At 37.3% G+C, this 240,975-nt stretch overlaps 3 protein-coding genes, 1 long non-coding RNA gene and 2 pseudogenes across 19 annotated transcripts; 2 read left to right on the plus strand and 4 right to left on the minus strand.

The window, feature by feature from the left end:
• Positions 1–7,769: 7,769 nt before the first annotated feature.
• LOC148843992 (glycosyltransferase BC10-like) lies at positions 7,770–40,965 on the minus strand. Its single transcript, XM_088959875.1, has 3 exons — positions 40,571–40,965; positions 27,214–28,105; positions 7,770–8,759 (listed from the first exon to the last, which is right to left on the minus strand). Exons 2-3 carry the CDS (start codon positions 27,820–27,822, stop codon positions 8,118–8,120), a joined length of 1,251 nt encoding a protein of 416 aa, XP_088816001.1. The 5' UTR covers positions 27,823–28,105; positions 40,571–40,965; the 3' UTR covers positions 7,770–8,117.
• Positions 20,077–24,630, plus strand: LOC148843993 (uncharacterized; annotated as a pseudogene).
• Positions 40,966–55,876: 14,911 nt separating the features above from the next.
• Positions 55,877–159,749, minus strand: ATLIG4 (DNA ligase IV). The gene is made up of 27 exons (XM_088956404.1): positions 159,248–159,749; positions 142,171–142,262; positions 140,773–140,858; positions 140,550–140,686; positions 138,307–138,381; positions 113,497–113,588; positions 112,763–112,834; positions 108,640–108,719; positions 108,465–108,502; positions 108,362–108,368; positions 108,121–108,276; positions 83,936–84,011; positions 78,114–78,238; positions 71,123–71,157; positions 70,966–71,024; positions 64,302–64,385; positions 64,046–64,141; positions 63,901–63,949; positions 63,369–63,456; positions 62,903–63,109; positions 62,239–62,364; positions 62,062–62,161; positions 61,840–61,945; positions 57,888–58,015; positions 57,597–57,758; positions 57,067–57,222; positions 55,877–56,720 (listed from the first exon to the last, which is right to left on the minus strand). Exons 1-27 carry the CDS (start codon positions 159,581–159,583, stop codon positions 55,982–55,984), a joined length of 3,507 nt encoding a protein of 1,168 aa, XP_088812530.1. The 5' UTR covers positions 159,584–159,749; the 3' UTR covers positions 55,877–55,981.
• A 95-nt stretch (positions 159,750–159,844) lies between these two features.
• On the minus strand, positions 159,845–202,811 carry LOC148843995 (leucine-rich repeat receptor-like protein kinase PXC1; annotated as a pseudogene).
• Positions 202,812–208,896: 6,085 nt separating this feature from the next.
• LOC148843996 (uncharacterized) lies at positions 208,897–215,828 on the plus strand. Of its 16 annotated transcripts, none has more exons than XM_088960087.1 (7): positions 208,897–209,120; positions 210,617–210,694; positions 211,150–211,517; positions 212,330–213,001; positions 213,727–213,820; positions 213,938–213,989; positions 214,558–215,828. In XM_088960087.1, exons 4-7 carry the CDS (start codon positions 212,771–212,773, stop codon positions 214,559–214,561), a joined length of 381 nt encoding a protein of 126 aa, XP_088816213.1. In that variant the 5' UTR covers positions 208,897–209,120; positions 210,617–210,694; positions 211,150–211,517; positions 212,330–212,770; the 3' UTR covers positions 214,562–215,828. The 16 variants fall into 16 exon arrangements, with proteins under 16 accessions (XP_088816213.1, XP_088816214.1, XP_088816221.1 ...); XM_088960088.1 differs by lacking the exon at positions 211,150–211,517 and having other exon boundaries at positions 208,922–209,120; positions 212,330–212,622; positions 212,718–213,001; XM_088960095.1 differs by lacking the exon at positions 211,150–211,517 and having other exon boundaries at positions 208,922–209,120; positions 212,330–212,622; positions 212,718–213,001; positions 213,727–213,801.
• LOC148843997 (uncharacterized) lies at positions 210,538–211,578 on the minus strand. The gene is made up of 2 exons (XR_016103867.1): positions 211,321–211,578; positions 210,538–211,100 (listed from the first exon to the last, which is right to left on the minus strand). It is a non-coding gene; the product is annotated as an uncharacterized LOC148843997 (long non-coding RNA).
• Positions 215,829–240,975: the final 25,147 nt, after the last annotated feature.

Here is a 240,975-nt window from a genome sequence, read left to right on the forward strand (position 1 = left end):
AATGATAAAAATTATCTTTTTAATGCTTATAAAATAAAGACATCAGCATATCAACATATCAATACGTATTGATACCCAACTTTTAATATTAGACATATCGATATTTTAATCCTTGGATGTACCAATCGATAACAGTTAAGCTGAACTGAATGGCTGCTTTAGGGTGGCCCTTGTCACACGTAAGAAGAAAAGAAAAAAATATACAAATCAAATAAGTGATTTATTGTGTTCCTACTAGTTACCGTCATTTATTGGCTTGTTTACAGCCTCTACACATCCTCATTTGAAGGTGATTAGATAATTATTTTTTCTTTTCTTTGACTGGAATCAACTTAACGTCTTGACCACTGCTTTCTTCTCAGTCTTCTGGTGGTGTTGTGATACAAACAAGACTTACCCATCGGGCTACATAGTCCTAGCCAGTAAGTAGTCGTCTGGTTTGAAACATATATAGTGAAGCCCAACTGAGTTTTGAAGTTCTTTCATGCGAAGTTGTAGAGGTATGCATTTTTCTTTTTCTTTTTTTTTTATTTGGAAAAAAGGAGTAATTAGATAACATTCCATTTTTGATAAACTGGTTACTGGTCAATACCATAGATTAATTACCATTTTTCAGTTTAAAATTTGAATTTCTAACATGCATGAAATTTTGGGCCCAAAACTTAGGCTCGGCCCAGACCCATAATTTATATATTAAATATATGTATATTTTATTTTATATTTATATAAATCATAACATACATATTATATATGCATAATGTAATGCATATGGTACTAACATCTAAGAGTAAAGGGAAGACATATACATATATGCTGCCATTTTTCATGAACCGTGTATGTATTTACACTCTTCCCAAACAGAGCCTGAGCAGTTCAATGGAGAACCACAAATGCAATAATTATTGGCTTAAATCTGCTACAAACAAGGTTTAAAGATATGCATCTTTTAAACTGAAGAACCTATTCTACCACTACAACCCTAACTAGGGCCATTGCCCCCACAGGTGCCTTTATATCCAAATGAATGAAATTGGAAAACAAAAACATTAGAGATGTTGACTATTGGAATCATCTAAGTGCCAATCTATTTTCGTTGCTAGTTCTACTTGTGTAAAAAATAATGGATCATAAAGAATATAGGTGGACTCTATAGAGCATGGTTTTAAAAAATGATCTGAAAATGGAATCATTCTAGTCACCAGTTTTTAGGTTGACGGTTCGACCATCCAATTCGAACAGATGGTCTGTTCTAACAACAAAAAAAAAAAAAAAAATAACTAAAAATAAAAACAACCAAAAGTCATTGAATGGGTTGATGATTCAACCGCCTGAATCAATGAGTTGTTGACTGATTCAATGGCTTTTAGCCAGGGACCAAGCTTGGGGTAAAACAGAACTGATTGCCTGGACGGTTCCCATGCCAAACGGTCTGACCGACTAGGTCAATGGTGGTTCAAAAACCATGATATAGAGTACGAATGTCAATGGACCAGTTTTGGATTGGACCCCGTCCAGTCCAAAATTAATTTGGACGGATTGGATTGGACCTGGTCCATCTGTAATAAATTTATATTGGATTGGATTGGATTAAGCCGATATCTGGCCCATTGGTATAAGATAAGAATATAAGTGTCAATAGACCGAATTTGGGTTGAAACCAATCTAAACCAAAACGAATTTGAACAGTTTAGATGGTCTAGACATTGAACTGAATTGGATTGGACCTGGTCCATTTATAATGGACTCACGTTAAACTAGATCGGATTGGACCAAATTCAATCCAATTGACACCCCTAAATTATAGAACCCTGAATCAAGCCAATATAATTGATATATTTCTTGTTTCCATTATTGATGAGCTCTTGGATGATCTTTGCAAATCCCATTTCTTCACTATGCTTGACTTTAGGCCTCCCTTTATCATCAGATAAATGTTCAAAGTGATAACATTTTGAAAATGACATTATTTTTTGGTAGAAACCAGGACGATCGAGCTACACTATCTGGGGTGTAGCTCATCCATTTTGAAAATGATATTTAAAGCACATGAAAGTCCTTATGCATTTCTGATTATGCTTTTTGCGTTTTACCAATACATCTTCAATTCGTCTTAAAATGAATGATGTTTGAACATCCCCTTCCCTAGGGGTGTTAATTGCACATGATTTGGTCCAATCCGATCCAGTTCAATATGAGTACATTATAAATGGATCAGGTTCAATCCAATTCAATGAATATTTTGGACCATTTTGACTGGTTCAATTCAATGTTTGGACCGTCCAATCTGTTCAAATTCATTTTGATTTAGATTGGTTTCAACCTAAACCTGGTCCATTGACAGAGATCAAATCAGCTCCCCACAAGATTGCCCCCTATAACGTCCCACAGCACATCCCCGCCGTGTATTGGGAACATCTCCCGATGATGACATCATCATTTCTGGTATTATCATTGGGAGATGTTCCCAATACATGGTGGGAATGTGCTGTGGGACGTTGTGGGGGGCAATCTTGTGGGGGGCTGATTTGAACTCCCATTGACACCTATATTCTTATCTTATATCAATGGACTAGATTAACTTAGTCCAACCCAATCCAATATAAATTTATTACAGGCGATTCAGGTCCAATCCAGTCTATTAAATATTTTGGATTGGACTGGTCCAATCCAATATGTCTTATGGGTCTGTCCAATCCGTCCAAATTGATTTTGGACTGAACAGGGTTCGATGCAAAACCGGTCCATTGACACCCTTACCCTTCCCCAACGAGCTTGGTTTTGGATCCAATTATCATTAAATACAAGCTCAAAGTGTTGATGTTTTGAAAGATCGTGTTTAGAATATATTAATTGACTATAAATTTTTGGCCATCCTTTTTAGATTTACCAATACCACCTTCAACATTTTTCCTGTTTTCAGGCATTATTTGTGCAAACTTATCTCGGTTTTCTTTGATAATTTATTAGCATATAGTTGAGCTTTTGAAGAACATATGAAACATGTGAAGATTCAAAGTGTTAATTTGGGTGTGTTGAGGTGGATTACTTAGGAGTTGGGACATATATCATCACCAAAGATAGAGCCCCTATGGGCTATAAAAAAATTAATTTAGTGCATGCTTAATAAGCTTAAGATGACTTCCATTAGGATTTACATAGGTTTTTGAGCTTGGAGGGCTATTATAGGAAATTGATCATGAATATGGTAAAACTGTAAGCCTGCTTATTTCATTGCCAAAGAAAAATTAATATATGGGGTAGATTAGACCCATGAAATTGAGTACAAGTATAAATATATATAGTGTAAATACATACAAAATATAAGATTTTGTATTCATTCTAAATTGAGCCTAAAGAAAACCAAATAACACAGGCCCTAGCCTTATTATCTTTTTCACAGGTCACAGCTATTAATGATTGAATTTAGGGCCATTATTTGATGTGACACTAAATTCTAACAAGTATGAGAACGTGGATTCGAGTTCGAGAGCAGTCACTTTGTCTATCCAATCCATCACTCCCAAGACCCTATATAATTCGGATCAATTTTTCTATTTACAGTTGAATGTAATGCTAGTGGAGGTAGAATGGAACAATTTTAATGCAAAAGGGCAGGCTCATTGCATCAATGAGTCATTTCCCTATATGGACACAAACACAAACCAGGATTATCCACACACAAACAATAACGATGCAGCCTGTTATTATTCACTTAGAAATGACAATCATATTTGTTAGGAAGGGGGTTCATGATCTGAAGTCTGAACTGATGGTTGATTTCATATTGTCATTCTAGAGGGTAAAGAAATCAAACAAACTTGAATGACCCTAGATCAAGTTCTGATTTTATCCCTCCAGACATGCATAATGAGTCCAATCCAGACTTGAATGAGCAGCATAGTTGTTAGGTTTGCACCTAAGACTTGGTTTGAAAAGAGTACAAAATATAAGATTTTACACTACAAATTTGTATTTATGCTCCTTTTCCAAACTGAGCATAGGTACCATATGCGCAATAACCATTAAATTTGCAGCCTATATGACTAGAACTTGTAGATCAATTGATCATTTATAAGCAATGTCGTAATTGTTATTGCAAGAGCCAGGCCAGATTTATCCCAATTTTATTACAAAATCCAGGCCTGTCTTAATAGAATATAAGCCGGGTGCAGGCTTTATCAAGGTTGGGCAAAAAACTAGACCTTGTACACCCCTATCCACCCTTAATTTTGCTTTTTTATTGATTCGTCCATCTCATAAATTTTTTATTGATTTATATAATTGAGAACAATGAAGATATGAGAATCTACCAAAGTACAAGACAAATAATGCCTTAAAGAAAAATGGGTGTGCTGTCTTGATTGAATTTGAAAGGATTCCTTCAATCAAAATGACTAAAAGCAAGAGTTCTTTCATGCATGGACAGTAACCTTTTAGCTTCCATTCTATATATTTGGCAGTGTCCCATAAACCCTTCATTCCTTTTTTTGGATAAACATCCATTAACAATTTGAACACAATAAGATCTGAGTCAACATGCACTAAAAAAACAGCCTGATATAAGCCGGAGAAGGAGGAATCAATTTTCTATCCTGCTTGCTAGATTTCCACATTTGGGTGGCCTTTGAATGAATTTGGGCTTATTAGCTATTATTTTACTCATGCTTCTTTTGAGGCTTAAAAGCTTGTGGGTCCCAAGCTTACTCTTCAAATGGGTTCTGAATTAAAATATAAAAACCCTCAGAATCTTCTTTTTGTCTTTTTTTTTTTTTTTGTCAAAGAATAAAGAGAGATAGCTAGAGATGTGAAAATCATCATAACCCAAGTTCAGACAAGGCAGGGTTCTATTGTGGTTATACCCTATGAGACTGAACTTTATCATCAAATCATCCCTCCCCTCTTCCACTGGGGAGAGGGATAGGGAGGTGAAAAATTTAGTAGTTCAGTCCACTCTTAGGGTGGAGTAGAGATTTTTAGGGGTGGATTGAATCCTGTCCGTGGATTGATGCTAAATTTATGAATAAGATGTGATTTATAAGATAGACTACTAATAGATTAAGAAGGGGCTGCAATTCAGATTTCTGAGCTAGATTGCAGTCCACTTATCCCAAAAATTTAAGAGGATAATTAACAAAAGCCTTGTCATGATTGTAGACCAAAGGGAGAGTTGAGTGTTTCAGACGTAAAGCAAGGTATATATTGCTTTGTTTGTGCGGTCTATCTGGAATGTCTGCTAGCCTAACGTTAGCCCAAGAAGATATATAAAGATAAAGAGATAAAATAGTAATTTGAGAAATGCATGCGCTTTAATATACTGAATTGGACGGTCGAGAAGTCACTTTTTTTAGAACCCTTTAGAAGAAAAAAACTGAAAATCAGATGGTCAGAAACAATTTAATTTTGCTGACTTTTGCTGTACTAAAATCCTTAAATCTTGTTCAATGCAAGGTTCAAAATATCGATACGCTCGATACACCGATATGAGTGTATTGGGCAAATCGATACAGCTTTTGGTGTTCTTTTTTCTTTTTCACAACTGGTTCAGGGGAGTCAGTTTAGGCCTCCTCCACACTTTGAATCGGTCAGACCCCCGATACACCCACTGTAGAGCGTATCGGAGGGGTCCAGAAATGATACGTATCGGTCGATACGGGCCAATACATGTCAAAGGAGTAAAGTATTTATCATTAAAATATCATGTGTTGATATCTTATTGTGGTTATTGGCCTTAAATTTAGTGTTATTGATGTATTTATGGAATCTGCATGTATTTATCTTGTATATCCAAACGTTTCTAATGATAAATATGTGTCGATATGTGTCGAACAGTATTTTAATGATAAATATGAAGAAATGTTTAGCAGAATGTATAGATATCATAAAATTTTATTGATAATCCATTAATCAAGAGGCCAAGACTCAAATTATATAAACTTTTGGAAATTAATACATGGACAAAGCCATTATTATGTTATATTCTATTTTAAGTCCAAGACAAAAACATATTTTTAATTACTATATCAATTACTTTTATTTTATTTTTTTACTTTTTAACGTTAACAACAAGGTCAACTAAATATTAAATTTACAAGTGTTTGGTAAATAATACTTTTTGTTGTTTTAAACAATAAATATAACTGTAAATTAAAATATCAATTAATAATTTATAAAATTATATAAACTTAACTTAAAATATATCAAAGCTATTAAAATTTCTAAGATACATATCTTGTACAAATTCATATTTTTTAATTAATAAAATAATTATTCCATTATTAACATCTTTATTTCTAAAAATTTTATAAAATAAAACTTCATTTTTCATATAAAATGTAGATTAATGGATTTGATAGATTCTATTTAATATTACATCCTTGAATATTTTTGTAATCAAAATTTTATTTTTGTAAATAATAAATATGTTATTATTTAGTGTAAATTAAAATATTAATTAATAATTTATAAAAATATATAAAAATTTTCAGATACATATCATATGAAAATTTATAAATTTTAAGTCTATTGTTAATATTTTTATTTGTAAAAATTTATTGAGAGTAAAACTCAAATTTTGATAGAAATGTAAATTTGATGGATTATTTATTCCATTAACATTTATAAAATACTAATTTTTAATATTATTCCTTTTAATTTTATATTAGAGTAGTTGAACATAAATAAATGGTATTTGTTTGGATTATATGCTAACAATAAAATTAACAAAATTTATTTTATTTCATTTATTATTAGAAGTTGTGAGGTGACTTAATGGGTCGACGCTTTAGGTGTTAAGTGACTTCGGTTTGAATCACCCTAATTCTACAATTAATGGTTCTAAGATCTGCAGATAAATTCAGATCTACTGCCAGCAAAGAGATCATATCAGCGCCCCACCCCCCTCCCTAATCTATTTATTGGGCAGTGTCGGCTGCCTGCTACAGTGCAGACAGCACGACAAACCGGTGCCATACCAGCCTGGCCCGGCCCACATCACACTCCAAGAGTGATCATTAGCCCAATTTAAGGAGGTGTTTAGTATTATGATTGTTTCTAAGTAGAGACAGTGCCAGATACGGTTTAGAGTTCAATGGTGAATTTTCTGTTTGGTTGGAGTCTAGCTTGAGCCAAGATGATTATAAACCACTTTGTATAGAAATCAATATCAGGTGGTGTTTGAAGAAATGCCTAAGTGTTTTTCTCTGCTATGGGAATTGAGAGTAAAGTCTCAGTACCAAGGTCATTCAAACCCATTCCCTTTTGGGAGACCGGCTTCCGTCAGGGCAAGTCCATGCCCACACCGTTCCAACCGTCTTTTGCAATTTTGCATTGGGAATATCTCCCCATGAAATAAAGTACATAAACAGGGAGATATTTTCGATGCAAGGCTGTAAAGGCTGCTCGAACAGACTTTGCCCTGACCAAAGCCAAATACCCCTTTTTTTGATAGGCTGAATCATGGAAAACTTTCTCATTCTACCAATCTCTAAGCCTGTTCAAAGTTCTAGTTGAGCTTCACTAGACATTTTAAAGCCCGGTTTGGTTCAAACATATTAATGGGCTGACGATCCAGTGGCTGAGATGGTGAGTCGGCATCCCTCCAAATATGGAGGCACGGGATCAAGCCCTTGTTACTGCAGGCTCTCCCCCGTAAGAAGGTTAATGGATATCAGGTGTATCCTACTCTGTCTCCACGCCTTAACTGTTAATTAACCTGTAATGTGTAAAATGAAAGTAACACCAGAGAAGTGTAAATTTGAGGAAGAGGGAAGTAAAAAATTCTTGAATGTTTTTTTTTTATGTATTTCAAATGTGAACTGTTGAACATATATGTACATCAGTACAAGAACCAGAGATAAATATTGTCGGATTCAGGTTGCCAATAATCTTAACCTGAGCCCGAATGAAGGGGTAGAAACTATAAATCCTATTTCAATCCATCATACAATCGGATTGTTTCAGACAGATAGTTGACCCGACTTCAATCACACTCTTAGCTTCTATAAGATCAGTTGCAAACTCTACCAAAATTTTGAAAAGCATGATGAAACCCTGCCTAAAAGATGAAAAAAAAGAAAAGAAAAGAAAATAAAGAACAAGGAAATACACAAGTCAAAATTTCAAAATCTCAACACTGTTGAGGTCAGATTGAGCAGGGGTTCCAATGCACTAGGAGCAAACTTCCTTGCAAAGAGGTAACAAACAAGTGTCTGCTCTGAATTATATGAACACGTGGTCCCGTTATTTTTTATAGACTGTATAAATCCTTCTGTAATATCCTCCTTCCCAAAGGTCGCTGGATGTGGACCCCCTCTTGACCAATCAACCCAAGTCACACTCCGGTTTGCATTCATGGATCCATAGAACATGTTCAGGAAAGTAGGCAGGTAATGCTCATCAGGGTAGCAGGAAGGCTTACAATATTTCCTGAAGAGGGAGTAATACTTGTCATCTGCAACTATATTCACAGCCAAAGTACGGTTGAGTTCGAACCACTGTGACCCTTTCCGCCATTGGAAGAGCTTAATGTCTGGTAGCATTTTGCGGCTGTAACGACCACGCCCATAACGGCTTGGATCATCATAGGAGTCAACAAAGCTATAGGCTGAATTAATCAAGTATTTGTAAACAGTGAGGAAGTCGTAGACTGGTATGCAACTCTCAGAGAGTAGAACAAACCGCTCATTTGAGAAGTCAAGCAAGGCATTAGCTAGAAGTCGTCTCTCTCCATCTGAAAGTGTTACTGATCCCCATTGAACATCCTGGCACAGAACAGAAAGATAAGAACCAGAATGTCACAGTTGCAATTGATAAAGAATTTTAACAGAGGAAATTCGGGAAAGGAAACAAAATGAACCAAAAGAGAACATGGAAAAAAGATGATAAAAAATTAAAAATTGAAAAAATTACACAAAGTACAAGAAAAGGAGAAATAGAGAAACATATTTCAATTGATTCATCTGACTTGTGAGTAGATCTCCTCAGTTAGACCAATGATACACTCTTCTTTAAATTCTAAAAGCTGCATCCTTTCTATCCTCTAGATTTTCCTGGGGATTCGGGGGTTATGAGTACATATAAATTTTTTTGGGCATTCTTATGTTTAACAATTATTTGGCAGCAAGTGTCTGGGATGAATATTATTTTGGAAGAGGTAAGTAAAGATCATTCATTTTGTGGTTTGGAATACTCAAAAGGCAATGCTAGCATTTTCTACATTTACAAGAGGAAACAAGAAAAGAGCAAAAACGAGTCAAATGCCAGGGAGGTCAACCATCAAAGCAATCTTTCTATTTAGATGATTGATAGAGAAGTTTAGAGAGAATGATAGAGATCTTCGTATGGTGTTCATTGATCTAAAAAAGCATATTGATATAGTCCCTAAAAAGATAGTGATAGTGGGTTTTGGAAAAGAAATGAGTTCCGAATACACCAATGTTGTATAGAGGAAAATGTCAAGCAGTCAAGAAACAACGTGTCCAACAAATAAGTGTGACAGAAATATGAATGTTGAGGAAGAGTGGGAAAACCAGAAAAGAACGGAATAAAAAATGAATTTCCTTTGAGGATCCTAAGAGTGGATCCAATAAGTGAAGAAAATGAGGGCAAGTATACTAAGATGGTTTAGGCACATGAAGAGAAGACCATCTACAGCACCTGTAAAAAGAAGTGATCAGTTACAATTTGACAGGGCTAGATTAAAAGAGCTAGGGGCACACCAAAAAGGAGTGGATTGTAGTGAAAATTGAATTTAGGGCTCATAGTTTAGCAATGAATTTGGCATTGAATGGAATGGAATAGTGGCACAGCTTTCATGTAGCCAAGCCAATATAGTTGCAACAAGGCTTAGATGATGTAATGATGACAAGAGATATATGCGACCACTTTAGTGTGATCATTCATGTAAGAGTGCAAATATGGGTACCCAAAAGAAACATTCTTAGTTGATATTCAAAACTGTGAGGTTGAGCATGAGCTCTTCAAGAAAAGGAGTATGATGAAACAATCAAAAGGAAGGAGGGAGGAAAGGATTTCTGCTGTAAATCAATACACCCATGTAAGCCAGAAGAAAACAAGAAAGAGATCATAGTGAAGGGGTAGCCTGTGTCATGTTGATATCATAGTAGAATGTTGTCTTGAGCAATGGAAGGAGGCCTTATGGCAGGCTTTAGCAGTAAGGAAAATGGCCAATCCACAGCCTTATTACAGTTTATAGACAATTCTACCTTATCCTCAAGGGCAAGACAGGAAGATATGATACTTCTGAGATGCCCGCACATTTGTTTTGAAGCCATTTCAGGTCTAAAAATAAATCTGACAAAAAGCAAGCTAATTCCAGCAGGAGATCTTGCAAAATAATTAGCAGCTACACTGGGTTGTGGAAGTAGTTCCCTCCCAACTTTGTGGGGCTTCCCTTGGGAGCCAAATATCAATCCAAAGACATTTAAGATCCAGTTATTGCTAGACAGTGTATGCCCTTAGCTCCAATTAACATGATGTACATTATGAAATTTATTGTAAATGAATAAACTACATATTTGATTCATGTTATTATGGTGTGTTTCTGTGTAATACCCTTAAACTGGACATATATGAGACTCGTGTTAGTTTAGAATCTTCACAGCCGTTGGATAGATCTGGGGAGATTTATCCTGCCAAGGCTGACACTGATGTGCCATCAAGTTGGTTGGGGTAGCTTGTCTCAGCTGCCAGGGTGAGACCTAAGGTACATGGAGTGTGGGTTTTCTTGATACCCTGAACCGGACCAAAATTCCAGTATTGCCCTGGACCTTGGAGATAGATGGGCAAAACTGGAATATTACGCCTGACCCCTAGACTCAATTATGGTACTGCACTAGGTGTCGGATTGGGCCGCCTTTGATATGCCAATCAATGAGATCCTTAGAGGGGGTCAAAACCTGGGTATGTTGGGACATCCAAGAATTCATCTGAGTGGGTGATCATAGTAACAGGATTAGCCCCTTTGTCGGACAAAGTGAATGATCAGGGATTCACTCTCTCTTATGGAAACCTAAACTGCCGGCAGTTGATTTCAACCTTTGAAATTTGTTTTTGCAAAATATATTTATATAGAGATATACATATATATATTATGGTTTCAAAATGTTTGCAAAAAGCTTTTAATTCCCAAGATCTATGTGAGTAGAGAGTGCAGCACTGCACCTTGCAGCCGAGGGAGTACAACATCTGCCCACGGTCCTTGGGCCTTCATAAGATGGCTGGACCCAATGACCATTTAGTGTAAATGTTGGGCACATTAAGATCCCATAGTGATGGACTCAGGGGTTCACGGTATTCGGCAGTGAATTCGGCCAAGCCTTGTAACAGAGGCTAGGTTGAACCCATGTGGCTGATGTGTAAATCATTGATAGGGTCCCACGTCATACAAAGAGAGCCAAGCTAGCCAACATTAAAGAGGAAGTGAGCCTGAAAGCTTAATGGGCCTAAAAGGCCATTTCGAACTGGGTTAATTAGATTAATTAAATAGGGGTGGATCTGGGATTTAGATCAGTAGATAAGATAAGGGATTATCCTTATCCACTTAAAGAGTCCAGATTCAAATTAAAATTTGGATCAAAGGAACTCCTAATTTGATTAGGAAGGCTGATCTTTATCTGCAGATAAGATAAGGGATTATCCTTATTACTTAAAGAGTCTAGATCCAAATAAAAGATTTGGATTAAGAAACTCCTAATGGGATTAGGAAATTTTCTCTTTAAGGCTATAAATAAGAGAGTAGGGCGAACCTCCAAAGACACATTCACTGAATACAGAGAGAAGACAACACAGTTAGATTGCTCTTGCCTTCTGCTCTTTTTCTTCTTGCTCTTCCAAGAATCAGCTAGTTCATGACCATTGTCTTAAGATGATGAGGTACATCAATGAACTGGAGTCTCTTGGATCTAGGCTAGATCATGTCACTAAAGCTGATGCCATCCTGAACTCTTTGCCTCCTTCCTTCAATCAGTTCATAATGAATTACAATATGAACAAGCTAAATGTTAGCCTTCAGAAACTCAGCAATATGTTACAGAAGGTCGAAGAACTGATAAAAAAGGATGAGCCCATTGCCATGCTTGTTGAAGGTGGCAAATCGGGCAAGAAGAAGAGGATGGCAAAGAAGAAACCTTAGAAGAAAACTAACAAGCCTAAAAAGCAGAGGAAGGACAAGGCATCCGATGCTTGTCACTTCTGCAAACAGGCCAACCACTGGAAGAGAAACTGCCCTCAGTACCTGGAGACCAAGAAACAAGGTAATTTCGAATCCTTTGTCATAGAAACCAATATGTTGGTGACTTCTGTTTCCTGGTGTATTGACTCCGGGACTTCTACTCATGCATATAACACATTGCAGGGGTTCAAGATAAGCAGAAGACTGAGTGACGGTGAAGTGATTCTTTACTTGGGGACTTCTACAAGCATTGTAGCTACATCCATAGGAACTGTAGAATTGTATTTCAGAGAAGGAATAATTACATTAAAAGATTGTCTTTATGTACCCAATTTGAGAAATTTAATTTCTGTTTGAAAACTGTGTGTGGATGGTTATTGTGTTCTCTTTAGTAATGTGGTTAATATCGAAAGGAATAATAAATTCCTCGCATATGGAGATCTTGAGAATGGTTTTTATGTTCTCCATCCTTCTTTGGAAACAAATATAACCAAAACTACGTTGGATAATAACCCCAAGAAAAGAACCCGTGATACAGTTAATCCCACGTGCCTATGGCATTACCGACTTGGCCACATTAACATAGATCATATCACAAGGTTGGTAAAGGATGGTCCTTTGGATTTTCTAACTGTAGAAGATCTTCCAACCTGTGAACCTTGCCTTCAGGGCAAGATGACGAAACGGCCATTTAATGGTAAGCCTGAAAGATCTACAGGCAAACTTGACCTTATATTTACTGATGTATGTGGTCCCCTAAATGTTAGGACACGTAACTAGCACGTTTATTTTATAACATTTACCAATGGTCACTCTCGGTATGGAAACGTGTACATAATGAGACACAAGTCTGAATCCTTTGAAAAGTTCAAAGAGTTCAGGCAAGAGGTCGAGAAACAGTTGAGGAGACACATTAATGCCCTTTGATCAGATCGAGGAGGCGAATATCTCTGTGACGAATTCAGGGACTACTTAAAGGAAAATGGGATAGTATTACAACTAACTCCTCCTGCTACACCACAGTTAAACGGTGTGTCAGAAAGGAAGAACCGGACTTTATTGGATATGGTCTGATCACTTCTCGTACACTCGGAATTACCCACATCCTTTTGGGGTTACACATTAGAGACTACGATATACGTGCTGAACTGGGTTCCAACCAAATCCGTTCTGAAGACTCCCTATGAGCCTTGGACCAGTAAGAAACCAAGAATAAGACACTTGAAGATTTGGGATTGTCCGGCACATGTTAAAAGAACAAGTGCTGACAAATTGGAATCTAAAACCATTCGTTGCCTATTTGTAGGTTACCCAAAAGGCTCTGTAGGGTATTTATTCTATGACTCAGAAGAACAAAAAGTGTTTTGTAGTCAAAATGCCAATTTCTTGGAGGAAGATTACATCCTGAACAATCATCATTAGGAAGTTGTTCTTGATGAGGAGAGCTCAAGAGTAGTGGGAGATGTCCCACAAGCTCCAGTTAAAAACCAACTTAGGAGATCTACCTGGGAATCCAGGCCTCTAGTTCGTTACGGCTATGACCAATAAAGTTACTTGGTGGAAGCCACGACCAGTGAGGAGGATCCCGTGACTTATATGGAAGCTATGTTCGATATAGATTCCTTGAAGTGGGTAGATGCCATGAGAGTTGAGATGGACTCAATGGAGACCAATGGAGTCTGGACTCTAATAGATCCGCCCCCTAGGGTAAAAGCAATTGGTTGCAAATAGATCTATAAGAGGAAGAAGGGCCCCGATGGTAAGGTTGAGACCTACAAGGCTTGTCTTGTGGCGAAAGGGTACACTCAGAAAGAAGGAATCGATTATGAGGAAACCTTTTCACCCGTGGCCATGCTTAAATCCATTAGGATCCTGCTAGCTGTAGCAGCATATCAAAATCACGTTCCTAAATGAAGATCTTACTGAAGATATCTATATTCAGCAATCGCAAGGTTTTATAGCTACAGGTAAGGAACACATGGTATGTAAACTTAATCGATCCATATATGGACTTAAGCAAGCTTCTAGGAGTTGGAACATCTGGTTTGAGTCTACTGTCAAACAATTTGACTTTAAGCAGAATCTGGATGAGCCCTGTGCTTATAGGAAGACCAATGGGGATAAGGTTACGTTCTTAGTTCTGTATGTAGACGACATTCTAGTCATTGGGAATGATGTAGGAATGTTGACTACGGTGAAAGCATGACTTTCATAGCAATTCTCCATGAAAGATCTTGGAGAAGCCTCTTATATCTTGGGACTTCGATTTTATAGAGATAGATCGAAGAGGAATAACAGGATTATCCCAATTTACTTATATTGATAAAATAGTCAAGAGATAAAGTATGGAGAACTCCAAGAAAGGAAATGTTCCTTTCAGGCATGGAGTCACTCTCTCCAAGGGTATGACTCCCAAGACACCTGAAGAGATTGACGGCATGAAGGAAGTTCCCTATGCCTTTGTTGTAGGGAGCATCATGTATGCAATGTTGTGCACTCGGTCAGACATTGCTTAGGCCGTGAGTGTGGTAAGTAGAGATACCAGTCAAACCCAAGACAAGAGCATTGGACCGCTGTGAAAAACATACAGAAATGCCTACGAAGGACAAAAGAGTTTTGTCTAGTATTCGATGGTAGTTCACTACAGATCCTTGGGTATACTGATGTCGACTTCCAGTCAGACCCAGATGATAGAAAGTTTACATCTGGTTACATCTTTACGATAGGAGCTGTTAGACAGTGTATGCCCTTAGCTCCTATCAACATGATGTGCATTATGACATTTATTGTAAATGAATAAACTACATATTTGATTCATGTTATTATGGTGTGTTTCTATGTAATACCCTTAAACTGGACACATATGAGACTCGTGATAGTTTAGAATCTTCACAGTCGTTGGATAGATCTGGGGAGATTTATCCTGCCAAGGCTAACACTGATGTGCCACCAAGTTGGTTGGGGTAGCTTGTCTTAGCTACTAGGGTGAGACCTGAGGTACATGCAGTGTGGGTTTTCTTGATACCCTGAACCGGACCAAAATTCCAGTATTGCCCTGGACCTTAGAGATAGATGGGCAAAACTGGAATATTACACCTGACCCCTAGACTCGATTATGGTACAGGTGTTGGATTGGGTTGTCTTTGATATGCCAATCAGTGAGATCCTTAGAGGGGGTCAAAACCTGGGTATACTGGGACAGTCCGAGAATTCATCTGAGTGGGTGATCATAGTGATAGGATTAGTCCCTTTGTCAGACAAAGTGAATGATCGAGGATGCACTCTCTCTGATGTAAACCTAAACTGTCGGTAGTTGATTTCAACCGTTGGAATTTGTTTTTGCAAAATATATTTATATAGAGATATACATATATATATTATGGTTTCAAAATGTTTGCAAAAAGATTTTAATTCCTGGGATCCATGTGAGTAGAGAGTGCAGCACTGCACCTTGCAGCCGAGGGAGAGGTCCTCTCTTGTCGGGCAGTGTTTGATCATTATGGGCTGAGAGGTTAAGTGTAAGACCATTGAGGATTATACCTGATGGGCTAATCTAGCATCTGCCCACAGTCCTTGGGCCTTCATAAGATGGCTGGACCCAAGGACTATTTAGTGTAAATGTTGGGCCCATTAAGAGCCCATAGTAATGGACTCAGGGGTTTTCTGTATTCGGCAATGAATTCGGCCAGGCCTTGTAACAGAGGTTAGGTTGAACCCATGTGGCTGATGTGTAGATCAATGATAGGGTCCCACACCATACAAAGAGAGCCAAGCTAGCCAGCATTAAAGAGGAAGTGAGCGTGAAAGCTTAATGGGCCTAAAAGCCCATTTCGAACTGGGTTAATTAGATTAATTAAATAGGGGCGGATCTGGGATTTGGATTAGTAGATAAGATAAGAGATTATCCTTATCCACTTAACGAGTCCAAATCCAAATAAAGATTTGGATCAAAGGAATTCCTAATTTGATTAGGAAGGCTGATCTTTATCTACAGATAAGGGATTATCCTTATCACTTAAAGAGTCCAGATCCAAATAAAAGATTTGGATTAGGAAACTCCTAATGGGATTAGGAAACTTTCTCTTTTAAGGATATACATAAGAGAGCAGGGCGAACCTCCAAAGACACATTCACTGAATACAGAGAGAAGACAACACAGTTAGACTGCTCTTGCCTTCTGCCCTTTTTCTTCCTGCTCTTGCCGCCCCACCCTGTTCAATCTCTAGTTCTTGGATTGGATCAAGATTCGATCTTGATATTGTTTTTTGCCAGAAGAAACAATTTAGAAGTTGTGCTCACTGTCCCATTTGATTCTTGCTGAAGAATCACTAGTTCTTGGTGAAGAATTACCCGCTGATACTACCTCATCTTAAGCTGTGTCATCTTCAGTGGAGAGAGGATTTGGTATACTCTTTGGGCGTGAACACCTATGTTGGGAGGAGCATTCTTGCATGGATTCCGTATCAGGTATATCTCTCCCTTGATTTGGTTTCAGATTTGGTCTGGTTTGGTTACGAGAACGAACCTTGAAAATGCAGTTTTCTAAATTGGGAATAGGATTCCCGGATGGGAGTAAAGAAATTTTTGAAATTTTGCCCAACCTTCCTACAGGGTTCGGCCATCCATATGATGGATCTCCCATCCCTTCAATGCAAACATCCAACTTCTCCATATTTCCCCAAAACTTCCTCTAGAAAATCACATTCCACATGATCATACGGCTTCTCCAAATGAATTTTACAAATAACCCCTCCCTTCCCACTTCTAATTCTTGCATTCAAGCATTCAATTTCTATCAAAACCCCATATAAAGTTTGCCTCCCTTGAACAAATGCCATTTGCATAGGACCCATAACCAAATGCAACACCATTTTCAGCCTTGCTGATAAAACCTTAGCCAAAATTTTATATGGACTAGAAATCATATTTATAGGTCCAAAGTCAAAGTCCTTCACCCTAACAACTCCATTTGTATCAATCTTCGGAATTAGAGATATGAAAGTTTGCTATTTTATTTTATTTTCTTTTCCACCCACAACACCGTAATTATTTCCACCATGTCTTCTTTTAACCATATTCCAACACATCTTAAAGAACAAAATATAGAATCCATCCGGCTTGGGTGCCTTATCCCCTTTTATATTCTTGATTGTGCTCCAGACTTCATCCTCCACAAATTCTTTGTCCAATGTGGAGATTTTTTATGTATCCTATTATAATAGTCTTTGTTGTATTGTATCTTATTCTTTTATTTTTTTTCTCTCTTTTATCCCTATAAGGGCTTTCTTGTAATTGTACATATTCTAATATATAAAAGGATCTTTGGGGGTGGGGTTGAATCATTCGTTGACACCCCTGAATTCTTGTGCCCCCTTTCTTGTTTGAACTGGTAGAATAACATCCAACCACCCCTTGAAACCCTCCTCCCACCATACAAACTCCAAGCCCCCCAAATGACAACTTCTAGGTAGTGCCTTGTATAGATCCACATAAAATTTGCATACTTCCTCTACTACACCCTGTTGGCCATCTATAATTCTCTCCCCTTACTCCAACCTTAGAATAGTATTTCTTCTTCTTCTTCTTCTTCTTCTTCTTCTTCTTCTTCTTCTTCTTCTAACTATAGCCTGAAAAAATGTAGTACTTTTATCCCCATCATTCAACCACCACACCCTAGACTTTTGCCTCCAAGAATTCTCCTCAAAATGAACCAACTTTTTCAACTCCTCTCTTAAAACCTCCCTTTCTACCCTACCTTCTCTAGATTGATTTCCTCTTCCAACCTGTCCAACTTTTCCATCTTCCCTAAAAATTCCTTCTTTCTCGCACCAACATTCCCAAACACCAATTTACTCCATCCCTTCAGGTCTTCCTTCAACTTCTGCGACTTCCTTATCATGATAAGTCCAGCTGGTCCCTGAAACTGATAAGTGTTCCATCTCTGATTGGCAGAAGGGTGTCAGATTGCTATTTTGGAGAACTCCTATTTTGGAAGTGGATATGGAGAACTCCTATTTTGGACAGAATCCAAATGATTGGCAGAATTATTCATAAAGGAATGACAATTGACAACAGATGCTGCCTTTGCAATAAGGAGGAAGAATCCTCTGACCATATTATCTTGCACTGCCCTTTAGCTTTCAGAATATGGATGCATTTCTCATAGGTTTCAGTAGAGCTTGGGTGATGCCAAGAAATCTTGTAGATCAAATCTCAACCTGGCCTCTGTCAGATCAAATATCACTTCCATTTATCTGAAATAAATAGGTCAGTAATCCCTCATTTAAGTGCAGACCTGCCAAAACCATCTCTGGCCGATGAGTCAGCCAAAGCATTAGCAGATCTGTGAACCCACCTAAATGGACTGATCAGGTTAGATGATAGTGCTTTAGCCTCTAAAATATCTGAATTACCAGGGGCCTTTATCCCTTGAAGACATCCAGCTATTGACCACTAAACAGTCTCCTTCTAATGGCTACATTGCGGTAAGATGGAAAACCAAATTTGAGATGCACAAATCTCAACCCTAAGTGAATTTCCATCACCCACTAGGCCTGAAAACTGAGCAGCATAATTCCATGGTTTCTAATGGTACCTCCTAACATGAAGGGTGTCAGATTGCTTAAAGGACATCCATCAAAGCTAAGTTTTTCAAACTCTATGCTGCAAAACTGGCCATAGCCTGCCATTTTTGCACCATGGAATCCATTCAGATATCCCTAAATTCCTAGATCCAGTATGCCACTGCTATTGCAATTAGGTCAATTATGATCTCTACCTCTTGAGGTTTGTTTCTAAATGTGATTTTCTTTTCATTGTGCATGTCCACATGATCATCCCTCTTTTAGTGAGAAGAAGAAGGGAGCTAGACTTGAATAAGTATTTCATGTCCAAGGGAGGAAACCAAAAAGCATTAAGAAGAGAGATAAATTGGTTCCTTGTAGCTGATTTATATGAACAATTAAAAAAATAAGTGGTTGACATTCTCACCATCATTAATAGAAACACCAAGTTTTCCATCTTCTTTGGAGCATGCCACTTGTATTAGCTATTTACAAAACAACTTCCAAGCAAAAGGCTCTAATCTTTGGAGGGGTTGGGCCACCCAAAAAGATTTTATCCAGAAAAGATAGAAGCAACAGGAGGATACATCAAGACTTATGAGGAATGAAGAAGAAAAAAAATGTTCCAGGGGATCTTAGGTCCACACTCAAGAATCAAAACTAGCAGAGAAGGAAAACATCTCTAATACCGTCAACAAGTGAAATGACCTCATCAAATTCTTTGTATCCATTTCCTGTCCAAAAAGTCAACTGAAAGGGAGAAAAGTGGGCATGAACAGGAACATGCTTATTTTTATAAAGAGAGATGCCACAGTATTTGGGGAAAGCAAGGCAAAATGGTCTATCCCTACTAGAGGTCTTCCCAAAACTTTTTGCCCAACACCAGGGTAGATCAAATGAAGAAATGGATACCAAAGAGCTTCGGGGCTATTAAAGGAGAGAGAGAGAGCTAAGGTGGCCCTTGAAGGCACAATTGGAAGAAATCCTGTTTAAACTTTAAAGAATAGATTAGTTGGAGAAAAAAATCGAGGGAAAAATGGATTCAAGAAGATGATAGGATAGGAATACAAGATTTTTTCATGTTATGGCCAATGCCAGAAGGAAAAATAACTTCATTCCCAAGTTTGAGATAGGAGGTGAAGTCATCCCCATCTGGGAGAGATTGCACAGGCCTTTGTGGAGCATTATAAATCAAGCTTTAGAAGGCCTTTAGCCGAAATTCTATGGGTAGATGGTCTAGATTGGCCTAGTTTAACAGGAGATCAAACGGATTGGTTGGAAAGACCCTTTGATGAAGAGGAGGTGAGGAAAGTAGTATTCTCTATGGACAGAGCCAAAGCTCCAAGGCTAGATGGTTTCACCATGGCATTCTATCAAGACTATTGGGATGCGTTAAAAGATGACTTATTGGAGGATTTTAGTGAGCTTTTTGACAGGGGTGTAATCAATTTAGGATTCAACTCCACATTCATTGCTTTGATCCCTAAGAAAAGTGGAGCCAACCATCCCAAAGATTTCAGACCCATTAGCCTGGTGAACAGTTTGTATAAAATTTTAGCCAAAGTTCTATCCTTAAGAATTTTGGAAATACTCCCCTCTTTGGTGACTTTGAATCAAAGGACCTTTATAAAAAATAGGCTAATCATAAAGCAGATCTTGATTGCTAATAAGTGTGTTGAGGACTTTAGGAGACCTAGAAAGAAGGGTATAATTTGTAAATTGGACTTGGAAAAAGCCTACAATTTGGTTGATTGGTCTTTTCTAATTGAGATTTTGCGACATTGTGGGTTTGGGGAAAGATGGTGTAATTGGATTTGGGGGTGCCTAACTACTTGTCATTATTCAAATTTTGTTAATGGTACAGTAGTAGATTCCTTTCCAGCTAAAAGTTGAATTAGACAAGGAGATCCCCTTTCCCCTTTTCTTTTCACCCTTATACCAAATGTCATTAGTAGAATTGTGTTGAGGGCAGATTCAAGAGGGTTAGTATGAGAATGGAAAGTAGGAAGAGAAGGTGTTCCTATTACTCATTTACAATTTACAGATGATACTATCTTGTTTTTTGAGGGAGATGATTTAGATTGGATTAAGAATTTAAAGACCTCGGTGCAGCTTTTTGAAAGAATGTCAAATTTGAAAATAAATTTTTAAATAAGTTGTTTAGTTCAAATCAATATGGAGCAAGAGGTTCTGGCAAAGTGCACGAATATCTTAGGTTGTAGTGTTGTGTCTTGGCCACTAATATATCTTGGTTTACCATTAGGAGCAAACCCAAGGGACATAAGTTTTTGGAATCTAATATTAGAAAGATTCTCAGAAAGTTAGCAAGTTGGAGGAAAGGGTATTTGTCTCTAGGTGGTAGAATCACTTTGATTAGATCAACACTGTCTAATTTACTTGTCTATTACATGTCAATTTTCAAGATTCCAATAAGTGTTTGTAAGAAGATAGAGACATTTATGAGGGACTTTCTATGGAAGCCAAGGGAGGAAAAAAGAGATCATAGGATAAGTTGGGAGGTAGTGTGTAGAGATAGAAAAGCAGGGGGATTGGGTTTAGGGAATTTACAAAGAAGGAATATAGCATTGCTAGGGAAGTGGCTTTGGAGGTTGGCCCAAGATAGGGATAAGTTGTGGACTAAGGTGATTTTGAGCATTCATGGGCTCTTGGGCAATGATGGGATGCTGGTGTAATCTCTAGGGCAAACAGATCTTCCCCCTGGAAAGCTATTAGTGAAATTTTACCTATGTTTCTCCCCTTCATCAGGTATAATCTTTGCAATGGTCGTAACATAAAATTCTAGGAACATAATTGGTTGGGACCTCCCCTCTCTATTTACATTATCAAACCTGTGAAATAAGCCAATTTCTAAATTCATTGTTCAATCTCCTTCTTCAAATAATGGGATTAGTTGGGACTCGGGTCTTCGAAGGGGCATCAGAGATTCAGAAGTCCAGTGTGTGCTTAATCTTTTGCAATTGTTGGAGGGAGTTTTCCTTGGACCCTCTAGGGATATTAGCCGAATCTGGACTTGTACCTCATCTGGTTCCTTCTCTTGTGCATCCTTCTTCAAATCGTTGTTACAACCCTCAACAAGCTCTCTGCCTTCTTTTCTAGTGAAAGAGGTGTAGTGCAAACCTATCCCACCAAGGGTTGATGCTTTTTTTGGGAAGTTGCACAGGAAAGATTAATACCCTAGATTACTTCAAAGAAAGAGGCCAAGTTGGTGTTTATCCCCACATTAGTGTGTGCTCTGCAAGGCTGATGGTGAGAGTTACTTCCACCTCATTAATGTTTATCCCCTCATTAGTGTGTTTATCCCCCTGCTCTTTCATTACTTCTATTTGGGATTGGTATTTTTCTTTGTTTGGGTGTAGGTGGAATCCCCCTGTGGATGTACAAAGCATTTTGGCCACAAATACCTTTAATTGGCCAAAGAGGAGAGGGAGGCTGATGTCGGGATGTATAAGAACTGCCATTCTTTGGACAGTATGTGATGTGGACACGTTTATTGGGAAGAAGTATAGCCACCGGAAGCAGCAGTAATTGGGTGTTCTCAGTTCTCATCTTATCTAATTCCAGCTAGATACAGTTCTATCTTATCTATTCAGCATTCTTATCTTATCTGTTTTCAGTAGTAGGGAGTCTTATCTATTCAGTGTTCTTATCTTATCTATTCAGTAGTATAGATTAGTAGGGAATCTTCCTAGAAGTATGACTCTTATCTCTTGTAATCTCCTATTTAAGGAGCTGATAATATTCAATAAAGACATCGAAATTCTCAGTCAAGACAGAGTAGAGGAGAGTTGGTGATCTCTTGAACAAATCACCATTAAGGCGCCAAGATAGGTTCCTCAAGAAAAGGGAGGAACAAGGGAAAACAAGAGGTTTTCCCCATGGACCGACCCGTGACGAGATCCTATTCGCAGGCCCATAACAATTTAGTATCAGAGCAAGGCGTCATGGGTTACCTTGAGCAGTTGACGACTAGGGTTCATTAACTGGAGCTCAAGATCGTGAAAAACAGCACGGAGGTGCGCGAGATCAAGGACGACGTCCGAGAATTAAGGCGCTTGATGGAGTTGTACTTTTCCAGCAAGGAACTCGGAAGGGGCTGCAACCACAGCTGGCCACCGACCAGACATGGCAGAATCGTTCAGCGAGCAGTAGGTCATTGCCCTAGTGCAGGTTAGCAACACCCAGAATGTCCCGATTAAGTAAGAATCCGGTGCCGTCGAGGATTCCATCGACGAGAGTTCAAAGAAGAATAAGAGCAACTACTCCAAGGTTGTCATCGCTGACCTCAACGTCGACCCTCCCGAAAGCGACGGCGATGACTGTGCCTCCGTCGCTCCTCCTGATTCCACCAGGAGCATTAAGGAAGAAAATTGTGGGGAGAAAAGTACCTCAGTATGTAAAGACGTTGTAGTTGATGCCACAGAAGGAGAAGCTAAACGGTTAAATAAATTGGGGAAGTGTCGTTCAAGAATTAACAAGGGCAAATGTTCTCTTGAATGTGGGTCTGATACGGATGCCGATCAACACTGTCAAGGGGCTCCAGCATCCGGTGAGGAAAAAGTCAGCAGCCTTAAAACTGGTTTGGTTCATGTTGCAAGGAAGATGCCTAAAAATGCCCATGCACATTTTATACTTGGCCTAATGTATCAGAGGTTGGGTCAGCCACAGAAGGCAGTGCCAGCATATGAAAAGGCAGCAGAAATATTACTTCGGAGTGAGGAAGATGTTGACAGGCCTGAGTTACTTTCTGTGGTTCAAATTCATCATGCACAGTGCCTCCTGCTAGGAAGTACAATTGATCATTGTGCCGATAAAGAACTCACGCATGAAGAACTTGGAGAAATTATTTCCAAATTGAAGGAGTCAGTGTTGTCAGATATTAGACAAGCATCTGTCTAGAATACACTTGGTTTATTACTTATTAGAACCAGCTGTCTACAGAGTGCTATATCAGTTTTATCCTCTTTGTTGTCTATTGCTCCTGACCACTTGGACTCCCTTGAAAATCTTGGGATTGCTTATCTTCAAAGTGGTAGCTTGGAACTATCAATGAAATGTTTTCAAGATTTGATTCTAAAAGATCAAAACCATCCTGCCGCCCTAATCAATTACGCATCTCTTCTTTGGTGTAAATATGGTTCAGTTGTTGCAGGTGCTAGGGCAAGTGCTGGTGAAGGAGCTTGTATGCCTCATGTTGCGGCTGCAAATGTTGCAAAAGAGTGTTTGTTAGCTGTAGTCAGATCAGATCCTACGGCTACACATATCTGGGTGAATCTTGCTAATGCATACTATTTGGCTGGTGGTCATAGAAGTGCTGGAAAGTGCCTGGAGAAGGCAGCAAAACTGGAGCCTAATTGCATGTCAACTCGATATGCTGTTGCGCTTCATCGTATCAAGGATGCAGAAAGGTCTCAAGATCCCACTAAACAACTTTCATGGGTTGCGAATGAAATGGCTTCAATACTCAGAGAAGGGGACTCTGCAATAATTGAGCTTCGGATAGCATGGGCAGGACTTGCCATGGTTCACAAGGCTCAGCATGAAATTGCAGCAACGTTTGAAACTGGATATAATGATTTGACGGAAGTGAAAGAGCGAGCTTTGTACACACTAAAGCATGCAATAGAAGAGGATCCAGATGATGCAGTTCAGTGGCACCAGCTTGGCCTTCACAATCTTTGTACTCTACGGTTCAAGACATCTCAGAAGTACCTTAAGGCTGCAGTTGCCCATGGCAAAGAATGCAACTACGCATGGTCAAATCTTGGTATCTCACTGCAGCTGTTTGAGGATGAACCCTCTTCATTGGAACCCGATCCAGGGGGGCAAAATCATTCCACCTATCCTGGATTCCTTTGACTGAGTTTCAAGACACATATCCTGATTTTGAGCTTGAGGGCAAGCTCTTAGTCCAGGAGGGGAGTAATGATGTGGGCGCGTTTATTGGGAAGAAGTATAGCCGCCGACAGTAGTAGTAATTGGGTGTTCTCAGTTCTCATCTTATCTAATTCTAGCTAGATACAGTTCTATCTTATCTATTCAGCATTCTTATCTTATCTGTTTTCAGTAGTAGGATTAGTAGGGAGTTATCTATTCAATGTTCTTATCTTATATATTCAGTAGTATAGATTAGTAGGGAGTCTTCCTAAAAGTAGGACTTTTATCTCTTGTAATCTCCTATTTAAGGAGCTGATAATATTCAATAAAGGCATCAAAATTCTCAGTCAAGATAGAGTAGAGGAGAGTTGGTGATCTCTTGAACAAATCACCATTAAGGCGCCAAGATAGGTTCCTCAAGAAAAGGAAGGAATAAGGGAAAACAGGAGGTTTTCCCCGTGGACCAACCCGTGACAAGATCCTATTCGCGGGCCCATAACAGTATGGGAGGAGAGAAATGCAAGAACATTCTTAGAAAAAGAAAGAAATAAAGAAGATGTCATTGAAACAATTAAAATAAGATTGGTGCTTTGGCTGAAATGGTTGGAAAGTTTCTAAAGCATCTCATCAAATGACCTACTGAGGAATTGGAAGGAAGTGGTGGACTCTTCTGTTTATAAAACAGCTGTTAATCATCAATGGACTCCACCAGATAGAGGGTTTGTAAAATTAAAGTTTGACGGTAGCAGTTTGGGTAATCCAGGATGCTCAAGTATAGGAGGTGTATTTAGAGATGACGAGGGCAAATTCATTGCATTATACTCCAGGCCGATTGGGGAGGGAGACTGTTTGAGAGCAGAGGTGATGGCCTAAAACTAAGTCAAACCTAATACACCTCAAGAATAAGTGATAAATAACTCCAACTGCTAGAGCTTTCATGCTTATTTTTCTTCTAAGAGTAGAAAAGGGAAGGATAACATATCAAGACCTTTTATGTGCCCCTTGTAACTTTGCCCCTTGGAAGATTCATAGGTCATTTAGAGTTTTCTAAATGACTCAACCATTAGTACTAGTACAATTCATGTCATTTTGCACTTCGAACTTTAAAGATGAAAGGTAAACTTTCCCACCTTGGGGTGCAGCCAGATTGCATGCCCTTTTTTTCTTAAATTTATTCTCAGCAGACTCCATAATAATTTTGATATTCTTAAATACTCCCCACTCAAAAAAAAAAAAAAAAGATCCCTATGTTTTAGAAAATCTAAACATATTCTATTCTTAGGAATCCTTATTGCTTCTCACTTCTAAATCAAAACACTATGCCTAATGAAATACTAAATTTCTCTTTTCATTCTCTAACTCCAAGTTTTTCTCTTATCCCAAAGGATTAAAACATGGGAGCAGGCTCTAGTATCCATTATTTTCTTTAAAGCTCTATGCACCTTCCATTATTGAAGGATGAAGATGCTATGGGAACAGGCTTGAGTTCTACTAATTTGAATCCTTTCAATTGTTCAATAGAGAACTAGCATAGGGATAACCAGCCTACCATCCTTACCATCTTTATCTAGTTATTGTTGATGCATGTGTAAGTTCTTGTTAGATGTTTTATTTTATTTTATTTTTTTGATAGGCAACCTATTATATGTTTCGATCGTCATGTTATGAACATTACTAATTTTGATAATGTCCCTTTACATGTATTTCTTTACTCTCTTCTTGGGTTGGTGTATCTTATTAAGAAGGATTTCTAAATCTATGCCTGGATTTAATAAATTGTTAGACCCAGCCCTATTCTAAGTTACTTGATTTTCTGATAAATCAAATAAATGAAATACTAAAATTACGATTTTTTTATTGTTGGGAATAAAACAGTAGTGAATGAGTGGTGTAAATACATGAATTAACCTTTATGAAAAAGTACTTATTCAGTGGCTATAATACTCTTTAAGAAAATAAAGAAAATATGTCAAGAATTAATGCCACAATTTAAACATAAGAAAAAATTAATTACAATAACAATTATTGAAAATATAATTAATTACAATAAAATGATTAGGCTACCATTACATTGATTACAATAATAACCTATCAATAGTTTTAATGGGTTAAGAAGCCATTTTTAGAATTTTTAAGAGCTGATTAGGAAATAGAAAGTGAGTTGCTTTCAATGTTCGATGTCTTAGGTGTTTGGGGAAAAAGGATTCATGTATCCTACCCCACGTAATTGGGAGAACACTTTTCTGAGTTGAGATGACTTGAGCTCAGGTAACCTCTGCATTGTGTGTGTGTCACTTAGCTAGACAAGGTTTGAATTCATTAGTGGTGGTGAACAAGTCCTTGTTGTTCTAGACCCACTCAGTAGAAAAGAGTAAGAACATAAACAACCCCACCCCCCCACCCCAAAAAAAAAAAAAAAGAGTGAAAACCTATACAAGAACAATGCCAAGACACTCGTGTAACCAGGATTTTTTTTATCAGCAGTGTACTGTAACCAGGAGATTTTCACCTGTTAATATCGAGAGAATTATAAGTAAGCATGCTTAAGGAGAAAATAAAGCACACCTGACTTGGGATCTGGCGGCCATAGAAAGCAGATGACCTGGAGACATTAAGTTCATATCCAGGAAGTGCATGAACATAAACCGAAAACAAATTTTCATGGCCCTGGAAAAATCGATCCCATAATGGTGAAAGTGGCAAGGGTCCACGTGTCAAAAACATGAAGGCCACCTTGGGAACTCTCTTGTATGGATAGACCTCTTTCTTCGGCACCAATGAAGCCCTCCACAAAAGTTCATCATCTGTCATGCTATGTGTCAAATGCCCTGGGTTAATAAAACTCTTCAGGTTCAAGCAATCCTCTTTCTTTTTGCACTTTGTTATGCTTAAACAATCCTCCTCATGGGATACTTGTGCAGCACGAATTGGAGAAAAAAATAGTTCATGGTGTGAGGAAGTAAAATATCGAGTTACGTGTGCAGTTGCTGCCAATCCTAAAACCATACCAGAGACAAATATAACTAAAAAAGAAACAACCTTCACAAGTCTAAATGACAAGTCCTTGCTTGTGATTGGAGAACTCGTAAGCTTGTCTACCTCTTCTTCTTCTGCCCTATTCCTCAATATGGCCTTCATCATGCTCAAGAAATTCCTATGCAACTCTGATTTCATAAAACTTTTACTCCGATTTTCCAAACAAACGGCATGGCAATACTTATTTATCTACAAAGGTAGCCTTATCAAATATGACAATGAAATGGATACAGCAAAGCACTTTAGTGTTTGCAACATATGAAGTCAGATTCAGTTACTTCCTGATATAATCTATGAAATATGTATCTCCTCTCTCAGAAGATTCAAGAACAATGAAATTCATCAATTCTGAGTAAATAGAGCTTCAAAATTTGGATTTGTAATCAATGCATAGCCTTGCAGGTTGCAACTTGAAAATAACCTACAAGGAAACAAAGAGAACAACCATAATGAACTTCATATTCTACTTAAAAAATTGGAAAGCATGAAATCATCTTAATCACAACTAATAAGTTTTTATTCTAGATGGCTTTTCCTGCAAAAACTTGAAACCGAAGATGAATAATTTCCTTTACAGGTTCAGGCAAGAGGAATTAGGAACCTCGAAATTCTATCAAGAAATATTGAGCTAATTCCATCTATCGTTATAAATATTGCTCCTTGTTATTCAAATTTATTCAACCACCACCACCATTTTGTATCTGATACCATATCTAGCAGTGTTCTTGCCTTATCCAGGTAATATAGATTGTATTGGGTGTAATTAGCCACTTTTTTTACTTTTAATACAAATTTTCTTTTATTTATCGTATTGAATGTTACCCTGTGCAAATACAAGGTGGAGCTGGTGGTAAGAGTATTTTGATTGATGATATGACCATTATCATTTTTTTATACCAAACTTTGACATGAAGCATGTCCAATTTGAGGGACAAAAAGCAGTAAAAGTATCTCCTGTCAACAAGTGGGGGACTATTCCTAGCAGCAATTTCCATGTCAACATGGTGACAGACACTTCTCTCTAATTTGTCAAAGAACTGGTTCTTGGCAACTGTTGGTTTATAACATGGAAGCATTTTTGTCAAAATCTTACAATTTACAATACAATTCATGATTTGAATCATGAATGCCAAGGGTTTCATTCAAATCTTATGTTTGAATCCTTTTCTATAAAAATCCTACAATGTTTTCTTTGAACCCAAAGAATTGATTCATAAATCTTATGATTTATACCATTCCTGCCATTAAAATCAATTCAATTAAGAACTAGTTCTCCACTGTCATTTTGTTTTGTTTATGTTTAGTTTTCTCAAAAGTGACTTGCTTTAAAGACCTTACTAGGAATTGATTTATTTATGTTATTTAAAACCATATAATGAGTTTATTTTCCATCATATGTAGGATAAAGAGCCATTGAATGTGGATTATTTGACTTTCAAGTCAAACTTGATATATCATCATAGACTTCTATTGTAAAAGTGGTAAATTCTATTGTTTTAAGTACATATATCGTTGATTTGGATTAAAAGTAGGATATACTCACATATATATATATATAAACTTTTTGATAAGTTTGTAAAATTAAATGGAGGCAGAGAGCTAAAATTTGATGGCTAAAATCAGGGGACAGAAATACTCATTTCTTCCACAAAATGGCAGATGCTGGGAATAGGTCTTCTGCAATAAGTAAGCTGGAATGGGATGGAATTTTGGGAGAATTGATGATTGAAATTAAGCAGACTGCTACAGGTTTCTACATTCCATTCAAGCACCTGAGTGATGATCAAAAGCAGTGGCTTGAGAGACCCTTCACAGAGGAGGAAGTGAAGGCTGCAGTTAGTAGGTTGGAAAATGAGAAATCTCCGGGACCCGATGGGCTGACAAATCTCTTCTATACTAGTTGCCAGGAGTTTATTAAGCAAGATGTAATGAATGTTTTTCAGGCTTTTCATGAGAATGCTTCTATGCAAAGAAGCCTAAATGCCACCTTGTTACTCTAATCCCAAAGGTAGATGGAGCTACAAATTTAAAAGATTTCAGACCTATAAGCCTCTTGAATAGTTTCTACAAAATCTTGGAGAAAGTGTTGGCTGAAAGAATGAAAGGAGTCATGAGTAGTGTGATCTCAAGCAATCAGTGTGCTTTTGTTCCGGGAAGGCAGATGCTTGACTCAATCCTTATTGTCAATGAACTTGTTGACTCAAGAAGAAGAGAAGGCTCCCCTGACCTAATCTGCAAATTAGATATTGAAAAAGCTTATGATCATGTGAACTGGAGGTGTCTGGACTTGGTGCTGGAAAAGATGAATTTTGGCCAGAAGTGGAGAAATTGGACCAAAGTTTGCATTTCTTCATCTAAATTCTCTATTCTGGAAAAGACTGCCGGTTTTTTTTGAAAGCACTAGAGGCCTGAGACAGGGTGATCCCCTGTCCCCCCTCCTCTTCATTTGTTTAATGGAAATCCTTACCCAATTTGCCAGAAGGGCTTGCTGAGGCTGGACTTTGGGAGAGGTTTGCAATTGCTCCGGGGGGAAGAAAAAGTTAACATTCTCCAGTTTGCAGACAACACACTTTGTTTCCTTGATGCAGTTCCTGAGCAGTTAGAGGTGTTACTTGGAATTCTGTGTTGGTTTGAAATGATTTCAGGCCTTAAGGTCAATTTGAGTAAAAGCATGATAAGCCTGGTGGGTCAAGTGGCTAATTTGGAGAACTGTGCTGAAGTGTTGGCATGCAAAGTGGAGCCCCTTCCTGTTAAGTATCTGGGCCTCCCTTTGGGGGAAAAATGTAATTCGGCTGTAGTATGGGACCCTGTGATTGAGAGGTTAGAAACAAAGCTCTCTTCATGGAAAGCTAAGTATCTTTCAGTAGGGGGCAGAGTGGCCCTCATTAAAAGTACTTTATCTAATCTACCCACTTATTATCTATCCCTCTTCCCACTCCTAGATAAGACTGCCAAGAAAATTGAAAGTCTTCAAAGAAATTTTCTGTGGAGAATTTGGGAAGAAAAGAAAATCCACCTCATTAAGTGGGATCAAGTTTGTCTGCCCATTGAAGAAGGGGGGCAGGGAATCAGGAAACTAAAAGTACTTAACACAGCCCTCCTTAGCAAGTGGATCTGGAGATTTGGTACTGAAAGGAATGCATGGTGGAGAAGCCTTATAGCTGCCAAATTTGGTGTGAACTGGGGGGATTGGTACTCTCATGATCCCCTCCTAAGTTGGGGTTGTTCTGTATGGAAGGGAATTATGAAATGTCTTCCCTAATTCTTTGATGGGTTGATCCTTAAGATTGTGAGAGGGGACGGGATTAAATTCTGGAAGGACACTTGGTGCTTGTACTGCTCCTTGGCAGAGGTCTTTCCTCTTCTCTATCAATGTGCATCTAATCAAGAGGTATTGGTGGCTGATTCTTATACCTTATCTGAAAATTCTATAATCTGGGCTCCCCTTTTCAGAAGAGATCTGTTTGATTGGGAAATAGGTGAAGTAGTGGAGCTGCTGAATCTGTTATAGAGACAGGATGTTATCTACAGCAAGGAAGATGAGTGGATTTGAAAATGTAGTAGTGATGGTTGCTTCATGGTTAGATCTCTGGCCACAAAGTTAAGCAGACATGGTGTTTCTGATTTTCCTTGGAAGCAGATTTGGAATCCTGTTCCTCCATCAAAAGTGAACTTCCTAGTTTGGGCAATGGCCTTGGACAAGTGTCTCACAAGAACAAATCTGGAGAAAAGGGGGTTGCAAATCCTGGATCAGTCTTGTGGTCTTTGTGGTCTAGCACCTGAAACCACTGACCATCTTAGTCTCCACTGTGCTGTCACACCTAAGGTTTGGAATCATTTTCTCAAGGTTGCTGGGCTGAGCTGGATTATGCCAAATTCAGTCAAGAAGTTGCTGTGCAGCTGGAATGTTCAAGGTTTGAAGAAAAAAGGAAAGATTGTGTGGTAAGCTGTCCCTGCTGCCGTTTTGTGGTCCATCTGGATTATGGGCAGAAAGAAACAATAGGATTTTCAATAACAAAGTGAAGAGTTCAGAGGACCTTATTAACTTTACTGTTTGTAAGCTGTTTTCCTGGATTTCTGTGAATGCTGAGTTTAAGAATATAAATGTATCTGAGTTGCTAAGATTACATTCCATTTGGAAGTTGTAATCTGTAGTTTGTTCAGCTTCTCCAGCCAAATTTATTGTTGGCTTGGGAGCTGATGTAATACTTGTGTGATGTTTTAATAAAGTTTTACCTTACCTTTCAAAAAAATAAAAAGAAATGATCTTATGATTACTATGGTATAGTTGTCAAAGTGTCACCTAGGCAACAAAAATGACAAGGCAGGCACCTTATATAATATCATTTATATTGTTGTATCTTATTAATATGTGTGTTAATACATTTTATTATATGTTATATATATCATTTATACTTTGTTTTAATGTTTTACTACTGAAATTTAAAAGATCAAAGGGTTTTGAGAAGGGAAAAAGAAAGAAAGAAAAAAAGAAAGAGGAAAGAAAGAATAGAAGTATAAAGAGGCTGTTTTTTTTTCTGTTCTCACTCTCTAATTAAATTGTGCAGATATATCTTGATGTACATTATTAGAATAGTCCTTGTTGTACAGTATAGTATTCTTATTATTTTATTTGTTCTTTTTATCTTTCAGCCCTGTAAGGGCATTCTTGTAACTGTACATATCTTTTATCTCTTTAATATAAAAGAGGCTCTTTGGATGGAGGTCAACTATTCTTGACACCCTTAATTCTGTTCTCTTCTTGCTATTAGTTCGGCTTACATAGTATCAAATCAGGTTGCCCTTTGATCCTTTTTTTCCTGATCCATCTTGTTTTCTTGATCCGTTGAGAACTTGCATCTCTACCGATTGGTCTTGGACTGTCTTGATCTTTCCAGGAACCATTTTTCTACTTTCTGCGCATCTAGAAAGAGAGATTTCATTGGATCTCTCTTGTTTGACATCTGTTTGCAGTAAGATTTAAGAGGAGTTGTCGCCTAGCCCTTCTCAACATACTCTGAAAGTTTCATTGAGATCGGTGAAGTTTTGAGAGAGATCTGAACTTCTCTTCTAGGCGGCTGCATCCAGACTTTCCTTTTCTGGACTGTGTATCCAGTTTTCTTCTTCTACTGGATCTTGGACAATCTCTGATGAAAGTAAGGGGCTTCTTTTCTCAGTTTTTTGACTCTCTTGGATTCGATTACTGTTTACACCACTCATTTTGATCAGTTTTTACTTCAGTCTAGTTCCTTTAGACTTCTTCCAAACCCCATTTTCTGTTATTTTCTTGTTGTAATGGCTTCAGACAGAGGGGATATTATTCCTGCGAAGATGAATGAACAGAATTATGGGATGTGGATGTTCCATTTTGACTTTTATGTTGAAGGGAAAGGTTTAGAAGGATACCTGAATGGAACCATCACTAAACCAAGTGAGATCAAGGCCAAGGCTTTACAACAATGGAAGTTGGATATCAGTAAGCTTGTTTCTTGGATTCTGAGTTCTATTGATTATCATATATCTATACCTATGAGGAGAATGAAAACAGCCTATGAGATGTACTCGTATCTGGAAAAAGTTTATCAACAGTCCAACATATCCAAACAGTACCAGATAGAATAAAAAATATTTGCCTACAGCCAAGGAGATAAAAGGATACAGGAATATTATTCAAGTTTTCTTGATTTGTGGGCTGAATATGAGATTATCCATATTGAACCCTCGGACCCAGTAGAGTGTGTGAAATATCTCTAGAAACACTTTAAGAAGAGGAAGGTAACTCAGTTCTTGATGAGACTTAGACTTGAATATGAGATAATCAGGTCCAACATTCTGAGTAGGGGAACACTTCCAGATCTGGATTCTATTTTAGGGGAACTTTTGAGGGAAGAGACTAGGCTTCTCACTGCAGTTGGATTTGATGGGAAGATGACTGGAGTTGAGATGGAAACAGCCTTTGTTGCTCATGGAGGTAAGAAGTCAACCTCCAAGGACTTCTCCAAAACTCAGTGCTATGAGTGTAAGGGTTTTGGACATAGTGCATCTCACTGTAAGAAGAAGAATGTGTGCACCTATTGCAAGCAACATGGTCACATCATTCCAAACTGTCCAATCCAAGCAGATAAGGGCTCTCAAAAAAAGACTCAACCCGAGGCCTATCCAGTAACAGATGGACAGGCAATTAACATTATATCCACCAAGGGTGATTCAACTGGTGTTATGGATGAAGAAAATGCTCGGTAATTTGTATCTTCTGCTATTTCCTCTGCTTTCTCTGCCATTGGCTTGTCTAGTAAGTTCTTTGCATATTGTTCTTCCCCTTCACATGCTTGGATTATAGATTCAGATGCCACCAATCATATGACAGGAACCTACCTTAATCACGCAAATCCATCCACTGAAACTCACCATAAACATATTATTACTGCCAATGGTGAAAAGTTAGGCATCATTGGTAGTAATGATTTGTCCCTTAAACTGTCACCTACTAGATCCTTCCCTCTCCAAAACCCTCTTAGTACCCAACCTTACTACTAATCTGATTTCTGTTAGCCAACTTGTTGATGAAGGAAATGTTCTCACCTTTTCTCATGATGATTGCTTGATACAGGACCGATACACTGGGAAGGTGAAAAGGAAGGGGCGTAGGCTAGGCCGTCTATTTGCATTGGAATTTGAGAAGTCTTAATCATAAGCATCCTCAGCTTTTCTTAGTTCTTCTTTGTCAGATTCTTTATTGAGTTATAGAAATAATATTTGGGATTTATGGGATAAACGATTGGATCATCCATATTCTCAAAAAGTAAAGCTTTTGTTTGACTCTGGTTTGGTTAAGAATAAAATTCCTCCTGTTCATGCTTTTGATGTCACTTGCATTGCGTGTTGTTTGAGTAAAAGCCATGTTTTACCATTTCTTCACACTTCTGAACATGCCACTAAACCTTTTGAGATAATACATAGTGATGTTTGGTCTGCTTCTATCACTTCACGATTAGGATATAGTTACTTTGTATTGTTTATAGATGATTGTACCAGATATACTTGGATTTATTTTCTACTGCACAAATCAAAAGTCTTTGGCACATTTAAATTATTTCATACTATGGTGCAAAATCGCTTCAATTGCAATGTGACTATCCTCTGCTCAAATTCAGGGGGAGAATGTACAGATGGAAACTTTCAGAACTACTTGAGGAGTTATGGAATTCAGTCTCAACGCAGCTGTCCAAACACTCCACAACAGAATGGTGTAGCTGAACGGAAGAATGGACATATCCTCAGTGTTACGCAGACATTACTATAGGAATCCCATACTCCAACTTCGTTTTAGGTAGAAGCAGCCAATATAGTCGTGTATTTGATCAACTGTCTTCCTTCCTCTGTTCTCCGCAACAATTCTCCCTTCCAAAAACTTTTTGGTCATCATCTAGGTTTCTCTAGTCTTCATGTTTTTGGTTGTCTTTGTTTTGTACATCTTCCTATTCATGAATGATCTAAATTAACTGCTCAGTCTTACCACAAAGGATTTTTATGTTATGACCATGCTGTTCGTCGTATTCTGATTTCCCAGAATGTTGTGTTTCTTAAACATATTTCATTCTTTGTTGGGATTGCTAGATTGTTCGCTCCTTCCATCTCTATTTTGCAGGACTTTGATTTAGACAACACTACTACTTCCTCTACTGAGAGAGATTTTCTCGTCTTCACCCGCAAGCGGCTAGGGGTGTAAACGGATCAAATTTGAATAAGATAAAACAATATCCGAATTCGAATCCGATTAAATATTCGATTTGATTCGAATTTGACGAATTAATTATTTTAGGTCATTAATAAATATATAAATAAATATTTTATTTATATAAATTATTTATATAATTTAATTATTATATATATATAAATCATAGTTGTCAAGGCGTCACCTAGGCGACTAGGCGCTTTTCAAAGAGCGCCTCGCCTAAACACCAAGAAAATTTGTATTAGGTGCATGCTTAGGGGCTTGAAACACATATATAATATAAAATATTTATTAAATAAAACTAAATATATAATATATAATATATAATATTTTATTGGTTGGTTTTAGTTTTTATAATAGGACATGTTGCATGTTATCATGTTTTTGTTGGAAGTAAAAACAAAATAATCGCAAGGGTTTCACTTTGACAAAAGAATCAAACTAAGGAAGAGGAGAAAACAATAGGCCTCCATCGTTCTGACACAGTCCTCTAAGTCCAGGTGAGTTAATCAGTTTCCTCCTTCGTTTTGTTCTCTTCTTCCATTGGTTTAAAACAGTGGTTACGCCCCATTTTTCTCCTCTTTTTGTTGAACTAAAACCATTCTTCTTTCTTCGTTTGAATCATATTATTGGATTAAAACAAGGGCTCCGCCCCCTTCTTTTGTTCTTAAATTTCTTGCGTGTTTTCAGTTTTTTTCCCTCATTATTGGTGTCTGAAACAGGGGCTCCGTCCCTTCTTTTATTCACAATATTCTTCTTTTATTTTAGTTTTTTTTTTTTTTACCAACATTTCTAGATCTAGAATAGGGGCTCCGCCCCCTTCTTTTGTTCTTAACTTCTTGCATTCTTCAACTTTTTTTTGTTCTCATCATTGGTGTCTGAAACAGGGGCAGAGCCCCTTCTTTTCTTCTTCATATTTTTTCTTTTATTTTAATATTTTTTTCACCAGCTTTTTTGGGTCTATTTTATTTTCATTTTCTTATTTACTTTTCTTCTTCATTTTCTTATTTTATTTTAATAATTGTTCTCATCAAGAAACATAAGCACAAAAATAAGTGCAGAATACATAAAACCAAAAAAACTAGTTTAGAAGGGGTAGAAATCCATCGGTTTCTTATTTTTAAATTTCATCGCCTAGGTGAGGGCTAGGCGCCTAGGCGTCCCAAGGTCACCTAGCCTCGCCTTGGTGCCTTGAAAACTATGATATAAATTATATAAAACATTTAAAAATTTTATATATTATATATAAGAATTAAATAATCGATCGAATTCGGATATTTATCAAATCGAATCAGGTCATATCCGAATTTAAATCCGATTAGCTATTCGGTTTGAACAGGATATCCGAATTTGACCAAATAGATATTCGAATTATCCAAATTTGGTTCGATTATGTCAAATCTCGAATTCGAAATTGAATTTTCAAATACCGTTGACACCCCTACAAGTGGCTATGTGCCCTAGTTCCTGCACCTACAACCCCCCTTCCACCCGATCCAGAGCATCCCTCTTCTGTACCCAAGGTTCAAAAAATCGATACGATATGCCCTGTATCGGGCGTATCGTATTGTATCTTTTGGGTCCCGATACGCCTGTTTACAAGTGTTTCGGGACCCCACTATTTTCTAATGAAAAATATAGGTATTAAACTCCCCAAAAACCAAATTTTGAAAAAAAAAATCATATTTCTGCATGGTTCAAAGTACCAATACGCTTCTGTCGATACGCAGAGGCGCATCGATACTTTGAACCATGTCTGTACCCCTTGTAAGTGACACTTTGACCCAAGATCCTCTTATTTCAAATGGTAGTTCTGTTATTCCAATTCGTCATTCTACCCGTATTTCTCGACCCCTTGACCACTATGGTTTTCCTTCAAACCATAGTTCCTTTTTTATTGTACTTTCTTCCACAGATATCCCTAGATCTTATCAGCAAACCATAAGAAGTTCTAGGTGGAAAGAAGCCATGGAAATCGAAATTCAAGCCCTCCATGAGAATGAAACTTGGGATCTTGTGCCAGCTCCTCTAGATGCTTCTATTGTTGGATGTCGTTGGGTCTATACAATCAAACTGAAGTCAGATGGTTCCCTTGATCGATATAAGGCCCGGTTAGTTTCCCAAGGATACAGTCAGGAATATAAAATTGATTATAAAGAAACTTTTGCCCCAGTTGCTAAGATCACCACAATTCGGACTCTTCTAGCCATATTTGTTGTTCATTCCTAGACTATCTACCAACTAGACGTGAAGAATGCTTTTCTTCATGGTGAACTGAAGGAGACAGTCTACATGAAGCCTCCACCTGGATATTGCAGTGATTCTTCATGTGTCTGTCGCCTAAAGAAGTCCCTATATGGTCTGAAGCAAGCACCCATGGCTTGGTTTGAGCGCTTCCAGGATGTTGTTGTTGCAACTGGGTATAATCAAAGTTCCTCTGACTACTCTCTCTTTGTTAAGAGAAGACCCCAGGGTATCACTATCCTCCTATTGTTGATGACATGATTTTAACTGGGGATGATCATGATGGCACTTGTGAGCTGAAGTCCTTACTTCATAACTCCTTTCACATGGACCTGGGCCCCCTTCTTGGGTTTGGAGGTCTGTCGTAGCAGTCGAGGGTATTTCATTTGTCAGCAAAAATACACCTCTGATCTCGTCAAATTAGATGGAATTACTGATGAGAAACATGTTGATACCCCTCTAAAGTTGAATGTCAAGCTGTCTAAATCCGAAGGCCTAATTCTTCCTGATGCTACTTTGTACCGTCAACTTGTTGGCTCTCTGATCTATCTCACCATGACCCGACCTGATATTTCCACATGCCATTCAGGTCGTCAATCAATTTGTTTTTGCCCCGCGGCAACCTCATATGACTATTGTTCGCCACATCATCCGTTATGTTAGAAACAACCTCTCAGGGATTGTTTTTCTCTTCCTCATCATCCATACAATTGAGGGTTTATGCTGATGCCGATTGGGCTAGTTGTCCTGACACTCGTCGATCCACTATTGGGTGGTGCATCTTCATGGGTGACTCTCTCATCTCCTGGAAGTGTAAGAAACAGCAAACTGTCTCCAAATCTTCTACTGAAGCTGAGTATAGAGCTATGTCTTCTGCCTATAGCGAGATTGTTTGGTTGAAGTCTCTTTTCATGGATCTTGGTACTCAACTTCCTACTCTTATCCCTCTGTATGCAAACAACACCAATACTATCAAGATCGCATCTAATCCTGTCTTCCATGAGAGGATTAAATATATCGTGGTGGCCTATCACTTTATTAGAGATCTTCTTGTTGCAAGCTCTATATCTCTTCCTCATGTAGCCTCTCACATGCAAATTGCCGACATCTTCACCAAGGCCATGACTAAAAGTCGACACCTCATTCTAGTGGGCAAACTGATGTTGATGTCTACCCATCAATATGAGGGGGGTGTGAAGATATATCTTGATGTACATTATTAGAAAAGTCCTTGTTGTACAGTATAATATTCTTATTATTTTATTTGTTCTTTTTATCTTTCAGCCCTGTAAGGGCATTATTGTAATTGTACATATCTTTCATCTCTTAAATATAAAAGAGGCTCTTTGGGGTGGGGATCAACTATTTTTGACACCCTTAATTCTGTTCTCTTCTTGCTCTCAATTCGGTTTACAAATAAAACAGATATTCAATCCATGTTTTTTTCTATTTTACTTTCCATTTTGGATATTTATCATATAAAGTTAATAACCTTCCCTAAATGCTAATTGATATGAAATTGCTCTATTAAATACTTATTACAGTAGTATTATTTTTTAAAATAATGAAATTAATATATGTAAAAGATTTTTATCTTTTAGATGTGATGATTTGCCATATTTTAGAGGAAAATGTTCTTAATAAAGAGAATTGCTATTTTTTTCGATTAGTATACATGCTATATGGTATATAAAACTAAGGAACTAGCCAAAAGTTAGTTCTTTATATTATAAAATTCTTATCACCTAGGCGTCACCTAGGCACCCCAGTGTCACCCACAATCACCTAGACACCTTCAAAATTATGCGATATGGTTACAATTTTCAGAACATTTGGAACAACTAGAGGTTTTCAGTTTTCAGATTTCAGATTGCAGATCCTCCATGCATCTTATCTTCCGTCAATTCCAATCCAAATCTTCAAGAGGAACACTTTGAATTATCAGTCAGGTCAAAGAACAATCTCTTTAGGTGGGAGCAATATTCATTCTCAATATCTTCCAAATTTCTCCAAGAGCTTGATACAAATTTGACTTAAGATGATTAATTGATCCAGTCCCTTACAGAACCAAGACTAATGAACAAATCGAAACCTCAACAAGAAATCATTTCCACAATCAAAATGTTTGAAAATCTCTGGTACTACATAGGTTGATTTGAAAATAGTTCTTTTTTTTTTTTAAAGAAGAAGAAGAAGAAGAAGAAGGTAAAGTAATAGTTCAATTTTCATGATCTTTCCAGCATTGTAGGTTAGGTTTGCAACTCTACTTTTGAATTGCACTTCTAAAATTAAAAATACATTTTACTTTTGGTTGTCTAGAACTTGGACATCAGCTTAATATCTCTGGAGCATTCATGTTAAACTTTCCTAACTCTTAGCACATCCTACCGTGGAAGTAGAGAATCAATTTGTGGCAATTCTTGAGATTTTGCAGGCAAAGTTGCACGTTAAACATTTAATGTATTAGATGCAACTCAGGCGAGTTATCTACAAAGTAAAATCTCTAGTTCAGAGCCATCAATCCGATACCATAGATTTTGAATAATATGAGTTACAGGCCATCATCATCCCCACCATGAGAATCGAATCAACTTGGAAACAAAGAAACGCAGAAAGGACAGAACCGAGAAGCAATTCCACCATAATAACGGGCAAGAAAACTAGAAGCTTTCAATAAATTGAAAACAACAACCAACAGGGTCAAGAGATAATTAAGAAACCATCAAAAGAAAAATAATCCCACAAAACACCGGATTTTAACACCACCCGAATCAAACACAAATAGATTCAGAAGACAATAAAAGCAAGAGAATTTCGTTTCTGAAGCTAATACTTAGGCGACAAGCACATTAAACAGAGAACAGACGGATTTATTTGCTGAACATTAAAAAAAATTAATTGAATTACCCGTCTCAAGGAACGATCTCTAATGGGTCGATCTAATTCCTCTTCTTCTCTGTGATCTGCAGAAAAAATCGCAGCCAACCTCTCTCTCTCTCTCTCTCTCTCTCTAAACTTTGAAGAGACAGAGAAGATAACTTTTAAAATCACGACCACTTTTAGTGCTAAATTTCTTCCCCCCTCACACGGCGAGACCCTCTTCCTCTTAAAACCTTGACTTGACCCGAGTCATAAGCAACGCCAGGTGCGTGCATATCTCTCTCCGACCCTACACCGAATGAAACTCAACCCAGGAGGCCAGGACAAGACAACTTGGATCCAAACTCCGAAGTCTCCTCCCAACATGTCCTACTCCTACACACCTAGACACCTAGGCGGCGGGCGTCGCTGAATTGTGGCTCTCTGTCTCGTTGCTTGCTGGAATCCCGTATAACGGAACATCCAACTGCTCTAACTGTTATACGGTCTGACCAGACCAGATGGTCCAACCATCTCCGCATTAATCAAACGATCCAAAACTGTAGCATTGAAAACTGGGGAAACAAGGTCAATGAATGAATTGGCACATAATCCAATACACAATAAATTCATTTATTTATTGTAAATTTAAAACAAACAAATACCACTAAATGCCAAATTTGGGAGTGCTTATCTATATATACTATATTACTACTATTAAAAGTCCCAATTTTTTAATTTAGTCACTCTCTAATGATAAGGATAGAAATATAATTTGAATGAACATTTTTTTATTCATTCAAATCCCCCTCATTAACATTCATTAAATCTTATTTTTGAATTTGATCCATTTTAAACTGTGAGGGCAAAGAATATAATTTGAATTATTATATTTCTCTTCATTCAATTCCCTCTCATTAAGTCTTATGTTTGGGGTATTAACTCTCATTGTTTCATAGAATCTTATATTAAATAACCATATTAAAGAAAAATAAAAATGAAAAAGAAAATTTATTTTTAGTGACAATAGAAATTAAATACAAACTTAAAACTAACTTAGAAATAGAATCGTTTTTCTATTTGGTGGTGAGTCAACAATTGAACCTATTGGGGCAAATGTGTCATTCCATTTGTTGTCACAATTAAATGATAATAAAAAATTTAAAAAAGATGAGAACACACATGTATAAAAAAATACAAAAGAAAATTATAGAAAACATTTGGACACATCACTTCAGATCTGATTTTGGACCCCAAAACCATCTAATTGGGCTGTGGACTGAATGCTTGGACCATTTGACCCCAGACCGGTGGTCAAAGCGGTTTCATTTTCGTCCCAATTTTCAAAACCATGTTTCTGTGCATTAAAAAAAAAACAAAAAAAAAGGTGTTTTTTGCATAACGCTTAAAGCTTAATCGTTTCAGCTTAAATTATGAATATGAAATTTCTCTTGAACTGAAACCTAAAAACGAAATGAAAATAATCTTGATCTTCGAATTTGGAGATAGAGAGATTAGCTAGGTTGTTATGGCACATCATTTTATCATAGTTTAAAAGGCATGGTATCACATAGGACAATTGAAATGGGAACTCCCCTAGATGCATGAAACCTTATTTTTCTTTTTCTAGAAAACACCCTAATGCACAAAACCCAATGCAAAATGTCATATCTTATTATTAAAAGTTGATGTATCCAACCAAACAAGTTATTTATACTCTGTGGCACTTACAAGTCAAAAGAAAGGTGTAATCAATGTTCAAAGTATGAGAAACCCTAAGTATATCGGAAAAATAATTTTAAGAGACATATCAGGATACGCTTTGATTTTGAATACATATGTGTATCGGAGAAAAACTAAAATACACATAGATACGCTTAGAAACACTATAAATACTTTAATAAATCATAAAAATACATCAACAACACTAAATATAAGACCTCAATATGGTGTATATACATTAAATTAATATATTTTAATGGTTTTATGAAGAAATATATTATAGCTAATTATAAATTCAATAAAAATCCTATGCTTAACTATAATTTATAAATTACAATTCTTAAGCTTTAATGTTTTATGAGGTGATAAAAAACCAACTCCCCTATGCTACCACAAAACATGCATTGGCACAACTTCTATGTGAAAATATAATTAATAATTATTATTATTGTTCATTTCCAAAAATTATAAAAAAAAATAGGAATTATATAATATATTCAAAAAATAGTTAAAGAAGAAATTTCAATTGCTTTGTGGATATGATAGATCATTCATAGAATTATAATATATTCAATCATTGTGATCAAGTGATAAAATATAATTAATTAATTATTTATTTTTTAATTCTAAAAATATACAAATAAAAATAATAATTAATAAAGGAGAAATTTCAATTGGTCTGTGGATATGATAGATCATCCATAGAATTATAATATGTTCAATTGTTGTGATCAAATGATAAAATATAATTAATTATTATTTATTTTTTAATTCTAGAAATATAAAAAATAAAAAAATATATAAAGAAGAAATTTCAAGTGCTCTATGGATATGATAGATAAATCCATAGATCTAAAACATATTTAGTTTTTATAGGCAGAGAAAAAAATTACATTTTCAATTTTTTTGTTAATTTATATTTTCCTCGGATATCTTCATGAAATTTCCATTATTCTACTAATAACACAAAAATAAAAATTGTGATCTTGAATGTAAGAAATGCAGATCAACATAAGATTAAATATTCAAGAAAAAAAAAGAAATCACAAGGTATTATAAAAGATTGAAAAAAATTACCTATTTTTGCCATATTTTTTCAAAATTTGAAAATTCTTTAAAAATAAATGATTCACATTTGTTTCTTGCGAACTTTTGCAAATCTAGCACTCTAGGAATGAAGTTCAGAGTTTTAGAATCATTTGGGGGGTGAAAGAAGGCTTATTTCGGGGGAAAAGAAGCTTGTTTTTCCCTTTAATTTTTTTTAAATTTTTGGTCATATTTTTTCTATCAATATGCCACCGATACACCCCGATATCTTTAACTGCAAGATGACTAGGTTAAGATTTTTGAGATTTTCACCAAACATTATTGCTTTCAGGCTGCCTGATTGGACCACCTCAAAAAGCCAGAATCTGCAAACCACCACATGAAAGCCGTCCCAAATGGAAACTAGAACCAATCAAAATAATTGTCTAAACGGATCACGGGTCTGCTCTAACCTGAGATATAGTCTACCTCTAAATTGTATGGTCAATACAAAATAATGCTTTAGACACCCAAAGACCATTAGGTTGCTAAGTTTCTTTAATATTTAATATACATGCATGCACATATGTCAAACATTATTTTATCCGGATGACGACTTGGCTCATATTATATACAAATCAAAATCAAATTATTTCAGAATTTTTTTTTTTTTGAAAGGCAAATTCCATTCAATCAACTAACTCGGTCCAAAACAAGCTATCAATCATTCAAAGCATTCAAGTTTTTGTTTGGTAGGCGATCTTCAATTTTTAAATGGGGCTTCCATTCAGATTAAGGCCGATAGATTTCAAGTACTTGATTAGGTTATGTTCTAAACAGTAGTAAAAACAAGGATAGCGATGTTGGAAAAAGATGTGCATTTCTTTTGACTGTTAGAAACATCTAAACAAGTCATTTTCTTGACTCGGAGATCAGTTCCACTAAAACCCATCCACTGAAAGAGCACTTTGAAATTAATGGACTGGTGATGGATGAGACTTGTGACAAAAAGCAATGTGAAAGAAGGAGAATTCAACCTAAATTACTAGTTTATGGGGTGTTTTGTAGTGTAGATGAGAAATTGATGGGTGTGGTCCACACCACACCTTGGGGTAGGGACCAATCCACACCATACTATAGTCCACAATTGTTCTGAAATTATGGACAAACAATGTGGGTTGGATCAGTCTAAACCCACAGTAGCGATCTGTAGGTGTATCCACACCACACTTTTTGATTCCATATATTTCATATACATTTTATGAACGATCTACACAATCGATTACAAGTGTCTAATTTTTGTATTTTATATGATATATATATTGAAAAAAGGCATTGATAAATTAATATTAATTTTAATTAAAATGATAGTAAAATAATTAAAAAATAAAAAATAATAATTTAAATATTTAAAAATATTATTTTATTGATAAAAACTTTAAAATAATATTATTTAAATAAATTAAAAAAGTAAAAAAGGAGCACTATCGGGCTTGTGATAGAATTAACATTAAAAATATTATTTTTTTTGATAAAATATTAAAAAATTAAAATTAAATTTTTATTATTTTAAAATTTAAAAATTAAAAAGAAATAAAAGTATATAGAAGAGATGTATTGTATCAAAATACAATGTGGAAATGTTGTGGACTAACCACATCATGAGATATAAGTGTGGCCGAGATTTAGGACTGGGGGTGGGGACGGTCCACAATATATTGTGGACCAGTCCCGTCCACGACCAACAAAATGGTGAGTTCACCATGTGGTGTGGACCAAAACGGTCCATCCACGAGATGAACACACTACCAAACACCACCTTAGTAAATTTAATCATATTAGATAGTGGAAATAAATATATTAGAATTCTAAATGAAATTTGGGAATCTCATCATGATCATCCAAGCCTTATCTGATCAGTCCCTTCTGATTAATGCCATACCTATTGTTAAATGATTGGCGCTTAAAATCATTTATTACTATTTCTAACCATCTCCTTTTTGTTTTTCGTTAGTCCTTCTAATCCCTTCAATTTGTAATAAATCACTTTTTCTTATAGGTACACGTGTTGTTAATGGTCTTCTTTGCACATAACTAAACCATCTATGTTTACTTTCTCCGATTTTATTACTATTAAAGTTACTCTGAGATTCATTCAAAAATTTGATTTTATCCTTCTTGATTTTTCCATTCATCCATATCAGTATGTGCATTTCTGTCATATATATACTTGATGTAATGGTAAAATTTTAGATTAATAAGCCAGAAATGCAGATTCAAAATTGAAGATTTATGCAAAAAAATCCAAAACTTAGATTATATCTAGTCTAACCCTCTTAAGATGGGAATGGACTTTTTTTTATAATGATTTAAGCTGTCCAAAAACAATCTTTATCTGGCAGATGAGGTAACTTTGAAAAACTTGGGTCGCTTAATTCATTGAGGAATTGACATTCCCTTAATAAACTATAAAATAACTGATTAACCGTTAGGAGAAGCATTAAAATGAAGCTTCCCTCAATTGTTGGCGTTGACATAAATCAAGACCAATGTTTATCAATACTTATGCAAACAAATTCACATGATGAGATAAATGCTGATTTGGTGATGATATGACACCATTTATCAAATAAACAGAAACTATACAAAACACCATCTTGATTTACACTTTCATACATTAATTTGTACTGTTGCAAATGAAATTGGACTGCAAAGAAATGGAACCTTAATAACAGCTCTATTAACACAAGAAATTCACAATAGAGGTGCAATTCAAAAACCCAATTTTCAAGTTTTTCCACTGAATTAGGGCTACAGATCCTTTCATAACTCAACAAATTCTCAGTCCAAGTCGATCCAAAGATGTACTTGTTTTCATTTAAAAAGGGAAGAAAATAAAACTTTGATAGAAAAATGGACAAAAGTATAACTGAAATTTTACAGAATAAAATATTTTCCACTAGAGAGACAGATTGGAATGAAACATCATATACATTCAGAGAAGCTGATGTATGACCAAATGGATCACCTCTATTGAACTAGAAAGCAAGTGGCATTGATGTGAAGCCATTTGCCAAGGCCATAAAGAATTAAGATACAGTTGGAGTGCCCAAGGGAAATCTAGGACCACATGCTGTTGGAGGTCTTACAGCAATCATCTAAGTATATTGCTTGAATCGAGTTTATCATGGGCTGAAGATGGCTTCTCAGGGCAGTTTGGGAGGGTTGATGTGAAGATTCAGCTATGGTGCATTTTGAGAGGGCTGAACTGAAGATTCAGCTAAGTTAGTTCAGCCACTTTCAAACTCTCTAGATAAGTTTTTTAAATAGACTGATGCAGGCAACCCTTAAAATGATTGATGGACAGTTGATTTGGACTCTCCGAATTCATAACTTATAAAATGTTCATTTGGGGTCTACCCTGAAAAGCCAGAAGCTGTTATACTTCAACCCTCCCAAACAGACATACTATTTAAAGAGGTTACAGCAAACAACCCTTCAAAATGGCCTGAGAAGCCGTCTTTGACTTTTTACCAAGGCTCAGTTTGGGAGGAATACAAATATAAATATGTATGGTGCAAAATCTTACATTTTGTATTATTTTGTATGTATTTGCATTGTACATATTTGTATTTGTACTTCTTCCAAACTGAGCCCAAAAGTTGTCCATATGGAATTTACCTTAGAAAGTCAGAAGCCGCTGCACTTCAGCCCTCCCAAAACGGTATAGAGGTTTAGGGCTTTGGAGTAGAGTTTTTTTTTTCTATTTTTTTTTTTGGTGGGGGGTGGGGAGAATTTCTATTGTAGGTATGTTTAATAATAATAATAATAATAATAATAATAATAATAATAGAGTGATTAGGAATGATGGAATAATTAATACCCATGCCAACATAGATAAACTTGATAAGAATTATTAATACTAGCTAGCTAGTGTCAACATCTCATTATATCATTCTCAACCTTAACTATGCACTGCTGTAGGGCATGTGCCATCACATTACTAATAAGTCCACATAGAATGATAGAAAATACAAAATTGAAACTCCGCATTCATATATGGACCCAATGCAAAGAGTCCTTGTCTTCTTTCATGTTACAAGATAGGGCCAACGAGTTCAAGTCAATCCATTTGAGTTCTTGATGACGAGTTATATATAGGTATTACGTTACATTAATGACAATTTATATGCAATCCACAATTTTATTTGCACTAGAACAAATGTATTGGAGTGCAAATGAAAAAAAAAATGCAAACTTTAGTTTAGTTTTGTTTGGGATTTTACTTTATTCTACTTTGCATCTTATTTTACTTCATTTTTATTGCAAGTAAATAAAGTATGATAAAATTTGAAACAAAAATAAATCAAAACTTGCACCCAAATCATTTGCACTATTATAGTTTTGCATCAGTGTAAATGAATTTGCACTGAAACCAAACACAGTACAAATGCAAATATGTAGAGTGCAAAACCTTGTATTTTGTATGTATTTGTATTGTATATATTTGTATTTATACTCTTTCAAAACTGAGCCTAATGCTTAATTAGTTTGGAAGGAAAACAAATACAAATATATAAAGTGCAAAGCCTTGTATTTTGTATTGTTTTACATGTATTTGCACCGTACATATTTGTATTTGTATTCCTTCCAAACCAAGCCTAAGAAACATTCCAAAAGGTATATAGTCCAGAAGCCAAAGGATTAGAACTCAGCCATAATAAATTCAGTAGTTTAGATGGTCATTCAGCATCATGGTTCATGATATCCTGCCAACAAAATACATTCAACACCCTACCAACATGATCTGAGAGAATTGGGATCTGCTCCTCATTGAGCACTCCTCACAGCCACATCCCGCCGTGTATTGGGAATATCTCCCATCAATAATAACATAGGAATATGGGAGATGTTTCTAATGTGCAGTTGGTACATGCTCTAAGGTTGGTGTGAGGAGTTTTCTGTGATGAGGAGCAGATCCAAACTCGATTTAACACCATAGATCTCATCATGGAATTGGGACCCACTATATAAGTGGGACCCTCCATGTATGAAATGTGTGGTGTTAGGACATGTTGGTAGGGTGTTGGAACATATTTTGTTGGCAGCAAGAGATCTGGCCTCGAAAGTATAGACTCTCCATATAGTGAATGCCAATTAGGTCATATGTGTACCCTACTACAACTAAACCGTATAGCACCCGGCACATGAGGGTGCCATAGCAGCATCACATATTTCAATCAAAAGAAAATATCAGAAATATAGTGGAATTATCAAGTAAGTGAATATACTAAGTAAACACACAAAGATCCCATTAACGATATTAATTTTAATATCCAAGTTACTTTAAGGGGGTGTTCTTTTTTTGGATTTTGAGAGGGGGGAAAGTTGGTCAATGGGATTTTGATTTCCATTTACCAAGAAACCTATGTACATTTTTCAGATTTATGTGGGGACCAGTGAAAGTTTATTTTCTTGGGTATCACTTTCTCTTTGGATCTTATTTTACTTTATTTTTTTTATTGCGACCAGGTAAGTGATACCCATCTCCTAGGTGGGTAAATTAACTTTCCCATCTAGGGGAAAATTGTTAATACTTGGATGGAACAAAAATGCCCCTTTTAATAATGGAATTTTTATGGCTAAGATTGTTATTGCCTTATTCACATGGGAAATAAAAGAAAATGGGTAAATGCACTTACTCGGGTAAGTCTTTCCTGGGAAACACTTATCCAGGTAAGTGCATTTACCCGGGTGACTTATCGAAAAGCGAACAGGGCATAAGTATGTACTCATGAGAAACACAATTTAATATATAAATTTATATGAGGTTTGAAGTTTGAATTACCCTTGGGAAATAGTAGAAGAATATACATTCGACGAACCTCAAAACTAAAAGCCCATTTCATTTTAACATACTGCGTGTGGTTGTATAATGCAATGACGAGGAGTTTAGCTGTGATATAGGCAACCTGGTTTTGACTCATAATAATATACAATTTTATACATAGCCAGTCTTAAATAAGGTAAGAGAATTTTAGCAGTAGGTATCATGTGTAGATTAATTGATGCTTTAAATAGGTCGTTAGATATAAGAATTTGAATTCAGAAAAGTCTTGATAAGAGTAGTGGGCATGTTTAGCTTAATTAATGCAATAAATATGGACCTGAATCATGGGAATTCGGATTAGCTGAACGTTTTAGCTATTCAACAGGCTGTGGAATCAATGATGAGGTTTCACGCCAATAATAAATTCATGGCTCCCACTGTAAACGATACGGGCCCCATGTATTTAAATACTGGTGTAGAACCTTATCATTGGTTGCACATCCTACTGAACAACTAAAGTGTTAAGCTAAACCTTGCTCGAATCATGGATATGTCTCATGTGGATATCAATACTTTGAACTGGGATAAACTTGGCATAACTGTGCAAATGGGTTATGATTTTTTACTGTGTTAATCCTATTGTCACCCAAGAAACAACACAAAAATAAGAGAAGGAGAAGAGAGGAGGAAGAGAGAAGAAAAGAAAAGTGTTTGGGGAGCCAAAAGAATAGGCAACGGGCAGCTCCCTTTCCTTTATTTATAATAGCGTAACAAAAATAAAAGGGGGAATTACAATAATGCCCCTAATAGCACATTCTAATAAAAATAAAAGATCCCTAGTTACTTGTGATGATCGATGTCATCTACATATATTATCAACACTACAACCTATCCCTCACATCTCTTGACAATAAAAGTGTGACCAAACAAGCATTGTTTGAACTTTACTTGTTGAACTGCCATATAAAATCTATTAAACCATGCTCTAGAGAGTATTTTAAACCACATAAGGACTTGTTCAATGTACACACCTTATTTTTGTTACCTTTGGCATAGAAACCTGGTGGTTAAACCATATATAGTTTCTCTTCTAGATCACTATTCAAGAAAGCATATTTTACATCAAATTGGTGCAATTCCCAATCTAGACCGGCGACAAATGATAAAAGGACCCAAATATAATTCATCTTTATTATCAAGGAAATGTCTTGTCATAGTCAACACCATATATATACTTGAATACACCCCATAATGGGCAATGGAATGTTTAGGAGTGTGTGACTTAACACCCTTTCTTTGGGAAATGGGAATGTTTAGGTCATCCACACGGTCATCAACTAAAATGAGAACAGAGGAATCAATGGGGGACTCTTGGGTTACTAACAATGTTAGTTGCTTAGTATCTAGTAACTCCAAATATTTATAACAATATTGATTTCTAAAACAAGAAGGCATGAAAAGGAACAAGATTTGGAATGGAAGGAAGATGGACCTAATGAGCTTACTTCTCCTCCTCCTCCTCCTCCATACAACTCCTCCCAGGAGAAGCAAGGTAGAAAGGTTCAAACCCAAAGAAAAACAAAATGTCCAAGAAATGAAGTACTTATGACCGACATGATCAAAACACTAGTAACCCTTTTGAGAAGAGGGGTGCCCAAAAAATATACATGGAATAGACCAAGGTCCAACTTACAATAGAAAGAAGATAAGTCATGAACAAAAGGTTGACAACCAAAAGATTTCATAGGAATGGAGAATAAAAGGGATATAGGGAACAATAGATGCCAGGGGCCTACAACAATCCCAACATCCATCAAAAAATGTTTAGGTACATTCATGTGCAACATCATCCCACATTCTACTTCAAGGAGATGATTATTTTCTCTTTTTGCAACATTGTTTTGTTGTGATGTTTTTGCACATGAATTATAATGGATGATCCATAAAAACTCATTTAGGTCACTGTGGAAGTATTCTTTTACATTATCTTACTAGAATAATTGAATCTCAACATGAAATTGATTAAATAACATCCACTAAAAATTCTTTATAACTTTTGGAACTTTGTCTTTAGTGCATGGAAAATATCCACATATAGTGGGAATAATTATCAATCAGTATAATAAAGTACCTATAACTACCCTCTAATATTCTACTAGTAAGTTCCCAAACATATACATGCATAATACAAAAAGAGAAATTCAATCTTTTATTACTTAAATGAAAAGATGTTCTACATTGTTTGCTTAACCAATACATTTGGCATTGAAAATTTAACACCAGACATGACTTGAATAAAAGAAGAAAAAAATACTTCAATAATTTAAAAGACACATAGAATAGACGATTATGACATAAAAACATATGACTTTTATTTTATTAACTCAATTGACTATGCAACTATAAGGTTGATGCTGAGAAATCAGCCTTGTTTTCAAGAATATAGAGGCTATTTATCATGCTCCCTCTACCAATCATCCTCTTAGAGGTTAAATCTTCAAAAATACAAGATCCGTGAAAAAATGTTACACTACAATTCAAGGAATTTGTGGTACTACTAATACAAAGAAAATTAGGAGGAACATTAGGTACATGTAACACATTAGCAAGGGTAAGGCCATGGGGAAGATATATTGATTATTGACCTACAATGGAAGAGAAAGATCAATTTGCAAGCCTCACTTTATCTCTCTTAGACAAAAGGCTATATTTGGAAAAGATTAGGCTTACCGGTCATGTAGTTGGAAGCCTATGGATCAATAATCTAGGGGGAACCAATGGTAGCAAATACATTGGAGGCAAAGGCAACAATACTTGATGTGGACGCAGATGGAGTAGAGGGGGTACCACTAGCTTTATTGCCCATTTAATGTAAGGCCCTACCATATGATTGTACATGATCATTGAAGGAGTAAATGCTATCCTCCTTGGGGTCAAAACCAATATAAAGGCACACCATTGATCTAATTGTCTTGAGCTGCTATATTAGTTGCATTAAACTTCTTCTGGACATACCTCTTATTATGTTGTTCTTGGCTTTTTATTGCCCATTTCAACTTCCTAATGAGATCCCAACAAGTATCACGTGCATTTAAAACGCCGACAATGAGTACACCGTAACCTATCCTTATTATCATACTTCTTAGGGCAATCAACGAGTTGGGTCTAGGTTGGCTCCAAGTAGATCCCATCCTAAATCGATTATTAATTAAGACAAAATCATAGATCTAGAATTGTCCCAATTAATAGACCTGATAGGCCCAAGTATACTGAAAACTATATTTATTTATTTAAATAGTAACTTAAAATTTAAACTTTGGTAACATAACTTTAATAAAAATGATAGAAAAAAATACTAAATTATTTATATGTTAATAAATTAAAATTTTTAACTAATATAATCGTATTTATTATCTATCAACTTTAGCAATTAAACTTAAAATATGATAACAATTTTATGAGAATTAAGTCATATATGTATTTAAGATATTAACTTCCATTAGCATTCATTGAATCCTATTCTTGACTAGAATACACCTATGTTTGACTAAAATACTCCTATGTTTTGAATTCGATCACTTTAATTGTGAGGGCACAAAACGTAATTTGATCTACTACATTTCTACTAATTCCATTTCCTCTCATTAAATCTTATGTTTAGGGCATTAACTTCATTCTTTCATTAAATCCTATATTAATTAACCATATTAAAAAAGTTAGTGTGACAAAAAAGTCATTTTTATTGACGATAGAAACAAAATACAAATTTAAAACCAACCCAAAATGGGTTTGTTTTATTGTTTAATGGCAATCAACAATTTAACCTTTTGGATTAAATGTGTTAAAGCAATGTCATAATTAAATAAATAATAATAATAATAATAATAATAATAAACGATGAAAGCAAACAAAAGTACAAAAAATACAAAAAAGGGAAAATTCCCGATTAGTATTCTGTACTTTGGTCCTAGTGCCACTTTGGTCCCCGAACTATAAAATACAATAATTTAGTATCCGAACTTTCAAAACATGCCAATTTAGTACCTATCGTTAACTAGTCGGACATCTGAAAAGACACAAATGTTCTTCAAGTGCCATCTAATTTTCTTTATCAATCATCCAAACATTGATAAAAAATGAACAGTCCCAAATCCTTGCCTCTTCTATTCAAGGAAGTTGGGGTCACCATAATGTCCACTGAGACGTGACCCCAACTTTCTTGAATAAAGGAGGCAAGGATTTGGGACTGTTCATTTTTTGTCAAAGTTTGGATGATTGATAAAGAGAATTAGATGACACTCAAAGGGCATTATATATTTTCAAATGCTACTTAACGGTTGGTTAACAGTAGGAACTAGATTGGCACGTTTTGAAAGTTTGGTACTGATTGTCATGTTTTAAAGTTTGGGAGCCAAAGTGGCACTAGGGCCAAAGTACAAGGTACTAATCGGGAATTTCCCCAAAAAATGTAAAAACATTTTGGGCACATCTCTAATAATGTATATTTATCATATTAAACAAAAATAATGTGACAAATAGGAATAGTTTTTATAAACATATAGTATAAAAAAATTATATAAGAATTTAGAAGCATTTTATTTACCACCATCATCATAAAAAATTGCCACATGCAAAACACATGCACACTTACTAGTAATAAACAAAAAGGATGCTAATAGCATAATAATAATAATAAGTAGCTAACAGAATGCTAACAGTAAACCAACAACTATTCAAATACAAGATTACACAAAAAAGAAACAAATAAATAAAATAACATAACCATTCAAACAAGAAAATAAACAGCCAAACATCGAGATTTATGAAACAGAAGTTTCTCATTTTATATTTTCTATTGTCTTTGCAGAGTAACGCTGAGGGTATTGACTTATTAGACACAATCCAACAATTGGTTGAAGATAATGATAATAGGTTTCTAATGGTTATACCCTTAGTAGAGGCATTGCTCCAGGGCCTTGATGATCAATGATGTGGAAGCATAACAGAAAATGGTTAAGAATTAATCAGGCTACAGAACCAACCGATCCAAGGCAGTGATTGATTGAATACAACTTCAAAATTGAAAATAAATCTAATTTAAGAATGAGGAACGAGTAATACTTCTTTGTTTTTTTTTTTTTTTTCAGTAAACAGCCCCATTTTTAGAAGGAATTCTATCCTAAAGCTGTAATAAGTAATAACTCAGGTGGCTGAACTGAAATGTTTGTCTTATCGTTTGGTGGATAAAACAGACAAATAAAATTATAAAAAAAAATACTTAAGAATGTAGCAATCAACCCAAGATGCCAATGGGTGGCATTGTTTCATGACCAAAGTATTTCTGGAATCTTTCAGTGTTTTATTTTATCACGTAGGATCATCAAAACCAGAATAAGAAAGAAGAATCTCATAAAATACCATGGATTTCTTTTGGTAGGATAAATATCATGGATTAAGGTTTGATACCATTCATGGGGATTCATAAACATCCCACTTTAAAAATAGAAAGTTTGGAACTAATTCAAGTATTGTACTATTTGATTAGATTAGAACTGCCAGCACATTGAATTGAATTGGACTGGTAGAACCAAATTTGATTTGGTTATATTCAGATCATTAAACTCAAAATGATCAAAATATTATAATTATTAATCAAATGAATTAAAAATAGTTGTGGCATTGTATACATGAATAAAATGAATTGAGAACTTGATTGAAACTTGAACCTACGACTCTTTGGCTCATTTTGAAAGAGTACAAAATAAAGGCTTTGCACTGCATATATTCCAAACTGATCCTTTAGTAAAAAGACAGATTCAAGCCAACTTTATCAAGTTTAAATAAAATTAAATCTGATAATATCCAAGGTTCAGGATACGTATTGTGTGAAAGTCACCAAAAACTCACGATCGTGTATTGTGAGTACAGATACTTTGAACCTTACAATGGATCAAAATCAGATCACCTACAACCGGTTGAATTATAGATTGGGCCTTGCCAGTGTAGTCCCAAGACAGTACATGTTTTATTTGTTGAATATAACCAGAAGATATTACGAGCAACTTTGACAGAAGGCCCATTTCCCTAAACAATTTTGTTTGCTTTCTATGTACGCAAGTTTGCAATGCAAATAGCATCAAGGATGAGTTCTCAAAGCTTATATGCCCATTTCGGTCGCTTAACGTGATTTGCTTTTTATTGCAAGTTTGCAATGTAAATAGCATCAGATACGAGATACCTCGGGCCATTATAGATGGGCCACACCAGTATATTATATATATATTCATGTATTTCCATTTCCCAGTTCGTCAAGCTTAGATTTAGATTGAATTTAGGACTTCAAACTCCATGAAAGTGGTGTTTGGCTTGATAGAAAATACGGTTTGAGGGAAAATTCTTAAGGCCGTGTTTGGTTGCAGTGCAATTTTATTTGCACTAGTACAAATGTATGGGAGTGCAAATGAAAAAAAATGCAAATTGTGGTTTAAATTTGTTTTGGATTTTACTTTATTCTACTTTGGGTCTTATTTTACTTTATTTTTGTTGCAAAAGTAAGTGAAATTTGAAACAAAAATAAGTCAAAACTTGCACCCAAATCATTTGCATTAGCATAGTTTTCATCAGTGCAAATGAATTTGCACTGCAACCAAACACAGCCTAAGGAATTTCATGAAATTTGTTACGAAATTTCTCTCTACATTCTGTTTTCTATCAAACCAAAACATAGCCTAGGTCTAGAAATGGATAAGCATGTAATGGAGCACAGAAGGCCAATATTAACTAAATCTTTAACCACTGATTAAAAAAGAAAAACAAACGATGTACAAGCTAATCCCAGCCTAGTTATAATACAATTTTTAATTTAAGTGAATTATAACATTTTACCAATCCTTGAGCAACTCACCAGCAACATCCTTGTAGCTGACTTTCTTTTTCTTCTTTACTGGCTCTGCATCAGGATCTTCCAATGGTTTCTTATTTTCAATAACAGAATCTGCAGTTTCAATTTTCTTCACCCTCAAGCTTGGTATCATATCTAGTAACATGGCTTGAACCGGATCTACCATCATTTCCAGCTTTTCCAAGTTATCTTTCTTTTCTTTGTAAGCATTCCCAGATCCTTGAGCATTTTCAGAGTCTCTGGTGTAAATTCCACCATCCAATTCAGTTCTTTGGTCCTTAGGAAACCACTCTGGGTTTTCATCTTCAGTGGCCTCCCATTTGGTAGGGTTGATTCCTAGTGATCTATCCAAGACTTCTGGGCTTTCATTCTCCTGGGATATCTCATTTTTCTTTGCGTCCATTCCATCAGTTCCCTTGGACCCTTCACTTGTTACAAAGTGTTCATGTTTTGTGGTTTCATCACAGGAATCATTGCTGTCGGATTCATTCTCATCTATTTTTGCAGGTCTGTTTCGAAGCCTTGCTCGTGATCTTCGAGTTTGACTGAAACCTTTTCTTGCTCCTTTTGCTTTGGTCAAAGCAGGTCTGCCTCTCTTCCTTTTGGCACCCTTCTGAGGGGATTCTGAGACTCTCAGGTGTTCTACAGCAGGTCCATTAGTACTTCCTTTGTCATCCTTCTCGGGATGTCCATTCTGGTTTTCCTCTATGTAACTTATCCTGTAGAAGGTATCAGTGTTTAGAAAGAAAGATATTAAGATCATCTATCCAAGTACTGTGAATAGTGATTTTACCTATATTAGGATAGGGTAGAATACATGTATGAGAAAGGATCCATTATCCAATAGTATGAGATCTATTACAAAAAAGATAGCCTGACTAAACAATTACAAGCATCCAATACCCAGATGTTTTCATCTCACATTGTTCATTACCATCTATTTTGTTCACGATTGGAAATTAATCATGATAAAAACCAGATTGCAATTTCCAAAAGACCATACATAAAATAGACAACCGATGGCATGAATCATACTTCAATAATATAAATATCAAGTTTGGATACCTTTGTTCAATAGGTAAATCCTCCAAGCTATCAGGCCTCAGACCATATTTCCCCTCTTCCAACTTTTGGCCCATTTCCAAGGAATCCTCTAACCACTGATACCCTACAATATGCAGCTTTTTGTTGTATAGAAAATGTTTGTCTGCTGCTGAGAAACTGTATCGGAAAGTATATATGATTAGCTGCATGAGAAATACATGTTAATGATATGCTTGTTTACTTAGATGTGAGAAAGGAACATAATGACAACTAAAAGACCACAAAAAAATACACAATACCCCATATGCGACATTTACATTGGCATTCCAAAACCATTTGATTAGTGAATTCTATGAACCATTGGGAATATCTAATTTCCATTTGCAAGAAAATCATCAGAAGTGTGGCATAGGGTTGTGGAGCAACCAAGAAGTGTTCCTTCAAATCAATGACCCGATCAACATTTGCAGCCATTGATCTCAGAAACAGGCAAATAGTGCCACTTCCTGATTGGACATAACATTATACCTTGAACCAGCATAACAATTTACCTTTCAAGTAAAGTGCCAAAGTCCACATTAGATCCTGGTGCTGACAAGACCACCAAGTGAGTAGCATGAAAAATGTCACAACTGACTTTACCCCCATGCATAGAAACTTCAAGACTCATCCTCCTCAGCGAAATCTCAAATAGAACTTTCCAATTCATATTTCTTCAAGGACCAAGTAATTCATATTAAGTGCAAGTAAGGAAATAAAATTTTACGGAATAGATTACATCCTACAACGAAACTGGACCTAGAAATGGAGAACCAGGAAGTAGTACATTCTCAGAAACTTACATGGACCCTATCAAAGGAAGGAAATAAATGCAGCATCCCTGAAACCATGACCATTTTTCATTTGGACAGTACTTCTTATAATGGTCAATACTTTTGGAGTCTTCTGTTCCCACCAAGTTGCTAAAAAGCTGAGAGCATAAGAAGAAAATAAAGATTAGCAAGGGATCTTCAAGATTTTCTACACATGCTTCGAAATTTAGAAAATGGTGAGAAAAGGTTGGGATGCAACATAATGCAACAAATATCCATGTAGCATCTAGAACAGGCATAGACATGAATACGGAGACCAAGAAAATGGATACACTATTGCCAAAATTATGGTTCTCCCTTTTTTTGTATATTCCAGATTGTAATCGTCCTTATTCACATCTTTCAACTCATGTAAATCATCATGTTACCCATCAAGAAAAAAGATGAGCATGTACACTTTTCATGTCTTAGTGCTCAAAACATCATTGTTCAATTTTGCATCTTATGAATTATAAACTACATCTTGAATTTTACAGGCACTTTTCCTGAGTTACACATTTACAATCTTCCATATCTTTCTTTGGTGAAAATCTGGAATTGAACAGCGGAACATTATGGTTGTGGTATAGTAAAGTTGAAAAGAAATTCCTAAAGAGATAAAAGTACCTACTGTCACTAAGTGTTAATTCAAGCATGTAGGCTCCAATTTGTTTGTTTTATAATTCATGCAATCTCATGGAAGAAACTAATCATCATAGTACAAATAGTACTATGTACAAAATAGTACAAAATGTGTGCTTGGTCCTGGCGATACATACATGACATAATATATTATATACTTAATTAATAAAACTAAAGAATGATTGAATGAAAAATTAGATTAATGGATAAAAACCTAAGAAACAAGAGGTTTAAAAATAAGTAGGATTAAAATAGAATATATGCAATGTAAATTTAATAACAATATATCGAAAAATCTAAGTACACAGGGTTAGAGACCAAGAGAAAATGTGATGTCTTCCATTACCTTGGTTTTCTTGCTCAGAAAACCGCCTGATCAGCTCCGCCTTTGCCGACAGGAAGGATACGTTCCAAGTGCCCTGAGATCTTGTACTGAACCTATGAAGGACCCGACCTCCTCGAAAGTGAGATCGGTCGGGCCGAACTCGAATTTTTTGGGTGGACGTCGAGAGGTGGAGGCCCTCTTATGGGAACCTCGTCTCTCTTGGGCCGAGGACCCCTCCTCGGCATGGGAGGCACGGCATCCTCCCCCCTCGAACTCACTTCCAAACATGAAGAAAAGACAAGAAGAGGAAGAACTTACCGAAAGTTTACAAGGATGACTGACACCACAAGGTGACACCGACCAAACCGATGCGACCGAGCTCTCTGTCACTCAGCTCTGGCTTAAAGACAAAGGATGGACCCCCCAAAGGCCAACTATTTATAAGGGCCCCAGTCCCTAACGACTGTGATCAACTTCATCCAACGGTTCAAATCGACGAGGCATTTCAGTTTTCGAGAAGCCAAAACAGATATAATAAATTACCGGCATTCGTAGTAGCCTAATGAGGCATCACGTCCGCGCGTATACGTACCCGACCCTTTGCAAGCTTCCACTCAAGAGACACCGTTTGAACCACGACTCGCTTGACCTTGGCTCCGACCTGAAGAAAGCAAGTAACCAGAAGCCCTCGTCATCAACCTACTCCCTTCGCCCAAACTTTTCCACCTCGAGCTTGGGAGTGGGGGCAATTGATGATGAGTGAAATTGACACATCGGCCACCTGGCGCCACATCACCTCGGAGACCACGGGACTTCAATGAGCAGCCTTAGAAAGCATCTGCCATCAAGACGGGTCCGTGTACATTGGTTTATCATCCACAACGATCAAATCAAAGCCACCCAAGACATCAGTTCCATCTCGAGCTCCTCAAGATATCAGGCGACCTAGGCATAGATTGACGTTTCGATAGAATGACTGACCTGCCATGTCAGCATGGGGGACGCGTCTCCTATGCAGTTAACGTCTCCGAGATAATCGGGAACATGTCGAGCAACCGACGGAAATGACAAGCGACTCATTTGGAAAACGCTCCCATGAGCCCCTAAGAATCCACACACCAAGATCCATTACTTTCGAAAATCTCGGGAGCGCCTTGATCATCCCCCAACTCAATAAAAGGGGGGTGCCTTCACCTTCATGGGGTATGCTCTCCGATAAGGTATTCTAGCAGTTCTAGCTCTCTTTGCTCTCTCTGCTTGGAACTATCCTTCAGCCTATCCAGCTAGACACTAACTTGATCGTCGAAGCCTCCTCGCCTAGGCTCACAACCTAGGCTTTCTGACATCCTCTCATTGCAGGGTTCAGGCCGCTCACTACTCCCACTCGAAGCTCTCCAAGCAAATCGAGCACCATCAAATATCATTAATCTTTCCATATAAATTCTAATTTCCTTCTATTATCAACCTATTTCTAAATTGAGCTAGCATTTTTTCCTTTTAGGTTTCCCGCCTAATTCTTAGACACCTAATTTCTTTCCTATTTTTTATCCATTTCCTAATGCACACATCCACCACTACTAGTCTATGTTGTGTTGTAAAGCTTTCTCCCGAAATAACTTTGCAATCTTTATACATCTTTTGTTGTGTTCTTTTAGTAAGGAAAAAAATCCATCTGACTTATTTTTGACCCACTATTAAATGTTATGAAGTGTTCATCCTTCTTTTAGAAAAAAGGTGTTTAAAATTGCCATATCATAAGCTATTGCAAAGCCTAATATTGTACCTCCTAATTCATTCCTCTCCCCAAACCAAATCCTCTATACACCATATCATATCCTACACTTCTTTACCCAACATGCCCATGTAAGTCTCTTATAAAAATCTTCTCTTCATTTGGAATTTCTTGGACTAATCCTTCTAAGTTTTCCAAAATTTTCTCTTAATGTTTCCTTCTAAACCCACTTGAGGTTCATAAGCACTAATTTCTTTAAACAAGTCTAAAACAAGTCTAATAAACATTTCCTAATCTAAAACAAGTCTAATAAAAACTGTTCTATCCCCAATTCTTTAAACATTTATAATGAATTTTTAAATCCTTATCTACTATTATCACTACACCATTTCTATTATTTATCTCTCTCATATACCATGATTTGTAGCCACCAATTTCTTTAGTTTTTTTCCCTTCCATTTAGTTTTTTGTAGGCATGCAATATTAACCCTTAGTGTCTACTAATTCCATAGTTTTTCCTATTTATATTCCTACAATCCAAGTTGCTAAACAAAGTTGTGTTTCTTGGACTAGCTTCTTTACTTGCCCCTATCCAAAAGAATGTAGGAACTCTAGACTATTTGATACTACAACTAAGCGTTGCTATGGTGGGTCACTTACAGGGACTATCCTAGCAGGCCCTTGCCCTTTAAAACTACACTTGGGGAGTTGGGGTTATAAGAAAATAAAACCTTGCCAGTTAACACTTAATTTGAGACCTAATATAACCGATATCCTCAAATAAAATCTTGTCAGTTAACACTTAAAATATGAATACCCATCACAGGTCTGAACACTGTCTGTAAATTGACCCTAAATTACTCAAGTTATGTTCAAATTGTGTCATCTTGGGATTACTAGATACATAACTAAATAATCATTAAAACAGCAACAAGATCAAGGTGTTTCATCCATTTTGACATAGAAAAGTGATGCCGAAGTTAAGATAATAAGATTTGAGTCAAAAAGTGAACCTTAATCCCACACTCTGTAGCCCATCAGATGGCATGCTTTCTCCTTCTAGTTTCATTAACATCTCAATGGTTTGCATCCCAATTGTCTAGGGATTTAATTCAGCAATTTAGTTGTACATATTTTTCTACTGTTTATCGTTTATTGATGTAGGTGGATCTACTGTATATGAATAGATTCTTAAATCCAATCAAAATAATGATGCAATACTAAAACGAAGCACAGAAGCACACCTGTTTGATGTCTGTAATATCAAGATCCAAGTAATAAGAGTCAGAGAATTTATCAATTTCTTCTTGAAGTTTGCTCTTTGATGATTCTGATAAGTAGAGATAATACCTTCACAGAAAATATTTTTATGTTAAGATATTGTAAGAAGCTATAATGATAAAGAGATAAAAGAAAAAAAAAAGAAAGAAAATTCAGAAATGAATGAAGCAAATGCAGTGACAAACTTTGGATGTAACTGCAGGAGTCGCTTCTGTGAGCAACAATCCAAAACCCAAGAATAATGAATGATATCTCCATGAAGCTTAGCTGCCTGATATTTGATCCCTGAAAGATTTATACATATTATAAAAGTTTCCTAAGCTAAGATGATTTTTCCAAAGAGAAATGGTTAATACAAATACCTTTTTGCTCGGCTGCAATACAGTGAGTGACTGAGCCATTAAGATTCATTGAGAAAGTTCCTCCATTCTCAGCCACCATTTTGTGGAAGGAATCCAGAGAATGGGTTGGAGGCACATTGACAAAGTCTATGGAGGTTAAAGAAGTAATAACAGTAAACAAGAATTTAATAATCATAAGGCTCCAGAAACTCATCTATAAGAAATATCATTTGGTGTTTTGGACAAGTAAAAACTTCTAGCAGCAAAAGACAAAAGAAGATGGAGGTGGATTGGTGTATAGAGAGTTAAACAAAGCAACTTAAAAAGGAAAAAGTCTAAATTATACGTCTTGTATTTAAAATATTTGTCCTTGCATCAGGATAGGAAGGATAGAGCCACTCTCTGCCTCTAATGGAGGCATGTATACGAAATCTCCTCTCTTCTCATAGACACATAAGACAATCTACCTATGGTTTGACATTCTACAATTGCATAAAGGAATATACCACATTTCACACACACAAGAACAGGGCAAAGGCAGACAAGACAGGACATCTTTATTCTCCTTTATGACTCCAAGTATGTAACTGAGTTACAAATAAATGCAACTATAGTGCCAACATCTTACAGACACAGTAGAGTGAAAAAAAAAAAACAAATAATATTGCTAAAATCCATAGGATACAAAACATGATGTTTGCAAATATAAGAGTCTCCTCTTTAACACCAGATGTATCTGTCTGAACAAAATGTGAAGGGACAATAGAAACATTCTTTTTCCTCTCACCCAATCGTGAGGATTTTGTGTGTTTGGGTTTACTATCTTGTAAGCATCCATAATCTGTTCCCCTCTGGGTGTTGCCATTACTAGACTGTACCAAGTCCACAAAAGCTGAGATTGAAAAAAAACATATATTTTAGATCAAAGAAGCTCCTTCCATATCAAGTGAATTAAATCAAAGAAAAATCCTCAAAAGAACACGAGGAACTTTTTCCCATGATTTGTCAGGCATCAACATCATAAGATTGATATCCAATAAATTAACTAGATAGATATAGATGGGATGATAACCACAATTTGAGGCTTATAATCTTGTTGATCAGACCTACAGAGCAACTGGAAGCCCATTTAGAAATAAAAGTGTCCTTACATTGCACATCAAGGCATTCGTGCCAAGGTTTGTCATATCTCACCCGGTCAATACGGGGGAATCTCAAACTATACGGTGCGGCAAATACCTAAATGAAAGAACATTAGATCAGTTTATTATGGAAATAACCAGCCAAAGAAATTAAAAAAGTCTGTCTTGATATGTATGATGTGGCCAATCCAAACTATTCACCAAGTAGGGACACTAGATTTTCTACATGTTTAATCTTCCAGTCATCATCACCCATATATCCCACATTCCCAGTTTCCCACTTTGTCTTGTAGTTTTCCCAACTAATAATAGCCATTTGAAATTTTTATTATTAATAATAAAAACATGGCAAAACAAGGTCTTTTGGGCTAAAACATGTGCCATGAATATATAGGGTGGGAAGAGGAAGACAGGGAAATTACATCATTGAAAATTATTAGATAGTTTAGTCATTTAGGAAAGCTTAGACAGCAACCTGAGTAGCAGGCCTGTATATGTATAAGACAGACAAAAAGGAATTACACTATTGTTCCAACTGTACCTCTGACCTAATTGTTCGGATATCACTAGTGATTGAAAGTATTACTGACCTGTAAAAGAGAAAGTCGTTATATATATATATATATATAGAAAAGATGCATATATTTTGTAATTTTACAGAGTAATAACATTGATAGGCTGCTAACTTTTCAGGGCTATCAATCCAAACATCTGGCCTCTCCTTTGAATTATTTGTAACTTCATAAAAGCTTGGTGGAGACTTCTTTGGATATTCATTTTTCCTGCCAAAACAGATTTTTCAGTTTAATATTATTTACAATAATGTTATGTGTAAGTGTGTGTGTGTGTGTATGCCCACTTTCCCACCCCTGAAAAAAGAAAAAAATTTAACATTTTAACCCTGCTCTGAGGAATAGAAATCAAATGCTTGAAAAAGATTACCTGAAATAAGGCTTCAATTTTGTAAGAAGAGCATTCAGCTCATCATCAGAGAGACCGGAACCCACTCTACAAAACGAAATAAATCTGCAAGGAAAGATATAAATAGTATCATTAGTAGATGCACAACTTTAGTGAGCCATACAAATATATAAGAAGGTAAATTAAGAAGTTAAATGAAAATTATGTTCCTCAATAAATCAGGACTAAGTAGTTCAACAAAATTGCCAACTAAATTTCTAATGAGATTATAATCACAAAGAATACCACTTAAGCCAGAAGGAAATTTCATTAAATCATTATAAGACCAGCAATGTTGTGTGGCATTATTGGATAGTCACAAAACATGTAGCAAAGACGCAAATTTGAGATGGAGTTCAAAATTAGAAACCATAGCATCAGAAATGAGCATATTTATGGAAATCTAGGAGCAGAAACAATATGTCACAAAAAGAGGGAAAATAGACAGAGAATGTTTTCATCATGAGTGCCAAAGACCAGCTACCAAAGTAGGAAGAAAGAACATAATAGCAAATTACAGGGTCTAGAAGAGCCCAGGACAAGCCAATAAGAACATGGGTAAAGCACTAAGAAATGATTTGAAGGCCCACGGTTTAACAATAGATATTTGCACTGAACAGAGTAGAATGGTAGAACAGGATTCATGTAGCCAACCTAATATAGTTCGGATAAAGCATTGTTCATTACCAAGAGAACAAAAAATATATCAAATGAAGCAGAAGTACTATGGTACTTGCATGCATGGTTTAAAATGTCCCTAAACTCCATAATGTTTTGACTACATATTTCCGTTTTCATGGGTAGTGACACAAAATTCTACCAGAATCGACATATTCCCCAATGAACACTACTAGCACTATGTGGAGTACAAGAGATAGTTTCCATGACATATTTCCATTTCCACTTCATGGTTAGCAACATGAAATCTTATTGGAATCAACATATTCCCCAGTGAACACTACCAGCAGTACACGGAGTACAAGAGATATTGTTATAACATAAATTGGTAACAATATTGTAGATATGTGGAGTAACAATGTTATTGCCCACCAAACTTATATTATTACCACTTTGAGCTAGTTCAATATTCATTTCAAACATGAAGTTAAATATTAGTTTTTTTTCTTTTTTTTTTTTTTGTGTAATAGATTGTTTGGTTGATCTATTACAACCATTTACATTTTCTATTAATTTAAAATTTGCTCTAAGTCATTCTATTATTAAGTTTTGAATCTTAAGGTTTACAGGACAACTTTAGAACATATCTTTTGTCTATAACCTTAGTTTCTTAGCGTTGTTTAATGATTTGAAACAAGATAAAAATTTTAAAATCCATGCCTATGCTTGTTTTATTATTTCATAAAATATCATTCTATATTTTTGCATATTTTACAATGTGCCACGTCTATAATTTTTACAATGTTTCCACACGATATTTCTGACATTTTCAACATGTTTCCTATAGTTGGATGACCAACATTTTAAACCTTGTTTGCATGTACACACGTATAATACATTGTAATAAGTACATTGTGAAGGTAAAAAATGGAGAAAGACATACACTTGATGTAAAATTGCATTGATTATTAAATGACTAAACTACAAGTTTGAGTTGGCTGGGTTGGGCTGGGATTAGACCTCAGCTCAGGACTGACCGAACCTGAGGTCAAAGCCTGAGTTTACCAACCCAAGCTCAACCTGAGTTAAACACAACAACTCAAGCTAGGCCCAGACTTCGTTAGGCTGGGGCAGGTTGGTTGGATTTGAAAGGTTCCTTAGACATACTTTGCATATTTACCACTAATTTCAGCTTTATAGCTGTAGAGATAAAGAAGTCTTTTTTTTTTTTTCATCTTTTGTTATTTGTTATTTATGAGAGTGGTCCTACCATAGTCTCACTATCAATTGCTTATATTCTCCACGAACTCTTTGTCTCTCTCTCTATTTCTTCTCTTCTACTGTTTTCTTCTTTAATAAGAAATAACAAAAGATAAAAAGAACTTCATAATCTTTACCCTCCCCCTCAAGTGGATACCAATCTCTGATCTCTGGCCTCCAATCAATATAAAAAACTCCCTTAAAACATCATTGATCAAGTAGTATGGTTCCCACAGCCAATCCCCATATCACCCCATAGTCAAAGCCTTGTATCACCCCTATATGGACTACTAGCCCTTACCTTGACAGTTTCAAAAGAGAAGAGATGCAAATTTTTCTGCCTAAATTACACCTACAGTAATTCAAATAATGCAAGAAAAGAAGAAAAGAGAGAAAGAGAAAGAAGAAGAAAAGAAGTTTCAGCAATAGGTTGTGGAAGAAGAAAAGAATGGAAGAGAGAAAAGAAGAATTTGAACCTCTCTCTCTAGCACCCTTTCATCACTTTTATTAATAATTCTAAGTCTGAGTACAATTACTTGGATGCCCTTAATGGGGCGGCCAGCACTAAGGAAATAATTAAAGAAAAATAAAAGAAGGCCCACCCCTGCATTAGCATAGTGATCAACCTGTGGATCAACAGACTGAACCTATCTTCTGCTCTCCTCACTACTCACCATAGCATATGCCTGAGACAAAGTCACTTCATCCTTTGCTAAAGCATTTCGCCTCAAAATATCATTCTCCGAGTTGAGTCCAGTGAGGATCTCAAAGACCCGATTTCTCGCCACCAACCCTATATGTTTCTGCATCCTTTGTGCAACCCCAAACAATAGTCTCTATCCGATCAATCTCTTGCCAAAGAGATTTCAGCATAGAGAAGTAGACTGCTAAGGGCTTCTCCCCCTGTCTAAGATTATTCACATCATGCTTCAATTTGTAGGCCCGAACAACATTAAGCTTTTGGGAATAGGTCTTTGTGACACTATCTCACACTTCTTTTGTATTTTCCATTCATAGGTAATGCTGACTAATGTGTGGTTGGATAGAATTCACTAACCAATCCACTACTGTGTAGTTTTCCTGCATCAACCTTTCATAGGTAGGATCATCCTCCTCCAGTTTCTTTTTGCTTTTAGTAACATAACCCCATTTCTCTCTACTACACACATGTATCTTAATAGATTGAGACCAAGCTAAATAATTGGTCCCATCTAGCTTCATAGTAGTCACAACCACAAAAAGATTCTCCACTGACCCCCCCATGTCCAAACCTGGAATCTATGGAATATTTGGTCTCTCCTCCAATTTGCTCCATTGAATAAATGGATGCAAACGAAAATCAAATTAGGGCTTTACTAGGCTATATTTACTGTTCTAAGCAAAGAACAACCTCTCACCCCTCCCCCTCCCCCCCCCCAAAAAAAATTAGGGTTTCATAGGGTCCTGCGGGATAGGGAGAAAGAGAGAAACTTCAACCACCCCTTCCAGAGCCCCTAATAGAAATCAAAAGGCTTACCTATAATCCCCAAGCGCCTAGTTCAAACTGTCTCTACAACCTATAACAAGGTTTCTCCAGTTATCTAGGGTCTTCGGGAGAAATCTCCAAGAACCTGCCTTGGGCTTCAGCTAAGGATGAAAAACCTTCAAAAACCTTCCTAACTAGGCTGCATAAGTAGCTGGTTGATCAACCGATCAGTTCTCCATACACACTATGTATGGGCAAAGAAAGGAGAAAAAAGTCGAAAGTGAGAACCTGCTCTAATACCAAGTTGAAAATTACACCTATAGTAACTCAAATAATGCAAAAAAAAAAGAAGAAAGGAGAGAAAGAGAAAGAAGAAGAAAAGAAGGGAAGAGAGAAAAGAAGAATTCAAACCACTCTCTACCACCCTTTCATCGCCTTTATTAAAAATTCTATGTCTGAGTACAATTACTTGGATGCCCTTAATGGGGTGGCCAGCACTGAAGAAATAATTAAAGAAAATAAAAGAAGGCCCATAAGGGCCCATAACTAAGAAACATAACTTTTAAACACTAGCTAAAAGAAATAAAGAACACTAGGGTCCATTCAGCCCATTCTCACTACAAAAGGATTGATGATTAAAATAGAGAAAACACCAAGATCTAATGTAGTCGGCTTGGTAGCCTACATCCACGGGAAGAGAGGGAAAAAATATTAACTATGAGAACAAGAGATACAAGATTGACCTCTCTACAGACTCACAACATAATGTACACTCTCACTCAACCTTAATCCCACACAACCAATGGCTTAAATAAGCAAAACACCCAATTATACCAGAATTTCATGCTGGCACTTCTTCCTCCCATAAATACATATAAGTCACTAAAGTTTATCAACATTACAAATATACCCCTATAACCTCCAACACCCTCCCTAAAAGAAAACCCAAATACAATTAAATACAATATATCTCTCAACATGAACACCATATGAACATCTCTCTTTTTCTCTATGAACTTCGCTATCAATCAACTTAAAAAGAAGGATAGCTTCCATTGTTGATCCCCCTGGCATAACCCAAATTGGTCCCTTGATATACTTGTTTCATGTTGTACCCTTTGCTCAACTATTCTCTCACAAAGTTCCATAGTGTGGCTCATGAGCTTTTCCAATCATCAGGCATCTTCTTTCTGTACATTATCTTATTGAAAACCTTAGTTAGCCATAATAAGCATATCCCTTCCATACTTTTTCATAATTCTATTGGAATCCCATCAGTCCTAATGCTTTTCCTTTCATCTTATTTAGTGCCACTTTCACCTCATAGTTGATATACTAGTCTCTCCTCCATTAGCTTCCTCTACATACTATTCATTTGATAAATTTTCAAAATAGATTTTCCATCTTTACTTGATTTCCTCATCTTTTACATTACACTTGGATCTTCCTCTGCACCTAATGAACAAGTAGTTGTTATCTTTACTGAGTGTCAGAAGTCAAAGTTGTTTGACAGTATAGGCAAGCTGGGCACAACTAACATTTATGCTCAGATTGAGGGGGAGTGTTGGGAAGGGTAAATAGACATTTATACGTTGACATCAGAAAGGGTAGTATAGCCTTTTTATTGGTTTATGGGCATTCTTGTAAATGTAAATTTCCCATTAAAGTGGGGCTAACAGCTTTAAGAGTTTTTATTCTTCTTCACAGCTTTATTTTTCTTTATTTCTGTGCTAGAAGGGGATCTCCAGACACAAGTCTCATCCTGTAGACATTGTGTATAAGTACCACTTATAACTTAAGTTGATTTTTCTTTTAGCACAACTAAAAGAATAAAGTAGGATCAGTTCACAATGTCCAAACTTCAACAAGCAATTGAGTTTTGTTATCTGTGCAAGTAATGAAAGAAATTAGGGATGCATATCGATCAAATTGGATTGGATATAGTTAGACTCAAATTGATTAATTAATATTCAAATTCAAATTGGTTAAGAGGACTGCCAACTCCATGGTAGATGCTTTATCTAAGCAAAGGGCAGAAAGACAATTAATGTCCTGGGCACAATTCTAAAAAGATATTTTGGGGGGAGATAAGATGGTTGATCTCTCGATCTTTGTATATTTATATTGTACACACCTCTTAATTCTATAATGTAATGAAAGCTGTAGTTATTGCTAAAAAAATCAAATCAGATATTGTCCATCAAATTTTTATTGGATTTGAGTCGAATTTGGATTGCAATTGGATATTGAATAGTATAAATAAATTAAACTAAACAGTGATCAAAATATTAAACATTTATTAAGTGAATTAAAAATGACACTGATATTGTATTTCATGAACAAAATGAAGTGAAAATTACTTGTATGAAACTTGAACCGATGATAATTTAGTAAAAACACAAATTTCAAACCAACTTTACTAATAGATGCAAAATAAATTTCAAGAATACATGAACACATATTTAAATTGAATCAAATCAAATTATATCAGATTGGATAGGGGTGGATCCATATTTGATCCAACCATAAGCGGATTGAATTTGGATCACCCTTAAAGAAATGGTTCTGTCCACTTAGGGCTTCAAGTCAGGTTGCCCGACTTGAAGCACTCCAACTACATCAGGCTTGCATTAGGATTTGATCCCATTGAAAAATTAAAAGAATAAAATAATTGCCAACTCAACCTGACCAAAGTTGCACCATCCACCCTAGTGGTATGGCAAGGACTCTTAGTATAGCACTTGGGCTGGAGAAGGTATAAATAGGTCATTACACAATGTTGGTCCCAGGTATCAGGGTCTTGGGAGGGAGTCCGGATCTGCTCCCCACAGAGCACTCCTCACACCAACCTCACAACACGTTCCAACCACACATCTGGAACATCTCCCATACTCATGTGTTATTATTCAAGGGAGATGTTCCCAATACAGTAGATCGGCATGAGGTGTGCTATGAAGAGAAAATCCCAATTCCTTGGGAGGGGTAGACTGGACACAGTCCTTACCTTTGGCATTTTCTTGCACAAAGTGACCACTCATAGACTCAAACTCACATTCTCACTCTTGCCAGCCCGAGATTTTACCATTACACCAAGTAATCACCCTGAGATGGACAAGGTATAAGAAATAAATTTACACCAGAAAATGAAGTATGCAATAAACTATAGCACCCAAGTATAGTTATCTAAGTATCATAGGTTGTACATTCAGTCCTGAAATTTTTTTACGGCAACAGCTTTAAGCTTCCAAAGCACAGATTATCTTGCCCAGTGGAAACATGTAATTGGTACAAAAAATAAGTTACCGTCTCGGATAGACATTTGGTGCAGAACGCTCTGCAAGACCCAACAAAAACTGAGCCACCTGAAATCAATCAGCAATAAATTCTAGAATTACTTCTACTGAAACCACAAAATAGCAGAGAGAAGAGCAACAGGTTTGCAAGCACAGTAGAAACTAACTTCGCCTCCACGACGTCCAGAGCCATAATATCCTCCTATTAATTAGCAGGAAATGACAACAGCAAGTTAGGTCAGAATAATGTAAAGAATAATATAAACTCTACACCAAATAATGCATCATATTGTATTTTCTTGTTAAAGACAATTTACACGACATAAATGGACATTCTGGCCCAACCACGAAAAAAAAAAAGACTCAAGGAAATAACACCAAAGAAGAAACTTGGCAAAAAGCACTCTGTTAAAATAAGAACATATACACTGACACAACAAAACTTAGCCCCAAGCCATACTAAAATCCTTGGGTAAGGGCATGGACATGCCCAAACTATCGGTCAACAAAATAGCCTTGCAAAGCATCATCTTAAGTCACTCAACTCCTACAAAGCAGGTGCCTGGACCTCTGAAACTTTGTGAAGCACAAACTTTAAGTGTTCTCATTCAGCAAAGTAATATATGGAGAGGTGAAACGTGGCAGGACTGAATGAGAGGCTCAAAAAAACACGCTATTTGCTACCAAGTTCCTTTGTGCTCCACTTGCAACCGCCTACTCTAAGTTGGGATAACTAACTAATGCGCTTTTCTGACAACAAAATATTCCTAGAATCAAGTGCAGTCTGTGTGAAAAATGCCTATAAAAGGGTGGCAGAACACCCAAACAACAAGGAAACAATACTAACTTCACTCTCGAGCTCACTACCCCTTAGCTCTCTTTCTCTCTCCAGGAAATTCTAATTTCACTCAACACCGTTTTTGCATATTAAGAAGAAACAAATGGGTTCTATGTCAACGGTTCAGCTGGTTGAATTAAACTGGTTAATTGGTGTCATAAATAAGATAAAAATTATATGTCAACAGTTCAGCTGGTTGAATTAAACTGGTTAATTGGTGGCATAAATAAGATAAAAATTAGATGGAACTTTGTTTATATTATATGCCTGTGTTTAGCATGGGTTATCTACTAGCTTTACTTGAACCAAAACATATTTCCCATTCCTTTTGTTTCTTTAGCAAAGAACTTTCGTTATCTGAAAAGATGTACCAAGCACTGTTCACTATTTTCTCTCCATTTCTGGCCGTTTTGTTTTTAGCCAGAAATAGAATTCCATTCTAGAAAGAATTTGCAACAATAACAAAATTAGAATCTAAATCAAACATGGCATAAATCCCTATCCTCTATAATTTTCCCCAGATAAAAGATACAAGCACACAGGACGTCGGAGTTTCTTCCTCTTGTTTTCCTGGAGGTGTTAAGCACCATGGAGAAAGGTAAGTTCGTACAGGCAGCACCATGGAGAAGGGTTCTGAAGGTTGAAGCAAAACAGTTCCTCTTGGAAAGTTTTAGAGTGAGGGGGGAAGTGGCCATTAAAATCAGAGAAATGAAAACGGCTATGGTATTCCTGGTAGGAAACGAAGTGATAGTGTGGTTCAGGACATTCTTGGAAGAAGCAATTAAACTAAGTTCGAAGCTGGAACGTAAAGGATCAATAGAAGGTCGTAGTAGGAGATATGTAGCAGAAAGAAGAATGCTAAAGGAAGATTTTGGTGCTAGTGGAGTTTTTTGGGAACACAGGCAGGCAAATGGTCTGTTTCCCAGAAGGAAAACAAATGACTGGTTGGAAAGAGGTCTTAGAGGTTTTGAAGACCTTCTCTGTCAGGGGAGAGAAGGTGTCAGAGGATAAAACAGGAGAATAGGAGGGAAGATTGGGGAGATGGGGTCCAAATCTTATGCCAAGGTACTGACAAGTGGTAGCTTGGGGCAGACATTTGGGCTACAGGGTTTCATTGAAAGAACCTGAATCGCCAAAAGACAGCTTGACATGGCTCAAGACATTAGCAAAAAGAAATTTGACATTTTAGTGGATGGCTAGGTGGGTGAGAGTAGAGTGGGCCATGTGGGTACGAGTAAAGAAGGGGAATTTCTGGGCCTTATAAATAAACCACGTGGGCTGATGACTGTCAACATGTCAGGGGGTTCGAGTGGGTACAGAATTGAAGAGGATGAAGCCCAGAGGCTAGAAAAGGGGCCGGGCCAGGGATTTAATGTAAATGGTCATCATGGGCCAAATGGGCCAAAACTTAATGGGGCATGGTCAGGTGACCTTTTAAGCAGTCACATGGGGGCTTTAGTAAGGCCGACGATGGACACTAACTATGGTCCATCATCGTCCTCCCCACGACATGGAGCATAGCCGAACGTCTTGCAGCGGCAAACGAGCTTAAGCTGGAGACCAGTTACAGTGAAAATGGTGCAGTCTCCAGAATGTCGTAATCCAAGAAGTAGAAAATGCTTTGCCGATAAATCTATTGAGGAAGACATTTTTTCATCGGGCGATGAAGGTTCAGACTCTGAAGATGCAAACCGCAGAGACCTCAAGCATTGGAAGTGTTTGCCTGATAAGAAACAGTGGGTTTCTCGAAGATGAAAGTTTTGACATAGAACAACTGTTTCAGGAGTTTGATGAAGAAGACTGTTCAAAGAACCTAACAAGCTTGACTGTACCTATTTTTTCTGAGGCTTCGACGGAAGGAGGTAGGGGAGAAGAAATTGCTATGAGCAAAGGTAACCAGAAGACTTCAAAGTGACCCCGGAGATTGAGCAGGTGTAGGATGTTTTGTTAATGGCTAATAACTTACCTTACTGCAAAGTGGAGGTACACCGCCGGGGATTTTGAGTGAAAACCAAGTTCAGCCGCCAAGTTCCATTGTCCAGATCAGTACCAGGCCTCTTGTTACAAGAGTGGAAACAGACCCTTTTGGATTGAATTCTAATCCAAGAAATTGTGATTCTCCTACAGAGCTCCCCTCGGAAAGTACGTCTGCATTTAAGTTTAAGAGCACTAACGAGTCTACTGTGCCTGTAACAGAATTTGCTCAGCCCCAGCCATTGCCTATGAAGCCGAAAAAGGATAGCGTGCAAGGTATGCAAGACTAGAGGGGTGAAGCTGGAGCAAGGAGTGAGGACAATGAATGGAAGGAACTTGGTGAAAAAATTTGGGGACTGGTGTGTGAATATTTTGAGGACCTGCAAAAGGAGGCTATAACTGAAGAAAATGCAGGGGATTTGGGTGTACAGCATGTCTCACAGAGGAAAGGGAGGGTAGATGAAGGGACAAATGAAAAAGAAAAGGAACCGATGACAGATCTTGTACAAGTGATGGGGTTAAAGTTGAGAGAGGTAGAAAACATTACAACCTATGCCAAAAGGAAAGGGAAAAAAGAGTCAACTGATCAAAGGAAGAGAAAAATGTTGGAACCGTTAGGATCCATCATATGGATGGCCGAACCACGCTAGATGGCTAGGCAAATTTTCAAAAATTTCCAGATCCTTCTGGAATCGAATTCTCTATATTTTAAAAAACTACATTTTTCAGGGTCGGTCTTGCACTGAACAGGACCAGATTTGAAACCAATCAAAGAGTGAGATTTATACCTGATATGGATACTACAAACGCAGATCCCAAGGTGGAAGTTCACACCCAAATCAGTCCTAAAGCCAGCCTCCACTAAAGATGGTGCAATGTATAGGTGAAGCTGATTCAACAACATGGTTTTCAGCAAAATTGCAACCCAACTGCTTGGATCGAACTAGGGAAGTTGACCCTAATATCCCCTGAATTTTCTTGCAAAAATAAGAGGAAAAACTGATCTATATCAGTTCTAGATAGCTGAGGTCGAAATGGGAATTAGGAAAAAACTGGGAGACAAAAGGGTGTAGAGAGAACCAGAAACTACAAAATTATGAAGTTGTCTTGGACTAGTCCGCCCCTTCCTCTTTTATAATCTCTTATGGAGTTATCTCCTAATCTAATTAGGAGATAATCCAGAATCAAATCTGGATTCTAATTAGAGATATGCCTATCTTCTTATAAGATTAGCTGCCCCATACCCAGATCCAAACCCAAATTCACCCCATGTCACATGACAACTTAAGCTGCCATGTGATAGCTTAATCAATCATATTAATTATTGGCAGATATAAGGCTCACGACCCAAGAGTGTTGCAAGGCCAACTTAGGCTTGATTTGTATGGCATGGGACCCCACAATGACCTCACATAAATCCACATTGATTCGGCCCAGCCTCTATGAAGAGGCTTGGCTGAATTCACTGCTAAACGCAGTGAACCCCTGAGCACATCACTATAGGCTCAATATGGGCCCAACATTTACACTTAAATGATCTTTGAATTCAACCATCCTATGAAGACCCAAGGATAATGGATTTAAGTAAGATAATGCCCATCAGGTAATCAACCATTAATGGTCTCTTACACTTAACCTCTTATCCCATAATGATCAAACACTACCCAACAGGGAAGGACCTCTCCACTGGTTGCAAAGTACAGTGTCACCCTCTCTGCTCGGATGGATCCTGAGAATTAAAACCTTTTGTAAAAGTTTTTCATAAAACATAATATATATATCATATAAATATATTTTGCAAAACCGAATCTCAAACACAATTGACATCCATTGCTAGAAATTTAGATTTCCATCAAAGAGAGTGTAAGACCTATCATTCACTTTGTCCGACAAAGGGGTCGATCCTATCACTATGACCACACACTCAAGTGAATTCTCAAACTGCCCCAACATCCCCAGGTTTTAACCCTCAGTGGGTCTCACTTATTGGCATATCAAAGACAATCCAATCCAACACCTCGTGCAGTACCATAATCAAGTCTAGGGGTCATGTGTAACTTTCTAGTTTTGCCCATCAATCCCTAAGGTCTAGGGCATAACTGAAAAATAGTTTGGGTTCAGTGATTCAACCAAACACACACTACATGTGCTTTGGGTCTAACCCTAGCAATTGAGACAAGCTGCCCCAACTTCTTTGGCAACACATCAGTGTCAGCCTTGGCAGGATAAAATCCCCAAGTCTATCCAACGGCTAACATTCTAAACTAACACAAGTCTCACAAGTGTCCGGTTTAAGTGGTAATTTCACAGAAACATACCAATATCAACATGAAACAATATATGTACCATTACTCATTTAAAATAAATGTATCTGTACATCAATTTGACTGGAGCTAAGGGCATACATGTCTAACAAAAAATGACAAAGGTAGAGAAACTAAAATCTGATGTTACAGCTGATCTTGAATTTAGTGTGAGGGGGCAGAGACGGAAGGGTCCAAAATAGGGGATTATTTGAGTGGGGACTAAGTTGAATTTTGATACGAAGATATTGAGCTGGAATGTCAAAGGCTTAGGCAGTGCTAAGAAAAAAAGGGTAATAAAGGATCTTCTCACAAAAGAGTGTCCAGATGTAGTAATGCCACAAGAAACAAAATTGGAAATCCTAGATACAAGATGGGTGACAAGTGTGTGGAGCTCTAGAGGGATAGCTTGGTCCTTTATGCCCTCGTAGGGGGCCTCTAGGGGGATTGTGACAATGTGGAGGAAGGAAGTGGTGGAACCAATGGAGTTAATAGGTTGCTTCTCAATCTCTCTGAAGTTCAAAGTTTTGGGAGATGGGTTTACTTGGGTTCTATCTAATGTCTATGGTCCCAACAAATATAGAGATAAAGGTTTAATGTAGGAAGAGCTTTACGACATTAGATGGTTGTGGGATGGACCATGGTGTTTAGGTGGTGACTTTAATGTGGTTAGATTCACAAACGAGACAAATAACCCCAACTAATTGGTCACGACAAGCATGAGGAAATTCAATGATTATATTGATGATAATGAATTGATGGAACTTCCTCTTCAATAGACCATTTTCACCTGGTCTAACCTACAAAACCCCCTAAGTTGCTCCAAACTAGATAGATTTATTTTTAACTTTGAATTGGAAGTGCATTAGACAGGATTGTTAGCTAGAGCTTTACCAAGGGTCACCTCGGATCATTGGCCAGTCACCATTGGGACGAAAGACTTTCTAAGTGGCCCTAGACCTTTCAGATTTGAAAATATGTGGCTAACTCACCCAGACTTTGCTATTACCATTTACTAATATCTTGTCCCTTTGTTGTAGATCTCTGGGAAAAGCTTCTTAATCTCTTTGGATGCAGGTAGACAAGGCCAACATAGGTTAGCAATCTATTTGAGACTACAACCTTTAGGTGGCCTAAGAAAAGAGGTAAAGTCTTGTGGAGGTGTGCTAGGGCTGCACTGGTTTGGACTGTTTGGGAAGAAGAAATGCCTGGATCTTTGATGAGAAGGAGAGGAACGAGATCATTGTATGTGATTGCTTAATTAATAGAGCCATTAATTGGGTAAAGACCCTGGAACTATTTTCTCCATTCTCCTTTGATGATTTATGGAGAAATTGGGAAGCGGTTGCCAAAAGCTCTAGTACAAGACGTAAAGCATCAGCAGAATGGAAACCTCCTCAAGAGGGTATCGTTAAGCTCAACTTTGATGGCAACAGTTTAGGCAATCCGGATCCTTCTGGTGTTGGGGGAGTGTTTAGAAATACAGAGGGGCTAATCATTGCTTTATACTCTGCCCCTTTAGGAGTGGGGGACTCGGTCAATGCAGAAATTCAAGCAATGCTACGAGGAGCTGAATTTGCCAAGGAACTGAACTGTGAACAGTTGTTAATTGAAGGTGATTCCAAGTTGGTGATCTAGTGGTTAAAAGAACCAGAAACAACAGCCTGGTCCTATAAAGGGGCTTTACGAAGATTCAAATGGCTAACTACAAACATGTCAGTCCGATTCCAATGGGAAAGAAAATCAGTAAATGGGTTAGCAGATTCATTAGCTAAACAAGGGGTGCATAGGAATCAGATGTTTTGGGCTAAACTGTAAATTTTGCTTTAATCCGAGGCTGCATCTCATGCCTCATATTGGGAACTTTCTCTGTGTATCTTATATGCTTTTAATCTATTAATAAATTCACTCATTATTCATCAAAAAAAATATATGTACAAGTACACAGTTTAGAGGTATGGATACTAGAAAAAGTTTTGCCACAGCTTTCATGCATTAAGAGTACATGAAAAGTAAGTGAATTTAAATAAACAAAATCTTTACCTATGATCAGGACATCCAGATCAGAACTAGCATGTACATACTCAGGCTTCAGCTTTAACCACTTTCCACTTCGATCTCCAGGTTCCCATTTAGAACCAAGGTCTTTCAATACAATCCCTTCGTCTCTGTAAAATAACTTCATCCATTAGAAAAAGTAAAGCTTTAAATTATCAGCTTCATCGGTCACACTTTTTTTTCATTTGGACAAGAACATATTTGTAACTAAAGTAACAGTAGTACAAAATAGGCTTTCTATGCAAAAACAAGTGAAAGAGAATGTCTAGTAACCTATATTTATAAACTAAAATAATATTCAAGATTACAACAAATTTCTTGATAAGAGGAATATTGATGCAGGACATTATTTAATAGACCATTTGGTTGATCAAAGTGTAGAGATGTGTGGGGATGTACTTATAAATAATTTAGTCTCAGGCCTCGGTGATATTTAACTCAGTCCGGCTTTAATTCTGGCTATTTGTGGTCAACCGTATTAGGCCTGTAGAGATAATGGACCGAATGGACCCTAGTTTCTTTGTTTTTCTTTAAGTTATGTTTATGATTTGTGTTAGTAGACAGTGGGCCTTAGTTATGGGCCTGTTTTCTTCGTTTTTTATTGCTGTCTTTAGCGATGGACGCCCTACTAAGGGCACTCATGTAATTGTCCTTATTTTTTACAACAAAAGAATATAAGAGATCATTGGGGGCTGAAGAGAGGTTTCAGAACAACTCTCTTCTTCTTCCTTTTCTTCCATCCTCTTCCTCCATCACTTCTCTCTCTCTCTTCAATCTCCTTTTCTCGTATTTCTTTTCTTTTAATTCAGATTATTGCAGGTGCGATTTACCACTAGGTAGGGGTGTCCATGAAAAACCAAAAAACCGAACCGAACCGAGAAAACCGAACCGCAAAATGCGGTTAACCGAACCGGTCGGTTCGGTTTCGGTTTGGAATTTTTGAAAAACCGAAGGACCGGTTCGGTTTTTGGTTCACCTATAAAAAACCGACGGTTAACCAAACCGACCGGTATATATATTTATATGTATATTTTATATATATTTTTAATATATGTCACATATTTTCTATGTATTTTATATAAATATATATTTCATTATATATAAATATAAATTTCATTATATATAAATATATACTTATATTATATTTATAATGATCTCTTTACAAATATATTATATATCATTTATTATTTATAATATAATATTATACATATATTTATATAATATATATTATAAATATAAAAAACCGAAAAACCAAAGAACCAAAGAACCGAACCGGTCAACAACCGAAACCAGCGGATCGATTAACCGGTGGTACCTGTTCAGTTTCGGTTTGGCGAAATGAAAAAACCGGTACCACCGATTCGGTTTACAAAAAGGGGCCATGGTTCGGTTAACCGAACTGTGGACACCCCTACCACTAGGCTCATCCCACCATTGTGATCAAGAATTCAAGAACCATGCTTTCTGCTAAACTTTATTATTTTAAGGAAAAATAAAATTTTATTAAAATAAAAGAGAAATTACAAGAAAGGTGATAAGAAATCACGCAAGAGAAAGAAAAACTAAAAAAACTCCAACCAGAAACACCACAACCAATCCACCCAAACACAAACCAAAAAACTTCAACCCCCCCCCCCCGCCTGAACCCCAATCTCAACCAACCCACAAATACCAACAAAAGACACCCATGTGACATGATAACACCAACCAAAACCCCAAACCAAATGAGCAATGCAACACTACATCATAGCTTTAGTCACTTGAGAGAGATTCTCTTTACTCCATTTAATTGATTTCTTGGATTTTTTTCACCATTTTGTTGGGTCCCATTCCAAACAAACACCCCTTTCAGCTTGGTGAATCATTTCTTACCACTTAAGCCTACAACTACTTTGGTCTTCCCATTGCTCTTTTAGGCCCCTCTACTTACACCAAGTCACTACTAAATACCCTCATCTTCTTAGTTATCAGGGATGCTTTTGTCCTCTCTCAGATGCACTCATTTCTATTGGGTTTTCCAGATTGTAAGAAGTATGAGAAATGGGGGTACTTCTAGGATTAAAAAATATTCAGTGACTTTATTGTAATATCACCCCATTGGGGTCATCGTCATTATCATCATCCAAGCCTTATCCCAGCTATATGAGGTCAGCTACATGAATCCTATTTCACCATTCCATTCTATTTAATGCAATATCCATCTAACCCTAACCCTTCTAGCCCCTTGCATTTGCAACAGAACACTTACAGGTGTAATTTGGAGAATTACATATTAATATAAAGAGACTCCATCATTAGAGAGAGACATAGGCATGAAGAAGTTTTAGACCCAATGTTTTCACTTCTATCCCCTTGTTCTATCATCTTTCTTCCTCTCACCATATTAGCGACAACGTGGTATTAGAGCAACAAGATGACTCCAATGATGATGTTGCATGGTATTTCAGATCTATGATCTATTAGTTAACTTAAGATGTGTCACTTGAATCTCTTAATCATCTATTTTCTTCTTTTGCAATTCTTATTTGTTCTTAATATCCTTCTTTCAGTATAGAATTTACTATAAGTAGTAATTTGTTTTACTAAATATAATACTTGTGTAGTATTAGTTGTACCATTCTTGAATCACCTGATTTCAACTTTCGACTTTCAAGTACTTTTGGAGAATTTTCAATCAATTTATGCCCGAAAAAGAATTCTAGAGCTTACTCCCAAAAATAAAGAAAAACCAAAGATCATGGTTTCCGCTTGACAGAGGCTTTTTTTGAGAGATGTGACATTCACATAGGAGCGAATCATCAATTTTAAAATTTCCAATTAGTGTTCAAGAACCCATGCAAATTGGCTAGATAAAACTGCTAAATCGATATCAGATAACAAGTTCTCTCCAAAAATCAATCTTGGGATTTGAACCAAGTCATATCAACTTTCAGAAGTTAGATTCATACTTAATATTAGATCCTCACAAGTGCAAGAATAGTGGTGGTATTCATGCCCAAGAAACTGAGCCTCTCTCTTCCCAATGCAATAAAACTGAAGATGGCACGGCCTTGGGTAATGCTTAGTCCAATCCTTGAGAAACCAGCACAGATATGGTGGTGTTATCTCACCTGATAACGGAGGTTCTCTCCAGAAAAAAAAAAAAAAAACACTCCTCCAGAACTGGTTTCAATAGGTAAAGAAAGGTACAAAAGATTGCAAGTTCAATCCTAGTGATTTCTCTAGGTTTTTGGACCAAATTGATGTAAGAAGTATAGCTGGACGTGTGGTACTCTTTCTCAGCTCTTAATGGGTTTAAATAAGATTCTATTAAGTCCCCTTTAAACCCTATAAAGATCCTAATCAAATTAGGAAAGGCTAGGTTTTAGTTAGTTACTAATTCCAGTCCTATATTGACTAGTCAAACTAGTCAAGTACCTAGTCAAACTAGGTAACTTACAATTTTGTGCAAGACCAGTTCTAAAAGGTTCCTAATTTCTCAAGGATTGAGGTAGCAGGTGTTCTTGTATGGGTAGGACCCACTAGCAATCAGATTGTACCATCATAGGTCTACCTCCTCTCTTGAAGAGAGGTGGGACCACCATGGCCGAATTCACTCTAATAAAAGAGTGAATTGCCCATAGTTAAATGGGCCTAAAAATTTTGCCTAATTACCATTTGCAGTATGATCTCTTAGTCATTAATATCTAACAATGGGATTCAGGAAAAGACTTGTTCCCTTAACAAATAGCCCAATTATCATACTCTTCTCTACAATGGATCCTAGGAAAGAATAATTTGCAAACACATTTCCAAAATAAACTATTTATAAATATAATATACATTTGCAAAACCAATTTCAAGACAATGTGAAATCCATTGTTGATAGTTGTATACTTTCCATTGGAGACTTGGGAGAGTATGTTCACAGATATTCTCTTTGTCTAACAAAGTGGTTGATCCTATCATAATGATCCCTTTTCCAGATAACTCATATATCTGCTCTAACCTCCAACATACCCAAGTATTGACTCCAAAAGGATCTCACTAATTGGCATATCAAAAGCAACTCTACTTGATACTTGACAGAGTACCATTATCAAGTCAAGGATCTCATGCAACATTTCAGTTGTTCCACTTATCTACAATGTCCATGACCAATCTTAAATTGGTCCAGTTTAGTGTTCCAGGTAAACACCTATTCTCACACCTTGGGTCACAACCCTAGCAGCTGGGACCAAGTGCTCCATAACTTAGGCAGTTGAGAACATTTAGACTACATACAGACTATGGTGTCTCAAAACAAAATCCTAGAATGCAGTACGAGTGATTTTTAAGAAATATACCACATGAAAAATGAAATAAATTGCACTTTTATTCATAATAACAGTCAATTACGATTTCTGTCGGAGTTGACGGCACACGCTGTCTAACATTTTTGTCCAAATCTAACATGACACTCTAAACTTTTTGGGCTTTTTAGAATTTCTAGATCCAACTACTTAAGTTTTATTGGCTTCTATGAAGAATTGAGTGAGCACCCTTCTATTTTGGCGCCATTTGGTAATTATCCCCTTGAATCTTGATTGTAGGTAAAAAAATATTTATTTTAGGCCACTTTTTGATGATCAAAGATCATTCATTAAAGTTATTTGGGACTGATGGGCTCTTCTGGTAGTGATTTCACACATAGCTTTGAGCTGGTCTTGTTTCAAATAGTACATAGAAGAGATAGGCATCCCGTTACAGCAGGTTTCTTTTTGTTTCTTGAGGAAAGAAGGTGAAACTTCATATGTGAACCTTACAGGACAGGGGTAATAGTTTTTTTTTTCTTGAGCATGCATTTTTTTGTTGAGTATCACTGGCATTGCTGATCAGTCTGCTTTTGTATCTTCTAGGGCTGAATGTTGCAACCAGAAAAATTTGACAGGAAAGTAATAAAGGTAGTCAATCACAGAATGACAAAGACAAGATGTCCACTTTGCTCATTATGACAGATCTTAGAAATACAAGAGAAACCTTTTTCACATTTAGTGGGTAAATCCTTCAAATGCTAGTACTCCACAGTTAACTACTGAGCCCAATTACTCCATCCCTGTTGGCATCATTCCTGTTGCTCATTAACAGATAGAGTAGCCACACTGCCACACTTCTTTGCTAAAAGCCTTTCACTACTTATGAAGGCATTGCCTTTTGGCTATTTTGTTACTCTATAAACTTGTACTAGTGCTTGGCATGGCACCTTCCAAGAGATCTCCCCCCTTCTTTACTCTAAAAAACATAGATTCAACAATTATCAAACTAACTCCAGCTTTATAGTAAAGATAAATTTTACCACTGCATCAACAATAGCAGAATAAGATAGTAATTGGATTCAATTTAATACATTAAAAATATTTCAATGATGTACTTGTTAGAAGATGTGTGTTTAGGAAACTATGGGTGTTCTTGGTATTTTACATGTAATATGGTCATGCTGTAACATATTCAAAGCTGTAGGGGCAACATTGTAATTTTCTTACTCATTATGAAATAAAAATGTTTGAGAGAGTCAGGTTATCCAAACTGAACCTTCTCTTCTTTCATTTCTCTCTTATCTTCTCTCCCTTTTCTTTCTTCTTCCTCTTCCTCTACTCTCTCAAAATCCAAACTTCTTAAACAAAAGAAGAAAGCAAACTATACTAAATAACATATGGATATTGTAGTTAGTACAATAAGAGAATGAAATCATAACGGTAATAACAGATGAAATGTTAAGATTAGAGAAGAACAAGTGGAAAAAGTAGTACTCCTCATGAATGCCAAAAAGGATATAAAACTAAGCTAACCTATTTTCAACAGTTTCCTTAAAAAATCTTTCAACGTCTGCCACATTATTTGCAATAAGAGACCAGCATGGTTCCCCTGTACGATAAAGCATCAGTCAAGTGGTTAGTTTCCTAAAGAAAAGTATATCAAAACTTGTCAATGATCTCATAATGACAAGGAAAATCCTATAAGACCAAACAAATTATCATGACAATCTACCATCACAACCAAATTTTCAAACATATCAACATGTAAATTCTGAGTGATCAAACGCAAGGTTACTATTAACAGCCGAACAGAGGAGAAGAGAGGTAGGAGAAGAGAAGAGGAAGAGAGGAGAGAAGAGAGAGACTTGGAGTCTGCTACAGTGCCGCTACTTAAGTTACACCATAATTAGAAGGGAAAGGACCCTTATGCCCCTACTTAAGTTACAGCATAAAAAACAAAAGAAAAAAACTGCTTTAATTTGTCCAAACGGACCCTAACTCAGCAGAATACAAACATAATAAATAAAGTTAACATTTCGACACTCCCCCTCAAGTTGGGACATGGATGTCAATCATGCCCAACTTTTCACACAAATTATTATGTCACACGTGTTGAAGGCCCTTGGTGAAGATGTCTGCAAGTTGTTCCTCTAAACTAACATAAGGAGTGCACACTTCTCTGCTCACAAGTTTTTCTCCAATAAAATGCTTGTCCACTTCAATATGTTTTGTTCTATCATGGAGGACTGGATTAGCAACAATGTTGATAGCAGCCTTGTTATCAAAGTAGAGTGACATAGGTTTGTTAACTGCAAAACCCAACTCTCCTAACAAATTTTTTATCCACATCATTTCAACAACTCCATGAGACATGGCTCTGTATTCTGCCTCAGCATTGGATCTAGCCACCACACTTTGCTCCTTACTTCTCCAGGTGACTAGGTTTCTTCCCACAAAGGTACAATACCCACTGGTAGATTTTCTGTCATCGATTTCCCCTACCCAATCAGCACCTGTATACACTTCCACTTTTAAATGCCCATGTTTCTGGAAAAGCAAACCAGCTCCTAGGAACTTCTTGAGGTATCTAAGGATTCTTTCTGCAGCTTCAAAGTGAGTTGTCTTAGGATTATGCATGAACTGACTAAAAACACCCATTGCATAGGCAATATCAAGTCTAGTCAAAGACAAATATAAGAGCCTCCCTACAAGTCTCTAGAACTTCTTTACATCTTTCAAACACTCCCCCTAACTATCTCCTAGCTGATGGTTGGGTTCAATGGGTGAATCAATTGATTTCACTCCCAACTTGCCTGTATCCTCTAATAGATCTAGTACATATTTTCTTTGGGAATAAAGATGCCCATTTTTGAGCGGGCAACTTCAATTCCAAGAAAATAACGTAAGGGGCTTAGATCTTTCACCTGAAATTGAGTGGCTAGGAATTTATTCAGCTTCTGTATTTCAGTTTTCCAGTCTCCTGTGATTACTATGTCATCAACATAGGCAATTAAAGCTGCAATTTTCCCTTCACCTTTTTTCACAAATAAAGTATGATCTGACTGGCATTGTTTGAATCCCATCTGTTGCACTGCTAAATGGAATCTACTAAACCAGGCCCGAGGTGAGTGCTTCAACCCATATAAGGATTTTTTTAACTTGCACACCTTCTGCTCACTACCTTTGGCACAGAAACCTGGAGGTTGAGTCATGTAAACCTCTTCCTCTAGGTCACCATTCAAGAATGCATTCTTGATATCCAACTGATGAAGTTCCCAATCAAGGTTAGCTACAAGTGAGAGGAGGGTTCTGATTGAATTCATCTTTGCTACTGGAGCAAAGGTCTCTACATAGTCTACTCCATAAACTTGTGTAAGCCCTTTGGCCACCAATCTAGCTTTGCATCTTTCTACTGAACCATCAACTCTATGCTTTACTGTGAATACCCACTTGCAACCCACTGGTTCCTTCCCTTCAAGAAGATCCACTAACTCCTAGGTGCCATTTTTGTGTAAGGCATTAATTTCTTCCCTCATTGCATCTGTCCATTCAGGTTTGGATAAAGCTTCTGCCACATTCCTAGGAACAGAGACACTGTCAATAGAGGAAAGGAATGCACAGTATGAAGGTGAAATATGATCATAGGACACAAAGTGAGAGATAGGATGATTAGTAGTACAAGACCTAACACCCTTTCTCTTAGCAATAGGAACATCAAGATTATTAACAACAAGAGGATCAATGTTAAGAGATTCAGACCTATCAATGGGAACAAGTGTACCTGGCTGATGAGGAGGATCTACCTCTGGAGAGTCCGATGATATTGGTTGCATAGTTTCAGGTTCCACGGTTCTTGAACTCTGCTAGTTCTTTTGGCAGCGAAGAAAGACACAAAATGGAGAAGGGTCAAGAAGAGGAGGTACTTGAACCTGAGTGTGTTTCTCCTCAAGCCTACTCTCCCCCTAAGGAGAAACCGAGAAGAAGGGTTGACTCTCAAAGAATGATACATCCATGGAGACATAGTACTTGCGTGAAGCAAGATCATAAAAGCGATAACCCTTTTGAGATAACGGATAACCAAGAAAAACACAAGGAGTGGCACGGGGATCGAGTTTACCGCGAGTAAGAGACAATTCATGGACAAAGCAATGACACCCAAAGACACGCATTGGAATGAGGGACAACGGAGCTGTAGGAAACAAGAGTTGATGTGGGGCCTTATACTCTAGTAACCGAGATGGCATACGGTTGATGATATATGCAGCACACATAACAACATCCATCCAAAAATGTTTCAGAACATTCATATGAAGTAATAAACCACGAGCTACCTCAAGTAGATGACGATTTTTCCTTTCAGCAACACCGTTTTGTTGAGGTGTCCTGGCACAAGAGCTTCAATGAAGAGATCCACAGGAAGCAAAGAACTCTGTGAGATCACTATGGAAGTACTCTTTTGCATTGTCCGATTGGAAAATGTGAATTTTAGATTGAAATTGAGTGAAAACCATTCGTTGAAAGTTTTTCACAATCTTTGGCACTTCATCTCTAGATCGCATAGGATACACCCAAGTATATCTAGAGTAGTCATCGATCAAAGTAATGAAATATTTATATCTAGTCTCAGTAGGTAGAGAAATAGGGCCCCAAGCATCATAATAAACAATATGAAAAGGAAATTCAGATCTTTTATTTCTTAAAGGAAAGGGATTTCTACAATGTTTGCTCAATTGGCATGTATGGCACTGCAATTTACTAACTAACAAAGACTTAAACAACTCAGGAAACATAAGTTTTAAAGACTCAAACGAAAGGTGACCAAGACAATTATGCCACAAGTAGGCATAACTCTCACTACAAGAACTTACAGATTCTGTAGCCAAAAGACCAGCTTTATTCTCCAACACGTAGAGGCCATCCACCATGCTTCCTCTACCAATCGTCTTCCCTGAGATCAAATCTTGAAATACACACGAAGAAGGAAAGAAGATCACTGAACAATTCAAGGAATGAGTAATATTGCTAATGGAAAGTAAATTGATAGGTAATTTAGGAACATGCAACACATTAGAGAGGGTAAGACCAAGATGAAGGGAGATGGTTCCTTGACCAACTATGGTGGAATAAGACCCATGAGCCAGTCTCACCTTATCTCTCCTAGAGAGGAGGTTATATGCCTGAAATAAATTTGACTTATCAGTCATGTGGTTTGAGGCTCTAGAGTCAGTTATCCAAGGGGAATCAGATGTATGAGATGACACATGGAAGGCAGTGGAAATGTTACCTAATGTAGACGCAAAGGAGGTAGGAGTAGGTCCAGAATCCATCTGACGAAGTGTCCTATCATATAATTCCAAGTGGTCACGAAAGGAGTTGATGATCTTTTCCTTGGGGTCAGAACCAAAGTGTCGCTCTTGGGGTACCATGGGACTAGTCTCTTGAGATGCCACATTTGTTGAGTTATATTTCTTCTAACTCTGTTGGGTTGGCTTCTTACTCGGATCAGACTTCTTACTCAATTCCTAAGCCCATTTTGGCTTGCCATGAAGATCCCAACATGTGTCTCTAGTGTGCCTGGATTTTAGACAGTGAGTGCACCAAAGTTTGTCTTTGTCATCCACTTTCTTCTATGAATCTCCCTTTTTAAAAGAACCTCCAAAATTTGAACTTGTACCCCCTCGGACAGCTAGTGCAATCGGTTCCCCTTCTGTACAATTCATCACACTTCTTCTGCTCTCTTTAGGTTGAACTAGGGCATAAACTTCTTGGACTGAAAATAGGTTCTTACTTCCTAAGATTTGTACCATCATGGATTCATGTGTAGGATTTAGCCCCAAAAGAAAGGCAAATACCCGTTGCTAGGAAACAAGTGATTTTTAGGCCTTTGCATCCTCATTGCACTTCCAATTCACATTTTGATAATGATCCAATTCCTTCCGAATTGATGTCAAGTCCGAATAGTACACCTAGAGACTCCTCTCCCCTTGCTTGCAAGTGGAGGATTCTGCTTGTAATTGATATATCTTTGCATAGTGTCTCTGTTCTGAATAGGTAGATTTTGCTTGTTCCCATATTTCACAAGCTGTTTCAGCCCACATAAAGGTCTTCCTTACTTGTGACAGCATGAAAACCAAAAGCCAAGACATCACCATGCTATTTTCTTGGTCCCATCTGTCATGTTCAGCACTACCAATCTTTGGTTCCTTGATTTTATCATAAATATACCCAATTTTTCCTCTAGCAATAATATAAAGTTTAATTCTCCTAGACCATTCAAGATAGTTCAGTCCATCAAAGGGGATTACAGCCATGGGGAAACTCATATCCATCCCCCTACTCATTCCATTTTGACCTCCTGAAATTCCTGAAGTTACTGAATTCTCAGAGGACATGATTCAAACACCTTTCAGACCTTACACACACCTTATGATCCCTCCTATCACCAAACAAACAGTCCTAGAAACACCAAGGATGAAGCCCACATGCACACACTGCAATCTGGACACAATCTGACCACAAACCAGCCTAGATTGTCCAAAAAAGGCAAGATTTTAGAGTGATCTCAGAGCTGATCTGACCTAGCAATTACACTCCACCAACTTCCAAACACCCTAAACACATCGACTGCTAGGAGGGGTCATAAACCAGTATGGTTACACCACAAGGATTAAAAGATCAAGTCATCCACAACCTACAGATCTGAATTCTCAAACACGGGATCACACGATCCATAAAAAAAAGAGGTTCGAACCTCACAGCTTCTCAGGAAACATTCAGCAGTCTGGAGTCATATAGTTTCTTCTTGGTACATGACCAAGGAAAAGGAAAAAACATTAAAAAAATCTGTACCAATCTGGAGTCATATAGCAGTACCGCTCAGATACCATATTAACAACCAAACAGAGAAGAGAGGTAGGAGAAGAGAAGAGGAAGAGAGGAGAGAAGAGAGAAGAGAAGAGAGAAGAGAAGAGAGAGATTTGGAGTTTGCTACAATGCCGCTACATTGCTGGCGGCGCCAACTTATATTAATATATATAGGGCAACCATAATTAGAAGAGAAAGGACCCTTATGCCCCTACTTAAGTTACAGCATAAAAAACAAAATAAAAAACTGCCTTAATTTGTCCAAACAGACCCTAACTCAGCAGAATACAAACATAATAAATAAAGTTAACATTCCAACAGTTACAAAATGGGCTTCGATTCCCAATAAGTTACAATTTGAAGAGGTCCAGATAGAAACATTTCAGAAATTGGACTAAATCTCCTGCGAATCAAGGTTGTATTAGGCAAAAGGCACAAGCAAAGCAGTTGGGTGTTAGTGAGGTGAGGCGTAAGCCTTAAGGTGGTTTGAGGCACAAATAAATATGTACACACACACACACACTATGCTAGTACAATTTATTTCTTTTATAGCCAATTTACATATTTCTGTTTTATTATTATTTATTTTGCATTTATTTTACACTTGTAAGTTTTTCTATCTAAATAAAATAATATTTCTACTTAATTTACAATTATTCTACTCTATTTTTCAATGTAAACTAATTTATAAATTTCAAATGAATATTTTTCATCATATTCAAGTTCTTTAGTGAAACAAAACGGCTTGTAACTGAGAAAGGATAAAAAAGAGTTTGAAATTTTGTTTGATTTTTTTTTTGTATTAATACCTTTTACCTTATTATGTTTATGCTTTGATTTAAAGAAAAATCATAACTAACATTTTTAGTTTGTAGATTCATGGGTCCAACTATCACATGTCATCAAAAAACATATGAATGAATAGAGCTGCATATTAATATTATTGTATTTAATAAGAGTAGAGAGTGTGACACTACATTTTGCAATTGTTTGATAATTGTTATATTACTACAACATATGAATAGTAAAGATATTAGGTTGGGAGAGATATCCTCAAATGTTTTTTGAGTCTAGCCAAATAAATAGTAAAAATTTCTTAAAATTTGAGACTATAATTAATATCATTTTAATGTGTTATTATTTTTTCAATTTCAACATTGCATAAATGAGGTATACTCCTAACCAATTTCAGAGTGTGAGGTAATGGAGTATGCCTCACTAAATTTGATACATAAACCTTTTCCATCAAAGATCAAATATCTGGGTATGTTGGGGCAATTTAGGAAAATCAGGATTTACACTATCTCTGATGGAAACCTAAAAGACTCGTAGTGGATTTCAGTTGTATTTGAAATCTGATTTGTAAAATGTATTTATATGTTATATTATTATTTTATGGAAAAGGTTTGCAAAAGGTTTTGATCCCGGGATCCATGTGGTTGAGGTTGCTAGATCCCTCCTTTTTGCATCTCATGTTCCTATTAAATTTTGGGGAGATGTTGTCCTTACTACTACATTTTTTATTAACCGTATGCCTTCCTGGGTTATGGGTTTCAAAACCCCATTTAGCCTTCTCATTCTCGATGAAGATCTCTTCTCTCTTCTCTAAGGTACATAAGTTTATTTTTCTAGGATATGCCTCCACACAGAAGGGATATTGTTGTTTTGATCCAGTTAGTGGCACCCATTTTGTCTCTCGGGATGTCACATTTGTTGAGTCTAATCCTTTCTTTAGTATTTCTCCCGAGGGAGAGCAATCTGAGGAGCCTTTTGCTATGTCTCTAGTTGTTCCTCTTCCAGTTCCTTTTGAGTCCTCTGAGTTATCTTCACCCCCATTGTGTCTACCTCAAGTGTTCCTACTCCCCCTCTTCCTCCACCTCATCCTTTTATAATTCCCTCACATCCTATTCTCCAAAGGTGGTACCAAAGACATAGATTCATGCATGGGCAAGTTATTTCCACTCCTTTGCTCCTCCCATCATTACCGAGGTAACAGGTCAGCCTTCCTCTAACCCATCTACTTCCTTCCCAAACCTTGACCTTCCTATTGCCATTCGCAAAGGCAAGCCGAAGTGTACAGCACATTGTATCTCTAAACACTTCTCCTATAACCTTCTATCCCTTACCTATTACTCTTTTCTTGCTTTTGTCTCTTCCCATGTGATTCCCAAGTCTGTACCAAAAGCCCTATCTAAACCTGAATGGAGGGATGCTATGATGGCTGAACTACATGCTTTGCATAAGAACCATACCAAGGATATTGTGGATTTTCTAGAAGGGAAGAAACCAGTAGGTTGTAACTGGGTATTTACCAATAAATATCATTCTGATGGCACTATCGAGAGGTTTAAGGCCCGATTGGTTGCTAAATGCTACACTCAGATGTATGGTATTGATTACCTTCAGACTTTTGCTCTTGTAGCCAAGATGACCTCAGCTTTATGGGTTTTATTGTCCCTAGAGTCTAGTTGCTACTTTTGCTTGGCCTCTCCACCAGTTTGATGTTAAAAATGCCTTCTTGAATGGAGACCTACATGAAGAGGTCTATATGCCTTTGCCTTCGGGGGCGTATGGAAAGGAAATGCAAGGGAAGGTGTGTAAACTGCAAAAATCCATTTATAGTCTCTAACAGTCTCCTCAGGCTTGGTTCGAGAGATCCATGGTTGCTCTTGTCTCCTTTGGTTACACACAAACTCAGCCTGACCATACTTTGTTTTTGAAAAGAAGTAACTCTTTGGTGACTTTTTTGATTGTTTATGTTGATGACATTGTAGTCATGGGTAATGATACCTAGGAGGTGAATAAACTCAAGGTTTTTTAACTCTGAATTTGAGATCAAGGATTTAGGAGATCTCATGTATTTCTTAGGAATTGAAGTTCCTAGATCTAAGGATGGTATCTACATTTCTCAATACAAGTATGTTCTTGACCTCCTTGCGGAAACCGGTAAACTTAGTGCTAAACCAGCCTCCACCCAATCATAAGCTTTCTGCTATAGATGGTGAACTTTTGTCTGATAGGGGAGTGTTTCAGAGACTGCTTAGGAAATTGTTATATCCTTCCATGACTCGGCCGAGTATTTCCTATGCAGTGAATGTTATCAGTCAGTTTATGCATTCTCCTAGAGATACACATTTAGCTATTGCAGAAAGAGTTTTGTGTTACTTGAAAGATACTCCAGAGAAAGGTATTTTATTTGCCAAGCATGAACACATGAAGCTAGAGGCATACACTGGTGTTGATTGGGTTGAATGTATTGATGATAGGAGATCCACCTCGGGATATTTTGCTTTGGTGGCAAGGAACATTGTCTCCCGGAAGAGTAAGAAACAGTTTGTAGTTGCCAGATCCTCTATTGAAGCAAAATACAGGGCAATGGCACATGGTGTATCAGAATTACTGTGGCTGCAATCACTTTTAAAAGAGCTGAGAGTTGACTCTGAAAAGCCAATGATGCTCTACTGTGACAACCAGGCAGCTATCAATAATGCACATAATCCTATTCAACATGATAGAACTAAGCACACCAAGGTTAATAGACATTTTATACGAGAAAGAGTTTCTTCAAGGGAAGTTTTCTTGCCATTTATCTCTTCAGAAGAGCAGTTGGTTGATGTTTTGACCAAGGGTGTTCCAAGAGGGAAGTTGACACACTATATAAGCAAGTTGGGCATGATTGACATCTATGCTCAGCTTGAGGGGGTGTAGAGAGACTAGGCCGAATAGGCCCTAGTATCTATTCTTTTATTTTTTGTAGTGTGTTGTTTATTTGCTTGTTAATGGGCTTGTTACTTATTTTTATAAGTTTATTTTAAGTTCTAGCTTATCTAGCAGCTCACTTAAGGGCATACTTTTAATTACATTAGAGAATGAAGATTAACAAAAGGATTAGAGAGGGGTGAGAGGAGATTATCAAACTCTTCTTCTTCTTCCTCTTCTTTTCTCCATCTTCTTCTTTTGTACTGTTGTCTTCTACCTTTCTTTCACTTTTCTGTCTAATTTTAATCCAGTATATATCAGTTTTGGAGGACTGGTTTACTTCTCTTGGAAGAGTTCCTTTGCTGACCTCCAAACCCAAAAAGACCTGCTGACAATAGACCATCATCAGATGACATCAGCAGTCCATACAAGTATCAACAACAACTGGTTCAGCTTTGCGCTCCCTGATTCTAGGGAGTTTTTGGTATGGCTCTCATCTCTGTTTGATGCATCCATGATTTTTCCTAGATGTTTCAATAAAAAATTACAAAAAAATACAGGTTTGATCATCGATGTTTGGGGCTTTTCCTTCCCATCTGAAGCTGTTTCTTGCTTGAGACCAGTGTTTAAAAAGGTGTGGGAGGCGTATGCCTCCAGGCGAGGCGCTCCGAAAACACCCTGAGGCGCATGAAAGAGGTACCCATAACCTTGAGGCATACGCCTCTGTACATGAGGCGTGCATAGAGGCGTACACTTCCAGGGGTGCATACGCTTCTGTCATGCCTTTGACAAGAGGCTTATGCCTCTCATGTTTGGCAAATTTTAAACATTTAACAGATTAATTGTTTTAAACTTTTTTAAGTTCTAATTGGTGGGGCCACGATTATATCATGGCCCCCAATGTATACTATCATTTTTTAATTGCAAAGAGGGGGAAAAATCCCTCCTTCGATTCATTTTGCAAACCAAACCATTAGGGCTCAAAAGAGAGAGGTGAACTCTGAAACCTGCAAACAAGTCTCAAGTCTCAACCTGCAACTTCGATCAATCAATTCTGGTATGTTTATTTTTTATTTTTTTTCTTTTCCCTTCTTTATTTCCTTCTTCTTCAATGTCACATAATCAGAACCTCAGATATGAGTTTTTTTTTTCTTCTTTTTATTTGCAATTGCAAACGAAGAAAGGGCTGGACCGCTGGAGTGAACCTGGGCGACTGTGAGCCTATGACCTGTGAACTACGAACTTCAACAATTCGACCATCAAGCTGCAACATTCGGTTTCAGTTATGCTTTTTTTATTTATTTACTTTTATTTATTTCGGTAGCTCTGTAATCTGTTCTTCTTCATTTCTTTTTTTCTTTGTTTATTTGTTTTTTTTTCTTCTTCATTTTAGTCAATGTTTTAAAAGGCATGAGAGGCGTACACCTCCAGGCAAGGCGCTCCCAAAACGCCCTGAGGCGTATGCCAAAGGCGCTGACACCTCTGAGGTGTACGCTTTTTCATGAGGCGTGCTAGAGGCATACGCCTCATGCGCCTCATGCACATATGATATAAAAAGACAAAAGAAAAGAAAAAAAAAAGGAAAGGAAAAGAAAGGGAAGGGAAAGAAAAAGAAAAAGAAGAAAAAAAGAGAAAAGGAAAGGAAAGGGAAGGGAAAAAAAAGATAAGGGGAAAGAAAGTGGTTTGCCCACCCCCCCCCGCCCCCTTTTCGATGCAGCCCAAATTGGTTTTTTTGAGTTAGGGGGGTCTTATCGAAGCGGAGGCGAGCGTTATGCATCTTTATTCTTCTTAATATAAAAGATTTTTATTAAAAATAAAGAAAAAAATGAGATCCCCCCCTTCCTCTTCATCCTCCTCCTAACCCCTCTCCTCTTAAGGAGGCTTACACCTCCTTGTGTTAGGGAGGCTTACGCCTCTTGCGTTCTGAACTACGCCTCACACCTCTAGGTAGTGGAACGCCTCGCGCCATGCCTCCGCGTTTTAAAACATTGATTTTAGTAGCTCTATTTTCAGCCTTGAGCTTGAACAGAGCTGCATAAATAAAATGCCACACAGCCCTGTTTTGTAATCTGTTCTTCCTCAACTTTTTTCTTTTTCTTTTTTTTTTTATCACATTTAGTGGACCAAATAGGCCAAGACCCAACTGCTGGATGTAGCTTCATCAGTTCAGCCTTCAAATTCAACTCTTCAGACTTCAAGTAACTTCTATCAGGATATGTTACTTCTATGATCTATCTATTTTGTCTTCTTTTGATAAATGATTTATTGATTTTGCTTGCCTCTTGTGTGTGACCAAATAATAATTTGTGAATTACTTGAAACTGAATGGTTATAGAAAGTAGAAACTAGAAACTTGAAGTGACTAATAGAAATTATAATTTGTGAATTTTAACTCATACTCTTTTTTTTAATCTAATTAGGTGTTGCAATTTGATTATTTCTTTGATCTCCATTTCATCAAGAACCTAGAATGTCTAGAAAGGATTTTTCTTGGGAATATGTTAAAGAAGAGGAGGGGAAAAAAGGCTATATTTATTGTGCATTTTGTAGTAAACTGTGTACGGGAGACATAAACCGATTAAAACATTATTTGGCTGGCACCAAACATGAAATGAGTGAGTGCACACAATGCCCTAAAGAGGTAAAATTAAGATGTGAAATGCACGTACCAAATTTCAAGTGGAGAAAAAGAAGAAAGCTGATTATGTGTCTAGTGTTGGGAGGTTTAATCGTACACCGATGACTCCTCGACATGGAAGTTGTATGGCTCCTAATTCTAGATTTGAGGAGTCTATTGTGGGAAGTGGAAGTGGAAGCCAGAGTGGAAGTGGGACTCCACAATCATTTCCACCATGACCAAAAGGCCCAATGGATCAATTTGTTTCAATTGAGCCATGCCAACAAACATTAAATTCACAATGGAGAAAAGATAAAAAAAAATAGATGTTGATAGGGCTATGCTTTTATGCCAATGCTTTGTCTTTTAATTTAGCAAATAGACCTTATTTCAAGAGTATGTGTGAGGCAATTACAAATTTTGGTCCAGGTTATAAGCCTCCATCCATGCATGGTCTTCGCACTAGGATCTTGAAAGAAGTGGAGAATATAGATAAATTGACGGAGGAATATAGGAAATCAAGGAAGGACTATGGTTGCACGATTATGTCTGATGGATCGATTGATGGAAAAAATAGGTCCATTATCAATTTTCTTGTTAATAGTCCAAGTGGGACAATGCTTCTGAAATATATTGATGCATCCGATTCCATTAAAGATGGTGAGCTTCCTTTTAAATATCTTGATGGTGTTGTTGAAGAAGTATGAGAGGATAATGTGGTTCAAGTAATCACAGATAATCATTCAAGTTATGTGCTTGCTGGAAAAAAGTTGATGGAAAAGAGGACAAAATTGTATTGGACTCCTTGTGTTTCACATTGTATAGATTTAATGTTAGAGTTCATTGGGAAGATGAAAGCTTTTAATGAAACAATTGAGAAGGCAAAGCAGGTCACAAAATTTGTTTACCTCCATGGATGGGTTTTAAACTTAATGAGGAGTTTTACAAAAAACCAGGAGCTTTTACATCCAACAGTTACTCAGTTTGCCACTGTTTATTTGACATTGCAAAGCACTTATAAACATAATAAACCTCTTCAATCAAGGTTTGCTTTTGAAAAGTGGAAAGGGAGCCATTGGAGTAAGCATCCTGAGGGTGTCAAGGCAAAACAAAGTATATGTTTGATAGCAGATTTTAGCCTCAGGTGGCATTTTGTGTAAAGACCACTTTGTCAATTGTTGCAGTGTTGAGAGAAGTTGATTCTGAAGTAAGACCCTCAATGCCTTATTTATATGAAATGATGGATTCAGAAAAGGAGCAAATTACATTTGCTTGTGATGGGATAAGGAGAAAATGTATGCCTATCTGAAATAAGATTGATGCAAGATGGACCCCTCAACTTCATATCTCTCTTCATGCAGCAGGCTATTATTTAAACCCATAGCTACGCTATGAGCCAAAATTTTCAAATGATCGAGAAGAGAGGGGTTATTTGAATGCATGAAAATGGTGATTCCTGATAGGCATGAACATGCCCTAGCAGATTGCCAATTAGATATGTATGATAAAGCACTAGGAAACTTTGGTTGTGGCATGGCAATTAATACGAGGAGGAGGCGATATCCTGGTAAGTGGTTTATTTGTTTGATAACTAGTATGCATAATTCATTTTTTAGATACTTTAAAGCTTTACTAATGTCATGTTATGTGATAATTTTGTAGCTGATTGGTTGGCACGGTTTGGAATCCAAATGCCAGAGTTAACAAAATTTGCTATTCAAGTTCTGAGTCTTACATGTAGTGCTTCTGGTTGTGAAAGAAACAGGAGCACTTCGAGCAAGTTATTATTTATTTTCTTATTTACTCATTAGGTTTTTATGCAATAGTTGTGTTTTGTCAATGTTTTTAATAATAAATATTTTGTATTTGTACTAAATACACACAAAAAAGAAAAACAAATTAGAGCAACAAAGGTTAAATGCTTCAGTTTTTGTGATGTATAATATGAAGTTGAGGGAAAGAAACATGAAGAGGGAAAGTGCAAGTATTGATCCAATTTTGACACAACATGTGGAGGAAGATGATGAATGAACTACTGAAATTGAGGTTCCAGTTCTTCCAAGTAATCCTTCTTGGGTGGGACTCTTTGGGCCTTGAAACTGCTGCAGTTGAAGTGGTTGAAGAAGCAAATACAGATTTAGTAGAGACATCAACCCCTACAAATAAAGAAGGTTCAAGTGATGGTGGCAACAAGACATTTGATTGTAAAAATCAAAAGGCTCAAGCTATTGAATCTCAAAGTAATAATTAGTGTCTATTGATTCTAATCTTCTAGTGGTCCAATTAATTTTCTAGTAAAGGATTATTATTAGTGAGGTGACAATTGCAATTGGATTTTGTTTGTAGGGACAAGGAAAGGCAAGAGTATTGAACTAAATTTGATTGTTGAGGATGAAGATGATGAAATAGGGAGAAATGAACCATATGATGTGGATGCAACTCTTGAAACCAATGATGATGCCTTTGTTATTCTAGAAGAAGATGATTTAAAGTCTTTTGATTGAGTTTCAGTCCTTGAAGTTCTGTTTTTTGTGATCTATGTTGCATACTTGAATCAAGAATTTTATTTCACATTTTCACTATGTTATGTTGTTAGTTGGAGTTGAAAACTTGAGATTTAGAACTCAAATATTGATTGAAATTAAGTCATTTTAGTGCTATGTATGTTTTTATGCTTAAAATATTTATTTTTTATTAATATACCCACTATAATTATAAAAAAAAAAATGCATACTTGAGACTTACGCGTCCCTGTGCTCAGGACGCATACGCCTCCACGTTTTGAACTATGCCTCACGCCTCCAGGTAGTGGAACGCCTCACGTCACGCCTTTGCATTTTAAAACATTGCTTGAGACATGTCTTCAAGTCATTTTGTTTTCAAGAGTTATGGGAAGTTGTTTCATATTTTTCTGAACCCTAGTTATTTTTTGGGAAATTTTATTCTCCTCTTATACTTCTGCCAACTTGGTTTTTGGCCTCCTATTGGCTTCCAAACGAGTGTTAACCTATTTTGGTGGGTCTAGTGTGTGTTGGTTGGTTGTTGGAGTGTTGTAGGGCTGTCAAGTAGTTAGTCCAAGACTAATGGAATCGCTTAAGGAAGTACAAACTTGTTCCAAAGTGCTCCCAAGCAATGTTGATGCTTCTAAAAGTATGGTAACCACTACAAAACTTGATGGAACCAATTTTCTAGAGTAGTCTTGTTCGACCAATCTTACCATCAAAGGAATAGGTAAGCTAGGATTCATTACAGGCAAGGAAATGAAGCCAAAATCTAATGACCCTAAGTTTGCCAAGTGGGAACAAGACAATTCGTTGGTTATGTCATGGTTGGTTTGTTCAATGCAACTACATAGTGCCTGCAACTACATATTTCTCTTCACTGCCAAGGATATTTGGAATCGAGTTATTGCCACGTATTCCTAGGCAAGAAACAACTCAATATGCATCAAGGGAAGAGGGTTGTGGGTATGCACTTCTCTTCCTTACAATCTCTCTAGGAAGAAACGAACCATCTAGAGGCCTTGGAATGGAAAAATCCTAAGGATGGTGAATAGTACCAAAAGCATGTTGAGAAGAACCAAGTGTTTGATTTCTTGGCAGGTTTGAATGCTGAGTATCATATTACCTGACAGCACATCTTGAGTGCAAATATTGTTTCCGTTGCCACCGCAGACTCGTTTTGGTTCAAGGACTCGTGGAGAGTAAGAGGGCTAGCATGATGCAAACTTCAATTGTTAAGCATTAGACCTACATGCCCTCCAAACCCGATCAAAGTGTAAACAAATAGGGTCACAATGAGAAGGTTGATGAGGTGATGTGTGAATACTGCAAGAAACCAAAACACACTAAGAAGTGGTATTGGAAGTTGAATCCACATTTGAAGCCTAAGAAGTTTAAAATGGTAAAGAAAGGAAATGCTTATCTTGCAATTGTGGAAGTTGATTATCCGTCTCTTTGTGCTCCAGCTCCTTCACATGATTCCTCTAATGTGATGGAGAAACTTAGGACTTAGGAGCCTACCAACTTGACTTGAGAAAATAGGTACTGCACTTTCTAGTCAATCCTCTTCTCCTAGCTCCTAGATTATGGACTCTAGAGCTAGTGGACACATGATTGGTATGCCTTCCCACTTCTTACAAATTGGCCCCAAGGAAAGGTAAAATCACTATAGTTGATGGATCTTAGACTATTTAGGTGAAGTCAAGCTTGCTCATAATCTTTCCCTAAGCTTTGAGGTTGCCAGAGGGCTACTTTTCTAGATGCATGTGCTCACTCGCTTTTGAGGAGATGCAATTGAAGCAATAGTGTATCTCATTAACAAGCTTACTTAACAAACACTACACTTTCAGTCTCCTTATCAACTTCCTTTCCCTAATGGTTGTAGTTGTTTTGTTTATTATATAAGTCCTCGCCACAAACTTGATTGTAAGTCCATCAAGTGTGTTTTTCTAGGTTACTCTCTAGTTCAAAAGAGGCACAGGTGCTTTGACCCTCACTTTGGCTGATAGTATGTGTCCAAGAATGTTGAGTCTACTCTTTTTTTTCAACCAACTCGTCCATCAGTCCTCTTCAGGGGGAAAGTGTCAATGAAGATTGTACTCTGCTTTGTCTCCACATTCCTACCTCTATGGGTACTCCTCGTCCACCTTCCTCTCTTCCTACTTGTAGTGACAATATTCTTGCTCCTCCTCCTCCTCCCCCTTGTTCCTCAACAGAGGTCTTGACAGCAATGGGTCATCATGCATAAAAGGAGGGTTGCTTCAGAGGTTGAATGTCTACAACAAATTGATCTCCTGACGCTAGGTAATCCTAAGAGTAACCCTGAATTTGAGCTTCTTATTCCCATTGTTACTGAGTCTGATATCTCACAATCTGACCTTGACCTTCCCATTGTAATTCAAAAAGGAAAAAGGAAATGCATTGCCTATCCCATTACCATGTTTCTTATGGTACCCTTTCACCGCCCCACTATGTCTATGTCTATATTTCCACCATTTCCTCTATTTCCTTTCCTTGTAATGTTACAAATACAATGCAATCCACACAAAGGAATGATGCTATGAACCAAGAGATAGAGGCCCTCATAAAGAACCAAACATAGGAGATTGTTCCTGTTTCGAATGCTACTATAGTAACTCGAACCAGGAAGAGAAGAAGAAAGAAAATAAGGGTCTGTCAAAATCTGATGGACACCCATACAGTCGACCCCCTTAATCTTTATTAGATTCTAATAACCTTTACAAAGACTAAATTACCCATACTTAAGTGTGGGGCAGAGTACTCTAATAAAACTGCCACATAAGCAAACTACTTAACACACATAAGATGACTAAACTACACCTATACGGCTCACTTTAACACTCCCCCTCAAGCTAGAGAATATATGTCATTAAATTCCAGCTTGTAACATAGGTAGTTCACTTTCCCTGAGCTTAGAGCTTTTGTAAACAAATCTGCCCACTGATCATTCGAGCCCACATGTTCTGTATTTATCTCTCCAACAAGAACCTTCTCCCTCACAAAGTGGCAATCAACCTCTATGTGCTTTGTTCTCTCATGAAAGATAGGGTTGGATGATATATCGAGTGCGGCTTGATTGTCACAGTACAATCTCATAGGTTTATCCATGTGAAACCCAATTTCTTTTAGGAGATTCCTCAACCACACTAATTCACAGGTAGTGTGTGCCATGGCCCTATACTCGGCTTCAGCACTGCTTCTGGCCACAACTGTCTACTTTTTACTCTTCCATGTCACAAGGTTTCCTCCAAGAAATGTGCAATAGCCTGTAGTAGATCTTTTGTCATTCACTGAGCCTGCCCAGTCTGCATCTGTATACCCAACTACTTCAAGTTTTCCTCCTGGTTTATAAAATAGCCCACGGCCTGGAGCTCCTTTCAGATACCTTACAATTCTAAGAACTGCATCCTAGTGAGGTAAATGAGGGTTCTGCATGAATTGGCTCACCACACTGACTGCAAAGGAGATGTCGGGTCTCATAATAGTCAGATAGTTCAACTTTCCCACTAATCATCTATACCTTCCAGGATCTTCAAATACTTCTCTTGTATCACTACTCAACTTAACATTTGGTTCCACAGGGGTCTCAGACGGTTTTGCACCTAACAGTCTTGTTTCTTCCAATAGATCAAGAACATATTTCCTTTGGCACAGATTTACACATTGTTTTGACCTGGCAACTTCTATTCCCAAGAAATACTTTAATGTTCCAAAGTCTTTTGTTTGAAAATGATTTTACAGAAATACCTTTAGTTTGCCAATCCCCAATTTATCACTGCCAGTAATGACAATATCATCCACATAGACCACTAACAAGATCTTCCCAGCTTCTGAGTCATAGTTGAACACTGAGTGATCAACTTGGCATTGCTTCATTCCAAAACTCTTCACCACTTCACTGAACTTCCCGAACCAAGCACATGGTGATTGCTTCAACCCATAAATTGCCTTCTTCAGTCTGCACACCTTACCATCCTTCCCCTGAGCAACAAACCCAGGTGGTTGCTCCATATATACCTCCTCCACCAGATCACCATGGAGGAAGGCATTTTTTATGTCAAGCTGAAACAAAGGCCAATCATACATAAACTGCCAGGGAAATTAGTACACAAACAGAACCAATCTTAACCACCGGAGAGAATGTCTCAATGTAGTCCACTCCATACAACTGTGAGTAACCTTTAGCAACAAGTCTGGCCTTCAGACGCTCCACACTACCACCTGGCAAGTATTTCACAGTATACACCCATTTACAGCCCACAGCATGCTTACTAGGTGGGAGAGTAGTAAGTTCCCACGTTTGAGTATGTTGAAGAGCAGAAAGTTCCTCCTCCATTACCCGCCACCATCCAGGTGAACTAAGAGCTTCTTGAACATTGTTAGGTAGGGAAATAGAGGACAAAACTGAAACAAACTGGCGATGTGAGGTAGAAAGACGAGATAATGAAACAAAATTGGAAATGGGATGGAGGGTAGAACTGCGTTTACCTTTCCATAAGGCAATGGGTAGGTCAAGGTCTGAAGGTTCAGCAATAGGAGCCATGAGAGGATCCGAAGATGAGGTAGAAGCTAGAGGAGAGGCCGGTGTCGTTCGACGTGTATACACTTATCGAATCGGTGGTCGTTCGATGGTAATCTGCACTGGATGAGGTGATGAGTCTACTCCAACAACAGCATCTGGAACTGGATCACTGACAGGAAGAGGAATAGGAAGGGTGGAGACGAAAGAGCTTCAAGACTTGAGAAGAAGGGTACAGACTCAAAAAAGGTGACATCAGAGCAGACATAGCACTTTCGGGTAATGGGATTATAACATTTGTACCCTTTTTGAGTCCAAGAGTAGCCAAGGAAAATACATTTAATTGAGCGTGCATCTAACTTGTCTATTCCAGGACTTAGATTGTGGACAAAGCACACACAACCAAAGACACAAGGAGTTAATGGAAAAGGAGATAAAGTGGGAAACAAGATAGAGAAGGGGGACCGACCATGAAGAATGAAGGAGGGCATCCGATTAATGAGAAAACATGCAGTGAGTACAACATCACTCCAAAACCGTTTAGAAACATTGATGTGCTAAAGAATAGACCGAGCAGTTTCAAGAAGCTGACGGTTCTTTCGTTCAACTACCCCATTTTGTTGAGGGGTGAATGCACATGAGGTCTGATGAATAATGCCATGCTATTCTAAATACTATTGAAATGAAGTAAGAAAGTATTCACGACCATTATCTGAACGAAGAACTTTGATTGGAACACCAAATTGTGTGCGTATTTCAGCATGGAATTTTTGAAAAATGGAAAATAATTCACTTCTTTCTTTCATTAAGTAAATCCATGTCATTCTTGAACAATCATCAATAAAGGAGACAAAACACTTGTACCCATTATAAGACTCTATTTTGATTGGACCCCAAACATCTGAATGAACCAAGGAAAAAGAACTCAACATACGACTCTCACCTCTTGGACTGAAGGACACAGGACGATGTTTCCCAAACTAACATGACTCGTATTGCAAAACTAACAAATGACTCAATGACGGAACCAATATCTTGAGAGCCTTGAAAGATGGATGTCCTAGTCGGCAATGCCATTGTAGAGGAGTAAGGGAAGTCTGAAGAGCAATTGAAGATCCACCACTGTCAAGATAATACAATCCACCAGCTTCATGCCCCCCACCAATCTTCTTCCCCGTCTTGAGATCCTGAAAAACACAAATGGAAGGAAAAAAAGTAACAGAACAGTTAAGAGCTTTGGTTATTTTACTAACAAACATAAGATTGAATGAAAACTTAGGTACATATAAAACAGATGATAAGGGCACAGAAGCCATGTCAACATTACCAACACCACAGATGGGAGATGAGGACCCATTGGCAAGTGTAACGGTTTGTAATGTGGAGGTTTCAAAAAGAGAAGAGAGCACACCTGGAGTCTCGGTCATATGATCTGAGGCTCCATAGTCAATAATCCAGGGAGAAGTTTTAGATGACATGCCAACAATACCTGAGTGGGCAAGTGTGGCAGTGGTATGCTATGAAGTAGTTTGATAGAACCGTTCATATTCATCACTCGGTACACTCGCCATCTCCCTCCCAGAAGTAGATGTAGATGGGAGAGGAGTACAGTCTACCTGTTTACTGTCACTGATGTCAACCTCACCTGCTACAGCATGATTGGCCCATTTGGAGGGAGGGCCATGTAGGTCATAACAGAAATTCACTGTGTGCCCTTCCCTACCACAATGAGTACACTTCCTTGCAGAGTTATTCTTCCCTCTGCCACAGCCTCCCCCTGAGTCATGACCACCCCAACCAATCATGGAACTGCCACGGCCACCTCAGGAGGCATGTCCTCCCCCTCTTGTACTGTGTCCACCTCCTCTATCTGTCACAAATGTTGATCTATCAGACTGTGTGGGATTCTCTGTCTGTCCCAAAGAAATTCTGCGAAGCCGTGAGAATACTTCCTCAAGTGTAGGAAGTGTGGAGCTCCCTAATATTTGGGCTCGAATTGGTTCATACTCCGATTTCAGCCCCACCAAGAATCTTGTAACATCTAGTTGTTCCCTTTGTTGTTGCTGAACTTTAATATCTAGAGTGAGGGGATGATAGGCATTGAGTTCATTCCTTATATTCTTCATGCTAGTATAGTACTCTTCTAGTGTTTTGTTTCCTTGGTGCAAATCAAATTACTCCTGATAAAGTTGATATACTCTTGTTGTATTATCTTGTCCAGAATACAACTTCTTAGCATGTTCCCATATATCCTTAGCCGTATCAAGAAACATGAAGTTGGCACTAATTTTTGGTTTCATATTGTTCCATAGCCAAATCATGATTTGAGCATCTTCTTGTTCCCAATCATCAAACCCTGGGGAGTCAGCCGATGGTTTCTCATCTTTTATGTGCTTCACCTTCCTTTTTGCCTTGAGGAAAACTTCCACAGATTTAGCCCATGGAACATAGTTCTCCCCATTCAGTTTAATTGAGGTCATCTATACACCTAGGTAGTCAGAGGAAACCACCACACTAGGTTTCTAATCATTACACCCATCTCCTATTGCTGCCATGGTACCTTTCACAGTTGCCTCTAACCTGAATTCTCAGCAACAAGCTGACTGCTGTTATCCAAAAAATTGATGTTCCAGCACTTACAGCAACCCTTAAACACAATAGTGGATACACACGCCTTGTTCTTATTCACACTACTGCTGATTTCACAACACCATGAACCACATAAGAATCAATTTAACACTCACTAATCACATGTAAGCCCTCTTACAACCACTCAATAAGGATTGTGCAACACAAGCACCACAACACAGTCAAACCTGTTACACCCAGTTCAGACTAGTTTAACACTTTTAAGAGGGCACTACACAACCACAAAGGTTCGGCTAGGTCACAGCATTACACCTTACACTACTCGGCCACTTACAGCAGCCCTAACACCACTCAACAACTTACAGCAGCCCCTACACCATTCGGCTACTGTACACACAGCCCGTTCTAGGGTAACAATGAACCTAGTTCTCTAGGTTCTTATCAGTACTAACAGCCTCTTGAAGGGTTTCTACCCAGAAATACCAGCAACACAAGAAGAAGAGATAACCGACCTTCCTTCGAGAGTCTCAACCAACCATTCACTGCTGAAGTCACTTTTCTTGATGAAGAAGAATATGCGCAGCAGAGAGAGACAACTGTGAGGTTTCAGACCTAGGGCAAACCAGTTCTCTCCATTGACTGACCAGAAACGCAGAAAGAAGAGTCACGAACACTGCTAGGTGCTTTACCAACTGAAGTAGGTCAGGAATATGGCTCTAATACCATGTTTTGAATGCTGCTACAGTAACTCGAACCAGGAAGAGAAGGAAGAAGAAGAAAAGAAGAAGAAAGAAAATAAGGGTCTGTCGAAATCTGATGGACACCCATACAGTCGACCCCCTTAATCTTTATTAGATTCTAATAACCTTTACAAAGACTAAATTGCCCGTACTTAAGTGTGGGGCAGAGTACTCTAATAAAACTGCCACATAAGCAAACTACTTAACACACATATGATGACTAAACTACCCCTATTCGGCTCACTTTAACAGTTCCACTTCCTAAAGGTGAAGTCCTAACAGGTTGCAAGTGGGTGTATACAATTAAACACCAGGCTGATGGCTCAATTGAAAGATATAAAACTAGATTGGTGGCAAAGGTATACCCAAACATATAGGTTTGATTATTAGGAGACCTTTGCACTTGTGGCTAAATTGAACTCTATCCAAGTGATTATGTCTCTTGTTGCTCACTATTCATGGCCTTTATAACAAATGGATGTGAAGAATGCTTTCCTCAATGAAGATTTACAAGAAATCTACATGGACCTTCCCCCAAGAGTAAGCTTCCCTCACAGCGAGGGGAATGTTTGTCATCAAAAGAAATCCCTTTATGGGCTCAAGCAATCTCCTAGATCTTGGTTTGACATATTCAAAAAGGTTGTACTTTGGCTCACTCGATCACAATCAGATTAAATTTTTTTTATAAGAAGGATTAATGGCCTAGTGGCTCTACTGATAGTATATGTTGATGATATTGTTGCCACTGGGATGATAACTCTAAAACTGTCTAGTTGAACCAGTCCTTGCTTCTGAATTTTAGATCAAAGACCTCAAAAGTCAAAGATACTTTCTTGGAATTGAAGTGGCAAGATCAAAGGAAAGGATACTCATTTCACAGAGAAAGTATGTACTTGACCTCCTTCAAGAGGTAGACTAATTGGAGTGCAATCCAGTTGAAACCCCACTAGACCCCAATTATAAATTGAGTGTTGATGATGGAGACATTCTTTCAAAAAAATGTGTTTTTCAGAAACTAGTAAATTGGCTTCACCAAGCTTAATATATCCTATGACATAAGTGTGGTGAGTCAGTATATGCATAAACCCAAACCTCACATATGCAAGCAATCAATAGGATTCTTGCCTACTTAAAGGGATATTCAGGCAAAGGAATGTTCTAATTCAACGAAGGAAATCTTAAGGTTAAGGCTTATACTAATGCAAATAGCAAGTTCTATGGATGATAGGAGATCCACCTTTGGTTACTATGTGTTGGTAAGAGGTAATGTCGTATCTTGGAGAAGGAAAACAATCAGTTGTAGTTCAATCTAGTGCAAAAGTTGAGAGTTGTCTCATGGTGTTTCAGAGTTACTTTGGCTAAAGACCTTGTTATCTGAGATTGGGACATGCTAATTTTTCAATGAGTTGTATAACCAAGCTACCATAAATATTACTCATAATCCAGCTCAACATGACCGCAGAAAGTACATTGAGGTTGAAAGACACTTTATTAAAGAAAGAATAGCCAATGGAGAAATATATGTGCCTTTTGTCAAGTTAGAAGATCAACTTGCCAGTTCTCTCACCAAGGGTTTCCACAAATAGAAACTTGAAGGGAACCTTGGCACGCTGGGCATTATAGATACCCATGCCCAACTTGAGATGGAGTTTTGAGATTATGTATTGTGGGCAAGGGTATTTTGTCTTTGTATCCTTTTTTTGTATTTGGAGACCCATTCAAGGGCAGATATGTAATTTTCTCCACTAAGTTTAAAAGATACATTTTAGCTGTGAACAATAGTAACACACCCTATTCTCCCGAAACCTTCCACCCACTCCAGATGACAACTCTTTCCCATTATTAGTGTTTGATAGTGGACTTAATTATTATCTTGTTCTGGGCCTTAGTATGGATGTTTGGGCCTTATATTCTTTACCTTTTTTAGCTGCTAGTTAACCAGGGAAAACATTGTAATTTGAACTTGTACTTCCAGCAAACATTATAAATAGTAATGGGAGGCCTTATGGCTCCCATGATTTTGAGTTTCTTCACACATTCACTTCTCTTCATTCTCCCTCACATTCTTACTACTTTTTCATAATTTTTACTTCATGACAAACTAAGAAAGATTGTTCTTAATGAGAACATATTGCAAAACATTAGCCATTCAGAAATGAAATATTTACCTGAAGGACAATGAGCATTAAGACCACCATTTGGCACTAAAATTTCAAAACAACCTTTCAAAGGCTTTACAGCTTTTCTAAGAATTTCATGCCGTTCCTTCAAACTCTGATGGATAACACTTGTGTCTCCAGCATAAAGGATATCGAATGCAACATCTAACCATATCTTATGTCAAGGCCATAAGGATCCATTATATCCAGAAGCTGACACTGGCAGAAGTCAGAAACAATAAAAGGATACAGCACAACTGCATCACAAGGAATAAAGGAAAGATAGATAAGATTCTATTCTAACACTTTCTACAGCAAGAATATAAAGGAACAGTTATTTGATAGAAGCAAACCTGCCGATCACTATCTAATCCCTCCTTTGCTGCCTTTGCTGTTAAAAGGTAAAGAATGGAAAAAAAAAAAAAAGTTAAGAAAATGAAGATCTCTAATCTAATGTCACAAAGGTTAGTAAAAATCTACATCATAAATGTAAGAAAATGCAAGTAAAGAACCAGCTAATATAAAGACCTATTTCTTGATTCGAACCAAACTCAGCAAAACGATTTGTAGATGTGTCCCAGACCAACATTTCACCATCAAGTATACATCTGAATGACAGAATAAATAGAAAATAAATAAGTTGATAACTAACATGATAGGTTAATAGTTAACCATTATAATATTTTAGGCCTTGTAAGAGAGAATAAACCATTCTGATCTTAGAGAATTTCAATTTCCTTCCCCAACAGGACCAAAGAAACTCATTAAAATGAGGCTCCATAATCTCTAAATTCATTTTCCCCCTCCAGAAGCTTCTGGATTACCGAAAGCACAGCCATCAAAATTAAATTTAATCATCCTACTATGAAAAGCAACCCAATCATGCAAAAGGCTTCTTCATTGAGAATGACCTGCTACCACCTGCCAACCCCTTAGGATAAGAGCGGATATTGACACCTTAGAACTCATCCCTCTTGAAATCCAATGTGCAACTTTAACTGCTATGAGATCAATGATAATGTTAACATATTGCTAACTTCTATCAAAGATTCTAGCATATCTTGCACTCCACACACTAAAATATTGCCAACCCTTTACACTACCACACGAACTTCCCTCTTTCAGTGTTGGGAGAAAGTAAATTGAATTTAAAGAAGTTCACAATGTCATTTGCAGGTAACCAAGTAGCACATAAAAGAAGGAAATGGTTTTAATATGTAAAAACAAGAGATAGATTATTCAATTTCTCACCACTTTGTAAGGAGGCACACATTAGAAGATAGAACTTGAGTATTGTGTCTTCATTAGAGCATCTCATTGGTGTTATTATCTCCAAGACAGTTTCCCAGCAAATAACACTTTGATCTTTGGAAAAGTAGGATTATCCCAAAGGATCATCACAAGAAAGAGAAGAGGGAGGGGGACTGCACATGACTTTTGAAGAATGAAGAGAACGAGAAGGAACCCAAGAGTTCCAATGCCCACACCCTATAATCATCATCAACTAGGAAGAGAAAAAACACCATTAAAGAAATTAACGAGGAAAGACCTCATCATTTTCATGGTCTTTAAGACCCCTTCTAAGCCAAAGTCCTAAAGCAAACCAGAATTGGATTTAGAACCAATATCAGAAGTGGTCTTGTTTTATTGTAAAGAAATGTTGTAAAGCACTAAAACCAAGGGAAGGCTTAACATAAGGGTCTTTCCTCTGACCAACAGTCCTACCAAAAATTAACTTTTTAGCAAGATGCTAGACCACACTTAACATCTCTGATGAAAAAACAGAGAACAACATCAATAGCTTTCTATGGAGAACACAAAGTTCCCTAGACAATGAGACCCAATTCCAAGCATTCCGATGTAGGCCCTATTTGTTTTTGACGATTATTTTTAAGTAAAAGAGAAGAAAAATTAGTAAAGTACGCAAGAAAATTTTATTGCACAGCAAGTTCTAATGATATCACCAAAGTAGGCAAGAAAGTAGATCCAAAGTCATTCAGTTAACACTTGCAAATTCTGGGCAAACTTGAATCCCAACCAGTAATCAGATTTCCAATTTCTAAGCACAGCCTTTCCTTCCTCTTTCTTCTATTTCTTTCCTTCCATACCCCAAAAAAATCACAAACAGGATACAGCTTCAAACGGATTTATTCTTGCTACCATGAAATGATGGCCAAAGAGAAAAACTCATGCTGGGACATCTGAGTTGCCAAACATTTCTTCTAAAAAGCGACATGAAGAACCCCCAAATAATTTGGAAAAATAGGACATAAACAGATGACCCACATCTACTTCATTAAAGAAACATAGATAAAAAATGTTAGCCACTTGGATCCCTCTCTTCTTCCCAAGGTTCAACATGATCAAGATGTCCAATTAACACCAACAACGCAAATGCTTCCGCCTTAGGTGTAATAGGATTTTCCAAATGCATTGATGTCAGTTATATATACTTCGTTGCAAACGAGTGCATCAAATGACTTAACTATGACAAAAGGTTTTTGTACTCTTTCCACCCTCTTGCATCACCCTCATCCACTAAAATAACCTTGTTTATTGAGTAAACTAAGATATTCATCGATTTCTTTATCCAAAAGTGGCCTTCTAAATTTAGGGTAACAAAGCACTCTTGCATTTCTGACTTCATATAATTGGTTGATAGTGACACTTTTATCAATCAACCTAGCATGTCTCAAACATAACTCACGTAAAAGGCCAAAACCACTCCCTTCCATGCACATCTCTTGTGCCCCACTCAAGTCTAACCAGTCCATATTTGCATGCAATAACCCTCCTCCAAAGAACTTCCTTTTCAGTCCCCAACCTCTAGCTATTTCCCAAGCAATGCTTTATTCATTTCCCTGATTCTCCAAAATCCCAAGCCTCCGTCCTTTACAGTCAAGCATATTTTACCCTTTCCTTCTCATTCTGAGAATGAAACTGTTCCTTTTTGTTTAAAACATAGTGATGTTTGGTCGTCTCCAGTTACTGTTAGATTGGGATATAAGTATTTTGTGACTTTTATTGATGATTGCACTCAGTTTACTTGGATTTATTTTCTCCACAAGAAATCCAAAGTTTACCCTACATTCAAACTATTTCAAGCATATGTTGCTAGTTTAAGGGCAAGATATGTGTCCTACGGTCAAATTCAAGGGGAGAGTACTTTGATGGGGATTTTCAAACATACTTGAAACAGTAAGGGATCAAATCCCAAAAATCATGTCCCGGTACTCCTCAACAAAATGGAGTAGCAGAAAGAAAAAATAGACACGTCCTTAGTGTAGTCAAAACCCTCTTGCAAGATTCTCATGTTCCCTCTTTGTTTTGGGTGGAGGCAGCCTGCTTTGTTGTGTATCTCATAAACCTTCTTCCATCATTTGTCTTGAACAACACTTCTCCCTTTAAGTCTCCTTTTCACTAACCTCCAAACCTATCTATGCTCAAAGTTTTTGGTTGCCTGTTTTGTTCATCTTCCGCCCCATGAACACACCAAGTTAATTGCATAGGCAGCTTTGTGTGCCTTTGTGGGTTACAACCCTGATCACAAGGGATTTCTTTGTTATGAACCCGAAGCTCGCTGCATTCAGATTCTCGTAATGTTATCTTTCTTAAGCAAGTATCTTTATGTCAGCATATTGTTAAACTTCCTACTCCTTCTATCTCTTTCTTGCACAACTTTGATTCTACAGATTCTCCAAGTGCATCGACATCGCCTTAGTAACAACATTAGACTTGCTTCAAAAAACAACAGTCTACATCAGCTCCTATGCCCCTTTCTTCTCCACCACCAGTTGTTGGTCCAGTTACTCCATCTGTTCCTATAAGTTCATCTAACCCTCCACCTGAACCCACTGCACCCACTTTGTGTCATTCTTCTAGAATTTCACACCATCCTAACCGCTATGGTTATTCACCAAACCATAGCTCCTTTTCCGTTGTTTTATCCACCACAGGTATTCCCAAGTCTAATCAATAGGATATAGCAAGTCCGCATTGGAAATATGACATGGACTCTGAGACCCAAGACCTTCTTGAGAATGACACGGACCTGGTTAAGACTCCTCTTGAAGCCTCTCTCATTGGTAGCCACTAGGTTTCCTCCTTGAAGTTGAAGTCAAATGGTAGTCCAGATAAATATAAGGCTAGACTTGTTGCTCAAGGCTATAAACAGGAGTACGGGATAGATTATGAGGAGACTTTTGCTCCTGTGGAAAAACTGACTACTGTTAGCCATCTCTACAGCTAAACACTGGACAATTCATCAGATGGATGTGAAGAATGCATTCCTACATGAGGAATTAAAGAAAATTGTTTACATGAAGCCTCCTCTTGAATATTGTACAGATCCACATCTTGTGTGCCGACTCAAGAAGTCTCTATATGGCCTAAAACAAGCACTCAAAGCCTGGTTTGAAAGATTCCGATTTGTCATCATTGATGTTGGAACTTCCAAGAATAAAAGCAATTTCCTATCTACTTCTATTTTGTTCTGTCAGATTTTTTAAAAGGCCATTACCCAAAGTTCCACATAGGGTTTTTAACAGTAATAAATTCACAACTAGGAAGGCACACAAACACGTAAGTACATAACTGAAAAGGGAACAAAAGTTAAATTAAAATCAATACACACATAACTGGAAGCAATTACCTATCAACAAGGATATTTTGTACAATAATGTTTGACATTCCATGTCCATATTCAAGATGATCAAAGAAGTTCCTGCACACAGAAACAAGTCATAACAACTGAAAATGAACAGTTTTTATATAGTTTATGAGTAATGGTAGAGTATTGGTAAGAAACATAATCTTATCCAGAATAATGGATCTAAAAGAATCTATACATTTTCATGTAACAGCGTTTCCAACTGGAAGCAAATGAAATTGCATGGTCCAAAAATCCAGACATTTTTTTGTGATAAAATAAAAAATTCATTAAAAGGAAAAATAAGCATATCATTTTAGATTATAAGAAATCACCAAGAACCAAGAGAACAACCAAAAAATACAACCAGATGATTGCTAGCTTATCAAAAATCCAGGCATATTTAAGAGCAGATATCCAAATGGAGGGACACTTACAACTGTGTGGACTTCTCACACAAGTATGGATTGCAGTTAACAAAAGCTAAATTCACAGAAAACCAAACTATATTCTTGAAAAATGTTTACGAGCAGTAATAGTAATGGGGGAAATTGCCGATTAGGGCACATCCCGTTTTTGATTAACAGGGAATATCCCTTGTGACGAGACAAAATAGATGTGGCTAAATCACCACTATAAGAAAATTTGAGGATATATTGCTTCAACAAAAAGGATTTTAACCTAACTACAACTATGTAAAAAAATTAGACACGGATAACAGATCAATATGTGAGTACCTTGAAAAAAAGTGTATTTCTGCTCCATTTTTATGAATTTGAATGCGGTCTCCATCAAATTTGCATTCAACAACCACATCTTTTCCATGAAGCTACAAGTGAATACTTAGAAAATTGAACAATTACAAGGACATAGACAAACAAGGTAAATTCTGGAAAGAAACACAAAGCAAGTGCAATACAAAAATCAAAAGAAAAGAAAAGAATAAATAAAAGTAGGAATGGACATCACAATTTAGGCAAGTCAATTTCTAAATGATGCAGGACCAACTAGCAACTACATTACTTGCAAACTGACGGATCATTCAGATTCTAAAATTTTCAATGAATGGGGGCATTTTAGAAAGAAAATTAATATTCACAGACTTTAATGTAATATCACCTCCACTTCCACCTTTTGCATGAATTTTAATAACTTCATCCATAAACCACATTAATGTATCTGTTTCCAATGTGATATCAGCTCATTTTTACTTTAATATCAGTCCCATGAGTACTACCAAACATGGTGCACAATTTCAATATTGGTGAACATTTCACCATATGGCGATTGAGAAATTCGGAGATATTTCGCTAAATATATTTGGAGAATCTTAAAAAAAAAACAGTATTGTTTTCTAGAAAACATGGAATTAGCTAATGAACCTTCAAGGAATCATCAAAAAGTATAGTTTCACATTTAACGCTCAAAAAACCATAGCAAAGAACTGTATAATTCAAACAGGAGAAAACTAAGAGACTTTAATAGGTATCTTTCTCTTTGTCTCCATTTTAGTTTTTTAGCCACCATCTCTTCATTAAATCTGTTATTTTCTTGCCTTCTTTTATTAGTAACGAAAGACAAGAATTCCATTAATTAAGCAAAGATAAAGTACAAAAAGAGGTCGTGAGGTTATTCAAAGAGATTTTGTGAGCATAGCCCCTGCTATTTCACCCCAATACATACTTTTTACAATTGAGCCCAAAACAACTGTTGCCAACTAGCCCCTTGTTTTCTAACCCACCAGCCAAGCTTTTGGCTGATCTTTGTACCCATTGAAATTCTAATTGCAGATCTCTAGAGAACCATTTAAAGCATCTGGGTTCATTTCTGTAGCTCCAATTAGCTTTTCTGTTCTTCATTCACCATCTAATAATCACTTTGTAATCACCCTCAATAACCAATCTGTCAACTCCCATTTCCTTAGCCTTTTGCACCACAAAAACTGCTGCCAAAATATCTGCTCTGATAGAATTTCTGTCATTTACTTGCAATTTTGACTTTTGTCTTCTTTGTTTACTATATTTTTTATTAAATTGAAAATCGCTTTCTATAGTTGTATGCACTTTTCCATTCATTTTGAATTATAGCGACTTAGTAAGTGAATCATATCAAAATGGTAAGGCAATTATCCAATCACCAATTTCCCATTGGTTCTTTTAGGAAAAAGATTTAAAAAAAATATGATGGTTTTAATGAAATATTGCAAAGTTTTTACATCACCAATTTCCTCCCAACCTGCTTTTGACTGCTTCAGGCCAACACACAGAAAATCACTCAGAAGACTGTGTCTGCTTCTGACTGTCTCACATCCCCTGGATTAATTGTGAGGAAGATGGAGAGGAAGAGAGTTGCTCTGATGATGAAGCAAGTATTGGCAGTGTGGAAGGCACAGTTCAAGTGATGCTGGAGCAAGAAGAAGACTTTATTTATCAGAACTCTTCGATGCAAAAAGAGTGAGCTGTACAAGATTTTCAGAGGAGAAAGATGTGCATGGAGTAAGCCAGAACATGGAAGAGGTGGATGGAGAAAAGGAAGACTGTGGACTCAGGTGACACTACAGAAATGCAACTCGGAGAAGATGAAGGCAAAGAGAGTATTGACCAAACAAAGCATTGGGTACACATGGATCAAGGAGGAGGAGAAGCATTAACAAATCAATGGCAAGGACAGGGTGTCCAGATGTTAGACAAGCAATTGAACTGGAACATTTGCACAGATACATTGATAATGGAGGCAAGTCCAAATTTGGTCCACAAGGATGAACAGATGTTTCCTGTCCAAGAAGCTCAGACTGTTTGCGTGGGGGAAGGGGCCAAGAGACAGAACAGTTGTCACCCTCTTCAGGTAACCCAGTTATCCTTGTCATTTCAGTTTTTTCTGCTAACAGTGGTGTTGATGCTTATGCAGAATGTTTGGCATCCAGTTAGGACCAGATTAAGCCCAGCCAAAGCCCAAGGTCTAATGAATAAGTTTGGAAGAGTAGACTCAAAGGACCACGTAATGACAGCAAGGATCAAAGTATCGGTATCAGGTATCATATCGGACAGCTTGGATACGGATACGGATACGGATACAGATACAGAAACGCTTTGGAAAGCATGAATACGGACGAAAGATATGAAAACACATGGATACACTACGAAAATGATACAAATTTCATAAATACATCAATTACACTAATTTTAAAAGTCAAAATAACCACAAAGAAAGCATAAATACATAAAGAAATATACTACTAATATAACAAGATACATAAATATCTTACAATTCTGTTGATAATCCAACAATCAAGAGTTCAAGACTCATATTATAAAGTTTTTACAAAGTAAAACATGCACAAAACCATTATTATATTAAATTCTACAAGTCCAAGACACAAAACATATGCAATTATTATATTTTAATTACTATAGCAATTATTTTATAATTTTACTTTTCAACATTAACAAAAAAGTCAATTAAATATTAAATTTTGAAATGTTTGATAATATCAAAATTACTAGCATATGAAATTTATAATTTTTCTAAGATACATATATTATTATCATATTTTTACTTTTAATCTTAACTAAAAGTATATCAAAATTATTAAAATTTCTAAGATACATATCAAATGAAATTCATAATTTTTAATTATTAAAGTAACGATTCCATTATTAACATTTTTATTTTCTAGAGTTTTTTCTGAAATAAAAAATCATTTTTTATATAAATTTAAATTAGTGGAGTTGATAAATTCAATTTAATATTATATTCTTTAATATTTTGCAAACAATTTCTTATTTTTGTAAATAATAAATATGTTATTTTTAGTCTAAATTAAAATATCAATGAATAATTTATGAATAAATATATAAAATTTGAAGATACATATAATGTACAAATTTATGAAATTTAAGTACTAAAATAATTATCTATTATTAATATCTTTATTTGTATAAATTTATTGAGAGTAAAAAATAATTTTTGATATAAATGTAAATTTGGTAGATTGTTTACTTCATTAATGTTTATAAAGTAATAATTTTTAATATTACTTATTTATTTTAAATAGATATAAACATATAGTATTTTGTATTTGTTTAGGTTCAAGTTAATGGTAAAGCTAATAAAATGTATTTTACTTCAATTAATATCATAAATTGATTGCTAGCATAGTGGTTTAGAATCTCAATGCACAGTGGCATGGGTGCGCTAAGACTTGAGTTCGATTCTTCGTAGCAACGCTTTTTAAACAAGACAATAGATGTGTGCCAGCACGCGTATCAACGTGTATCGAAACATATCGGTCTGTATCGGCCGATACGGTGCGATACACACGGATACGGTGTCGATACGCACGACTGGACGTGTATCGTACCAATCGTAGCATATCTTGTATTCGTTCCTACCAATACCGATACGGTACACCCCATATCAGGCGTATCGTGTCGATATTTTAATCCTTGAAGGAGAGAAGGGAAGTTGTAGAAGGAAGTCACAGGGGATTAGGGGAAAAACTGGATGTGTACAAGGAGGTATCTATTGAGAAGGAGCAATAGAGAAGGAAGGGGCTAGTAGGTGAGAATAGGGAAGGTGTTAAAACAAGAGAAAGAGAAGCGGGTGAAGAAGATTTTAGGAGCAAGAAAAAGACTAGTCAGGATTTAGAGGGAGGGGGGGAAGGGGAAGAAGAGGAAGAAGCAAATAAAATGGAAAACAATGGAAAGAACCCAGTGGAAGAGATAGCTACTAAAATGGGCTTAGAAGTAAAGACACCTAAAGAAGTGCAGGCCTATGTAAGAAAAGGAAAGGGGAAAAGGGGAAAAGAAAGAAAAGATGAATGAAGTGAAGAAAGTAATCAATGATGTGGAAGGGGACAAGGAATACAGTGAAAGGGGAGGAAAAAGGAAAGGGGGTTTATAGGTAGGAAGGAGGATTGGGAAGACTGTTTAAGTGGTGAAATGAAATTTATCAGTTGAAATGTAAGGGGATTAGGGAGTGCAACAAAGAGAACAATTAAGGAACTTCTTAGAAAGGAAAAGACAGATATTCTTCTAATTCAAGAGTCTAAAATTCATGAGGAGATGGCTAGGAAGCTTTTGTGGTGAAAGAGAAATAAGTTGGAGTTTCCTTCCTTCCTGAGGTGCTTCTGGGGGAATAATAACAGCATGGAAGGTAGTGGTAATTCAATGCACTGAGGAATTAATAGGGAACTTTGTTGTGTCAGTTAAATTGAATTCAAGATGTGCTTGATTGGGTTTTAACAAATGTCTATGGACATATGCCATTATTGGGGAAATGGTTGTGGAGATGGCCATTAGAGAGAGAGAAAGAGATAGTGGCATGAGCTAATAGGATGTATTCACGGTCACTTGAAAAACAGATGGGATGCTAGTTTCTTAGCAGGCAATTGTGGCATGAGATGATAGGATGTACTCATGGTCACTTAGAGAACAGATGGGATACTGGTTTCTTAGCAGGAAACTTTGGCAACACTAGGAAGGCAATTCATAGCATTCTCCCTCAACTTCACAACTTTGTCAGGTATGATGTGTGTAATGGTAATTCAGTCCTGTCTTGGTAAGATATTTGGGTTGGAGAGGCTCCTTTGAAGGACCTCTTTCCATCCTTATTCATTATCTCTCAATTTAAAAAAGAGCATGTTTCAAAACTCTGTTCCCCTTTAGAAACTCCGTTGGCACCAGTCTAGGACTGTGGTTTCCGAAGAGGTTTAAGGGATGAAGAGATTGAGAGTCTAACCCGCCTCTTGAGTCTTCTTCAAAGAGTTTATTTGGAACCCACGGAGCCAAATAAAAGGATTTGGAGACCTTTTCCCTCAAGTCATTTCTCGTGTGCTTCTTTAAGGCCCATTGTTAGCCTATGTCTTTACAGTCCTTCCCCTTTAAGGAGGTTTGGTGCAGGCCTATTCCCCCTAAGTTCTTGGCGTTCTATTGAGAAGTGTTTTATGGGAAAGTAACTACAAAAGAGAAGACCTTATCTTTGCATATCACCTAATTGGTGTACTCTTTACAGGTCTCACGGTGATGATTGTTACCATTTACTAATTTTCTGTATTGTTACTACAGAGCTGTGGGATTGGCTTTTCTTGAATTTTGGATGCAGGTGGAATAGGCCAGCAGAAGTAAGCATGCTTTTTGACCCATCTATCTTTGTTTGGTGTCAACGAAGAGGAAGGATAATGCTGAAGGTTGCAAGAGCAGCTTTGCTTTGGATAGTGTGGGACGAAAGGAATGCCAGGATATTCCAAAAGAAGAAGAAAAGCCAACAAGAACTGAAGGAATATATATTGCATAGGGCTATCTCGTGGCTGAAATCTTTGCACTTATTTCAGAAGTTTCCTTTTAATGATCTTTGGAGGCATTGGACAGCAATCACAAGCAGCCCTTCTCTGAAAACCAAGGTGTACATGAATTGGGTACACCCTCCTGAAGGCTTTGTGAAATTCAATTTTGGTGGCAGCAATCAGGGTAACCCAGGTCTCTCTGGAATGGGAGGGGTTCTAAGGAATGAAAGTGGTACTATGGCTCTTTTATACTCAGACCCTTTAGGTGAGGGTGACTCCACTACAGTGAAACTTTTAGCTGCCCTTCAAGGGGTACAGCTACGATGGAACAGCTTAGTAATAGAAGGCGACTCCAAGGTGGTTGTGGTGTGGCTATAAAAGCCAAAGACTATGGTTCGGTGCTTTAAGAATGAACTTAAAAAATTCAAATGGCTGACAAGAAATTTGTTTGTCAGAATACAATGGGTGGGGAGATCAGCTAATGCTATGGCTGATTGTTTAGCCAAAGCAAGGGGCAAATAGGGAACAGTTGTATTGGGCACAATTGTAATCTGTTTTAGTTTTTGATTGTTTGGAGAGATCGTAATTCGTGCCTCTCCATGGGTCTGTTGTAATTGTTATTCTCCTTTCTCTAATAAACCTTCATCAATTATCAAAAAAACACAAATGTCTATGGACCCAGTTCTTATAAGGAAAGGAACTTGATGTGGGAAAAGCAGGCAAATGTTAGGGGTCTATGGGAAGGGCCATGGTTTGCTGGTAGTGATTTTAATGTGGTAAGATTTACTGAAGAAATGAATAATACAAGAGGGAGAGTAACAACCAGCATGAGTAAATTCAATGCTTTTATTGACACCTTTGACTTAAGAGATAACCCCTTGGGGTAATCAAGGTTTACATAGTCTAATCTTCAAGCAAATCCTATCTGCTCCAAGCTGGATAGATTGTTGGTTTCAATTGATTGGGAAGATCATTGGAATGGTTTGCTAGGAAGAACTTTGCCTTGAATTACCTTTAACCACTGGCCAATCTGTTTCTTTTTCAACAAGGAGTTCGTTGTGGCCCTACCCCTTTTAGGTTTGAAAATATGTGGCTTAACACTTCTTGTAATTGTATTTGAACAAAGAGTGAAGGAATGGTGGAGTTAGTGTTTTAAAAGTGCATGTTGCAAAAAAGGCACAAGGGCCAATTTGTGCCTGAGGCGAGAAGCGCAAGGCAAGGCACACGCCTTTTTGAAGCAAGGTGCAAAAATAAAAAATAAAAAAATTGCTAAAAAATAAAAAAATAATGTTAGAAATTTCAAAAAAAAAGCCATAAAAATGAAAAAAAATGCAAAAAATAAAAAATACTAAACATAATATTCATAATAAATATAAACTTAAATTTTAAAATTAGTGATTTAAAAAACCTATTATCTAAAATTAAAATACATAAACATAACATGAAATTTTAAAAATAAAATCAAACATATAAAACATTTTTAAGAATGTAAAGCCCATAATCTCTTTTTTTCCTCAATTGCATTACTTCAAGTAGCTAAGGTGATGTAAAACATATTACATTCCCGATTCTACAAGTCACCTTTGTGCCACACCCCTCAAGGCAAGCCCTTGAAAAGTTTGGTTATGTGCAGGCTTAGTCAAATCACATTTTGTTTATTAAGAAAGTGGATTCTTCCTAAACCCTACTTGATGTATATGTGGATGACACTGTAGTGACAGGGAGTGATAATAGTGAGATTAAATCTCTTAAGCAACTTCTTCATCAAGAGTTTGAGGTAAAAGACCTAGAAGAGCTCTGGTATTTCTTGGGTATTAAGGTAGCTCGGTCTAAGCATGGGATCTTTGTTTCCCAGAGGAAGTATTTTCTTGATTTGCTGGAGGAAACAAGAAAGTTGGGTGTTAAGCCTACTGACACACCTATTGAACAAAATCACCGGATCAGTGCAAAAGGCGGAGAGCCTCTTGAAGATAAAGCTATGTTCCAATGGTTAGTTAGAAAACTCCTCTATCATTGTCTCACATGACAGGACATCAGCTATGCAGTCAGTGTTGTTAGTCAATATATGCACTCTCCTAGACCTACTCACCTACTTGCAGTTGAGAGGATTTTGGCATATTTGAAGAGGTGTCCAGGCAGAGGTGTACTATTTAAGGATAATAACCACATGAAGATAGAAGTTTACAAAGATGCTGATTGGATTGAATGTGTTGATGATAGAAGGTCTACCTCTGGTTATTATGCTTTTGTAGGAGGTAATCTTGTTTCTTGGAGGAGTACGAAACAAAATGTTGCTTCTCGTTCTAGTGCTGAAGCTGAATATAGGTCCATGGCAAATGGTGTGGCTGAAATACTATGGTTGAAATCACTATTTGAAGAGTTCGGTATTGCCTATGAGAAACCCCTAATGTTGTACTGTGATAATCAGGCTGCTATTAATGTAGCCCATAATCCGGTACAACATGACAGAACTAAGCATATTGAAGTGGACCAACATTTTATTAGAGGAAGGATTGCATCTCAAGAAGTATGTCTTCCATATATCACCTTCAACATGCAGCTTGCAGACCTTCTCACCAAGGCTGTTTTAAGGAAGAAGTTAGAAGCAGATCTATGCAAGTTAGGAATGACAAACATCTATTCCCAACTTGAGGGGGAGTGTAGAGAACACTGATGTGGTGATATGGTCCCCACATCACTGTAGTGTACTGTACACGTATGACTGTAGTTAGCAGTTAGTAGTTATTTCAGTTGTTAGTTAGTTGGTAGTTATTTCAGTTTATAATTATTATTGACTTTTATTTTTTCCATGTAAGCAGTAAGGGTATTTCAGCCCTTTTACTTTTATTTGAAGAATTAATATAAATTGCAAGAGGGGCGGCAGTTATTAGCTCTCCTTTCCTCTCCTTCGAATTCTTCTTCTCCTCTTCTCTTCTCTTATCTTCTTCTTCTCTTTTTTCTCAATCTTTCTTGTTAATTGGACAGTAAATCTAGGACTGATTGTAGTCCTATTCGACTATAAGTACCACAGGAGGGATATAATTAATTTGGGAATGAACTCCACCTTTATCACCCTTGTGCCAAAAAAGTCCAATGCTAGTCACCTGAAGGATTTCAGGCCAATCAGTTTGGTTACTAGCATTCATAAAATAATTGCTAAGGTGTTGTCTTTGAGGATTAAGAAAGTTCATCCTTCGATCATCTTTCATTATCATATCTTGTGGTTTTGGAGAACTGTGGTGTAAGTGGATCAACAGATGCCTACAAACTAGTCACTTTTCAGTGATTGTGAATGGTTTGGTGGTAGACTTTTTTGAAGCCATTAGGGGGCTAAAAGCCTAAGACAAGGAGAGCCCGCTCCCCTTTCCTTTTCATTGGTGGCTGAGGTTCTTAGTAGGTTGATCTCTAGGGCTAGCCAGTTGCAATTCCTTAAAGGTTGGGTGGTGGGAAGAGATAGAGTGGTGGTTTCCCATTTCCAGTCTGCAGCAATGTTTTAAAACATGGAGGGGTGATGCAAGGCATTCCACTACCTAGAGGCGTGAGGCATAGTTCAGAACATAAGAGGCTTACCTCTCAAACACAAGGAGGCATAAGCCTCCTTAAGAAGAGGGGGATGAGGAGGAAGAAGAAGGAAGGGGAGGAGGAAGAAGAGGAAGGAGGATCTCATTTTTCTTTATTTTTAATAAAAACCTTTTTATATTAAGAAGAACGAAAATGCATAGAACTAGTTGAAAGGGAAAGAAATAAGGAAGCAATCTTGGAGACTGTTACAATAAGAGTACCACACTAGGTGAAGACCTTGAAACTATTCTCAGGTTTTTCAGTGAAAGACTTTTTTTTTCGAAACAGGGGGTGGATTGCCCTTTCCCTCTCTAGGAAACAAAAGGTCCCAGAGGTTTGGTCTCCCCCCAGTGGTGAGCGGATGAAACTTAACTTTGATGGAAGCAATTTTGGCAATCTGAAACCCTCCAGAATTGGAAGAGTGATTTGAGATGGAAGTGGGAACATTTGTGGTTTTTTTTCACAGCCTATTGATCAAGGTGATTTAGTGAGAGATAAATTCTTGGCTGCTATTGTTGGGGCGCAAAAAGCTAAGGAAATGGGAACCACAAGGCTGATTGTAGAAAGGAACTCAAAAATAGTCATTGGTTGGTTGAAAAAAGGAGAAGGGGTATTATGGCAATTCAGAAATGAATTCAGGCAGTTTAAGTTGACGTCAAGACAAATGCAAGTTCATGTAAGATGGGTTAGGATGTCCGCTAATGGGTTGGCAGATGGATTAGCTAAGCAAGGAGCAAATGCACATCATTTGTTTTGGGCCCAATGTTAAAAGGGTGGTGAGACTCTTTGTTGTAAAGTGTTCTATTCCTAACAACTTGTTGTATTCTCTTCTTTTTAAGTTTTAATAAAATTCTCTGAGTTGCTAATCAAAAAATACTTTTTTTTTTGTATTAGATAAGAAAAAAAGAATAAAACTCAAATCTCTGTCTAGAGATTAAATGGAACCCCAAAATAACCACTACTGGTGTATGCAAAAAGTTGTGTATGTCCACAACAACACTGGATATTAGTATTGAACCTACATTCTACTGAATATCTACACCCCCAATAACAGCAATGGATTTTGGAGCCAATAATGTAGTTCTGCATTCTTCAAAGGGACTGTTAGCATAGGGATATTTCTGTCTTTATACCTTGAATGATGTTGTCGATCTGTAATGTTGTGTTGAAACATGTGCTCTTAACTTAAGTAAGGGCACATAGGTCTTTTCAGTTATGTTTTAATAATAATATAATGACTTACCGGCCGACTGGGAGAAGTCAGGTTGACTCTTTCAGTTCAAACCAGAATTCTCTCTTCTCTCTTTCTCTCTTTCTCTCTTTCTTTATCACTCTTTCTTCTTCTACATAACTGAACTCAGTCAGGCTGAACTCTAAGGCAGACCTGAATTATAACATGGTATCAGAGCTAGGTTAAATCTGCCTAGATTTCTGCTTGCCTAGGGTTCATTCTCTGCGCACCCTATCTAAGGTTTTCCTCTTTTTTTCTGTGTTCGATTGGAGATAAGGGAAAGGGCTGAAAAGGAGTGATCGCCCTCTTCCCTTGGGGGTCACTATGCCTCCAGTCAGGTCGTATGTGGTCGGTTGCTGTGATTTCTGAGATCGCCCTCTCCTAGTAGAGGAAGAATAGAGGGCCGAACTGTGTGTGGCTGTTGTGTGTGAAGCGGCTGTTATGTGTGGATTGCTCTCCTGCTCGCATGGGTGTTACTTCAGCGATAAGGTAAGAGATTTCAGTGCATGATATCTGTTATGGATTAAATAGGAGGTGTGTTTCAGACCATTTGCTAGGGTTTCGGCCAGTAAGAGCTAGGGTTTATGCTGGTTTCTTTGTGCATTTTGAAGGAAGAGATATGATCATATAGTGGTGAGATTTCAGGTAGTTGTAGGAGTAGGGTTTGTGGTGTGAACACACATTCCAGCAACAATTAGTGCTGCAATCAGTGTGACAGGTGTGACCTAGTGGTGTGTAGTGTGCAGATCTCAGTGATAATAGATTTCAGCAAGTGTGCAGAATTGGTGATAACATAATGGGAGACAGTAATGATTATAAACCTAGTGTGATGGTGCCTACAGACTACCTAAATGTTCAGATGACCTCCATTAAGTTAAATGGAGAGAATTAAGTGCCTTGGGCTAAATCCGTTGAAGTCTTTCTAAAGGCAAAGAAGGTAAAACATATCAGAGAGGAGAAACCCTCCTCTGACTCTCACGAGTATGAAGATTGGGAACAAGAGGACGCTCAGATCATCACATGGTTGTGGAACAGTATGGAACCCAGGATTAGTGTGAACTTCATGTTCCTTGATACTGCCAAAGATGTGTGGGACCATGCGAAGAAATTGTATTCAGGACAGGACAATACAACCAGAGTTTATCAGCTTTATCAAGAGTACTTTAATCTGCAACAGGGCAATCAGAGTCTTGAGGAGTACTATGCCAACATGAGGAACATACGTAATGAGTTGAATTTCTATCATCCTCTCACTTCTAATGTCAAGATTCAGCAACAACAAAGAGAGCAGCTTGATGTGACTAGATTTTTGGTGGGACTAAAGTCTGAATATGAACCAGTACGGGCTCAGATATTAGGGGGATCAGCTCTTCCGTCCCTAGAAGAGGTATTTGCTCGACTTTGGAGGATTTCTATCGGATCTACTGAGAACTCTAATATCTCAAATAGATCTGCCTTTGCTGCATCGAGAGGTCGTGGTGGTAGAGGTGGAGCTCGGGGAGCTCAGTCTGGTCGTGGTGTTGGTAGTGGTTCTGCATATGGCCGAAGTGGCAATGGTGGGTCTACTTATAATCGTGGTGGTGGTCGTACTGGGAGCAGAGATTCAAGGGGAGCCCATGGTATAGGACGTAGCTCAGGCCCGAGGAACTGCACTCATTGTGGTATGGATGGACATACCATCAACTATTGTTATGATTTACAATAGTTGATGGTATGTCCATCCATACTACAATGAGTGCACTCCCTCAACCTGGGCCAATCATGCCGCGACCAATGACTCAAGTTCCAGCTTTAGACAGGAGAATCATTCATCTTACCAGTTGCCTCCTACATCCACAGATGGTCCCATGAAGGAGATGGTGAGTGTTCCCCGTGATGAATATGAGAGGTTTATCCAATCACAGCAGAACACGGCGACTTTTGCTCACTCAGGTATGGCTTGTCTGGCATCTACACCCAATCCCTGGATCATTGACTATGGAGCCTCCGATCACATAACTGGAACTCTAGGTGTGTTTTCCTCCTTATCTCATTGCTCAACATCACAATCTGTCACCCTTGCTAATGGTTCCACATCCTCATCATTTCAGGAATACTTGGACCAACACGGCATTATACATCAAACCTCGTGTACCTACACCCCACAACAAAACGGGGTGGCTGAGAGAAAGAATCGCCATCTCCTTGAAACAACAAGATCCCTAATGCATCACATGCATGTTCCCAAACCTTTTTTGGAGTGATGCAGTGCTTACCTCTTGTTTTCTAATTAATCGGATGCCCACATTCATCCTTGATGGTCAGTCTCCGTTTCAGGTCTTGTTTCCCTCTTTGTCTCCGTTCCCTCTTACGCCAAGAGTTTTTGGGTGTGTTTGTTTTGTCCATAATCTGGATCCTGGGAACGACAAGTTTGATGCCCGTTCTCTCAAGTGCATCTTCCTTGGCTATTCTCGGACCCAGAAAGGGTATAGGTGTTACCATCCTGGTTCTCGACGGTCCTTTGTGTGTGCTGATGTCAGTTTCTTTGAGTCTACTCCGTTCTTTTTGGGGTCTGGTGATGCTTCTTCCTCCTCATCACCTCCTCCTCTTCCACTTCTCGTTGTCGATCCTCCTCCCTTTGTTCCAGTTGTGACCAAATCCTTGCCTCCAGTGCCACCACCTGTTGAACGCCCACCTATCCGTCATGTGTATACACATCGCCCACGTGCACCAGCTACTACTCCGGCTACATCTCCGTCAACGGATCCGGCACCAGACCCCCACTTAGCATCTGAGATTGATCTACCATTGCTTTGCGGAAAGGTAAACGTACTTGCACCCTTCATCCCATTTCTAATTATGTTTCTCTTACTCACCTTTCCGCTTCCCATCGCCAGTTTGTTACCTTGTTATCATCAGTTATTGTTCCTAAAGATGTCCAGGAAGCCCTTGCCTCTCCAAGGTGGTGTCGTGCCATGCAAGAAGAACTCTCAGCCCTTCATCATAATCATACTTGGGACCTCGCTGCTCTTCCTCCTAGGAAGCAAGTTGTTGGTTGTAAGTGGGTTTATACAGTTAAGTATCTGCCTGATGGTAGTGTTGAATGCCTGAAAGCGCGATTAGTTGCAAAAGGTACTCCCAAACCTATGGCATTGACTACACAGAGACCTTCTCACCGGTTGCTAAGATAGGGTCAGTTCGTATTGTGATCTCTCTTGCAGCCATGTATGAGTGGCCACTATATCAGCTTGATATCAAGAATGCCTTTTTGCATGGTGACTTACTCGAGGAGGTCTACATGGAGCAACCTCCAGGGTTTGTTGCTCAAGGGGAGGATGGTAAGGTGTGCAGACTAAGGAAGTTTGGCATGAAACAGTGCAAAGTTGACCATTTTGTATTTAGTCATGACTCTCCGGGAGGAAAAATACTATTGGTGGTGTATGTAGATGATATTGTTATTACTGGGAATGATAACATTGGTATTGATAGGCTGAAGACTTATGTGCAAGATCACTTTCAGACAAAGGATCTGGGTAAACTGAAATACTTCTTGGGGATAGAGGTAGCGAGATCCAAGTATGGAATTAACCTGTGCCAGAGGAAGTATGTGCTTGATTTGCTGGAAGAAATAGGCTTGTTGGGTGCCAAACCAGTTGAAACACCCATGGACACAAATACCAAGCTAAGCAGTTATATGGGTGAAGTGTTTGAAGACCCTGGCAGATACCGACGACTTGTGGGCAAACTGAACTACCTAACCATTACCAGACTAGACATCTCATTTGCAGTTAGTGTGGTAAGCCAGTTCATGCAAAAACCTCTGATTCCTCATTGGAATGCAGTTCTGAGAACTGTGAAGTATCTAAAAGGGGCCCCGGATTGCGGTCTGATATACAAGAGTGGGGGAAAACTTGAAATAGAAGGGTATTCTGATGCTGATTGGGTCGGTTCTATGTCTGATAGGCGGTCTACTACAGGCTATTGCATGTTTCTGGGAGGTAACCTGGTGACATGGAAAAGTAAGAAGCAGAGGTTGTGGCAAGAAGCAGTGCAGAAGCAGAATATAGGGCTATGGCACATACCGCTTGTGAATTAGTGTGGCTAAGGAACCTTCTACAGGAAGTAGGGTACAACACTAACACTCCAATGAAGCTCTATTGTGATAATCAGGCTGCAGTTCATATCTCCTCTAATCCAGTGTTTCATGAAAGAACCAAGCACATTGAGGTTGACTGTCACTTTGTGAGGGAGAAGGTGTTGAATGGAGAGCTAGACACTACACATGTTAATACAGGAAATCAGTGGGCTGACTTATTTACAAAAGGCTTGAGTCGGGGAAGAGTGGACTACATATGTAACAAGCTGGGAGTATATGATATATACTCACCAACTTGAGGGGGAGTGTTAGCGTAGGGGTGTTTCTGTCTTTATACCTTGATTGATGTTGCTGATCTGTAATGTTGTGTTGAAACATGTGCTCTTAACTTAAGTAAGGGCACATAGGTCTTTTCAGTTATGTTTCAATAATAATATAAATACTTACTGGCCGACTGGGAGAAGTCAGGTTGACTCTTTCAGATCGAACCAGAATTCTCTCTTCTCTCTTTCCCTCTCTCTCTCTTTCATTATCACTCTTTCTTCTTCTACATAACTGAACTCAATCAGGCCGAACTCTAAGGCAGACCTGAATTATAACAGGGACAAAGCTTAAAACTCATGTTGAGGTGTAGCTTTTCAAGGATTGCCATAGCTACAACCCCCCAAACCACCACTTTCTGCTTTCTTGTAATGAACAAAGCAGACTCCCATTCTGAGTTTCAGCTTCTACCAAAACCACAGGTGACTTGACATTATTATAAATTATCATGACTTCATTAACCACAGATGGCTTTTTGTTCTCCTTGACCATTCTATTCTCCCCTGCTGTTCAGGTTCTTCAGTTGATCTATAGTCATATAACCTAGGTTTTTGAATTTGAGATCCTTTGCACTCTATATCAGTTGTCTAAGAACAATCTTGAATTATAATTTTAACAAAAAACTTTTTTTATCAGTCTTGACAGTGTAGCCAGCCAGAGATAAGTGGAAGAGGAGAGAAGAGAAGAAGAAGAGAAGAGAAGAGAGGAGAGGAGAGAAGGTTTGCAATGCAACAGTACTGGCGGCGCCAGTGTTTATTTTACTATATATAGGGCGACAGAAATAACAAGGGAAAAGACCCTTGTGCCCCTAAGTACAATAACAGACACAACAAAAATAAAAAAACGAAAAAAAAACACTTTGATTAGCCAAACAGGCCCTAACATCTGCAACTAAGTTATTTTAACATTATTCCAACACTCCCCCTCAAGTTGGAGCATAGATGTCAATCATGCCCAACTTGTCACACAAATCTTTGTGCCGCACATGATGAAGACCTTTGGTGAAGATATCTGCAAGTTGCTCTTCTGAGTTGACATATGGTGTGCACACTTCTCCACTTTCAAGTTTCTCTCTGATAAAATGCTTGTCCACTTCAATGTGTTTCGTCCTATCATGCAGAACTGGATTAGCAGCAATATTGATGGCAGCTTTATTGTCATAGTAGAGTGACGTAGGATTGCTTACTGCGAAATCCAGTTCACCTAACAGATTTCTTATCCACATGATTTACGCAACCCCATGAGCCATCGCTCTATACTCTGCTTCAGCACTGGATCTAGCCACCACACTTTGTTTTTTGCTTCTCTATGTGACAAGGTTTCCTCCTACAAAGGCACAATAACCTTTGGTAGACTTTCGGTCATTGACTGCTCCTGCCCAATCTGCATCAGCATATACTTCCACTTTTAAGTGACTGTGTTTCTGGAACAACAAACCAGCTCCAGGAAACTTCTTGAGATATCTCAAGATCCTCTCTGCAGCCTCAAAGTGAGTTGTCCTCGGGCTATGCATGAATTGACTAAGGACACCCACTGCATAGGCAATATCACGCCTGGTCATAGACAAATACAGAAGTCTCCCCACGAGTCTCTGGAACATCTTTACATCATTCAAAAACTCTCTCTGATTGTCTCCCAGATGGTGATTAGGTTCAATAGGTGAATAAGATGGTTTTACCCCCAACTAGTCTGTATCTTCTAGTAGATCTAATACATACTTCCATTGGGAAATAAAGATGCCCTTGTGAGAGCGGGCAATTTCAATTCCAAGAAAGTATCGTAAGGGGCCTAGAACCTTCACCTCAAATTTAGTGGCTAAGAATTTTTTTAGTCTATGGATTTCAGCCTCCCAATCTCCTGTGATCACTATGTCATCCACATACACAATAAGAGCTGCAATTTTACCTTCACCTCTTTTTACAAACAGGGTATGATCTGGCTGGCATTGTTTGAATCCCATCTGTTGGACTGCTAAATGGAACTTACTAAACCAAGCCCGAGGTGATTGTTTCAACCCATATAGGGACTTTTTTAACCTGCACACTTTTTTTTACCAAGGTGATTGTGTTTTTTTCGTTCAGCCACACCATTTTGTTGGGGTATTCTGGCACAAGAGCTTCGCTGAAGTGGCCCACTCGAAGCAAAGAACTTCGTGAGATCACTATGGAAATATTCCTTTGCATTGCCCAACTGGAAAATATGAATTTCCGTTTGGAACTGAGTGAACACCATGCATTGAAAATCTTTCACAATTTGTGGCACTTCATCTCGAGATCGCATAGGGTAAACCCAAGTGTATCGAGAATAATCATCAATCAAAGTAACAAAATACTTATAGCCAGCCGCAGTAGGTAGAGTAACAGGGCCCCAAACATCAGAATAAACAATATGAAATGGAAATTCATATCTTTTATTTCTTAAAGGTAAGGAACTTCTACAATGCTTACTCAACTGACAAGTTTGACACTGTAACTGACTCACTGACAAAGACTCAAACAACTTTGGGAACATAACTTTTAACGACTCAAAAGAAAGATGACCTAAACGACTATGCCATAAATAGGCCTGACTCTCACTCGACGAACTTGTGGACTCAGTCGCCACTAAACCAGCATTATTCTCCAACACGTAGATACCATCCACCATGCTTCCTCTACCAATCGTCTTCCCCGAGGTCAAATCCTGAAACACACATGAAGACGGAAAAAAGGTGACTAAGCAGTTCAAAGAGTGAGTAATACTACTAATGGACAGCAAATTAATAGGTAATTTCGGAACATGCAGGACATTAGGAAGAGTAAGGCCAAGTGGGAGAGATATGGTGCCTCAGCCAGCTATGGTAGAAAAAGAACCATCAGCCAGTCTTACCTTATATCTCCCAGAGAGAAGGTTATATGTCTGGAACAAATTTGACTTACCGGTCATGTGATTTGAGGCTCCGGAGTCAATAATCCAAGGTGAATCAGTAGTATGAGATGACACATGGAAGGTTGTGGCATTACCTGATGTAGACGCAAATGAGGTAGGAGTAGGCCCAGAATCCACCTGGCGGAGAGTCCTACCATACAATTCCAAATGTTCACGGAAGGAGTTGATAATATCTTCCTTAGGGTCAAAACCAGGGTCTCTCTCCTGAGTTACAGAAGTATTAGTCTCTATCGATGCCATATTAGCTAAGTTATACCTTTTTTTATTCTGGTGGCCTGGTTTCTTGCCTTGATCCGGTGCTGACTTCTTACCCAAATCCTGTGCCCATTTAGGTTTTCCATGGAGATCCCAACATGTATCTTTAGTGTGTCGTGTCTTCTGGCAATGAGTGCACCAAAGCTTGCTTTTATCTTCTGATTTTTTCTGAGTGTCACCCCTTTTAAAGGCACCTCCGACATTTGTATCTGAATTTCCCCAAACTGCTAGGGCAACTGACTCCCCTTCTACACCATTCATCACACTTCTTCTGCTTTCTTCTGACTGCACCAAGGCATACACCTCCCGGACTGATGGCAAATCTTTACTACCCAAGATTTGTACCCTGATGGACTCATATGACGGATTCAGCCCTAGGAAGAAGGCAAACACGCGTTGCTGTGATACAAGTGACTTATAGGCCTTTGCATCTTCATCACACTTCCAATTCACATTCTGATAGTGATCAAGTTCTTTCCATATCGATGTCAAATCAGAATAGTACATCGAGAGACTCCTCTCCCCCTGCTTGCAAGTAGAAGATTCAGCTTGTAGTTGATATATCTTGGCATAGTGTCTCTATTCTGAATAAGTGGACTTCGCTCGTTCCCATATCTCACAAACAGTTTCAGCCCACATAAAAGTCTTCCTTACTTGTGGCAGCATTGAAACCAAGAGCCAAGACATCACCATATTGTTCTCTTGGTTCCACCTATCATGCTCAACACTTCCATACTTCGGTTCCTTTACTCTCCCATTGATGTATCCTATTCGCCCCCTAGCAGTGATGTAGAGTTTTATCCCCCTAGACCACTCAAGGTAATTCAAACCATCAAAGGGAATGACAGCCATGGGAAAGCTCATATCCATTTCCCCACTCACTCAATTGTGGCTCCCTGAGGTCTCTGAAGTAGCAGAATTCTCAGTCGACATGGTCAAGCAGTTAACCAGTCCCACACACCGGACTTAGGACCCCTCCTTACTCCACAAAACAATGCTCCACTCAGTTCACACCCACACACTTGGGTTTACCAACCAGATTGAGCACAAACAGTACCAAATTCCGGACAAAAACTGAGGTAATATTCGGCAGATTTCAGACCTGTATAGTTTTATCAGTCCCCACCTACCAGAATTCCAAAATGTCTAGGGGTCCAATAATCAACAGGAGAGATCCTTCTTACTTATAGTCAACTCAAACCATTGAGAAGACAGGTCAGCATTGACCTACAGTTGTCTTAACACATGAATAGGATCACACAATCCAAGAAAACTAGGGTTACACAGGTTCGACAGCATTCAGCCGCCCCAGATTCATAGGGTTTTCACTCGACACATAACCAAGGAGAGTAAAGAAGAGGAAAAAATAGGAAGAATTGTACCAGTCGTAGCTATTCTGTAGTCCATAATCATATTTCTTTTCTGCTAGTATGTTCGATCTGTTCTTTGGGTTGATCGATCTTCTCTTGACAGTAGGGTTGATCGATCTGCTCTCTTTTAATCAGCATTCCCGCTCTGATACCATCTTGACAGTGTAGCCGGCCAGAGATAAGTGGAAGAGAAGAGAAGAGAAGAGAAGAGAGAAGGTTTGCAATGTAACAGTACTGGCGGCGCCAGTGTTTATTTTACTATATATAGGGCGACAGAAATAACAAGGAAAAAGACCCTTGTGCCCCCGAGTACAATAACAGACATAACAAAAATAAAAAAAAAACGAAATAAAAAACACTTTGATTAGCCAAACAGACCCTAACATCTGCAACTAAGTTATTTTAACATTATTCCAACAATCAGCAAAGGAGAATTTTATTTGAAATTAGAGCTCCCACACTATTACATATTTCTGTCCCTCTTTACATTGCAGCCCAAAACAATTGGTGCCTCAAAGCCCCTTGTTTGACAAGATAATCAACTAGCCCATTTGCACTCCTTCTAACCCATTTAAATTCAAACTCTACCTCCCTTGGGACCTTTTCCACTTCCCTTATCACTTGTTTGAAAGTCCACGGAGTAGTTCTATTGTTTTTAGCCCAAGAGATGATCACCTTGGAATCCCCTTCAACCTCAACATGCCTCATTCCTAGTTGCTTAGCTATCTTCAATCCTTGTAGCAATGCCATTAACTCAACTTTTAGAGAATTGCCCATGCCGATAGGTCTAGAGAACAATGCTAATATTCTCCTTTCAAAATTTCTGATTACTCCCCCGATACCTGACAGTCCCGGATTTCCAAAGGAGCTTCCATCAAAATTCAGTTAAATCCTGTTACCATCTGGAGGTTTCCATTCCATCCTTACTCTCTCTTTCACTCTTGAAGATTGCGCTACTTCTGTCCAGGATCTTATAATGTTTGTGACCGAGAACTCTTGAAAGATATGTAAAGATCTTATCCATTGAGCTACTTTAACTTTAATTGTGTCGATTACCTCCTCCCTTGTTCTACTCTTATCCAAAAATATTCTTTTATTCCTTTCTTCCCATATTACCCAACAAATAGCTGCCTTTGTAGTTTTCCACATAACCTTCCCTCTTTTCTTTGATTGCCTCAAAAAGTCTCGATTGAAAAGCGCTGCCACATCTTGAGGGGGAACCCACTTGCAAACAAAGAGAAAACAAAAAGAATCCCAAATGTGATGCACAAAGGAACAAGACAATAATAGACGTGTCAAGGTCTCACCACTTTCCTTACAAAGGGAGCACATGTGAGGAGAAAGGCAAGCAAAAGGCCTTCTTCTCTGCAGCATATCACAAGTATTAACCTTGCCAAGGAAAATTTCCCAACATAAGGCTTGAATTTTTGGGGGAAAAGGCTTACTCCAAATTTCTTTTACAGGGAAGTCCCCAACCAGGTTGCTAGGTGTGGCAAGAACACTAAAGAAGGAGGAACAAGAGAAGAGGCCATCTGAGGAGCCTTTCCAAATTCTAGAATCTTCCAAGGATGTGTCCAAATGAACTTGTCCTAACAGATCCAGCAATTGGACTAAAGAGGCACATTCATTTTCCCTGAGACCCCTCCTAAAACCCAGATTCCAAATGACCCCATTTGGGCCAGGATTACCCAAAATGCTTACTATTTCCCCTTTGAAGTTTGACAAAGTGTATAGGTCAGGGAAGAGATCTTCTAGAAACGAACTTTATTACCCTGGCCCACATCAAACCGAATGGAATTAAGGAATGTTGGATAAATTTCAAAAATTGCTTTCTAAGGAGAAGATGAGGAAACATGAGGGGCAGTTTTTGCATCCCAACCATTTCCAACCAAACCATGAATACTCACAATGACTTTGTGCCACATCCTATCTCTCTCAAACGGGAATCTCCACAACCATTTTCCTAGCAGAGCTAAGTTCCTAAGTGAAATATTTCGTATTCCCAGACCCCCTTTATCCTTGGGCATTCTAACTTGATCCCAATTTATCAGATAAGCCTTCCTCTCCTTGCCTGGGTCCCAAAGGAAATCTCTCATGTATTTTTCTAACCTCCTTGCTACTCTACAGGGTATTCTAAAGGTTAAGAGGAAGTAAATAGGGGGGTTTTCCAGCGTGGCTCCAATCAATGTTATCCTTCCCCCAAGAGAGATATAATCCCTCCTCCATAGAGCTAGCTTCCTAGCAAATCTTTCAATAACTGGCTTCCAAAAACCTTCTGACCTAGGGTTACCACCTAAAGGTAAACCCAAGTAGCTAAGTGGCCACCTTCTAATTTCACATCCCAGAATCTCTACAAATCTATGGAGTTCCCTTTCCTCCAAAATGACCCCTACAATGCATATTTTGGTCCAATTTATCCTTAAACCTATCACCCCCACAAAGTTATCCAATAGCAACTTAAGGTTAACCACTCCTTCCTCGTTAGCTCCCTCACAAAAGAAGATTGTGCCATCTGCAAATTGAAGGTGGGTAACAACCTCTTGATTTCTACCTACCCTCCACCCTCTAAACAAGCCTTGGAAATTGGCTTTCGCCACCATTCTGCTTAACACCTCAGCCACTAAAGTGAAGAGAAAAGGGGATAAGGGGTCTCAATGCCTAATTCCTCTCTCAGCTGCAAAGAAATCCTTCGCTACTCCATTAATAAGGATTGAATAATGGACGGAACTTAGACATCCTATCACCCAAGATCTCCATTTTGTTCCAAAACCCAACATATTTCCTCCTTTAAAATCTCCCCATATCCAACATATTTCCTCCTGTGCTTCTTTGTTTGGGTTAGTGCCAAGATCCAACACTCCTTTATGTGTATCTTGACGATGTATCTCCCATGGGATTTCTTCATCTTCCCTCCTGACTGGCACCGAGTTTGCCCCTAAGACTGGCATAGTTCCATCACCCGATTCTTCTCTTGGAACCAAACTAGAGTAGTTAGAGGGGTCTTCGAACAGCAGCTTTGTTCCCATCGTTTCATCTTCCGACAAAACGCGTGTTTTAGCAATGTTGACACTTCTGATGCTATCTTCTAGCTCCGATTGGTACGCCTTCTCTTGCATTAGGTCTTCCCAATCGCTTTCCTCTTCGGATTCATCGTTCTCGTGCCTATTGAACTTTGGATTTGGCTTATGAGGGGATATAGAGTTGTTCGTCTGCACCAGTTTCCATACCCAGGTGTCGTCACTTCCTTTTCCGGCGTCCCCTGGAAGTTTAGTGGCAGCCCTACTTCCTTGTGTTAAACCTGCAGCGAGGGGACGAACAGCAAGGGTCGATAACGATGATGATAGACCCTTGCTATTGTCCACCATCATTTGGGCAGAACCGCGCGCTGATTCGCTCGGTTCACCCATCGGACTGACTAATGGCGTGTGCTTAGCATTAAAAGAGGGTTTATTGATCGATCCAGCTGTCACCCCCACAAACGGCTGTTTGGAATCCGCACGTTCATTAATAGACAGCTTGGATTTAAAGGTTTCATTAGTGCCCTAATTTCCAATTTTCGAATTGGGCGGCTGTTCATTTTCCTTTGTATTGCAAAAACGGTCAACCTTCTTTAATTCTTTGACCCTTGCCACTTCATCGTCTTCTACCTCCCACAAGTTTCTCCACAGTCTCTCCTCCACCGACGAGAGCAACCAAACCACAGTCTGAGATTCTCCTATCTCCCGCTTCACTGTTCTTGGGACTTTTTCCTCTTAATCCCTCTCAACCCAATTACCGCCGCACTGAGATTTGAAGTGTCCAGCTCTTCCAAGGCCCCTGCGCACTGGGAAGCGATTTGTTTGAAAGTTTCAAGGGACCATAGATTGAACGGAAGTCCTAAAACTTTCAATCGGAATACTTCTGTTTAGTCTACGCAATTTGCACTCGGTGTCCACTGGCTCACAACAATTATACTTCCGAGGTCTGAATAAGGAGAGCATAAATCTCCCCAACCATCTTGCCCACTTCTAACAGCGCCTTATCTGCTTGAAATGGTCGCAGATTGAAGGTACCTTCAAATTTCAATTTCTGTTTCAGTTCCTTTGCAACCGAGCTCCATTTGGCCACCTTCTTTTTTGCAGAAACTACATACTTTTTACTCCAATCCATACCCTTCCCGTCTTCTTCCTTTCCCAAACCTGATTTTGATTGGAACGCTTCTCTGTTGTTTGCCTGGGTTTTCCTTGATTGCTCCTCATTTCTCCACAAGAACTCTTGTAGCTCTTTCGCCACAGTCGTCCAACCTTCACTCTGATTTCCACAGGGGATGCATATCATCTGTTTTTTGCCCAATCCGAACCACTCTGTGAATGTGATGAACCACCCTTTCCTATTGAAACGTTGTTCTGCTTCAAAAACCTTACCGTTTAATTTCATCCTATTCTTCCAATCCTGAAATCTTCTTGAAACTATGGCTATGTCCAGAAAACCTTTTAGCCACATGACCACATCCTTCAGTAGGTACACGGATGCTCTTTTCTCTTCTCTGATTTTCAGCGATACCAGTTTCCTTGACTTCAATTCCTCGAACTTAAAAAGTTTTGCTTCAACAGCCATTTCCTTTCTCCATCTTCCCACTAATTCGAATCTCTGCATCCTTGGGTCCGACTCACCCTTACTGCTAAGTGATTTCAATTAACTCAATGCAGCATTCAGCCTGGTTTCTGGTTTCTGGTTTTTGGAATTCACCAAGTGGGACGAAATAAAATTGAGTTATAAAGCATCTTTTAGTTTTAACTGCCAGATAAAACTAAATGGGATTTCAAGTTTCAATGAATCAACAACCACTTGTTTTAGATATCTCATATCCACATTGAGATAGTACACTACCATATTAAGTTTTCAAGCTGTTTCACATCAGATGATAAGTTTGTAACTATTGTCTTGTAGCCATCTTTCTTGAGTTCAAAGTTCATCCATCTCAGTAAGATCTTCTCAGATGGTTGATTCATCAGCTCCTCCACATCCCTTCAATGAAGTCCTGCATGCCAATATTGACTACTGTACACCCCATAGCCTTAGCAGAATCGAGGCATAGTGTTACTAAAGATATTTATCATAGAGTATGTCACTTAGTCAAATTATCATTTATCTTCTCAATTTTGTTCTCAATGTTCTCTATTGTAAAATCTTTGAATAATTTTCAGTTTTCTTTTCAACAACCACCCTGCAACTCATCATTCTCATCCATTTCCTAATAAATTCCTAATTCCTAATACCCACTCAGATCATGGTCTACCACACAACTCAGATTACTGAAAATTATAACTTTTGGATCCCTTTGAACATAACAAGTTTCATCATCTTAACCATTTAAAACATTCTAGAAGTACTAAAATAAAAGAGCAATCCCAACAAACAAATAGAAGTATGCACAAGACCAACAAATATGAACATAGTCAAGCAGAAACAACACCACTTAATGAAGAATCATAAGGGAAAATATGATAAAAATGACAATAACTGAATTTTGTAAACACAAACCCTCTTCCATGCAGTAGTAGCATCACTGACTCTCATGGCTAGTTGAGCGCGCACTGCTTTTCCAACTTCTATATCCTATATACAAAAACCTTGTCAATAATAACTGCGGTATAATGGTATAGAGGGATTCCACCATATCACTGTATAATCAATTTCTTCTAGTTAGTCTCCCAGTATAATAAGAAAAAAAATCTTCACTAGCATACTAAAAATTGAGAGGAAAACAACAATGACAGCATCACCAAAAGAAAACCATTCCAGATAAAACTTCTGAACATGTCCCAATGGCCTCTATTGTTTGTGGATAACATTTTCCTTTTCTTCTATGACAGGTAATAGGAACTTAACTTATTAAACAGAAAAAGAGAGAAGCATAGAAGACATACAAAAATGGAAGAAAAGAACCAATGACAAGAATGCAAAGTGCCAAGGCTCCATGCAAATACAAGGATGAAATAATTCAACAATCACTGAACCAAAATATCCTCCATAATGAAACAATGCAGGCACTGGGAGACCCAGGTACCAGCCATTCAAAGTAGAATACTCTTCAAGCCAACCTCGCCCACCAAGAAGAGAACACCATAAGAGAGAGAGAAAAAAAAAAGAGTAAGAAACAAGATGACTGCAATACCAACACACATATCAATGAGCCAGTCAACAAGACCCAAAGGAAAGGAGCAACTACCTACTCTTCATCCGCCTCTAACCAGAACTAGACAACAAGGTCCTGAATAAGGGCCAAACCATTATGAACCTTAATTCTTGACAGAATTCGCTTATTCCCCTTCCTATGCTCATAGGACCTCTCCCATCCCTACCCCACAAGTACCCCTAGGCCTGTAAACAGAGCAAATTTGAATCAAATCAGGCCATGTTCGAATTTGATTCGAAATCCATTGAATATTCAAAAATCCCAACTGAATTCAATTTCGATTAAAATATCGACTATTCGAATCGATTCGAATTCAACTGATTCTATAAATATTAAAAATCCTAAATCTAGAAATCAGAACACAAGAAGAAACCCCTTTGCTGTGGCCTGTGAGCAAAAAAGAAAAAGCCTCAAAAGACTAGAATAAGAAGAAAATAATAGCAAAAAACACCTGAAAAATCTAAAAATAAAAAAGAGACATAAAGAAGTAACAGAGAAAGCTAAGATTTGAATGGAAGAAATTAAAACGCCATGAAGCTCATTTGTCTAAGACGAAACCCGGTGCTCTATTTTTTTTCTCCTACCTCTGATTACAAGTTTAAAAGCAGTGAAAATGAAGAATGATAACACAACCAGGGGAGAGGGAGATGAGACGGAGTTAAGAATAGGTCGATAGGTTAGAAACACTGAGAGTTGCAGGTTAGGAGATGGGGAGAAGAAAAGTCTATCAAAGTGAAAGAGTTGTGGGTTAGGAAATGTGGAGAAGGTAAGTCTTGTCAAAGTAAGTGGGGAGAGGCTCGATGAAGATAAAGGGGTTATGTCTTGATGAAAAAAAATAATATAAAATCAATTGACTGTTGTATCATTAATTGTTTTTTGGCAGTTTTCTGAAAAAGACTGTATCTTTAATTGTCTCGATAAAGAGTATAAGACACGTAATCTTATATTACAATATATTACAATATATTTTATATTTTAGTATATATTATATTTATATTTAATCGAATTCGAATATTTATCGAATCGAATTAACCTATATTCGTATTCGATTCGATAAATTAATCAGTATTAAAATTTAATTCGAATTCAACCATTAAATTAATTGAATAATCCAAATTCGATTAGTCTACATCAGATATCGAATTCGAAATCGGATACTCGAATACCGTTTACACCCCTAAGTACCCCCTTGTAGAAAATAGATCTAAATTCCTCCAGCACATAAATAATCATAGGGCAAAAAGATCATCCTTAAGATATTCATCTATGTGAATAATTGTAAAGCTTGAAGTTTCAATAATTCCATATGAATTCATCTTATTTTTTCCTCATTTCATATATCAAACCTTAGAGAAGTGCAAGATTAGCACTTTGACCTAAGATACACTGATATCATCATCACCAACATATGCCTTAGGTTACCAAAGTGAGCAGATCTCATATCGTGTAAAAAAAAAATGTAGAAATCAGAATGACCACAACAAAAAATTCAATCCTACTAGCACCAAAAATAAAAACAAAAAATGCTATCCTTATCCTGAAATAAGAAATATAGGTGAGAAAGGAGTGGGGAGGGAAACCTTAATACCTGTCGTTTGTGCCGTTGGCTTCGATCTCTCAGCTTCTCACAAACTAATTTTAAGTCACATGTAACATTAAACAAGTCTTCGGCATCTGGATGAAATTCATGGAAAATGCTTTTCTCACTAATACCCAGCTTCAGATCTACAATATCAATAAATGGTTGTTCAAAGTCCAAACTCGCACTAATAGGAAAAATTAAGGCAAATCATGGATAATAGGAAAAACACCTTTAAGAATTATCATGACAATCCACTTCATTTCCTGTGCATTTGTTTTCTTGATAAGCTCAGAAAGAACAGAAGTCTTTTCTTCCCTGTTAACAAATACAGGAAAGGAAAACAACAATATTAGACTTGAAGAAGCTTCAAATAAAAGTGGAAAGAAAATAAACTAATAGACATTAGAAGTATTTAAGAAATAAAATTAAGACAAAGTTGATGAAAAGGATGAGGGGTCACAGTTTCAAGAACAGGGAAGAGCAAGTTCATGACACTTTCGGGTGGTCCACTGGCTAAAATCACTGGAGCTATTCTCACATTCTCAGTGGATGACTTGATGAGGAAGTGACTCTAACTTTGACTCTGAAGTTTAGGACTAGCTGTTTTTGGACACCAGCAAAAGATGGGTACATTAAACTTAACTTTCACGGAAGCAGCAGAGAGAACATAGGTCTTTCAGGTGTGGAGGTCTTTTCAGAAATGAGATAGGGCATGTGTTAGCAATGTTTTCAGGTCCGATAGGCATCGGTGACTCTTTGAAGGCAGAAGTCATGGCAGTTAGGGAAGGTGAAAGAAAGGCAAAGGAGCTGTATGTGAATAAACTGATTATTGAAGGGGACTTACAAGTGATGATAATTGGCTGCTAAACAAGGGGGATAAGTTGTGGGTATACGAAAAATGAGTTAAAAAGGTTTAAATGGATAACCAGAGGCATGGATGTTAAAATTCAGCCAGTGCAAAGGACAGCTAACAGCAGGGTGGATTCCTTGGCAAAACAAAGGGCTGGAAGAATTCAAATGATTTGGGCTCAGTTGTAATACTTTTGGATTGGAGATAAGCTGTTTTATCTCCCTTTCTTTCTGTACACTTCGTAATTCTCTATTAATTTAATAAAGGGTGGTCTTTGATAGGGTAATTGAATTATTGCTGTAGGCAAGTAGGGTTTTGGGGCTCTTCTTACTAGGGTTGAGTGCAGATAATACAGCCACAAACTTTTTTTTATCAGCAAAAAATTTGTTTTTTAATTAATAACAGAGAAAGTTACAATCAGTTACAATAGTTAAAGGTTGCAGAAATGCATTAACCCAATCTGCAACCACATACAATCAGTTACAGTTCTGCCCAGTACAAGGTAGATCTATTTGCCCCCTGTTTTCCTAGGGTATCTGCCATCCCATTTGCATTCCGTTTGACCCAACTAAACTGAGAGTTGAGCCTCCTTGCAAGTATGTCAAATTCTCTGAAGATAAATTTGAGCTTCCAAGGTACTGATGTGATGTTTTTAGCCCAAGCAATGACCAGTAGTGAATCTCCTATTTCTAAATCCCTAAATACGCTGATCAAAAAAGTCCCTAAATTGATATACTACTAGAAAGTTCTTTGCCATTAATTACATGCAGATTTTACCTGTTCCCACTTGAAGCCAAATGGTCAAGCAAGTCATTCAACTCCTTGATTGTTAATCCACCAGAAGCCATCCCCTGCCTTTGCTGTAATACCTGTTAACATGGAAAAAAAAAAAAGGAAAATTTAACCAGAATGACAGATTCTCCCTATTGTGCAGTAGATTGCCCATGCATACAAGAAATGGTAAATAAAAGGATGTGAAAAAATTTTAAAAGTCTCACTTCCCATCACATTTATTAATAGAAAAGAAAAATGTTCTATGGTACCTAGATACCTGTACAAGGGTGTTGAATCATGTTTATTACTTCAATTTTTAGTTTAAATTCCATATCCCATACATTGTCCAGGTATGTCCTTGCCATATTCGGGTAGTGATGAAAATGGTCAATAATAATTAAAGAATTATTTTATAGTTTGATTGTAGTGTTTTAAAAGGTGTGGGAGGCGTATGCCTGGAGGCGTACCTCTAGGCGAGGCACCCCCAAAACGCCCCGAGGTGTATGCCAAAGGCATTGATGCCTCTGAGGCATACGCCTCATACGCCTTTACCTTTCAAAAAAAAAAAAGAAAGGAAGGAAGGGAAAGGAAAGGAAAAGAAATGAAGGGAAAGGAAAGGAAAAGAAAGGGAAGGGAAAGAAAAAGAAAGAAAAAAGAAAGTGTGATAGAACAAGAATTGGAAGAAATTGATGTCTTTCTATTGAGAAAGTAGTACATACATATACAGCCTTGTAGATACTAAAAAGGAAGAAAATCATACAGCCTTGCAGATACAAAAAAGGAAGAAAATCATATAGCCTTGCAGATACAAAAAAGGAAGAAAACCATACTACCTTGTAGATACTAAAATAGGAAGAAAATCAAAGAAAGAATAATTCCTATAATCAAGCTATTCCTAATTAGGCTAATACTACATATTTACAGCATATAATTTCGTAACACTCCCCCTCAAGATGGAGCATAGATGTCAATCATGCCCAGCTTGTTACAAATATAAGAAATTCGAGCTCCATTAAGAGCTTTTGTAAAGATATCTCCTAACTGCTCTCCAGTCTTCACATATGCTGTAGAGATCAAGTTTTGTTGAATTTTCTCACGAACAAAACGACAGTCTATCTCAATATGTTTAGTTCGTTCATGCAAAACCGGATTCAAAGCAATATGAATCGCAGCTTGATTATCGCACCATAGCTTCGCTGGAACTAAGACTTTAAGACCGACCTCAGTTAAGAGTTGAGAAATCCACATAACCTCACACGAAGCTTGTGCCATTGCTCTATACTCAGATTCTGCACTAGATCGCGAGACCACATTTTGCTTCTTACTCTTCCACAAAACCAGATTACCACCAACAAAAACACAATAGCGAGTGGTGGACCTTCGATCAATCTTGGAACTTGCCCAATCCGCATCAGAAAAACACTCAACGTTACTGTGAGCATGATTCCGATACAGTATCCCCCGTCGAGGAGCTCCTTTCAAATAACACAAGATTTGTTATAAGGTTGCCCAATGATGCACTATAGGAGAAGACATAAATTGACTTACAATACTAACTGAGTAAGCAATGTCTAGACAAGCCATTGTGAGATAGTTCAACTTTCCAATTAATCTTCTATATCGTTCAGGATCATCAAAAGCATCTCCATCCTTTGTGAGTTGTTGGTTAGGAAGCATTGGAGTACTACATGGTTTGACTCTCAGTTTCCCAGTTTCTGTTAACAAGTCCAAAACATACTTCCTCTGAAACAGGAAAATGCCTCTTTTACTCCTTGCCACCTCAATCCCCAAGAAGTATTTTAGGTGCCCCAAATCTTTAGTATTGAACTAGCTCTGCAAGAAGGACTTCAAGGATGAGATTCCCTTCGTGTCACTCCCAGTGATAACAATATCGTCTACATATACAACAAGTAGAATGATGCCAAATGTGGACTGCTTATAGAAAGCAGTACGGTCAGATTTGCACTTCCTCATCCCAAACCTCTCTACTGCCTGACTGAATTTTCCAAACCAAGCTCAAGGACTCTGTTTTTAGTCCATACAGCGATTTTAGAAGACAACAAACTTTCTCAGACTCCCCTTGAGCAACAAACCCAGGTGGTTGCTCCATATAAACCTCCTCCTGAAGAACTCCATGCAGGAAAGCATTTTTAATATCAAACTGGTAAAGTGGCCAATCATATGTAGCTGCCAGAGAAATAAATAATCGAACTGAAGTCAATTTTTCCATAAGGGAGAAAGTATCAGAATAGTCCACTCCATATGTTTGTGCATAGCCTTTGGCCACCAAGCGAGCCACTGATCCATCAGAATTAAATTTGACTACAAAGACCCACTTGCATCCAACCGCTTTCTTACCAGTAGGTAAATCGACCAGATCCCAAGTACCATTCTCAATCAAGGCATTCATTTCCTCAAGCATGGCATCACGCCACCCAGGATGGGATAAAACCTAGTGAACAGTTTTGGGAATCCCTACAGAATCAAAAGAGGCAACAAACAAACAAGAAGTTGAGGACAAATGATCATAGGTAACATAAGAGGAAACTGGATAAGTACATTGACGTTTACCTTTCCAAAGAGCAATAGGTAGATCAATATCACTGGGCATTGGATCCGATGACGAAGAAGAGACCGGTGTCGGACTTGTCACAAGAGGATTAGGTCGTCGAGAATAGACTTGAGTAATAGGTAGTTTTGGTTGAGAAGGTGGTGGTGGGGGTATTGGAACAACACTAGTCTGGACCGGTGACATGATACACTAGTAGATCATCATCCTCTTGTGGACACAGGTGTAGATGGAGCAGTAAAGAAAGGAAGATGTTCATGGAATGTAACATCGGCTGACATAAAATACCTGTTCAAGAGAGTAGAAAAACACCTGTACCCTTTTTGGAGACAAGAGTATCCCAGGAAGACACATTTTAATGACTTGAGGTCCAATTTGGAAACCTACGGACAAACATCACGAACAAAATAAGAACATCCAAAGATACGAGGTTCAACAGGAAACACAGATTTATTAGGAAACAGAATCTTATAAGGGAACTGATCATTTAGAACAGTGGAAGGCATGCGATTAATCAAAAAACATGTTGTAGAAACAGCATCAGCCCAAAACTGTTTACGAACATGTGTTTGAAATAAAAGAGCCCTGGCAGTTTCAAGAAGATGTCTATTTTTTCTCTCAGCCACTCCATTTTGAGATGGAGTATCAACACAAGATGATTGATGGAGAGTTCCATTCTGAGCCATGTAAGTCTAGAAGGAATCAGAGAAATATTCTTTGGCATTATCACTTCGCAATGTTTGTACAAACACATCAAACTGGTTTTTATTTCAGCACAAAAGGTTTTAAAATGTGAAAGCAACTCAGAACGAGATTTCATTAAATAAAGCCAAGTCATACGAGAAAAATCATCCACAAAGGTAACAAAATATCGAAATCCAGTCTTACACATAATAGGACAAAGTCCCCAAACATCTGAATGTACTAACTCAAAAGCATGACTAGCCCTTTTATTAACTCGAAAAATAGACGATAGACGATGATGTTTTGCAAACTGACAAGACTCACAATCTAAAGAAGATACATCATGAAACTGAGGAGATAACTTCTTTAACAAAGGTAAAGATGGATGCCCCAACCGACAATGAGCTTCAAAAGGAGATAAAGTACTGGAACAGGCAATGGTCTGAGGTTCCTGGGTATCCAAAATTTACAGACCTCCTGATTCTCGTCCTTTACCAATAATCATCTTCGTCATAAGATCCTGAAACAGACAATGATCAGGAAAAAATGAGATACAATAGTTAAGAGTACGAGTGAGTTTGCTAACAGATACCAGATTAAAAGAAAATTTTGGTAAACTCAATACGGATGACAAAGAAAGTGTTGGTGTGGGATTGATAGTGCCAGAACCAAGGACAAAAGAAATAGAACCATCTGCTAAGGTGACTGAAGAAGGAAAAGTATGTGATTGGAAAGTGGAAAAGAGACTAGGATTACCTGTCATATGATTTGTTGCACCAGAATCAATGACCCACTGAGAGGAAGAAGAAATAAGACATGCATTGGTTTTACCTGACTCAGCAAGGGCAGTGATGGACTAAGAGGAGTTCTTTAATGCCTCTTGATACTGGTAAATTTTGCAGACTCATGCAAAAATTGTAATTGTCTGATTTGACGATGGATGAGGAGCATCACTCGTAGTTACAACATGAGCTGACTGAGACCCAGAAGACTTATTGTTTTTCTTTAGCATTTTCTAGCAAGTCTTTTTAGTGTCCTGGTTCATGACAATAGTAGCAAACTACTCCCCCTGTGACCTGAGTTCCAGCATTCCAACCACTATTACTGCCACCTCTGCTACTATTCTGAGAACAAGACCGACCAATTGATCCACTATTCTGACTGACAAGTGCACTAGGTTGTTGTACAGGTGAGGTATGGGAACCAGTATCTGTACGAAGGACCCTAGTAAAGACCTCTTTTAAAGAGGTAATTTCAGGATTAAACAAAATCTGTGACTTAGCACCATCAAATTGAGGATTAAGGCCAGCCAGAAAACTCATAATAGCCATCTGTTCACGTTGAGTCTGCTGAACTTTGATATCAGTACTGAAAGGTAACAAGGCGTTCAATTCCTCATAAGTGCGTTTGAAATTCATGAAATAGGTCTGAAGAGACCGATCCTGTTGTTCAACTCGATAAAATGTCTTGCAAACATCAATACGGGAAATATTTTATTTACCAAAGAACAGAAAAGCCAAATATTCCATTAGTTCTTTTACAAACTCACAGTGAGAGACATGACCGACGTACTCATTCTCAATAGAATTGCGGATATGCAAAAACAATTGACCATCAATCCTTAGCCATTCAATGCAGGACTCATCAGTAGGAGGGTCCTTAGTCAGATGGTTGTCCTTAAAGATACTCCGTAAACACAAACAAACAGTTTTACTCCAGTCTAAATAATTAGTTCCGTTTAATTTTTGTTCAGTGATCTTAGACAGAATGGGGATAACACTAGGCATAGCCAAGTTCTTTTGTTCAACCGCCATCATAAACATAGGAAAATAAACTTTTAACAACCAGCAAAGCCAATAAAACACACTTAAACAGAATCAGCAGCAGATGCAACACCCAAACAGCAAGAAACCACAACTGGCAGCACCGAAATATCAACTATATAAAAAAAACAGAGAAGAAAGACTTTCCTGACGGGCAAACAAAGACCACAGGAGTAACACCGAGGCTGCTATGCTACTCTCCGACCTGTCGCAGACTTGAAAGCCCTCTCCCGATCGAAGTGAAGAAGAGATGGGTGAAGGTGGGTAGGCCGATCTGGGATTCCGCTTCCACTGGTAGGGGCGGTGAGATGCAGATGTCACTCGAAATGGGTGACCTAGAGATTGCAGTTGGTGCTCACTAGGGCAACGTAAAGAATCCAAAGCTGCTCACTTGGGCAACAAAGGGAAGAAAACTAGAAATTAGTTTCAGACTGAAATTGGTGTCTCCAACTCTGATACCATGTGATAGAACAAGAATTGGAAGAAATTGATGTCTTTCTATTGAGAAAGTAGTACATATATATAGCCTTGTAGATACTAAAAATGAAGAAAATCATACAGCCTTGCAGATACAAAAAAGGAAGAAAATCATACTGCCTTGTAGATACTAAAATAGGAAGAAAATCAAAGAAAGAATAATTCCTATAATCAAGCTATTCCTAATTGGGCTAATACTACATATTTACAGCCTATAATTTCGTAACAGAAAGAAAAGAGAAGAGAAAAGAAAAGAAAAAGAAAGAGATAAAGAACGATCATCAACACCGCAACAGTTGGGGGAGAACTAGGTAATAGTGCAGCTAATGAACAGAAGCCGAGGATGCTCATCTCGAACTCAAGCAGGGTACAGAAGGTGATAATGGATGTGGAGAAAGTGATTTGGGAACAAAGATACGTATTAACAATGGGATGAAAGATTACAGATTGGAAGTCAATCTTGGATACGATTTTAGGGCGGCTTAATGTCAAGTCTCAAGTCTACAGCAATGGTCGCACCTTTTAGTGAGACAGGAGCCATCCTTTACATAGGAGTTGAAGAAGTGGTGGATCGATTATCAATTGAAACAGAGGAGGGGCTGATCTGGATAGACAAGTGGCACATGTCTTGCAATGAGAAAGAAGTTGTAATGAGAAAGAAGTTGTAGTAGGAAATTCCATTCTATAACTGGTTGAGCTCCCATTCAACTTCTGGAACAAATCAATGCTAGAGAGGATTGTCAAATATCTGGGTGGAATCTTGGAAGCCTTCAACATGCACGATCTGCATGCTGCTCGAGTGAGGATCGATAGGGTAAAACCAGAAGAAATCCCTCAATCCTTGGATCTCTACTGGATTGACTATGGAGGAAAGTTTGGTTGATAATGGAAGTTGAAGCTGTGGCTGTGCCGTGGAAGGGCTGCACCAAGTAGGAAGATGGTAATGATGTGGCACTAAGGTGCTTATGTGGAGGTAGGAGAAAGAAAGGAAGAAGGAGAAAAGGCTCGCCAATTTGGGAAGATGAACAATCGAATGCCAGGGCTCAACTAGAACTATTAAAGGAAAAAGGAAAGAATTTAAAAAAGTTGAAGTTGAAGAAAAAGTGACCCAGGGTGGGACCACAAAGATTATAGAAACAACAATATAAAGTTCTTTTTTACCCAGCCAGGGGCTGGGTTAACCCAAACTCCAATTTGAACCAATCGAAGCAACAGTCTAAGAAGACCTGCTCATACGACACTTTAAGTAGTCATGCAAGTCAAAGACACTATTGATGAGTTGGGAAACAGCATTTGGGTGCATCTTCGTCCCTAGTAACAGAACAAACGATGGCTGGTTCCAAGAGTAGTTCAAAGAAATCTCTACAATGGATTCCTAGACAAAATATAAAAGATAAGGGCTCCAAAAAGTCAGCAGATGGTCGCCCAAACCCAAGATACTATAGGGAAAGGGTGGAGGAGAATGAGGTGGAAGATAAAAGCTGGTTTGATTACACTCTGCCGAACAATGAAGAAGATGACTCTATGAATGATTTCGTGGCCGGTAGATTGGATTTGGATAATGAGTTGGAAGAAGATAAAGAGGAAACCTGTAACACTGCCTTCCTCTTTGACGAAGAGCAAGATAAGAAGGAAAACACCCTTGTTCTTAATCCATGTACAGAGAAGTTTTAACAAAGCTGAGTACAACTAGGTTGTTGGGGAGGACAACCAAACACCTGACAAAGGGGAACCAGAACAAACGTTAAGCCATAGGTAGGGTGTCTATAAGGAAATAGTAAACAATCATCAGTGGCTTCACTAGGAGAATCCCAACAGGATTAAGCAAAAGAACTGTGGGAGTGAACATAAGAGTGAATCAGAAACAGGGAACCCTCTTTTCCCTTTCCATGTATGGCAGTGAATTCTGGTTTTGTTACTAACCTGCGCTGTGTGCCTGTTGCCTGTCCTCCAGGGTCCCAGTCAGCTATCAAGCCGCTTGCCTATACTGTTCATGTTTGAGGAGAAAACAAGGAGTTGAAGTTACTAGAGGGGGAGGAGAGAGGGAGAATAATTTGGAAATTAATAGAGAAACTGTTTGAAAACTTAGAAAGGAAAGAATTGGAGGAAAGAAATAACAAAGTTGGGGGAAAAGCACGAAAGCTGAGTGTGGATGTGTTGAAAATGGAGGAAGATTGTGAGGGGAATAAGGAGAGACAAGGAAATGGAAATGATGATGAAAATAGTAAACAGGACACGTGGTGGTTGATTTTGTTCGAAGCTTTTGTGTATCTGAGGGAAAAGAAGGAATAAGGTTAGAAAAAGGAAGTTGAGTGAAGCTAAGAGGTTAAGATTGGATGTGGAAGGAGATAATGGGTTTACTGAAAGGAAGGGGAGGAGAAGGGGGAATAAGTAAGGATTAGAAGTAGGGGATAGGAACAAGTCAGGTGGAGATGAAGATTGTCAATTGAAATGTATGTTGTATAAGGAATGTTTTTTATAGTACAATTTGATGACAGGGATGTCATCCCCAAAAAACTTTCAAGCTACAACTACAAATAAGTCCCAACAAAGCTAAACAGATTCCCAGCAGCCCAAAGTACATTAGGTTACCACTTTGCCCAAAACAAACTAGGTCTATCAACTAACTCCTTGCTTTGCTAAAATATCTGCCAATCCGTTTGCAGTCCTTCTTATCCACATCCAAAAGTAGAGTTGACTCTCTTTGCTAGAGTGTCAATTTCCCTAAAAGCATGTCTATATTTCCAAGGAGAAGATCCAAAATTCTTGGACCACGAGATGACTAACTGAGAATCTCCTTCAACTTCCAATTCCCTTACTCCAATTTATACTGCAAGACTCAATCCATGTAAGAGCCATAATTTCAGCCTGGACTGAATCTCCAAAGCTGAATGGTCCTGAAAAAAAGGCCGCCACCACTCCTTGGTGGTTCCTAAAAACACCTCCTATTCCCGCCCTTCTTGGATTACCCAACAAACTACCATCAAAGCTCAGCTTTAGTTTGTTAAAAGATGGAGGTTTCCAAACCATTCTTACGCTTTCTGCAAGTCTAACTGTTTGTGCCACTTTAGTCCAGGAGGCAGGACCTTATTATGTCATTTGTTGAACATTCTCAAAAGTGATTCAAAGTTTTTACCCAATGTGCTGTTCTTACTGTTGCGGCTTCAGAGAGTTTCTCCTTTGATTTGCTTTTCTCATTAAAGATCCTCTAATTTCTTTCTTCCCATGCAGTCCAAATCAATGCTGCTCTTTCTGTCCCCCATAAACTCTTCGTCTCTTCTTTTGCTGCCTTAAGAAACTGGAGTTGAATAAGCCTACCACATTGTGCGGTGGTTCCCATCTGCAACCAAAGAGAGAACAGACGTATTTCCAAATACAAGATGCAAACGGGCAGGTGAAAAGTAAATGACGAAGGGTCTCACCACTTTCCTCGGAAAGGATACACACATGAGAAGAGAGGCACTTATTTGGCCTTCTTTTCTGTGGCAAGTCATAGGTGTAGATCTTCCCAAGGATCACTTCCCAACACAAAGATTGTACTTTAGGAGGAATAAGACTGCACCAAATTTCTTTTACCGGGAAATTTTCCTCCAAGGGTTCTGACAAGACAAGAAGGTTAAAGAAGGAAGCACAAGAGAAAAGGCCATCTGGTGAAGGGAACCAAATTCTTCCATTCAGAAATTAGGGTCCAAAAAAACACACTCATTATCTCTCAAACCCCTCCTATTACAAAAATCCCAATTTAGACCAAGTTTTTAGTGTAAACCAAATTTTGAGATAAGTTCAACCTTGTAATTGAATAAAGAGAAGAGTAAGGGAAATTGTAGTTTAAGTGGTAGATCCCCAAACCAAAGATCCTCCCAAAATAAAACTCTCTCCCCTTGCCCACATCAAACCGAGTGAGGTTGAGAAAAGTTGGTAACCTCTATTATTGCTTTCCAAGGGGATCTTGAAGAAGCATGATTGCATCCCATCCATCTTCTACCAAACCGTGAATGCTTCCAATGACCTTGTGCCACAATCTACTTCTTTCTAAAGGAAATCTCCAGAGCTAATTTCCTAGTAGAGTTGTATTCCTCTTTGTTAGATTCCCAAATGCCAAGTCCTCTCAATTCTTTAGATTTGCATACTTGTTCCCATTTGATAAGATAACCTCTTCTTTCATCACCTGGTTCCCACAAGAAATCTCTCGTAATTTTTTCCCAATTCTTTGCAATCCTGACCGGTATTCTAAAGGTGGAAAGTAGGTAGGCAAGTTGGCTAAGGTGGATCTAATCAAAGTAATTCTTCCTTCCATAGATATATAACTCCTCTTCCATAAAGCTAACTTTTTTTGTGAACCTTTTGACTACCGATTTCCAAAAACTTTCTGACCTAGGGTTACCCCCAACAATATACGAAGATATTGTAGGGGCCAACTCCTAACCTCAACCTAGTATTTCTTCCACCACCTGAATATCTTGTTCTCCCACATTAATTTTTGGCACACAACTCTTCCCCAATTCACTTTCGACATTGATACCCTTTCGAAACCATCAACTAGAAGTTTTAAATTCCTCACATTAGATTCATTGTAGTCATAGTTTTCAAGGCACCAAGGCGAGGCTAGGTGACAGGGGGGGCGCCTTTGTTGCTAGTCACCTGGGCAATGAATTTTTTTTTATGTAAAAAAACATAGAACCTAGAGTAGTTCCCTAGGTACCATAACCATATTTACTTAATAAGTATTCATAATTTTCATAAGAAAAGTATAAAGTTCATGTTAAAGTATAGAAAATCAACATATTCATGAGAAGAAAAAGAAAAAAGAAAATAAAATTCAAAAGATATAGAGGCTGAAACCTTATTTTTATTATAGGAAAAGAAGAAAGGAAAAAGTAGTAGTAGCAATAGTAGAAGAAGAAGAAGAAGAAGAATATATGGAAGAAGAAAATGTGTTGATTAGACAAAATTTTAAGTTCTCCCTTACTTATTGCTTCAGGTTTTAAAGTCTTTGAGGGTTCATTACAGCATTTAGCAATGTTTGTGTTGATTAAACCCTAACAAATAAGAAAATAATAAAAAGAAATTAGTATATAAACACACAAAATGAATATTTTAGTTTAACTATGTCTATTTTATAATTATAATCTCAAAAATAAATAAAGAATAAAAAAGCATTTTATAATAGAAAGTACAAAACTGCTTGGCGATTAGGCGAGGTGAGACTCAAAAGGCGCCTTGTCACCTTGACAACTATGATTGCAGTCCTCACAAAAGATGATTATATTGTCTGCAAATTGTAAGTGGGTGACAACAATCTCATCCCTACCAACTCTCCAACCTCTAAGCAAATTATTTAGATCAGCTTTAACAATAAGTTTGCTTAACACTTCAGCACAAAGGTAAACAGGAAGGGGGAAATGGGATCTCTATGCCTTAAATCTCCTTTTGCTAGGAAGATATCCTTAGTTATTCCATTTACCATAATCGAGAAGTGTACTGAACTAATACATCCTTCAATCCATTTTCTCCATCTCTCACCCAACTCAAACTTTTCCAAAAGAACTAGAAGGAAGGACCAGTCCACAGATACGTTTTCCACTAGGATTTGGTCTATTATTTGTCTCCCCTCAACAAAGGCTGGGAATTTATCAAAGGCAACACAGACTTCAGCCTTCCTGCCAAAACTTTAGCAATGATTTTATAGAGACTTCCAATAGGACTTATGGGCCTAATGTCCTTTTGGGGTTTGGCCTCTTTCTTTTTGGACACTAGGGCAAGGAAGGTAGCATTTGCACTTAGTGAGATTTTCCCTTTGTGGTGGAACTCAAAAACACCTCCATCAAGTCATCTTCATCTTCTAAGATCTGCCAACAATCTTGATAAAAATCTAGGGAGAAGCTATCAAGACCCTAGGCTTTAGATCTATCCATTGAGAAGACTGCTTCACGGGCATCTCCTCTACCGTGAAATTCATTTCAAGAAGGGCAGCTTGGGTTTCAGGCACTCTGATACAATCCAAACCTTCCAACTTCAGGCGACTATCCCCTACAATGGCAAAATTTGATTTAAAATGATCCACAAGACACTTATCAATTTCATCCTCCCTCTCCGACACCCGACTGTTGAAGGCATTTTTTTAATCCAAATAAAATTTAAATAAATTAGAACTCAAATAAGTGGGTTGGCTAGTCTGCTATCCAAACCATTAAAACTATAAAAAAGTATCTTGTATGGGAGTTCCCTCTCTTTAAGTGGGAGGGACAGGCGTCCTTCACCTAGGAGGAGGAGGTAGTTACATAACTACCCCACTCCCTATTTAAGCTCCTTAAGGGGAAGCTAGAAGCACAGACAGAGAGACTCTTCGGAGAAAATTTTCACATGAGATTCTTAACAAAAGCAAAGATCAGGAGAAAAGAAAAGAGAATTACTCAAAGAAAGGTAGGGAAGGAAAAGTCTCACTAATACAGATAGAAAAAAGAAAGTCCTCTCTGTGAATACTTCCTACATATGTCTTCTGCTATGTATCCTTCTTCCTCTCTCTTTTATTTTCACTTTTGAGAAAGGAAATAGAGGAAAATAAACCATCTACAACCAGGTGCCTCTACTTGGTTGATTATGGCCCTTCTTTCAAGACACAGTTAGGGATTAAACCATCTATAGTCTAACTCTCGAAGGCTGATTATGGTTCCCTTCAAATGAAAATGAAGAGTAGAGGGAAATAAACCATCTACAACTAGGTGCCTCTATTTGGTTAATTATGGTCCCTCTTTCAAGACAAAGTTAGGGATTAAACCATCTACAGTCTAATTCTTGACGGCTGATTATGGTTCCCTTCAAATGAAAATGAAGAGCCGAGGGATGAGAATCGTCTACAATCAAATATTTAGTTTGATTGACTACGGTTCCCTTTTTGTATGCAAAAATCCAAGGATTAAGGCTGTCTACAATCAGAATTTCATCTGATTGACTACAACTTATTGTGAAGAAAGGAGTGAGAAGGAAATTTTTTTTTGTATTAAAAAGAAAAGAGAAATGTATTGCTGTATAGTTTCTCAATTGTATTTTCTTTTTCTTTCTTCTCATTCTTGTACAGTTCATGTAAAAGAAAGGCAAATGAAAAGTTCTTTTTAAGTACCCGATTGTTCTTTTCTTTTGTTCTATGCATTCATTTCTCCAAGTCAGAATCAAAAGGTGTCTCTACTTGCTTGCAGAGATGTAATTATGGGGAACAATCCGTATGATTCCCTGAATGGGCCTTACCCAAAATAAATAAATAAAAAAAAAAAAACTCAATCACTTGATTGAGTGAATTATGTTGCAAGAAAATTTATTAAAATTTTCACATCAACACCGACCTTCCTTTCACTACTGGTAATTAGATTTTTCCTTCTTCCATTTGCCAAAGAGTGAAAGAATTTTGTATTACAATCTCTTATAACATGAAAATATCCCCTAGGCACCACGGTCCCTCCCACAAACCTCTAACTACAAGTAATTATTCCCACAACAGATCCCTATCTCTATAGGGAATATTAGAAAAAGATCCTTAATAAAGGAGGTGTTTAGAAAAGAAAACTCAGACATAGTTATTATTTAGGAATCCAAATTGACAAAATTTAGTGATAGGTGGGCTAGAAGTATATGGAAGACTAGGGGAATTAGTTGGGTAATAACCCCATCTTGGGGATCCTCGGGAGGTTAGTGACCTTATGAAGAAATGAGGTTCTTGAGGGAATTGAAGAACTTGTGGGCAACTTTACAATGTCCATTAAGTTTAGGTAAGTAGGGGTGACTTTGAATGGGTGTTAGCAAATATTTGTGGTCCCAATGGATATAAAGAGAGGAATGAGATGTGGGAAGAGTTGAGAGATATTAGAGAACTTTGGGAGGGACCAAGGTGTATAGGTGGGGAGTTCAATGTTACCAGATTTACTGAGGAGACAAACAACTCAAAGAAAAGAATGACTCAAGTATGAGGAAATCCAATAATTTAACAATAACATTGAGCTCAAAGATTTGCCTCTATCACATAACAATTTCACTTGGTCAAACCTCCAAGCAGTACCTATTTGTTCCAAACTCGATAGGTTCTTGATCACTGCAGACTAGGAAGAACATTGGGGAAATCTAGTTTTCAAGGCTCTGCCTAGGATGACATCAAATCATGGTCAATATCCATTACTAAGGAAGAGTTAGGTGGAAGAGGTCCATCACCATTTAGATTTAAGAATATGTAGTTGTGTCACCATGATTTTTTGGAAAAGGTAAAGCAATGGCAGGATGAAAGTAATACAAGGGTGAAATGGGAAGGAATGGAATTTCTTTAGAATTTAAAGGAATTAAAAACCAGAATTAAAGAATGGAACATTCAACAGTTTGGGAGGGCTGAGGAAAGGAAACAAGAGGTGATTAGCTAGATTGAGGAGCTGGATGCAAAAGAAGGTGAGGGGACCTTTGAAGAAAGGGACAAAGAGTTAAGATGGAGAGTTTTCCCCACCCCGCTGAATGTACAAAGCTTGTTTGCTTCTTTGTTTGTTAGGTGGCCAATGGAGAGGGGAAAAATCTTATGGAGGTATATTGGACAGTTTGAGAAGAAAGAAAGCTAAAGATTTTTCTGAAAAGGAAAGAAGTAGAGATGCTATCATTGAAATCATTACTAGTGGTAAATTGGGCGAAGTCTCTGAATTTATATGAGGATATATCTAAAGATACTTCGCTTACAAATTGGAAGAAAGTGGCAAACTCAGCACGCCTCAAAACTATGATCAGTCCATCAAAATTCAGCTTAGTGAATTTTGATGGAAGCAATGAAGGAAACTTAGGTCCTTCAGGCATAGGAGGAGTTTTCAAGGATGAGGAAGGGAAAGTTTTTGCTTTATTTTCAGGTTCTATCAGAACAGGTGATTCACTAAGAACAGAGATCTTTGAGGCAAGGGAAGGCATACAAAGGGAAAAGGAGCTAAACATTAGAAAGCTATTTTTTATGGTAAAAAAAATTCAAGGTAAAAGAAAAATGGCATACAACCTAACAGGTGATAAGGAATCACCTACATACAAAAAAACCAACAAAACTATTAGTTATATATCAGATTAAATTTTCCAAATTACAAATTTGAAACCTCTACATTTCCCAAGAGCCAAGATCCTCCTTGGTGACTTGTCTGATTTCTGGTAATATCAAAACCCAATCTGCAACAGATTTACTATCAGCTGCCACTATCCTGTCCAATGTCCGGTTTTTGTCTTCAAAAATTCTTCAGTTTGTTTCTTTCCAAATGTTCCAGCATATTGCAAACGTGATACAATTCAGAATCACTCTTGCTTTCTTGCTTCTTCTTGTCTTTGTCCAACCTTGTTAATGTAGGTGGGCATTGTCCATTTGTCCAGGAGAATCTACAACCACTTAATGTAGCATCTATTAGATCATTCCCCCTAATGAAATCGCCAAACCTCATTACTATGTTAAAATCACCCCCAAGGACCCCCCCCTTCCTGCCTTGCCCTCTCCAATTCCTCCCAGAATCTTCATTTGGTCCATACACATTTGTAAGTCCCCACCTACAATCCCCTTCCGAAATTTGAAAGCAGATCAAAATTGAAAACACACCTTTCTTCTATCCAACCTTCCTGATGACCTTTGGATCCCAGAAGACCACTAAACCACCCGATAGACCCACAGAATTCACCCCCACCCACTCCCAACTATTAGAAAGCTAATTATTGAAAGTGATTCAAAATTGGTGATAAATTGGCTACAAAAGGAGGAAAGAGAGCATTAAAATTATGCTAATGAAAAAAGGAAACTTAAATGGTTGTCCCAAACTATGGATATAAAACTGTAGTGGGTGAAAAGAAGCGCTAATTCCTTTGCTGGCACACTGGCTAAGCAAGGGGTGGGAAGAGATGGCTTGTTTTGGGCATTGTTGTAATCCTGAAGTTTTTTTTTTCGGGTGGGGGGTTAAGAGAGTTCACCTCTCAGTCCTCTCCCCTTGTTTCTTGTATCACCTCGTATCCTTTTAATGTTCATTAACCTTACCTTGTTCAAAAAAAAGAAAGAAAGAAAGACCCATCCTTTCAGCTAGTGTTATGAATCTTCACTCTTCTTAACATAAAACATTTTTATTAGTTCTTTTTTCCAAAAAAAACTTTTTTAGATACAAATTTCATTTTTTATCATTTTATTTATAAAAAATAAAAATTGAATAAAAATATAAATCAGACCTAACGGTTGAACCACTGACCTGCAACCCGGAAGCAAATACACTTCAGCCTATGAATGGGTTTTTAAAACACTACTACCAATCTGGCATTATACCTTTCTATGGTACCATTTGCCCTGTACTTTACTGTGAATACCTATCTACACCAAACAAGCCCCTTGACAACTACAAAAATCAACATCTCCCAAGTTTGATTCTTCAACAAGGCATCCATTCAGTCTACATAACCACACACTTAGATTTTGAGTGGGCCTTAATTTCATTCTTGGGAACAAATGGGAAAAAAAATAGTGGACAAGAAAGCACAATATTATGATTTATGGGGAGAGAGACTAATAAGAAACATAAGGAGAAATGCAATATGCAGTTGAAAAAATGTGCATCTCATATTAGTTGCATCACTATTCAGATATTGCTTCACATAAATACTCCTTTATTTACACCTCATTCTTAATTGTATTCTTCTCTATTAGCAGATCCCCCAATCCCAACCTACTGCCAGCCTCATTAACTCTTTCCTTGTCCAATTAACTTTTTATTAGTTATATTAGATACTTTGGTCCCCTCCCTTTTTCCAAACCCAAGACCTTATTTACATGGTAAAACCCCACCAAAAGGTGAAAACCTGACTATTCTAAATGATGCATTTCATCATATGGGTTCACAATCACAACACTAATCAACTCGCCAACTGGGTTCCAGCACCATGAACACCTCCAGGGCAGAACTACCAGTGGGCCATAACCAGCAGCATTCCACCCCAAACAACACTTGAGCTGACTCGGCCCATAACCGAAACTACTATCAGAAGCCCCCGCCATCATGGCATAATCATCACACTGTTACCATCATCAGGAATATTATATTGTGTTGGACAGAAGGCCTAGAAGTTAAATCTTCTTCATTACATTTTTGCTTAGTCATGAAAATATCAGTTTTTGCTAGAGCAGAAGGTTATTCTTATTGCTTTTAGAAAAATTATTAATGAATGAAAAATAGAAGACGCCAGACAAAAATATAGAATTAAGAACGGTTAGAAAGAACGTGGTTTCTGAAAGCGAGTAAACTAGTAGGAGAAGCTACATTCCTGAAGCAAAGGAGAAGAAACACTGTTGTAAGTTCTAAGTAAAACGACAGAACAAATTAAACTCTAAGCAACCTTAAAATAAAAATATAAAATCAACCCACGAACGTGATAAAGAAAACCAGCCCGAATCAGACAATAAACCAAGAAATGGGAAAAAACACAAAAGGTGCTTATAACGAATAAATGCAATCCCCTATCTATATACCAAATTCAAGTACACAGGTGGAGAACGCACCTCTGCAGCAACAAGAGCAAAATTCCCAGCATTGGCGCCCGTCTTGGCTCCACCCTTCCGCCAATTGATGAGGCGAAGAGCATCTTCAGACTCCTTTGACATTCCAAGGGCGTCAATAAGGCAAGTTGCGAGCACAGACTCCTTCAACCCATAGGAACCCCTTTCTCGATCAAGAGAGGGAAGAATTAGCCGAATTGCACTGAAGTAATCTCCAGGCTTGCAGAAGTTATCGAGAAATTTACGAAATTTAGACCGCTTCTTCGCCGAAGACTTGCTTCGCTGCACCCAATTGAATAAACTGCACAAAACACTGAACTTCACCGTTTGATCAGTCATTTTCCTCCTCCCTCTCTTCTCTCTCTCTCTCCCTCTGTGTTTACTCTCTGCGAAATGCGATGTAAGCTTTGAAGTTCAAAATGACTAAGTAACCCGCCACAGCGGAGTAACGCGAGATGAAGAAGCTTCCAAGTTCCAACCTACGCTTGCCCTTGTTCTCTCGATCGACACGTCCGGATGTGAGCCCAAATAACTTGTCACGTGTTGTGTGTATGATAAACTAGCGAAGCAAATACATGCGGTTGCAGAGTTCATATCGGCGCCCCACACCACATCCCGACTGTGCATTAGGAACATCTCTCTATGACAAATACGGGAGATGCTCCCAATGCACGCTGAGATCAGTCCAGATTCAGTGCGTTTGAACTTGAAGCGATTTTCTAATATTCTCTCATCTGCCCATCACCTATTGAAACTTTATGATCGCTAATAATATTTTTAAATAAAAAATTAATTTTATAATTTTTTTGTAAACAGAACCGATAGCTATATGGCAACCGGCTCAACGGTATCTTCAACCCATTCGATGACTCCACATTCCCGTGCGGCATCTTCAACTTACTGTATTCCTCTTAAATCCGAGCAAGCCCACGAGGAGCTCCTAACACCAAGCTAATCCTCGTCAATCAGTCCAGAGGAATCCTCCCTGGTCCTCGATTCTCTGATTCAAATCAACCCAAAAGTTAATCCATGCTCAGCTTTATTGAATAAAGACGGTAACAGTGAGAGATTACCATGGAGAAGAGAATGCAAGCTTCCATTGGAGAGGTAATTGTAGACGAGGTGCTTCTCCTCCTTGGCGTAGTAAATTAGTAACAAGCACTGACACGAACCAGGATGTCTGAGCTTCCCAATCAAATCCATATACTGTTCGAATTCCTTCCTCGCACAAGGGTTAGCGTCCTTGAGCCTCTTCACCGCAACCGTGCACCCATATTCCAGCACAACCATGTAGATTGTTCTTGTTACTCATGAAGGATATTTTGGCCCGATATCGTGATAGGGATACACGTGGACGTGACTCGATGTAAGCGACAACTCGACGTAATTAGATTGGCATGTGGACATGATTCAACACGAATGACAGATCAACATAAATCAGTTCGCTACAAAGCAAGCCCGGGCAAGTTGGTATCCCGAACTAAGGTCACTTCAAGGTAAGATAGTCTCAGTAACAGATCGCGACAAACGAAACCAAGTTTGTTACAGATTGTGTCTGGACCGATGGGTCACCTCGTTGCAAGGGCACTTCAGCATTTGTGTCAAGGCAGACCTACGAAGCGCAAGCTTGAGGAGCTCGCTACCAGTCAGCTTGCCATCGAACAACTCGATATCCTACAGGCGACTCACCTACTGTTCAAACCTCCGAATGGCAACCTCAAGGAGCACACTACGGTACTCTATATCCTACAAGGCCATACCTCATAATGGTCACATTAGTTCACCAACTCCCCAGTTCTGATAGGAATGGACAGTATCACCATTTGACGGCGTGTGACAGTATTACCGTTGGACGGCGTTTCGCCCACCTAACACGCAAGCAAGTCCCGTCACAGCTGGGATCCAATAACTATTCTACCAACCCACATGGACCTCAGTATATAAAGACTCCCCCCCCCAAAGGCGGGGTACGTTCTATTATTATTGTTGTGTGTGTAATGTTCACTCTCTAGTTCTCTCACTATTATTATCTTCAAGCTCTCTACTATCACTGTGCTCTAACTTAGCCATCGGAGTATCCTCGTCGGGTGAGCCACCCCAGGATCTTTGACTCATTTCTTTCAGGAACCCAGTTTTCACTGCTGTTGGAAGCCAGATCACATCCAGTAGGGAGCAACCGGATTATGCAATATCAATTGGCGTCGTCTGTGGGATCTTGTTACTAAAAGCCTTTTTATCTCCATTTCAAAAACCCCAAACTCAAAAATCAAACCTATGGCTTCTTCCAGCAACGCCAGACAGCACAGAGAAGCAAACATCTCCGGGGGAGGGGGGGCAACCTCAGTTCCCAACTGTCTGCATAGGCCAGTTTGCCATACCCGCGGGGGGGGGGGGATCCCAGCGCCTGTTGTGCCTCAACCAATTGAACCATCCGTAGCCCCCCTTGGAGTAGGACAAAACCAACTAAGCGACCTCATATACTACATATGGGCTATTCAAGCCCAAATGCAACAGGTCCAACAGTACCAACAATAAGTTCTGCACCACATGTACCAGCAACAGCTCCCGCTGTTGCGGCAAAACCAGCAACCTAACCCACCTCAACGTCCAATCACCCCAAGCAAGCCTTGCCGCCAAAACAGTCGTCCTGGCCGAGGAGAGACCTCTCGCGGTAGGAGAGAAAGACAAGTCCCTCCCATTTCTCAAGTAAGCAGGTTGAGAGATACTCGACCCACCAGAATCAGTTCACCTCGACCTTCGTGACCTGAAGGCATTCTCGCGGGAAACTGGTTCGATGTCTTAGCTGAGGACTCCAGGCGAACTGGCAGACAAAAGTCACGAACAGAGCCATACGCCGCGGACTGAAAGCCCGCTTATCCCAAGCTAAGGGGCTATGGGTAGAAGAGTTGCCCAGTGTACTATGGGCTTACTGAACTACCATCAAGACCGCCACGGGAGAAACCCCCTTCAACCTCACCTATGGCACGGAAGCAGTAACCCCAGTCGAAATCGAGGTACCTACATTATGCTTGGAAGCCTACGAAAATGAAGGAAATGGTGACGAGCTCTACACCAACCTCGACCTAGTAAAAGAGGTACGAGATCTCACGTACATCCGGATTGCAGCCTACCAGCAAAGAGTAGCCCGATATTATAATGCCCGAGTCAGGAAGTGACACTTCCGTGTAGGGGACCTAGTCCTTTGGAAAATTATGGTATCTAAGTCCGGTGTAGGTAAGCTTAGACCAAACTAGGAAGGTCCCTACCGAGTGAAGCGGATATTCGGGGAAGGTACGAGCTCGAAACCCTAGAAGGAGAGCGAGTACCTCGAGCGTGGAACATTAGTAATCTAAGGCAATACTACCTCTGATTGCGAACTGAAAAGGCACCAGCCCCAAAAACAAATAAGAGAGCTCTAACTCTCAGATTGTGATTTCTAGCTCGCAGTCTACTATGAGAGTATTAAGTAAGCCATTGGAGTGACCTCATCGCGTTGGCCACCCTGGGTCCTCTAACATTTAGTTCCTTATAGGTCTCTAAGGAGCAACGAAACTTAGGAGCAGACTATGGGTCCCTCCCAAAGCCTGAGGGCCACAAGAAGACTTAGTTGCCACATCGGCGTGGGCGAAATTCAGGAGTGGACTACGGGTCCCTCCCAAAGCTTATCAACCACAAAAAGACCCAATTGCCACTTTGGCATGGGCGAAATTCAGGAGCGGACTACGGGTCCCTCCCAAAGCCTAAGGGTCACAAGAAGACCCAGTTGCCACTTTGGCGTGGGCGAACTTCAAGAGCAAACTACGGGTCCCTTCCAAAGCCTAAGGGCCACAAGATCCAGTTGCCACTTCGGCGTGGGCGAACTTCAAGAGCGGACTACAGGTCCCTCCCAAAGCCTAAGGGCCGAAAATGCCGAACTGACAAGGACCTAGGCGCTGCATAAGACTTGGATACCTCGCTAGCATAAGTAAACTACTTATAACACCTAAGGTAAAGACAGCTTGGGTATAAACCCTACGATGTCTATTTCACCTCGGTTACCCTTACTCGTTTCCAAGCTCGGTATCTCAATAGTTTTGGGTAATCTACGCAGCCCGGAGCAAACACAATTTATTCTTTTGGTAATCCCTACTCATTGCCAACTCGGTAGCTCGAGTAACCTATATTTTAAAATGCCTAGCTCGGAGCTCACTCACACTTATAATTATTTTGCACTCAGAATTACTCAGAAAACTGTATATTTCATTAGTAAAAAAGGTTCAAGTACAAGAATTTTACAAAAACCCGAGCTCGACGGCCCATGAGAGTACATCCACAATTCCAAGAAGAAAAAGATAAAGAACAAGAAGTCATCACGCAGAAGAGTCCACCACTTCGATCTCTTCATCACTCTCCTCCCCTGAAGAGTCGGGCTCCTCATCTGCCGCCTTGGCCACCTCAAGGTCTAAGCCTGTCATCGAAATGCCGCCGAAGTCAAGGTCGGGGAACTTCTACCAAACCAAGTACCGGCACAGCTTGAATCCAGATCGATAGGAGTCTGAGCCATATTCAACCTGTAGGGCCTCAAACTCTTGAGACTCTTTGAAGCTCTCGATGGCTTTTTTCCTTCTTCCACAATGGAGGCTTCGACGTTTGCGATCTCTCGCTCAAGCCGCACTTTCTCCTCAGCCAGCAAGGAGATTTGCCCTTCCTGGGTCAATATTAGCTCCTTCTGGGCCTCAGCTCCCTTCTTTGCTTTATACACCTCATCTCGAGTCAGGTCCAACTCACGGTGGAGTTTCTGCACATCCACCCTAGCTTCGCGAGCTTCCTTTATGCGGATCGCCAATTGGCAGGCCAGCACGTAACCAGTAGAGTTAGCCTACCAAAGAAAACTGGGGTAAAAAAAAAAGGAAGAGGTGGAGGAGAAAAACGGAATGCTTACCATCATATTGTGGTTGCCGACTAGTCCCAAAAGCCGACCCGGGACATATCTTTCCACTTCACGATCTCGTCAGGGAAGATGGCACCTTGATTCTTGCGCATGGCTTGCACGTGGTCCATGATACTCTCTTTCACGATCGGGAGATAACCCTCTGGTGCAGTATCCACCCCCACGAGCGCAGACGAACTTTATGTATCTTGGGGGTGAGCTCCCTTGTGATAAACCTCGTCCATGACCGCCTTGGGGGCAGCAGATCAGGCCTCTTCCTGGGGAGGCACAGTGGAGACTGGCTCCGTGATTACAACTTCAGGAGAGAGATCGGCCTCTTGGCGCGATCTTTTCGCGGTCCTCTTCTTTCCCTTTTGGGAGCTCCTCAAGAAGCTTTCTGCGTTGACCGGCATGGTAGTTGCAAAAGCAAAAAGGTTAGCCACGAACTAATCAGAACCTTAAAAAAGCAAAAACCTAATGCGACTTACCAGGACTTAAGTCGGCCTACACGAGCTTGTCTTTAGTAAGGTAGTTCGAGCAAAGAAAGTCGAACTCCTCCTAAGACTTGAGTGTCTCCCTTGTCTTCAGGCCCGGTCTAACACCAGGAACCTGAATCACCAACCTCTAATGGGTTGGGAAAGGCTAACCCTCGGGGCTACGGACCATGAAGTAATCCCGTTTCTAGGTCGGGATTGTGTTGGGAAGTTCGTGTAACAGCTTATAGCCCAAGCGAGGAGACAGGTAATAGGTTCTCCTATGCTCAGGAAGGGCACAGGAAGAGTTTTTCTATATTGAAAAAATGGTAGAAAAAATATCAAGGTCAAGAGGAAGACAGTACTCATAAAAAAACGAAATGGTCCCTACTATGTTATGGATGGAGTTCGGGTGTAACTAATCTATAGTAATGTCAAAAGACTTCAGGACCTTTACGATTAAGGGATGCAAAGGAAGGCAAAGGCCAACTACGAGCTGCTCTCCAAAAATCACGATCTCGTTATGATCGTGTTCCTAGGGGAAGTTACCTAAGGGGAGACTGTAGGAGAATTCTCGCGAAAGGTGTACTAGTATACTAAGGCCTGGAGCCAGTCCAAGGTCATTGTCGAAGGGCCAAAATGGTCTGGCACCCGACCTTGGTGACAAGTGGATGCCTGGCTACCTGAGGACTCTCGAGCCTCCCGGGGTGCCTGTACCTCGGGAAGGCCACGGACTATCTCTAAACCCAAAGTAGCCCCATCTCGGCCACCTCGGCCTCAGCAAGAAGACATAGAACTAAACAGAACTGAAAAGAAAAGTGAAGGGAGACTCACCAAAGAAAGACGACCAGACAAGAAGTAAGTGGCAAACTAGAAAACCCGAGCTAAAGAAGCTGAGCGCGACCTGAAATAAAAAACTAGTAAGCTTGTGACAAAGGAAATGAGTCCCGGGCCCCTATTCATAGCCATTGTATCAAAGAAGCAATGGACAAGAACAAAGCAATCCGACATCTCCTAAGAAAACCGATTGCATGACCCTCGAGCCCGAAAATGGTTTAGCGCATTTTTTGGCATCTGCGGAGCCTATAGGTCGCTTGACATCCGCATGTAAACCGCACGCAACCCATTTGACAGAGCACCTAGACTTCGAGCCAAATCCATTGGGCGTACCGTGAACTCCCTGAACAAGGTCAAGACCCCTAGCTCGAGGAGTGGGGGGCAATTGATGAAGGAGTTTTGGCCCGACCTCGTGACAGGGAGACATGTGGATGTGACTCTGCATAAGCGACAACTCAATGTAATCAGATCGGCACGTGGACATGACTCAACACAAGTGACAACTCAGCATAAATAAGCTCGCTACAAAGCGAGCTCGGGTAAGTTGGTACCCCGAACTAAGGTCACTTTGAGCTAAGATAGTCTCGGTAACAGATCGCGACAAACGAAACCAAGTTTGTTATAGATTGTGTCCGAACCGAAGGGTCACCTCGGTGCAAGGGCACTTCGGCATTCGTGTCAAGGTGGACCTACGAAGTGCAAGCTTGAGGAGCTCGCTACCAATCAGCTTGCCATCGAACAACTCGATATCCTACAGGCAACTCGCCTACCGTTCAGACCTCTGAATGGCAACCTCGAGAAGCGCACTACGGTACTCTATATCCTACAGGGTCGTACCTCATAACGGTCACATTAGTTCACCAACTCCTCAGTTCTAACAGGAAGGGACAGTATCACTGTTTGGCGATGTGTGATAGTATTACCATTGACAATGTGTGATAGTATTACCATTGGACGGCATTTCGCCCACCTAACACGCAAGCAAGTCCCGTCACAGCTAGGATATAGTAACTATTCTACCAACCCACATGAACCCCAGTCTATAAAGACTCTGCCCCCCCCCCCCCCCCCCCCCGGGCAGGGCACATTCTATTATTATTGTTGTGTGTGTAATGTTCACTCTCCAGCTCTCTCACTGTTATCATCTTCAAGCTCTCTACTATCGTTGTGCTCTAACTTAGCCATCGAAGTATCCTCGCAGGGTGAGCCACTCTGGGATCTCTGACTTATTTCTTTCAGGAACCCAGTTTTCTTCGTTGCTGGCAGCCAGATCACATCTAGCAGGGAGTAGCCGGATTATGCCACATCAGTTCCTAAACTTCCTTTTCCAGCATCTTCGTCGATGCCCGGAGTAGGTCCTCCAGCTCAAACTGCTTCCTCCTATTGAAGAACACAAGGTTGCTCCAGTTTATCGCCGTGGAACTATTGTTTTCTCCTCCTCCACGATCACACACATTATTTTAGCAACATCTTGTTGTCACCTGAATTTCCGTTGCTTCTTCTCCTGCCTTTTGAACTGGAGTTGGAACCATTGTCTCCTAAATTTCCTCCACAGTAGTAAGCAGCAACAAACGATGTGACCACTAGTAAAACCACCACAGAATTCGCAACCACAATGGTGACAGTGGAGCCGATACTAAGTCCCTTCCAGGACTCCTCTTCCTTCCCTGCTGAACCTGCAACAGTACTAGTAGGCAATGAGTTGGGGTTCGACAACACTGCGGTCTATGCTAATGCAACTGCCGGAGGGGCATCCAAGAACGAACAAACCGGCAACAGGCTCGGCTCACACAACCCTTCATTTTTTTGTGATGCTTCGTAATCTGAATTTCTTCAGCAGTTCGAATGGCACCCTCCCATAGAAGTCGTTATTAGTTAAATTTAGCTCTCTGAGCTCCGGCAGCACTGTGGATAGATCTGGAAGCTTCTGCAAGCACATTATTCTGTATTCCAATAATGAGGAGACGAGTTAAGTTGAGGATCTGCCTAGGGATGGGACCCCGGAGATTGTTGTCGGAAAGGTCTAGCTGCAGGAGACGCTTGAGAGAGCCAATATCGGCTGGGACATCACCAGAGAAGTCATTTTCGGCGAGGTAGAGGAGCCTGAGATTGGAGCAATTGGTGAGGGGGAGAAGAGTACCGTTGAGCCGGTTGCCATGGAGCTATCGGTTCTGTTTCCAAAAAACTTATAAAATTAATTTTTTATTTATAAATGTTGTTAACAATCATAAAGTTTCAGTCGGTTGCAGGTGATGGGCAAATGAGAACAAATTGACGTGTCAATTTTAATGGACTCAAAGAGAAAATCCCTTCAAATCCAAACCCACTCAATCGAGACAAATGCACATGAAGTGATCTCGTGTAGAAACATCGATATTTCCCTTTAGGCTCCGTTTGGTTTGTGAGAAGATTTGGGTGGGATGGGAAAAGATGGGATGGGATGGGAAAGTATAAAGAGTTATACTTTCATTATTTGATTTTATATATGAGAAAATAATGGGAAAAGCATTGTGACAAAGAAGAAGCCGTTGTGGGGTGCTTTGTTTCACCAAGAGAAAGACAAACAGTAGTTCGCCGGCGGAAAGCGAAGACGATGAACGGTGCCGTTGGTCACCATTGGAAAGCAAACAGTGCTGCTAGAGATAGTAGTTTGCCAGCAAAAAGCGAAGACGATGAACGAAGAGGTACTAGAGAGTAAATGATCTTGGTCACCGCCGCTAGTATTTCCTGTGTTCGTTGTTGAGAAGATGATGAACAATGCTTTTTTTTTGGGTGAAAAACAAAAGACAGAAGAATGAGAAAGAGAAGAAGAGAGGAGAGAGGGAGGAGGGGGAGGTAGTAGATCTAGGTTCGAACGGGGAAGGTAGTAGATCTAGGTTCGAAAGGGGAGGTAGCAAAAGAAGAAGAAAGAGAAATCGTCGCCACTGTTCTACTTCTGGGTTCGAATGAGGAAGGTAGAAGATCTGGGTTTGAAAGGGGAGGTAGTAGAAGAAGAAGAAAGAGAAGTCGTCGCCACTGCTCTGCTTTTGGGTTCGAACGGGGAAGGGGAGGTAGTAGATCGCCGATGGCAACGGGGAAGGCATTGGTTCTCTCCCTCCTCTGTTTGTCGTCGATGGTAACAATGATTTCTCAAAATTTTCCACCAAGGACGCACGGTTTTGGTGCGACCCCAAATCCACAATTTTGGGATCTGACATCCCACATTTTTCTCATCCCATCCCTCTGTTTCCCTCAAAACAAATGAGAGAAAAAATAATATTTTTAGAATATTCCCTTTTTCTCATCCCCATCTCACAAACCAAACGGAGCCTTAAGTCATGACGAAATATTGAATAGACTTATTCAAAAGTTTATAAGGAGAATGATGGTTCAGTCTAGGGTCAGAATTATTAAGCACAAAATACAATTAGGGTAGGTGCCAGTTCGGAATTGATGTCAATTTATGGACCGGCAGTGACATATAGAATGGGGGTATTTGACATTTTGAATGTTTATAGCTCTGTAGTGGGATTCAAAAATCTGCAATGGGCCTGTCTGTACTTTTCCGAAGTTTATATTAGGAAGGGCACTATAGAGAAGGAAGCAAGGACAAAATACAATTAGGGTAGGTGCCAGTTCGGAATTGATGTCAATTATGGGGGTATTTGACATTTTGAATGTTTATAGCTCTGTAGTGGGATTCAAAAATCTGTAATGGGCATGTCTGTACTTTTCCGAAGTTTATATTAGGAAGGGCACTATAGAGAAGGAAGCAAGGACAAAATACAATTAGGGTAGGTGCCAGTTCGGAATTGATGTCAATTTATGGGCGGGTAGTGACGTATAGAATGGGGGTATTTGACATTTTGAATGTTTATAGCTCTGTAATGGGATTCAAAAATCTGCAATGAGCCTGTATGTACTTTTCAGAAGTTTATATTAGGAAGGGGACTATAGAGAAGGAAGCAAGGAGCTATTTGTAACAAGAACGAGATGGTCCAATGGATGATGACATGCACTGGTTGACCCTATACAGAAAATGCATATTCATCTCCTACATTGAAAATCCCAAGAGAATGGACAACCTTGGTGATGTTATTAAGTGGAAATGCAAGTAGTTGATGACTAAGATAATGCTAATGGTATGAGGTCAGAAAATGAAGAAATGAATAGAGAAAACCTGTAGCTTCTACTGCTTCTTGCTTGTATGATGCAAGCCTATTGGATTATGATGAGGAAAGAAAAGATTTTTCTCCTCTTTAAATAAATGTTTTATGGAAACACTTAAATTAAGGCTGAAAATAAAGTATAGAACTAATAATGGTATGAGATCCTAATGATTCTAATGCAAATAAATTAAATGAAAGTAAAAACCGAAGCAAATCACTACAAGAAATTAGACTGGTTTCATCTAACCAAAAATGGGAAATGGGTAAAAAAAAGAAAAGGACAAATCAACCTAAGCAACTCCAGCAAACGAATGTAATTAAAGAGTAACTCTTTCTCGGACAAGATATTTAAAACAAAATATTTTCATATAAAACAAATCATCAAAACCAACACAGTAAATCTAATAAAAAGTTTACTAGACAGGTTTAGGTCAATCAACTCACATAGAAAAACATATGATGGTAGATTAATCATGCTGGTATTTGAATTTGTTACGCATATAAACACAGAAGCATGATTGTAATGGTGCACAACCCTAAGCGTAGGAAGTATGAATCACAACAATCATGGTTGGGAGATAATGTCCGGGACTAACCTGAAATGTGAGATCTGCGTCTGATGTGATATCGTGAGTTTCTTTAACTTAATGGATAGAAATTGTCATTTATCTTATTTACCATTTGATGTTTTCCACCGTTTTGTGGAGTGCTTAATTTACATTATGTGTTAGCATAAACAATTTTGAATCCTTGCATGTTCTTCATTTTATCTAGTTTTTGTGCAAATTTTCAATAACTTAAGCTCAAAGTTATAAAATTTTCCTTGAGATATTGGTGAAGTAGAGGCTGGTTCAATCAGGCATTTGTGGGGTGCTTAACACCTTCCCACACCGTACATTGATCACCAAACCCAAACAATTTCTTCTCTCCCTTTGCCTAATGAGTCACCAAGAAAAAACAACATGCTTTTCTTGAAAAAATCCTAGGTTTTTCTAAATTTCAATTTCTCAAAATATTTAGGTGGCAGCTTCATCCATATTCCATCCATCCTCCATTTTCCCTTCGGATCGGGTAACCATAGATGGCGGTTCCACTAGGGATTGTGTAAGTGGACCTAATTAAAAAACCAATTCCCAATGATTTTTATTAATTTTGGACATTCACACATGTTGCACACACATCGCTCATATTGCATTGCATTATGTCCCTTTGAATCAATTATAGGCGGTCCATAGTATGATTTAGGGGACATTCTTTTTTTTGGATTTTGGGAGGGAGGAAAGTTGGTCAGTGTGATTTTTGTTCCCATTGACCAAGAATGTCATGTTCTTTTTTTAGATTAATGTGGGGACCAGGAAAAGTTTATTTTCTTGGGATCTGCGTCTGATGTGATATCGTGAGTTTCTTTAACTTAATGGATAGAAATTGTCATTTATCTTATTTACCATTTGATGTTTTCCACCGTCTTGTGGAGTGCTTAATTTACATTATGTGTTAGCATAAACAATTTTGAATCCTTGCATGTTCTTCATTTTATCTAGTTTTTGTGCAAATTTTCAATAACTTAAGCTCAAAGTTATAAAATTTTCCTTGAGATATTGGTGAAGTAGAGGCTGGTTCAATCAGGCATTTGTGGGGTGCTTAACACCTTCCCACACCGTACATTGATCACCAAACCCAAACAATTTCTTCTCTCCCTTTGCCTAATGAGTCACCAAGAAAAAACAACATGCTTTTCTTGAAAAAATCCTAGGTTTTTCTAAATTTCAATTTCTCAAAATATTTAGGTGGCAGCTTCATCCATATTCCATCCATCCTCCATTTTCCCTTCGGATCGGGTAACCATAGATGGCGGTTCCACTAGGGATTGTGTAAGTGGACCTAATTAAAAAACCAATTCCCAATGATTTTTATTAATTTTGGACATTCACACATGTTGCACACACATCGCTCATATTGCATTGCATTATGTCCCTTTGAATCAATTATAGGCGGTCCATAGTATGATTTAGGGGACATTCTTTTTTTTGGATTTTGGGAGGGAGGAAAGTTGGTCAGTGTGATTTTTGTTCCCATTGACCAAGAATGTCATGTTCTTTTTTTAGATTAATGTGGGGACCAGGAAAAGTTTATTTTCTTGGGATCTGCGTCTGATGTGATATCGTGAGTTTCTTTAACTTAATGGATAGAAATTGTCATTTATCTTATTTACCATTTGATGTTTTCCACCGTCTTGTGGAGTGCTTAATTTACATTATGTGTTAGCATAAACAATTTTGAATCCTTGCATGTTCTTCATTTTATCTAGTTTTTGTGCAAATTTTCAATAACTTAAGCTCAAAGTTATAAAATTTTCCTTGAGATATTGGTGAAGTAGAGGCTGGTTCAATCAGGCATTTGTGGGGTGCTTAACACCTTCCCACACCGTACATTGATCACCAAACCCAAACAATTTCTTCTCTCCCTTTGCCTAATGAGTCACCAAGAAAAAACAACATGCTTTTCTTGAAAAAATCCTAGGTTTTTCTAAATTTCAATTTCTCAAAATATTTAGGTGGCAGCTTCATCCATATTCCATCCATCCTCCATTTTCCCTTCGGATCGGGTAACCATAGATGGCGGTTCCACTAGGGATTGTGTAAGTGGACCTAATTAAAAAACCAATTCCCAATGATTTTTATTAATTTTGGACATTCACACATGTTGCACACACATCGCTCATATTGCATTGCATTATGTCCCTTTGAATCAATTATAGGCGGTCCATAGTATGATTTAGGGGACATTCTTTTTTTTGGATTTTGGGAGGGAGGAAAGTTGGTCAGTGTGATTTTTGTTCCCATTGACCAAGAATGTCATGTTCTTTTTTTAGATTAATGTGGGGACCAGGAAAAGTTTATTTTCTTGGGATCTGCGTCTGATGTGATATCGTGAGTTTCTTTAACTTAATGGATAGAAATTGTCATTTATCTTATTTACCATTTGATGTTTTCCACCGTTTTGTGGAGTGCTTAATTTACATTATGTGTTAGCATAAACAATTTTGAATCCTTGCATGTTCTTCATTTTATCTAGTTTTTGTGCAAATTTTCAATAACTTAAGCTCAAAGTTATAAAATTTTCCTTGAGATATTGGTGAAGTAGAGGCTGGTTCAATCAGGCATTTGTGGGGTGCTTAACACCTTCCCACACCGTACATTGATCACCAAACCCAAACAATTTCTTCTCTCCCTTTGCCTAATGAGTCACCAAGAAAAAACAACATGCTTTTCTTGAAAAAATCCTAGGTTTTTCTAAATTTCAATTTCTCAAAATATTTAGGTGGCAGCTTCATCCATATTCCATCCATCCTCCATTTTCCCTTCGGATCGGGTAACCATAGATGGCGGTTCCACTAGGGATTGTGTAAGTGGACCTAATTAAAAAACCAATTCCCAATGATTTTTATTAATTTTGGACATTCACACATGTTGCACACACATCGCTCATATTGCATTGCATTATGTCCCTTTGAATCAATTATAGGCGGTCCATAGTATGATTTAGGGGACATTCTTTTTTTTGGATTTTGGGAGGGAGGAAAGTTGGTCAGTGTGATTTTTGTTCCCATTGACCAAGAATGTCATGTTCTTTTTTTAGATTAATGTGGGGACCAGGAAAAGTTTATTTTCTTGGGATCTGCGTCTGATGTGATATCGTGAGTTTCTTTAACTTAATGGATAGAAATTGTCATTTATCTTATTTACCATTTGATGTTTTCCACCGTCTTGTGGAGTGCTTAATTTACATTATGTGTTAGCATAAACAATTTTGAATCCTTGCATGTTCTTCATTTTATCTAGTTTTTGTGCAAATTTTCAATAACTTAAGCTCAAAGTTATAAAATTTTCCTTGAGATATTGGTGAAGTAGAGGCTGGTTCAATCAGGCATTTGTGGGGTGCTTAACACCTTCCCACACCGTACATTGATCACCAAACCCAAACAATTTCTTCTCTCCCTTTGCCTAATGAGTCACCAAGAAAAAACAACATGCTTTTCTTGAAAAAATCCTAGGTTTTTCTAAATTTCAATTTCTCAAAATATTTAGGTGGCAGCTTCATCCATATTCCATCCATCCTCCATTTTCCCTTCGGATCGGGTAACCATAGATGGCGGTTCCACTAGGGATTGTGTAAGTGGACCTAATTAAAAAACCAATTCCCAATGATTTTTATTAATTTTGGACATTCACACATGTTGCACACACATCGCTCATATTGCATTGCATTATGTCCCTTTGAATCAATTATAGGCGGTCCATAGTATGATTTAGGGGACATTCTTTTTTTTGGATTTTGGGAGGGAGGAAAGTTGGTCAGTGTGATTTTTGTTCCCATTGACCAAGAATGTCATGTTCTTTTTTTAGATTAATGTGGGGACCAGGAAAAGTTTATTTTCTTGGGATCTGCGTCTGATGTGATATCGTGAGTTTCTTTAACTTAATGGATAGAAATTGTCATTTATCTTATTTACCATTTGATGTTTTCCACCGTCTTGTGGAGTGCTTAATTTACATTATGTGTTAGCATAAACAATTTTGAATCCTTGCATGTTCTTCATTTTATCTAGTTTTTGTGCAAATTTTCAATAACTTAAGCTCAAAGTTATAAAATTTTCCTTGAGATATTGGTGAAGTAGAGGCTGGTTCAATCAGGCATTTGTGGGGTGCTTAACACCTTCCCACACCGTACATTGATCACCAAACCCAAACAATTTCTTCTCTCCCTTTGCCTAATGAGTCACCAAGAAAAAACAACATGCTTTTCTTGAAAAAATCCTAGGTTTTTCTAAATTTCAATTTCTCAAAATATTTAGGTGGCAGCTTCATCCATATTCCATCCATCCTCCATTTTCCCTTCGGATCGGGTAACCATAGATGGCGGTTCCACTAGGGATTGTGTAAGTGGACCTAATTAAAAAACCAATTCCCAATGATTTTTATTAATTTTGGACATTCACACATGTTGCACACACATCGCTCATATTGCATTGCATTATGTCCCTTTGAATCAATTATAGGCGGTCCATAGTATGATTTAGGGGACATTCTTTTTTTTGGATTTTGGGAGGGAGGAAAGTTGGTCAGTGTGATTTTTGTTCCCATTGACCAAGAATGTCATGTTCTTTTTTTAGATTAATGTGGGGACCAGGAAAAGTTTATTTTCTTGGGATCTGCGTCTGATGTGATATCGTGAGTTTCTTTAACTTAATGGATAGAAATTGTCATTTATCTTATTTACCATTTGATGTTTTCCACCGTCTTGTGGAGTGCTTAATTTACATTATGTGTTAGCATAAACAATTTTGAATCCTTGCATGTTCTTCATTTTATCTAGTTTTTGTGCAAATTTTCAATAACTTAAGCTCAAAGTTATAAAATTTTCCTTGAGATATTGGTGAAGTAGAGGCTGGTTCAATCAGGCATTTGTGGGGTGCTTAACACCTTCCCACACCGTACATTGATCACCAAACCCAAACAATTTCTTCTCTCCCTTTGCCTAATGAGTCACCAAGAAAAAACAACATGCTTTTCTTGAAAAAATCCTAGGTTTTTCTAAATTTCAATTTCTCAAAATATTTAGGTGGCAGCTTCATCCATATTCCATCCATCCTCCATTTTCCCTTCGGATCGGGTAACCATAGATGGCGGTTCCACTAGGGATTGTGTAAGTGGACCTAATTAAAAAACCAATTCCCAATGATTTTTATTAATTTTGGACATTCACACATGTTGCACACACATCGCTCATATTGCATTGCATTATGTCCCTTTGAATCAATTATAGGCGGTCCATAGTATGATTTAGGGGACATTCTTTTTTTTGGATTTTGGGAGGGAGGAAAGTTGGTCAGTGTGATTTTTGTTCCCATTGACCAAGAATGTCATGTTCTTTTTTTAGATTAATGTGGGGACCAGGAAAAGTTTATTTTCTTGGGATCTGCGTCTGATGTGATATCGTGAGTTTCTTTAACTTAATGGATAGAAATTGTCATTTATCTTATTTACCATTTGATGTTTTCCACCGTCTTGTGGAGTGCTTAATTTACATTATGTGTTAGCATAAACAATTTTGAATCCTTGCATGTTCTTCATTTTATCTAGTTTTTGTGCAAATTTTCAATAACTTAAGCTCAAAGTTATAAAATTTTCCTTGAGATATTGGTGAAGTAGAGGCTGGTTCAATCAGGCATTTGTGGGGTGCTTAACACCTTCCCACACCGTACATTGATCACCAAACCCAAACAATTTCTTCTCTCCCTTTGCCTAATGAGTCACCAAGAAAAAACAACATGCTTTTCTTGAAAAAATCCTAGGTTTTTCTAAATTTCAATTTCTCAAAATATTTAGGTGGCAGCTTCATCCATATTCCATCCATCCTCCATTTTCCCTTCGGATCGGGTAACCATAGATGGCGGTTCCACTAGGGATTGTGTAAGTGGACCTAATTAAAAAACCAATTCCCAATGATTTTTATTAATTTTGGACATTCACACATGTTGCACACACATCGCTCATATTGCATTGCATTATGTCCCTTTGAATCAATTATAGGCGGTCCATAGTATGATTTAGGGGACATTCTTTTTTTTGGATTTTGGGAGGGAGGAAAGTTGGTCAGTGTGATTTTTGTTCCCATTGACCAAGAATGTCATGTTCTTTTTTTAGATTAATGTGGGGACCAGGAAAAGTTTATTTTCTTGGGATCTGCGTCTGATGTGATATCGTGAGTTTCTTTAACTTAATGGATAGAAATTGTCATTTATCTTATTTACCATTTGATGTTTTCCACCGTCTTGTGGAGTGCTTAATTTACATTATGTGTTAGCATAAACAATTTTGAATCCTTGCATGTTCTTCATTTTATCTAGTTTTTGTGCAAATTTTCAATAACTTAAGCTCAAAGTTATAAAATTTTCCTTGAGATATTGGTGAAGTAGAGGCTGGTTCAATCAGGCATTTGTGGGGTGCTTAACACCTTCCCACACCGTACATTGATCACCAAACCCAAACAATTTCTTCTCTCCCTTTGCCTAATGAGTCACCAAGAAAAAACAACATGCTTTTCTTGAAAAAATCCTAGGTTTTTCTAAATTTCAATTTCTCAAAATATTTAGGTGGCAGCTTCATCCATATTCCATCCATCCTCCATTTTCCCTTCGGATCGGGTAACCATAGATGGCGGTTCCACTAGGGATTGTGTAAGTGGACCTAATTAAAAAACCAATTCCCAATGATTTTTATTAATTTTGGACATTCACACATGTTGCACACACATCGCTCATATTGCATTGCATTATGTCCCTTTGAATCAATTATAGGCGGTCCATAGTATGATTTAGGGGACATTCTTTTTTTTGGATTTTGGGAGGGAGGAAAGTTGGTCAGTGTGATTTTTGTTCCCATTGACCAAGAATGTCATGTTCTTTTTTTAGATTAATGTGGGGACCAGGAAAAGTTTATTTTCTTGGGATCTGCGTCTGATGTGATATCGTGAGTTTCTTTAACTTAATGGATAGAAATTGTCATTTATCTTATTTACCATTTGATGTTTTCCACCGTCTTGTGGAGTGCTTAATTTACATTATGTGTTAGCATAAACAATTTTGAATCCTTGCATGTTCTTCATTTTATCTAGTTTTTGTGCAAATTTTCAATAACTTAAGCTCAAAGTTATAAAATTTTCCTTGAGATATTGGTGAAGTAGAGGCTGGTTCAATCAGGCATTTGTGGGGTGCTTAACACCTTCCCACACCGTACATTGATCACCAAACCCAAACAATTTCTTCTCTCCCTTTGCCTAATGAGTCACCAAGAAAAAACAACATGCTTTTCTTGAAAAAATCCTAGGTTTTTCTAAATTTCAATTTCTCAAAATATTTAGGTGGCAGCTTCATCCATATTCCATCCATCCTCCATTTTCCCTTCGGATCGGGTAACCATAGATGGCGGTTCCACTAGGGATTGTGTAAGTGGACCTAATTAAAAAACCAATTCCCAATGATTTTTATTAATTTTGGACATTCACACATGTTGCACACACATCGCTCATATTGCATTGCATTATGTCCCTTTGAATCAATTATAGGCGGTCCATAGTATGATTTAGGGGACATTCTTTTTTTTGGATTTTGGGAGGGAGGAAAGTTGGTCAGTGTGATTTTTGTTCCCATTGACCAAGAATGTCATGTTCTTTTTTTAGATTAATGTGGGGACCAGGAAAAGTTTATTTTCTTGGGATCTGCGTCTGATGTGATATCGTGAGTTTCTTTAACTTAATGGATAGAAATTGTCATTTATCTTATTTACCATTTGATGTTTTCCACCGTCTTGTGGAGTGCTTAATTTACATTATGTGTTAGCATAAACAATTTTGAATCCTTGCATGTTCTTCATTTTATCTAGTTTTTGTGCAAATTTTCAATAACTTAAGCTCAAAGTTATAAAATTTTCCTTGAGATATTGGTGAAGTAGAGGCTGGTTCAATCAGGCATTTGTGGGGTGCTTAACACCTTCCCACACCGTACATTGATCACCAAACCCAAACAATTTCTTCTCTCCCTTTGCCTAATGAGTCACCAAGAAAAAACAACATGCTTTTCTTGAAAAAATCCTAGGTTTTTCTAAATTTCAATTTCTCAAAATATTTAGGTGGCAGCTTCATCCATATTCCATCCATCCTCCATTTTCCCTTCGGATCGGGTAACCATAGATGGCGGTTCCACTAGGGATTGTGTAAGTGGACCTAATTAAAAAACCAATTCCCAATGATTTTTATTAATTTTGGACATTCACACATGTTGCACACACATCGCTCATATTGCATTGCATTATGTCCCTTTGAATCAATTATAGGCGGTCCATAGTATGATTTAGGGGACATTCTTTTTTTTGGATTTTGGGAGGGAGGAAAGTTGGTCAGTGTGATTTTTGTTCCCATTGACCAAGAATGTCATGTTCTTTTTTTAGATTAATGTGGGGACCAGGAAAAGTTTATTTTCTTGGGATCTGCGTCTGATGTGATATCGTGAGTTTCTTTAACTTAATGGATAGAAATTGTCATTTATCTTATTTACCATTTGATGTTTTCCACCGTCTTGTGGAGTGCTTAATTTACATTATGTGTTAGCATAAACAATTTTGAATCCTTGCATGTTCTTCATTTTATCTAGTTTTTGTGCAAATTTTCAATAACTTAAGCTCAAAGTTATAAAATTTTCCTTGAGATATTGGTGAAGTAGAGGCTGGTTCAATCAGGCATTTGTGGGGTGCTTAACACCTTCCCACACCGTACATTGATCACCAAACCCAAACAATTTCTTCTCTCCCTTTGCCTAATGAGTCACCAAGAAAAAACAACATGCTTTTCTTGAAAAAATCCTAGGTTTTTCTAAATTTCAATTTCTCAAAATATTTAGGTGGCAGCTTCATCCATATTCCATCCATCCTCCATTTTCCCTTCGGATCGGGTAACCATAGATGGCGGTTCCACTAGGGATTGTGTAAGTGGACCTAATTAAAAAACCAATTCCCAATGATTTTTATTAATTTTGGACATTCACACATGTTGCACACACATCGCTCATATTGCATTGCATTATGTCCCTTTGAATCAATTATAGGCGGTCCATAGTATGATTTAGGGGACATTCTTTTTTTTGGATTTTGGGAGGGAGGAAAGTTGGTCAGTGTGATTTTTGTTCCCATTGACCAAGAATGTCATGTTCTTTTTTTAGATTAATGTGGGGACCAGGAAAAGTTTATTTTCTTGGGATCTGCGTCTGATGTGATATCGTGAGTTTCTTTAACTTAATGGATAGAAATTGTCATTTATCTTATTTACCATTTGATGTTTTCCACCGTCTTGTGGAGTGCTTAATTTACATTATGTGTTAGCATAAACAATTTTGAATCCTTGCATGTTCTTCATTTTATCTAGTTTTTGTGCAAATTTTCAATAACTTAAGCTCAAAGTTATAAAATTTTCCTTGAGATATTGGTGAAGTAGAGGCTGGTTCAATCAGGCATTTGTGGGGTGCTTAACACCTTCCCACACCGTACATTGATCACCAAACCCAAACAATTTCTTCTCTCCCTTTGCCTAATGAGTCACCAAGAAAAAACAACATGCTTTTCTTGAAAAAATCCTAGGTTTTTCTAAATTTCAATTTCTCAAAATATTTAGGTGGCAGCTTCATCCATATTCCATCCATCCTCCATTTTCCCTTCGGATCGGGTAACCATAGATGGCGGTTCCACTAGGGATTGTGTAAGTGGACCTAATTAAAAAACCAATTCCCAATGATTTTTATTAATTTTGGACATTCACACATGTTGCACACACATCGCTCATATTGCATTGCATTATGTCCCTTTGAATCAATTATAGGCGGTCCATAGTATGATTTAGGGGACATTCTTTTTTTTGGATTTTGGGAGGGAGGAAAGTTGGTCAGTGTGATTTTTGTTCCCATTGACCAAGAATGTCATGTTCTTTTTTTAGATTAATGTGGGGACCAGGAAAAGTTTATTTTCTTGGGATCTGCGTCTGATGTGATATCGTGAGTTTCTTTAACTTAATGGATAGAAATTGTCATTTATCTTATTTACCATTTGATGTTTTCCACCGTCTTGTGGAGTGCTTAATTTACATTATGTGTTAGCATAAACAATTTTGAATCCTTGCATGTTCTTCATTTTATCTAGTTTTTGTGCAAATTTTCAATAACTTAAGCTCAAAGTTATAAAATTTTCCTTGAGATATTGGTGAAGTAGAGGCTGGTTCAATCAGGCATTTGTGGGGTGCTTAACACCTTCCCACACCGTACATTGATCACCAAACCCAAACAATTTCTTCTCTCCCTTTGCCTAATGAGTCACCAAGAAAAAACAACATGCTTTTCTTGAAAAAATCCTAGGTTTTTCTAAATTTCAATTTCTCAAAATATTTAGGTGGCAGCTTCATCCATATTCCATCCATCCTCCATTTTCCCTTCGGATCGGGTAACCATAGATGGCGGTTCCACTAGGGATTGTGTAAGTGGACCTAATTAAAAAACCAATTCCCAATGATTTTTATTAATTTTGGACATTCACACATGTTGCACACACATCGCTCATATTGCATTGCATTATGTCCCTTTGAATCAATTATAGGCGGTCCATAGTATGATTTAGGGGACATTCTTTTTTTTGGATTTTGGGAGGGAGGAAAGTTGGTCAGTGTGATTTTTGTTCCCATTGACCAAGAATGTCATGTTCTTTTTTTAGATTAATGTGGGGACCAGGAAAAGTTTATTTTCTTGGGATCTGCGTCTGATGTGATATCGTGAGTTTCTTTAACTTAATGGATAGAAATTGTCATTTATCTTATTTACCATTTGATGTTTTCCACCGTCTTGTGGAGTGCTTAATTTACATTATGTGTTAGCATAAACAATTTTGAATCCTTGCATGTTCTTCATTTTATCTAGTTTTTGTGCAAATTTTCAATAACTTAAGCTCAAAGTTATAAAATTTTCCTTGAGATATTGGTGAAGTAGAGGCTGGTTCAATCAGGCATTTGTGGGGTGCTTAACACCTTCCCACACCGTACATTGATCACCAAACCCAAACAATTTCTTCTCTCCCTTTGCCTAATGAGTCACCAAGAAAAAACAACATGCTTTTCTTGAAAAAATCCTAGGTTTTTCTAAATTTCAATTTCTCAAAATATTTAGGTGGCAGCTTCATCCATATTCCATCCATCCTCCATTTTCCCTTCGGATCGGGTAACCATAGATGGCGGTTCCACTAGGGATTGTGTAAGTGGACCTAATTAAAAAACCAATTCCCAATGATTTTTATTAATTTTGGACATTCACACATGTTGCACACACATCGCTCATATTGCATTGCATTATGTCCCTTTGAATCAATTATAGGCGGTCCATAGTATGATTTAGGGGACATTCTTTTTTTTGGATTTTGGGAGGGAGGAAAGTTGGTCAGTGTGATTTTTGTTCCCATTGACCAAGAATGTCATGTTCTTTTTTTAGATTAATGTGGGGACCAGGAAAAGTTTATTTTCTTGGGATCTGCGTCTGATGTGATATCGTGAGTTTCTTTAACTTAATGGATAGAAATTGTCATTTATCTTATTTACCATTTGATGTTTTCCACCGTCTTGTGGAGTGCTTAATTTACATTATGTGTTAGCATAAACAATTTTGAATCCTTGCATGTTCTTCATTTTATCTAGTTTTTGTGCAAATTTTCAATAACTTAAGCTCAAAGTTATAAAATTTTCCTTGAGATATTGGTGAAGTAGAGGCTGGTTCAATCAGGCATTTGTGGGGTGCTTAACACCTTCCCACACCGTACATTGATCACCAAACCCAAACAATTTCTTCTCTCCCTTTGCCTAATGAGTCACCAAGAAAAAACAACATGCTTTTCTTGAAAAAATCCTAGGTTTTTCTAAATTTCAATTTCTCAAAATATTTAGGTGGCAGCTTCATCCATATTCCATCCATCCTCCATTTTCCCTTCGGATCGGGTAACCATAGATGGCGGTTCCACTAGGGATTGTGTAAGTGGACCTAATTAAAAAACCAATTCCCAATGATTTTTATTAATTTTGGACATTCACACATGTTGCACACACATCGCTCATATTGCATTGCATTATGTCCCTTTGAATCAATTATAGGCGGTCCATAGTATGATTTAGGGGACATTCTTTTTTTTGGATTTTGGGAGGGAGGAAAGTTGGTCAGTGTGATTTTTGTTCCCATTGACCAAGAATGTCATGTTCTTTTTTTAGATTAATGTGGGGACCAGGAAAAGTTTATTTTCTTGGGATCTGCGTCTGATGTGATATCGTGAGTTTCTTTAACTTAATGGATAGAAATTGTCATTTATCTTATTTACCATTTGATGTTTTCCACCGTCTTGTGGAGTGCTTAATTTACATTATGTGTTAGCATAAACAATTTTGAATCCTTGCATGTTCTTCATTTTATCTAGTTTTTGTGCAAATTTTCAATAACTTAAGCTCAAAGTTATAAAATTTTCCTTGAGATATTGGTGAAGTAGAGGCTGGTTCAATCAGGCATTTGTGGGGTGCTTAACACCTTCCCACACCGTACATTGATCACCAAACCCAAACAATTTCTTCTCTCCCTTTGCCTAATGAGTCACCAAGAAAAAACAACATGCTTTTCTTGAAAAAATCCTAGGTTTTTCTAAATTTCAATTTCTCAAAATATTTAGGTGGCAGCTTCATCCATATTCCATCCATCCTCCATTTTCCCTTCGGATCGGGTAACCATAGATGGCGGTTCCACTAGGGATTGTGTAAGTGGACCTAATTAAAAAACCAATTCCCAATGATTTTTATTAATTTTGGACATTCACACATGTTGCACACACATCGCTCATATTGCATTGCATTATGTCCCTTTGAATCAATTATAGGCGGTCCATAGTATGATTTAGGGGACATTCTTTTTTTTGGATTTTGGGAGGGAGGAAAGTTGGTCAGTGTGATTTTTGTTCCCATTGACCAAGAATGTCATGTTCTTTTTTTAGATTAATGTGGGGACCAGGAAAAGTTTATTTTCTTGGGATCTGCGTCTGATGTGATATCGTGAGTTTCTTTAACTTAATGGATAGAAATTGTCATTTATCTTATTTACCATTTGATGTTTTCCACCGTCTTGTGGAGTGCTTAATTTACATTATGTGTTAGCATAAACAATTTTGAATCCTTGCATGTTCTTCATTTTATCTAGTTTTTGTGCAAATTTTCAATAACTTAAGCTCAAAGTTATAAAATTTTCCTTGAGATATTGGTGAAGTAGAGGCTGGTTCAATCAGGCATTTGTGGGGTGCTTAACACCTTCCCACACCGTACATTGATCACCAAACCCAAACAATTTCTTCTCTCCCTTTGCCTAATGAGTCACCAAGAAAAAACAACATGCTTTTCTTGAAAAAATCCTAGGTTTTTCTAAATTTCAATTTCTCAAAATATTTAGGTGGCAGCTTCATCCATATTCCATCCATCCTCCATTTTCCCTTCGGATCGGGTAACCATAGATGGCGGTTCCACTAGGGATTGTGTAAGTGGACCTAATTAAAAAACCAATTCCCAATGATTTTTATTAATTTTGGACATTCACACATGTTGCACACACATCGCTCATATTGCATTGCATTATGTCCCTTTGAATCAATTATAGGCGGTCCATAGTATGATTTAGGGGACATTCTTTTTTTTGGATTTTGGGAGGGAGGAAAGTTGGTCAGTGTGATTTTTGTTCCCATTGACCAAGAATGTCATGTTCTTTTTTTAGATTAATGTGGGGACCAGGAAAAGTTTATTTTCTTGGGATCTGCGTCTGATGTGATATCGTGAGTTTCTTTAACTTAATGGATAGAAATTGTCATTTATCTTATTTACCATTTGATGTTTTCCACCGTCTTGTGGAGTGCTTAATTTACATTATGTGTTAGCATAAACAATTTTGAATCCTTGCATGTTCTTCATTTTATCTAGTTTTTGTGCAAATTTTCAATAACTTAAGCTCAAAGTTATAAAATTTTCCTTGAGATATTGGTGAAGTAGAGGCTGGTTCAATCAGGCATTTGTGGGGTGCTTAACACCTTCCCACACCGTACATTGATCACCAAACCCAAACAATTTCTTCTCTCCCTTTGCCTAATGAGTCACCAAGAAAAAACAACATGCTTTTCTTGAAAAAATCCTAGGTTTTTCTAAATTTCAATTTCTCAAAATATTTAGGTGGCAGCTTCATCCATATTCCATCCATCCTCCATTTTCCCTTCGGATCGGGTAACCATAGATGGCGGTTCCACTAGGGATTGTGTAAGTGGACCTAATTAAAAAACCAATTCCCAATGATTTTTATTAATTTTGGACATTCACACATGTTGCACACACATCGCTCATATTGCATTGCATTATGTCCCTTTGAATCAATTATAGGCGGTCCATAGTATGATTTAGGGGACATTCTTTTTTTTGGATTTTGGGAGGGAGGAAAGTTGGTCAGTGTGATTTTTGTTCCCATTGACCAAGAATGTCATGTTCTTTTTTTAGATTAATGTGGGGACCAGGAAAAGTTTATTTTCTTGGGATCTGCGTCTGATGTGATATCGTGAGTTTCTTTAACTTAATGGATAGAAATTGTCATTTATCTTATTTACCATTTGATGTTTTCCACCGTCTTGTGGAGTGCTTAATTTACATTATGTGTTAGCATAAACAATTTTGAATCCTTGCATGTTCTTCATTTTATCTAGTTTTTGTGCAAATTTTCAATAACTTAAGCTCAAAGTTATAAAATTTTCCTTGAGATATTGGTGAAGTAGAGGCTGGTTCAATCAGGCATTTGTGGGGTGCTTAACACCTTCCCACACCGTACATTGATCACCAAACCCAAACAATTTCTTCTCTCCCTTTGCCTAATGAGTCACCAAGAAAAAACAACATGCTTTTCTTGAAAAAATCCTAGGTTTTTCTAAATTTCAATTTCTCAAAATATTTAGGTGGCAGCTTCATCCATATTCCATCCATCCTCCATTTTCCCTTCGGATCGGGTAACCATAGATGGCGGTTCCACTAGGGATTGTGTAAGTGGACCTAATTAAAAAACCAATTCCCAATGATTTTTATTAATTTTGGACATTCACACATGTTGCACACACATCGCTCATATTGCATTGCATTATGTCCCTTTGAATCAATTATAGGCGGTCCATAGTATGATTTAGGGGACATTCTTTTTTTTGGATTTTGGGAGGGAGGAAAGTTGGTCAGTGTGATTTTTGTTCCCATTGACCAAGAATGTCATGTTCTTTTTTTAGATTAATGTGGGGACCAGGAAAAGTTTATTTTCTTGGGATCTGCGTCTGATGTGATATCGTGAGTTTCTTTAACTTAATGGATAGAAATTGTCATTTATCTTATTTACCATTTGATGTTTTCCACCGTCTTGTGGAGTGCTTAATTTACATTATGTGTTAGCATAAACAATTTTGAATCCTTGCATGTTCTTCATTTTATCTAGTTTTTGTGCAAATTTTCAATAACTTAAGCTCAAAGTTATAAAATTTTCCTTGAGATATTGGTGAAGTAGAGGCTGGTTCAATCAGGCATTTGTGGGGTGCTTAACACCTTCCCACACCGTACATTGATCACCAAACCCAAACAATTTCTTCTCTCCCTTTGCCTAATGAGTCACCAAGAAAAAACAACATGCTTTTCTTGAAAAAATCCTAGGTTTTTCTAAATTTCAATTTCTCAAAATATTTAGGTGGCAGCTTCATCCATATTCCATCCATCCTCCATTTTCCCTTCGGATCGGGTAACCATAGATGGCGGTTCCACTAGGGATTGTGTAAGTGGACCTAATTAAAAAACCAATTCCCAATGATTTTTATTAATTTTGGACATTCACACATGTTGCACACACATCGCTCATATTGCATTGCATTATGTCCCTTTGAATCAATTATAGGCGGTCCATAGTATGATTTAGGGGACATTCTTTTTTTTGGATTTTGGGAGGGAGGAAAGTTGGTCAGTGTGATTTTTGTTCCCATTGACCAAGAATGTCATGTTCTTTTTTTAGATTAATGTGGGGACCAGGAAAAGTTTATTTTCTTGGGATCTGCGTCTGATGTGATATCGTGAGTTTCTTTAACTTAATGGATAGAAATTGTCATTTATCTTATTTACCATTTGATGTTTTCCACCGTCTTGTGGAGTGCTTAATTTACATTATGTGTTAGCATAAACAATTTTGAATCCTTGCATGTTCTTCATTTTATCTAGTTTTTGTGCAAATTTTCAATAACTTAAGCTCAAAGTTATAAAATTTTCCTTGAGATATTGGTGAAGTAGAGGCTGGTTCAATCAGGCATTTGTGGGGTGCTTAACACCTTCCCACACCGTACATTGATCACCAAACCCAAACAATTTCTTCTCTCCCTTTGCCTAATGAGTCACCAAGAAAAAACAACATGCTTTTCTTGAAAAAATCCTAGGTTTTTCTAAATTTCAATTTCTCAAAATATTTAGGTGGCAGCTTCATCCATATTCCATCCATCCTCCATTTTCCCTTCGGATCGGGTAACCATAGATGGCGGTTCCACTAGGGATTGTGTAAGTGGACCTAATTAAAAAACCAATTCCCAATGATTTTTATTAATTTTGGACATTCACACATGTTGCACACACATCGCTCATATTGCATTGCATTATGTCCCTTTGAATCAATTATAGGCGGTCCATAGTATGATTTAGGGGACATTCTTTTTTCTGGATTTTGGGAGGGAGGAAAGTTGGTCAGTGTGATTTTTGTTCCCATTGACCAAGAATGTCATGTTCTTTTTTTAGATTAATGTGGGGACCAGGAAAAGTTTATTTTCTTGGGATCTGCGTCTGATGTGATATCGTGAGTTTCTTTAACTTAATGGATAGAAATTGTCATTTATCTTATTTACCATTTGATGTTTTCCACCGTCTTGTGGAGTGCTTAATTTACATTATGTGTTAGCATAAACAATTTTGAATCCTTGCATGTTCTTCATTTTATCTAGTTTTTGTGCAAATTTTCAATAACTTAAGCTCAAAGTTATAAAATTTTCCTTGAGATATTGGTGAAGTAGAGGCTGGTTCAATCAGGCATTTGTGGGGTGCTTAACACCTTCCCACACCGTACATTGATCACCAAACCCAAACAATTTCTTCTCTCCCTTTGCCTAATGAGTCACCAAGAAAAAACAACATGCTTTTCTTGAAAAAATCCTAGGTTTTTCTAAATTTCAATTTCTCAAAATATTTAGGTGGCAGCTTCATCCATATTCCATCCATCCTCCATTTTCCCTTCGGATCGGGTAACCATAGATGGCGGTTCCACTAGGGATTGTGTAAGTGGACCTAATTAAAAAACCAATTCCCAATGATTTTTATTAATTTTGGACATTCACACATGTTGCACACACATCGCTCATATTGCATTGCATTATGTCCCTTTGAATCAATTATAGGCGGTCCATAGTATGATTTAGGGGACATTCTTTTTTTTGGATTTTGGGAGGGAGGAAAGTTGGTCAGTGTGATTTTTGTTCCCATTGACCAAGAATGTCATGTTCTTTTTTTAGATTAATGTGGGGACCAGGAAAAGTTTATTTTCTTGGGATCTGCGTCTGATGTGATATCGTGAGTTTCTTTAACTTAATGGATAGAAATTGTCATTTATCTTATTTACCATTTGATGTTTTCCACCGTCTTGTGGAGTGCTTAATTTACATTATGTGTTAGCATAAACAATTTTGAATCCTTGCATGTTCTTCATTTTATCTAGTTTTTGTGCAAATTTTCAATAACTTAAGCTCAAAGTTATAAAATTTTCCTTGAGATATTGGTGAAGTAGAGGCTGGTTCAATCAGGCATTTGTGGGGTGCTTAACACCTTCCCACACCGTACATTGATCACCAAACCCAAACAATTTCTTCTCTCCCTTTGCCTAATGAGTCACCAAGAAAAAACAACATGCTTTTCTTGAAAAAATCCTAGGTTTTTCTAAATTTCAATTTCTCAAAATATTTAGGTGGCAGCTTCATCCATATTCCATCCATCCTCCATTTTCCCTTCGGATCGGGTAACCATAGATGGCGGTTCCACTAGGGATTGTGTAAGTGGACCTAATTAAAAAACCAATTCCCAATGATTTTTATTAATTTTGGACATTCACACATGTTGCACACACATCGCTCATATTGCATTGCATTATGTCCCTTTGAATCAATTATAGGCGGTCCATAGTATGATTTAGGGGACATTCTTTTTTTTGGATTTTGGGAGGGAGGAAAGTTGGTCAGTGTGATTTTTGTTCCCATTGACCAAGAATGTCATGTTCTTTTTTTAGATTAATGTGGGGACCAGGAAAAGTTTATTTTCTTGGGATCTGCGTCTGATGTGATATCGTGAGTTTCTTTAACTTAATGGATAGAAATTGTCATTTATCTTATTTACCATTTGATGTTTTCCACCGTCTTGTGGAGTGCTTAATTTACATTATGTGTTAGCATAAACAATTTTGAATCCTTGCATGTTCTTCATTTTATCTAGTTTTTGTGCAAATTTTCAATAACTTAAGCTCAAAGTTATAAAATTTTCCTTGAGATATTGGTGAAGTAGAGGCTGGTTCAATCAGGCATTTGTGGGGTGCTTAACACCTTCCCACACCGTACATTGATCACCAAACCCAAACAATTTCTTCTCTCCCTTTGCCTAATGAGTCACCAAGAAAAAACAACATGCTTTTCTTGAAAAAATCCTAGGTTTTTCTAAATTTCAATTTCTCAAAATATTTAGGTGGCAGCTTCATCCATATTCCATCCATCCTCCATTTTCCCTTCGGATCGGGTAACCATAGATGGCGGTTCCACTAGGGATTGTGTAAGTGGACCTAATTAAAAAACCAATTCCCAATGATTTTTATTAATTTTGGACATTCACACATGTTGCACACACATCGCTCATATTGCATTGCATTATGTCCCTTTGAATCAATTATAGGCGGTCCATAGTATGATTTAGGGGACATTCTTTTTTTTGGATTTTGGGAGGGAGGAAAGTTGGTCAGTGTGATTTTTGTTCCCATTGACCAAGAATGTCATGTTCTTTTTTTAGATTAATGTGGGGACCAGGAAAAGTTTATTTTCTTGGGATCTGCGTCTGATGTGATATCGTGAGTTTCTTTAACTTAATGGATAGAAATTGTCATTTATCTTATTTACCATTTGATGTTTTCCACCGTCTTGTGGAGTGCTTAATTTACATTATGTGTTAGCATAAACAATTTTGAATCCTTGCATGTTCTTCATTTTATCTAGTTTTTGTGCAAATTTTCAATAACTTAAGCTCAAAGTTATAAAATTTTCCTTGAGATATTGGTGAAGTAGAGGCTGGTTCAATCAGGCATTTGTGGGGTGCTTAACACCTTCCCACACCGTACATTGATCACCAAACCCAAACAATTTCTTCTCTCCCTTTGCCTAATGAGTCACCAAGAAAAAACAACATGCTTTTCTTGAAAAAATCCTAGGTTTTTCTAAATTTCAATTTCTCAAAATATTTAGGTGGCAGCTTCATCCATATTCCATCCATCCTCCATTTTCCCTTCGGATCGGGTAACCATAGATGGCGGTTCCACTAGGGATTGTGTAAGTGGACCTAATTAAAAAACCAATTCCCAATGATTTTTATTAATTTTGGACATTCACACATGTTGCACACACATCGCTCATATTGCATTGCATTATGTCCCTTTGAATCAATTATAGGCGGTCCATAGTATGATTTAGGGGACATTCTTTTTTTTGGATTTTGGGAGGGAGGAAAGTTGGTCAGTGTGATTTTTGTTCCCATTGACCAAGAATGTCATGTTCTTTTTTTAGATTAATGTGGGGACCAGGAAAAGTTTATTTTCTTGGGATCTGCGTCTGATGTGATATCGTGAGTTTCTTTAACTTAATGGATAGAAATTGTCATTTATCTTATTTACCATTTGATGTTTTCCACCGTCTTGTGGAGTGCTTAATTTACATTATGTGTTAGCATAAACAATTTTGAATCCTTGCATGTTCTTCATTTTATCTAGTTTTTGTGCAAATTTTCAATAACTTAAGCTCAAAGTTATAAAATTTTCCTTGAGATATTGGTGAAGTAGAGGCTGGTTCAATCAGGCATTTGTGGGGTGCTTAACACCTTCCCACACCGTACATTGATCACCAAACCCAAACAATTTCTTCTCTCCCTTTGCCTAATGAGTCACCAAGAAAAAACAACATGCTTTTCTTGAAAAAATCCTAGGTTTTTCTAAATTTCAATTTCTCAAAATATTTAGGTGGCAGCTTCATCCATATTCCATCCATCCTCCATTTTCCCTTCGGATCGGGTAACCATAGATGGCGGTTCCACTAGGGATTGTGTAAGTGGACCTAATTAAAAAACCAATTCCCAATGATTTTTATTAATTTTGGACATTCACACATGTTGCACACACATCGCTCATATTGCATTGCATTATGTCCCTTTGAATCAATTATAGGCGGTCCATAGTATGATTTAGGGGACATTCTTTTTTTTGGATTTTGGGAGGGAGGAAAGTTGGTCAGTGTGATTTTTGTTCCCATTGACCAAGAATGTCATGTTCTTTTTTTAGATTAATGTGGGGACCAGGAAAAGTTTATTTTCTTGGGATCTGCGTCTGATGTGATATCGTGAGTTTCTTTAACTTAATGGATAGAAATTGTCATTTATCTTATTTACCATTTGATGTTTTCCACCGTCTTGTGGAGTGCTTAATTTACATTATGTGTTAGCATAAACAATTTTGAATCCTTGCATGTTCTTCATTTTATCTAGTTTTTGTGCAAATTTTCAATAACTTAAGCTCAAAGTTATAAAATTTTCCTTGAGATATTGGTGAAGTAGAGGCTGGTTCAATCAGGCATTTGTGGGGTGCTTAACACCTTCCCACACCGTACATTGATCACCAAACCCAAACAATTTCTTCTCTCCCTTTGCCTAATGAGTCACCAAGAAAAAACAACATGCTTTTCTTGAAAAAATCCTAGGTTTTTCTAAATTTCAATTTCTCAAAATATTTAGGTGGCAGCTTCATCCATATTCCATCCATCCTCCATTTTCCCTTCGGATCGGGTAACCATAGATGGCGGTTCCACTAGGGATTGTGTAAGTGGACCTAATTAAAAAACCAATTCCCAATGATTTTTATTAATTTTGGACATTCACACATGTTGCACACACATCGCTCATATTGCATTGCATTATGTCCCTTTGAATCAATTATAGGCGGTCCATAGTATGATTTAGGGGACATTCTTTTTTTTGGATTTTGGGAGGGAGGAAAGTTGGTCAGTGTGATTTTTGTTCCCATTGACCAAGAATGTCATGTTCTTTTTTTAGATTAATGTGGGGACCAGGAAAAGTTTATTTTCTTGGGATCTGCGTCTGATGTGATATCGTGAGTTTCTTTAACTTAATGGATAGAAATTGTCATTTATCTTATTTACCATTTGATGTTTTCCACCGTCTTGTGGAGTGCTTAATTTACATTATGTGTTAGCATAAACAATTTTGAATCCTTGCATGTTCTTCATTTTATCTAGTTTTTGTGCAAATTTTCAATAACTTAAGCTCAAAGTTATAAAATTTTCCTTGAGATATTGGTGAAGTAGAGGCTGGTTCAATCAGGCATTTGTGGGGTGCTTAACACCTTCCCACACCGTACATTGATCACCAAACCCAAACAATTTCTTCTCTCCCTTTGCCTAATGAGTCACCAAGAAAAAACAACATGCTTTTCTTGAAAAAATCCTAGGTTTTTCTAAATTTCAATTTCTCAAAATATTTAGGTGGCAGCTTCATCCATATTCCATCCATCCTCCATTTTCCCTTCGGATCGGGTAACCATAGATGGCGGTTCCACTAGGGATTGTGTAAGTGGACCTAATTAAAAAACCAATTCCCAATGATTTTTATTAATTTTGGACATTCACACATGTTGCACACACATCGCTCATATTGCATTGCATTATGTCCCTTTGAATCAATTATAGGCGGTCCATAGTATGATTTAGGGGACATTCTTTTTTTTGGATTTTGGGAGGGAGGAAAGTTGGTCAGTGTGATTTTTGTTCCCATTGACCAAGAATGTCATGTTCTTTTTTTAGATTAATGTGGGGACCAGGAAAAGTTTATTTTCTTGGGATCTGCGTCTGATGTGATATCGTGAGTTTCTTTAACTTAATGGATAGAAATTGTCATTTATCTTATTTACCATTTGATGTTTTCCACCGTCTTGTGGAGTGCTTAATTTACATTATGTGTTAGCATAAACAATTTTGAATCCTTGCATGTTCTTCATTTTATCTAGTTTTTGTGCAAATTTTCAATAACTTAAGCTCAAAGTTATAAAATTTTCCTTGAGATATTGGTGAAGTAGAGGCTGGTTCAATCAGGCATTTGTGGGGTGCTTAACACCTTCCCACACCGTACATTGATCACCAAACCCAAACAATTTCTTCTCTCCCTTTGCCTAATGAGTCACCAAGAAAAAACAACATGCTTTTCTTGAAAAAATCCTAGGTTTTTCTAAATTTCAATTTCTCAAAATATTTAGGTGGCAGCTTCATCCATATTCCATCCATCCTCCATTTTCCCTTCGGATCGGGTAACCATAGATGGCGGTTCCACTAGGGATTGTGTAAGTGGACCTAATTAAAAAACCAATTCCCAATGATTTTTATTAATTTTGGACATTCACACATGTTGCACACACATCGCTCATATTGCATTGCATTATGTCCCTTTGAATCAATTATAGGCGGTCCATAGTATGATTTAGGGGACATTCTTTTTTTTGGATTTTGGGAGGGAGGAAAGTTGGTCAGTGTGATTTTTGTTCCCATTGACCAAGAATGTCATGTTCTTTTTTTAGATTAATGTGGGGACCAGGAAAAGTTTATTTTCTTGGGATCTGCGTCTGATGTGATATCGTGAGTTTCTTTAACTTAATGGATAGAAATTGTCATTTATCTTATTTACCATTTGATGTTTTCCACCGTCTTGTGGAGTGCTTAATTTACATTATGTGTTAGCATAAACAATTTTGAATCCTTGCATGTTCTTCATTTTATCTAGTTTTTGTGCAAATTTTCAATAACTTAAGCTCAAAGTTATAAAATTTTCCTTGAGATATTGGTGAAGTAGAGGCTGGTTCAATCAGGCATTTGTGGGGTGCTTAACACCTTCCCACACCGTACATTGATCACCAAACCCAAACAATTTCTTCTCTCCCTTTGCCTAATGAGTCACCAAGAAAAAACAACATGCTTTTCTTGAAAAAATCCTAGGTTTTTCTAAATTTCAATTTCTCAAAATATTTAGGTGGCAGCTTCATCCATATTCCATCCATCCTCCATTTTCCCTTCGGATCGGGTAACCATAGATGGCGGTTCCACTAGGGATTGTGTAAGTGGACCTAATTAAAAAACCAATTCCCAATGATTTTTATTAATTTTGGACATTCACACATGTTGCACACACATCGCTCATATTGCATTGCATTATGTCCCTTTGAATCAATTATAGGCGGTCCATAGTATGATTTAGGGGACATTCTTTTTTTTGGATTTTGGGAGGGAGGAAAGTTGGTCAGTGTGATTTTTGTTCCCATTGACCAAGAATGTCATGTTCTTTTTTTAGATTAATGTGGGGACCAGGAAAAGTTTATTTTCTTGGGATCTGCGTCTGATGTGATATCGTGAGTTTCTTTAACTTAATGGATAGAAATTGTCATTTATCTTATTTACCATTTGATGTTTTCCACCGTCTTGTGGAGTGCTTAATTTACATTATGTGTTAGCATAAACAATTTTGAATCCTTGCATGTTCTTCATTTTATCTAGTTTTTGTGCAAATTTTCAATAACTTAAGCTCAAAGTTATAAAATTTTCCTTGAGATATTGGTGAAGTAGAGGCTGGTTCAATCAGGCATTTGTGGGGTGCTTAACACCTTCCCACACCGTACATTGATCACCAAACCCAAACAATTTCTTCTCTCCCTTTGCCTAATGAGTCACCAAGAAAAAACAACATGCTTTTCTTGAAAAAATCCTAGGTTTTTCTAAATTTCAATTTCTCAAAATATTTAGGTGGCAGCTTCATCCATATTCCATCCATCCTCCATTTTCCCTTCGGATCGGGTAACCATAGATGGCGGTTCCACTAGGGATTGTGTAAGTGGACCTAATTAAAAAACCAATTCCCAATGATTTTTATTAATTTTGGACATTCACACATGTTGCACACACATCGCTCATATTGCATTGCATTATGTCCCTTTGAATCAATTATAGGCGGTCCATAGTATGATTTAGGGGACATTCTTTTTTTTGGATTTTGGGAGGGAGGAAAGTTGGTCAGTGTGATTTTTGTTCCCATTGACCAAGAATGTCATGTTCTTTTTTTAGATTAATGTGGGGACCAGGAAAAGTTTATTTTCTTGGGATCTGCGTCTGATGTGATATCGTGAGTTTCTTTAACTTAATGGATAGAAATTGTCATTTATCTTATTTACCATTTGATGTTTTCCACCGTCTTGTGGAGTGCTTAATTTACATTATGTGTTAGCATAAACAATTTTGAATCCTTGCATGTTCTTCATTTTATCTAGTTTTTGTGCAAATTTTCAATAACTTAAGCTCAAAGTTATAAAATTTTCCTTGAGATATTGGTGAAGTAGAGGCTGGTTCAATCAGGCATTTGTGGGGTGCTTAACACCTTCCCACACCGTACATTGATCACCAAACCCAAACAATTTCTTCTCTCCCTTTGCCTAATGAGTCACCAAGAAAAAACAACATGCTTTTCTTGAAAAAATCCTAGGTTTTTCTAAATTTCAATTTCTCAAAATATTTAGGTGGCAGCTTCATCCATATTCCATCCATCCTCCATTTTCCCTTCGGATCGGGTAACCATAGATGGCGGTTCCACTAGGGATTGTGTAAGTGGACCTAATTAAAAAACCAATTCCCAATGATTTTTATTAATTTTGGACATTCACACATGTTGCACACACATCGCTCATATTGCATTGCATTATGTCCCTTTGAATCAATTATAGGCGGTCCATAGTATGATTTAGGGGACATTCTTTTTTTTGGATTTTGGGAGGGAGGAAAGTTGGTCAGTGTGATTTTTGTTCCCATTGACCAAGAATGTCATGTTCTTTTTTTAGATTAATGTGGGGACCAGGAAAAGTTTATTTTCTTGGGATCTGCGTCTGATGTGATATCGTGAGTTTCTTTAACTTAATGGATAGAAATTGTCATTTATCTTATTTACCATTTGATGTTTTCCACCGTCTTGTGGAGTGCTTAATTTACATTATGTGTTAGCATAAACAATTTTGAATCCTTGCATGTTCTTCATTTTATCTAGTTTTTGTGCAAATTTTCAATAACTTAAGCTCAAAGTTATAAAATTTTCCTTGAGATATTGGTGAAGTAGAGGCTGGTTCAATCAGGCATTTGTGGGGTGCTTAACACCTTCCCACACCGTACATTGATCACCAAACCCAAACAATTTCTTCTCTCCCTTTGCCTAATGAGTCACCAAGAAAAAACAACATGCTTTTCTTGAAAAAATCCTAGGTTTTTCTAAATTTCAATTTCTCAAAATATTTAGGTGGCAGCTTCATCCATATTCCATCCATCCTCCATTTTCCCTTCGGATCGGGTAACCATAGATGGCGGTTCCACTAGGGATTGTGTAAGTGGACCTAATTAAAAAACCAATTCCCAATGATTTTTATTAATTTTGGACATTCACACATGTTGCACACACATCGCTCATATTGCATTGCATTATGTCCCTTTGAATCAATTATAGGCGGTCCATAGTATGATTTAGGGGACATTCTTTTTTTTGGATTTTGGGAGGGAGGAAAGTTGGTCAGTGTGATTTTTGTTCCCATTGACCAAGAATGTCATGTTCTTTTTTTAGATTAATGTGGGGACCAGGAAAAGTTTATTTTCTTGGGATCTGCGTCTGATGTGATATCGTGAGTTTCTTTAACTTAATGGATAGAAATTGTCATTTATCTTATTTACCATTTGATGTTTTCCACCGTCTTGTGGAGTGCTTAATTTACATTATGTGTTAGCATAAACAATTTTGAATCCTTGCATGTTCTTCATTTTATCTAGTTTTTGTGCAAATTTTCAATAACTTAAGCTCAAAGTTATAAAATTTTCCTTGAGATATTGGTGAAGTAGAGGCTGGTTCAATCAGGCATTTGTGGGGTGCTTAACACCTTCCCACACCGTACATTGATCACCAAACCCAAACAATTTCTTCTCTCCCTTTGCCTAATGAGTCACCAAGAAAAAACAACATGCTTTTCTTGAAAAAATCCTAGGTTTTTCTAAATTTCAATTTCTCAAAATATTTAGGTGGCAGCTTCATCCATATTCCATCCATCCTCCATTTTCCCTTCGGATCGGGTAACCATAGATGGCGGTTCCACTAGGGATTGTGTAAGTGGACCTAATTAAAAAACCAATTCCCAATGATTTTTATTAATTTTGGACATTCACACATGTTGCACACACATCGCTCATATTGCATTGCATTATGTCCCTTTGAATCAATTATAGGCGGTCCATAGTATGATTTAGGGGACATTCTTTTTTTTGGATTTTGGGAGGGAGGAAAGTTGGTCAGTGTGATTTTTGTTCCCATTGACCAAGAATGTCATGTTCTTTTTTTAGATTAATGTGGGGACCAGGAAAAGTTTATTTTCTTGGGATCTGCGTCTGATGTGATATCGTGAGTTTCTTTAACTTAATGGATAGAAATTGTCATTTATCTTATTTACCATTTGATGTTTTCCACCGTCTTGTGGAGTGCTTAATTTACATTATGTGTTAGCATAAACAATTTTGAATCCTTGCATGTTCTTCATTTTATCTAGTTTTTGTGCAAATTTTCAATAACTTAAGCTCAAAGTTATAAAATTTTCCTTGAGATATTGGTGAAGTAGAGGCTGGTTCAATCAGGCATTTGTGGGGTGCTTAACACCTTCCCACACCGTACATTGATCACCAAACCCAAACAATTTCTTCTCTCCCTTTGCCTAATGAGTCACCAAGAAAAAACAACATGCTTTTCTTGAAAAAATCCTAGGTTTTTCTAAATTTCAATTTCTCAAAATATTTAGGTGGCAGCTTCATCCATATTCCATCCATCCTCCATTTTCCCTTCGGATCGGGTAACCATAGATGGCGGTTCCACTAGGGATTGTGTAAGTGGACCTAATTAAAAAACCAATTCCCAATGATTTTTATTAATTTTGGACATTCACACATGTTGCACACACATCGCTCATATTGCATTGCATTATGTCCCTTTGAATCAATTATAGGCGGTCCATAGTATGATTTAGGGGACATTCTTTTTTTTGGATTTTGGGAGGGAGGAAAGTTGGTCAGTGTGATTTTTGTTCCCATTGACCAAGAATGTCATGTTCTTTTTTTAGATTAATGTGGGGACCAGGAAAAGTTTATTTTCTTGGGATCTGCGTCTGATGTGATATCGTGAGTTTCTTTAACTTAATGGATAGAAATTGTCATTTATCTTATTTACCATTTGATGTTTTCCACCGTCTTGTGGAGTGCTTAATTTACATTATGTGTTAGCATAAACAATTTTGAATCCTTGCATGTTCTTCATTTTATCTAGTTTTTGTGCAAATTTTCAATAACTTAAGCTCAAAGTTATAAAATTTTCCTTGAGATATTGGTGAAGTAGAGGCTGGTTCAATCAGGCATTTGTGGGGTGCTTAACACCTTCCCACACCGTACATTGATCACCAAACCCAAACAATTTCTTCTCTCCCTTTGCCTAATGAGTCACCAAGAAAAAACAACATGCTTTTCTTGAAAAAATCCTAGGTTTTTCTAAATTTCAATTTCTCAAAATATTTAGGTGGCAGCTTCATCCATATTCCATCCATCCTCCATTTTCCCTTCGGATCGGGTAACCATAGATGGCGGTTCCACTAGGGATTGTGTAAGTGGACCTAATTAAAAAACCAATTCCCAATGATTTTTATTAATTTTGGACATTCACACATGTTGCACACACATCGCTCATATTGCATTGCATTATGTCCCTTTGAATCAATTATAGGCGGTCCATAGTATGATTTAGGGGACATTCTTTTTTTTGGATTTTGGGAGGGAGGAAAGTTGGTCAGTGTGATTTTTGTTCCCATTGACCAAGAATGTCATGTTCTTTTTTTAGATTAATGTGGGGACCAGGAAAAGTTTATTTTCTTGGGTATCACTTACCCCATCTCTTAGGTAGGTAAATAACTTCCCCACTTGGGGGGAAAGTTTCCAACACTTGAATGGGACAAAAATGTCCCTCTTAACAATGAATTTTTATGGTTAAAATGATCATTTCCTTTTTTTTTACTTGGGAAATAAAAGAACATGGGTAAATACACTTACCAGGGTAAGTGTTTGCCAGGAAAAACTTACCCAGGTAATTGCATTTACCCAGGTAAGTAATTTATCGAATAACGAATGGGGCCTTAGGGATAATTGTCTTAGAAAGAGAAGAACCCTTCTCTCTTATCTCTGATATATCCAACCACTCCTTAAATAAGGTTAATTATTCTAGATAGACGAGGTGAGGGCTCAACAATGTACCCAAGACTTATCTTGAGGTATATGGGTAGTTTGGCCCAATTAAGGTTCCCCTACATCCTTTACGAGCCTATACAAACAAAGCCAAGCCCTTGCATATAGAGCCCTAGCAATTACCCTTAGGAGTCCCACCTAGGCATTTCAATGCATTGATACTTTTTTAATATTTTTCTTTAGCCTACATTTATATTCTTGTCTTGTATTTGTCCTTTTGTTTGCATATATATTATTGTTTTTGTCTTTGCTTAAATAAGCGCATAGGAACAATTGTGGGCCCACTCAGGTACAATTCTTCATTCTCTTTTAAATAAAAACTTGCACAACCAAAACCCATAGATATAATCCAAGGTCAACCTAACCCAAGTATGGACTTCTCTCAGTTTATAAGGGTTATAGAACAAATGTACTAGAAGCAAATAGAATGGCTCCTAAGCCAAATTGATCAATTCCAAACTGAAATCAATTTGTTCAAGAGTGAGGTGGCACAACTCTAACATAAGGTTCAAAACCAACCCAACTAGGGGCAACACACTCAAGCCCAACCATCATGGGCCCCATCATTGTTAGTTCAACCCAACCAAGGACAAAACACTCAATTTCAACCACCATGGGCCTCATCTATGCCAGCCCAATTCAACCGAGGGCATTGTAGTTAGGCCTAACCATTATGGACTTAAGTTTAGGAAAATTAGGGGCAATACACCCAAGCCCAAACTTCATGGACCTTAACTATGCCAACTCAACCCATCCATGGGCAATATAGTCAATGCCCAATTTTTACGGGCTTCATCTATGTTAATGCAGCCCATTTAAGGGCATCCAAGGCCGGACCAATCATCATGGGCCATGGTTCCAATGCAATCCATCCAAGGGTATTCTTGCCCACCCCAACCCTCACCAATGTCAATCCAACCAAACTAGGGGCAACTAAACCAAGCCCAAGTCCTTATGTAAGGGGTAACAATAACCAAACCAATTTAGGAGCATAGGATTCCAATGAATTCAAGTGATACATCCTTGGGCCGGTGACTTTGGCAATGTGGTAGGGACCTTCCCAATTTAGGGTGAGATTGTTCATGGGTTGTATGACCTTCTTGAGCATGAGGCCATTTTTTGTAAACTACCTCCTACGGACATGAGAGTTATAATATTTGGTTATCCATTGGTGATAAATGGTGGTTCCAAGTCGAGCTTCTTCTTGCGCTTCCTCTAATAAGTCCAAGTTTTCTTTTTAGCTACTTGTTGTTTGTGATCTCATTGAACAACTCAATTCACAAGGTTGGTGAGCCAATCTCCATGGGTATCACAAACTTTGTCCCAATATTAGGTTAAATAGTGTTTTTCTTGTTGCTGATCTGGGGGTTGTCTGATATGCGCATAATATGTTGTGTAGTTCTTCGACCCAGATTCCTTTTGCCTAGTCAGTACACATTTTTAGGTGGTGGAGGAGTGTCCTATTTGTTACATTGATCTATCCATTGTGCTAGAGATAGTGGACCGAGGTGAATTTCTACTTAATGCCAAGATGATCATAAAATTCTTTGAATGGGGCCACTACTAAATTGCTTTCTTTTGTCAATTATGAGGATCTAAGGTATCTTAAATTAACAGATAAATGATATCCAGAAGAAGTCACAAGCATTATTTTCAGTGATCTATGCCACAACCTCGACTTCCACCTACTTTATAAAGTAGTTGACAGGTACGATAAAATTTTTTCTACCCTACTTCGGTCGGAAAGGGGCCCAATATGTCCATTCCCTACTAGGCAAAGGGCCATGGACTATTGATTGAGATCAGGGCAGTGACAGGCTGTTGGAAGATATTAAAGTGTCTTTAGGACTTGTCACACCATTCAATGTGCCAAATCCTTGCTCCCAAGTTATTGCCATAGATGCTTTCATGTATTTCCTGCAAGATGTAGTCCACTTCCTCCAACTAGTAGCACTTGAGGCAAGGTAGGTGAATGGCCGGCTGTACAATTTTCCTCCAATAATAGTGAATCTGATGGCTCACCAAGCAACTTTGTGGGTCTTGACCCATTTTGTAGGAAGTCTTTATTCCTTCAAGTGTTCCATGATGGGGTCCATTCAGCTAGGGTTGGGCTAGACTGCAAGCACTATCTTTTGGGCCTCTTCATCAATGCTAGGTTAAGTTAATGTTGAGTGTATCATATTGTAATTTTGAATAATTGATATGGAGAACAGTAAGAAATGGAGGTGTTTCTTCATTTTTCCACCGTATAAGTAGTATATTAGTGAGCATCAAAAGCATATTGGTGGCATATCAACTAATACACTATCATATCGGTGGCATATTGGTGAATATATTATGAATTCTTAAAAGGTGGGAATAGAAAAAAAAAATATAAGTGGAAAAAAGCCTTTCTTCACCCCTAAAAGCCTTTAAAAGAATAATTCTAAATTGTAAAATTTTCAAAACATACACACACATACACAGAACAAAAATATCTTTAATATATTACGATTGACATCATATGTTGGAAAGTTGAGACCTATGGCTCTAAATAACTAATAAGGAATCTACACTTTTGAACAAAAGGAGAGTGCCACTGTTAAGAAGTTGACTTGAATTAGGACTCAAACAAAAAATCTTAATAGGATTTAGACTTTTTGGGAGAGGAATCATAGTGTGAGTATGACTATTGTATAAGCCTATAATCTTTTATAGAATCAAGATGTAAGATTTCATGGATAACAATAATAAAGATGTGTTTTATCTATTTTCTTAAGGATTTTTTATCCACACAAAACTCAATTACAAATTGATAAATATCCAACCCCTTTTCGTCCCAAAACCTTTGATAAACTAGAGTTGGTTTTTCATCAAGCCTTATGGCTTCCAATACTTTTCATAACTATTACAACTTTTATTGCCCATATATAAAAATGATATTGGGACAAGTAGAATGGTCAAAGATCTTGCTTTTTCTTTTATAATATTACCCATACGAATGACAGGCTTGCGTTTTATCACATTCCCAATCTCCAACATTATACTACCCCTACCAAATAGCAAGTTTCTGCTTTTTATTTGCAAATTGACGCAACGTGGAAGCAATGAGAAACCGGGCTGGCTATGCAAGCACCGGGCGATCGCTAGCTTCTAGCAAAGAAAACTGAATTCTCTAGAAGAGAGAGAAAAGGTGGCGAAAATTGAAGAGAAAATCTGAATTGATTCTGAAGCGCTCCTCCACTCGTACGCCGCCTCCTTCCTTGATCCACCCAATTGTGTATGGGTTGGGATGTTTTTCAGGAATCAGTTGTAATTGTTGGATGACATCCCTACAAATAATATTTTCTTGACTGTCACTATCAATAATTAAATTAAATAATTTTCCCTTGACAGTACATCTGGTACGAAATTCTAATGTGTACTCATTAACACTACGTGAACCCTGTGCATACCTCTGATAAGATTCAAACATATATTGTTCATAATCAGGAGGTAAAAATCTACATCTAATTAATTGTTTCATGCGCCTCCAGGTTCGAACAGGACCCCTTCCTTCTCTCATCCGGGTCTCTCTCATCCGTTCCTACCAAACAGATATGCCTCCCTTTAATCGAAAAGCTACCAGTTTTACCCTTCGTTCCTCTGGTATCTCCATGTAATCAAAGAACCTATCGACTTCTGTGATCCAATCTAGAAGTCCCTCTATGCCAAGATCTCAACTAAAAGTAGGAATATCTACCTTGAGTTTAAATTCATCATTGTTCCTACAAGGATTGAAATTACCTTGGTTGTGCCAATTTCTACCATTTTTGTCATTGCCGGGAAGAACTGGAGCACCACCAAATTCCAGATCATCATCACTGTCATTGTCTAGGACTGGTCATCGTAGCGTAGTATGGACGGGTGGTTTGTCGTGGTCGTCTCCCTCGATTTGCTGTGGATGTTTTCGGTTCCGTGGAGCAACCTCCCGTAAGAAGGTTCATAGTTGTTCAGCCATCTCTGCCAACTACTGCTCGATTTTACGTGTGGTTGTACGTTGTTCTTCGATTGCTCTCCAAACAGCCAGAAACCTTTGATCTCCATCACGAGGTGGGTTGTGACTGCTACTGTCTGGGTTGGACATGACTGGGCGAATTCCCTGATCTGATACCACCTGACGCAGCGTGGAAGCAATGAGAAACCGGGCTGATTATGCAAGCACCGGGCGATCGCTAGCTTCTAGCGAAGAAACCAAATTCTCTAGAGGAGAGAGAAAAGATGGCGAAAATTGAAGAGAAAATCTGAATTGATTCTGAAGTGTAAATGTGTTATTAACTGGAAAATAGCAGTGTTTATAATACATTTGGAAATTGTAAAAGAACTAGGAAAGAAAATTAAATTTGTAGTTGATCTAAACATCTCACTCTTGTAGATAGGTTCAAACTCTTCTTGGCTTGATCTCCACCGTCCGATCCCCCTGGATCTTATCCATGCGTGAGTTATCCTAATCTTGGTATGAATCTTGGGTTATCTTGAACTCTTGGCTTCTTGGATGATCTTGGATTCTTGAATTCTTGATGGGTCTTTGAATTCTTGAATTTTTTATGGTTCTTGAATTCTTGAATTATCTTGAATTCTTATCTTGGACTCTTGAATTCTTGATGTATCTTGAATTCCTAAATTATCTTGGATTCTTTGTGTTCTTTGGCTTATCTTGAATTCTTCCCATGAGCTGTGGCCCATATGATGAGATGGGCCTCCATCACAAATGCTTTTTGTGCTAAAAGGCAAAGAAGTAGCAAAAGATGTTTCAACATTGACAATTTTCACATATGGAACTCCAAGTGTTTAATTTCTTGGATTTTGAAGATAATTGCAGTTCTTACGCTAATGCGAAGAAGATTGAATTGGAATGCATGTTGGAATCCTTCTCAGCAACGTCGTACTTTTCCCCATTCGGGTGGCCATTTCTACCCTTTGTTTTTAATTTTTCTTCTATCATAATTGGTTAGCTTTTAACCAGAAATGTGGTAGTTTTACCTATTTGTTTTCATGTTTTTCTCGAATGTGGTCTCTACATTGTTCCATTGATTTTAACTAGGGTTCTAGTTTGACAACATTCATTTAATGAAATCTACTTTAGATTTGTAAACTTTGTAAATAGGTTTTTCTGTTTTGTGTTTTTTGTTGTTATTTTTGTCATTAAATTAAATTAAGTTTTCTGTTTTGGTTTAACAATAGGTTTTTATTGAATCAAGAATGCATTTTTTTTCCAATTTAACACCATGTATTTAGTTAAATTAGGTTTAGATTTTGTAGGTTTTATAAGTAAATTAATTTTATGTTTTGTGTTTTTTGTTGTTATATTTTTTTTTGATTAAATTAATTTTACTCTATTGATTTAACAATACATTTTTTATAGAATAAGGTATAGGTTTTTTTAGCTCTTCAGCATTAAAACAAATTCAAAGAGGTTTAGGATCATTATTAGTTCTACTGGTTCAACTGATAGTGGTTTTTCAACATTTCAGGCTTTTTACCTTAGACCTCCCAACAATGTAGTTCAGTACAGCATACTATTTTCTGAATAATAGGGAAGGAGTTTTAGCTAATAGTGATGTATTTTAGTTGAAATTGTTTTTTTTTAGTTGATACTGGGCATTTGATAAGAAAGAAATAGGAATCAATATACAAATGATTTAGTGGGTTGAAAGAAGTAGAATAGTTAAGGGAAAACAAAGATAATGTAAAATATGCAGTCATAGATTCTTTTAAGACTATATATTCAATTTGCAGCTATTCAGATAATGGAAATTAAGTGGCTCTTTTAGCACCAAAAAAAAAAAACTATGAAGAAACTTCCCTCCTTTCTTATCAAACCTTCTAAAATAAAAGTCAATGACTCAAAAAAAAAAAAAAACTACTTGTGTTAGCACCAATTTATTTGATTCTTGAAGCTTTGACCCAAATTGAAACCACATTTGATTTAGTGGACTGAAAGAAGTAGATTAATGAAGCTTTGACCCAAATTTCAGCCCACAAATTATTTAATGGACTGGAATAAGTAGAATACTGAAAAGAATACAAAGAACAGATATGAAGCACAATTTACAATATAAAATATGCAGTCCATAGATTTGTTTGCCTCTAAATATTCAATTTGCAGCCATTTTTGCCCTATCCAGTCCTACATTAGGTTCCCTATGCTATATGGTTTTGTATTATTCTGCTTCTCTAATAGTGAATTGGTACCTCACACAAAAGTCTTTAGGCTAGAGTGAAATATATACTTCATCCATTTAGGAAACTTGTTAGAACTCTAACTGAAGTAATAGGTTTTAACAATTATAAGATTTGCTTGGACCACAGTAGGAACTTTCCTTGATAAGAAACTAATAAGTATCAAAATACAACTTATTTAGTGGGCTGAAAGAAATAGAATAGTGAATTAAGTGAGTACAAAGGACAGATACGAAGCACAATTTGCTATGTAAAATATGTAGTCCATAGATTCTTTTAAGTCTATATATTCAATTTGCAGCCATTCAGTTCTTAGACTACCAAGCTGTTAGATTATTAATTGTCAATTCACAAATGACGGTCTATAATATAAATTTATAATTAATAAATAGTGATTTAGGGGGAATTTATTTTTAACTCCATTTATTCAAGAACATGTCAGTGCTTTTCCCATTTCTTTACTTTGTGTTTTGTGCAACGTTTGTCTCACCATTGGTTAAGTCATGCTTCTTTCCTCTTTCCCCCTCTATGGTTTTGTATTTCAATCCCTAAATGATTTTGATGGCCAGGTTGTTTAGCAATGTCTAAATGACATCCAAGGAAATTTTGACAAGCTAGTTTTGGAATTAAGGCAATCAATGTATTTCTCTCCTTATCCCATCCATATTAATGGCAAATTTCATAGAATATCTTAAAATCAGAAGCTTATATGCAGGTTATGAAATTTAAATTGCAGTATTCTATGAAAATAATAAGACTTTAACTATATATCAACTTTGATATAGAAATAAAACTGAACATCGCCATCAATGTTGAATGGAATTGTTCTTTTCAAGCTTGCCTACTAAGATTTTACCATTATATTTTTTTCAACTTTAATCTTTTCTTGCATTGTATATAATCAAGAATTTATTAGTCTAATTTTTTTACAATTTCACAAAATAGGTTTGTCTTCACATTATCTCATTTATGAGATCAATCCTCATTTGTAATTTATAAGTTTAGTTTTATTATTTTAAGCAAAGTTAAATATCTTTTGATTTGTTAATTCATGTTACTTTATCTTATGTTATATATATTAAAGCGAAAGGAATGCTCTCGTTTTGCATGCATGATGCGTGTATATTCCTGTTGCCTCTTCCCGCTCTCCCTCTCTGTCTTTCCGCTTCCTTGCTTCCCTCTTTATCTTTCCTCCCTCATCTGAATCCCCTTCTTCGGTTTTAACCCATGGTTTCCGATTTGATTTGCAGTGCGAAGCCTTCCAAGAATCCAGTGTCGCCGAGCTCGTGTCGGCCATGGCTGGTGGATGGAACTGGCAGCTAATCCTCAAAGCGTGGCATAGAGAAGGCATGTCGCCGGAAGTAATCATGGGAGAAGCGGAAGAAGTGATGGAAGCACTCCGTGGCATCGATTTCCTGGTGGTGGATTGCCGGCGGAAGGACTTCGCTAGGGTTCTGAAGCATGCTAGATTGAGCACGGAAGAAGCTTGTACAGTTTGGAAAGGGGTTTTGATTGATCAAAAAGAAGAATCTACTTCAACCGAGATGCCCTTAGGCACGGCCATACATAACATAGAAATCACACTTGGAAAGGGTGGACAATTAGCTAGAGCTGCGGGTGCTGTAGCGAAACTGATTGCAAAAGAGGGTAAATCGGCCACATTAAAATTACCTTCTGGGGAGGTCCGTTTGATATCCAAAAACTGCTCAGCAACAGTAGGACAAGTGGGTAATGTTGGGGTGAATCAGAAAACAACTGGTACCATAGAGAAGCGGCCATAAACTGGAGAGTCTTGACCAATTTGAAAGATCATTCAATGTATTTGGGTTGGTCGATCAAGTAACGGAAACTTAATGGAATTCATAACTATCTCAATGTCATTTTTTTCTTCTTTTTTCTTTTTATTGTCTGAATATTCAGGAGCTAAGACCATTCCAATGCTCCTTTTCGCCATGCATAAACTGAACCAACAATTAGGATAAGCACGAAAATTAAAGCTTCTATAAATACAGATACACCCAATACATCGAAACTCATCGCCCATGGATAAAGAAAAACCATTTCAACATCAAAAACAACAAAAACTAGAGCAAACATATAATAACGGATTCGGAATTGTAACCAAGCATCGCCCATTGGTTCTATACCCGATTCATAACTAGAAAGTTTCTCAGGTCCTTCCCTAATCGGGGCCAAAACTCCGGAAATTAGAAATGCCAAAATAGGAATAACACTTGATATTATTATCTGAGTCCTTATGTAAAGAATTACAAAAGAAATTTTTTCAACAAAGATGTGAATTAGGAAGGATTAGTCGACGAAATATAAATCGGAGACTGAATCTTGATATCCCTCAGAAAAATACATTTTTGTTACCGCGAGATGTATTGGCAGCTGCGGATCATTTGATGGGAATGAAATTTGGAATGGGTACACTTGACGAAATGAATCACTTGAAAAATAAACGTATTCGTACCCCGATCACACGCAATGGAGCCGTAGACAGTCAAGTGAAATTCAATCCACCAAATAATTTGATCTATGGACAGCATCGTTGTGGTAAAGGTCGTAATGCCAGAGGAATCATTACCGCAGGGCATAGAGGGGGAGGTCATAAGCGTCTATACTGTAAAATCGATTTTCGACGGAATGAAAAAACAGACATATCTGATAGAATCATATCTGGTAGAATCGTAACCATAGAACACGACCCTAATCGAAATACATATATTTGTCTCATACACTATGAGGATGGTGAGAAGAGATATATTTTACATCCCAAAGGGACTATAATTAGAGATAGCATTATTTCTTGTATATTTTTTATCGAGTACGGGTTTTTGTCGGCAAAGAGAAATCAAATGGATTCAAGTGGAGTTTTCTGGAACGTATCAATAGGCTAGCCCCATGCTGCGAGTTGTCTCATGCCATAAATAAACCCGGACACTCAAGAAATCTGTTGGACAAGCAGATTCACATCGCTTACAACCTACACAGTCCTTTGTTCTTGGAGCAGAAGCAATTTGCTTAGCTTTACATCCGTCCCAAGGTATCATTTCTAATACATCTGTGGGGCAGGCTCGTACACATTGAGTACATCCTATACATGTATCATAAATCTTTACTGAATGTGACATTGGATCTTTAAATTTTTGTGAACGTCATGAAATTTCGATCTAGTAAGGTAATATAATAAATGAATCATATATTGTAGATACCGGACGAATCAATGATTTATCATAAATTTTTTAATTAATCTACTTCTGGATCTGTTTATGAGAGAGGGCCAAGATACTTTGATTTCTTATGTTTTAGCAAAAATGGTCATACGTGTCATATATGCTAATTCGAATTGGTGAATATTCTATTCTTTATTTATATGATATGATTACTCGTTAATGGTTGATCAAGCTTGATGGATTCACTCTCTGAAACAAGAAGTTCGGGTCCTGGAGGTATAATATCAACCATTTGGTGTCCATCCGATGCATCCGCTATGGTTATTTCGTATCCTCCTTTTTCTTTACGTACGATTTTGCTTACTATACCCGCTGCTGTAGCATTATAGACTGTATTGTTACCCCATCAGGATAAATTTGACCCCTTCCCCTGTTCCTGTCTACGTATATAAGGATATTTTAAGAAGTGAACATCTTTCTTAATAGCGGGGTCCGGGAAAAGAATAGGAAAGGTAATTTCACTATATTTCTGACCAGGAACCGGACCTATTATAAGAATACTTTTTTTAGTGGGGCGATAAGTCTGAAAAGAAAGATTGCCTATCTTTTCTTTCATCTCGGGAGAAATGCGATCGGGGGAGCTAATTCGAATCCCTTAGGTAAAATAAGAACAGCCCCTACATTCAAAGCCCCTTTTTTACCATTATCAAGAACGGGCTTATTAGCTAAATGGCAATTGGCACATACAATACGCCCAATCGCTTCTGTGAGCTTCCAGGTATTCTATAGTTACTTCCCGCGTTAATTACCAATTCTTGGTCATTGAGATTCATGGGCGATTTGGATTAATATTTAGGGATAGATATTACCTCTCTTTTTTCCTTTTTCAAACAAATCGAAATGATTGAAGTTTTTCTATTTGGAATCGTGTTAGGTCTAATTCCTATTACTTTGGCTGGATTATTCGTAACTGCATATTTACAATACAGACGCGGTGATCAGTTGGACCTTTGATTAATTAACATCTCTTTTTTGATTGACCTCCTTTCTTTAATCCGTAGGAGGTCAAATTAGGGTTGATGTTCAAATTCGTGAAGTTATTTCATTGTAATTCAACCTAAGAAGAACGGAATCACGCTCTGTAGGATTTGAACCTACGACATCGGGTTTTGGAGACCCACGTTCTACCGAATTGAACTAAGAAACGAACAGCTTCCATTGAGTCTCTGCACCTATCCTTTTTTGATTCTCGCTTTCTGAACCCTTGTTTGTTTTTTGAAAACAGGATTTGGCTCAGGATTGCCCATTTTTACTTCCAGGGTTTCTCTGAATTTGAAAGTTTTCACTTAGTAAGTTTCCATACCAAGGCTCAATCCAATCAAATCCGTAGCGTCTACCAATTTCGCCATATCCCCTTTTTGTTTTGAGACTAGGATCTCATTGTGATGCCATCCCCTTCTCTCTTTCATTTATGCTGGAACCCTTGAATTTTTTAGATACCGATTTCTATATCGAAAAGCTGTTTCCTCTTATTTGATTTCTTGCCCATCTTTTTTCATCTCTATCAGAGGATCAGTATTTGGTCCAATCAGAAATGATTCTATCATTGGCGTATCTGCAATTCAATATGGATGGATATATACCATATATCCATGCCTCTCTTCCTCTCATTTTTCCCGCACAATTTGGAATACTCGAACGGTCGATTCTATTTTTTTTTTCGTCTTATCCCCTACCTTTCGGAATAAAACCAGAAAATGTTTTATTATGATCTGAATTGCATTCTTATCCTTAATCTATCTTTAATTTTATTTTATCTTTTCCAATAACCAATAAATAAATCAATCAAGAAAAGAAAGTAAGAAAAGGAAAAGAAAGAATAATAAGAAATGACACTGCTGCTATATTATATATAGCAAGCATAGAAATGGAAATAACCCCTTTTAGGTTTATGCTCTACTCCGGGTAAAGATATGCCCAATTTCAATTTGCACATATAGGACAAAAGATCCCAATACCACTTTTTTTGTTTTGTTACGACTTCCTTTTTTTTTTTTTCATGTTCGTTTCGGAAGTTGTTTCTATTTCTACATCTGTTTCTTCCTCACTTTCCCCCCTTTCTTCCGTTTCTGAGGTTTCTTTCAGTTTCTTAGTGAAAATAGGTGACGGCATTCTGCCTAAATAGTAGACACAGGTGATAAATAAGAGAATACTAAAGATTTGAGCCATACAATTTCTCAATTCTGACACAGGGTACTTATACCCGGGGTGCAGTCTTGAATCAGGAACGTCGATTAGGAATCAGGCGAAGAGTATTTGTTCCGGATATGGAGTTATGCCTCTAAAACGAAGGTATTTTTTCATTTTCCTGTTTCTTTAAAACGAAGAAAAGTCTTCATGGATTCAAGTTGTTCTTTCTTGAGTTCTCTTTCCTGTAATTTCTTCTGAAAGTAGAGGGATGGGAGGTTGCAGTCATATCTGATTGGTGATGGCGACGCCAGGCTTCGATTGGGTTCTTGAGAGCTCTACCCCCTCCCTCCCTAAGAAGCATCTGGACCTTCTCATAGTGAGTTGGCAGATAGCCATGCGGATTGCTTCCAGTATCCTTGTTGACTCGCCCCCATTCATAACCTGTTGGTGTAGGCTTGTATGCAGTTAATGAGCAAGAGCCTGGGGTGAAACTGCAAGCGAGGATGATGCACTTCTCTCCATCCCACTGTTTATTGTTCTCCAGAATCCTAGCATGAGTTGTGAGATCCTGTAAAAGTAGAATGGAAACTCAATCAAGGCCTGATTTTATATTACAGAACTGGAACCACTACAGCCTGCAGTCTGCACGGCCAGGTAAGAAAGCATGCTTAGTTGAAAACAAATACTTGAGGGGACAACTGCGGAAGCTCATTTGGTTGTGTATGCATCCATCCCAATGGCTCTAGATCATTTAAGAAATCATGCTCAGGAAGAGATGGAAGATGGACCTGCTGATGAGTCCCCACTGTGGTGGCATGGCAATACAGCGGATTTCTTTAACCTGAGGATTGTCTGTGGACTTATACCATATAGGTACCCTGCAATTTGAGTACGCAGATCTGCTATACAGATAAACTTCTTCAAGATATTTTTTGGCATGGTGTATGCGTATCCCGTTTTCTGTTATCACAAAGTTTCATTCAAGGTCAGTAAGCTCTCCATATTCAAAGCTAAAGAGGAACAATAAAACCAGTAAATAAAATACCTTGGTGTCCTCCGAATTCACATAATTATGATTGACTCGGAGATAAAGATTTGTGGCTGAGATTGCTCTCACACGCCAATCAGTTTTGGACCCAAAAGCCTGCTGCTCATATGGACTTGTGGTGGTGACAATAAGTTCATCACCATGCACATTTGTTGTCCTTGTTGTGACAGCTGTATGCTGGCTTGCTTCTTTTGCCTGCAAATGAAATTCCAGAAGCAACAAATCAGCAAAGCGACGAGCTTAGACAATTCTATTCAAGCATAGGAGCTAAATATTACCTGCTTCTCAATCTCTACTATCTGTTGCCTCTGTTGTGAAGGTGGAGTAATCTCAGCTCCTGGTATTATATCACGAATCTCAGATTGGGTAAGAGTTGAAGTATTCACATTATTCTTCTTGGCATAATCTGATAGTATAAGATCTCTCAATGCAACTTCAACCTGCATGATAGAAGATCTTAGCAACAAATAAGTAAACATGAACAGAGGCACATTTTTTCAATACAGGATATTGGCAGGTAAAAATTAATTAGGTCTCTCAAATATTTTGAAGTTGCCTTCATCCATTGATCATCTGTGAGAGAAGGCCAGATATGGTGTGGTTCAGTTATAATAGTTTTGTCGGGCTTCAGTAACATTTTTGCCTTCTCATTGTTTACATGTAGTGCACGCAGATTTCAGACAAGACGAGAGAATGCGGTATATGATGAGATGCTTTTAAGTTCTGATCTGTTCTCTCGTGTTTTGCAGGTGGTGGAGGCGGTGGTGACACCAGGCTTCGATTGGGTTCTTGAGAGCTCTACCCCTACCCTCCCTCTTTCTGTCCTCTCTTACGAATTTTCCCTATGACGATCTGTCCCTTGTGTGTTCTGACTTCTGAGTCTTCTGACCACCCCACTTAAATCAAAGAATTCCACACCTCTTCAATTGTTCTTTATCGCTTAATTATCGGGTTCCTTCCTTTTTTAATCTTCCCTTTCTCTCTTCTTTTGGTTTACACTTGTTGTGGTGGAAGCTGCCCTTCGTTATTTTTCAAAAATTCAGTTGGGTTCTTCTATCTCTGTTTCATCTCAACTACGCGGCTCTCTTTGTTGTATGCTTTTCTTTTGTTGAATTGGTGCGTCATTTTTTTATCCAGGTCTGTAAATTTCGTTTCTGGGCTGCAAATTTTCTGAGTTCTGAATCGAGAAAATGGCACAAGGTTATGGAGTTGAGCTCTACTTCGCCCCTGCACTGGAAAATCAGGTCTTGAAGGCTTGGAATGTCCTTGCTCGTCGCCGGATCAGTACCCAGCTTATTGAGATGGAATCTCGACCATACATTACTCTTTCCTCTAGCCCTACCCTTGATCCTCCAAAACTGGAAAATGTCATGAACTTTGCTTCGAAGGAAGAACCGTTGCCTTTGTCATTTTCTATTATGGTAAGTGCTCCCTTGACGATAGTTTCATATGTTGAAGATATTATTCTACAAAACTTGTTGGTTCACAAGATGAATAGCATGCTTGATGACTTTGTTTTGTTTGTAAGATGGTTCCATTATGATACATATAAAATTTGTATTTCTTTTGGGAATTATATGTTTGTTTATGTACTCATGCATATAAACTTTGTATTTCTTCTCTTTGTTATATAATATATATTTTTCATAGATTAATTGGTTCATTACATTATAGACCCGGATTCGGATCTCACAATTATAGCTTTTATTGTTCTTTTTTTATTCTCCCACTTACTCGTTATTACTCACCCGTGTTGAGCACGGGCGCCCCCGCTAGTACTTGATTACTGTGCTAAGAAAAGCATATACAATATAAACCGAAAAAAGAGGACAAAAATGGAAAAAATGTCTCATTATTTTTTTTTATGTCAAAATATTATAAATCTCTTAAACTACCCCTACTGTTCACGAAATTGACGCACGGTACCCTTATTCTTTAGATATTGTCTTGTGGTACCCTTAAGTTTTATGACAATTGTCATCATCGTTAAATCGAGACAAAAAAAAGTTGATTTTATATTTTTACCCTTCCATTAACTCTCAGCTAGGTTGAACCCATTTTGCAAATTACTTTCTTATCCTTCCTTAATGAGAGATCGATTAAAGGATTATTCTCGCCTGAAAGTTGTTTATCATTGTTCCAACAGAGAAGGATATCATCGTTCCAGCGAAGAAGATCTACAATCATCTTCCATGACTTTCGCTGCAAACTCTGGCAAATGGTACAACAGTGCACAACAGGTTTATGTGGAAAATTATGCGTTTCCATCATGTTTTTTTTCAGTGGAAGGACGACATTTGTCATCTCTCTGAGCTAGTTCTTTGAGTTTTTTCTTACAACTTTTCACCATTTTGCAGTGGGATTCGAAAATGAGTTATTTAAAAGCATGCGTTTTCTATCATCACATAGGTATGGTCCAACTTTTTTATGTGTTTTTTAGCTAGGTTTTTGGGGAGCACTCACAAAGATTTGTTGACAACCCCCCCCCCCTTCGATTCGGGTAAAACGACACTTGGAATTAAGGTAGATAGCTAGGTTTTGGGGGACCACTCACAAACATGGGTATATGTGGTGTGTTGGGACCCATGCGTCTGCTTTAATTCATACACATGGGATCCACACGTAGGTCCAGGTGCTCGACAAAATGTCTGAAACACTATTTTCACATAAAACTGTCAATACCAGTAAATAAATAAATGTAGGGCCCATGATTGGAATGTTATAGATGGGGAATTTAGCTTATGTTTTAGCTTGTATATGGTTATATGTTCTAGCTCATAATGTAGCTTATGGTGTAGGTTATAGTGTAACTTATTTTGTAGATTATGGTGTAGGTTATATTGTAGCTTATCGTGTAGCTTATGTTGTATGCAAATCAAGAATGTATGTAATCATGTGGAATCAGTAGCTTATAATCATCATATTTTATCTTATAATCAACATGTTGTAATTATATTTGTCCCTATCTATGATGTAGGTGATGGATGGGAGTAGATACATGTTCATCATCAATTATGGTGGTCATTGGAAGATCACTGATGGGAAGTATCATACAAAAATGGTCAGGTTGGACATATGGGTGATGGAGCGCGATCTGACTACTCCTAGCTGGAGGGCGATCCGAACTCCAGATGGACGATGAGTTGGATCGATCTGCAAAACAGTGTATTAGAGAACCCGGGGTAGCTAATTCGACGAGGTCGCTCCGATGCTTAAATCAGTAATTATGGTATGAATGCTAGCTGAATGTTTGAAAGCTTGAGTGCTAGTGAGTAGAGTAATCACGCGTACCTTTGCCTTGAGATTTCGAGTCTTTATATACTGGAATAGTCGTGGGCCTTACAGAAAGGCTCCGGGATCTGCGGGCTGTGGAGATAAGGTTGGTTCCATTTTTTAATGAGAGCAGTACGTTGATAAGGTTTATCGTCTACCTCTGATTTGGGCGGAACCGGGATAAGTTTTCATCGTGATATCAAGAAATTCGGGATCTATTGGCTCATCGTGACCTCAAGAGATTCGGGATCTGTAGGGGTTGCCTTTGGAGTCGGTTATGTGGCGCTTCGGCTTATTAGTTCTGAGCTGGAACTTCGATTCTTCAGTCCAAAAATGGATTGGGTGCCGAGGTGGCTGAATACCCGAACTGTGAATGTTGCGAACTGGGCTTGCCTGGTTGAGTTGTCATCATTCGATCAGATCGTGCCTACGTGTCCCCTTCTTGTTAGGTCGTGCCAAATCACCCTTTCATCAGTGGGTAATGTGACTTGTGACAGAATATGTTATCTAGACATCTTAAATGGCTTTTATTCATTGATTGCTATACCTCCTAAAAGCATGGTGACTATTAACTACAAAATACTAGGATGGGAGTTAGATGAGCATTTATGTGTTCTTGGTTGTGAATGTCGTGATGGTAATGTTCAATGTTATTTATACAAAAACTAAGTGTGTTAGTATAGATGATGGGTGCAATGGCAAGGGAAAGGAACAATTGCAAGATGATGATGATGATATTGACTATTATGTAGTTGGTGATGAAGGAGGTGTAGTTGATGATATCCATGGAAATGATGAGGGGTTGGATGGTCATCATGATGTTGATGATGAGGAATTTGAGGGTTTGTATGATGATGGGTGCAATGGCAAATGAAAGAACAATTGTGTTAGACAGTTTTGTATGCCCTTAGCTTCAATCAAGATGAAGTACTTTATGAGTTTATTGTAAATGAATAAAAGTGCATATTTGATTTATGTTTCCTTGGTATGTTTCTGTGTAATACCCTTAAACTGGACACTTAATGAGACTCGTGTTAGTTTAGAATGTTCACAGCTAGTTGGTCGGTCGGGGAGACCTATCTTGACAAGGCTGACATTGTGGTGCCACCAAGTCGGTTGGGGTGGATTGTCTTAGCTGCCGGGATGAGACCCTAGGCACATACAATGTAGGATTACTTGAATCTTTGAACTGGACCAAATTTCCAGTATTGCCCTGGACTTTGGAGATTGATGGGCAAAACTGGAAAGTTACACCTGACCTCTAGACTCGATTATGATATTGCGTTAGGTGTCGAATTGGTTTGTCTTTGATATACCATTCAGTGAGATCCTTAACGGGGGTCAAAACCTATGTATGTTGGGACAGTCTGAGAATTCATCTGAGTGGGTGATCATAGTGACAGAATCAACCCCTTTGTCGGACAAAGGTAATGATCAGGGATGCACTCTCACTGATCATAATGGCAGCCGATTTCAATCGTTGAGATTTGATTTGCAAAATACATTTTGTATATAAAAGTATATATATTATGGTTTCGAAATGATTTGTAAAAGGTTTTAATTCCCGGGATCCATACAAAAGAGTGCAACACTGTTCCTTGCAGTCGAGGGAGAGGTCCTCTCTTGTTAGGCAGTGTATGATCATTATGGGCTGAGAGGTTAAGTGTAAGACCATTGAGGATAATACCTGATGGGTTAATCTTGCATCTACCCACAGTCCCTGGGTGTTACAAGGTGGCTTGGCCCAAGGACCTCTTAAGGTAAGTATTGGGCCCATAGAGACCATGAGATGGGTTTCAGGGGGTGCATTGTCCATAACAGTATACTTGGTCAGTCCTTGTAGCAAAGATTGGGCCGAACCCATGTGGCTGATGTGTAGATCAATTTTAGGGTCCCACGCCATACAAGGAAGCTCAACTGGGCAGTAGTTTAGAGGTTAAATGAATACATAACCTTAAATGGGCCTTAAGCCCATTTTGAATTAGGCTAATTTGATTAATCACTTAAGGGGCAAATTCTGAAATGGATCAGCTGATAGGATTGGGCCCAGACCCTATCCACTTAGAGAGTCAAAGATCTAAATAAGATTTAAATCTGGAAACCTCCTAATTAGATTAGGAGATGGTTGATCTGATTTGCAGATAAGATAAGGATTATCTCTTATCACTTAAAAGGGACTTCTTATCCATATATGATTTGGATTAGCAACTCCTAATAGGATTAGGAGCTGATCCCTTTAAGTCTATAAAAGGAGGAGGGGGTGGCAACCTTTAGACATGCAATACAATCCAGAGATCCTTGTCTTCAGAGTTGAGATTACTAGAAGAGAGAATTCTGCACCCTACAAAATACTCTCTTGCCGCCTCCTCCTGCAGTCGTCGCCTTTAGTAGTTCGATATCCAGTTCTTAGGAGAAATCAAGATTTGATCTTGATACCAATCTTTTGGAGAAAATATTGGTTGGAGTTGTATTCACAAGCCATTCAGTTGATTTTTGCGAAGGGTCAAGTTGTTTTGGAAGAACACTGTTGATTCTGCTCCACCCTGCATTGTACCATCTTCAGTGGGAGCAGATTTTGGATCATTCGTTGGGCATAAACACCTCCATTAGGAGATACTGTTTCTCTGTATCAGGTATTATCCTTCCTTACTCCTTTTGGTTCAGATCTGATTCATTTTATGTTTCAAGAATGATCATTGAAAATATGATTTTCTAAATAGGGAATTTGATTCCTAGTTGAAGGAAGAGAAAAATTTTTGAAATTTGCTCCCTTATTCCGCAATCTTTGGGCATCCATGTTATGGATATCCTATCCCTTCAAATTGCAAGATGATAATGATATTAACTATTATGTAGTTGATGATAAAGGAGGTGTAGTTGATGATATCCATGGCAATGATAGGGGGTTGGATGGTCATCATGATGTTGATGATGGGGAATTTAAGGGTTTGTATGATGATAGGTGTAGTGGAAAGGGAAAGGAACAATTGCAAGTTGATGATGATATTGATTGTTATGTAGTTGATGATAAATGAGGTATAGTTGATGATATCCATGGCAATGATCAGGGGCTAGATGGTCATCATGATGTTGATGATGGAGAATTTGAGGGTTTGTATGATGATGGTGAGAATTATGAAGATGGTAATGGTAAGGATTTTGAAGATGAATATGGTGGGGATCATGAGGGTTTGGATGATGATGTTGGGGATCATGAGGATTCAGATGATGATGGTGGTAATGAGGGTATACATGATGGTGGTGGTGCTGATTTGTTTGAATATGATCCTATCAGTGAGTATGATAATCCAAGGGAAATGGGCAATACAAGGGATTTTGACTTTTCCAAACCAAGATTCCGGGTTGGTATTTCTGTGAAAGAGCTTAGGTAAGCATTGGGGTAGTGTTGTGTGGTGGAGGGTATAAAAATCAAAAGAAAGAAAAATGAGAAGAGTAGGTTATTAGGGCTTGCTTTGCAATTGACTGTGGCTAGAGGATTTATGCATCCCTTAGCCATGATGGAGGCAAGTTCATAGTGAAGACCCTCAATGATACAAATAGTTGTATCAAGGTGACTACAAATTGGGAGGCAACAAATACATGGTTATCAACAAAGATTGAAGGTCAACATATACATGACTATTAAGAGTTGATCCTAACATGTAAAGCCATGTGCTTAGGTCTAAAATCAAGAAATGTATGGGATATATGTCACTTGGAGGAAAGTACATAGGGTTAAGCTTAAGGCTGTTGATAGCATCAGGGGATTAATGGCAGAATCGTATGCAGTACTCTCTTAGTACCATACAGCCTTATTTGCAAACAACCCTAGGTTTGTTGTGAAGTAACATGCCCCACTTGCCTTAGAAAAAGACACATTTGAGGTTTCAAGAAAGTCTTCATGTGCCTTGCAGGTCCAAGGAATGGGTTCTTGGATGACTACAAAAAAAATTTTGGGTTGGATGGTTGCCACACCATGCAAGACTAATGCAATAAGTGGTATAATACTCACAGCTATAGGCAAAGGAATAAAATAGTCAGGATTTGAGATACTCCCAGCCGTGAGAGGGCCCATATGTTGACATGGGTTATTTAAGACATCTAACTTTCAGTTGTGTTATTTTGTGAATATATTTTGACACACCCATGCTATTTTTTTGACTTTGATGTATTTTGAACTTTGATATATTTTGACACACCCATGTTATATCTTGAACTTTGATCTATTTTGACATACCTAATGGAAGTGGAAGATACATTGAGTTATGGTTGTATTATTTATGATGATGTATATTTAAACCTATACTTATTTGTGATGGTTGTGTTATTATTCTATTCAATTTTAATTGTCTTCTTTCTACTATTAATCCTTAAAATCAAAGAAGGAAATGTTTGTCTTTGGTCCATTATGTCTCCACAAGGCATCCAATATCTCAGAATTTATAGGTACATTGTAGACATAAAAACTGTTTATATCACCATTCAAGAGAACTTTTAATTTATTATGTCTCCATTAGGCCTCCTAATAGATCAAAAGTTAAACAGTGTTCAAGAGACAATTTGGTTAGATGACGGGGCATTCTAAATTAGCTCCATTCCATTCCATGAATATGGATTCAAGAAACAACTTGTTTTCTTACAGGTCTATACCATGCTACTTACTGTATAGAAAAGGATTATTAGGTTCAACCACACTTTTCTTCTTGTTATGGGTGTGAGTCAAATATATTACAGGTTTTTAGATAAACCACATTAAGAATATATTATAGGTAATGGGTGTGAGTCAAATATAATACTTGTTATGGGTATGACTCAAATAAAATGTTTTCTGATTTGAAATTAACTTTAGAAAAGAAAGAAGGGGTACTGCGTGTCAATTTCTTGAAGATTCATGCCATAAAAGCATGATGGCTTAACTTATTTAATGGCCAAGATAGCAATGATAATTGTTTCAGAATGATAATTGGACAATAAACATGTTGTAGTATTAGACTTAACAATATAGAAAAAGGTCCACAATTGTTCAATAAAATATAAGAGAGAGCGAGAGAAAGGGGTATGAAAGTCGTCTATACATATTAAATAGACACCTTCAAACACTAATGCAAAATTAGAAAGCCACATCATGAATCTTTTATGCATAAATCCTTGATATGCTTTAATAATTTATCACAAAATTCGGACATCCTATCCAAACTATCATTCTCAAATTGTACAACTACTACAATTTCGTCCAATGTGTCCCTAGATGACCTTTTATTTATTCCGAAATGTCCTAAACCATCATCTGCTTTCATGGTTACACTATCCACCGGTGTTATCCATGAAAAGAATTTACAACCACCTGCATCCTACAAAATTTTTTGAATTTTCATAAGTCATTGAACAAAACAATTATGGATTAACAATTTTTTTGTCTTACATGAGGATTTGCGCACACCTAGAACCATTTCTCTTGGCTGCTAGGTTTTTTCTATGTGAACACTCTGCATAGTCTAGTGCCATAGGGACACATCATTGTTTCATCTTTCCATAAGAAAAAGTTCCATTGTTTATCAAGGGCAAACTACAACAAATACATGTTGTTATTTAACAATGAACAAGTTTATAAAAAATTAAAAAGTTACCTAACTAATAACCTAAATAGTAGTGGCACCCACAGAATTGTGGGCCAACGTTCTCAAACTTTCCATGCCTAGCCACGACAATGACACACTCTCCACCGCATGGACACACCACATTCATGGTGATGGATCACAATTGGTGTACCTGCAATCATTAGAAGACCATATTAAACGTCACATATGGGTGAGTTGGCATATGGGGTGGAAGGGGTGGGGGGCTGGGCATTTCGTCGAACATATGCTAGTCAGTGACTACATCTATTCAAAATCCCATCGCCATTCTTCTCTCTTCTCCCCCACACCGTAGTGCCATTGGTCACTGTCGTTATACTCCCCCACACCACAATTCCAAAACACCGCCGGTTCCAAAACCCTCCATGGATCACTAAAAATGGCACCAACACTACAAGTAAAAACGACACTATTGCCGTTCTGTAAAAGAACATCGGTGACAAACCCTATTTAAATAACTGTTCACTACACTGACGGTACCGACACTGACAAACAACGGTCCAATGCTGGTGACTAGTAATAGGACATCGGTCAGCCCTACACCGCAGTTCTAGTGCTGGTGACAAGTAACAGTCCTATTGGTCTAGTGTTGATAGAGCCAACGAGCCCAAACTAAAACTAAAAGAGTACTTTTGAACATAAAGGGTATTTTAGAAATTATGGACAAAATTATCAATCACGTGGGTCACATCCATCCGAGACCCGACGCTCGAGTAATAGCAAGGGAGGATGTGGACAATTTTCAAAAAACTTAAAGGTACCGTGTGTCAATTTCGTGAATAGTAGAGATAGTTTCAGAGATTTACCCTTAAGATTATTGCTTTTTTATAACAATTTATATAAATCTTTAAATATTATATGAAAAAATAGCAAATAATCATGAACACAATGCAAATATTATGTAAATGTAAGTGTGGAAAAGAAAAGGGAAATATATTTAAGATAGAAAGAAACAAATAGAAAAAAGAATTAATAACAAAACAATTAAGAACGACAAGTGTATCATTAAATATGAGTTAATTTTTAATTTAATACTTATAAAGCATTGAAGAAATTAAGACATTATTATTTTCTCATAATAATTCCTTCATGTTTGTAAATGAAAATTAGTTAGAAATGTACTCAAAGAGAAGAGATTGGTATGCTACATTAATATGAGATAAAGATAATTTGTTGTTACAAAAAAAAAATTAACCAGTAATTAGTAGGCAAATATAGTAACTCTTTATTTGTAATAAAAAATTAATGTAATTATTACTTTATAATAATAATAAAAGGCTAATTTTTGATAGGTATAGAAATATATTTGAACAAGTCAAATGACAATCACTCAACTTCTAATCAACCTTTTGAACAAGTTCAAATTTCATTAGGCGAAATGGCTTAAACTTACATAAAATTGGTAACACTTAACACCTTACATTAATAATTCCAAATAAGTAAATCTTATTAAGTCAAAAAATTATTTATTAATTATTACATTTGTCTTATAATTTCTACTTTAAAATCAATTCATACTCTCAAAATGTCTGTAGTTTTGAAAGTTCAAGTTTCCATGTTAAAAGGATCTCAAAAATCAGAAAGGTCTTTTACACAAAATATGACGTCACATCATATATTTTTTAAATGATAATTAATGGAGATCGAGGTGCTGGCCAAATGGATCAAGTTAATATTCTCAAATAATCTCAAGATCATTTGCAAGGAATCGATGGTTTAGTGACTAGGGTAAGAACACAGAGGATGAAAGAGGTTTTACAAGGATTAATTATGGAAGTGCGTGACAAAGAGGTTGTTCTAGAAGATTCTAAGAATGTTCTAGAAGTTTCCAAACCTTCACAAAGGATAATCTTTGTATGCAAAACGATGAACAAGGCTTGGATCTTAAAGAACAAGCTTGGAATCCACGACATAAAATGTATTGATGGGATTGGCGCATGAACATGATAAAAAAGGCCAAATTCGAATGTTAAGATGTATTTATAGGATTGTTGGGCTTGTTTTGTCTTGTTTTGTTTAATTTGACTTTTTTATACTTAATTGTCATTAGTTGTAGTTTTATAAAACAATTCCTATTTCAAAGTAGATTTGTTTTCCTAAATTAAATTGATCATTGTTAGTTATGTATTTTTTGATAAGATAATCATTAGTTATGAGTTTCTTTATAAGATTAGGAGCTTCCTTATAAGATAATGATGTTTACATGCCTATATAAAGGCTGCAACTATGTAATGCAAGATCAATCAATAATACAGTGGTATTTTCAGCAAACTTAGTTTTGCCTTCTTGTGTTTTTGGTAAAATACAATATATTGACTTATCAAGGTAATGATCAACATTTGTGACATCTTCAAAATTAGATTTTTTAAGGATTTAGTTTCCTTAAGGTTCTAATCTAATCAATTACAATTTGTTTTCTAGTTTATGGGTGCACATTATTACTTGATTCAAGAATTCCAAAAGCATGTCATCTAGTGGGTTTTTATCAATAATAGATCAACTCTAGTCAATCTTGTGAAAAACTTCAAGTTTCAACAATTGAAAAGACATGCTACTCATATGAAATTTGTAATATTATTAATTTGTAATTATTATTCCAACAATAAACATTATTATAGTAACATTTTTATTCATCACTACATATATCTTTTATGCCCTATTTCAAATACTTGTAAAAGGCTTTGCCCTTTTGAACCTTTAAATTTCCATGCCAAAGGGATTTAAAGATGATAAAGGTCTTCCAAACAAAATAAAACAGGTATCATCTATTCTCTAAAATTGATCAAAATAGTAAAAAATTAAGAGTTATTATATCTTAATAATATCTAAGATTTAACAAATTCACAAATTTATTCTCTAAAACAAGATTCTCACAGAAACATCAATAGCTATTTAATGAAAAGAATGCAAACTCGTTGATATTTATCAAAGGATCACATGCTTCTAAATAAAAATATATCACTAATTATTCAATGATCATGAATGATTTTTTTGTTTTCTCTTGATATTTGAAACATCAATTTATTTAAATTGCGATGCCATGGAAAAAATTGTGGGTATAGAAATAAACATGGGATGCAGTACGATTTGAAACATCAATTTTGTTATCTCATTGATTCCTTGTAAGGAAGTTGAAATAGTTTATTTGATCAGGTGAGTGGATATGGATATAAACATGGGAAACTATAATATTTTCAATAAATATCACTAAAATTCTACATCCCTCTTTATTTAAATGGATAAATTATAAATTTTCAATAAACTGGTTCCCTCTCTATTGATAGTTATGAATGTAAGACTCAACAACCATAAGAAACTTGGTGAACTCTCACAACATAAGATTAAACCCAAATTTGAGTTTGACATTAAAGATTTTGTAAATGCGTTTGATAAAAATCAAGTAATAAATGGCTTAATAAATATATTCTTTTTGTTGGTTTGGTATGAATATTTCTTGGGCCTGTTTGGTCTTTTATTATCAATTTTGTAGAAATATTTTGACATGAAAAAATTTTGGATTGTGTAAGAATCAAATTCAATATGTGGATTTTTTTTTTTATTTCATTGTGTCTTTATTTTAATTCGATTCTTGATAAACAACTAAAAGTAGAAGAATATAGTATGCACTTTTTTTTGTTTGTTTTCAATTTCAGTACATTACAAAGTAAGTATGTTGGGTTAATCCTTTTATGATGTATGTTTGCAGTCTAATTTGGATTTCATGCAATATTTGGATTGTAATATGTAATTTGGATTTACAATATCTTATTAAAAATGTGATTTTGGTTTTATCAAAGTTTTTTTACCAAGGTTGAGCATTGAGTATTGTGTATGATTTTAGGATTCACTCCTGTTTTGAACCTTAAGTGTGTGATCTACTCATACACTTGATAGTTGAATCTATGTTTCAATTTTGAATTTGAAGTCCTTGAATCAATGATCTATTTAAATTGATCTCAATTTCCTTGATTTCATGTTCCGATTAGCAAATTTAAATTATTAGACCATGACTTCATGTGATTTTGTTATATAATTTGGAAATCAAATTTTGCTTTGGATATCTAGGTTTATGGCTTGATCTTTGATTTAATCTTATGTTAGACCATGACTTCATGTGATTTTGATTGTCTAATTATTTTTTTTTTAATTTCACATTAGAGTTTGAAGTTGCAATTTAAGTTAATGCCATATATAGAATGCATATCTTTCCTTTTCATCCTTTAATTGCTATACAAAATATCCAAAATAAGGGCATTGTTTCAAAATGAATTTTTCTTCATATAATAAATTTGAAATATACAATCACCTAACTGAATATATATTAGAAACACAGTGTTGATAGATAAATGTATTTAAGTTATCAATTTTAAAACTTGCTATAATAGATAATCTATCTAATTATATAACTAAATCATGTACATTGAAAAATGAAAAACTAATTGAGTATAATGAAAAAAAAGTTCTTTGTTTTTAATATTTTAAGTTAATGAAAATTAGTATTTCTTATAAAATATTTTTTATTTTTAAGATTAACTTCAACACAAATGATTTTAGGAAAATTTAGTTGTATAACTATTAATATAATCAAAACAAAGGGATTAATTTCCTATTGCAATCAAGAAATAATTTTCAGTCCAATACAACATAAAGTAATTCCATATAAACTCTTCTAGTCCATCCCTTACGAAATAACTCAAATACACTAAAATTGTTAATGTTCAAATTATTTTTTCTAAATAATGCTTCAATCTATTTTCATTGGATGTAGGTTGTAGTGTTAGTTTCAAATTACATCCCATGGTGGTTGACAAGGTATTTATAAAGCTTTTTTTTTTTGAAGAATAATTCCATTAATATTATGAAGGTAGAGACAATTATAGAAATTGACATAAAGGTTAATACTCACTTTGTCTTTAGTATTATATGTCTGCATTTGATTTTGACTATGATAAGACTAAAATTTGGGTTTTTCGAATCGAAACAAGTAAACTTTGAAAGTAATGATTCTATAAGATTTTTTATGTAGAACAAGAATTGTATATGGTTTATTTTAGGTTTGATTATGATATAAAAAAAACTTGTAACCAATCAAGTAGAATCATAAAAGTGGTAACAAATTAGATGGTTGTTTATCAAATTAGTGGTAACAAAAGTGGTAACAAATTAGATGGTTTATTTGATTTTGACTATGTCTGCATTCTCTTTTTTTTTTGTAAATTTTAGTTGTTTTTTTAATTAACTTGTAGACATCATTATGACCTTTTTTGGTTTTTAAATTTCAATGTAATACTAATAAAAATTGTAAACATGTCATAACAACCTCTATGTTGGTTTTGTTATAATTGTTATAGTTAGCAATCAAATTTGATCGACGTCTTGAATGATGGGATGCAACTACGCATAAGAATCATTTTAGGAGTCTAATTGTGATTTTTGGATAATTTATATTATTAATATTTTTCAATCTTTTACATATTCTTTTTTTATTATTCGTTGAAATATTATTTTTTTTATCATTTTTCCTATTTTGAACTTTGTTTTGATTGGTATCTTTTGGAGATGTAGGGGATAAACAAATCTCATCTCCCCTTTCCTTCGTCTCTCTAAACTTTTAGAACTCAAGAAGATAAATGTGAGAGGTATAGATGTTTATTTTCTCTCTCCACGTGCATGATTGTATTCACGTGGAAATATCTTAGTCAAATGTGTTCCTTAATATGTATTTTTCATGTTACCTATGCAATTCTGCTCTGTCTCTAGTCTCTACCATTATCTTAGTCCCTACAAATATTTAGGCACATGGTACAAGATTCTTCTCCTCCCCTTCTTTTATTTAATATTAATCATCTTATAATTATTTTGGCTTTCCAAATCTTCATCTAGATACGATTCTATTTTTTTTCCTTTCCCCTTAATTTTAACATAATTGATTGGGTTTAGGCAATTGGATTGACATATGTTCTTGATTTGAATGATGTATTTAGCAGAATGTTGCTTGTTTTTTGTGTTTGATTTGAATATATACCATAATAAATTAAATCAACCAAATTATCATTAGAAAATGGTGGAAGTTATATTTTGAGAACAATCCATATCATGATTGTTAGGGGAGGTGATTTAAGTTATTATTACGTTGATGGAGAATATTTTTCCCCTTCTTATATAAAACGAAAAATAGGTGTGCAAACCATAGTAAACTAAGTTTTAGTATACATGACTTCTATTGTACATTTTACTTCATATGTATGAATGAAGGTTTCACCTTACTTGTTAAAAAAACACGTTATACACATTGAAATGAAGACACATATATGGTTTGATTCTCTTGGAATAGGGAGTACAAATGGAGTATTAATTTTTTAATTGTATAATTAGTGAAAAGGCTATGTTCCATATTTGTTTTATAGTTATTCGGATTTATAGGTAATTACTATTTTTGGGTTCCTTACTCATTAAGCCCACACTTATGTGGCTATGGACTTAAGATTTAAGGATGTGCAATTAAAACATGAAATAGAAAAAGATAAAATTTTGAAAATGAGACTTTCTAATGGATTTACAAATGAAGTATGAAATTTGTTAATTCCTAAACTTCTTGAATATCTTATTTGAATCCTATTGACTAATAGTTTAAGCTTTACATGGCTATTTTAGATCCATGAACTGATAATTTAAATATCTTTTATGCTATTTCACATTAGATATAATATCCTATGTTGTTTAAAGTACTAGTAAATTTGTGGAACATGATTTATAATTTTCATATTCCCTCTTATTTTTTGTTTCACTGATATAGATTAATAGCAATTTGATTTGTAGTTGAGTTGCTTGAAAAAAATGTTGTGCATCTTTATTATATGCTAATATAATATTAGTTGGATCCTTAAGTGACAAAAGTTACTTATCATAGATATAAAGTTTTTATGACAAAGATATTGTTTTTTATTCTTTTGAACCGGTTTTGTTCTCTTTAAGCATATATGTTTCTATTATTTTATTTTCTTGGCTTTCAACTTCAAGACATTTACTCATTACTTGTTATCTTATCGGTAAATCTTTAAATCCATGTCATAGGTATAGGAAATGCACCATTACAGTATTAGAGAAAATCTACAAGCCCATATTTTCGTGGAGGTAGATTTTGTTATACCATTAGACTTATTTGGCTTCAATGTATATAAGTATATCTTCAAACTTATCTTCTATATAGGACAATAGGAGCTCAGTAATTTTTCTACGTACAACCACTTTGACAAGGAATTACCTCATTTTTCTAATCCTCCCAATAACACCTATTGCTCTAAAATATTAAGAATTGTTACATGAAACTTAATAACAATTGTAAATTAATGAAGAAGGCATAAGAAGAATGGTCCTTTGGTAAAGGTGTTTACTGGCTAGTTAACATAATATATTTCTTCTCATAACATGGATGAGACAAAACAGGTATGCCATAATTTTTTCAGCTTTGTAATTTGGAATTCCCCCCTTACAGAGGATTAATGTTGTAAACATATATATGCCATTAAGTAAAGTCCTTGATTGAGAAACAGGCCCAAACATTGCGAGAAAATAAGGAAAGGCATTAATCTTTAGGAGAATCTTAACAATATGTTTGACTTAAATCAATCTACACCAATAAATGTATAAAAAAATTAATCTATTTGATTAGCTTTTTTGTTCTTATATGCATAGTTTTTTTTTTTCAGGGAAAAACAAATTTAGGCAATTGAGGCGTGGAAATTGTCCCTAGTTCATGCAACCAATATCAAATTGCATCCTTTTGCGATTCTTCCACTACTACCTGATTTCCTTTTTCCAATGAAAGTTAGGTGGCATTTGATTACTCTTTTCAGACCTCTAAAGTATGAAAATGTTGTTTTTCAGATGCTACCAGCGCTTGGGTTTGAGTTTCAAACGATGACCTAAAATGCATTTTCAAATATGGAATTGTAAGATCGCAATGCAATACTTAATGCATTTCTGACCTAGCCCAATTTCCAAAATGCCCATCAACAATTTCAAAAAAAACAAGGTATGCCCCCGTTTAAAACCCAACTTTTTTCATTCGAGTTCTTCCTCTTGAATGACAAAGGAACTGCACTTTCAATGCAAGGTTTCACAAAGTTGAAGAATATCTGTTGCATCTGATTTTCTTGTTTTTATGCACTTTCGGTTATTCAATCTAATTTTATAGTCTTCATTGTTTTTGACATTTTTTGTTCCTTTAGTTCTGATTTTCGAAATCTAGGGCATGAAACCAGTTGATTCAATCTCTGCAGCCATGAATATCTTTAACCTTACAGGTGACAGGTGCATTTGTTTTAGTATCTTTGTGCTACTTCTCAAAACCTATGCTACCAAATCGTGTTCAAGTGACACAAATTTCTCCACTTGGACTAGAGAATTTTTTCCCATAGCAAAATCGCTCAATGTTTATAGGTTTTTGTTAAGTTGATTTAGGTGGTAGTGTTGAATTCTTCTTCCTCTCGAATCTTGTTTTTGCAATTATGGATTTCGCTTAAGACATTGGAGCTATATGCATTGGAGTTCTTGTTCTTGGCTCGATACTTGAATCTCTTCACTGACTTCATACTCAATCCAAGGTAAGAAGAACGAAAGTCACGGGCATCTAGAATCGACTTAGTTTTACTATTTGGTCTTTTCGATTTGGGTTTAATGTGTTGTATTTTGTTGTGTAGTCTCGCTTTGGGAAAAAAAAGGATTGATGAACAATGGTGATCGGATTCCACAATTCTTTTAAACCTAATCATTGTTAACTATTAATTAGTTAATTTTTTATTAATTATTAAATACTTTAATAATTTTTAAGATATTAATTTGCTAATTATTATATATTATTTAATGGATTTATTTGTATTTTGAATATTACTTGTATGTTTTAATAACTCATTTTTTATTTTTAAATTTATATGTATTTATAATTTTATTCTTATTTTAATATTTTTAAAATTTTAATAATTTATTCATAATTATTAATTATTTTAATTTGTTATTAATTATTTATTATCTTAACTATTAAGTATTTGTATTAATTATTATTCATTCATAGTTTTCAATATTATTTTGAATTTAATAATTTGTTTTTATGAAACAGTGCAAATTGAAGTCAAATTTCCAATTAGTCTATTCTAGGGGTAAAGTAGTAAATTCAGGGAGTTTCATATTTTAGAAATAAATAATTATCTTTTTAACCTTTTAGATTCCATATTTAGTTTTATGAAACACCACCTTAGTAAATGTGATGATCTTGTCATTTTGGAGGGTGTGTTGCTATATCATAAGCTAAATCTTTGCGATGCAATTCTGGAAAGTTGTTACTAGGATTCACTTAAGAGGGAGCTACATGTGTACTTGAACATTTAATTTCATCCTCATGGACTTTATGGGTAGCAAACCATTTTAGTTTTGAGAGAAATGATGAAAGTCGAGCAGTTCAATTGGTGCGAGCAAGTCTTCTCTAATCTTTGAAGAATGGATAATGATCCTACAACTTGATTGTTTGGTGTTTTCTTTTGATTTTGTTGTTTAATCAACAATTATTTGATTTAGTTGTAACTTTATTTTTGTTTTAATGAAATTTTTATTACCAAAAGAATAGTGCTCTTGTAATTTTTAAGAAGTTATTTCATGATCTTCACAAGTAACTTTATATTATATATCCATGTAAGATAATGAAATTTAAAATCAAAGAATTGTTTAGTTGTCATTTGAAAAAAAAATACCACCAAAAATTTATTGACAGGTAGGTGCATCGCTAAAAATATAATAATGGAATTTCTCGATCACTGGTGATTAGACCTGTTCATGGGCCGGGTCTGGTCGTGTTTGAGCTGGGATTTGTCTCTGTATTTACAGAATATACCTAGGCCTGAGCTTAAGTCCGGGCCGACCAACGAGCCTAGGTCTTGAGCCCGAGCCTAGCCTTTATATAAAGCTTAAAGCCTGGGCCTGAGCTCGAGCCCAATGAGAAAATTGAAAATAGATTTTTCTTTTTTATTTAACAAAAAACTATTTTATTTATATTAAAATACTTCCAAACCTAAAAAATAATGAAAGATTTCACTATTATTTGAAAAAAATAAGAATAATAAAAATATTTATTTTTTATTATATCAAATATATTATTATATAAATACATTATCAAGTCAAGCTCGAGCTCGGGTCAAGTTTTTTTGAGAAAGCTCAAGCCTGACCTAATAAAAGGTCGGGTCTGATGTTTTAAGCCCTAGCCCGAGCCCAAAAACCTAATATCTTGTCCAAGACTAACTTAGATCGAGCTAGGCCAGGCCATTCCATCGAGCTACCCGACTCATGAACAGATCTATTAGTGGTTGTACAAATCCATAGCTAAATATTTTATAGTAGGTTTTTTTCACCTATTTACTGACAAGAAAAATTGCCGTTATTATATATAGGTTTATACCAACGGATCTAAAATCTATTGGTAAAACCATATAACTAACATCCTCTATACCTACAGACCAATAGGTTGTCGATATAGTGCTTTCCTCTTAAGAGATAAGAGTTAAGAGGAAATGAACATGCCCTAAATAAAATAAGAATGGATAACAACCTAACTGCTAAAAGCAATGAGATAATGAAATATCACAAAAATATAAACATAATAATGGATGAAAAACTACAAGTATTTGAATGATCAATGAAGTGATTCTAGGACGATGATTAAAGATATAGGCAATGTAAGCTTTCAAAATAGTGAAAATTATTTAAAAGTGAAAGTTCATTGAAAATGTTTTAGTTAAAAGTCACACCTGCAATATTATGAATGAAAAATAGGAAAAAGATTGAAGAAGAAGAAGAAGAAGCTGGAAGAGGAAGAAGTGATGGATGAAGAAGGTGGAAAGAAAAGAGAGGAAGGAAGAGAGAGTTTAATCTACTCTTTAGTCCCCTAATCTTATCTTTTATTGATTTAATTGTAATATAAGCACAATTACAAGTGCACCCTTAGTAGGGCGGCCAACACTAAAGACAATAAATGAAGAAGAAAAACAGGCCCACAACTAAAGGTCTATTACTCATAAACATTAAAAATAAGCATAACTGAAGAAAGGAAAGAAACTAAGGCCCCTTTGGCCCATCTTCTTTGCACTCCTCTTTAAGCAAAGCACATATATCAATCATGCCTAGCTTGCTTACACAGTTTTGTAACTTTGCTTTAGAGACACCCTTGGTCAAAACATTTGCTAGTTGTTGCTATAAGACAATGAAAGGAAGGCATATTTCTTTGGAAGCCACACTTTTCTTCATAAAATTCTGGTGTACTTCAACATGCTTTGTCCTACCATGCTAAACTAGATTGTGAGGTATGTTAATTATAGCTTGATTATCATAATATAACATTAATGACTTATCATGTGCAATACCCATCTCTTCTAGAAGATACCTGAGTCAAAACAAATTTGAAACTCCATGAGCCATTGCGTTGTACTTCGCCTCAACTAAAAAGCTAGCTAATATTGATTGTCTTACTTCTCCAATATATAATGTTCCCCGTAGCCAAGGCATAATAAGTCGATATAGTTCTCCTATCATCAATACTACTAGCCCAGTTGGCATTAGTATAAGCTTCTAACTTCATGTTTCCATGCTAAGAGAAGATGATACCCTTTCTTAGAGTTCCTTTCAAGTAGCCCGTAACTTGTTCTACAACATCCATATGTGTGTCTTTAGGGGCATACATAAAGTAACTAATCCATTGACAACATATGAATTATTTGGCCATGTCATGCAAAGATATAATAATTTCTCCAATAGTCTGTGAAATACTCCCCTATTTGCCAAGAGCTCACCACCATTAGCTGAAAGTTTATGGTTGGCATCAATAGGTGTAGAACTAGGTTTGGCACCAAGTTTCTTAGTTTTTGTGAGAAGATTTAACACATACTTTTGTTAGGAGATGAATATGCCATTTTTAGACCTAGCAACTTTGACTCTCAAGAACTATCTCAACTCTCTTAAATCCTTAATTTCAAATTCTGAGTTAAGGAAAAGTTCTAAGTGCCGGAACTTCCTCTTTATCACTCCTTGTAACCACAATATCATTAAAATAAACAAAATGGAAGGTAGCATAAGTACCTATCCTCTTAATAAACAAGGTATGGTCAGACTATGTCTGTGTATAACCAAATTCAACAAATGCTACTCTACATCTATCAAACCAAGTTTATAGGAATTGTTTGAGGCTATAAAGGAGGGATTTTTGTAACTTGCATATTTTTCCCTACACTTCCTTACTATACATGCCTGGGTGAAGGGACATATAAACCCTTTTAGTCAAATATCCATTTAAGAAAATAGTTTTAAGATCAAACTAATTTAATGATCGGTATTATTTATTGCTAAGTGTTAGACAGTATATGCCCTTAAATGAATGAAAGTACATTATTGCTTCATGTTGATATTGGTATGTTTTTATATAATTAGTTCTTAACATGACAGACTTTGTTAGTTTAGAATGTTCTTAGCCATTGGATAGACTTGGTGAGTTTATCCTGCCAAAGCTGATACTTTGCTACCAAAAAAATTGGGGCAACTTATCTCAACTACTAGGGTTAGACCCAAAACATACGCAGTGTGTGTTTAGATGAAGCACTGAACCCGGACTATTTTCTAATTATGCCCTAGAAATTCGAGATTGATAGGCAAAAGTGAAAAGTTACACATAATTCTTAGACTTGATTATGGTACTGCACTAGGTGTTGGATTGGATTGTCTTTAATATGACAATCAATGATATCCATCAAGGGTCAAAACTTGGGTATGTTGGGGCAGTTTAAGAATTCATCTAAGTGGATGATCATAGAGATAGAATCAGCCCCTTTATCAAACAAAGTGAATGATAGGGCTTTCACTCTTTTTGATTAAAACCTAAACTATCAGTAGTGGATTTCAACTATATTTGAGATTTGGTTTTGCAAAATATATTTATATAATATATATATATTTTTTATGAAAAATGTTTGCAAAGGGTTTTAATTCCCAAGATCCATTCGAGAAAAGAACGTGACACTATAACTTGCAACAAGAGTAGTCCTTCCCTGTCGAGCAGTATTGTGATCATTATGAGCCGAGAGGATAAGTGAATGAGACTATTAGAGGACTAATTACCTGATGGTTTTATCTTACTTACTTTCATTATCCTTGGATTTTCATAGGATGACTGAATTGATGGATCACTTAGGTGTAAATGTTGGGCCCATATTGTGCCCATGATGATGTGCTCAAGGATTCACTGTGTTCAGTAGTGAATTCGACCAAGCCTTTTCACAGAGGTTGGGCTGATCCCATGTGGATTTATGTAAGGTCACTATGGGGTCCCACACTATACAAATCAGGTCTAAGTTGGTCATACAATATCTTAGGTCATGAGCCTTTGAAGGAAATGGGCCTAAGGCCTATACTTAATAAGATTACATAAGTTGTCACATGACAAGTCAAATCTAGGTTTGGAAATGGGTATGGAGCACCCATCCTCTTAAGGGGATAAGACTTATCTCTTAATAGAGTCCAAATCCAAATTAGATTTGGATAATCTTCTAATTTAATTAGGAGAGTGCTCCATAAGGAGATAAAAGAAGAGGTCGAACCAGACTAAAAGACCACTCTCTCTTCTTCTCTTTTGTCTTTCAAGAAACCCTATCACGACCTATGCTTTCAAGGACTAATAATGATCAGTTTCCTTCTGATTTTTGCAAGAAAAATTCAAAGGAATTTCAAACTCACCTTCCCAGTTTGATCTAAATAGTTGGATTGCAGTTTTGCTGAATCAACTTCACTTATACTCTACGCCATCTTCAACGGATGTTGGTTTTAGGACTGATTTGGGCATGAACTTCCACCTTGAGATTTGCATTTGTGGTAATCGTATCAGGCATAAATCTCCCTCTTTGTTTGGTTTAAAATCTATTCTGATTCACTGCAAGACCGATCCTGAAAAATGTAATTTTTCAAAACATTAGGAATTCGATTGCTAAAAGGATTAGGAAATTTTTGAAATTTTGCCCAGCCATCTAGCATGGTCCGACCATCCATATGATGGATCCTAACCCTTGCAATACTAAGGACTATAGAACTCTCACTGTGGTCATATTTGCAACTAGGAAGATGGTCTCCATATACTTGAGTGTACTCTTTGGATATTAGTTGTGCCTTACAATTCTTAATGGTGCCATCAATATGATACTTGATGGTGAACACCCATTTACATCCATGGTTCAAAGTATCAAAAATGCCAAGTGTATCAAAAAGGCAATTTTAAGAGATTGGAATATACCTCGGATATACATGTATTAGAGAAAAATTAAGATACACATAAATGTGCATGAAAACACAATAAATACTTTAATAAATTATAAAATTACATCAATAACACTAAATATAAGGCATTAATGAGGTGTACATAAATTAACTTAATATACTTTAATGGTTTTATGAAAAATACATCATAGTCAATTATAATTTCCTTAAAAAACCCTATGCTTAACTATAATTTATGAATTATAATTCTTAAGTTTTAAGGGGTGGGATAACCTATCTATCCCATCTAACCATAAAACATGCATTTTCACAACTTCTAAGTGCTAATTAATAATTATTTCTTACTTAAATAATTATTACCTATTTTTTATTTTCAAAAATTATAAAAATTAAAAACATATAAATGTTATATAATATATTCAAAAAAATATTGAAGAAGAAATTTCAATTGCTCTATGAATATGATAGATCATCCATAAATGTATAATATATTTAATCCTTGTGAATAGATCATAAAATATAATTTATTATTATTATTTTTTATTCTAAAAATAAAAAAAAATATATATTGAAGAAGAAATTGCAATTTCTCTATGGATATGAGAGATAATCCATAGATCTAAAACTACCTAAGTTTTTATAGTAGATGAAAAATACTTTTTCAAATTTTTTTGTTACTTTGCATTTTTCCCAAATCTTTTCATAAAATTTTCATAAATCTACTCATAACACATAAAAAAGTGATTTTGCACATAAGAAATGTATATCAATATAGATCTAAATATTTTCAAGCACTGAAGCCAAAAAAAATCACAAGATATTATGAAAAATTGAACAAAATTACCTATTTTTGTAATATTTTTCAAAACTTCAAAAACATATTGATTCACACATGTCTCTTGCATTTTTTTTTTTTTTTGCATATCTAGCACTTTGTGACTGAGATTTGGAGTTTCAAAGTCATTTGGGGTGAAAGAAGGCTTATTTTAAAGGATATTATATTATATGCCTTGTATCGGGCGTATCATATATCCTTGTTTACATCTCATTGGTTTCTTCCTATGAGGCAAATTCACAATATCCAAACTATTATTCTTATAGAGTGCTTCTATTTTAGTTTTCATAGCCTTGGCATAGACAAGGCCTTTGTAACTGACTTGGGTATGGGCTAAAAAGAGATGTAGGGTAAGAAAGAATAATAATTAAGATGGGGGCAACAAATCGTAAGATAGGTGTTTGAAAATATTATTTGTTGTACATTTCCTCTTACCCTTTTCTTACAACTATAGGTAGGTCCAAGCCTGGGAAAGAAAGTCCTGGAGCAGGTGGTGAAGGACTTGTCCTTTCTTTAGGAGTTGGGTTTGTCTGAGACTCAATTGTAGATAGAGGAACAACATATTCATGCCATGGCCTTTGAATTTGGTACCACTTCTGAACAATAGAGTAATGAATATTGGAGGACTAACAGGTGGAGGAGGATGAACAAGATGAAAGAACTAGGAAACAAAGATTTCACTGGAATAGAAAAAACCATAGGGGATTCAATCGCAATGTCAACATGAAATGGTGAAGCAAACAACTCAATGGGTTGCTCCCCTTTAGGATAATGACCATAAAAAGGAAGGGACTTTGCAAAGGTGTCATCCATGGAGATAAAATAAGTGTCACTGGTGGGATCAAAACAACAATTACCCTTTTGTGTGGAGGCATATCTAGAAAAATACACTTTTGAAACTTAGTTTCAAACTAATGTCATTAAAAGCTAGGAACATAAACATAACATGTGCAACCAAAGACATGCAAATGAATAAGAAACACTTCACCTTTACAGAATAGGATAACAAAGGGAAATTTGAACCCTATGACTTAAGAAGGCATGCGAACATGGGAAGCAAAAAGAATGCTGATGGCACTTCAACAACATGTTGATCCTTTCTCTTTGTCACTCTATTCTGTTTTAGAGTACAGGGACAAGAACTCTGATGTATAACCCCTAACCTTTTAAAATATAAAAGCATTGTCTGATTAGAATATCTTGATGTAGATATCAAATTGGGTAAGCACAGATTTATAAAATTATTTCACAAGTTTGGGTACTTCAGCACGAGAACACAAAAGCTAAAGCCAAGTATAATGAGAAAAGTCATCAATAAATAGAATACAATATTTATAACCACCCATGAAAAGTAAATGGTATAGCCTTACAAATTAAAGTAAACAATATGAAAAGGAACAACAAATCTTTTATTACTTGTTAAATAAGAGTTTCTACACTGATTTGATAGCTCATGTGACTTGCATTGTATAATTGACAACTTAGTTTCTTTAAATAAAGATAGAAACAAAAGACTTGACGAAAAAAAGAAATATGACCCAAACAATAATGACATAACAAAATATAACTGACTCTGACACATTAGAACCAAAAGCAATTATTTGAGGTGATACCTGACTTTGTCCAGGCATGTCTAAAAAATATATCTCATTTGCCTCATGGGCATTCCCAATCACCTTATGAGATTTCATGTCTTGAAAAATATAATACGAAGGAAAGAATGTTACATTACAGTTCAAGGATTTTGTCAAATTACTAACTCAAAGCAGGTTAATGTTTAGTTTAGGAACATGAAGAACTGATGATAAGGTGAGGGTCTCTGAAGCTCTGAAGTTTCCCTTGCTAGAGATAGGAGCAAGGGAGTCATCAACAAGGGAGATCTTATCTTAGTTAGATATAAGCTAGTAAATAGAAAATAAATGTGACACACTAGTCATATGGTCAGACGCACCATAATCAATTATCCAAGGGATCCTATGATTACCTGATATAGAAACATGATTTGTAGTAGCATAAATACCTGAATGGGCATATGCAAAAGAGGAACCATTTCCTAATGAGGTACTAACTGCAGTAGTAGACTCTAAGTGGCTAATGAGTCATCCATACTTTTCATACTTTACTCTAGCAACTACAAGTTGTTCCCCCCACTGACTTTTCATCACTAGAACCTTTTTCAACCTCAGAATAGGTGGCTGTAGTGGTAATGCCATTCTTCCTAGTCCTAGTCTTCTTATCATTATTGTTATTTTTAAATCTATGAGGTATGAATTCTAGATGTAGCTTCTAATAGGTATTGTTCATGTGCTTAGGTCTCTTGCAATACTCACATATTGCATCTGTCTCCAACTCTCCTCACTGCTAATCATGGCATAGGCTTGGGATAATGTCACTTCTTTTGCTAAAATATTCTGCTTGATAATATCATACTTAGGATTAAGTCTAATAAGGAACTCAAAGACCCGGTTTCTCTCCACTAGATTCATATGTGTTTCTATATTTTTGGTACAACTCCACACAACAGTCCCCATCAAGTCAATCTCCTACCAAAGAGATTTCAGCACAAAGAAGTAAATAATCAAATGTTTCTCCCCTTATCTTGAATTATTGACATCATTCTTCAACTTGTAAGCCTTAGCAACATTCAACTTATGGGAATAGGTCTTTATAACACTATCACACACCTCTTTTGTAGAATTCACTGACCAATTTATCCATCTCTCATAAGTAGGGTTATTCCCTTGGTCCTAATGATGTACCCCCAATTTTCCTCTATTGCAAACATGAATCTTTATAAACTAAGACCATGCCAAAAAATTGGTTCTATCCAACTTCATAGAGGTTATTGCTCCTAATAGGGCCTCCATAGACCCTCCTAGACCAAACTAGAGTTTGTGGAGAGTTTTATTTCACTATAGTTTGCTCCATTGGCCAAACAGAGACAAACAAAATCAAAATATGGTGTTACTAAACAAGATTTATTGCCCTAAGACCAAAATTGTTCTTCAAACAACCAAATAAAGGTTTTCACAAGACCTGACAAAATAGAAGAAGGGAAGAAAGTCTAGCTGCTCCTACTAGAGGTTCCTGAAATCTTTCCAACTTGGATCGATCTCAAAGATAGTCAATAAACTTCTCGTTTAGCCCCAGTCACCACATTTGTACTCCATTTATAACCTTTAATTAGAAACTTCTCTAGTTAGCTAGGGATTTCGAGAAACTCTCCAAGATGCCTTGGGCCCTAAACAACTACTTCAAATTTCTCCAAAAACCTTGTTTGACTGGATTGAATACTTGTTAATCAATCAACAAATCAACTTTGCATACAACTTGTGTATGGGATTAAGGAGAAGAAAATGGAGGAAGGTGGAAAGAAAAGAGAAGAAAGAAGAGAGAGTTGGATTGATCCTCTCTTCAGTCCCCTAATCTTATCTTTTATTTACTTAATTGTAGGGCAGCTAGCACTAAGGACAATAAAAAAGAAAATCATGCCCATAACTAAAGGCCCATTACTCATAAACATTATAACTAGACATAACTAAAAATAAGAAAAGAAAGTATGGCCTTTCGGCCCATCTTCTCTACAGTATTAACAAAAAAACTGAGACACATTTTCAAACTATATTTTTATTTTGAGAAGTAAAAACAAGTTGATTTTGTTTCAAAAAACAATTTAAACCATTAAAATAAGGATTTTAAAACAAAGAAAAGACATATTATACGACTTACGAAGATGTATTTTTGTTTTTAAAAAACAACTTATTGAAACAATGTGGTTTTAAGTTGGTTTTTGTAATTCACAACAATAAAAAAAATTCACAATGGAGCACACTGGGTACAATTTGGGTCAGATTAACTTGAAGTTGAAGTATAGATTAGGGTAAAAAATTATGAACCTAACTACTTATCAATACCAAATTGAGGTGCCCTTAGACAACCCAAACTAAATATATATGTGTATGTTCCAAATGTAACTTTGTCCTTGTAAATACAAGAACACTCAAGTTTGTCAACCTTAATATGCTTAAACTAAACATAAGAACCATTTTTTTAGGTGAAAAAAGTGAAGAAGTAACACCAAATCAAACCCAATACAAACCTGATCGACTTTGGGTTAGGTTAGGGTCAGGGTTGGGGCAAGCACTCAGGTTAAGATCCATCCTATGAAGTACAACAACACAATATATACAGCTCCATTCTAACAGATCAGATGGAGCCCCTTTCCCCCACCTCTGCTTAATGTTGATGGGGCTTTTGTTAATGCTGGCTCTGCGGTTGTAGGAGTGGTGGTTCATGACTAAAATGGTGTTTTGTTAGCTTTGAAGTTTGGTCCTATTTTGGCTTGTTCTACAATTCAGACCGAAGCCTTTGCAGTTCAAGGCTTAAAGAATATAACCATTGAGAGTGAATGTAAATACCTTGTTAATAACCTGTTAAATCAAGTGTAAAACTGTCGTTTTGACATTTTCGTCCAGGTTGAAGACTGTTTATCTAAGGATGTCTTTGTTAGGTTCTCCTGGGTTAAGAGAAATGCCAATCAGGTACCCCATGTTGCTGCACAGAAAAGACTTCACAAAGTAAGTTGTGGGACTGATGCCTGTCCCCGCTGGCTTGTAGCTTGGAATGTTGTAGACCTGGACACTTCTGCTGCTTTGTGTGTTCTGTGCTGTTCCGGTTGGGCTTTGAGACTCCCTTTTGTTTCCTAATCTTATTCCGTTTTACCTAAAAAAATGCTTTGTGCTAAGTTGTTGAACCAATCAAAACCAACCCATGAATTTTGATGAATTTTCATTGGTTAATGTACAACTTAGCCCTAAGTGTTCTAAGTTCAGGACACCCAACTCAAAGAAAACTCCCAAAGCAAGTTAAAGTAGTTAGAGCTTAGAACATAATCACATATGAATTTGTTTCAATTTCTTATGCTAATTAAAGATGCTATGGTGAACTCTTTACACCAATTTTCCTTATTTCTTAAGTAATACCCATAAAATCTCAATGATAGCCGCATAAGCCCTATTTTTTGGTATTTCATATTGTTCTCAATGAAGAACAAAAAAGTTTCCTTATAGTTTTTCTCTGGTATTTTTGTGATTAAAACCTAGCTTCATAGCATTATCTTGCTGGAAATCTAGATGGATGAATGTGTAATCAGCTAAATATAAGAGAAAAATAAAAGAAAAGCAGATGTACTTTAAAGAAACAATTTAGCATATCCAGGCATACAACCTCTTCTATTTCTGCTAATCAATTCTTTGAACCTTCTTATTGTTTCTAGCATTTTAAACAGCCTTAAATAACCATTGTTGTTTAAAATTGAACCTAGCTAGCTAGCTATGTCGTTTACATGACA

This window comes from Nelumbo lutea, chromosome 8, assembly GCF_056320005.1.
Source record: "Nelumbo lutea isolate HS-2025 chromosome 8, American lotus-T2T, whole genome shotgun sequence".
Lineage (NCBI taxonomy): Eukaryota > Viridiplantae > Streptophyta > Magnoliopsida > Proteales > Nelumbonaceae > Nelumbo > Nelumbo lutea.

Bases quoted from the DNA above. Each gene is read 5' to 3' on its own strand.
- ATLIG4 (XM_088956404.1), bottom strand. From the start codon at position 159,583: ATGACTGATCAAACGGTGAAGTTCAGTGTTTTGTGCAGTTTATTCAAT. The intron at 140,687-140,772 runs GTGTTTTTCCTA...TTGATATTGTAG, and splicing joins TGTCATGATAATTCTTAAAG to ATCTGAAGCTGGGTATTAGT. The intron at 138,382-140,549 runs GTATTAAGGTTT...TTTTGTATATAG, and splicing joins GCCAACGGCACAAACGACAG to GATATAGAAGTTGGAAAAGC.
- LOC148843992 (XM_088959875.1), bottom strand. From the start codon at position 27,822: ATGAAATCAGAGTTGCATAGGAATTTCTTGAGCATGATGAAGGCCATA. The intron at 8,760-27,213 runs GTGTGCTTTATT...GTTCTGTGCCAG, and splicing joins GCCGCCAGATCCCAAGTCAG to GATGTTCAATGGGGATCAGT.
- LOC148843996 (XM_088960087.1), top strand. From the start codon at position 212,771: ATGGCACAAGGTTATGGAGTTGAGCTCTACTTCGCCCCTGCACTGGAA. The intron at 213,002-213,726 runs GTAAGTGCTCCC...TTGTTCCAACAG, and splicing joins CTTTGTCATTTTCTATTATG to AGAAGGATATCATCGTTCCA. The intron at 213,821-213,937 runs GTTTATGTGGAA...ACCATTTTGCAG, and splicing joins GGTACAACAGTGCACAACAG to TGGGATTCGAAAATGAGTTA.